This window comes from Symsagittifera roscoffensis, chromosome 10, assembly GCF_963678635.1.
Source record: "Symsagittifera roscoffensis chromosome 10, txSymRosc1.1, whole genome shotgun sequence".
NCBI classification, from domain to species: domain Eukaryota; kingdom Metazoa; phylum Xenacoelomorpha; order Acoela; family Convolutidae; genus Symsagittifera; species Symsagittifera roscoffensis.
In genome coordinates, this window is record NC_087071.1 from 27,668,806 (window position 1) to 27,957,163 (window position 288,358).

The window sequence follows — 288,358 nt, forward strand, 5'->3', positions numbered from 1 at the left end:
TACACTTTTTATTCGGCAGGGAAATCTGAAAAGGAATTCCATTTTCGAAACTTTCACATTTTTTCGATAGAGTAGTTTGCCTCCCTTTTAACAAAAGAAATCAAAAGTCAAACCACAAAGAAATAAATTTGAGCCTGAACAAACTTCAAGACCTTTCCTGGAAACACGGGGAAAACAATTCAATGCGACTTATATAAGAGACTGAATTACTTTAGTTTCATCGACTCTTTAAAAACATGCCCTCGATATTCAAGAAAAACTAAATGAAAACTCTTCGATATTCAAGAAAAACTAAATGAAAACCTCGGAAAAATAAAAACACTTCCGAAATTAGGGGTCGTTACACGTTTGCAGTTCGATAGTGCTGTTTACCATGTTTTTAACAAAGGAAATGAACTGACTACAAAAAAATAGCGAAAAAAATGAACTGACTACAAATCGCGAAAAATCAAATTCTTAAAGGAAAAATCATCACGCCTTTAAGTGCCTTAACTATGCTCATTGACATTTAAAAAGTACTGGTTCGTTCACCAATTTCTGATGTTGTCTTTTATCGCGTACTAGCAATTCAACAAAACATCTTGTTACATCAGTTGCTTCTACGTTCTCTGAAATTGATTTAAAAAATCCTATATTTTCTTCGAATACGAGCGGGACAAGAAGAAATCACTGGACTTCAAATTCTTCTTCCGGTAATAAATCAACTACGAACTTTTTCAAAAACTAAATTCGCAATTGAACAAAAAGCAAAATAGAACAATAAGCAAAACAACTCTTCACATATGTATCATAAATAGAATCTCAAAAAAAACAATTAATCATTCAAATCATATGCAATACGTCGTCCATGTAACTCCAAACTTCTTCTTTTTCAGTTATTTTATGAACCTGTGAATTTTTGCACGATATTCTGTTCACACTTGAACATAAAATAATGATTAATTGCTTTTTGCATGCATGAGTTTAAATAAAACAACTCCTTTAATCACCAGAAATACTGAAAGAGCCAGTATTAATTTTCTTCGCATCCCTATCCAAAAACGTAAAATTGTCATTATCATCTCTACTAACTTCAAGTTTCAATTTAAACTCAGTTTTATTTCCAGTAGCTTCCACAAAACTCTCCAGAGGCTCATTTTTAACCCCGGGACGTGCATTTACACTTTTCTCCGGCATATGCAAATCTGATTGATTGTTTTTAGTAGCTGGGTAATAAACCACGTGATCTGAATCTTCGCTGAAGGTCAAAACTGCTAATGGTGGTGAAAAATGAGTGAAAAATTTCGTGATTTTGGAATTTTCGTGGAGACATAAAAGACATGGCATCTTATGCACGGAGTCTTTCTTCAACCTGTTGCCTCGATTGAACCCTTGACATCAGATTGAGTTGTTTTTGAGAAGTCAAACTGTTTCAAAAAACGGACAAGAAATCAAAACAATGACTTTTCTGGGGCCCATAAAATTTTGTGTAAAAATGTTTGGGCAAAACCAATTATGCAATACAGTTTTCACGACCTGTTCTTCTTATTGAAGCCAAAACATCAGATTTGGCAGTATAGTTTTCGATGAAAAACAAAAATTTTCAAAAAACTGTCGATAGATCGGAATTTTGACTTTTCCGATGGCCGTAACTTTTTATGTCAAAAAAATTGGGCGTAATCGCCTATGCAGGGAAGCTTTCCACAACTAGTTCTACCCATTTAAATATAGATTGCAGATTCGTGAGGGTAGTTTCCCAGAAAAGTCAAAAAGTTTCAAAAAACGGAAAAAAAAATTGAAATTTTCACTTTTCTGAGGGCCATATCTTGACAAATTTTCCAAAAACCTTACAATTTTAAATCCTATATTTTCAGAAAAACAAAGCACGCAGAATTAAAGCTGCACCTCGCATGCACAAAGCAAGTTTTTTTTTTTAAAAAAAAAGAACCAGCGAGAACGTTTTTGAAAGAAAACAAAACTGGAGGGACATGGCCAACAGCCAGTTGGCAAAGTCTCAATGATTGCAGTGAAACAGAAAATAAACGAACTATTTCTGAAAACATTTCAACTTCTGAAAACATAGTCGACAGACAGTTGGAACAGAGTCAATGAACGCAAGTAAACAGAAAAAAAAACTGACTTCAAATTCGAAGAAAAAAACAGATGGCGTTAAAGCCCTTTGAACTTCTAGAACAACTTTTGATTTGAAATGTTTTGATAAAATGAACCCAATTTGAGAACGCTGGGGCGAAAGGTACACTTTTTATTCGGCAGGGAAATCTGAAAAGGAATTCCATTTTCGAAACTTTCACATTTTTTCGATAGAGTAGTTTGCCTCCCTTTTAACAAAAGAAATCAAAAGTCAAACCACAAAGAAATAAATTTGAGCCTGAACAAACTTCAAGACCTTTCCTGGAAACACGGGGAAAACAATTCAATGCGACTTATATAAGAGACTGAATTACTTTAGTTTCATCGACTCTTTAAAAACATGCCCTCGATATTCAAGAAAAACTAAATGAAAACTCTTCGATATTCAAGAAAAACTAAATGAAAACCTCGGAAAAATAAAAACACTTCCGAAATTAGGGGTCGTTACACGTTTGCAGTTCGATAGTGCTGTTTACCATGTTTTTAACAAAGGAAATGAACTGACTACAAAAAAATAGCGAAAAAAATGAACTGACTACAAATCGCGAAAAATCAAATTCTTAAAGGAAAAATCATCACGCCTTTAAGTGCCTTAACTATGCTCATTGACATTTAAAAAGTACTGGTTCGTTCACCAATTTCTGATGTTGTCTTTTATCGCGTACTAGCAATTCAACAAAACATCTTGTTACATCAGTTGCTTCTACGTTCTCTGAAATTGATTTAAAAAATCCTATATTTTCTTCGAATACGAGCGGGACAAGAAGAAATCACTGGACTTCAAATTCTTCTTCCGGTAATAAATCAACTACGAACTTTTTCAAAAACTAAATTCGCAATTGAACAAAAAGCAAAATAGAACAATAAGCAAAACAACTCTTCACATATGTATCATAAATAGAATCTCAAAAAAAACAATTAATCATTCAAATCATATGCAATACGTCGTCCATGTAACTCCAAACTTCTTCTTTTTCAGTTATTTTATGAACCTGTGAATTTTTGCACGATATTCTGTTCACACTTGAACATAAAATAATGATTAATTGCTTTTTGCATGCATGAGTTTAAATAAAACAACTCCTTTAATCACCAGAAATACTGAAAGAGCCAGTATTAATTTTCTTCGCATCCCTATCCAAAAACGTAAAATTGTCATTATCATCTCTACTAACTTCAAGTTTCAATTTAAACTCAGTTTTATTTCCAGTAGCTTCCACAAAACTCTCCAGAGGCTCATTTTTAACCCCGGGACGTGCATTTACACTTTTCTCCGGCATATGCAAATCTGATTGATTGTTTTTAGTAGCTGGGTAATAAACCACGTGATCTGAATCTTCGCTGAAGGTCAAAACTGCTAATGGTGGTTTTCGCCGTAAAACTAAATCATGTTGGTCTTTAATAACTATCGGAACTTCCGATTTAATAACTCTGTTCGACTTCAAATTAGGTTTGACTCCGGCATTTTTCTCTTCTGGTTTCAAAAGACGAGGAGAAACGTGGTCGAAACAATCAAGATCCAGCCCAAATTCGTCCAAAATTTCGGCTGCTGTTTTCTTTTTCGGAATGTAAAGACGTCCACCTGTAGTTCGGACTAAATTGAGTCTTGATCTGCAACAGAAATTGATTGTTTTTTCTAAAAATATACATTCGACAAAAGAACTTTAAAAATGAGATCGAAACTGTTTTTCAAGCTTTGTGAGCGGCTCAGATATGATCAACTAATAAAGCTCAAGTAAAACATCATTGCTGGACTGAAGTATTGCTTTACCCTTAAATTTGTAGTGAATCGATTTAATTTTGACCTGGATTCAGGCCCTGTTAATAATAATAATCATAATAAATTGTTTCCAATCTACGGCTACCATAATAATCATATGGTTCTTATTTAGTCGTTTAAAAATATATAGATTGGGAAGACGCCATTAGGCTACAAGAGCCTGTTTTCGAGCGCCTCAAGACAGAAAAAAGATACTGTTTGGCACTACCAATTTCTCTGTTTTTATGCTTCTATAGTAAAGATAAAGATCGAGATCTAGTTTAATTTTAAAGTTAATGAGCCCCCCACCTCCCCTCCCCCCCCCGTTACTTAGATCTTCAAAAAATAGTTATAATGTATGTTTTTCCCAGTAATACATTTCCACAGACTTACTTTGACGACAAAGAGGAGCTGTCCGAACAAACAGATTCGGTTTCTTCCTTATTGTCCACCTGTTGTTGATTCAAAGCCATACTCTCGCCTGTGAACGCTTCCCAAAAATCAACAGACAAGTTAAACGTTTCTTTCTCCTGGATATTGGACTGCTCGATCTGCGAAACAAATTCAGACATATCATTTCGTATACAGTACTGGTCATTTCTTTTAGTTTTTTTAGGCTTGCTCGGCGTAGATTTTCGACCACGGATGATGTTGTGTTTAACAAAACCATCATTGGCTTTGTTTTGTAGATTGCAACATGCATTCTCTAAAACTGTGCTCTTGTTTGCAGGCGACAACAAACTCCTACGATGATCCGCTGCAATTTTTTCTGCTAAATTATCAATTGACTTTTTGCTTCTTGCTTTGGTTTCAAACAGTTCATCGAAACAAAAAGAATCAAGGCCGTATTTTTGGCGAGTTTTTCTGGTCAAATCAGCCATTTTTTCTTTAGTCGAAGTTTGATCTGTTTTGCCTCCTGTTCTTGGTTGAATTCTATCAGAATCACAAGATATTTTATGTTCTATGGCGCTAATATCACTCAAGCATTTAGATTTGAAAGCCTCCACTAGTTTCTCATACTCGTTCTGCACTACAGGGGTGTCTTTCCAGAAATCGTTCCACCTGAAAAACAACATCACCATTATCACGGAAAACCCTCTTTAACATGTTAGAGTCCCCACAAAAGATTATATGAGCAAAAAAAGGTAAATGTAAATGACTAAATATTTACAAACAGGTTTCTTATTTATCGAGCAAGAGTTTAACTGAAATAAATGATTGGAAGCACTTAATTTTACATTCATCTGAACTGTTTTGCTGGACTTGCTTGAAAATGCTGGACTAGCTTGATTTAAAAACCTTACAAATTTCGCACACTGATTCAGCCTATGAAATAATATGAAAAACTTCTAACTTTTGTAGCTTAAACAGCTTGAAATTTGAATTTTTTTCAATCCGATTTACGATGTGACTGAACTTGAAATTTTTCGAATTTTCATTGCTTAGACAACTATTTTTTTTGAGATTCGATTGAAGATTATATGAGCAAAAAAAGGTAAAAATATAGTTAAAAACTCATCAAAACCCAAGTCCAAAGTTTTCTTTCAGGGAGTAAGGGCCGCATGAGACAAAAAACGCTCTTAGGAAGGATAATACAGGACACTAAATAGCGTACAGTAGGTCTCAAAGCGTAAAATATCAATTCATAAGCAGGCACTGTAAATTACAAATTGCTTTCTTAGATTAAAAACACAAAATACGATCAAATTCGAAAAAACAAACCTATGTTAAATTGTTGAAAAAAAAATGCAACAAATGAAGCTACTGCGTCGGTTTAAACGCATCAATTGAGAACGAGAATCAAAATCACAGCTGCAATTTAGAAACACGACCTGCGTTAATTGAGCGAAACTATTTAAATACGAAACTATACAGAAGAATAGTAACGACAAAGATACGTCATGACGAAAACAGCACAAAACTGAGCTAACTATTGGAAACGACAGTTTTTGCCGTGCAATTTTAGTTGCGGCTGATAACCTGCTTTCATGATGAATCTCTTTTCATACCATAAACTATCATTAAAACTTTTTAATCAATCATTTTTCCTATACCTCGACTCAAGGTGGCTCAACAAAATCCCTTATAAACCATTATCATGCGATTCTATTTTTTTCAAAGATGCACTAAATAAGTTTGCTCTAAGAATTATAAGCCTTTAACTCTAGCGATAGATAGATATTTTACGATAAAAAGCAGCAATAGTTATCGAAATTGATTGTAAATTTAGTTGCCTGAATCATTGTAAATTTATCCAGTTGAAAAAAATTCAACCACCCGGGAAGATTTCTCCTTGAGAGGTTGTGTGACGTCCCTGCACGACGCCATGCTCTTGATAATTGCCAATCTGATAAATGATTATGTATTTCACCTTAACATTAAACTGGAGCTCAAAATAAAATATTTACTTTACTTATGTAAACATTGATAACTAACTCTACAAACCATTAGAAAGAGAGAGTGAGATTTAACCGAGCAGTAAACCAACTGGTCAGATAGAAAGAGACTAAAAAATATTCCAATCAAGCTCTGACTTGCTCCGATCGATGAGGTTGAATCTAGAGGAATAGGTGTAACCCAAGCATCCCTCATTGCACATGCCTAACCGCTCGAAACATCAAAATGATAATAAACACGATAGCCGTTAGTACTTACTAATTACTATTACTAAGTACTAACAGCTCGAGAACTGTTACCGCTAAACATTTTCAGACAGAAAAGACTATATGACAATACACGAAATCAAAACATCAGGTTTTTGAAAATTTTTGCGATATTTGAAAAAAAAACATCATGTCATTATCTTGAGCCTACAAACAACAAAACTTCTTATTTATAGCAAAAAATAAGAAACTAGGAAGGAAGAAGCTTCCTAGCTTCTTTTTCGAAAATTTTTGCGATATTTGAAAAAAAAACATTATGTCATTATCTTGAGCCTACAAACAAAACTTCTTATATATAGCAAAAAATAAGAAGCTAGGAAGCAAGAAGCTAAGTCCATACAAACAGGAAAAAAATACCCACACATCATGCAGAAGAAAAAAAACAGACTTCCTTTTGCGTTCTTTCGTCACTAACAGAACTTTAATCTAGGGGTATTAGATGACAAAAGAGTTTTCTCCATTCAAAACTTTCTGGTGATTGCAATTAAGCTTTCAATCCAAGTCTATTCCTCAACACGATCGCCCTTGCAAAATTATAGGCTACAACGCGCTAAAATCAAAACAAAAAATCAGTTGACGAACGAACTAATCGAAAAGAGAAACCAGGAAAACTGTTCTTAAACTGTGATGCTATTGTTTCAATTATCTTTGCCAAAGAGGATATGATTGAGAAAATTTTTTATTTTCAATTTTTAAGGAGTCGGAGAAATTGACTTTAAGCTTTGACAATTCAATTCAAAATATTGCCAAGAAATTATTAGAAAGAACATAAGTGTGCCAGTCGGTCATATGAAAGTTCTAGTCATTTTTGGTTCAAATGGAATTTTTCAAAAACTCGAATTGGACCCATCATGCTCAAGTTGCTCGCAATAACTGAAACAGAAAGTCATAAAATCAGAACAACCAAATTTACAGTTGCGGGAAAGTTGTGAAAAAATTGTCAAGACAAAATAATATTCGCAATTTGCCAGATAATATCACACTTGAGCAGAGATGTCTTGTTCCTGATCGAGAGCATCGAGAACTGATAGAGAGCATCGAGAGTGAATTCGCGGGTGCTACGCTTGCAGCAAGAGGAACCTTGATTGGGAAGGTCGCCCACTCAAGTGACCCAATGGTCCAAAAACTCTCATTGAAACTTCTTGAGGTGAACTCATTATCTTATTCAAACTTCTAGAGTTAGAGTAGTTATATTACTATCAAAGAAATGGATCAAATGTCCACTGTCCAACAAAAAACTAATATTATTTAATTGAGGTTCCGACTCTGTTTTAATGGCTTTCGCGTGTTTTAAGAATTTAGAGACCTAGTCATGGGGGCGTACTAATTTCTATCTTGAGCGGGGGCCTATTCTATTCTAATGGTTATAGGGCCTATTCTTCTTAACCTCATATGTGACGTGAGTGAACGACTGTTACAAAGGAAAAAGAAAAAACACAATACGGGCGACATCCAATAAGCTGGAAATAAACAAAACTATGCCGGAGAAAAAAGTACATTCCGAGAACTGGCATGAACCGCCTACAAAGCAATCACGAACCCTACATAAGCGGTACAATTAAAACGGTACATAGCTAATACATAAGTGGGGATTTTGTGCACATAGCAAAAGGGGATTCCCCCGTCAGTTGTTTGTTCGATAGTGAAGTTTTGCTTCTACAGTCATTCAGTGTGCAATCGCAAGCTATTCTTCATGTGCACTTGTTCTTTGTTCATAGTCCTTCAACTTTTCTCCAAAATAACCACAATATTCGCTTCTTCAGTCCGCTTGTTTCTCTCATGTCAATTTTGATTATATTTGCTAAGTTCTTTCTGATTACATTTGCAATTACCATTTATCAGTTCCTTCAAAAGTGACTATTCCGTGAACGGCGTCATCGATCACAAGGATAATTAAGAAAAGAGCTTCTCATTCGTTTTTACTTTAGTTAACTTTGGTAAGAATATAGAATACTCTACTATCGTGGTTTAACAGGGATGAGAATTAACAATGTATGGTTGACACTGTGAACTATTTATTGATACAATAAAGGGTTCCTCGATCAGTGTATCCTTCAACAAATTAACACTACCTCTGATTATCTTCAATAATTTTGAGTTCCTCTTTCCTGCTCAGGACTTCACGAGAGATTCCGTTCAATTCAACCGTCGGATGATCGGAGAAGAATTCCATCTCCTCGCCTGTCTCGGGATATATACAGCTCCACTGCGACGCGTACTTCCGGCTAGATTTGCTTGTTTTGGCAAACTTCATGCTCTGTCTGCGTTTATTCATATTCAAAAGGAACTTGATCTGAAATATTTTTCTCATTTCTTATTTTCATACATCAGAGGGTCAAAACCTATCATGTTAACCTATCTTATTAAATATTTTTTCATTTACGAATGCCATCACAACGCAACCGCATTGGATCAACGTCTGCTTGCAAATGTGACCACTGCAAAAGTAAAGTGAAACACGATGATGCTACAGCTATTGGATGTGAGAAATGTGGAAATTGGTTTCATGGAGCGTGTGTTCCTCTATCAGCTGACGAAGCATCGTGGATGGGTAAAATCAAAAATTGCCGTTGGATTTGTGACCACTGCCTGGAAGTGGATACCTTCAAATACGAATCTAAGTTTTGTTCCATGTTTAACGAGGCAACCGATTTGATTAATAACATTGAGTCTACAGTTTTATCTACTGTTGAATGTGAAATACCGCGTATTATTGAAAAATCTCTAACTGCACAAATAAACAAAAATGTAGTGAAGGCACATGTAGAAACGAAAACGTCGTGATGTATTAACTAATGGTACTGGCAATACTAAGACTACACCTGCCGACTTACAAAAAAAATGTGAACCAATTTGTGATCAACGGTGTGCCTGAGTTGGGTAACGTCTTCAATGCTCGCGTCGAATCTCATGCCAATTGTAACAGTCGCCTACTAAAGTAAGATATGAGGCTAAGAAAAATAGGCCCTATAACCATTGGCTCAAGAGTCAGGGACACTATCTCTTGTATGAAATTTAAAATGTTAATTCAAACGTTTTCGCACATTATGTGCATCATCAGGATTAAAATTTTTTACAATATTTACAAAGCGATCAAAGATCTGGAAAATGATAAACATGTCTAAAAATGCTTTAAAACTTTTTGACCAATCAAATTTAAACAACTGTAATTACATAATAAATTACGTAATCAATAAAAAAATTTTCCTGTAAATTCGTGATATTTTTTAAACTTTTTGATCTTTCATGGTTATAAAATTTCGATTTGGGAATATTTTTAATTCTGACATGTCAGTTTTTTAAACTTTTAGCCATGTTATACATATTTTGAGATTGCGTTAAAATTGTAACTTCAAACAAACGTTTTCACACATTTTTGTGAATCTTCAGGTTTTAAAAATTCTACACTATCTGTAAAAAATGATCAAAGTTCATAAAAAGTGTCATATATCACAAATATCACTGAATCAAAAATATCACTGAAGTTATGTAACAACTATTATGTAACAGCTTTAAACATTTTGTCACAAATTTCTGAGAGTTTTCATCGTTTTTGTTTTCACATTTTCGTTTTGTTGCTAATTTTCATGCTAACATGTAAGTTGTTTTAAAAATTTTGTTTTAGCCAGAATTTTTTGATTCTGGAACTATAGCCTTGCTGTCAGCACCCTACTTCTAAACTCGTCGCGCGTGTTTATTGCCGGTCTCTCTTTCCTAATGTAAGTAACTTGATGCTGCTGGACGCCTGGTCGATTATTTTCCAATTAAACTCAGACTTACCACTCTCACTACCACACTGCCTTATATGCTGTCCAACTGGGGTATCCTCTTTTCGGTGTTCCTCAACCCTTGTGGTGAGATGTCGGACCGTCTGGCCAACATTAATGGATTTGCATCCACAACATTCAGGTCTGTACACCACTTTTGATTTCAGTTCACTGGAAAAGGAGGATTTTAGAGAGGGCATACAAGTTTTCATTTTCCTCGTCGTGAATATTATCAGCGCATTGGTGAATTCGCGCACTTTTTTTTTGCTAATGTCTGGCTGTGATTCCCCCTATATTGGACCATCAAGATGGTTGGTGAATCACTGCTATAATCACAGGGCTTCTTTTTCTCAGCCATGTTCTTTTTTGTTTTAGCCCTCGCTGATGATCTTTTCAAGGGCATGGGATGCAACCCGCGACGACCAACTTTCCGGATATTGGTTATCCAACCACTGCTCACGGTTGATTTCCTTAGCTTTATCATATTCTTCCCATGTTGACGTACTGCGGAAAATCCGGTGAACAGTTCCTTCAATCACTTTTCTCTTGTACTGAAGGGGGGCGCAGCTTCTAAAAATTAGTATGGTACCTGTATCTGTTGGTTTTTGATACCACCCACAGCTAATTTTCCTGCTTTTGTCAATGCTAATTTGTAAATCCAAAAATGCCAAGTTTCTCTATTGTGAACTGTAAATTTGGATGAAGTAAGTTTGCAGCCCGTAGCACTTTTTCAGGATCACCCTTCACTGTTCTCACTATATCTTCAACGTAACGGAGAAATAGCATAGCTTGTTGCACTGACTTGTTTTTCTCTTTTATTGCGATGCATTTCTGCAGTACCAGACGGTTTCACTTGTATTTCGACACTCATCATATGATATATCACCGCATTTTACGTGATACCAGTTCAAACAGCATTCACATTCTAAACCTTTTGATCTGTACGTGATTTTCTTATTACACTCGGGACATATTCCGTTAAGATCTTTCTCGGGCAAAAACATTTCGGGAATATCCCTCGATACTGCAGTTTTGTACTGCTTCAGCCAGAAAATTGCTAAAATAACGGCAAGAGATGCCCCTATTGCCAAACCGTCTTTCTGAACGTACCATGTTTCATTGCACTTGAAATGGACTTGACTAACTGCCATGTTCAACAGTCTCTTCATGGTTTTCCTAGCAATTGATGGTGGTTCATCTTGTTCAGACAGTTTTCTCAGAGCTAAGTCTATTGCTTCTTTCAGTGGAACATTTGTGTACAAACTCTTCACATCTAGAGATATCAAATTTTCATTGGGCTCAAGATTAGTGCTCTCTAAGATTTCTCTCGCATCTAGTGAGTTGGTTTCGATGTTTGCGCCCTCTGTTATACATAGACTATAATTTAAGTGTTAATTCCCGGCTCCTGAGTTCATCGCGTGTGTTGATCCTCGGCCTCTCCCTCCAAATATGCAAAGCCTCTAGTGTGAGTAGCTTATGGGTATTGGCTGTTTAGTTTATAAAAAAAACGCTTTAATTGCACATCGAAATTAGTTTCAATACACAAGTGTATGTCAAAAGTTTTTTTTTCTATAAAATCATTAAAATAATATAACATGATTAGATACGCATAGTTACAATAACAATAAAGAAAACAAAATCTATTACAATTATCGATGATTACTTTTCTCCTGAGAGCTTCAAGGTGGTTTATATATAAATGTTATTATATAAACTTGAAGCTTTTCCATGTAGCTTTACCATGATTTGCCACAGAGGGGTCTTCTTTAAATAATAACAAAAAATAATTCTTGAATTTTATCTTTGCTTTTCTGTATGTAAGTATGTCTTTAAAGTTGACTTTATCATCTGTTAGTTTGTTCCAGATTATGACGGACTTTCTAAAGAAGGAATTTTCTATGTATTGCCATTGTATCTGTCGCTGAACTATAATTTTTTGTTTCTTGTATTAATATCTATTTGGTGATTATGATACTCAATGTTATTTTAGGCTGGCAATAATTGATGTTGTATTTTCCAAAAGTGACATAATATTTAATGGTCCAGAAACATTGTTACTGGCAATATATTGTGTTTTTGCTTCAAGTCTGAAGATGAGTCGTGTTTTGCACGATCGCAGCAAGTTTTAACTGCCCAGCTTAACTGTTTTTCCATAGATATCATTAGGTTAGCGGATCTTCCTTTTAAAACAATTGCTGGGTAATGCAAATGACTAATTACCAGTGCATGCATTATCAAGAGTCTTGTTTTAACTGGCAATGGCTTTTTGATTGATTGAAGTGTTTTTATTCCGCATGCCATTTTCCTGAGAATATTTTTGATTTCATCTTGGAATGTGAGAAACGGATCTAAAACTACTCCTAGGTATTTAACATTGGTTTTTTCCTCAATTTTTTTTTATCATCTAGAGTTATTGTATACTTTTCATCCTTTTTTCTTGAATGTTTTTTGCTGAAAACGATGAGTTCTGTTTTTTTTGCATTCAACTGAAGTGAGTGTTCTAAAAAATAATTTGACAACAGACTGCAATTGGCTTCGAGTGCTTTAAGAGCTTTTTGTGGATCGTTATTTTCACAGAATAGTAATGTATCATCTGCATATTGAACTATTTTACATGTTTTGTGAATTTGTTTGTTGATATCGTTAATGTAGAGATTGAATATTAGAGGGCCAAGGACAGTGCCCTGTGGGACACCCTGCTCAAGTGCAACACAATCGGATTCGGTGTTGTTAACAATTGTTTTCTGGCTTCGGTTGGTGATAAAGGAATTGATCATTTCTATAGCTTCTTCGGAAAAATTTAACCCTTTTACTTTCTGTTTAAGATAAGTATGATCAATAGAACCAAATGCTTTAGAGAGATCCAGTAAGGAACATGCTACAGTTTTGTTGTTGTCTATTGCTTTTCTGAATGCTTCAGTGCAATAAAGAGTAGCGTCGATTGTTGAATATGATGTTTTGGACCCAAATTGGGTATTTTTTTAAAGTAATTTTTGGGATATCAGATATTCGTTGATTTGTTTATATAACAATTTTTCAAAAATTTTTGAGAGAGCCGTAGTTATAGAGATAGGCCTATAATTTTCTGGTAGTTCTGGATCTTCTCTTTTGTATATTGGTGTGACAATTGCTTTTTTGAGCTTGCAAGGATATGTCTTGTTTTTCAAAAACTCATTGTATAGAAATGTCAGATGTGGGTATATTTCATTGCAGCCATCCTTTAATGCCCAGGCTGGAACTTCGGATGAACCTAGTGCCTTTTGATAATTTAAACTATGCTTTTCTTTTTTACATTCAGCTGATGTGATGAATCGGAATGAAAACTTATTATTATTTCAAATGTTGCATGTAGAAGTCGGTGGACTTTGCCTGATTTTTGAATTTTTTTTCATAAAAGCATCCAAGAGTTGAGAACTTGTTATTTAGCAGGTTCGCCATCTGTAAATTTTTGGTTATGAAATCGCCGAAAGAGTTTCTGAGTAATGGAATGAGGTTAGATAATTTTTTTGAGTTTCTTGTATCGTTTATTATACTCCATTTTTTGCGTTCGCTTTTTTTCGAGTTAAACAGTTGGGATATAAATTTTTCATCTTCGTAGTTTACCTTTGGCTTGCTGTTGCGAATGAAAATAGTCTTCTGTGGGGCACAATCTTTAATGGTGTCAGCAATGTTAGATGTGAAGATGTCGAGCATTATTTCGGGATTATTATTGCTATAGAAACTTCTCCAAATTATAGCTGATAGTTTTTGTTTGAATTTGTAATTGGATTAATGGGATTTGTCATATATTTTACGTTTGATTGGTCTTACGTTGTTGTTCAGCTTAAGTTCTGTAATGAATGCTGTTGCTTGGTGGTCGGTCTTAATTGGTGGTGTGAATACTGTTGAGTTATTTGTTAGATCTTTTATGCCTAGGTCGGTGATAATATAGTCAATTAGTGCTTTCGAGTGAGTAGGTGTTAATTTGTTAGTGACATCCAGATTATATGGTATAAGGATTGTATCTACAGACTGTTTGTCGTCTTTGTTGAGATAGTTGAGATTGTAATCTCCTAGTAAAATTAAATTTGAATTAAATGACTGTGCATGGTCAATTGGTTTGGCTAGATCTTCTAAGAAGTCTGTTTTGTTGTTTCTATTAGGATTGTAGGCGAAGCTTAACAGAGTGGTCCTATCATTTTTGTTGAGTCCGGCTTTAAATTCTATCCAGATGCTATCATACTTTTTGTGCATGTTGTTCAAGTCATGTCTTACCTTTGGGTTTAACTTTTTAGGAACCAGTAACATGACCCCTCCGCCCTTCATTTTTTTACTTGATTCATAAGTTCTATCACATCGGAAAAACTTATGTTTGTCATTGTCTATGACCCATAGTTTATCGTCATTTGTATCATTGAACCATGTCTCGGAAATTCCGAAAATTGTATTATCATTAAAAGTTTTGATAAGTTGTTTGAGATCTGAACGCTTTCTAGCTAAACTTCCACAATTAGGATGTTGTACTTTTAATTTGTTGTTGTAGTTTTCCAGTTTTTTCTTCATTTGACTGAATTTCCTGGAGGGTCCTGGATTTGGGTGGATATCCCCCTGATGTTAGTAGAGTTTTATGAAAGGACCTTTCTTGTTTTTTATAAGTCTTGCTTGTGTTTTTTATATAATGATTGTAATAGTAATAGCTTATATTATTAAGTATAGTGCAATAATATTTGTTCGAGTATATTGTGGCAACCCATGGAAAAAGATACTTTCCTTTTTTTTATTCAGTACTTCATAAGCTACAAATTGATCGCTTTCGCAGAAGCTGATGACAGATATGCTAGTTAAGACAAAAAGTAACAGCATATTGTTTTGTAGAACAATTATAGTTAAAATTACAAACAACAGTCGTTTATCAAAAAGATAGTCTTAACTAGCTTTACTTAATAATGAACACCTTGCGAGTAGTTATATGACTGCTGGTTACGATTCAGATTATGGTTATAAATACAATCACAGCCCCATGAGTTGTTGTTGAAATTATTTTGACCAGTTTGTCGGCCATTACCAGTTTGTCGGCCATATGGGGGCATGCGATTGTTACTATAGGATCTATTGGTAGACCTATATACGTTTTTATTTTGATAATTGGAAAGCCATTTTTGGTTGGAATTTGCCTTTCCAGTATAATCAGGGGCTGCTTTTACCCTCGGGAGTTTACTTGTGTGTTTGAACACGTATGAGCCGAGGCAATGGCGCAAGAATGGTAACCTAATTCAGCGTTCACGTGTATAGTGTTCAAATATAAACTCTGATAGCTCTCCATGCTTTTGATGTTTGATCTTAGATTTAGCACCTCAAATTCCGTCGTCGAACCATACATTTTATTCAGAAAACGATTATAATGATCAATTTTGTCATTGGCATTATCATTCTTGAGTCGACATCATTCTTGAGTCGTCATTAGCATCATCATTATCAGTAACAATCGAATCTGATGAAAATTTTGCAGTTATTAAAGCGATAATCTCTTCATATTTGGCGCTAAATTCATCAATTGTTGAGTAAATTTTTTTAAGATGGAGTTTGTCCCATCTTGGATTATCACACACTTAAGTTTTTTTTCACTATATTGGTCAAGGACTTTTTTTTTCTCCTCAGTGGAGCTACCCCTGTATGCATGAACAACCGTATTTGGTTTCATCTTTTACCCTAGCAATTATACTTGAACCCAAAATCAAGTTTACACACTTCTCTGGTACAGGAAAAGGTAAAAAGTTTCTCACAGTTTTTGATACTTCTTTTGCTTTCGTCGATTTTGACTGTAGTTTGCCATCCTTATCTGCTTCCGATGTTTTCTCAATAAACTCCATTATTTTACGATAATCTTCCTTTTGGTCGTACAAATCGGAGTAAATCTTGTATAATCTTGATTTTTTAAGTCCATTAAATTCTTCTTGGCTAAATTTTTTTGCTTGACATGGTTAAAACGGATGCAACTGACTGGTAACTGGAAGGACAGTATTTGATAATTTCTTCAGATCCTTTACTTCTGCTAAATAATTTAATTTTAGTGCTCAGATAACTTTTTTTTTCTGCAAATTAATTTCCTTTTTCTGCTGTATAACTTTCTACTGCAAATATAAGTTTTTTTCCTTTCCCAAATTTATTTTTTTGCTCGTCTGATTCGATCAAGCAATGACTACCTGTTTTTCTGCTGATAAATAGGTTTCGCTAAAATAACTTTTTTCTGCAAAATAAATTCTTTTTCTGTCGAATAATTTGTCGGCAAAACAGTTTTCTTTTTCTGTTGAATAGCTTTAATTTTCTTTTTCTTCTTAATTGATTTTCTGTAACTGTCTTTTTCTTTTGCCAAAATCGGTTTTGTAATACAGATTTCCGAATGAAGCTAGTATGGAATTTTCCAAAATTAGGGTTTGATAGTATAATGCACGGATGTTTTGTTTTAATTGGAATAAGCTTTCTTGTTCAGACTAATCTCTATCTAAACGACTGTATTTTTGTTTTTAGAGACGTTTCATTTAGTGTTTGAAGGTCAGAAAGATCGAAGGCGAAAATAATGAAAAAAAGAGCAAAAAAGTCGACTGATTTCTAGCTGTTAAAATTTGCTGTATAATCTCAGACTTCAGCTCAGCAGTAACGCCTACCTCCCTATTACACTCTAACAAGTGTTGCCCTACTGCGGAGTCCCTTTGCGGTGTTCCTCGCTAAATTTCGGACTGTCTGGCCGTCATAGGTGGAGTTACATCCACTACATGTAAGCTTATACACCACTTTGGATCTCAGTTCACGAGCAAAGGAAGTTTTGAGAGATGGCAAGCATGTTTTCAATTTTCTTGTTGTAAAAATTATTTGTGCCCCGGATATTTGCCGAACTTTTGCAGCTAACAGTTGAGATGGATTGCCTTGTGAAAAGGGGGGTGAGTCTTTTAACCATTTATCGTTTCTCGGTTCGGATGCCTACCCCTCCAAGTTTTTCTTTCCCTCAAGGATCTTGTTAAGAAATTCAAACACTACCCTGTCCGACCAATTTTTCGGATATTGCTTTTCAATCCATTGTTTCCGATTTTTTCCAATGCCTGGTCAAAAGTTTCCCATGTAGAGTTGCTTTTGAAAACCCTATGACCCGTCCCTTCAATAAAATTTTTTCTGCACTGCAAAGGTTATCAACCTCTGAAATTTAGAATGGTGCCGGTATCAGTGGTTTTTGATGTGACCACATGTGACCTTTTTTCCTGAGTCCACGTTGACATTTAATCCAAAAAGGCCAAACTACCTTTACTATCAATTTCTCCTATAGCAAATTGCAAGTTTGCATTCAACTTTTTGGCAGCCTCGAGAACTAACCCAGGATTGCCCTTGACAGTTCGCCCTTGACTGCCAAGATCGCCCGTCCACATATCTTAGAAAAACTTTAACACCATTTTCAGCCCGATCTGCTTCCTGTTGTTTTTTGCAAGCAAGGCAATACCATACTGTTTCAGCGATGTCTGCGTATTCAGAACCCGATATGTTACCACATCAATCCAGGGCAGACCTCCTTGTTACCCTCATTCAGCTCAGTCAATTTTAATACTTTTTTCTTTAATGCAGGTTCGTATTCTTCGATACACAAAAATGCCAGTTTTACTGCAAGGAGGTGCCCATTGCTAAACCGTAGTTTTGTACATACCACAAACCATAGCATTTAAAGTGTATTTACTCACTGCCAAATTGAGCAGTTTTTTCATAGTCTTGCGAGATGTTTCCGGAGGGTTGACTTGCTCATATAATCTCCTCAGGGCTATCTCAACCGCTTCCTTGAGCGGGAAATTAGTGTACAAACTCTTTACATCAGGGGAGATCATACTCTCATCAGAGTCCAGTTCACTTTTCTCCAAGATATCCCTGGCCATTTGAGTGTTCGTTTCTATGTTTGCCCCCTCAATTTCATCAAAGCACTTTGCCAATGTTTTATGTAGGTTGTCATATGAGCTACCAGGTAAAGAAAGGACGGGACGAAGTGGTGTGCCTTGTTTGTGTACTTTTGCTAATCCATACAGCCTAGCCGGCTGTGCCCCCGTTGATCTCAACCTAGTATTCAGCGCTTCGCTAATCTCGTCCTTCTTTTTCTCGGCGAGTAATTCCTTGTTTATGTCTTTTTCAATTTTCACGATCACGCTGTCTGTCAGATTCTTCCTCTCACTACATTGTTCTGCCTGTAATAAATCTTTCAGTTTCTTCTCTTATGTCTCCTTTTTCATTACACAAAAACCCACGGCCTTATCAAACGGCACTGCCAGAAGACCGTTGTCCTTCAAATACTTTCAGGCTTTTTCAACTCCTTTGTCAGAGGGGGTCTGTTTCACATTCTTAGCATATCTCTTTGCAGCTGCTTCAATCTCACATATTTTTTTCCGGGGGGTAATCTATTTAACTTCAATTCAGACAAAAAACTGTCAATGTCCGCAAGGAAGGGAATTTCATTGAATTTGTCTCGTACCGATTGTTTTGGTCCAAAACTCAAGACTTCCCGCACCCAAAGCGGCAACACCACTTCATCTAAAACTCTAACTGACCTTTCATCCAAATTTTTAATGGTCTATCCTGTCTTTCCGAAAGTTTCTTAAGCTTTTTCTTGTATCGGCTTATCAGGTTATTGAAACTACACCTTGCTTGCAGGTTCAGATTGAATATCACCAAAGGCCACCATCTATACCCCTTCTCACTACCTCCCCTGCTTTCGCTAGGTTAGCCAATGCCTTGGCACTATCGGCATTTGCCTGGCTTATCTCAGATCTCAAGAGTCTCAATTGAAAGCTGTGCACTGCTTGATCCAAAAAAAACACCACTATCAGGCACGCAAAACCATAAAAAATCTGGTAAATTGTCGTTATCGAGACGTTTTTTCAGAAATTTAATTCTCAGGAAACTGCTATTAAATTAATTAAAATGTTTTAAATAATCTAACACAAGTTTCCAAGTGAGTTTTTCAAAAAAGTCTGACAGGTGGTCTCGATGGGACAGCACAACCCGTAGTGACTTCAGTTCCAATTCACTTGACTGGTGCAGTTGAAGATACTCTCTGAGGGCCGCAGGATTCTGTCTCTTGCTTCTAGAGATAAGGTTACCGGTTGCCGTTATGACGATTATCTCTGCCTTCCGCAGATCCTCAATAATATCGGGAATGCCTGTCCTCCTGCAGTAGACAATGGCACTTATTTGTAGATACGCCAGTAGTTCATCAAGTGGGCAGGGCGTAGATTTATTAGTGCGATGGGAGGATATGCTGTTGTTCAGCACATCGTGCCAGAGGATTGCAGAGGCTTACTGGCCAGAGGTTGCTGTTCCAATAATATTCCTAAATTCTTCCACCTGTTCAAGGTATTGGGGCTTAAAGAAAGGCCGGGGACTGCGTAGATCCTCTGCTGCGTCGCTCTTCATTCCTCTAGCTCAAGATCTTTCAGGCTGTGATGAAGGGAGCTGGCAGCTACAATCATCGCCATTTTAACTCAAACACTTCTGACATTATGAACAAACAGCGGTTGTAAAATTCTGCACAAATAAAGAAACAAAAAACGAATAAATGTTTGTTTTCCTTAAAAGAATATAACAGTTTGCTTATACCTTAACGCTAAAAAAAAGTTAGAAATTAACAGAAGCGGTTATAAGGAAATTAAAATGGTATTTCGAACGTTTTCACACACTTTGTGCATCATCACGATTAAAATTTTTTACAATTTTTACAAAACGATCAAAGATCTGAAAAATGATAAACATGTCTAAAAATGCTTTAAAACTTTTTGACCGATCAAATTAAAACAACTGTAATTACATAATAAATTACGTAATCAATAATAAAATTTTCATGTAAATTCCTGATATTTTTTGGAACTTTTTGTTCTTTCATGGTTATAAAATTTCGATTTGGGAATATTTCTGATTCTGACATGTCAGTTTTTTAACTTTTAGCCATGTTATACATAGACTATAATTTTATTATATTTTTAGACATGTTCCTCATTTTGCAGATTTTTGATCGTTTTGTAAATATTGTAAAAATTGTAATCCTGATGTTGCACAAAACGTGCAAAAATGTTTGAATTAACATTGTAAATTTCCTATAACGATTTTTGTTACTATCTCTTGTGTTTTTCTACCTCATGTGGTTGGAGACAATTCGGTTCACTTGCGACATGAGATCACAACCCGTGTTCCAGTTTAAAGGCTACTACCAAAATTCCCCCCACTCTAGAAATAAGAACGCCCCCCATGGTCAGATCTCAAAACACCTAAAACACGCGAACGCTATTAAAAACAGGGCCGGAACTCCAGCAAACCGTTAGTTTTTTTTGGACAGTGGACCTTTGATCCATTTCAGATGGATCAACTTGAAAACATTCCTTAACTCAACATAATCACATAAATCACACTCAAGAATTTTAAATTGGGTACTCACATAACGACACGACCTCTAGAATTGAATAACTAAATCGAAAAGCAACTTTAGTATTGATTTAGGGCAATTAAGTCTAACTCAAGAAATTTTGAATAAATAGGTTTCAACTCAAGAATAAGTTTTTCTATCTGGACAATTGGGCAGCTTCAGATGTCCACCTTTCCACTCGAGATTCACTCTGGTACAATCGATCGTTTTTCTTTCTCTCTTCCCGCAACTTCGTTTTCCTATCAGGAACAAGATAGCTCTACTCATGTCGTATAATTCCATTAAAATTGCGAATAGCTATTTTTTTCTAGTATTTTTAGCAACTTTCCCGCGATTCTCACTCAAATCTTCTGATGTGTTTTTCTCGTATTTTCAGTCGTCGCGAGAAACTTGAGCATGGCAGGCTCAATTCGAAACTTTGAAAAATTATTTTTCTCCCCAAAATCAAGCGACCTTACTATTTACGACTTTCCATTCTCTGTTGCATGTGTAGTTCTCTTTAATGCAAGTCTGATATTCTTCCTCGTAATCTATAATCCTGATTATAGTTCCCGTTTCTTATATTAGAACAACCAGATTTTTTAAAAAAGAAAGAACTCCTTATAATTTATTTTCCATTAGAGTGGTTTAAGTCAAAACCAACGACCTTTGGTTAACCGCAATTTTTTGTCACTGTTTCACTCTTTTCTCGAATATAGCAGTTACAGTTTTGTATAGATTACGCTTTTGTCTTTTGGTTCTAAACAATCATGTCTGAAAGCCGACCAATCACAGACGAGTATTTCAACACTCCCCCTCAAAAGGCACTTTCAAACAGAAGCTTGCATATCTGCGCCTAGCGAATACGATGAAGTACTTTTGTCAGAACATCCGCAATCATAAATGTAGCAGGAAGATATCATAACGCCATCATACCAAAGCGAATTTGTTCTCGAACAAAGTGTAATTTAATGTCAATATGTTTGGCTCTCGATATTGAAGCTGTTTCATGAGCTACACAAATTGCTCCTTGTTTGTCACTAAACAAAATAGGGAGAGTAGTTTTATAGTTAACACTCTCAAGTACATGTTTCAGGAACAAATTTCCTGAGCCAGGGCCGATAGAGGCATATATTCCGATTCACATGTAGATAATGATACCGAACGTTGTTTAGCAGTTCGCCAAAAAAACAGTGAGTCTGCCTCATTTAATTTAATAACCATGCCAGATACAGTTTTTCTGGTCTTTGTCTCGCTTGACCAATCAGCAGCACAGTACGCAAAATACCTAGGCCATTATCATGTCGAGAATAAGTAAGGAAATAGATCGTGCATATGGGATAATGTAAAACTCTTTTTGCTGCAATGAAATCTTGCATTGCGGGACTTGTGCACGCTTGAAAGAGTAAATTTACTGCAAAAGAAATATCCGGCCTAGTTGTTACTGCTGAATACAATAACGCGTCCTCTAACTGCTGAAAAAAGGAATGATGTATTAAAATTTTATCATTCCTTTGTTTGCATTTTTGCACATTCCATTTTTCGTTTAATTTTTTGACGTTTCTTTCTTGAGGAAGCATTTTACGTTTTTCACTAATGTGAATTTTTATTCCCAAGAACCATTCAGGAACGTCCTTACCTTCAATACGTATCTGCTTACCAAGATTGGCAATCAACTCTTGTACTTAAATTTCGCCAACATCAAAAATTATCATGTCATCAACATACAAAGCTATGAAACTCATTTTCTTAGGATGATAAAATAAACAGGTGTCTACAGAGTTTCTCAAGTCTCCAAGTTCCAATAAAATTTCTGTGTTAGAAACTGATTCCAAGCTCGACTCGCTTGTTTTGAACCTTAAATACACTTTTTGAGCTTGCATACATCACGTTCACCAGACTCAAAATCGCGAGGTTGCTCAACGAAAATTTCATCCTGTAAAGTAGAACTCAAACAAGCTGTTTTGACATCATTTTGTCGCATTTTTAAACCATGTTGTGCTGCATTGGCAAATAATGAGCAAATAACTGTCACACTAATTGTAGGTGGAAAAGTATCAGTATAATTTTGTCCATAAATTTGACTAAATGCTTTAGCCACATAACGTGTCTTATTTTGTTCACTTGAACCATCGCTTTTACGCTTTATATCAAAAACCCATTTGACATTTGTTAATGATTTTCTAGAATGTAAAGCCACAAGATCTCATGTTGTTTTTTCTACAAGACTATTGAATTCAATTTGCATTGCGGTTTGCAATTTTTCAGCATCAGCTGACCAAAATGCTTCCTCATAATTGAGTGGAACATTGCCATTGACGCAAGCAGCCATTGCAAAATTACAGTTTTCATCAGTACAAATATCATAAGCGTAGTGCCATGCTGGTCTTGGAATCATCCGACCAGTCCTATTAGTTGTAGGGATGTCAAGTCCCAAAGCAGTAGAATGAAAAAATCAGGTACTGTACAAAGGTTGGCTGTAGCAATCACACTGCTGACAGATTACATTTATTCTAAAGCTGTGAAGATCATTAAACCACAGCAGCATGGATTCATGAAATCTCGAAGTACTGTATCGCAGATAGTAACCTAATTGGATCTTTTTTAACCGAATTGGATAACAACCTTTTTAGTTTTTTATCTATTTCGAAAAACAAAAGGCATTTGATTCAGTGCACCATCAATTACTCTTATTAAAATTCTGTACCCTTGGCTTTGATTTTGATTTCATGAATCTGTTTACATCTTATTTCAATGACAGACGTCAAGGCGGTAATTAAGAAAACTCCCCATCCAACGTTATAGATGTTACTTCTGGTGTCCCTCAGGGTAGCGTTTTGGGTTCTCTCTTTTTTTTGTTATTTATTGATAATCTTCTTGATGAACTTATTCATAGTGATTATTTTTTATTTTGCGATGACTTAAAACTACACTTAAATTCATCGCCTGAAAATATTCAACGTAATATTGACAAACTTTCTGAATAGGCAAAGTTAAATGGACTTTCTTTTCATCCTTCAAAAACCAAGAATTGGAGTTTTGGCTATCCACAAAACATTTTACGATAGATAACGTTTCGTTAGACCTCAACCTTCCCAAAAGCAAGAAAATCTTCAATTTTCTACGGAGAAATATTCCTTTTCAAGTTAAACAGCAACGTAATTTTTACTCTATCGATCATCAACTCTATCCGTGCTACTTTTTAGCTCCATTGCATGGTCAAATTCAAAAAACAGCCAGCTTTTGCAGACTCGAAAGTATTCAAATAGGCGGTTTTAAATAGGTGTCAAATTCGAATGACTATGACAAATGCCTACAGATGCTCAACATGCTTCCTATCTGCTACGAACTTATTCGTTCAGATGTTCTTTTATTATGGAACATTTGGCACAAAAAGTCGGCATCACGGTTGAGTTGGAATTGATTAAGTCCAGAAACTCTACTCGTTCTGCTAGTACAAGATGATTCAAATCTGACAACAACTTCTTCATCAGAGCTGTCCGTACTGCATACGAACTTGTAAAACTGAATATCTTAGAAACTGAAACTACCCTACCCATTTTCTCAAGAGACCTTAAAAATTATCTGGTTCAAAAACAACTTCTCCTAACCTAAACATTTTGTGTACTTTCTTTATGAAATGTTTTAGTTTAAATTGCCAGTCATAAATTGCTTGTATTTTATTCTGTATTGTTATATTCTTTGATCTATACATTCCACCTAGTATCTATTGCACTTCCTTAACTGTGAGTACAAGTCTTTTACTACTACTACTACTTCTAATAACCAAAATTAATTCATCAGTCTTTCATGGTTTCACCTCGTCAAAAAACTATTGGAATTTCATAATTAGCGAAAAACATAGTTGAGAAAAACTAAAGTCAGATAAAAACAATTAACACATAAAATGCTAATTGAGATCAAATCATTATGCTAAGGTGAGTTTTTACAAAATGCATATTGATTGAACGAAAACAAATTGATGGGGACGTAGTTCAGATATAAATCAATAAAAATCTATATATACATTCAAATAAATTGTTTCCAAGAGACTTTTCCATAGGTGGTCACTTTTGGATCTTCCTTGAAAATGTTTTTAAAAATTCTCTTATTTTAACGTTCTCTGTTTTGAAAGTTAAATAATTGGGCATTAAACTAGGGCATTAATTTTGATTTTAATTACAGATTAAAGCTGAACGTATAATAGCGCAGTTTTTGATGTAATGATCATTAAATTATTCCTGGAAATATAAATGTTTGGTTCTTTTGTTTTCCTCAACGCAACTGGTTTCGTATTTGATTTTTCTATATGCAGGAACATATCGTGTTTTCTTTTCCAGAGATGTTATACTTGTTTCGAATCGAGAAACATTGATACTGGTAGTTTTTTGTGATTCAATTTAATAAAGGGGTCAATTAAAATAACAGGCCCTTCCGTCGTGCGACAGTCCGTGCACAGGTTGGACAGGTCCAACGCTATATACCAACGCTATATAAATACATCGGAAAAATTTTATGAATAAATCAAGTCGATTATAAAGCATCCAGAGAATTGACAACTAAAATCTACCCTCCTCGATGATAGCACAGATGGAATTGTCTGAGCTGTATGTCTTTTTAAGTTTTTTGCATCCCCTGAGGCAGACAGACTATGACTCGTTCCGTTTCTAGTTTAGTTTCTCTGCTATTTTATGAACGAATTTTGTAGAAACTGGTGCTGCGCTTCCGGTATGCGCAAAAATTAGTGAAACAAAGCTGCTGTGTTCCACATCCAGAATTCTTTGTTAGTATTTTAATGTTTTCACACTCTCATGATATTTGTAGGCGTCAGGTGTGGTTTTAGGGAAGGATGTAGCATTGGAGTTGAAAACTTTACATCAAAAAATACGTAGTAGCCCTGTTTTTAGGAGTGACTTCGTGGTCTGATGATACTGAGACTCAGCCATGAGCTGACTATTTTTGCGTGCAACAAATATAACTTGCGCGATCTCACCGATGATAGTAACGACTTTGTCGACCCGATTTTAATGGACCACACATAGAAATGGCTTTTGTAGAGACGGTTAAAAGCATATGAAGGTGTGTTTAGACGCTAGCCAGTCGTTTCATAACCTGGTGTTGTTTTCCGTCGGTATGTATTTCCGGCCGAACGTTACAAGAGTTTTTTGTCAGCTTTTTTCTGATGAAAATTTTTCCATAACTTTGGCCTTTTTTGAGAGTGCGATGTTCTGTCTCTCAGTTTTGATGTTTCTATGTATCGGACTTTCTTCCGTTTTAGTTATTTCTGGATCACTGTCTGCCGGGCAGGTTGTCAAACTCCTTCACTATGAGTTGACACTTGGAAGGCTTCAGATGGTAGCCGAAAATCTTTCCGCGCGCAACCAGGTTGTCCAGTATTGCGCGTAGACTCTTAAGATCATCTGCAGGGCTTTCGTCATCTGGACTACATTTGGTTTTTGCAGGAGCTCGAGCAGTGAGGTTAACTCAATTCCGCACATCGCCATTGCGAGGGGATCACCTTGCGTTGTGCCTTCGGTAGATGTCAAAACCGTGCTATTGTTATAAGAATTTGAGAAATGAGTTGGCCAGCGCATGGTGTAGTGCCGGACAAAAAATTTCTTCATTTTTAGAATAAGTTGTCTACTGAGCAAGTTGATGGAATTTTCTGCATCAATATGTAATATGGCGTCCGTTTTTCGTTTCTCAAACTCGTTTCTCAAGCTGTGGATAGCATATTCGATTCCACACTTCTGGCCTAAAAAGGGTTGGATTTTTTTTCCGAGATTTTTGGAGTCTGATTTTATACATTGGGTGATTGTTTTGCCATTATTCGTCACAGAACTTCACCTATACCAATGGGCCTTACCCCTGGAATTTTGTCCAGAGGTGTCAGACGACATGAGTTGTATATACGCAGATTTTCATGGGGGAGAACTTTACTCGCTTTTGTATAGGATAGCTTAGCAATTGTTTGCAAAGCTCAATTGATGTCTGGTTAAAGTGAGTTAAAATTCTTCTCCATTTGCACGCATCATGACCTGGGAAATCGTGGCTTCCGTGCGTTTTCAGGGTCGTTTTTCGAACAGTCTAGGCGTTTATTTGTTTGAACGTAGTGAGATCGTATGGCATGGTATCTTCACTTACTTTAGTTATTTAGTTAGTGTTTGCTGATTTTGCTTATGGTTGTTGTTCTTACAGGGTACAAAGGACTGTTTTTCCTTCAATGAATTCGTTAAGGGAGAGTACTCCTTTTGTTTTTTTTTGTCTGAAAGCCAGCCAATGGCAGCAGATATTTTGCCTGTACTCACTATTTTATCGAATTGTTCAACTTCCTTGCTTACTTCGCACTTTTTTTGCTTTGGATGTCTAATTTGGTGAGCTTTCGCTTCAGTAAAAAAATCTTCTAGTAGGCTTTGCTTCCATAAAGTTAAGCGGCGGCTCAGAGTTTTGGAGTTGGATCAAGTTGTTTCTGATTTATTTTGGGGAGCAGCAGATGCGGTAGAATCATTGCTGCTTCATTGCGACGTTAGAATTTGGCGTTTTTTCTACTTATGACAACAAATGCTGGTACAGCAGTTCTATGAAATGGAATCCGGGCTTGTTCCTGCTTTTCCGGTTTCTATATATGTCATTTATTTTAAATTCAAGTTCTTGATTGATAAGTTTCCATGGGGTCAGAATGGACTGTAGTGATTGCTGAGGGCGATAGATTAGATTGTGTTGCGTACAAGACGATCCAAATCTGACAACAACTTCTTCATCAGAGCTGTCCGTACTGCATACGAACTTATAAAACTGAATATCTTAAAAACTTAAACTTCCCTACCCATTTTCTCAAGAGACCTTAAAAATTATCTGGTTTAAAAACAACTTCTCCTAACCTAAACATTTCGTGTATTTTCTTTATGAAATGTTTTAGTTTAAATTGCCGATCATAATTTGCTAGTATTTTATTCTGTGTTGTTATATTCTTTGATCTATACATTCCACCTAGTATCTATTGCACTTCCTTAACTGTGAATACAAGTTTTTTTACTACTACTACTTCTAATAACCAAAATTACTTCATCAGTCTTTCATGATTTCACCTCGTCAAAAAACCATTCGAATTCCATAATAAGCGAAAAACATAATTGCGAAAAAGTAAAGTCCGATAAAAACAATTAACACCTAAATTGCTAATTGAGATCAAATCATTTTGCTAGTGTGCGTCATGTTGATGAGTTTCTACAAAATGAATTTTGATTGAACGAAAACAAAATGATGGGGACGTAGTTCAGATATAAATAAATAATAATCTATATACAAATTCAAATTGTTTCCAAGAGACTTTTCCATAGGTGGTCACTTTTGGATCTTCCTTGAAAACTTTTTTAAAAACTTTTTTAAATTTAACTTTCTCTGTTTTGGAAATTAAATAATTGGGCTTTAAATTAGGGCATTAGTTTTGATTTTAAATCCAGATTAAAGCTGAACATCTAATAGCGCAGTTTTTGATGTAATGATCATTAAATTATTCCTGGAAATATAAATATTTGGTTCTTTTGTTTTCCTCAACGCAACCGGTTTCGTATTTGATTTTTCTATATGCAGGAACATATCGTGTTTTCTTTTCCAGAGATGTTATACTTGTTTCGAATCGAGAAACATTGATTCTGGTAGTTTTTTGTGATTCAATTTAAAAAAGGGGTCAATTAAAGTAATAGGCCCTTCCGTAGTGCGACAGTCCGTGCACAGGTTGGACAGGTCCATACCAACGCTATATAAATACACCGGAAAAACTCTATGAATAAATCAAGTCGATTATAAAGCATCCAGAGAATTGTCAACTAAAATCTACCCTCCTCGATGATAGCACAGATGGAATTGTCTGAGCGGTATGTATTTTTAATTTTTTTTGCATCCCCTGATGCAGACTATGACTCGTTCCGTTTCTAGTTTAGTTTCTCTGCTATTTTGTGGACGAATTTTGTATAGACTGGTGCTGCGCCTCCGGTATACGCAAAAAATACTGAAACAAAGCTGCTGTGTTCCACATCCAGAATTCTTTGTTAGTATTGTAATGTTTTGACACTCTCATGATATTTGTAGGCGTCAGATATGGTTTTAGGGAAGGATGTAGCATTGGAGTTGAAAATTTTTCATCGAAAAAAGATAGACTGAATCGGCCTCTCCAGAGTCCTTTTGACTTAATGTCAAGTCGAGCGTCATTTTCAGTGGTGCTTGTTTTGTTTTGAAAGCCTTCGCCTTCCAGCGATTGAAGTTTTGGCTCTATTTCAACATCATGATATTTGTCAGGAGTGTCGCAAAGGTATCACGAGTTTCATTATGTCTTAGGTGAGTGTATCCAACATTGGGACAGTGTAGAGAGTGAGTCAGTGTGAACGGTTGTTCACATGTTCACGAATGTGGCTTTCTTGTCGGTTCCATCCATATCTTAGATGTAAACCATCTTTAAACTCTAATTTATTTAGGAAAAATTTGTACGTGTTAAGGGTAGCAGGCTTAGCCAATTCGATGCTCCTTTCTGTGATGCTAGATGTGACATTCGACCTAAATGGTCAATCAAAGTGAATGGAAACATCGAAGTTTTTTTAGTAGCAGCCGAGTGGAAAAACGAGTTTCGACGAGTTTACAGTTTTAATTGTTCAATTTAACGAATTGGGAGAGGTCAATTTGGAATGACGAAACAACTTGTAAAAATTCTATTTAGGTGTGTATGACAGGTAACAATTTCAATTTTTGTAAACACTAAAACCACGAAAATCAGACGAGCGGTTTTCGCTGTTATAACACAGATGTGAGGTTAACGAAAGAGACGACAGAAATTATAGTTGAAATATTATCTGCAGAGCATTCCGAATTGTAACAATTGTGCAGCTACTATCGTTACGCACCGACTTCCGAGATTTCGGAGGGGTATTGAGAAGATTTGGCTACTCTTCCCATACCGCGTAATACAGCTCTTCGACAGGATCCAAGAATCCGGAAGGGTCTAAAGAATATACTGAAACTGAGTTTTTTAACAATTTTCAGCTTACGGACATGCCCTGACTTGAATTTAATTAACATCTAATTTTGCAGAATATGAGAAGCTAGGAATTGAAGGAAAAGGTTGATCCATCTCCGATAGCTATAGTGATTTTTATCTACTGAACGAAAACAATAGTAAAATGATAAAACGTAGTAGCCCTGTTTTCAGGAATGACTTCGTGATCTGATGATACTGAGACTCAGCCATGTGCTGACTATTTTTGCGTGCAACTAAGTTGACTTGCGCGATCTCTCCGATGAAAGTAACGACTTTGTCGACCCGATGTTAAATGACCACACATAGAACTGGCTTTTGTAGAGACGGTTAAAAGCGTATGAAGGTGTGTTCAGACGCTAGCCAGTCGTTTCATAACCTAGTTTTATTTTCCGTCGGTATGTACTTCCGGGCGAAAGTTACAAGATTTTTTTGTCAGCTTTTTTTCTGATGAGAAATTTTCCATAACTTTGGCCTTTTTTGAGAGCGCGATGTTCTGTCTCTCAATTTTGATGTTTCTATATATCGGAGTTTGTCAGGAGCTCGAGCAGTGAGGTTAACTCAATTCCGCACATCGCCATTGCGGGGGGATCACCTTGCGTTGTGCCTTCGGTAGACGTCAAAACCGTGCTATTGTAATAAGAATTTGAGAGTTGTTTATATGAGTTTGCCAGCGCATGTTGTAGTGCCGAACAAAAAACTTCTACAGTTTTTAGAATAAGTTGAAGGAATTTGCTGCATCAATATATAATATGGCGTCCGTTTTTCGTTTCTTGAACTCGTTTCTCAAGCTGTGGATAGCATATTCGATTCCACAATTCTGGCCTAACTTTCTCTGTTTGGGAAATTAAATAATTGGGCTTTAAATTAGAGCATGACTTTTGAATTTAAATCCAGATTAAAGCTGAACGTCTAATAGCGCAGTTTTTGATGTAATGATCATTAAATTATTCCTGGAAATATAAATGTTTGGTTCTTTTGTTTTCCTCAACGCAACTGGTTTCGTATTTGATTTTTCTATATGCAGGAACATATCGTGTTTTCTTTTCCAGAGATGTTATACTTGTTTCGAATCGAGGAACCTTGATACTGGTAATTTTTGTGATTTAATTTAAAAAAGGGGTCAATTAAAATAATAGGCCCTTCCGTCGTGCGACAGTCCGTGCACAGGTTGGACAGGTCCATACCAACGCTATATAAATACATCGAAAAACTTTATGAAGAAATCAAGTCGATTATAAAGCATCCAGAGAATTTTCAACTAAAATCTACCCTCCTTGATGATAGCACAGATGGAATTGTCTGAGCGGTATGTATTTTTAAGTTTTTTTGCATCCCCTGATGCAGACTATGACTCGTTCCGTTTCTAGTTTCGTTTCTCTGCTATTTCGTGGACGAATTTTGTAGAGACTGGTGCTGCGCCTCCGGTAAACGCAAAAATTACTGAAACAAAGCTGCTGTGTTGCACATCCTGAATTCTTTGTTAGTATTGTAATGTTTTGACACTCTCATGATATTTGTAGGCGTCAGATATGGTTTTAGGGAAGGATGTAGCATTGTAGTTGAAAACTTTTCATCGAAAAAAGATAGGCTGAATCGGCCTCTCCAGAGTCCTTTTGCCTTAATGTCAAGTCGAGCGTCACTTTCAGTGGTGCTTGTTTTGTTTTGAAAGCCTTCGCCTTCCAGCGATTGAAGTTTTGGCTCTATTTTAACATCATGATATTTGTCAGGAGTGTCGCAAAGGTATCACGAGTTTCATTATGTCTTAGGTGAGTGTATCCAACATTGGGACAGTGTAGAGAGTGGGTCAGTGTGAACGGTTGTTCACATGTTCACGAATGTGGCTTTCTTGTCGGTTCCATCCATATCTTAGATGTAAACCATCTTTAAACTCTAATTTATTTAGGAAAATTCGTACGAGTTAAGGGTAGCAGGCTTAGCCAATTCGATGCTCCTTTCTGTGATGCTAGATGTGACATTCGACCTAAATGGTCAATCAAAGTGAATGGCAACATCGAAGTTTTTTTAGTAGCAGCCGAGTGGAAAAACGAGTTTCGACGAGTTTACAGTTTTAATTGTTCAATTTAACGAATTGGGAGAGGTCAATTTGGAATGACGAAACGACTTATAAAAATTCTATTTAGGTGTGTATGACAGGTAACAATTTCAATTTTTGTAAACACTAAAACCACGAAAATCAGACGAGCGGTTTTCGCTGTTATAACACAGATGTGAGGTTAACGAAAGAGACGACAGAAATTATAGTTAAAATATTATCTGCAGAGCATTCCGAATTGTAACAATTGTGCAGCTACAATCGTTACGCACCGACTTCCGAGATTTTGGAGGGGTATTGAGATAATTTGGCTACTCTTCCCATACCGCGTAAGACAGCTCTTTGACAGGATCCAAGAATCCGGAAGGGTCTAAAGAATATACTGAAACTGAGTTTTTAAACAATTTTCAGCTTACGGACATGCCCTGACTTGAATTTAATTAACATCTAATTTTTCAGAATATGAGAAGCTAGGAATTGAAGGAAAAGGTTGATCCATCTCCGATAGCTATAATGATTTTTATCCACTGAACGAAAACAATAGTAAATTGATAAAACGTAGTGGCCCTGTTTTTAGGAATGACTTCGTGGTCTGATGATACTGAGACTCAGCCATGAGCTGACTATTTTTGCGTGCAACTAAGTTGACTTGCGCGATCTCACCGATGAAAGTAACGACTTTGTCGACCCGATGTTAAAGGACCACACATAGAAATGGCTTTTGTAGAGACGGTTAAAAGCATATGAAGGTGTGTTCAGACGCTAGCCAGTCGTTTCATAACCTAGTTTTATTTTCCGTCGGTATGTACTTCCGGGCGAAAGTTACAAGATTTTTTTTGTCAGCTTTTTTTCTTTTGAGAAATTTTCCATAACTTTGGCCTTTTTTGAGAGCGCGATGTTCTGTCTCTCAGTTTTGATGCTTCTATATATCGGAGTTTGTCAGGAGCTCGAGCAGTGAGGTTAACTCAATTCCGCACATCGCCATTGCGATGGGATCACCTTGCGTTGTGCCTTCGGTAGATGTCAAAACCGTGCTATTGTTATAAGAATTTGAGAGTTGTTTATATGAGTTTGCCAGCGCATGTTGTAGTGCCGGACAAAAAACTTCTACATTTTTTAGAACAAGTTGAAGAAATTTGCTGCATCAATATATAACATGGCGTCCGTTTTTCGTTTTTTGAATTCGTTTCGCAAGCTGTGGATAGCATATTCGATTCCACAATTCTGTCCTAAGAAGAGTTGGATTTATTTTCCGAGAATTTTGGAGTCTAATTTTATACATTGGGTGATTGTTTTGCCATTATTGGTCACAGAATCTCACCTATACCAATGGGCCTTACCCCTGGATTTTTGTCCAGAGGTATCAGACGACATGAATTGTATATACATCATTAGATTTTCATGGGGGAGAACTTTACTCGCTTTTGTATAGGATAGCTTAGCAATTATTTGCAAAGCTCAATTGATGTCTGGTTGAAGTGAGTTAATATCCTTCTCCATTTTCACGCATCTTGACCTGGGAAATCGTGGCTTCCGTGCGTTTTCAGGGTCGTTTTTCGAACAGTCTACGCGTTCATTTGTTCGAACGTAGTGAGATGGTATGGCATGGTGTCTTCACTTACTTTAGTTATATAGTTAGGGTTCGCTGATTTCGCTTGTGGTTGTTGCTCTTACAGGGTACAAAGGACTGTTTTTTCTTCAATGACTTCATTAAGAAGAGTACTCCTTTGTTTTTTTATCTGAAAGGCAGCCAATGGTAGCAGATATTTTGCCTGTACTCACTATTTTATCGAATTGTTCAACTTCCTTGCTTACTTCGCACTTCTTCTGTTTTGGATGTCTAATTTGGAGAGCTTTCGCTTCAGTGAAAAGTTCGTCTAGTAGGCCTTGCTTCCATAAAGTTAAGCGGCGGCTCACAGTTTTGGAGTTGGATCCGGTTGTTTCTGATTTATTTTGGGGAGCAGCAGATGCGGTAGAATCATTGCTGCTTCATTGCGACGTTAGAATTTGGCGTGTTTTCTACGAATGACAACAACTGCTGGTACAGCAATTCTATGAAATGGAATCCGGGCTTGTTCTTCCTTTTCCGGTTTCTATATATGTCATTTCTTTTAAATTCAATTTTTTGATTGATAAGTTTCCATGGGGTCAGAGCGGACTGTAGTGATTGCTGAGGGCGATAGATTAGTTTGTGTTGCGTGGGGCAGTACATATGTTTCGGGTGTTGCCGGCGATGTTTTTTTTTGAGTTGTGATGGGGGCTGTACTTTTTGGTCTGTTGGTGGAGTTGGACCCTTTTACAAAGTTAGTTCTCGGGGGTGCATTGTATGCAGAAGAACCCATCGTACAAAAAGTTGCTGCTCGTAGCACGCTATATGAGACATGGATGTATGCTTTACGAATGACTCACCATATTCCTCCTTTTCGGAGGTGGCATTTTCAAATATGGCAGTCCGTTTGATCGGCCATCATTTGGCATTGAGGAGGGTAAATTAATGGTGAAAATATACAAGTTAGCTGAGCGAGCAGTAAACTGAAAACTTTATTACAAAAAAAAGTGAAAACTATCTTTACAAAAAAGTTAGCACATCTTTACAAAAAAAAAGTTAGAAATAATTTGGATTCTTGAGTGGTAAATTGTATTTTTAAGGCCAAACAAAGAAATTTTTAAAGCACGAAGTTTTATATTTATAACTGTTGATTTGCAGAAAAGATGGTTTTGGGGATAAACAGCACATTTGAGTTAAGCTTATAAATTATCAAGTTTAAAAAAAATCTCCAATCATTAGCAACGTCTGAAACTGTAGATGAGTTATCAATAAAGCCGGCTACTATGGCAACACAGTTCAGTTTCAGCGAGTGGTAGCGCGAGACAGTAGTGGCAGGGTCGACTAGCTTTGCACCTCTGTATGAGTGAACCGTTGCTCTGACGTCTTTGGGCTGCAGTACTTATTCCTTGAGGTTCCTTTTACCAGTTTCCTACTTGTCTCTAAAATCCCTTCTCGAGCCCTTTGTTTACAAGTGTACCATTAAAGTCATATCAAATGAAACTATTTTTAAATTTATCAAAACAATCAATCTAATTCAGTTTTAAATCTGATGAAAAATCGACTTTCTTTTTATTTGCCTAGCTAAGCTGCTTTCGAGTGTTTTTGTTAAAAGTGTTGTTATTCCGCTCAAGAGAATTGCTGCGTAAAGTAAATGACTAACTATCAAGGCATGCATTGAAAATGTTCAAGTCTTCATTGGCAGTGGTTTTTTAATTGATTACAGTGTTTTAATTCTACAAGCCACTTTTCTCAAGATTTTTTTAAAATTTGCCCTGAAATGTAAAATTTTTGTCGAGGATACCTCCCAGACACTTTAATTGTAATTTTTCTACAATAATATTATCATCTAGTCGAATACTGTGTCTATTTTGGTCACATACGCTTTGCTTCTTGCTGAAAATAGTCAGCTCAGTTTTTCGGTGTTTAGTTTTAGGTTATTTGTGAAGTAGTTAGAAATTTTCTGACAAGATAACTGCAGATGCTGAAGAACATTGTCTATTTTCTGATGATTGCAGGAAATTGGGGTCTCATCTGCGTTTTACATTGCTTTGCAATTTTCGGGTAATTGTTTACTTAGATCATTTATGTAGAGGTTGAAATTTGAAGGTACTAAGATTGTACCTTGAGGCACACCTTGGTGGAGTGATATCCAGTCGGAATTGGTGCTTATTACTGTATTCTCTTGTTCCCTGTTGCTGATGAAGTTATAGATCATCTCATTAGCCAATTTAGAGAAGACCCGACTATTTAATATAAGTTTAGGGATTTTATAATTGGTTGAATCAAAAGCTTCTGATAGATCTCAAAAAACTAAAACAACGTATTTGCTTCAGTCTATACAACTTTGGAACAATTCAGTACCTTAAAATTTGCATCCATAGTAGAGTATGATGATATAAATCTGGATCATTTATTGCTGAGTAAGTTATAGTTCATTAGATTTTCATCGGTTTGTTTATGCAACAAGTTTTGAATTTTTTTATCATGCGCCTGTTAAAGATACCGGTCTTCTTTTTTCTGCTAACTCTATGCCATCTTTTTTATATATTGGCGTAAGAAGGGCTTTTTTTGAGTTTCAGATGAAACATATTATTTCTTACGTATTCGTTTATTAAAAAAGACAAGTGAGGAAAATTTTCATTGCATCCTTCTCTCAGAGCCCAAGCCAGAAGCTCAGATAGACATAGTGGTTTTCTTGCATTAAGGTTGGTTAATTCCTTTTCCATTCAAATTCACTTATAAATTGAGACGAAAATTATTTATCAGTTTTTTTGGGATAGGTTGTGTTCTGTAAAATTTTTGTTTGATTCAATTTATTCCTGTAAGCTATGTTTTCATTTTTTGTGTCAAATAAAAAGCCCAATATTGAAAAAATGTAGTTTAGGGAATTTGCCATTTTCAAATTTTTTTTGAGTCTCCGAACTAATTTCTTCTTAGTGGTAATTTATTTGCAGATTTTTTAAAGAATTTCTAGTATCGTTTATGATACTTCATTTTTGTTGCTCTGTGGTTTTCGAACTGAAAAATTAAGAATTGAAATTGTCATCTTTGAGATTAATTTTTGGTTTATCATTAAGTAGATAACATGTTTTCATTGGCGAGCAATCTTTTTGTAATCAATTTCATTTTTTTGAAAACGTCCCTTTTGAAAACGTCCCTTTTGGATGCTTTTGCTGATAGAAATGCTCCCATTCAGTTTTTAATAGAGTCATCTGGAATTTTTTTTTCTGAGTAGTTTAATTTTTTATAGATTGTGCTTTAAAAAGTATAGTTTTTTCACAATTTTCCATCTCTGTAATTAAAAATGTAGCTAAGTAGATTGTGGTGATTGGTGGATTAAACTCAAGAGATTTTTTTTTACTTTTAGACTTAGGTCTGTAAGGCTATGGTCAATCAGTGATATGGAAGAAGTTGGTGTTGATTTGCTTAAAACTTCTAAGATATATGGCGTTAGAATTGTGTCCAGGGTTTATCTTTCGTCATAATCGAGATAGTTTGGATCGTAATCTCCTATTAGTAACAAATTTTTGGTTTAAGCTTGTGCATAAACAACAGATGTAGTAAACTTATCAAGAAATTCAGTTTTGTTAGATTTCTCAGGGTTACAGGTGATGTTTATCAAGGTCGATCTTTCATTTTTATTTTTAGATAAACTGAACTCTGCTCAGATGCTGTCATATTTGTCATTAAATAAAGTTAGATCTTTACGAAAGATAGTATTTAGGTTTTTTGAATTGAAAATCATTACACCAACGCCTCTGCTTTTCTGACTGAGCTCCGCGGATCTGTCACAGCGAAATGCGGTTAACTGTTTGTTATCCAGTGTCCATAAGTTATGGTCTTTTGAATTGTTGATCCATCTCTCGGAGAATCCATAAACTGTATTGTATCCGCATTCGCGCACTTGTTCTTTAAGATCTTCCTTTTTCCAGTTTAGACTTCTGCAGTTTAGATGTAAGACTTTGAGGTTGCCTTTATAGTCTTCGAGTTTTCAGATATTTTTCCGAATCTCATTTAGCACCTGGATTTGGATGAAAGTCTCCAGAGCAAAATAGTCTGTTTCTGAGCAGAGCAGTAATTAGCCTCCTTTTGATGGTTCTTAGAATGATGAGAATGATAACAACTATAAATAAATAATGATCATATTAACTAAATTCGCTTAAGGGGCAGTATGTACATGCATCAGGTGCGCTTGAGAGGCACTCAATATATCTTATTTGTTAAATCAGTGGCAACCCTTGGACAGTTTTTCCGTCCCGTTTTTTCAGAGCACGATATGTAACAAATCCCTGTCGTCGCAAAACATAAAAAGAAGTAATCTAGTTAGGAAATAGATGATTGTCATTGTAAATTCAAAATAAAAAGTTGTCAAATACCAGACTTATTTTCAAAATAATTTTAACAAGCTTTAATGATTGTATCCCTCCGCATTGAATTAAGATGGTTTATTAAGCATGTTAGGAATTTGACATTTTATATGGGTCCGTGATTAAGGGTGTTTACATTTTTGCTGAGCTACTGTTTATACCATCATTGAAGCTCTGGACAATTTTGGGGTCTGGGTAAGGTATTTGAATATAGACAGACAAATGAGTGAAGACAATTACTCTAAAAGGTTACATTATTTTCATCATTCAAATGAGTAATTTTCCAATAGAGAAAACCCCAATTACTGTCGTTCTTGATCATTGAGTTTAGTTTGAGTACCTGTTTTTCTGGTAATGGGTTATAAGTTGCATTTGGGCAATCATTGTGCATATCTAGATTACTTTTTGCCTGATTGTTTATTAATATTGGAGGTATTTTGCATACAAATATCTTCACAGGCGTAAATATTTTTGTTATTGGTGTCCAATAGCTCCTTGCGTTTTGATGTACACTTACTCACATGATCAAAATTTTTCCAGGGTTGAGTTTGTGCCATCCTGCACACTAACACACTTCAAGTCCAAGCAAGAATAATTTTTAAGACTTTGATTTTTTCCTCGGTGATGTCTCTCCTATAAAAATGGAAAATAGTATCATAAGGTAAAATTTCACTCCTAATACGCACTTTAATGCTAGATCCTTTGATTAATTTTATGGCATCATCGCCAATTAAAAAAAGTTCGAACCCACATATATTAGGATTCCTGGCGTTGGAGTGTTGCCCCATTCCATGAGTCATTACTTCTTCTGCATCCTTCTATTATTTCTGCACCCTCCTGTTTTTTTTATAAGGTCCATGAGTTTCCTATCGTCCTCCTTCTGATCGTAGAGATCGGCACAAAATTTGTACAACGCGTTTTTTTTTTATTTCTTTCGACTCTTCGAATGTTAATTGATGGCTGCTCATTATTGAAATTCGGTTTGCTTTTTGTTGAGCATCTGTGACCACTGTAAGGCTCTATCTCTGACCTCTATCTGTCTATGTATCTGCGACAGGTGCCGAATCCGGGTGATGAAGTTGATATTCTATTGCTCTTGTGCTACTGGGGTGCTCTGCGTTTTGACCATCTATGAACTCTGCGTTGTCTGCTGCCTCCTCTTCTGCTGCTGGGGTGCTGATGATAACTAACAGGATTACGGAAATTTTTAAAACTCATTCTAAATGAAGATTTTTGTGACTTTTTTCAAGTGACTCGAGTTCCAGTTTTCGATAACAGGGGGTACTGCAAATAAGACTGGACTTATTGATTAAATTCAAGCCCAAATAAAGATTATTGAGATTTTTCAAATAATAAAACCAATCAAAAAGGAATTTTGAATTTTACTTTAAATTGTCAAATTTCGATATCCGGTGATTTTCAATATTTTCTCCGTTAAGAATATTAGATTGTTCTAGTTTATGAAGTTTTTGTTTAATATCGAGATGTTTTTTTCAAAACAAGAGAATTTTTGTTCATAAGCTGGTATTTTTTGTTGTTTAGAATTTTTTCATCAGGTTTCACTCAAAAAAAAATTGAGTTTCACCCAGTCAATGAAATTCAAGATCAGGGTGCTCCCGGCCCAAGTACTGAAACTTTTCTGAGTACGCCCTTCAAGAACTTGAGCATAATTACCAAGGAAGCCAAGTCAGGTCATTTTCTTAAGCAGAGTATCTACCTCTCAATACAGGTTGCGATCGACAATAGTAAGCTTTGAAACGACCCACGAAACGGATCATTTTTCTTCACTTATATTTGTGATCACTTATATAGACTGATATGAAAAAATATGGTATGTTTGATCAATCATTTTCCGATAGCTAGTTCCAATATCATTAAAATGTCTGGTCTTGTAAAAAAATCGTGTTCACTTTGAAAACTCAGAAAAAATTAATCTAGAGAAGCAAAATTTTTTTTCATAATGAGCATAGTCAAATTAATTTTTTTTCTCGGCAAAATCAATTAACTTGAAATCATCCAAAATTTATGGCTTTAGCGTTTTAAATACCCTTATTCTAGCATCTTTCGGACACAGTATTGTTGAAACGTTGACTTCACCATATGGGAGAGCAATTAAATCTCAATATCAAAAAGTTTTTGATTCATTATGTAAAATTCTGGATAAAAACAAAAAACAAAGACTACTGTATAGTCAAATAAATTGAATCTAATTAATTGAAATTTCTTCAAAATTTCATTGTTGTTACTTGTACACTACTTTGAGGCCAAATTTCAGAAAAAGCTGTGTCACACTGCTGAAGATCCTCATTGTTGGTAGTTTCTAAAAAAAATATTTTGAGTTTTTTTGCACAGCTTGTTTCAAGCAGTTCGGTTTCACTGCTAGTTAAGGAAGGCAATGCAGTGTATTTAACGAAAAGTTGCAAATACGTGCGGGACAAAAGAAAGTTTTTTAAAGAAAAGGTAGGATCTTTTTTGGATTAAATTTAGTGAAAAGAGCCAAATGCGTCGACATTGTCAATTTCTACAAAGCATGCAAAGGTTTCACATGTAAAGAGCAACCGATAATTGTACTATGTGTTCAGAATACAAGATTTCTACATCTCATTTGTTAAAAATTAAAACTTTTGATTCTTGGATCATCAGAACAAATTTATGGTTTTTTAAGGTGAAGCAATTTTCAATTTGAAAGGTAACTTTGATATACGTATAGTGAGGATAAATATGGTAAATTCTCCATTTTTTGTGCATTGTCATCAATGTTTTAGTCTCGCTACAATTCACTTTTTTCAGATCGGGTTTTTTTCCTTTTTTCAAGAAAAATTTCCTCTAGATTTTTTCAAGCAGCAGGATTATCAGTATTTTTCCATTGAAGCTTTGGTTTACTTTGAAAGATTAGTTTAATCATGAAAATGCTACGACTTGATTGCAGAGATCAGTATCTGTAGTTTTCGAACAACTAAGCCAAAGAAGGCATATCGGACAAACTCTAAGCCAGGGAAAGATCCTTGTTCAGATCTTTGGGTTGTTTTTGCAGGGCCAACTGTTAATTAATTTCCATAGACTACTTCAAGTTGACCGACGAGGAGGGTAAACAGACCTAAAGATCCTCATTGTGGGCGGTTTCTGAAAACAGTTTTTGTATTTTCGCAGAATTTGTTTCAATCATATCGGCTTCACTTCGAGTTAGGGAAGGCAATACAGTGTTTTCAAACAAAAATACGCATATACGTGTGGGACAACAGAAAACTTTTTAATTGAAAGGGATGGTCTTTTTGGTTTAAACAGAGTGAAAAGAGCCAAATGCGTCCGTATTGTCTATTTTTACAGGGCATGAAAAACTTTCACATACAAAATGTGAAAAATTGAAGAACTTAGCCCATAAAGCTGCAAGATTTATCTTTTTTTCTGTTTAGAGAGCAACCCATAATTGTACTATGAATTCAAAAAACAAGATTTTTGAACTTTATTGATTTAAACTTTCTCAAGACGGGCAACGCCGAGTTTTGAACTAAAAGTTTTTTCATCCAAAGCTTTTTATTGTCAAGTTTTACTACAAAATCTCTTTTTGTCGCTACATTTTCATGAATAATTGACTGTTTTTTTTCTTAAAGCTATACGCATCCGGCGACCAGTTATATAAACATATTGACTCCTTTATTGGTATTGCACAAATCTCTTAAAACGTTTGCATACCACATTGAAAAAAATTAAAGCATCACTGTTCATAAGTCTTATAGCTCTCAAATTTCGCTTCAAAATATAACTTTTTATTTCAAGCAACAATTTTATGATTGCAAGAGAAAAGGTAGCAGGAATTTTGAAGGTAGAAGGGTATAATTTGACACTTTTTTGAGGTATTGTTTTCAGCCAAAACGAAATCGGAAAGAAGATGAATTTTATCAAAAAAATCATGGTGTAGGTATCAGTAGTTATCAAAACTTTCGCTTCTTGAATCATCAGTACAAACTTAGAGCTGTTTTGTAAGGTAAACCATTTTTTCAATATTTCAATATGGATCGCGAATTTTTTGAACGCGTAGTGAGGATAAATCTGGTAAATTAGAACTTTTTTGTGTAATGTAATCAATGTTCCAATCTTGCTACATTCCACAATTTTCCAGTTCAATTTTTTTTTCTCTTTGTCTAGAAAGATGAAGGAAAGAATGCGGAGATTTTTATTCAGATTGTTCAGAGCTTTGGTTTACTCATTGAAGCTTTGGTTTACTTTGAAAGGTTAGTTTAATCATAAAAATCTACGACCTGATTGCAGATATCAATTTCTGTAGTTCTCGAACAACTGAGCCAAAGAAGGCGCATCGGACAAAATCTAAGCCAGGGGAAGATCCTTGTTCAGATCTTGGGGTCCTTTTGGTAGGCCAATTAATAATTATATTCAATAGACTGCTTCAAGTTAAACGTGAAGGGCAAAACCGGCCTATTTCTATCAGAAAAAACTATGTCACCCTAGGGAAGATCCTCATTATACTATGAAATCAGAATACAGTGTTTCTACATCATATTTATTTTAAAATTCTCAAGTAAGGCAACGCCGAGATTTGAACTGAAATTTTTTTCCGAAAAAATTTTTTTGTCAAATTTTAGTAAACAATCATTTTTGTTGCAAAAATTTCAGGAGTACAGGACTCTTTAAGTTTTGGTAAAGCTGTACGCATCTGGCGGCCAGTTAAATAAACATATTGGCGTCCTTTTATAATATCGCACAAATGTTTTTTGGCGTTTGCACACCACCTTGGAAAAATTTTGTTCATAAGCCTTTCAGGTCTCAAATCTTGCATCAAAGTTCCACTTTCTGTTTCAGGCAACAATTTTATGATTGCAAGAGAAAAAACAGCAGAAAATTTGAAAGTGGAAGGGTAAAAATTGACAGTTTTTGAGGAGTTATTTTCAGCCGGAACGAAATCAGGAAGAAGATCAAACTTATCAAACAAACTACGGTGTAAGTTATCAGTACTAAAAGATTTTGCTTCTTGAGTAAAACATCAGTTTTTGCAGAAATCTTTTTTTGTAGTTTTCGAAAAAGTGAGCAAAAGATTGCATATCGGAAAAACTCTAAGCCAGGGAACGATGTTTTTTCAGATCTTGGGGTTTTGTTTGCTAGGTCAATTAAAAATTAGATTCCATAGACTGCTTCAAGCTGACCGTGGAGGCCAAAACTGACCTATTTCTAACAGAAAAAACCGTGTCACCCTGCGGATGATCCTTATTGTACTATGAGTTCAGAATACCAGATTTTTACATCATATTTATTTAAAAGTTCTCAAGTAATGGCAACGCCGAGATTTGAAAAAGAAGTTTTTTCATTGAAAGCTTTTTGTTGTCAAACTTAACTTCACAATTTCTTTTTGTCGCCAAAATTTCAGGAGTTTTTGGCTGTTTAAGTTTTCTTAAAGCTGTACACATCTGGTGGCCAGTTAAATAAACATATTGACGTCCTATTAAAATATTACACAAATTTTTTTAAGCGTTCTCATACCAAATTGAAAAAAAATTTGTTCATAAGTCTTTTAGGTCTCAAACCTTGCATCAAATTTTTACTTTTTGTTTTAGGCAATAATTTTATAATTGCACGAGAAAAAACAGCAGGAAGTTTGGAAGTAGAAGAGTAGAAATTTAATTTTTTTTGAGGCACTGTTTTCAGCCGGAACGAAATCAGATAGAAGATCAAATTTATCAAACAATTTACGGTGTAGGTTATCACTAATTAAAACTTTTGCTTCTTGAATCATCAGAGCAAAACTAGTAATTTTTCGTCAATGAAAGCATTTTTTCAATAGGGAAGTGAATTTCGATAAACTCTTAGTGAGGATAAATCTGGTGAATTAGCCGTTTCGTTTGTATTGTCATCAATGTTCCAATCATTCTCTATTTCACAATTTTTCAGATCGGGTTGTTTTTGTTCTTTTTCTGAAAAGATGTCATAGAAAACGCTGAAATTTTATCAATATTGATTAGAGCAGCAGGGTTATCAGTTTTTTCCCATGAAATTTGGTTTAATTTTGAAAGGTTAAAATAATCATGAAAATCTACGACCTGATTGCAGAGATCATTTTTTGAAGTTTTCAAACAAGTAAGCAAAAGATTGCATATCGAAAAAGATCTTTGGGTTGATTTTGCCGGGCCAATTATTAATTAGTTTCCATTGACTGCTTCAAATTCACCGTGAAGTGCAAAACAGACCTATTTCTATCAGAAAACAAACCGTGTCACCCTGCGGAAGGTCCTCATCGTACTATGAGTTCAGAACACGAAATTTCTACATCTTATTCATTTGAAAATTCTCAAGTGAGGGCCACGCCGAGATTTGAACTAAAGTTTTTTTATTAAAAGCTTTTCAATGTCAAATTTTTTTAACAATCCCTTTTGTCGCAAAAATTTCCGGAGTAATTGACTTTTTAAGTATAGGCAAAGCTGTACGCATCTGGTGACCAGTTATATAAAAATATTGACGTCCTTTCATAATATGGCACAAAATCTTAAGCGTTCGCATACCACATTGAAAATATTGTGCATAAATCTTATAGGTCTCAAACCTTGCATCAACATTTCACTTTTTGTTTTAGACAACAGTTTTACGGTTGCAAGAGAAAAAACAGTAGGAATTGTGAAAGTGGAAGCTAGAAATTAAAAATTGCTTGAGGCAGTGTTTTCAGCCGGAATGAAGTCAGATAGACGATCAAATTTATCAAACAAACTACGGTGTAAGCTAGCAGTAATTGAAATTTTTGCTTCTTGAATAATCAGATCAAACTTAGTGATATTTTGTAAGTAAAAGCATTACTCCAATATGTAAGTTAATTTTGAAAAAACCCAAAGTGAGGTTAAATCTGATAAATTAGCCATTTTTTGTTTATTGTCATCAATGTTCCAATCTTGTTACATTTCACAGTTTTTCAGATCGGGTTCTTTTCTTTTTTCTAGAAAGATGCGATTGAAAATGCTGAAATTTTTCTCTAGATTGATTAGAGCAGCAGGGTCATGAATCTTCTTCCATTGAAGCTTTGGTTTACTTTTCAAAGATCAAAACAATCATAAAAATCTACGAACTGATTGCAGAGATCAATTTTCAAAGTTTTCGAACAAGCGAGCAAAAGAATTCATATCGAAAAAATCTAAGCCAGGGAACGATCATAGTTCAGATCTTTGGGCTGATTTTGCTCGACCAGTTAACAATTTGATTCCATAGACTGCTTCAAGTTGACCGTGGAGGGCAAAAACGACCTATTTCTATCGGAAAAAACCATGTCACCCTGCGGAAGATCCTCATTGTTCTATGAGTTCAGAAGACAAATTTTCTACATCACAGTTATTTAGGAATTCTCAAGTAAGAGCAACGCCGAGATTTGATTAAGGTGTGTTTTTATTAGGAGCTTTTTTTGTCAAATTTTACAATTTAATCTCTTTTTGTCGCCAAATTTTTAGGAGTAATTGACTGTTTAAGTTTTCTTAAAGCTTTACGCATCTCGCGGATAGTTAAATAAACATATTGACGTCCTTTTTTTATCTGGCACAAATATTTTTAAACGTTCGCATACCACATTGGAAAAAATTTTTTCATAAGTCTTTTAGGTCTCAAACCTTGCATCAAATTTTCACTTTTTGTTTTAGGCAACAGTTTTATGAGTGCAAGAGAAAAAATAGCAGGAATTTTGGAAGGATAGAAAATTTTTGGGGCATTTTTTTTAGCCGGAACGAAATCAGATAGAAGATTAAATTTGTCAAACTAACTACGGTGTAGGTTATCACTCAAAAAAATTTTTGCTTGACGAATCATCAGAACAAAATTACTGATTTTTTGTAAGTGAAAGTATTTCTTCTATAGGGAAGTTCGTTTCGATAAAGCACAGTGAGGATAAACTTGGTAGATTAGCCGTTTTTTAGCTATTGACATCAAGGTTCCAATCTTTCTACACTTCAGAATTTTTCAGATCGGGTTTTTTTATGAACAAGGGTTTTTTTAAAAACTTCAGATGTCAAAGATATGCTGAAATTTTTATCAAGATTGCTTAGAGCAGCAGGGTTATCAGTTTTTTTCCATCGATGCTTTGGTTTACTTTTCAAAGATTCAAACAATCATGAAAATCTACGACCTGATTGCAGAGATCAATTTTTGAAATTTTCGAACAAGTGAGCAAAAGATTGCATATCGCAAAAACTCTAAGCCAGGGGACGATTATTGTTCAGATCTTTGGGTTGGTTGTGCCGGGCCAATTATTAGTTAGTTTCCATAGATTGCTTCAAGTTCACCGTGGAGGGCAAAACAGACCTATTACTATCAGAAAAAAAATTGTCAAGTAAGGGCCACGTCGGGATTTGAAATGAAATTTTTTTTAATTGAAAGCTTTTTATTGTCAAATTTTACTTAACAATCCCTTTTGTCGCAAAAATTTTTGGAGTAATTGTTTTTTTAAGTATTGGCAAAGCTGTACGCATCTGGCGGCCAGTTAAATAAAAATAATGATGCCTTTTTATAATCTCGCACAAACGGGTTTGGGCGTTCGCACACAATCTTAAAAACACTTGTTCATAAGTGTTTTGGGTCTCAAACCTTGCATTAACTTTTCACTTTTCGTTTTAGGCAACAGTTTTATGATTGCAAGAGAAAAAACAGCAGAAATTTTGAAAGTGGAAGGGTAGAATTTTAAAATTTTGTGAGGCCTTGTTTTCAGCCGGAACGAAATCAGATAGATAATCAAGCTTTAGTTTACTTTTCAAAGATCAAAACAATCATAAAAATCTACGAACTGATTGCAGAGATCAATTTTTATAGTTTTCTAACACGCGAGCAAAAGATTGCATATCGAAAAACTCTAAGCCAGGGAACGATCCCAGTTTAGATCTTTGGGTTGATTTTGCTCGACCAGTTAACAATTTGATTCCATAGACTGCTTCAAGTTGACCGTGGAGGGCAAAAACGACCTATTTCTATCGGAAAAAACCAAGTCGCCCTGCTGAAGATCCTCATAGATAAATTAGCCATTTTTTGTTTATTGTCATCAATGTCACAGTCTTGCTACATTTCACAGTTTTTCAGATCGGGTTCTTTTCTTTTTTCTAGAAAGATGCGATTGAAAATGCTGAAATTTATCTCTAGATTGATTAGAGCACCAGGGTCATGAATCTTTTTCCATTGAAGCTTTGGTTTACTTTTCAAAGATCAAAACAATCATAAAAATCTACGAACTGATTGCAGAGATCAAATTTTATAGTTTTCGAACAAGCGAGCAAAAGATTGCATATCGAATAAACCCTAAGCCAGGGAACAATCCTTGTTCGGATCTTGGGTTTTTTTTGCTCGACCAGTTAACAATTAGATTCCATTGACTGCTTCAATTTGACCGTGGAAGTCAAAACTGACCTATTTTATCAGAGAAAACCATGTCACCCTGCGGAATATCCTCATTGTACTATGAGTTCAGAACACAAGATTTCTACATCTTATTTATTTAAAAGTTCTCAAGTAAGGAACACGCCGAGATTTGAAATGAAATTTTTTTTATTGAAACCTTTTTATTGTCAAATTTTACTGAACACTCCCTTTTGTCGCAAAATTTTTTGGAGTAATTGACTTTTGAAGTATTGGCAAAGCTATACGCATCTGGTGGCCAGATAAATAAAAACAATGATGCCTTTTTATAATATCGCACAAACGGTTTGGGCGTTTGCACACCATCTTAGAAAAAACTTGTTCATAAGTGTTTTAGATCTCAAACCATGCATCAACTTTTCACTTTTCGTTTTAGGCAACAGTTTTATGATTGCAAGACAAAACAGCAGATATTTTGAAAGTGGAAGGGTAGAATTTTAAAATTTTTTGAGGCCTTGTTTTCAGCCGGAACGAAATCAGATAGATGATCGAATTTAGCACAAAAAATACGTTGTAGGTTAGCAGTAATCGAAATTCTTGCTTCTTGAATCCTCAGAAAAAATTCAGTGATCTTTTTTAAGTAAAAGCATTATTTCGATATGTAAGTTAATTCTGAAAAAACCCGAAGTGAGTTTAAATCTGGTAAACTAGCCGTTTTTTGTTTATTGTCATCAATGTTTTTTGTAGTTTTCGAACAAGCGAGCAAAAGATTGCATATCCAATAAACCCTAAGCCAGGGAACGATCCTTGTTGAGATCATGGGTTTTTTTTTGCTCGACCAGTTAACAATTAGATTCCATAGACTGCTTCAAGTTCACTGTGGAGGGCAAAACAGACCTATTTCTATCAGAAAAAACCGTGTCACCCTGCGGAATATCCTCATTGTACTATGAGTTCAGAACACAAGATTTCTACATCTTATTTATTTAAAAATTCTCGAGTAAGTGCAACGCCGAGATTTGAACAAAAGTTTTTTTTATTAAAAACTTTTTATTGTCAAATTTTACTACACAGTCTCTTTAGCCGCAAACATTTTAGGAATAGATGACTTTTAAAGTTTTTTAAAAACTTCATGTATCTGGCGGCCAGTTAAACAATCATATTAACGTCCGTTAGTGAATCCCACAAAATCATTTTAAGCCTTGGCATATCAGATGTTAAAAGGTTTTAGTATCAAAGTTGATAAGACTTATAGGTCTTAATCTTGCATAAAAAGTCAAATTTTCATTTTTTGCTTTGAACAACACTTCAAGGATTGCAAGAAACAAACTAGCAAAAAATTTGAAAGTGGATGTCTAGAAGTTGACAAAAATTTGAGGCATTGTTATCAACCGGATCGAAATCAGATAGAATATCAATACTATAAAAAAAATAAGGGGTAAGTTATCAATAGTTGAAACTTTTGCTTCTCGTATTATCAGAATAGAAACAGTGCTTTTTTAAGGTGTTGCACTTTCCCAATATTGAAGGTAATTTTGATATACGTGTTTTGATATACGCGAACGCGAATAAATCTGGTAAAATAGCCGTTTTTGTGAATTGTCATCAATGTTCGCTACTTTTCACAATTTTTCAGTTCGGTGGTTTACCTTTTTTTCAAGAAAAAAATGAGAAACAATGATAGATTTTCTCTAGATTTTTTCGAGCAGTAGGGTTAGTAGTTTTTTCTATTGAAGCTTTGATTTACCTTTCAAATGTTAGTTTAAAGAAAATCTACGACCTGATTGCACAGATCAATTTCTGTAGTTTTTAAACAACTGAGCCAAATATTGTACATCGGACAAACCCAAAGCAGGATAACGATCCTTATTCAGATCTGTTGATTGTTTAGATTAAGAATAAGATTCCAGAGACTGCTTTAAATTGACTGCGGATAGCAGAACCTATCTATTTCCAACAGAATAAGCCAAGTCAAGTTTTTTTTAGTTTCGCAGAAATTGTTTCAACAATATTGTTTAAAAACCGCCTTTACGCATGCTCAGTACCTTCAGACATTTTTTCTTCGGCTAGCACGAACAAGTGAATCAGCCACCAGTTTTCCTGTTTTTCTTTGAAGTCCTGTATGCCTTCGATCAAACTTTCTGTGCTACTGAGCACGTTACCGTTTTCATCCTTCCTGAAGACTTGAACTAGCTTTCCATGTCTGCTGGGATTTCCTGCATTCCGCTCTGCTAGTGCAAAAGTTCGGACATCGGTCGTTGTTTGTGCTGATATAGGTATTGCTGTCCGATGTTTCGTACTGTATAGCAATTGTTCGCCAATTTTTAAAAAGCTTTCTTGATCTATCATGAAATCCAAAACAAGAAGGTGGGATAGGCAATTATCCGCCGTTATTAATAACTCTTAGGCGAACTCTCTGGACTTTGATTCCTTTTAGAGCTAACTTTTTTTTTTAAAAAAGCCCTTATGCTTACCATTTTTCCAGGCAGTTCATACGTGTCGAAACTTATGAACGAACTGCTAATCCCTCCGTCTAACAGCCCAGTTACCAATTTCCTGTTCAGTACGGTTATTAGTCTTTTTCTATTGAAGCTTTGATTTACTTTTCAAATATTAGTTTAATAAAGAAAATCTAAAACCTGATTACAGAGATCAATTTCTGTAGTTTTCAAGCAACTGAGCCAAAGATTGTACATTGGACAAACTCAAAGTAGGGGAACGCTCCTTGTTCAGATCTGTTGTTTGTTTAGATTAAGAATTAGATTCCAGAGACTACTTTAAATTGACTATGGATAGCAAAACCGATCTATTTCCAACAGAATAATCCGGGTCAAGTTTGTAATTTCGCAGAAACTGTTTCAACAATATTTTTTAAAAACCGCCTTTACGCATGCTCAGTACCTTCAGGCATTTTTTTTCTTCGGTTAACACTAACAGGTAAATCAGCCACCAGTTTTCCGGTTTTTTTCTTTGAAGTCCTGTATGCCTTCGATCAAACTTTCTGTGCTACTGAGCACGTTACCGTTTTCATCCTTCATAAAGATTTGTACTAGCTTTCCATTTCTGCTGGGGCTTCTTGCATTCCACTCTGCTATTGCAAAGGTTCGGACACCGGTCGTTGTTTGTGCTGAAATAGGTTTTGCTGTCCGATGTTTCGTACTGTATAGCAATTGGTCGCCAATTTTTAAAATGCTTTCTTGATCTATCATGAAATCCAAAACAAGAAGGCAGGATAAGCAATTATCAGCCGTTATTAATAACTCTTAGGCGAACTCTCCAGACTTTGGTTTCTTTTGGAGCTAACTCTTTTTTTATAAAAGCCTTTATCCTTCCCGTTTTTCCAAGCTAATTAGATTCCACAAACTGCTTCAAGTTGACCGTCGAGGGCAAAAGCGACTTATTTCTATCAGAAAAAAGCGTGTCGATCCTTAATGTACTATGGTTTCAGAATACATGATTTCTTCATCATATTTAATTAAAAACTCTCAAGTAAGGGCATCGCCGAGATTTGAACAAGGAGTGTTTTTATTGAAAGCTTCTTTTGTCAAGTTTTACTACTTAATCTCTTTTTGTCGCCAAATTTTCAGAAGTAATTTTTTGTTTACGTTTTTTTAAAGCTGTACACTTCTATCGGCCCGTTGAATAAACATATTGACCTCCTTTTATTATATCCCACAAAAATGTTCGAGCGTTCGCATACCAGTTTGGAAAAAATTTTCTCCAATCTTGCATCAAATTTTCACTTTTTGTTTTAGGCAACAGTTTTATGAGTGCAAGAGAAAAAAGAGCAGGAATTTTGAAAATGGAAGAGTAGAAATTGAATTTTTGTGGGGCATTATTTTCAGCCGGATCGAAATCAGATAGAAGATCAAATTTATCAATTAAATTATTGTGTACGTTATCAATAAGTAAAATTTTTGCTTCCTTAATCACCAGAAAAAAATTACTGATTTTTTGTACGTGAAAGTATTTTTTCAATAGGGCAATCCGTTTCGATAAACGCGTGGTTAGGATAAAATCGGTGAATTAGCGGTTTTTTGGCTATTGTCATCAATGTTCCATTCTTTCTACAACTCACAATTTTTCAGATCGGGTTTTTTTTCTGGAAAGATGTCAAAGAAAATGCTGAAACTTTTTTCAGATTGTTTGAAGCAGCAGGGTTATCAGTTTTTTTCCATCGAAGCTTCGGTTTATTTTTCAAAGACTAAAACAATTATGAAAATCTACGACCTGATTGAGGAGATCAATTTTTGAAATTTTCGAACAAGTGAGCAAAAGATTGCATATCGCAAAAACTCTAAGCCAGGGGACCATTATTATTCAGATCTTTGGGTTGGTTTTGCCTGGCCAATTATTAGTTAATTTCCATAGACTGTTTCAAGTTCACTGTGGAGGGCAAAACAGACCTATTTCTATCAGAAAAAACCGTGTCACCCTGCGGAAGATCCTCATTGTACTATGAGTTCTGAATACGAGATTTCTACATCTTATTCAATTAAAAATTCTCAAGTAAGGGCCACGTCAAGATTTGAACTGAAATTTTTTTAAAGGTTTTTATTGTCAAATATCACTTAACAATCCCTTTTGTCGCAAAAATTTTGACTTTTTAAGTATTGGCAAAGCTGTACGCATCTGGCGGCCAATTAAATAAAAAGAATGACGTCTTTTTATAATATCCCACAAATGGGTTTGGGCGTTCGCACATCACCTTAGAAAAACTGATTCATAAGTCTTTTAGGTCTCAAACCTTGCATCAACTTTTCACTTTTTGTTTTAGGCAACAGTTTTATGATTGCAAAAGAAAAAACAGCAGTAATTTTGAAAATGGAAGGGTGGAAATTGAAAATTTTTTAAGGCCCTGTTTTCACCGTGTCACCCTGCGGAAGGTCCTCATCGTACTATGAGTTCAGAACACAAAATTTCTACATCTTATTCATTCGAAAATTCTCAAGTGAGGGCCACGCCGAGATTTGAACTAAAGTTTTTTTATTAAAAGCTTTTCAATGTCAAATTTTTTTAACAATCCCTTTTGTCGCAAAAATTTCCGGAGTAATTGACTTTTTAAGTATAGGCAAAGCTGTACGCATCTGGCGACCAGTTATATAAAAATATTGACGTCCTTTCATAATATGGCACAAAATCTTAAGCGTTCGCATACCACATTGAAAATATTGTGCATAAATCTTATAGGTCTCAAACCTTGCATCAACATTTCACTTTTTGTTTTAGACAACAGTTTTACGGTTGCAAGAGAAAAAACAGTAGGAATTGTGAAAGTGGAAGCTAGAAATTAAAAATTGTTTGAGGCAGTGTTTTCAGCCGGAACGAAGTCAGATAGACGATCAAATTTATCAAACAAACTACGGTGTAAGCTAGCAGTAATTGAAATTTTTGCTTCTTGAATAATCAGATCAAACTTAGTGATATTTTGTAAGTAAAAGCATTACTCCAATATGTAAGTTAATTTTGAAAAAACCCAAAGTGAGGTTAAATCTGATAAATTAGCCATTTTTTGTTTATTGTCATCAATGTTCCAATCTTGTTACATTTCACAGTTTTTCAGATCGGGTTCTTTTCTTTTTTCTAGAAAGATGCGATAAATGCTGAATTTTTTTTCTAGATTGACTAGAGCAGCAGGGTCATGAATCTTTTTCCCTTGAAGCTTTGTTTTACTTTTTAAAGACCAAAACAATCATGAAAATCTAAGGCATGATTGCAGAGATCAGTTTTTCAAATTGACCGTGGAGGGCAAAACCGACCTAATTCTATCAGAAAAAAAACCATGTCACCCTGCGGAAGTTCCTAATTGTACTATGAGTTCAGAACACAAGATTTCTACATCTTATTTATTTAAAAATTCTCAAGTACGGGCAACGCCAAGATTTGAACTAAAAGTTTTTTTTATTAAAAGCTTTTTATTGTCAAATTTTACAACGCAGTCTCTTTTGTCGCAAAAATTCTAGGAGTAGATGACTTTTTAAGTTTTTTTTCTAAACTTTATGTATCTGGCGGCCAGTTACACAATCATATTAACTTCCGTTAGTAAAATCCACAAATCATTTTAACCCTTCCCATACCAATTGTGAAAAGATTTTAGCATCAACGTTGATAATACTTAAAGGTCTCAATCTGGCATGAAAAGTCCAATTTTCAATTTTTGCGTTGAGCAACGTTTCAAGGAGTGCAAGAAAAAACTAGCAAAAAACTAGCACCCTCTTTGGGTTGGTTTTGTCGGGCCAATTATTAGTTAGTTTCCTTAGAATGCTTCAAGTTCACCGCGGAGGGCAAGTTCACCGTGTCACACTGCGGAAGATCCTCATTGTACTATGAGTTAAGAATACAAGATATCTACATCTTATTTAAATAAAAATTCTCAAGTAAGGGCCACGCCAAGATTTGAACTAAAAAATTTTTTTGAAAGCTTTTTATTGTAAAATTTTACTTAACAATCCCTTTTGTCGCAAAAGTTTTCGGAGTAATTGACTTTTTAAGTATTGGCAAAGCTGTACGCATCTGGCAGCCAGTTAAATAAAAAGAATGACGTCTTTTTGTAATATCGCACAAACGTGTTAGGGCGTTTGCACACCACCTTAGAAAATCTTGTTCATAAGTCTTTTAGGTCTCAAACCTTGCATCAACTTTTCACTTTTTGTTTTAGGCAACAGTAATATGATTGCAAGAGAAAAAACAGCAGGAATTTTGAAAATGGAACGGTGGAAATTGAAAATTTTTTAAGGCCCTGTTTTCAGCTGGAACAAAATCAGACAGATGATCAAATTTATCACACAAACTACGGTGTAGGTCAGCAGTAATTGAAATTTTTTGCTTCTTGAATCATCCGATAATATTAAGTGATCTTTTGTACGTGAAAGCATTACTTCAATATGTAAGTTCATTTTGAAAAAACCCGAAGTGAGTTTAAATCTGGTAAATTAGCCGTTTTTTGTTTATTGTCATCAATGTTTTTTGTAGTTTTCGAACAAGCGAGCAAAAGATTGCATATCCAATAAACCCTAAGCCAGGGAACGATCCTTGTTGAGATCATGGGTTTTTTTTGCTCGACCAGTTAACAATTAGATTCCATAGACTGCTTCAAGTTGACGGTGGAGGGCAAAACCGACCTAATTTTATCAGAAAAAACCATGTCACCCTGCGGAAGGTTCTACATCTTATTTAATTAAAAATTCTCAAGTATGTTCAACGCCAATATTTGAACTGAAAGTTTTTTTTAAAGGTTTTTATTGTCAAATATCACTTGACAATCCCTTCTGTCGCAAAAATTTTGACTTTTTAAGTATTGGCAAAGCTGTACGCATCTGGCGGCCAATTAAATAAAAAGAATGACGTCTTTTTATAATATCGAACAAATGTGTTTGGGCGTTCGCACACCACCTTAGAAAATCTTGTTCATAAGTCTTTTAGGTCTCAAACCTTGCATCAACTTTTCACTTTTTGTTTTAGGCAACAGTAATATGATTGCAAGAGAAAAAACAGCAGGAATTTTGAAAATGGAACGGTGGAAATTGAAAATTTTTTAAGGCCCTGTTTTCAGCTGGAACAAAATCAGACAGATGATCAAATTTATCACACAAACTACGGTGTAGGTCAGCAGTAATTGAAATTTTTTGCTTCTTGAATCATCCGATAATATTAAGTGATCTTTTGTACGTGAAAGCATTACTTCAATATGTAAGTTCATTTTGAAAAAACCCGAAGTGAGTTTAAATCTGGTAAATTAGCCGTTTTTTGTTTATTGTCATCAATGTTTTTTGTAGTTTTCGAACAAGCGAGCAAAAGATTGCATATCCAATAAACCCTAAGCCAGGGAACGATCCTTGTTGAGATCATGGTTTTTTTTTGCTCGACCAGTTAACAATTAGATTCCATAGACTGCTTCAAGTTGACGGTGGAGGGCAAAACCGACCTAATTTTATCAGAAAAAACCATGTCACCCTGCGGAAGGTTCTACATCTTATTTAATTAAAAATTCTCAAGTATGTTCAACGCCAATATTTGAACTGAAAGTTTTTTTAAAGGTTTTTATTGTCAAATATCACTTGACAATCCCTTCTGTCGCAAAAATTTTGACTTTTTAAGTATTGGCAAAGCTGTACGCATCTGGCGGCCAATTAAATAAAAAGAATGACGTCTTTTTATAATATCGAACAAATGTGTTTGGGCGTTCGCACACCACCTTAGAAAATCTTGTTCATAAGTCTTTTAGGTCTCAAACCTTGCATCAACTTTTCACTTTTAGCCTTCGCAACCAGATGTGAAAACATTTTAGCATCAATGTTGATAAAACTTATAGGTCTCAATCTTGCATGAAAAGTCCAATTTTCAATTTTTGCGTTGAGCAACATATCAAGGATTGCGAGAAAAAATCTAGCAAAAAATTTGAAAGTTCAAGTGTAGAAGTTGACAAAATTTTGAGGCATTGTTATCAACCGGATCGAAATCAAAAAGAAGATCAAAACTATCAAAAAAAAAATCAGGGGTAAGTTAACAATAGTTGAAACTTTTGCTTCTTGAATTATCAGAATAGAAACAGTGCTTTTTTTAAGGTGAAGCACTTTCCGAATATGGAAGGTAATTTTGATATACGTGTTTTGATATACGCGAACGCGAATAAATCTGGTAAAATAGACGTTTTTGTGAATTGTCATCAATGTTCGCTACTTTTCATACTTTTTCAGTTCGGTTTTTTTCCTTTTCTTCTAGAAAAAGATGAGAAACAATGCGGAGATTTTTCTCTAGATCTTTTCAAGCAGTAGGGTTATTAGTCTTTTTCTTTTGAAGGTTTGATTTACCTTTCAAATGTTAGTTTAAAAAAGAAAGTCTACAACCTGAGTGCAGAGATCAATTTCTGTAGTTTTCAAACAACTGAGCCATAGATTGTACATCGGACAAACTCAAAGCAGGGTAACGACCCTTGTTCAGATCTGTTGTTTGTTTAGATTAAGAATTAGATTCATGAGACTGCTTTAAAGTGACTGTGGATAGCAAAACCGATCTGTTTCCAACAGTAAAATCCGTGTCAAGTTTTGTAATTTCGCTGAAAATGTTTCAAGAATTTTTTTTAAAAACCGCAGTTCTGCATGCTCACTACTTTCAGGCACTTTTTCTTCAATTAGCACTAACAAGTGAATCGGCCACCAGTTTTCCGGTTTTTTCTTCGAATTCTTTTTCTATTGAAGCTTTGATTTACCTTTCAAATGTTAGTTTAATAAAGAAAATCTACAATCTGAGTGCAGAGATCAATTTCTGTAGTTTTCAAACAACTGAGCCAAAGATTGTACATCGGACAAACTCAAAGCAGGGGAACGATCCTCGTTCAGATCTGTTGGTTGTTTAGATTAAGAATTAGATTCCAGAGACTACTTTAAATTGACTGTGGATAGCAAAACCGATCTATTTCTAACATCGATCTATTTCTAACAGAGTAATCCGTGTCAAGTTTTGTAGCTTCGCAGAAATTGTTTTAACAAAATTTTTTACAAACCGCATTTGCGCATGCATGAAGATTTGTACTAGCTTTCCATGTCTGTTGGGGATTCTTGCATTCCACTCTCCAATTGCGAAGGTTCGGACACCGGTCGTTGTTTGTGTTGATATAGGTATTGCTGTCCGATGTTTCGTACTGTACAGCAATTGTTGGCCAATTTTTAGAATACATTCTTGATCTATCATGAAATCCAAAACAAGAAGGCAGGAAAAGCAAATATCCGCCGTTATTAATAACTCTCAGGCGAACTCTCCGGTCTTTGGTTTATTTTGGAGCTAACTCTTTTTTAACAAAAGCCTTTATGCTTCCCGTTTTTCCAAGCAGTTCATACGTGTCGAAACTTTTGAATGAAATGCTACTCCCTCTGTATAACAGTCCAGGTACCAATTCCTGTTCAATAACAATTCCACATTAAAACATTTCCTTTTGTTAGTTGAGCACACCCTGAATACGTTAGTTTGTTCTGTCCTTTTACTCTGGGCAATTTCGCTTAATGTGGGTAGAATTTCTACAAGTAAAACAACTACGGAAGTTCTTTGCCCAATGACCTTTTTGTCTACATAGTCGACATTTGTCATAGGTGTTTTTCTTTCTGAGATTGTATTTCTTTATCGCCTATTTGGTCGTGGCGTGGGAGTTTTAGCTCGGTATATTGAACCTTGTTCACTATATTGGTTCCCATTGCGTCGCGTTCCTCCCATTATGTCTCTTCGACCGTCACTGCTCCGGGTATTTTTTTATACCAACCGACATCTGTTGAACTAGTCTGTTCACCAAGTCTTTTAGGATTTCTGTTTCATCCCACCGTATGGCTACTATTCCTGGCGTTTGTTCCTCAACTCTTATCACGGCTTTCAAGTGAAGTCCCCGCTCTAAAGCATTCGCGATGTTAATGTCCTTATCCCCAATTGTCTTCCGGAGTTCAGGTCTAATTTGGCTGTGAAGAATCTCTTCCGGGAAACCTCAAAGCACTAAGTGATCCCCTTTATCCTGTGACTCGTCTGGGTACGCCTTCAGTGCCAATTCCTGTAAATCACCCTGAAAATCTGATAATTTTTCACATGCTCGCAGCACGCGACGCGCTAGCCGTCTGCGGAAGACCACTGGTTTTTTACTGTAAGGTCTCCGAAAAGCTTCTAATCATAGCTATTTAGAGTAGCCTCTGAGAGGGTACGGTAAAATTCGATCGCAGATTTTTATAATCTGAACGAGAAACAATGCGGCCGCTCATCACTTTCGGTTCCAGTTACAGTACATTTTCCTTTTCATAGTTCGGCTAATAGCTCAAAGTGTATTAATTAGCTTTCAAAATTGTTAGAACCGGTAAATGCATCCGGCAATAACATCTTGGATTCCGAACTTACCGTTGCTATACTTAACTCCCACCTTAATTAATTATTCATCAAGTTATTCCTGTAGTTGGAGTTTTTCTAGGTCTTAAACGCTGATTTCAACTTTAAATCACGTTTTATGTTCCTCCAACTACAGTTTATCCGCTTTTATCTCAAAAATTTTGTTTTTCAGCTCAATTTTCTTCCATCTTGCGTTGAATTCAGTCCAATTACTTCTTGCTTCAAAAATTCAACTCACAATTTTACAATCCAAATCAAAAGAAAAAATTCATATCGATTGATTTTTTGAGTTCTTATGGTTTTCTCTATTAAACGTGATTGTAAAAAATTATCGAAAGTATCATTGTTACCAAAGTTACAGTCAGGAGTTCCTTCATCACTTTTCCAGTCAAAATTCTCGGAGTTTTCTCGAGAAGGAAATGATAATGAAAAAAAGGAGATGATTAGTGTTGATAAGTTTAAAAATATTTTTGATACGGGTTACGTTTCTTCAATAAAACACGCAACTTGACACGAGAAAACATATATTATTATATATTGTGTTACAAATGAAAAGTTTCGTCGAAGTACGAAAGCGCAGTGCCGAGTTTGAAAGCGGAGTACGAAAGCGGCAGTCGCAATATGTATTGCCAGGGAGATTCTCTGCTTAAGAAAACTACCTGCCCTGGGTTAATCAGTTTACGTGCACAAGTTTTTACACTGCTCATTCAGAAAAACTTAAGTGCGAGGGCCAGCGGCACCCTGATCTTCAAAAGTTATTGGTTGAAAAATATATCCATCATTAATGAAATCTCTATATTTGTCAGATTTTTGATCTTCCGCCTCGGCCGCGGCCGTTCTGGGATACCGTTACATCCCATAGGAGCTGCCTATCAACAGCTATTGGGACGAGCCTCAAAGCATCTGGTCGCTTCTGATCTGTCATGTGGAGAGGTTTTGTGGCTCTAAAACAGAAGAAATGGGAGTGGAGGCGAGCCTTTGCTTTATAAGGGCATTCAGACTTGAATGCCTAGAGAATCTCCCTGCACTTTTGAGACAAGATAGGCCAACTTTGGTTGCCGGAAGACCTGCTTGCAATAATTGGTTATCATTCATTTTAACATTTGTTAACTCACATAAAGAGTGTCTTAAAATTCAATCGTATTTTTCCGAAAAAAACTCTTTCAAAAATCAAGGGCTTGCACGCAGAAAAATATACGAGTTTTGGCATGCTAAAGCAATTTTTTTTAGGATTTAAAAAGCATAATGTGCATCCAACTTATCAATAACTTCCAAAATCTTTTGCAACAAGATCTCTGCAATTTGCAGCTATTTTTTCATTTAGCAGTTCTTTTCGACAAGATTCGCCTATACGGTAGCCCAAGTTTACAAGTTCATCCTTGGGTTTTATGTTTATTTTTAGACAGAAATTTTGAAAAAAACCTATAATTGTATTGTACTGCGTACTTGTGGTCTGTCCTAGAAAACAGAGCTCACATTTTCTGTGTTTAGGCTTAACGCAAGTCTTTTTCTGATTTCAGTATTTTTGTAAGGTCTCGGTGCACTATCTTGTAATCGTCGGCAAGGTTTCCATCATCTAAGAACCAAACGTTTATTTTGGATTCGAGCTTTAATTCTAGTGTCTGTATTGTTTCCGCAAAAAGCGCAAAAGCTTCGAGATCACCTTGTTGCGTTCCGTCTACCGACATATTGATGGAACTTCTGTAAAAAAGATAATTCGGTTCACTAATTCGCGCAATTATTACTTTTGTACGATTCCGGGTGGTCCGAAAAAACGTGATTCAGCATAGTTTCTCTATTAAGCGAATCAAATGCACGAGCAAAACCTACATCAAATAAAACTGAGCACTTCGTGTTGTCAATACGCTGGATCAAATTTCTAAAGGAGTGTGCAGCAATTTCAGCTCCTCGTTTAGTACCACATCCTACTTGAAAACTTCCGAAAAAAATTGTCGCTCTGCGAGAGCCTTGCTTAATGCGTATTTAGACGCGTTGCGTCTGAGCGTGTTGCCGATGGTAAGTGGTCGCAAACCTCCGTCTATTTTTACGAGGGCACTAAGTTCTGCTTTTAAAAAAAAAGAAATGACTTAGCTGTTTGGTTACTTTACCTTCTCTTATAAAACTTAGGAGCTTAGTAAACGATTTTGAGAAAATGAGCCTCTCATTGCCGTTTGATTTACTAAAAGGTTCTTTAACAATTTGGGGAACCAGCTCCCTAACCATTTGGGAACAAAATTAATGCTTTGTACACCTCGAAACCAGTAACGAAAAAACTATTGAAGTTTTCCGGGTTTGGGGCATTATTATCTTTTTGGATGTTTAGATACCAACTTTTCATAGTTAGGAATCGAAAAAAGTGCGATCTTGTCATCTGAATCAGCCAGCCTTATTCCTTTTTTATATTTCCCTCGTCGAACTTGCTGCTGATTAGCTTTTTGCTCTGTTCGAGATCTGTCTGGAGCGGGCTTGACCCTTGAGGAAGATGTTTAGGCAGTGAAACAAAGTTGGCTCTAATTTTTTGTTTTTAATAGAGCTCATTACTGTTGTTTGTTTACGACCACTTCTCTTTATTTGTTCGAAAAAAATTAAGAAAGATGTCAGAAAAACCAGCCAATAAGTAAATTTTTCTAAATTGAGGAAAAACTATTCATTTTATCCGGAAGACTCTCCGCCATGGGAACATGCGAGACCTTAGGTAGTCTCTTGAGCACTCGAACATTAGAAATGGTTGTATTTACATAATTATCCAGCAATAAGTAATCACCAATTAAAGCCTTATTGACAGATTTCACATTAACACACATAGGACATCGAAACCATTGGGTTTTCTTAGAGTCGCAAAGAGCTATGCTTACACAATTGCTATCATACCAGTCAAAACAACAATCACATCTCATCTGGTTTTTAAAATTTTCCAGGCTTGCTTGACAATTTATGAAACTTTTTTTTGAAATTCAATTGTTCTTCCTGACTCTGGTTGTTTTCTCTGTCGCCACTGTAGGATCAGCCCAACACGTGCTTTCTCGGAATAGAACAAGAATTGAGTGAAAGGTGAATTGAAAATGCTTTTTTATATATGCTCAAAGTTGATCTCGCAGACTTATGAGATAATGACAGGAATTCAGAATTGAAAGGGTTTATCAAGGAAGCATTTATTAACCAACTGATTGCTCTGACTGTTCAATTATCATGGTGTTCCCGGGTTGCCCCGTTTCTATTCTTAATCTGGGTAATATTTGATTTTACCCAGATAACAGATTTTCGCACCTTTTCCGTCTTTCCGTCTTCCTTTTCGCACCTTGTCAGCCTTATCCGTTACTATATAAAAGGAAGTTTTCTCGCGCCTGCCAAGACGTTTGCATGATTGTCAAAGTTATTCAATGACTTGACAGTTCTCAGACATCATAAATAAGCAATGACCTTTGCCAAAAAAGTTCGAGTTTTGATCTTTACAATTTACTAACAAGGAATTTTTTTCCCTGCACTGGCAAACCAATGCCAGATTCGTGATTTTGACCCTGCCAATTTTGGGTGGATGTTGGTTAGCTTTTTTGTTGAGTGTCCAGTTGGGAGTACAGTTTTTCCAAAAGTAGCAGTCCATGACTTTGTGAAAAACTGTTCTGATTCTGTTTTCATACCGTCAAAGTTTGAAGGTTTCTTTTGTCTCCATTCGCTATCGAAAATTTCGGGAATTTCGTCTTCTCTTTGTGACAGATCGCCCATCAATGCTGCTTTAAAATCAGTTTCTTGGTTTTAGAATTTGAATCAACCAGATTCGTGTTGCAAGGGAATTGTGAGTCTCGAAACTGCCCGAGTCGAGATTCTTCACCTAATTTGAAGCAAGATTTGAGCAGTTTAAGTGGTTTCTTTTAGATGACTGCGCTCAAAATCTTGCTTCAAAATGAGCGGTTTGAGCGGTTTTTGAACGGTTTATCTAAAAAAAAACGCTCAAAATCCATAGTAGATTTTGAACGTTTTTGAGCGGTTTATCTTGAAAAACCGCTCAAATTTTGCGCGGTTTTTTCAGATAAACCGCCCAAAACCGTTCAAACCTTGCGCGGTTTTCGAGCGGTTTTTTTTAAATCGCTCAAAAACCGCTCAAACTGCTAATTTTGATGCAAGATTTTGAGCGGAATTGAAAAAAAACCGCTCAAACCGCTCAAATCTTGCTTCGAAAGAGGCGAACAACCTCAAATTGGGATCCCTCCTCGATAAGATAGCGGGCATGGAAGATTCTGCAACAAAACCGTCGAGCAATTTTTAACGTTCCAAATTTTTTAAAAACTTTCAGCGGACTAAAAAAAGAAATTGATAGGTGAGCAATCGCATGCAGCCCACTCTAGCACAGCGCGGCACATTTTTTTCTAGAACTATAGCAACTTGATGCCAGGCTAAAAGCAGAAATGCTTAAAAAAAGGATACATTACGATCAAAGCTACATGTTCAAAATGCCTTAAGAAACAGAGAAAACTATTTAGCCGGGAAATATTTTATTATCTTAAAATAACGCTCGTAAATGCTCTTCCAAATTTTGGTAGAAAACACCGGTTCTTCAATTGCCCAACCGGGATTATCAAACAGAACCTTGCAGCAGCAGTTTTTTTTGAGTTCGAATATCGAAGCTGCAGTTTTTCGAGTTCGAATATCGAATATTTTTTTGATTGAAAAGTTCGTCTTATATTATTTTCTTTGAAGGCTTTGATCCGATTTCGTAAAGCTTTATCTTTTTCATATTTACTTGTTGTTATTTGATTTTTTTATGTTCATTCTGTTTTTTAAAAATTTACTCAAAGTTTCTATGTCAAAGGTCAAACGGCAGTCAATTGATCTTTGAATTTGTTATTTTTGTTTGGAGTTTCATCTCAACATGTACATCAAATATATGATATTTATCAAAAACAACTCATCGAATTACATGTTGACACAAGAGATTGGTTTTAAATTGTTAACAGCTCGTCTAGATGGTCTCTGAATTGTTCCTTTACCTTTTTTGTTCGGCCGGATTCTGAGTATTTTGGCTTGCAAATTGCTTCTTATTTTAACATGTGATTTTAAGAACAAAATTGTATGTGAATTATTGTAAGTAACATTTTAAAATTGATGTTTTTTTGTCATTCAGATTAGTTTATTCTAAAAATGCTGACGATGCACATAGTTGCGAAAACGTTTGAAGTTGACTTTTTAAGAAATTTTTGCTAAAAAGTTAATTTCAAACGTTTTCGCAACTATGTGCATCGTCAGGATTTTTACAATAAACTACTCTAAATGACGATAAAACATCAATTTACAAATGTTATTTACAATAAATCACATACAATTTGGTTCTAAACCATCATGATAAAAAATTAGCCAATCACAGTTGACCTCTAAATTACTATTAAGATTAAAATACTTTTAACCTCTAAAATTAATTAAACATTTTAAAATTAATTTGTCTGGAAGTTTCTGAGTCATAATTTCGATTTAGACATGTACGTTTTGAATAAAAAACCAAAAATATTTTGGGACTAAATTTTCAGTGTTAACTCCCTGCTCCTAAACTCATCGCGCGTGTTCAAGCCCGGTTTCTCTTTCCTGATATGTATTGCCTCCAGTGTTAGCAATTTTGTTTGGTTGTTTGACCTATCTATAATTTCCCAACTAAGATCTGCGCTATTTCCCTCAAGTTGGCATTGCTGAAGGTGGAGGCCTACCGGTGAGTCTGCTTTCTTATGTTCCTCAATTCTAGTGGTCAAATGTCGAACAGTTTGTCCGACATAGGTGGAAGTGCATCCACTACATGAAATTTTATAAACCACTCTTGACTTGAGGTCATTAGAAAATGCTGACTTCAGTGATGGTAAACATGATTGTAGTTTTCTTGTGGTGAAAACCACTTGAACGTTCGTTAATTTTCGTAACCTGTTAGCAAAATATTGGCTCTGGTTACCTCTATATTGCACCATCAGCATTGGGGGCTTCTCATCCTTTGGTGATTGAACTGACAAACCCCTGTCACTATCCAGGGGCTTGACTTTACCCTCGATGATCTTGCACAAGGCGTCTGAAGCCACCTTTGCGGACCAATTTTCAGGGTACTGATTTGTCAGCCATTGCGCCCTATTAGTTTCCATAGCCTTATCAAATTGCTCCCAGCTAGATGTACTCCTAAAAACCCTGTGTACAGTACCTTGGATAACACTACGCTTATACTGAGTTGGGGCGCAGCTTCTATAGTTCAGTATAGTCCCTGTATCTGTTGGTTTTTGATACCAACTGCAAGTTACACGCCTATCCTGCGATACATTTATGTTCAAATCCAGGAACGGCAAATTCCCCTCCGAATTGGTTTTCTCTAGAGTGAACTGCAAATTTCGATGAAGAGAATTGGCGGCATCGAGAAGACAACTCGGCTCCCCTCTGACTGTTCTAACAATGTCATCCACATACCTGAGGAACAATTTCACCTGGGGAGTATCCTTCTCCTTGTTCTTAGCTCGGCAGCAGCTTTCACAGTACCAGACTATCTCGGTTATTGATGCGTATACGTCATCGGATATTTTTCCGCATTTTAGATGATACCAGTTTCGGCAACTCTCGCATTCAACCCCCTTTGATCTATATGTGACTTTCCTGCTGCAACATGGGCACAAGCCGTTTTTGTCATTAATTTGCTGTACCCCCGTTCCCACCGGTATTTGTTGTCGTAGAGCAAATTCGTTTTCTTTCAGCCATAAGTTTGCCAGGATTACAGCGAGGGACGCGCCCATTGCTAAACCATCAAGTTGTACATACCATGAATCATTACACTTGAAATATACTTTGCTGACCGCCATATTCAAAAGCCTTTTCATGGTTGCTCTTTGAATTTCAGGAGGAGACTCCTGGCTGTACAGCTTCTGTAAAGCAATTTCAATTGCCTCCTTCAGGGGAACGTTGGTGTACAAACTTTTCACATCAAGAGATATTATGGTTTCATCCGGATCTAGAGCAATGTTTTCTATTTTTTCTCTAGCCTCTTTAGTATTGGTTTCTATATTTGCTCCATCGATGTTGTCAAAAAACTTTGCAAGCATTTTGTTAAGATTCTCATACGAGCTGCCGGGAAGTGATAGTACAGGTCGTAGGGGTGTCTCATCCTTGTGTACCTTAGCTAAACCGTACAAACGGGCGGGTTGCCCCCCTGTTGATCTCATCTTAGAATATAACTGATCACTTATCTCGTCTCTTTTGTTCATGGCTAGTAATTCTTTGTTAAGTTCTTTCTCAATTTTCAGTATCACCTCATCAGTGGTTGCATCTTTTTTCACAAACTGAGAAGATTGCAACAAGGATTCCAGCTTTGATTCATATGTTTGTTTCCTCATTATGCAAAAACCAACCCCCTTATCAAAAGGCACAACCAGCAACCATTATCTTTGAGATATTTCCTCGTTTTTTCAACGGCTTTGTCTCTTGGGGTTTGCCGTACGTTTTTTGCATATGCCTTTGCCGCGGCTTCTGTTTCACATAACGTTTCACCAGATGTTTTTTGATTTTTCAATTGTGAGAGGAAAATGTCGATATCCGCCAAAAAATGTGTTTCGTTAAATGTGTCTCTAATTGGATGCTTGGGGCCCATTGATAGCACTTCATATACCCATTCAGGCAGTTCAATATTATCAAGTACCTTAACTGATCGCTCATTTCTCCCCCCAAGAGGTTTATCTTGTCTCTCGGACAGTTTTTCTAACTTTTTTCTATGGTTTTCAGATGTTGTCTTTAAGCTTGCCTCAACTTGACGCCTCACGAATCGGAAAATGGATGCCCACCACTGTTTGTCAATTTCTTTTTGCACCAGTGATCTTGCTTTCCTTAGCATCTCCTCGTACCTTTTCCTATCCTCATTTGCCCTAGAAGTTTCAGTCCTTAGTAGTTTCAATTGAAAATTATGCACAGCTTGGTCCGAAAAAACCCCGTTCTCGTGGACCCTAAACTTCAAAAATTCCGGTATTAGATCGTTTTTCAGACATTTTCTCAGAAACTTCAGTCTATGTACAGATACTTGAACTTTTTTAAAGAATTTTAAATAGTCTAACACAATTTTCCAAGTTAGTTTCCTTTTCAAAATTTGTCTGAGCCAAACAGCAGGCAAAAGTACTGTGGTCATTGTTTTGCAGGCCACGAGTAATGAAACTCACAAGGCACAAAGCAAAACAAATCACACTCTTCTCACCCCTGTCTTTGAAGCGCAGACACTTCCTCTGCCCTCAGCTTCTGCTCACGTCTTGCTTTCGCCTTCCTCCTTGTCTGTGATGGTCTCTGTTGTTCGCCCCTGATATTGCCAATCAGCTCTGACAGCCTTTCTTTGTGTGCCACTACCAATCGCAGAGATTTCAGCTCCAAATCAGCACTCTGGTGCAGCTTCAAATATTCCTTGAGCTGCTCCGGGTTGTTTTGCTTGCTCTTGGAGAGTAGTCGTTTTGTAGCTGGAATAATGAGCACCCCTGTGCCGAGAAGCTGACTAAAAAAGTCGGGCATTCCTTCCCTTCTGCAATAAACGATCGCCAATACCTGCTGCTTCTTCGTCTTCAAATAGTTTGTCAGCTCCTCGACACCGGCTGGGCGATAGTTGTTTGTTCTGTGGCTGCTAATGGTGTTGTTCACCACGTCGTGCCACACAACCACTTTTTTCTCCTTCAGTGGACTGTCTTCCAGTAGTCGTCGGAGGTTCTTTCCTTGGTTCAGCAAGTTGTTATTAAGGGATAGGCCAGGAATTGCTGTAACAAGGCTCTCGTATTGCTTTTTTTCCCCTGTGTTAAAGGTGTTGATGCTGTGGAACAGGGAGCTAGCTGCTACAATATGAAACATTTCGGTAACTCAAATAAAAATCGGCCATTTTTTACGTATCGATAAAAAAAAACACTATAAAAATTCTCTATACATTGATGAAAATCAATAAAAATTTTTATACTGGCCCTTTAATGGGAAAACAGTTGGAATTTCAAGCTCTTCGCTTTTTGGTTTATCACGAATTTACAAGTAAAATTGAAGAAATTTTTGCTAAAAAGTAAATTTCAAACGTTTTCGCAACTATGTGCATCGTCAGGGTTTTTATAATAAACTACTCTAAATGACAATAAAACATCAATTTACAAATGTTATTTACAATAAATCACATACAATTTGGTTCTAAACCATCATGATAAAAAATTAGCCAATCACAGTTGACCTCTAAATTACTATTAAGATTAAAAAACTTTTAACCTCTAAAATTAATGAAACATTTTAAAATTAATTTGTCTGGTTAGTTAGTTTACTTAATTTACTTTTTTTTACTAATTAGTTTGCTAATTAGTTTACTTTTTAGTAAGAATTTCTATAACATGTGATAGTTTTTTTTTAAATTGTAAAATAATTTTTTTTAGTTGAGAGTTTCATAATCAGTATGTTCATCAAATAACATCATATTTATCGAAAACAATTCATCGAGTTAGTTAGCTAATTGTTGACACAAGAAACACCTTCTAAATTGTTGAGAGCTTGTCTAGATAGTTTCTGAACTGTTTCTGTGCATTTTTTCGTTCAAACGGATACTTGGTGTCCTGATCGGCAAACTGTTTTTTGTTCTTTCTGTCTTGTGATTAAAATACATTTTTTAATACCGGATACAGAGTATACTGGTACGTTTGAATTATCTACCTTCTACTTCTTGACTTGCAGTTTTTGTTCAATTGACATTACTTTTACCGGATACCGGGTATCCTGGCTTCTTGCTGAAGTCTAACATATCCCTGGCAGTTTTTATCAGAAGGAGCAATTTGTATTTCCTATCTTCCATACTTCCCATGACATAAATGTTTGCAAGTTGATTTTCCATGACGTCGATGATTTGAATATGCACAAAGATGGTAAAATTGCCAAAATTTTTTTTTTTTTTTCAAATTGTAAATTAAATTTGTTTAGTTAAGAGTTTCATAATCAATATGTACAACAAATAACATCATATTTGTTCAATTGACATTACTTTTCCCGGATACCGGGTATCCTGGTTTGTTGCTGAAGTCTTACATTACTTTATAGTTTAAATCAGAAGGAGCAATTTGTATTTCTCATCTTCCATACTTCCCATGACACAAATGTTTGCAAGTTGATTTTCCATGACGTCGATGATTTTGAATATGCACCACGAATAACCGAAACAACATACTTAAGTCTTGCAATGTTGGTTGATACAAAAACGTCACGCCAATTGTTAATTTGTAATATGTTTCTTGAAGGTTGTAGCGAGGGACAACTGAAAATTAGGTGTTCGAATGTTTCGCATTCTAAATTACAATAGAAACATTCGGGGGCATTCTCGAGAAATAAAAACCACCGCTTTCCTCGATCTTTAAAAACAGCGTATGCTAATTTATAAAAAAAAAGTTTTTTTCCCATACATCAAGCATTGAATTTTTCCACATTTTGCCTGTAAATTTAATCAATTCTTCTTCTGAACAGAGGTAACGGTTTGCTGCAAAACCCAAGCGGAAAATCACAGCTCGATGAAAACTACAGTTTTGTAAGCAGAAATAATAAACATCTCGCGATTTTGTCTGTATTGTTATAATTAAACGGCTATTGGTACTGTTTGAAAATATTGCAAAATCACTTGAACTTATTTCAATAGAGATGTTCGTATTTCTCAACAAATTTTTGATTTCTTTTGGTAAAATTGAATTTGTTGGTAATAAACTATTTTGATCTGACATATCAGAAGCAAAGAAATCGATAATTTTCATACTAAAAAGTTTAAGTTGTAGGCATGGTAAGCCTATCCCACCATCCAAGATGGGGTGATATAAAACTTCTTTTCTTATGTCGAGTCTGCTTGTTTTTTTTCAATTCTGTATTTAATAATTCTTGGCATTTACTAACAGTATCCAAGTTAACTGTAGTATGACGAGCCAAATGAAAAAACTTAGGGAGAACATAAACTGACAGTGTTAATGATTTGGCCCTCAAAGATTTACTTAGTGAAATTAAACCTCGATGTTTTTGAATTTGTGAACTCAACAATAATTCAATATTTTCAATTTTTTGGGAAGTATAAAACAAGACACCAAGTATTTTTGTTTCCTTGACTGTTTTATAGGGTGATAAATCAGGTATGGAAAGCACTTCGCTTTTACTTATGTTAATCATCATTTGAGTTTGTTTGCAAAATGTATCGATTAAGCGAAACAACCTGTCAATACATCGGATTTTGATAAGGCAAGTTATGTCGTCTGCATATGAAACTAGTTTGGGGCACAATATCCCGAAACCTTCAATTGTTTCTGTAGATTCAATTGCTTGAAGAAGGGGTTCGATAAAAACTATGAAAAAAAAAGCGGAAAGAGGGCAACCTTGTCTCACACCGCGATGAATTTTGAAGCTGGCTGATAAAAAACCATTTATCTCAATTACTGCTTTTGAGTCTAAATACAAAGTTTCAATAGCTCTAACTGAAAGCTCATCAAGGTTTAACCCTTTCAAAATTTTGATGAGAAGTGATCTGTCAACTCTGTCAAATGCTTTAGAAAAGTCTAATTTTACAGCACATGAACCTCGGGTAGCCAATCGTTCTGGAGTAACCGCTTTTTTCAATTTTCGTATGGCTGTGTGCATTTGTCTTCCAGGCAAATACGCGTGCTGATGGTTTTTTACAACTTTGCAAAGGTCATTTTTAATTCGATTACAGACTACATGGGCAAAGATTTTCGCGTCAGTATTCATAAGGCTGATGGGGCGAAAATCTTGTACTGCTATGGCATTTTCAGATTTCGGGATCAGTTTGATTATTGCTAAATTAAAACTGTTTGGAAGTTTTCCACCATGAACAAAATGATTAAAAACTTTAGCTAAAACTGAACAAAGATCATCCGTGAAAGTCTTGTATAGCTTAGAAGTAAGGCCGTCTGGTCCAGGCGAGCTTTTCAAATTCAATTTATTTTTAGCCAAGTGAATTTCATCTTCTGTAAAGTTGTTATAGCACTCATTCTCATTTTTTTTAGTTTATTTTTTGATAAAAATGTCTTTAGTAGTTGATCGGAGTCTGTTGTAGAACTATTTGAAAAAATATTTGAAAAATACTTTCGAAATTGATTAAGAATATCTTCATCCGTATGATAAACGTTCTGATCTACTTGAATTCTCTTGATTGAGTTGATTGTGTTCTTTGATGTCCATTGACTACAAAATTTGGGAACACCCTCGAATGTATAGCTGAGAGTTTTCTGAATTTTTCGATAATCTGAAAAATCTTTTTCCTTGGAAACTTTTTGAAGATGTTCCAGCACCAAATGATATTTTTCAATCAAATTAGGGTTGGGACCTTTTCCGCTGTGAATGCAATCTCTGAGAACATTTTCGTGATACTTCAATAAATTAAGTTCTTTCTGATCTACACGCTTTTTGTTCTCTTGAATAAACCTCAGAAGGTCACGAAAATTGTGCTTAAAGTTTTCGTAACTACTTGGTGATTCGTTTTCGTAAAAGTTTTTTAAGTCTTCACGAATTAAGCTGGCGTTGTTGTTTAAAATTTCTTCATTTAATTTCCAGTAACTAGGGCCGCGCTGATACAAGTTAGATGGCTTAACAAAAACGTGTAAGAGCAAATGATCAGATATTGATATTTGAATGCTTTGCATAGAATCATACTCTGTTTCGAATTTTAAGAAGACATAATCTATGCATGCAAAAGTTTTATGTTGTTTGTCATTCTTGAGTGCAAAATCAACAAAACCAAAACAGTCAAGAGTTTGTTCTTTGAGTTGGGTAAATCGTTTGATACGTGCATCATTTAACTTAAGTATTGAAGAACTGTTAATATTATCATAACTCAGCGCATTAAAGTCACCCATCATGATAATTTTCGATTTGTTAGGTAAAAATCTGATGCTTAATTTCAGGGAATTCAAAGTTGCTCGGAATGAAATTGGGTTCGCATAAACGTTGATAACAAACCAATCAAGTTTGACAAATTTTAACAATTGAAAACCTGTACTTGAAGCAATTCTTTTTGCAGGACTCAAGTTTAATGATCATAACGTTAAGAAACCACCAGAATTATTTGAGCCCGGTATGAAATCGAATAAAACATTATATTTATCCAGTAAACTCAAATGTATATTTGTAAGTTTCGATATTTTTGCTTCCTGAATGCACAAAATGAAACTGGGCGATTTTTTTAAAACTTGGCATTTTTTGATAAGTGAGTGTAATTTAGCTGGATTTCCTATGCTAAAAATATTAACGGAAAAAATATCTGGTTTTTCGCACATAGAAATTTTTGATAAAACTTCCCTCCAGCCAAGTCTTTTCCGTTATTTTTTGATTTCATTTTTGGCCCTTTCTTCCGTGTTAAAACTGACCAAGAGGTTGGTGAAGTTTCACGCTCTCTTTTTGTAAGCATTCTTCGTCAGAGGAACATTTTCGTTTGTTAATTTTCGATATTTAATTTGTCTTTTTTTTCTTTTGCAGAGTAAGAATGAAAATCTACGACCTGATTGTTGAGAACCTCCTCCTTTTGTTTTTCTTCGCTTGGAGTAGCTGCACTGTTTGTTTTAGATTCATCAATCAAAACTCCAGATGGTGGTGCTTCAACATTCTTATCTTCTTCATTTTCGGTACCATTACAAAACTTATCGCTTGTTGTTTCGTCATCGTTTTTCTCGTCGCTGGCATTATTGGAGCTTGGTTTTTGTGGGTAGTGATTATTTGGATTTTTGGTTATTTGGTTCCCTATGTTACACCAATCATCGTGATGACCTTTTTCTTGGCGTCCAGACATCTTGCATTTTTGACATTCATGTAGTGAAGGTATGTGAAACGAGATTTCTACACCTTCCCACATTTTGAAGCCATCCATTCTCGATTTATAAGACCAGTCCTTCAGCTTTTTCTCTTGTTCTTCGTTTTGTATTTTAACTTCTAAAATTGCTCTTCCTGTGTAAACATACTGACCCGGTTCAGTTACGATACAGGTCTCACGTTGGAATATGGGGCTATGAATTATGTCTTCTGGCAATTGGAGAATTAATTTCGCTTCGATATCGTTGCATACATATGGCAAGTTCGACAATTTGATTTTTGCTAGTTTAGGGTAAATGTTCTTGGGTCTATGAGACCTTGGAAAGCATCCCATGGGAAATACCGTCCTGTTAAGTAGAATGATTCCTTCGCTTTTGATGCTAGTTATGAATTGCTCTGCTTCGGGGGGAGCAATAACTGTCAGTGTATGAAGTTTGCGGTCATCTTTCGTCACGGTTATTGTTTTTGAGATTGTCATCTTCTGTTGCATTGTTGTGGGGAATTGTTTAAGTATATCGGAAGCACAACTTCGATATGCCTGCGCCAGATTTTCAGTTGACATTACAATTTCTCTCGAGAATGGGGGGATGATTTTGATTATTTGGATTTGTTTTGTTTGTGTCGTCGATTTGTTTGCTGTTAGCGCATTTCTGAAATTTGTCTCCGTTTCAATCAGCACTTCGTGAGTAATTGGTAGTTGAGATTCCGTCAGTTGTTGTTGACTCATGACTTGGTTTTACTCAATGGGGGGCAAAAAAGCCTTCACCCGTAGGTATACTTGAAAAAAAAATTAGATTTTTCTCTTTCAAAATGTAGAAATCAGAAGGCAAAAACATCTTTTTTTTTTAAATTGTAAATTAAATTTGTTTAGTTAAGAGTTTCATAATCAATATGTACAACAAATAACATCATATTTGTTCAATTGACAATACTTTTACCGGATAACGGGTATCCTGGTTTGTTGCTGAAGTCTTACATTTCCTTATAGTTTATATCAGAAGGAGCAGTTTGTATTTCTCATCTTCCATACTTCCCATGACACAAATGTTTGCAAGTTGATTTTCCAGGACGTCGATGATTTTGAATATGCACCACAAATAACCGAAACAACATACTTAAGTCTTGCAATGTTGGTTGATACAAAAACGTCACGCCAATTGTTAATCTGTAATATGTTTCTTGAAGGTTGTAGCGAGGGACAACTGAAAATTAGGTGTTCGAATGTTTTGCATTCTAAATTACAATAGAAACATTCGGGGGCATTCTCGAGAAATAAGAACCACCGCTTTTCTCGATCTTTAAAAACAGCGTATGCAAATTTATAAAGAAAGTTTTTTTCCCATACATCAAGCATTGAATTTTTCCAAACTTTGCCTGTAAATTTAATCAATTCTTCTTCTGAACAGAGGTAACGGTTTGCTGCAAAACCCAAGCGGAAAATCGCAGCTCGATGAAAACTACAGTTTTGTAAGCAGAAATAATAAACATCTCGCGATTTTGTCTGTATTGTTATAATTAAACGGCTATTGGTACTGTTTGAAAATATTGCAAAATCACTTGAACTTTTTTCAATAGAGATATTCGTATTTCTCAACAAATTTTCGATTTCTTTCGGTAAAATTGAATCTGTTGGTAATAAACTATTTTGATCTGACATATCAGAAGCAAAGAAATCGATAATTTTCATACTAAAAAGTTTAAGTTGTAGGCATGGTAAGCCTATCCCACCATCTAAGATGGGGTGATATAAAACTTCTTTTCTTATGTCGAGTCTGCTTGTTTTTTTCAATTCTGTATTTAATAATTCTTGGCATTTACTAACAGTATCCAAGTTAACTGTAGTATGACGAGCCAAATGAAAAAACTTAGGGAGAACATAAACTGACAGTGTTAATGATTTGGCCCTCAAAGATTTACTAAGTGAAATTAACCCGCGATGTTTTTGAATTTGTGAACTCAACAATAGTTCAATATTTTCAATTTTTTGGGAAGTGTAAAACAAGACACCAAGTATTTTTGTTTCCTTGACTGTTTTATAGGGTGATAAATCAGGTATGGAAAGCACTTCGCTTTTACTTATGTTAATCATCATTTGAGTTTGTTTGCAAAATGTATCGATTAAGCGAAACAACCTGTCAATACATCGGATTTTGATAAGGCAAGTTATGTCGTCTGCATATGAAACTAGTTTGGGGCACAATATCCCGAAACCTTCAATTGCTTCTGTAGATTCAATTGCTTGAAGAAGGGGTTCGATAAAAACTATGAATAAAAAAGCGGAAAGAGGGCAACCTTGTCTCACACCGCGATAAATTTTGAAGCTGGCTGATAAAAAGCCATTTATCTCAATTACTGCTTTTGAGTCTAAATACAAAGTTTCAATAGCTCTAACTGAAAGCTCATCAAGGTTTAACCCTTTCAAAATTTTGATGAGAAGTGATCTGTCAACTCTGTCAAATGCTTTAGAAAAGTCTAATTTTACAGCACATGAACCTCGGGTAGCCAATCGTTCTGGAGTAATCGCTTTTTTCAATTTTCGTATTGCTGTGTGCATTTGTCTTCCAGGCAAATACGCGTGCTGATGGTTTTTTACAACTTTGCAAAGGTTATTTTTAATTCGATTACAGACTACATGGGCAAAGATTTTCGCATCAGTATTCATAAGGCTGATGGGGCGAAAATCTTGTACTGCTATGGCATTTTCAGATTTCGGGATCAGTTTGATTATTGCTAAATAAAAACTATTTGGAAGTTTTCCACCATGAACAAAATGATTAAAAACTTTAGCTAAAATCGAACAAAACTCATCCGTGAAAGTCTTGTATAGCTTAGAAGTAAGGCCGTCTGGTCCAGGCGAACTTTTCAAATTCAGTTTGTTTATAGCCAAGTGAATTTCATCTTCTGTAAAGTAATTATAGCCATCATTCTCATTTTTTTCGAGTTTATTTTTTGATAAAAATGTCTTTAGTAGTTGATCGGAGTCTGTTGTAGAACTATTTGAAAAAATATTTGAAAAATACTTTCGAAATTGATTAAGAATATCTTCATCCGTATGATAAACGTTCTGATCCACTTGAATTCTCTTGATTGAATTAATTGTGTTCTTTGATGTCCATTGACTACAAAATTTGGGAACACCCTCGAATGTATAGCTGAGTGTTTTCTGAATTTTTCGATAATCTGAAAAATCTTTTTCCTTGGAAACTTTTTGAAGATGTTCCAGCACCAAATGATATTTTTCAATCAAATTAGGGTACGGACCTTTTCCGCTGTGAATGCAATCTCTGAGAACATTTTCGTGATACTTCAATAAATTAAGTTCTTTCTGATCTACACGCTTTTTGTTCTCTTGAATAAACTTCAGAAGGTCACGAAAATTGTGCTTAAAGTTTTCGTAACTACTTGGTGATTCATTTTCGTAAAAATTTTTTAGGTCTTCACGAATTAAGCTGGCGTTGTTGTTTAAAATTTCTTCATTTAATTTCCAGTAACTAGGGCCGCGCTGATACAAGTTAGATGGCTTAACAAAAACGTGTAAGAGCAAATGATCAGATATTGATATTTGAATGCTTTGCATAGAATCAAACTCTGTTTCGAATTTTATGAAGACATAATCTATGCGTGCAAAAGTTTTATGTTGTTTGTCATAATGTGTATAATCACAAAAATCATTCTTGAGTGCAAAATCAACAAAACCAAAACAGTCAAGAATTTGTTCTTTGAGTTGGGTAAATCGTTTGATACGTGCATCATTTAACTTAAGTATTGAAGAACTGTTAATATTATCATAACTCAGCGCATTAAAGTCACCCATCATGATAATTTTCGATTTGTTAGGTAAAAATCTGATACTTAATTTCAGGGAATTCAAAGTTGCTCGGAATGAAATTGGGTTCGCATAAACGTTGATAACAAACCAATCAAGTTTGACAAACTTTAACAATTGAAAACCTGTACTTGAAGCAATTCTTTTAGCAGGACTCAAGTTTGATGACCATAACGTTAAGAAACCACCAGAATTATTTGAGCCCGGTATGAAATCGAATAAAACATTATATTTATCCAGTAAACTCAAATGTATATTTGTAAGTTTCGAAATTTTTGCTTCCTGAATGCACAAAATGAAACTGGGTGATTTTTTTAAAACTTGGCATTTTTTGATAAGTGAGTGTAATTTAGCTGGATTTCCTATGCTAAAAATTTTAACGGAAAAAATATCTGGTTTTTCGCACATAAAAATTTTGCTAAAACTTCCCTCCAACCAAGTCTTCTCCGTTATTTTTAGATTTCATTTTTGGCCCTTTCTTCCGTGTTAAAACTGACCAAGAGGTTGGTGAAGTTTCACGCTCTCTTTTTGTAAGCATTCTTCCGTCAGAGGAACATTTTCGTTTGTTATTTTCGATATTTAGTTTGTCTTTTTTTTCTTTTGCAGAGTAAGAATGAAAATCTACGACCTGATTGTTGAGAACCTCATCCTTTTGTTTTTCTTCGCTTGGAGTAGCTGCACTGTTTGTTTTAGATTCATCAATCAAAACTCCAGATGGTGGTGCTTCAACATTCTTATCTTCTTCATTTTCGGTACCATCACAAAACTTATCGATTGTTGTTTCGTCATCGTTTTTCTCGTCGCTGGCATTATTGGAGCTTGGTTTTTGTGGGTAGTGATTATTTGGATTTTTGGTTATTTGGTTCCCTATGTTACACCAATCATCGTGATGACCTTTTTCTTGGCGTCCAGACATCTTGCATTTTTGACATTCATGTAGTGAAGGTATGTGAAACGAGATTTCTACACCTTCCCACATTTTGAAGCCATCCATTCTCGATTTATAAGACCAGTCCTTCAGCTTTTTCTCTTGTTCTTCGTTTTGTATTTTAACTTCTAAAATTGCTCTTCCTGTGTAAACATACTGACCCGTTTCAGTTACGATACAGGTCTCACGTTGGAATATGGGGCTATGAATTATGTCTTCTGGCAATTGGAGAATTAATTTCGCTTCGATATCGTTGCATACATAAGGCAAGTTCGACAATTTGATTTTTGCTAGTTTAGGGTAAATGTTCTTGGGTCTATGAGACCTTGGAAAGCATCCCATGGGAAATACCGTCCTGTTAAGAAGAATGATTCCTTCGCTTTTGATGCTAGTTATGAATTGCTCTGCTTCGGGGGGAGCAATAACTGTCAGTGTATGAAGTTTGCGGTCATCTTTCGTCACGGTTATTGTTTTTGAGATTGTCATCTTCTGTTGCATTGTTGTGGGGAATTGTTTAAGTATATCGGAAGCACAACTTCGATATGCCTGAGCCAGATTTTCAGCTAACCTTACAATTTCTCTCGAGAATGGGGGGATGATTTTGATTATTTGGATTTGTTTTGTTTGTGTCGTCGATTTGTTTGCTGTTAGCGCATTTCTGAAATTTGTCTCCGTTTCAATCAGCACTTCATGTGTAATTTTTTTCTTATTTTTTTTTTCAAAGGTAATCAGAAGGTCAAAAGTATCATAGTAACCGAGGTTACAGTCATGAGTCCCTTCATCATGTATTCCAGTCAAAATCCTTGGAATTTTCTAGATATGGAAGTGATAATGATAAAAGAAGATGTCAAGTGTTTAAGTCCTTTTCATTTAAAATCGATACGGGTTACGCTTCTTCAATAAGAACACGCAACTCGACACGAGATAATATAATATACAAGTGTTACAAGTAAAAAATTTCGTCGAAAGTTATTTTGTCATTTATTGTTCCGAGTACGCAAGCGGCGTTCGCAATCTGTATTGCCAGGGAGATTCTCTGTTTTAAAAAGCTGCCTGCTCTGGGTTCCTCAGTGCAGATGCTTAGGTTCTTACAAAGCTTGCTCAAAAAAACTTCTGTGCTGGGGCCGGCCGCGCCCTGAATTTCAAAAGCTAGCGGTTGAAAAAGATATCCATCATTTACAAGATCTTTATATTTGTCAATTTTTCGCTCTTCCGCTTCAGCGGCAGCCGTACCAGGGTTACAAACAGACCCGGCATTAATCCTACAAGGAGCTAAGGAGTCTACTACCGTTACATCCCACAAGAGCTGCTTACCATCAGCCCATGGAACGAGCGTCAAACCGTCTGGTCGCTTCTGATCGGTCCTGTAGAGGTGTCGTGGTTCTAAAACAGACGGAATGTGAGTAGATGATAGACTCTGCTTTATAAGGGCATTCAGGTTTGAATGCCTAGAGAATCTCCCTGCACTTTTGAGGCAAGAAAGACCATGCCAACCATCCTCGGTAACGTCTTTTCCGCACACGCATTTATGCCGTTCGCATATTTTTGATCCTAATCGAAGTCCTATCGCAATTCTGAGTTGTTGGTTCGACAGTTTTAACCTTAAATTTTTGCAGGGGATGACGTTCAACCATTGGGATCCAAATCTATCTTGGAACGCGTTGAACCTTTTCACGTCCGTTGGTTCGAGTCGTAAAATCAAGTCTGCAATTTCGCTGTCAAAAGTTGGCTCCGTCCAATTTTTTTGGATTTCATTTTCCGGAGCCATTTCAATTTTTCCAAGGTCAAACCACCGTTTAAGCGCATCATCATAGGTTCCATCCACATGCTCCAAACCAAAGATTTCGCTCAAGGCATCTTTCGCTCCTACTGCTGAGGCTAAGAAAGCGGGTAAAGCGAGTAGACGAGCGGAAGAAACGCCCAAGCCACCTTTGGCTGCCGGGAGAACTGCTTGTAAAAACTGGTTATCATCCATTTTCACGTTAGTGACCTTGCATAACGAATTTCTTAGTAATTTATCGTAGCGTTCCAAAAAATCATTTTGCAAAAAACAAGGGCTCGTACGCAAAAAATATAGGAGTTTTGGCATGCTAAAGCAATTTTTCAGGAGGTAAAAATTATAATGGGCGTCTAGTTTGTCAAGGACATCCGAGATTTTTTCAAGCTCCCTAATTTTTTCGTCGAGTAATTCTTTTCGGCAAAGTTCGCCGATTGGAGATCCTAAAATGAGGAGTTCTTCTTTTGTTTTTATTTTTATTTTGGGGCATATTTTTCGAAATTGTGTTAAAATTGAATTATACTGTGTACTAGTAGTCGGTCCCAAAAAACAAAGTTCACACTTCTCAGTGTTTAAGCTCAGGCCGTAAATTTGTTCCGATTTCAGAATGTTTTTAAGGTCCCGGAGTACTACCTTATAGTCGTCGGCTAAATTCCCATCATCTAAATACCAGATGTTAATTTTCGACTCCAACTGTTTGACTAGTGTATGAATTGTTTCCGCAAAAAGGGGTGGGGCTTCAGGATCACCTTGCTGAGTTCCGTCTTCTGACATTATGACAGAGCTTCCGTAAAAAAGGTAACTAGGTTTAGCATACGCGCAATGGGTGTAATTATATAATTCGGGGCGATTTGAAAAAACATGATTCAGCATTGTTTCTCTGTTTAAAGAGTTAAAGGCATTCTTAAAATCTAGTTTTAAAAGAACAGTACATTTTGGATTGTCGTCGCGTTCAATTAGGTTTCGAAACGAGTGCGCAGCTATTTCTGCTCCTCGTTTGGTACCGCATCCTACCTGTACGTTTCCGAAAAAATTTTGTCGCTCGGAGAGGGCCTTGGTTCCAGCGCATTTAGACGCGATACGTCTCATCGTGTTGCCTATGGCAATCGGTCTCAACCCTCCGTCTATTTTTATGAGGGCGATAAGCTTTGCGCCAAAAAAGAAAGGTCTTAGTGGTTCCGGTATTTTGCCATCTCCAATGAGGTTTATCAGCTTAGTAAGCGATTTCAGAAAATTAAGTCCTGCACTGCCATTCGACTTACTAACAAGATCTTTAAAAATTTGAGGAAATATTTTATCAGGACCTGCTGCTGATCCGTTTGGAAAGGACATTATCGCTTTGTATAGGTCGAAATCGGTTACGAAAAAACTATCCAACTTTTCTGGATTTGGAGCTGCAAATTTGGCTCGCTGCGGGTGCTTAGATAACAATTTTTGATAGTTATCAGTTGAAAAAGGAGCTATTTTGTCATCCGAAGCAGCAAGCCTTATTCCTCCCTTTACATTTCCTTCATCGAGCTTACTACTTATTAACTTTATTCTCTGCTCGAGGTCACTCAGAGGCGGGCTTGAAACTTGGGGATGGGGTTTTGGAAGTGACACGTCATTTGCTCGAATTTTTTTATTTATCAAAGAGCTCATGCTTGTGGTCTGTTTGCGTCCACTTCTTTTCGGTTGCTCCAAAAAAAAACAAGAACGACGTTAAAAAAATTAGCCATTTTGTAACATCTTCTACATTGTAGACGATGTCATTTATTTTGTCCGACAGATTTTCCGCCAAGGGAACACGCGAGTCTTTTGGTACTCTCTTGAGTACTCGGACATTTGAGATGGCTGTATTAACATAATTGTCTAGCACTAAATCATTACCTATTGTTGCTTTATTAACAGATTTTACATCAACGCATAAAGGACACTGAAACCATTGGGTTTTCTTAGAGTCGCTAAGAGAAATATTTACACAACTGATATGATACCAACTAGAACAACAATCACATTTAATCCAATTTATCAGTCCTGAAGGTTTTAAGCAATCTTTGCTTGTACACTCTTTGTTGTTTTTCCTCATCTTGACGCAGCATAAAGGTAAAAAAAGGATTTTGACTGGACTTTAGGGGACTGAACTAACCCATGATAAGCGGTTAGTGGGAATTTTACAAATCAGCAAATAAAAAAAAAAAGACAACTAAATTAATTTAAAAGGTTAAAAGGCAGCATAAAGGTTAAAAATCAAAAACAAGGAACAATCTCACCCGAGCTCAGTAGGTTCAGCGGCGCACCACCAGACTTCTCAAGCCAGTTCCAGTTCCCCACCTCCCCACAGAAAGCCACTTGACAGACCTGTCTCTAAAATCCCTCAGAGGGCGCTCCACATACAGGCACAAACATCAAACATAACAAATCTATTTAATAAGTTTATCACAACAATTAGGCTAAATTGTTGTGATAAACTTATTTAGCCTAATTAGCCTTTGAAATCATGTGTAATTGGTAGCTGAGATTCCGTCAGCTGTTGTTGACTCATGACTTGGTTTTACTCAATGGGGGGCAAAAAAGCCTTCACCCGTAGGTATACTTGAAAAAAAATTAGATTTTTCTCTTTCAAAATGTAGAAATCAAAAGGCAAAAACATCAACTATATTGCACGTGCGCAAATTTTTTTCTATCTGAATTAGGGTAACTTACAAATTCTGAGCATTCGATTGACGTGTAAAATTTAAAATTTTTATGCATGTTTTAAAGCATAAAAAAAGCATCTTCGTAAGACTACTTTAAGAAACAATAGCACTTTGAAATCCAGTTCTAGATCTGCCAATCAGAGAGTCAAAAGTATCATAGTAACCGAGGTTACAGTCATGAGTCCCTTCATCATGTATTCCAGTCAAAATCCTTGGAATTTTCTAGATATGGAAGTGATAATGATAGATATGGCTTTCTTTTGATATATGGTTGAGCCTGCTACCGTTTGAAGACAACGACCATTTTAGCAGTTGGGAAGCAGCAGAACTTGAACGAAATTGTGCCATTCCGCCGGATGACACAGTATAACCTTCCCGCGACGAAAAAAAAAGTGACTAAAGGCCTTACGAACAGAAAAGTGTTGCGACGGAGGGTCAGAATGTTCTGGAATTTTTATTTTTAAAATTTCGATTTGAAGGAGAACATTTCTGAGAAATAGAAAAAAGACGGCCATTTTGAATAAAATAGAGAAAAATCAGAACGACGCCATATTTTGTGACGAACGGTTGTATCCGAGACGAGAAAATTACGGAGCCTCTTATCGTGGCAATAACACACGATAAGGACCTTAGTGACGGATATTTGTGGAGACGGAGGCTTCAGTGGGGGGAAGAGAAATACCACGGAACCCTCCCGGGACACGAAATATAGGAGATAAGAGTGTTGTCTCAAGAAAATCACGGGAGCGGAGGCTTGGTCCCCCAGAGACTGTTATATGTGAAGGGACTGTGTAAACTAGCCATAACAGTTGCTGTAATGTCCTAGATCTGAATTAAACACCGTTATTATTTAATATTTCAGAGCATGAGTAGATAGAGAAAGGAAAAGGTCAATCCATCTCCAATGGATTTAATATAAAACTGTCACACAAAAACATATAGAAATAGGTGGTTCGAGCCGTGTTTTTAATGACAATCACGTAGTCTGAGGATCCGAGACTCAGCTATGTGGTTGTGTTCGCATGCAAACGAAAGCTGATCAAAAGTCGTTTGACTGATGGCCTAAAAATAGTAACTTTTTACTTTGCCCTAGACAGACCAGAAAATCAACTGGCAAGGTCGAGACGGTGAAAAACGAGTGGAATTAAGGTAACTGACGCCTGCCAGTCGTCAATAGGTACTTTTTCTACGCTCCGTCGCTGTGTGATATTTGGGCGAATGTTACATAGACGTTTTTATGGCGCTCCTGGGTGGGCCTGTTAAAGGCATGAAACCATCATGATCAGCAAGCGTTTCAGCGACGTACCCTCCGCTCCGGGCGTATGCCCGAGTTAGAGGCCTTAATGACCGTTTTCGTACTAGGGGGAAGGTGCGTACCCCTCCGTCTAGTACGATTTAGCTTTTTAACTTAGTTAACACCGAAAATTCCGGGGGTCGGAGGGTTAGGTGGGAAATCTAGAGCCCGCTTGTCCTGAGGTCCCAGGACCAAAAACAATTAAAGAGAAAGCGTAAAACCAAACAAAAAATAGTGTATAACCAAGAAAAAGCCAAAAATAATTATTTAAAAACAAAAAAAGTACAAAAAACAGTAAAAAATCCAAAAAAGACCAAAAACAGTAAAAAAAACATAAAGTGACAGTTTATATGTTATTTCCGGACGAGATGTGATCTGACCTTCCTATTTGTTGTTGTTTCAGATTGATTTATATCGTTTCTGATAGAGAGATTGTGTGTTTTGGTGAAGGGTTGGGTACCCTCCCTCGAGTGTAATTTGAGTGTTTAAGCACGTTAATGGTGATTTTGCCGGTGACCGGAGGGTAGAGTGGCAGGCTGATCAACGTGTTCCACACTCAACAGGGACATCAAGGACAACATCCGCAACGACTGTTGGGTATCGTTGAAGCAATTTTAGTATCGTTCGGGTACTATTTCCTTAAAACTTAAGTGGTGGGGGGCACGATTGGCGCGGTCCGATTGTACCCTCCATCGATTACAAATTTCCGAGTTAAGGGTCTTAATTCGAATATTTTGGTGCAAAGGAGGGTATAGTACTATTTATTAACGACTATTTATAGATTATTGTCCTTACTATATATTACTTATCTCCTATTTAGACCCAAGAAACACCCATTTTTTGTCGAAAATTACCAATTTTCGACCAAACTGTAGACCCCCAAATTTTCGGATATCCGAGCTTTTCCGATAGGCAAAAAGCTTTTATATAGAGAGTAGCCACGTAGTTCGATCCCCTTTATTAAAGAAACCGCGTGAGCAAAGATTCAGTAGAAGTTAGGAAAACGAGAATTTTTCGACCAAAATTTTGATAATTTTCTGTATTTTGTCAATCTGTTTTGGGGATCGATTTTTTGAGTTTTTAGAGTTAGAGCAATAAAATTTTTTGCGTTAGGAGCGTGCTAGCATAACGTGCTCGGTTACTAGAGAAATTTTTGGGTAACCCTCCGAGTAGCTCCGTGGATAGAGCTAACGACTTAAGGTTTGGAAAAGGAAGGAATCGGAGGGTCCAAATTTGATAGTTTTTGGCCAAATTTTTATTTCTAAACCAATTTTGGTCCGGTTTTTTGCATTATTCCAGTGCCGTACAGGGCTACTACGCTCATTTCAAGTATTTTTAGGCACTTTCGACCGGAATTGCGAAAAAAGTCTTTCAGATCCTACACAGGTGGTGAAAAAGGCCATTTTGACGAACGCGTTTTTGGCGATTTCTCAAAGACTAGTTATCCGATCGGGATAATTTTGGTACCATAAGTCGACGTTTTTGACCACTTTTCCGAATCGCAACCGTTTTTGGGTTGATTATTTCGGAAAAGAAAAATTTTTTAGAATTTGTTGGTTCGGAGGGTCCAAGTAACGGGCAACCCTCCGAGCGGCAGAAAATTTTATCAAAACATCTTTTTATTCAACTGGGAAGGTTGACCGTGTCAGCCAACCTAGTCTTAAGTCAGGTAGACCGCTTTCAGAGGCTTTACTGCGGTGATTTAACCCTTTTTCTTGATTTTAGGGGGAACCCTCCGAAGTAACCCTCCGGAGTCAGCTAAACCCTTTAGCAACCCTCCTTAGTGGAAAATTTCCACGAGATCACCCTAAGAAGTTGAAACAGCTCCCCCTAGAACCCTTAGCTTATTTTGACGCTTTTTGAAGCTAGTAGGAGAACCTTCCAAGTGAGATCAGAAAATTTGAAAATTTTGGAGGTACCCTCCGAAGTGACCCTCCGGAGCGTATTAAGCATCTTATTGACCCTCCTTAGTAAATTTAAGGGGACCCTCCGAAGTAACTTGGGTGATTAAGATACCCTCCTAAGTAACTTGAGTGATTGAGGTACCCTCCGAGGTAACCCTCCGGAGTGTCTTAAACCTTCTAGCGACCCTCCTTGTAAGAGACTTGAGTAAACCTTCTGTGGCAATTTGGGAAACGGAAAATATCCATTTAATTAGGATCATATTAGGATATTAGGCGTGCTTATCAGGATCATAAGAATCCATTCTGACCCGGAAATTCGTGATCAACTTTGGATTCTATATTGGGTGTATTAGAAGTACCCGAACAAAATTTTTTTTTGATTGTGATTTTGGTTGAGTGGTTGCCTTGAGCTACTTAATAGGAAAGTTCGGGCAATCCGGGAACAAATAAAGGAAGACCTCGGTGGGTGTATTAAGCAAATACACACCCACTTGAGAAGAAGAATTGTTCCCTACTCTCGTGCACTTGGAGCAGTCCGAGTGTGGGAGAGCTTTTTCATAGATTTGACGAATTTTCGACCAAGAGGTTGCCTTGAGCTACTTAGTAGGACAGCTCGGGCAATCGCAGGACACCTAAAAGAAGACCTCGGTGGGTGTATTAGGCAAATACACACCCACTTGAGAAGACTGTGTCCTGGGCTTCGTTCTTTCGGATCGTTCCGATTGGGGGAAGTCTTTTTCTTTAAGACTAAGTTTTATTTATCTATTTCTGAATCATCACTGCTTTTTATCGAAGATTGTTTAATTTTAACAAAGCAGTGACTTGATAAATTGTGTGGCGATAAATTGATACTGACAAAAGGTCGCTGTCACCTGTAGGATATTCTTATCTGATTATCGATTGTGTTTTGTGTGTCGATTATATCTTGTGGAAACTTAGTGATACTGTTATACTATACAACCGGGTTGAGTTAGCATTATATCAATACTGGGTAGACCCTGTGTGTAACTTTAGCTGAGTCACTAATTTAGTCGTGAGAGATCTAAGAGACATTTTGATACTGACGGAATCGAGTAGGCAGCGTTAAGTGATTTAACTAGATCTTGTTTGTGGTACGTTTGCATTGCCATCAAATTACGAATACTTTCATTTTGTACAAAACTATGCAGCGCAGGGACTCGTTAGGATCGACTACTAAAATTCCCAGGCTAAGCAAGGGAAGCACGCGGAAATTTAGAACTAGGCGTAGCCAAACCTCGTTTAGCAGCGCTTCCGACGCGTTTGCTGAAGACGAATCGACTAAAGGTCAACCTGATCTTTCAGTGATCGAAATGAGACTAAGGAGCGAGAAAAACCTTGATGGCAATCAAGGGCGGAGCGCCGAGGCCGAGCCTGCGAGCGAAACGCCGGTGGATCCCTTTGACGAAGGGGAGCGAACGCTCATTCGACCCGACTTTGAGCCAGACGGGGTCCTCGAACGAGAGGAAGTCGAGAGGACAGAGGAGACCTCGGAGCGTTCCGAGGTCGAACCTCGGGAGGAGGTGTTGTACAGGGGAATGTCCAAGTCAGAGACTAAGAGCTATAAATGGAGAAGGGAACCTTCACATCTGACAAGTGCACACTCATCCTTGGCCAAACAGAGTAACAACGCGATGATGTCGAGTATGAGTCCGGGTAAAGAGCAGACGTTCTCGAAGGCCAAGAAGAGTTGGAAGTCCTTGTACGACGAACGCATGGCGTCACTACCAACCGTAGGTTTGACTTCCAGTGATGACTACCCGGAGATAACCCATCCGGATGTGAACTTCACACCGTGCCCAAGGAACGAGAAGAGCAGGAAGGCGTCATCAGTCTCGCCGACCAGACCCATGTCAGATGGGATAACGATGGGAGCATCATCAACGTTTGACAGACTAATGACGTCAATGCACAAGCAAAAGGACGGTGCGTCATCGAGTACTAGGCTACCGCCGCAGCTGACCTCGTCTTCTCTGGGGCTAACCCCGCCATTGGGGGCAGCTGGTGACATAAGTGATATGTTCGCTGGTGTGATGAATGGCCTGGATGAATTGAGGCGAGACATGACTAAGAGGATAGATCAAGTTGACGAGAGAGCTCACCATGGTCGAGAGAATTTGAAAGATGAGCTAACGCACGTGAAGTCGCAGGCGAGGTTTGATCAGGCTCGATTGATTCGTGACACCGATCAATGCCTGGCCGAGAGCCTGGCACAGGCAAACAAAGAGTCAGAGGAAAGAGAGGCTAGGATGACAAGAGAGATCGAGCGATTGTTGAATGATCATGATAATACCTACGCCCAAACGATGACTGGCCTGGAAAGGAGGTTGGACGCCAAATCTGACTTGATGATGCGGAAGCTTGACGCGATCCTGAATGGGAATAGTTGGCAGGAGCATTCCAACTCAAGGGAGCGCTCACGCCATGCGAATGTTGGAGATGGTACGGGCAACAGTGCCAGAGCCCAGCAAGGCTCGAGAACGAACTACGAACATAGAAACAAGGAGCGGCCAAGGGCAGCCCCGCAGAGGCCTGGCTGGACAAATCCAGTCCCACCGGAGGCAGATGCCACCCCGGAGACAAGATTGCCAACCGTGCCACAAGTCAGTTCAGTACCAGATCTGACTACAGTCTCACAAGACACAACGATGTATGCCTCGATGTTTGAGCCTCTGAACAGATCTCTTGAAACATTCATCACCAAGCTCTCGAAGTCAACCGAGAGAGGAGAGAGGTCAAGAAGAACACTGAAAAAGCCAAAGTCATATAAAGACGAGTCGGACGGCTGCATTGATACTTGGATAGAGGTGATGAAGTTACACTTTGAGGAAGAGAATCTCTCCAAGAAACAAGAGTGCAGCGCGCTGACGAGCAACTTGGAGGGTACTGCACTAAATTGTGTAATGGCGAAAAGAGCCAATGAGAGGGATAGCGCTCGCAAGATATTCGACATCCTGCTGAATCGTTTCGGCTCTGGAGTACAAGGGCACCAGGCCATGGTGAAGTTCGAGAAGAGGCGTCAGAGAGATGAAGAATCAATAGATAAATTCTTGGACGACCTTGAATTGCTCAGGAGGAGGAGCAACCCGGATGAGAGAATATCCGAACGAAACTTGGCGATCGCTTCGAAGTTCATGGATGGTGTAAGGAGTGAGGAGTTGAAGACGATGTTGGCCACTCACTTCACCCTGTCGCTTGACCAGGTACCCACGCCCGACGACTTGCGTATGAAGTCACGCGAGTATTTACTGATAAAACCGAGGGCGCAAAACCGTTACAGCAATTATGGCAACTATAGCGGGACAAACACTGGTGCGAATTCCAGTTGGTACAAACCTCGCGATGACATGGACAAGAGGAGGTCGTGTGCGAATTGTGGTTCGATGGACCATCACGTTTCTGCGTGTTCTGCATACAAACAGAACATGAAGGCCATAGGCTACTTTCTCGAGGACGCTGACGCGACCGACGAGGATCATGAAGAGTACGTGAGAGGGCTCATCATGAAATATGGTCCGAGGTGTTTCTTCTGTAATTTGGAGGGACACTTCAAGTCGGATTGTACTCAATTTTGGGACGCAGTAGCGGACGCGAAACATCCCCGCCACGAAGAGGCGCTTTCGGGTGTCAAGGCCAGTCGAGCACGTCTGATGAACGAGGCTGAATCTCGGAGAAAGGAAACGACACCGAGCACCTTTGCGACCAAAAAGGTTAAGACATGGCCTGACGAGGTGGTAGCCTCGAACCTCGAAGCAGAGTCGTCTAGTCCACTCAAGGTGGATTACGGCCTGGCGGCAAGGACAGCGCTGCAGAATGTCAAACAGGACCTTGCCACGAAAGAAGTGGAGCAATGGGTAAGGTCGGAGCTGGAGAGCACAGATCTTCGGGAAAGTCTTAATGTCCTGAGTAAGACGACAAGAGCAGAAGATGAAAAAGAGCCCAAGAAACAGGGACTAAAACTGAACGTTATATCTGGCAAGACTTTCGGCATGACGAAGGCAGGGACCAAAATAATGTCTATCATCTCAGTCGCAGGGCACCAGGTGGTCAAGAACCTGAGCGAGCCATCCGAGATTACACTGGTCCACCTGGACATCTATGCCGACTACCTGAAGGAGAAGGATCCCAAACTGGACTCCAGGGCAGTGCGAGCGCTGCTCACAACGGGAGGTCCGAGGCTGATGAAAGTGGACGGACATTATATCGATGTCCATGGCCCTTACCCGATTCTGATGAACGTGGATGGCATCAATATCTACACGAAAGCTCACATAACTGATGCGAACGATCAGGTTGGCCGGATATACATTGGTCAAGAGGAACTGAAGGTCAGACGAATCGGACACAACGCGATGCTCGAGCAAGATGCTGTGCATATTGGTTGCGAGGCAGATCTGGCCGCACACGTTCTGGACGTGCAAGGCAGACAGCTTTCAGTAAAGGGACTGCTAGACACGGGAGCAGTAGTCAGTGTCATGCCAGTCAAAACTTGGACCGACATGGGTTTTGAGAGGTCGGATCTCATACCGACAAACATCAGGTTGGCAGCTGCCAATCAGGGAGCGATCTATGTCACCGGGCGAACCCCGATCATCTCACTGCAGCTCGGAGGGAGACATCTTTGGATGAGCTTCCTAGTAGTAGAGAATTTGGACGAATCCGACCAGTTCATCCTAGGAAGGGATTTCGTTCGCAACTTTGACGTCACGATAGATCTCAATGACGGATTGATTAGGATCAGGGATCCTGAAAGAAAGTATGAGAAAAGACCCCTTAATAAGATCTTAATTAATCAGGCCAAGGTGCCGATTTTTCTGGATCGAAAAGTTAGATTAAAACCGAACCAAGCCGTAATAGCAACGTTTAGGATGAGGAACTTGAATGAACTCAGCAATGACAGACAGGTGTGTCTGGTACCAAATCCAAACAGTAAAAGCTCGGCTATTTTAGGAAGAAGCTTCTCGCTCACTCAGAGCGGACTGTGTGTGAGTGTGTTATTGAACACAGAGGCAACAACAGTGACAATACAGAGGGGAAAGAAACTTGGCTACGCTTTGCCTCTGAACACAGACTTTCTGAGTGTGGAGAACTTGAAGAAGTTTGATGTAACTAAGTGTCCATTACATGCGAACCAAGAATGTATAATGAAAAGAGTAATTGAATTGAAATCTTCTAGGAAATTGTTTTCAATGAAGTCGGAAACAGATGATGGGCTGTCTAGTTGTTCCAACTTTCCTGAGAGACCGACGGAAGCAGAGTTAGCAGCGAATAGGCCTGTCCTACCTGAGATAGAGCATCTGAAGGGTAAAATATCCGACAAGGAACTAGATTCGCTCAGGGCGGTGCTAAATCGGAACGCAGACGTTTTTTCGAAACATAAGGCCGACATAGGTTGTTGCAATTTTGTAGAGCACGAGATTGAGATAGAAGAGGGCTCGGTACCTCATAGGGAAGGGGCGAGAAGAATGACCCCAAACAAGTCAGAAGCGTGTAGGAAGGAAATCGAGATGTTAATGGAGTACGACATGATCGAGCCGTCGAAGTCCCCATGGGCTTGTGGCGTGGTCATGGCAAAAAAGAAAGGGGGACAACTCAGATTTTGTTGCGATTTCCGTTATCTGAACGCAGTGACTATAAAGGACGCATATCCGATTCCCCGCATCGATGAGAGCCTATCCAAGCTGGGAGACGCCAAGTTCTTCACAACGTTGGATTTGGGCTCAGCATTCTGGCAAGTGCCGCTCAGAAAGCAAGATCGAGAGAAAACAGGTTTCGCTTGTGAGCTGGGACTGTTCCAGTGGAAGAGGATGCCATTCGGATTGTGCAACGCGACAGCCACATTCCAGCGACTGATGGCTCAGGCACTCACGAGCGTTACTAAGAAGTATGGGAATCTCATCATGTGTTATGTCGATGATGTAGTGATCGCGACACCAACCTTGGAAGACCACATCGAAAGGTTGGAAGAGGTGTTTTCTTGCATGAAGCAGGCGGGTCTGAAATGCAAACCCTCTAAGTGCGAAATCCTCAAAGATTCCATAAAGTATCTGGGCCGCCTGGTTGACAAACATGGAGTGAGACCAGATCCCGAAGCGGTTGAAGCGGTGCTGACCTGGAAGGCACCTAAAACAGATACACAGTTGATGAGTTTTCTGGGATTCGCCAATTATTATCGCGAGTTCATCAAGGGGTATGCTGACAAAATATACCCCATGCAGAAGTTGATGAGAAATAAGGGCAAAAAGTTCACCTGGACTGATGAGGCACAAGTCTCATTTGAAAACATCAAACGCGAACTTTGCGAGGCACCGGTCCTCGGCATGCCAACGGAGAAGGGGATGTTCGTGCTGGACACGGATGCATCAGTGGTTGCGATATCAGGCATACTTCACCAAGAGCAGGAGTGGAACGGGAGAACGGTTCTTCGTCCGATAGCTTATGGAAGTAAAGTCCTGAGTGACACTGAGATGAAGTACGGCGCACCAAAAGCGGAGATGTTTGCTGTGATCACGTTTGTGGAAAAGTACAGGGCCTACTTGGGGAGTGCTCCCTTCAAGTTGCGTGTGGACAATCGTGCCCTTGCCTGGCTGAAAACCTATTCGATGGACCAGAGCTACATTGGTCGTTGGATCGTGCGCTTGGATGGATACCACATGACCATAGAGCACCGTACCCGTGACAAGCACCAGAACGCAGATAGCCTCAGCAAAAAGACAGAATTTTATGAGCGCCTCGAAGAGAAGCAAGTTAACCAATCAGAGATCAAAGACGGGTTTTCCTTTCTGGACAAAGAAACCTATGATGAGCTGCCACTTACTAGGTGGTTAGACAAATCAGGACATCCTATACCTGGACACCCTGACCTTCCAGTGGAGACGGCTGCGGAGATAAAGCTTTTAGCCAGAGGCGAACCCGTTCCGTTGGATCTGCTAGTCCGATCCAACTTGGTACAGCAAGAACTGACCAGGCTGGGTATAAACAGCATCGCTTTATTGAATAAGACGGTGAACGTGGCGCCGGACGTCATGGGAAAACTCCGTGACTTGTTGGATAGGGAAGTGGATAGGCATGATCGTGAATGGAGGGAAACCATGCAGAGGTTGACTGTCACCGAGAGAACGGAGAAGAGGCCAGTGTCCATTCGCAGCCGAGGCGTTGAACGGGATTGCAGGTCGATCGTCAACCAGCTGGTGACCTCGATGCCGAAAGAAGTATTGTTGAGAACTTCGTTCACTGAATATGGAACATCGAATCAAAACCAAGCTACTGAGGAAGTCAGGATCAGATCGAAATCTAGCTTCACGAGGAGAGTGCACTTCACGGATGCAAAAGAGGAATACGAGCCAAGCCCAGATTGTTCGTCCATGGACGAGACAATGTCCGGGGAGTCTGACACCTTCGAGCCAGTCAAGGACGTCTCCTCTGATGAGTCAGACATCTTTGAGCCCGTGCAGGACGACTTGTCCGGGGAGAGGTTGACTAGACCACCTAGGGGCAGAATTTTGTCTGGGGAGTCGGGTTCAAAGCGACCGATGGACAGAGTTTTGTCCGGGGAGTCAAGAAACATCTCAGACAACTTGGAATATGATGTTGAGGAATCAGTCGTTTCAAGTGGTGACTCGAGACCCCAGTCCTGGGACAACACGTCTGAAACAACTTCCAATTCCGATGTGTCAGAGATTGCGATCCACTCCTTATTGGTAGACTGGAAGCAGCGTGGGCTGGACCGGGAAATACATCAGGATCCAGACAGGGACAGATACACCTCAGATGAAGAGGGCACTGTGGTAGACAATGCCGCAGACGAGCTCGAACTGATAGCAGTTTCAAAACGCCCAACCAGATTGCTGCCACATGGTACGGTCGTCCGTACCAATCTGGAACCATCTGTGCAAGAAGCGACGCCTTTGAAAAAGATATGGTGTGTCAAGTTGATGGACGATGCTCATGCTCCGGAGATAATGAGTGGGCAAATGAACGTGGTGAAGACGTATTTGAAAGCCAGGTACAGGCTGTCGGATCTCCTGAGGGCTCAACGAAATGATAGAATGACGAGCAGTCTGAAAAGATGGATCGAGAATGGAGCACCTGACAAGGGAGACTTGGAAGAAGACAGCTACAAAATCCTGAAGCAGTTTTACCTGAAGAGAAAAGACTTGTTGTACCTGAATAAGGACGGAATCGTAGCCTGTAAGCGCAAGGAGGAGGACAAGGTCCTTTATAAATACAACTCAATAGTGTTACCACAGTTGTACCAGACTGAGTTGCTCTTTCGCTCACATGATCAGATGGGACATCAAGGCGTGGACAAAGTGTATAACAGGATACAAAAACGATTCGAATGGCCGGGGTTGAAGAAGGCTTGTGAGAAATGGATAGCCGCATGCCTGTCTTGTCAACAGGCAAAGGATCCCAGGAAACTAAGGTTCCCCCTACAGTCAATAGAATCGTCAGGTTTCAACGAAGTGGTGCAAATTGATCACCAGAAAATCTGCATGACAGCAACGGGCTATAATCAGGTGCTGGTAATGATCGACCATTTTACGAAGTATGCGGAGGCGGCACCCTGCATGACAGCATCGGCAGAAGAAACGTGCGATCATTTGATAAACGTGTGGATAGCAAGGCATGGCTGCCCCATCACGTTCCAATCTGACAATGGCAAAGCATTCGTAGGTGATCTCACGAAAGAGTTAATGAAAAGGTCGCAGGTAGCGCAGGCCCACTCGACCACTTATCACCCGCAAACGAATGGCCTAGTCGAGAGGCAGAATCGCACACTGGTATCCATGTTGAGAGTCTACTGCTCACGCTACATGGATGACTGGGACAAGCACTTACCGCAAGTGATGGGTGCTTACAACAGCACGGAGCATTCCACCACGGGAATAAGTCCGCATATGATGCTCACGGGTCATGAAAAAGCACTCCCGTTAACGTTCTTCTACCCTGAATATGAAGGGAAGAGGACAGCACCGCAAACGTACGTGCGGGACGTTATTAGAAGACAACAGGACCTCAATGACTTATGCAGGAGGAATACGCAACAGGCGCAAATTAGACAAAAAAGGAGGTTTGATAAAAGAACAGCCGATGCAAAAGCCTACTCAGTTGGCGATTACGTCTGGGTGTTCCAGGAAGTGGTTCCACCAAAAGGAACCAAGAAACTATTAAAGAAATGGCGTGGTCCATTTCAGATAACAGAGGTGCATCAAGGAGGTCGTTTTTATCGGCTGAGCACCGGAAGAGCGGCTCATTACGAGAATATCAAACCACACAACGCCTCGTCCGAGGATTGGTGCATCCCAGCGGACATGCAAGAGGGAGACTATTTAATAGTGGATCCTGCTTGTGAAGTGAATGAAAGGGGTACTCGCGACAAGAACGACGGGAATGAGATGGTGGACAATTGTGATCTACCACTGGATCTCGAGTTGACTGAGCGAGTAGAGGTGGACGATGAAACTCTACCATATGCCGAAGAAGACTGGGATTGCCCAGAACAAACCGAAATTGACAAAGGAATACAGCCTGACTTTCCGCTCACTATGGAGACACGCCAAAGTAAGAGGGGAAAAAACCAGAAGAAATACAATCCGTATGGCGAGGACTTCGTTGTAGACCGGATAGTAGTGAGTGATGTCATAGACTCGCTGGTGGGGCTGGACGAAGTAGCAATCCTAAAAGAAATCGACCTTGTGAACGATATGGATCAAGATTGGATCGACGATCGATCAGAACCGGAAGTGGAGTTCGAACCAGAAGCGGAACAGACTCATGAGCAAGAACTAACAAACTTGCGCGTGCTCGAATGGCTCCACGATCTGCCGACAGATCCAAAAGAGACGATCCTGACGATTCAGGACGTCGACAGAGATGGCGTCAGATACATCAGTCATGACAATACCGAGTCCAACTGGGTCGCCCCAGATGGTCCTCTACGTGTTCCACAATCCAACCTCGGTCTCCTAGACTTTGGGCGATCGACGGGGACGTCGATGGATATTTTTGTCCGGGGAGTGGGGGTAGGACTCACCCACACCGAAAATCTCATGATAAAAAAATTAAAATCGGCAAGGGAAACCGGAGAACTAGAGACAGAGGGCGAGAATGCTAAGGAACCACCTTTTGGACGAATCTTTGAATCGTATTTTGATCTCCCGAACCATTATTCGAACAATATCGTGATAACGGACAGCGATTTCATACTCACGGAACGCACATGCGCCATAGCGATAACTGCGGACGTAAGCTTCAAAACAGCACTAGCGGCCGACTTTAAAAGGGAGTACAAGAATATCGAGTTTTTGTGGAAACAGAGGCCGGGTGTAGGAGGAGTGATAGCGTTGCCCCCTGTTGCATCACAGATACCAGGGAAATATTTGTGTTTTTTGGTTACGAAAGCTACTGATAGGCAACACGTGAATCCGGAGAGCTTGGTGTTGGCCTTGACTCGACTTAGGGATTTCCTGGTTGAGAGAGGTGTGACCTCTCTCTCGTTGCCAGTGTACGATCCTAATAGGGGAAAGCTACATCCGAGAGAGTTGTACGCTCTTGTGCATGTGATATTTTCAGAGACTGACATAGAGGTTTACTTACATAAAAAATACTATCTGAGCATATGCTAAGAATTGCGCTCGGCGATAAGTGGTTTTTATTAAGTTGCTCGATAAGAATTAGAGTCAAGTTTTAGATTAGGTTAGGTCTTAGGTACAGTATTAGGGATTAGGTTTTTATGTGATGTTTATGTTATGTTATTGTGATGTTATGTTTTATGTTAGTGTCATAAAAGACCTGGGGCACCCCAGGTCATCAAGGTGACAGCGTACATTCATGCTACTCTGACAAAAGTAAAGGTGGACGATCCACCTTGGTGCTAAAATTTTAAATCAGAATTGAAAAAGAGAATTTCAATGGAGAGTTTTAGAGAATTGATTGATGTTGCATCTTAAAATGATGGTTCTAAGTCGCGACCTGTCTTTTAGATCTTGATTGATCGGAAATTGTTTACTGACACTGAATCAGAAGAGATTACACGAAGAATCAACACGAAAAGAAATGGGAGATACTAACGAACTCATGGAATTCCTCTCAGCGAGTCTAGGAGCGACTCTAGACGAGATCTATCAGCGGCTGATCGATTGTGACTTCACACGAGAAGACCCGGGGTTGGCTATGTTTGTGGTCGCACTCCTCAATGCACTGGGAAGAGAGGGTCGAGGGAATCGCCCTACGGAAGTAGTGTTGATGTTGGCCTTCGGTGAGTCCGGGACCGCCGAGAGAGGCCGAAACCGATTGATGAGATGGAGGCGCGGAGAAAGGTCCGGCCACGACCTGGCTCGTGAGCCGGGACTAGGCGAGCAAAGGGACCACCGGCTAGGTGAGATGCCCTTACCTGTCCAACCTGCGCAGCCATTAATCGGAGCGAAGAGACAGCGTGATGGGCCAGGCCCGTCACACTCGGTCGACTCTCCAACAGCTGCTCCTCCCCTGAAGAGAGTGAGAGTGAGCGAGATAGAGATCCAGACGTCGGAAACGATTGAAACACTGGAGAAGAAGGAGAGGGACCAGAGTGAGCTGTGTGCCAAACTTCAGGAGTACAGGACCATAGCTCGGGAGAGAGACGAATGGAAAAAGAAATTCGAAGATCTGCAGGTGGCCTACAAGGAGGATGAGATAAAGCACCTGAAGGAGTTGTATATGGCGAAGGTGAGCCAAGTGTCACCGGAAATCCTGGCGAGCATGAGGTCCTCGGAGGGATCTAACGACACACGCCCCAGGACAACCGCGCAGGAGCTGTGCGCATCGAGAGGACCTGAGGTTCTGGATTTGCATGCATCAAAGGGGCACGAGGCTCCTCAGCAGACACGACCGTCTGCTTCGAGTCAGAGGTTCACGATACCAGACCCTTCTGACACCTATCTAGCTCCTCAATTTCAGGAATCATTTAACCAAGTGGCCAGAGCCGCGATGGATGAGATCAACAGAGGCACTGAACGGACACTGGCTAGGATCGTTCCTTCCCAGCGTCGTGATCATTCATCAGATGGCTCTGAGCGGGCAACCCGCACGATAGCGTGCTCTGCGCCTGGTGGAGTCTTCAAGAAGTCTCGCGTGGTAGATATCAGGAAGAACCTGATGACACGTCATCAGTTCACGCAAGTGCCAGCCGAGCATCCTCGAGCCTGCTTGAACGACATGAGCTGGAACCCCGCCACGAGCGACCAAGTGATTCCCCCAGGGAGTCGCCATTTGATCATTGGAGACAGTCTGGTGAGAGATCTGAATGAGATCTCCGTCTATGGCCAGACTACCACTCTGTCCTTTGGAGGAGCCTCAGTGGCTCAAGTGATCAAAATGATGGAGTTCCAGGGCGAGGATCGTCTGGATACATTGATAATAATGCTGGGGACTAATGACGTCTCGAGAGCCCCCGTAACCCCAGAAAACAAGTGGGAACCTCTGTTGGTGTGTCTGTTGAATGAATTGAAGGAAAAGTATAGACCCAGGCTCGTGATCCTGTGTACGATACCGCCAAATCCTTTGGTGGGTACTACAGCTGCGGATTTTATGAATGGCAACGTAACGCGGTGGAATGAAATGACCCGCAATCTGGTGAGGAACAATCCTGGCGAGTTGCGACTCCTGGATCTTGAAAACATGCTACGTATGACTGATCACATCGAGCTCACCAGAGATGGAGTGCACTTCAATAGCCAACGAGGGAGACATTGGATCAACGATGTGTTTCAAACGCAGTTGAGAGAAGTGGAGCAAGAATTAAGGGCGACCGGTTCTTTGGCTCGGACCAATTCGACCGGAGGGAGTAGAGTAAGGGCAACCGTGCCCGAATCCCTCGCCAACCGCCTAGGGCCCTTGGCAACGGAGACGGTTGGAGCCGTAACCGTCGCTCCGAGCTCAAATGTGAGAGACAGGCTGGGGACTGCCCCTCCTCCCAGGCCGCAATCGATTGGAAGCCGACTCGGCAGATCGGTGGAACAGAGTAATAGAAACAACTCCCAGACCGCGTCTAGGAGGAATGATTCGCCTGCCACGACGAATCCTGCTTCGACGGCAGGATCGTCGACAAGCACCGTGCCAGCGGAGGGAATTGAATCCGGCAGCAGGTTGCTTTGGAATAGTTCAGATCCTAGCCATTGGGGTCAGTATAAGACGGACATGTCGGCGAAGTTGAATATGAATACCTTGACGTGTCGGGAGGATGCGATGAGAATGACTGGCGGTGAAAGTCCCACAGTGTCTCGACTTTATCGGATACCGGGTGTGGATTGGCTGCTAGCAGAGCAGGAGAAATTCAGCTCCTCGACCTCACTCCGACATGTAGACCTGGATGGATTACCTCATGACAATACCTTTGGACCTTTAAACACCCGGTCGCTCACCGACGTTCGAGATAGGACCCGGGAAAGGACACCACCTGTGCGCAAGGGCAAGTTCCAGACGGAGAACAAGCCCAATAACAAACATCACAAGATGTACAGACAATTCGCTAAACACCCGGTCGCTCACCGACGTTCGAGATAGGGCACGGGAAAGGACACCACCAGTGCGCAAAGGCAAGTTTCAGACGGAGAACAAACCCAGCAACAAGCATCACAAGATGTTTAGACAATTCTCTAAGCCACCCGGTCAGACGCCGGGCGAGTATTCTAGGGATTATCCCCGAACCACAACAGTGTTTGGAGACGACAAGAGATATGGGAATCTGAAGGCCCCAGTAGGTGATGGCCTTTTTGCAGCGTATGATCCCTTGGACATGAAGGCTGCCAAGTATCTGGTTGTGGCCGGCTCCGATTATCTCTATACACCCCGTTCTCTATTCTGGCCTGATGTGATTTTCTTAACGGCGCCTAAGCTGGACTGGGGACAGGCGATAGGCATGATGATAAGTGTACGGAGAGTGGTCAGCATGGAGCCGCAGGTGATAGTGGTTGCAGGCGCGAATGATCATCTACAAAGCAGAGGCCTATTGTCACGTCTGACGGATGGATCGATCCCGAGTAACGAAGTTATAGGGGAAGCGATCATGACACTGCTCTCGGCGATGGCCGAGGTAGAGGCAGCAGCAAGACAACGGTTCACCATGAATGTGGTGAAGGTGATCTTTGTATTGTCACCAGGCTACGCTGCGTTGCCTGAACCCCTTCAATTTGTGTACACGATGGTCACGACGATAGCGGAGGGGATATATAACGTGATAATTCCTGCCCCAAACAGAGTGGTGGACCCGGACAATTATTATCCGCACCGATCTGAGCTCCCCGCTGTTTGGTCTGACATCTCGAATGCCATACAGGGACTCAGAGATTGTAGCACAACTCGGTTGGTGCTAGACGAAGTTCTGGGGTTGGAGCTGTCCAACTTCGCAAGATTATTGAAGCTAAGACCAGGGGTAGGTGACGATCATCTGTTAGTACAACAGGTGGCTGATGATCTCTGGTTCAGGCAGATGGATCATAAAGAGAACGAGCAGGGAAGGATGATCAGGAAGAACATGACGTCAGCAGAAGAGGACCTCATGGCAATGGCTTTGCGTACGAAGCCACACAACAACATATGGTTGTATCTGTCACCGAGGCTGTGCACCTTGGGTGAAGACGCGTTTGAGCATGCGCCGGCAATAATTAAAGAGATACACGCGTATTTGAAGAGTCTACTTGATGCCCGGGAGTTGGCTGGAGGCAAGATGTTGAAGCTGATGCAAGACGTGAATACGATGTCGCTGGACAAGTTCCAAGCGGACGTGCTGGCCACGAAAGCACAGTACGAACGATCGGATGCTATCTTGGGCGGAATGGGAGTGGGATGGACGCCATCTTTCCTATCGACGTGCTACCCGAGGGCATCTAGGAACCTGATCGCAAGTTTTGTCAAAGACATCAGGAAGTTGTCGATTGGCCTGGTGTTAGCCTTATACGTGACATTTGGTCATGAAAACTTTGTGAAAGGACCGGCAAACCTCTTTACCCAAGCGTTGGCCGATTTGAGGTTGGATGGACTCTTGACCCTGATTGCCATGACCTATGGTCGGCTGGGAGACTTGCTTGTGCTATTGCGTTACCCTGAACAACTGCAGGGACCCAGTCGTGAGTTCAATGCACAGATGGAAACCGCCTCGCTCAGGAAGATGAAAGACTGGAGGACTCTCCTACTTCAATACCTCCTGCAACAGAACAGAAGCGTAACAGGAGAGGACAAAGTGGCGACGAACGCAAGCGAATGCAAACAGTATTGTGGCATGCCCTTATTAACAGACTTAGCCGTCATGATGCGGATTGATCCGTTGGCTCTGGTCCACGGACTAAGGGAATTCGTCACAGTGGTTTATGGACCGGTGATGTCCTTTGCGTTCCCGGATGTACAAGTTAAAGCGTACAGGAATTCAGTGTTGTACGTCAACCTGGTCTCAGTAGTGGATTGTTCAGTGCTGAATTGGGTAGAGCAGAGTGAACTGAGAAAGCTGGCTAGCGATGATAGGCTGTTCGGAAGAATAGCAGAGCCAGGTTGGGTGTTGATGGATTTCAACAACCACTTCAAATGCCGAATGGGTCGTGAGGATCTGTCCCACATCCAGTTCAACCCAAAACTCTGGAATCTGAGACCAGTGGTGAAAGATACAGGAGAGGCTGTGGGAGTACCTCAATTGCCGGGAGCCTATGCCCATGCAAAAGAGAATCAACAGACATGGCTTCCTGGGTCCAGGCCGCTGCCGGACCAATGCCATCGATATCCACCGATAAGGAGGATGTTGTTGGGAGTCACATCTCCCATCATTGCCCCTCGTATCGGAGCGGCTCGTGACGCGGAGAAGAGAATGCAGAAGTGGAGTGGAGGGATGGAGCCGCGCTTCATCAGCTGGAACGTCGCTGCCGCGCACACGTTCGACTTCTCATTTCCTGATGCCTGGAGCAGGAAGAAGATCAAAGCACTACCCTCCAGGAGACCAGAGGTCTCGGCTGAAACGTGGAATGAAGTGTATTCTTCCGCGGACGACTTATCAAGACTGAAGTGGTCAGGAGAAGCGAAGGTGGTGATGCTGGAGGTGGCAAGTGAGAGCAGAGGTGGCTCATATGTAACGATAGAGGACCTGGCCCCACATGGTGAGGAGTTAGTAGAGTTCCTGGTCGATGATGAGTTGTTTTATCATGCAGGAGACATGGCCGTACCGGCTCGGCCGGATTCGGGCGCAGACGCACGACAAGGACCCTCGGGACCTAGGCCGAAACCTGATGCGGACGACGATGAATTGATGGATCAGGACGATAACGATGAAGGGACCGGAAGCAAGACGGAGAAATCGGGAGAGACCGATCTAGGAGCGTTGGAAAGGGACTTGCTAGAGTACCGGTTCAGCGAAGATGACGATGGGGAAGTCGATGGGAGTCTATTGTTGATGGCACCATCGTCCTTCATGTCTCCTACAAAGGAGGCGTCAGCCGATCTATCTCCGATAGACCCAATAAGCCAGGCTAGAGAGTGCCGAAGCAGGGATCCACAGAAGCTGCTTTATGAATCGCCAAGGAGGAGGAAAATCGAAGAGTCTATGAAGATATCGTTCCTCAGCACATTACCAGAAGAAGAATGGGAAAGATATCAAATGGAGTTGGAAGGCAAGACAGGAGCAATCTGGAGTCGAGTAAACTTCATGGAGAAATCTTGGGACGTGATAAGGCGATATGGGACGCAGTCCATAATGAAGGTGGGATTGAACCAACCCATCATGCGTGAGGTCCTGGAGAAAATAGTGAGCTCCATGGAGTCGGATGTGCTGACCGAGTCAGTAACAGAAGACAGTGCCGATGATCAGCATGTTGCAAAGAAATTACCTGTCAGACGAGCCAGGAAAGGGCTGAAGCGACTAAAAGGGAAGACAGGAAGTCGAGCCATGAACCCGAAAGTGGTGAAGTCAAGAGCCAACGCAGTGGTGACCTCTTTAGCGAGCGCAGGTCGCTCAGGCGAGAGCGGGCAGGGAGATACTACAACGCTGACAGGGGGAGAAAAAGAGAATCTGATACCCCCTATGCTCTTGGCAGGTCTGACCGTGACCGCCACAAGGTCGAAGAAGACGGCGCGAACCCTGGCAGACACCAAGTTAGAAATGGAAGTAATCAGTCAATGTGGATCTGGAGGACTTGAAGATTACAGGCCCTCGCGAATCAACATGGCCAAGTTGAAACTGGAAGGACAACTCGACGTGGTCGAGTACAGTCGAATAACTGTGCCGGAATCGGTCCACATGGGAGATCCGGCAGGGGGTTATGTGGAAATGTTGAAAGCGAGGAACTCCGCGAGAGGGCACCTGATGGCTTGGAACGAGAAGCGAGCCATGCAAGAATACTTGAAGGGGCTTACGGAGAACTCCAACTTCAATCGAAAAGAATATGGGACAGTAATGTCATCAGAAGCGAACGAAATTGGATTAGAAAAGTTGCTAGAGATTTCTTGGAGGGCGGCCCTCCAGAAATACTTTGATGAGACGATGAATGCACCTGCGACTGTAGCAGCATACCTGGCTCATCCTTGCGTGAGAACTGATCTGCAAGTACGACTGGCTTGGTGCTTGATGGGCATCAAAAGGGCGGAGTATGAAGCCAGCAACGACTCGAAATCACGAGAACAGGAGCTAGAATTGATGGAAGCTTTACGAACATTGATCTCAAAAGACGATTCAGCGATAGCATGGGCTAAACGGAAGGATGCCCTTTGCTTTGTCAGGTTTGTGGTGGATCGCATCCCCACTCCTGTGTTGGGAGAATGTATAAAGATCATTCGGGAAAAGGGAGTTGATTGCGAAAGGAACTTCCTTAGGGCACTCCTAGAGCTATATCAGGACATGCCATTGACCGTGCCAAACAAGGAGTCGAATGATATGGAAAGCTATCGCAAGTTGGAAGAAGTGAGAAGATACTCCAACAAAGAATTGAAAGTGAGTCGAGACTTGATTGAAGCGGTCAGAGGACAAAAAGAGTTTGCAACCCTAGGGAGACTGAAGTCGTTCCAATACGTGTCTGGCATACCAGGGATGGCGTATAATCCCTTCGTGAACGAAGAAGCCAGGGAAGCATACTTCGACTACGAGCAAGTCACAGTGCTCAACTTCTGGGTTGAACGAATTAAGGAGATCGGAATGCTGATGGTGGAACAACCCAAGCTGGGAATTATTTTGGAGGAACGAGTAGTCGAACCCTCGATTCCCGAGCTAAAAGGGCAAGTGAGTTTTGATTGTGGTTCTTGGGACGGTCCCTTGAAAACCAGTCTAGTGGTGATGTGGGAACTCATGAAGCCTTCCTGGTGTCCCCATCCTAACGCAGGCTTAATCTGGGACATGACCGCGGATGTCATATTGGAAAGGGATGATGATGCGAGTTTACATGATCTGGCCATGATACATCACCTGCTAAGCATGAGATTGATGAAGAAGAAGAGCAACCCGTCCACGGAGCTGTCCGAGGAAGGTACGTCGAGTGATTGGTTGGAGCAAGGCACATGCTTGGCTCAACACAGTGGGATGGAAGGACATGTTTGTAACGTGGGACACTGCCTGATTACGCTGAGCGAGCAGCATCGACAACTGGCACGATTGTATGGAAGATTAAGCATGTCAGATAAGAGTGCCATGGAATTGGTCGCAGACTGCCATGGGGTGACGGACGTAAACCTGATCACAGCCTTGGGATTTTGTAGCATGACGAGTTCGATAGAATCGCTCGAGCGCTTGGAGCGTGCCCATGAGCTAGTGGCGTCCCTCAGCGTGGAGATATTCCCTGGAGCATTACAGACAGAGCAAAAGATTGGAGGCTGGCGAGAAGCCCTAGAGAATGAAATGAATCTGAGGGATAGTGAAGCCTATCACAGACCTACTGGTTCAAAATATATGGTGGGTTCAAGCTCCGCGCCATACTGCAATAGCAAGTATCCTACGCACATGGTGGTGATGGATGCGAGGACGCAACAGGTGTTGGTTGACCAGCTTTTCTCTGTGCCAAAATGCGTGAGGTTGGCCAGAATGTCAGAGAGGTCATATGACTTGTTGGCAAAGATCTTTCGGGCAGTCCCGAAGAGATCCGAAGGCGAGTTGCAAGACGTTGTGGGTGAAGAGTTCATGATACTGAATGAAGGCAACGTGAGTGAGTTCCAGAAGCAGAAAGCGAGTGGAGCGTTACCCACTGAATTCCCCACCATAGAAGAGAAAGACGATCTACATAGAATCCTGATGGAAGTGGAACCGTTGCTGGGAGCCTCAGGGTATCGAACCCGAAGGAACATAGTGAGAACCCACGGGGAATATCCTTGCCACTGCTTAGCGCAGACGTTGTGGTACCCCAAACGTGGGAACCTGATCCTAATTTGGGACGTGGAGGAGTTGTACTCCACGGGGTTGCCCGATCAGAATCAACCAGTGTCAATCGTGGTGGTTAGCGCCATGCTAGCAGTGAGATGGTTGGAGGCTTATGCGGACACAAATGAGCAGGAGACGGCCGTGCCGACTCCTGAACAGCTGAGCAACGTGAAAATGAGTAGTGAATTGGATCTTTTCAGAACCACTTGCAAGGTTCTGAGAATACCTAAAGCCATTGAAAGAATATGGTCAAGGCAAAGATTGATGCCTTGGTTCCGTGCAGTGATGACATCTTGGATGTATGAACGCGCGAAGCGTCACATGTCAAGGAACACGGAAGCCTATCAATCTTTCCAGCTAGACATAGGACCAGGAGCCTATAAGAGAGCTTTCCTGACGCATAGAAACGCGGTCACCACTGCGGTGAAGCGAGTAGCTGGAGCGCCTTGTGTTACTGAAGATGAAAAGAAAGAGGTCTTAAGAGCTGACCTAGAACGAAACGTGAGCCTGTGTCTTCACAACAGCTTTTGCAGGAACCGGGAGCAGAAGGTGAATGTGGACTTACTACCTTGTTGCAAACCGAGGCTGTTGGAGCAGGAGGGTTGGGGCACGGCCCGCAACTCTCTGGACATGTTAGAGAAAGTTCTGGAAGACAGTGACGCTGAACATCAGGATGGAGAAATGATGGAATGAAGATGACGGAGGAAGAGAAGAGAAGGAGAAAAAACTTGATTGTCTTTGTGTGTAAAAACTTGAACAAATCAACCAAGTTTTGATTATTGAACTTGTGAAACTTTTTGTTTTGATTTAGTTTGGTCAGACCAAACTTTGAAAATTGTTGCAATTGTTAAAATTGTTGAAATTGTTGATTTTAGTTACTACTATCTATGTATGTATATAAGGAGCATAGGTGAGTATATTTACCTATTTATTCCCGACTGAAGTTTTTAACCTGTGTAAGACACAAATTCACTGTGTGGCGACATGGTAAGTTTGAGTAAACTCGCTCGAGAAGGGTGGGTAACTCAATAACTTTCCTAGCCACAGAGTTTCTTAGTTTTAATATTGAAAGGACCGCATAAATGACTAATTATACTTGGTGAGTGAAGTTAAGTTAATTTTAACGGGTGCGTGGCCGTGCCACGTCCCACTTTTTAATCAGAAGCGAAAAGAAGTTTTATGGCGAGATGACGTAAGTAGTCAGAAAGGAAATTTTATCTAGGACACTCCTCATGGTGCAACTTTTGTGAAAATGTTGAAAGGCAGTGAGATGTAGTACGATGCCATTTGTGAACACGTAGTGAGTTGAGGTGGAGTAGATAAATTTCATTTTCTTATGCGATTTGTAAGATTGGTTACAGAAAACTGGATACCTACTTGACGATAACCCGGTGTTGTGCGATCAATAGGGACATTGATGGAGACTTGTCCGGGGAGTATGTGCCATTCCGCCGGATGACACAGTATAACCTTCCCGCGACGAAAAAAAAAGTGACTAAAGGCCTTACGAACAGAAAAGTGTTGCGACGGAGGGTCAGAATGTTCTGGAATTTTTATTTTTAAAATTTCGATTTGAAGGAGAACATTTCTGAGAAATAGAAAAAAGACGGCCATTTTGAATAAAATAGAGAAAAATCAGAACGACGCCATATTTTGTGACGAACGGTTGTATCCGAGACGAGAAAATTACGGAGCCTCTTATCGTGGCAATAACACACGATAAGGACCTTAGTGACGGATATTTGTGGAGACGGAGGCTTCAGTGGGGGGAAGAGAAATACCACGGAACCCTCCCGGGACACGAAATATAGGAGATAAGAGTGTTGTCTCAAGAAAATCACGGGAGCGGAGGCTTGGTCCCCCAGAGACTGTTATATGTGAAGGGACTGTGTAAACTAGCCATAACAGTTGCTGTAATGTCCTAGATCTGAATTAAACACCGTTATTATTTAATATTTCAGAGCATGAGTAGATAGAGAAAGGAAAAGGTCAATCCATCTCCAATGGATTTAATATAAAACTGTCACACAAAAACATATAGAAATAGGTGGTTCGAGCCGTGTTTTTAATGACAATCACGTAGTCTGAGGATCCGAGACTCAGCTATGTGGTTGTGTTCGCATGCAAACGAAAGCTGATCAAAAGTCGTTTGACTGATGGCCTAAAAATAGTAACTTTTTACTTTGCCCTAGACAGACCAGAAAATCAACTGGCAAGGTCGAGACGGTGAAAAACGAGTGGAATTAAGGTAACTGACGCCTGCCAGTCGTCAATAGGTACTTTTTCTACGCTCCGTCGCTGTGTGATATTTGGGCGAATGTTACAAATCCTAAACATCTAGTGTTAGCAACATATAAAGAAAATATCAAAATTGCAAATCATAACGCTCATCATTATTGACTTACCTACTCACTTATGCCTTTATCTATTTGTCATTAATTTTTGTCCATAAACAATTATCTGCCTTGAGATTAAGTCCTCTTAGACAAAAATAAAGATCTCTTCTCTCTCACAACTACTTCAAACCAGCAATATATCAACATAAAACAATAAAGACGAAACATATCTATACAAATCACGGTGGAAATCCTTCCTGGAGATACGGAACAATTAGGTTCTTATGGAGTAAATCGTTATTCAAATATTTTTAGCAATCAGCCACATGAATGAATATAAGCATACAGCTGTTTTGTCAATAAAACAAAATATATTGAGTCTACAAAACAAAATATTTGAGTCAAAGAAAAAAACAATCAATTAATCCATTTTGACTACTGACCTGATCTTAGTGAACCTCTTTTTTTGCTTTCTTTTGATAATTTGGTATCTTAACAGTTTTGTTACGCTTGCGATTGCGATATCAAATCGGAATATAGACATTTTCTGGGTTAACAACCCTTATCGGGGAATGACCCGGTATCTTGGGTCATAATGAATCCAAAATTCCCATTTGCGTTTAATATTCATTATGAAGCCTTCGATTGCCTTTATATGGAATTTATAATCGGTGTTGTTTATAATTGAAATATGACAATTGTCGTATCAGTACTTGTGTTTAATGAAGTGAAGTAAAAACGTTAGAGTTATTCAAACTCGGAACAAGTAACGGAATCGAAATGAGAAAGAATGCGCTGTCATTGACGAGTGTTACTGGGTACGTTTAGCCACTAAAATTTCCCGTGATATTTCTTTTTTTTGTAAATCAAAAAGTCAGAAACTACCATGGTAACCGAAGTTACTACACTAGTCCTTAATCATTTCTCCCAGTCAAAAAATCATTGATTTTCATGAATTAGGCAAAAGTAAAATATAAAGTGAAGGAAAGTAAAAACTCAGATGGTTGGGAATTAAGCCAACCAGACTGAGAAAATTAAAGAATAAATCGGAGTTGTAAAGAATAAATCGGAGTTGAACAAACTTAAAAATATTGTCCTGATTTGAGGCTACTGGTCTATCAGATACTTATACTAGGCTGCTCCTTTAAAAATTTAGCAGTGTCATCCGCCTCCTCAAGGTGGGACTGACTGCGGCGAAATGAATGACATCTCCCATCTCCTATAGCAGTGTCACCCGCCTCCTCACGGTGGAACCGGCTGCTGCGAAATGGTTAAAATCTCCTTCCCCCGTTTGGTCTTGCACTGAGCAGGACCGGCAGCCGATAAAAACAACTTTCTGTTGAGAACCTAATTGTTGTTGAGAACCTAATCGGTGCTTATTAATAATATCGATTTAAAGATTTGTCCTCATTGATGTTGTCAGATGATATCCTATATTATTCGCTGAAATATTTTCTCAGTTGTATACGTTATTTTTATCGGTTTTGTATATAATTTAGATACTAGTGATGAAACTTTAGTTACAATTCCTATTTTCAAATTGTCACTACGAATGGAGGAGGTCTTATCACATCGCCTCAATCAAATCGGCGCTGATGCTGAGGCGTTCCGTTTGAAAGGCAAAGCTGAGCTTTCAATCGACACATCAAGCAAACGAATTCTTCCGCCGATTGCTCCAATCAACTCGCCAATTCCAAATTTCAGATACCGCAGAGAAAAAAAAGCAGCGGTTGCTTTTGCACATTTAAGGAAAAAACTAAATGAAACGAATCAAGATGATGATAACCATTCGGATGATGAGGTTTCTCTTGAGATTGTTCTTGAAGACGAGCCGAAAGCAACAACTCGAACTTCAAGTGCCGTTTCGAGTAAACATACTGTAAAATCTTCGACGATTCTGAACGAGGACGATTTTGTGAAAAATTTGCTAGAAGAAGCAGGTTAAATGTCTTATACATCTATACAATCAGTAGAAAAATAAATTTAACATCATTAAATTTATTCAAATTAAATAGGCTTTTTGAACACTCCCAGATAATTGTACCTTTTTCGAAATCTTTTTGGCACTGTTTTGTGTCAAAAATCTAATGGGCTTTGCCGGAAATTTTTTATTTTTTATTTTTATAATCTTTGTTTTAATCTATATCTATAATTATTGTTTGGAGTGTAAATATAATTTTTAGATAAACAGTTAAAAGACCTGAGACGTACCGAAACAACCTTAAAGTCAACGAAGAAAACCAAAACAGTCAGAATCAATTCAGCCTCCCCTGTGCCAAATTTGTCGTTGAACTTGCCTGGCAACCAACCCAATCTGTTCGACAACCAAGTACCAGATGGTAATAGAGATGTTTTCTATCACTTGAAAAGACTGCGATCTCCGCTGAATTTGCCGACGGAGCTGCCCAGACATGGACCGAGTGTTCGACTTGAATTGGAACAGCTTGAAACTAAAGTAAAAAGATAAGCGATTGTACATTGCTTAGTAAGATCGATTGAAATTCAATTAAAGATGCTTATTAAGCAACTGAGAAAAAGCATGAATATCTATTGTTTCAGGTTGATTTTTCGTCCTAATTTGGCGTGAACAAAAAAATGTGTCTCATCTTGTTAAATCTTGTTCATAAACTCACAAGTAGTCGCCGCACTTTTTAGCTTTAACAAAATAAGTTTTTAGGAAGAAGAAATTTTCAAGTACAACGAGGAAGACGGCAATTTTGTGTATTGCCTACCTAAACATCGCATGGACAAGAAGGCCCGTTACGATCCCTACAACATCGAAGTTGTCTCTCCCGAAGAGGCCAGAGGCTGCAGGGAGGTCTTCACTGCTTCCATGTCCGCAATCACTCTGGTAATCAAATATGTAATCATAATAGTAATGATAATAGGAAACTATTTTGAACATCAAGTCCAAAGTTTCTGTATTGACCTTTTTATTGTTCCGATTTCAAAGAAAACAGAATATTTATGCTCGGGGTGGTTTTTTTATTCAGTCAACTTTCACCGATCGAAATAATGATTTTCAACAAAATTTTTTTATACCCCATTGAAGATATCGGCTTCTTGAGTTCAAATGTAAAAGGATATTTTACCTGCGATTACTTTTTGTAAGGTTCTAGGGGTTTGAAAATTGCCAAATTGGCCATGTTCTGGACTAAATTACGTGCGCTCTGAAGATATTATTCATATTGCTGAGAGCGTACCGCGAATTATTTATGCGTGGCGAATTATCCCGCCCAACAAAATCGTTCCAAATTGAATTGAGGCTAGCTAAGTGGTCTTATTAATTTCGTACGACTCAAAATTTCACACTTTGATATTGTCCAAAATGTATAGGATTTCAATATTTTCTTTTCCCAAAAACTATTCGATATGAATTAAGGGACAGTCGGAACATTCAGTGCTTTGCCCTGATATACAAGCAGTCTTGTTGACATTTTCTAAGGATTTTTCAATGAAAGTTTCAGTAATTCAGTTTTTTGTTTCTCTGCAGATATTTATTCATAAGTCTCGAAGATTTATAAGCGTTGAGTCATCTTCACTCGATCTGCAATGTTCAAATCTGGTACCAATAGAGGATTTCCTTTATGATTTGCCAACTCCTTTGCTTAAGTCAACTACTGATTTCAGCTTAAAATTAGCTGTGCTTCAGAGTTTTCCCGGCTTATGGTCAGTCTACTGTTGTTTTGTCAGGTCAAGTATGCAGCAGATGGAACCAAAATGGTGGTGCGCACTCCAGTGCTGCGCTGGATGTATGAAGCTAGACTGTTCCGATTGATATTCCACAAATCAGTCTTCGTCAAATTCCGAATCTGGAAGACGTTCAAGTTGTGGCGAGCTAATGTGAGAAGCAAAAAGAAAACAGAAGTTAGGTAAAGAACTCATTGCTTAATTTTTAATGACATTAAAGAGTAGTTTTTTGAAACACGAATTTTAAACATCCTCCTATTAGGCCCCAATTTTTTAAAGCTAGATGCTCCTATTAGGCCCCCAATCGAAAACGGGGTGAGTCGGAACTATGCTTCAGAATATGTTTTTTTTCCAACATATTTTGACTAACTCAAAGAAAGCTCGTACGTGTCTAGTTAAAAAAGGTGCTTAATAATTCATAAGTGTCTATTGTTGGATAGCTAATTACGTTTTCGTTTGTATATTCGGTGTCGAATTTCGCTTCTGATTTTGATATGTTTACCGGTAGAACGGTCGGTTGCATTGGATCTAGGAATTTAGTTGATTTTTTTGTTCTCTGCTTAATGAGACACCTGAAATGCGCCGTGCTAGCTTAATGGTTTTCTGCCAAACGATTCCAATTAGTATTTGTAAGTTTTATGAATAGCTCTGTAAATAGATATAGTTTGGAAACAATTTATTATTATTATATTAATATTTTATAACTAAATGTATTTTTTTTTCGCCTCAGTGCCAAGATCGGCCAGGAATTGTTAACCAACGCTGAAGTTCTTCTCCTCTGTCTTCTGCAAGTGCGCAAAATATGCCAGAGTGCTTGTCCTAGCAACTCCTACCAGAATCTGGGCACCACTGAAGTCTGTCTGGTTACCCTGGACCCGAAGAAGACAATTTGGCTGGAAGATTTTATGGACACCCAGAAGCGGCAGTGTTCGGCAGCTCTGGATAAACTGCTGGGATTGAGAGAGAGTGTGGTCACCATTGCGAAGCAGGCTTGCTTGGTGAGAAATTAATGAATCTACTTCTCTTGTGAAAGTTAAATTCGAAATTCGATCGAGAAAATGTATTTTACAGCTGAAATTTGAAACAAGAAAAAAATTGATCGGAACTAAAATTTCAACTAAAACACAACCAAAAGGTTGTCTCCTTTGGTATTATTTTATGACATCCATTTTTGGCGACCAACCCTAAAATTTTTTGACCGACCCTATTTTTTTTACCGCATTTTACCTGTTTTTTTTTCTAAATTTTTGACCATTTTTTTTTCAATAACGGCATTTCTGATGTTTTTATGTTTTTTTTCAAAAATTTGCCTGCTGCGCTGAAAATAGTGTCAAAATAGATTCTTTTTTGTGTTATGCGGGCGCTCGGAAAAATACATTTGGTCGACCAAAAAAAGTTGGTCGATCAACAAAATTTTAGATTCACCCCTGATGCTGGAAATTCATAATTTCTTGTTGGTTTCAGTTTCATGATCTCTCCTTGTCTCCCAGTGATAAATTTTGATGGAATATTTTTTTCTGTAGAAAGTAGCGCAAGATGAAGCAAGAGTACATGGAATTGATCCATCCAATTTATTACGTGGACAATTCGACTTCTCTGGAAAGAGAAAACAGAACTCATGTTAGTATCTTAAAAATAAAGTTTTAAAGTTTCAGTTTTTATTTTCAAAATTAGGCAAAGCAAACCAGCGACTTGTTATAAGTGTTTTTCAATAGGTGTTTTTTTAGAGATATCTCTTTCTAGTTCCCAAATTCAATTAAAATCCCCGAAATTTTTTTTAAAACTGACAGTGTTCTAAATTACCACAAATTTTTAAATCAATTCTGAATTCCAGCATCTCCCTATACTGAACTAGCGGTGTGGAAACACATCTTGAGAAGACTGAGTAAGTTCCTCCGACTGATTGACAACCAACTGCTGGACCTCCTTCAACGTCTAGTGGTCAATGCTACGTGTCATCTCTGGCACCACATTGATGGGGGACTAGAAAATGTGCGGAGACGTCTGGAACACGCTGCAGAGGTTAGGGGTAACATATAAACATTATATTTTTTGTTAATAAATGATCATATCATTTTAAAAAAATAAGCATCAGAAAACAAATGGTTGCTAAGCAAACTCATTTAAACAAAAATTAAATTATAGAAATGAAGTTAAAGCAACAGTAAAATTTTTCGTTTCTTTTTGTTTTGCAGGCCTCCCAAATTATTGTAAATATCAAAAATAAAATAAATAATTGAAAATATTAGTCTGGATAGTTATAGCCAGGAATTAGTTATAGCCCCAAAAAACAAGAATCGCAAGAATAAGTTTGAAGTTTTGGTTCGAGTAATTTTGTCTGTCTTCAACTGCAATTCTTTCAAATCTTTCAACTGCTATTACTCCTAACTGAATAAATTTTGACTAGTCGTGACTGGGTACTGACAAACGAAAAACGGTTTCTCTGCAGAATCTATCGATATGTTGGCCTCAATTCCTTGGTCTTGATTACTCAAATTAAAAAGTTTGCAGTTACCACCTGACAGGTTGATGCTTTTTTAGTATTCTCGCAAGCTGAACTAAACTGTAAACGTACAATAGAATGTATGGTTATAAAATTCTGGCTTGAAAAAAATCAATATTATAAAACATTTTAATGTTTTGCAGGAAGAAAAGCAACTTCAGAAGGAGAAAGAATACAAGCCCAGGCTGAAATCAGGCGGGTTCAAAAGGTCACTCGGTCCCTCTGAGTTCGAGCAAGAGTCACGTGACGGGTCGGACAAAAAGGGGAAGGAATATGTGGTTCCAAAATACGATTTCAAGAAAATGGAAATTCCAAAGCCAACCGTTGTCGATATCGACGAGGTGAAACTATTTTTCAAAACAAAGCTTACAAAGAAAATTAAAAAAGCGAATAATGCCGTTGTGATCAGGTAATAAAGATTCAAGACGCTGATTGTTTAGGTCAGGGCTAATTCTCTGAAAGCTTAAATATTTTGTTTATATATGGATAAATGACGGAAAAAAACGCTGTCAAGTCTTTCATAAACAAAACTCAAATAGTAAAAAAGGACAGCCGGTTGCTGTGCAAGTAGATCAGAAAGTTCCGAGCACCTCCTCAGAATTTCTTTTTCTGTTCGAAATTTTTTTGCCAGAAAAGCTCTAAATGAAGCTTCTCAAAGTAGTTTTCTTTTTATTAAACTCAATTTCTTTTTTATTGCTATTTTTAATATATAACGAACTTTACTCGATCGCTTTACTCGCTTGAAAATAGACTAAAATCAAAAATTTCAAACCGGTTTTTCTCGACACTGGGGAAATTTTTTGAAATTATTTTGATGTCATTTGAATCACGACTGAAAGTGTTTCAATATTAAATATCTATCAAACCAATCCGATAATTTTTCAGTGTACCTGATTTTGCGTGGAAAACAAAAAAGTTAAGAGTACAAAGTTCCTCTCCATTTTTAATGGTCGGAAGAATTAAACTGCCAGGAGATGCGTTTTTATTTCAATATTGATTAAAAATGCTAATCATGCAATTCTCATATATGGCTTATACAGATAGCACGTTTAAAAAAGTGCTTGAAAACCCTATGACTAGAATTCTTTTATATAAGGAAATTGCATGGCTAGCTGTCTGCTTTACATTGCAATTCTATGGGTAGCATTCTTCCTTAAACTAACATTTTTTTTCCGTTTTCCAAGTAAATATTTTTGTGTTTATTTCTGAAACACAGTAGCATTAGATAGCAAATTCCCTTAGGTCAGAAGGACAATGAAATTTTCAAAAAAACTGCTTCATGAGATAATGCGATGAAGAAAAATCTAACTCTGAAAAATGTATATGGCAAAATCACCCAATTTTTTTTACAATCGGCGCAAAGAAAATTCTACAGTAGTTCTTTCACCGATTGGACTCTTTTTCCTTTTCCCCCACCTGCAATTTTTTAGAGTAAATTTTCTTTTCACATCGTCGGAATGTTATCAAATTTGGCATAGGGACTAATTAGGCCATGACAAACATATTTGGTCTTCAAACTCAACCTTGTAAAACCACTCGTTACACGATGAAATCGATGCTTATGTGAGGTGGAGGGTAAAGAGCCACCGATTGGAAAATTCGTTCAGTTTTTGAATAGTTTGTGTGTTTTTAGTTATCAAATTCAAAAAAAATATATAGTTTATCCACTGATTACAAGAAAGCAAATTTTGTTAATTTAGATTTTTAAATTTTTGCGCTACTGGCTTACATTTTAGACTAAAAATTTTAATTTTGCTTGCAGATTTTTTTCTGAAGCCACAAAACGAAAAAAAGCACAAAATTTTCTGAAGCCACAAAACGAAAGAATGGCATGACTAGCCGTTTTTCTTAATCTGCATACATGTCAAAATATGCCTGAGTGATAATCGGAAGTTTAATTTGGGAACTGACTTGGGAAGAAATAATTCTCTCTCATTTCCAGATTGTGGTGTATACGACTGAATGGGGGGTGAGAAATTATTCCAAAATTGATTTTACTTGGCACAGAAAACTGATCAAATTTTTGCATTCACTTCATAACTAGGGGCTTCGTAAAGAGTTTGATAGCTCGTACGTTGGTTTTTTCCTTCGTGAATAAAAAACCTTAAACCATTTATAGATTTAAATAGTTGATGAGTCAAAAACAAAGTTGAAAGTGTAAAACTTTTTAAAAGCGTGAGGTTTCATTAAAAACCAATTTGCGTAGTCTGTGAAAATTAATGCGCGCTAATAACTGGGTTGAGTTGAGACAAGATGAAATGAACTACAATGCTAATTTAAATTAATCGGACTCAACGACAAGGAAAATTCAAACGCGTTGGGTTAACAATAGACAAAAAGTGAAAATAACAAAAATTGTTTAGAATTTAACCAGAATTATCATGTGCAAATCATGTTTCAAGATCCGTAACCAAATATTTACCCCAAAAATGGGTCATTTTGGCTTAAGTCAATTAAAATTTAAGTTGAAAATACCAACTAAGGAGAAAATTATCTACAAAAGGCCTCTTACACAGCCCAAAAGTTTCTGGAAGGGCATAGCTTCAAAGATTGGGGTGAAACAGTTTATATTTGTTTTAAAGCAAAGATTTTTATCTGTATTTTTGGCTAGTTTTAGCGTAAATCTTGATTAAATAATAAAAAAGAAATGATCCATTTTGCGGTGAAAATTTGGCTAAGAATTTTTTGGACAAATTACACCTTATTAATTCTAAGCAACATTGCTCTCCTCTATTTTTGTCTTATCTCAACTCATTTTGAGAAAAACGCATTTTCAATTTCCAATTTTGTTCGTTTTTGGATAATTTGAGTCAGCGCTGCAGAAATGCAAAATAAATCGCCCATCATGTTTATTACACTAGCTTCAGCTTAGTGTATTATTAGGAACCTTTTTTTCTAAACTAAGTCGCAAAAATTGGTGCTATTTTTTGGTCACTTTTATAGCTTTTTCATAGCATGTGCTTTGATACCTTATTAATTCTATGCAGCATTTGCTCTCCTCTATTTTTGTCTTGTCTTATCTCAACCCAATTTGAGAAAAAGGCGTTTTCATTTTCCAATTTTGTTCGTTTTTGGATAATTGAGTCAGCGCTGCAGAAATGTAAAATAAATCGCCATTCATCTTTATTACACTAGCGTCAGCTTAGTGTATTATTACGAACCTTTTTTTCTAAACTAAGGCGCAAAAGTTGGTGCTACTTTTGGGTCACTTTTATAGCTTTTTCATAGCATGTGCTTTGATATTCGAATAGTAATAAGTTAACACAGTTGATGCATTTTTAATTCAAAAGAACCGAAAAAAGTGATTTGTTTCAAACTACATGGCAATCATGAAAACTCGTTTTCAGAAATTTTCTTACTCGATATATCTTGCAATTTTTTGAAATGCATATTTTATACATAGTGTGGCTTTATGTTTTGCGATTTGTTACATGCAAAGTTAGTGTGGATGCCTTCAGCTTGTTATATTCCAAATTTTTACTTGCAAAATGTTGTCTAACTGTATTTGGTGCCCATTTTGCTGAACCACATTGGCAATTTGTTAGTATATATAGCTGCTTTATTCGTGACTTAGGCTTGTCGATGGTTAAGCGTGCGTGGCTGAGTGGATATTGTGTGAGACTCAAAACCTCTATGTTGCACTAGGTCATAATCGAATCCTAGACCTAGCTGAAAACTTATTATTTCGAGGCTTATTTATATTTTTTCTTATTGCACTTTCTTGAGCTGCTTTTGTTGGTCTCGCTAGTGTTTGCGAAGCGAGGCTTCGCCTCTGTCTCATACCTCTGCTTTCGCCATACAATTAGGTCCTTTTTCTGTTCATTCGTCAAAAGCAATAAAACACAAAAATTAAGGAATAGTTTATCGACGACTTAGTGCATAGGCTTTATTTAGCGCTAGAGGCTTAAGAAGCTCAAGAATCTCTGAAAAGCAGCTGTTTTCAGATAAATAAGAGTAAAAATACGTCCTTTGGATATCGTACGTATGCAGTTTTAACAGAGAAATGATCGATAATCGGGAAACCATTTAACAACCGTTGTTAGATTTCTTAAACAACCCTTCTTGGTTTCCCCTTTTTCTTATACTATTGAACAACTTTTATTTCAAGTCTGTGAGATTTTGCCCTTGCTTTGTTTAAACAAAAACTGAACAACGCCTAGTTACTGTCACACTTGGTCTCGTAGTAAAGCCTTTTCCTTGCTATAGTCTGGATTTCAAGGCCCAGTCGGAACTTGCATTTTTAATTATGGAAATTGAATGTTTTTCTGGGAAAACTTGACTATCGTTTTTCTGCTTATATACTGTTTTTTTTTCCAAACTGTCTAATTTTTATCCAAAATAAGCATTTTCTACAGTAATTGAAAATCTTTTAAAATTTGTAAATTTACTTATTCAATTTTGTATAGTTTCCTTATTTTTTCAATGTATACAGTGTTGATTTAAATTATCCGGACAAAACAAACAAAACTTGAGTTTTCAAGCACGTTTTTCTCCAATTGGGTTAAGATTAGACAAAAAGTGAAGAGAACAAAAGTTGTTTAGAATTTCATTAGAATTGATATGGTATAATTTTTTCTCCGAAATTCTCAACTAAAATTTTACCCCAAAAATGGGTAATTTTGGCTTTTTTCAATTAATCAAAAATTACGCTGGAGCTACTTTGTTAATTGACAAGAAAATTAAGTCACAAGAAGCCTATTACACAGCCTAACAAAATTTAAGAAGGGTTAAATCTCCAAAAATTTGGGCAAATTGTTTAAAATTTGTTTTTAAACAGATTCTGGGTTTTATATAGTAAAAATCACATTTATTGACTATCAAAAGAAAGTTTTTTTTGTTATACTGGTTTTTGGAGATTAAACTTTTCTTAAAATGTGTTGGGCTGCTTAAGGGGCTTCTTGTGATATAGTTTTCTTATCAATTAACAAAGTAGTTTCAGTGTAATTTTTGATCAATTGAAAAAAGCCAAAATGACCCATTTTAGCATTTTAGGGGTAAAATTTTGGTTGAGAATTTCGAAGAAAAAAACTGCACCCTAATAATTCTGATGAAATTCTAAGCAACTTTTGTTTCTTTATTTTTTGTCTAATTTTAACCCAATTTGAGAAAAACGCGTTTGAAAATTCAAGTTTTGTTCGTTTTGTCCGGATAATTTAAATCAGCGCTGTATATATATATATTTTTCTAACAATTCTTATCACAATTGTTCTGCTACATGTAAATTTACAAACTCTGACTCTTGGTACGTTAATTCTTTTTCTTCTTTTTTTTTCAAATTGCTTAGCCTTATTTTACATTGACTCCGTCACCTTGAATTGTGTTGTTTTAAGCGCAAAATATTTATTTTTCAATTTTTAAATGTTTCAGTAGGTTGGGTGTTATCTTCATCGTTTTAATTGATTTTTTATCCAAATGTTGTTGCCTTTTGGAAGGGACGCAGGCTTCACTACCCCTCAGGGTTTGATGCCCTGATCACCCATGGGTCCCCAGTTCGGCAGTTAGTAGCACTTGGAGTACCTTTGGCGCCAATATCTTGAGCGAGAAGCGCGCTCCGAGAAAATGCAACTTTTCGATCAAAAATTTCCAGAAAAAATATGCCCAAAACGTCATATACTTTTTCTGTGGTGTCGGAATTAAGAAAGTATAGCCCTAGAACTCGATTATGATTTTTTAGTTAACTTATATTTAATGTCAAAGTGTTGGCATTCCTTTTCGGTCAAGAAATCGTTACGAAGTTTTTTAACGTAAAACGGCTCATTTTGTTTTCCAAAAACTAATTTTTTGCTCATTTGAGCACGCAAAACACCAGGTCGAAAATTTAAATAATCTGAAAGCTTTCTTTGCCGGTGTTAATTTGTTCAAAGGTCGTCGATTTTGCAAACAATTTGGCATTAACTTCAGTGCTGATTTAAACTATCCGGTCAAAACTAATAAGACTTTAATTTTAGAACGCGTTTTCCAAACTGGTTTGTCTTTGGAAGAAAAGTTAATTACACAAAATTTAATTAAAACTTTAGCAGAATTAAAACTTTGCCCTCTTTTTAAACAGCCTTCTTTTCAAACAAATTTGAGTATAGGTATATTCTCTAAAATTTTAAGCAAAACGTATTTAAATTGTTTTATAATGAAAAAATGATTGCTAACAAACTTCAAACTCAGATCTGGAGTCAATTGTGATGCAAGGACTGTAATCCAATTTTCAAAATATCAAAAAGATCGAGTTTGGACCGTATAACAGAAAAGACCCCCATTCTGTTTCAGATTCTGGGTTCGATCATCAAGAAGGAGAAGGAAGATGAGCTGCCTGAGCCTCTGTTTAATGTCAGACTCCAACTGAACGTCACACCACTCAGAACACTCAGCTCTAAACTAGTCAAAAGTGTACGTTTGTCTTTGTTTTGAACTATAGGAGCTCCATTTTGTCTTAGTCGATATGTTTTTTTTGGGTCTTTCCCATTATAGCTCCCCCAGCCTAACAGTAAAACAATAAAAAAAAAGTTACGAGTTACTGTATGCAACCTTACTCATACAAACCATAGCTCATGCAATTTCACTGTTTTGTGCATGTTTATTTATTTATCTGATTTATTTACTGTCATCAACCCATTTAGCACAAGTAAAGCAAACCTTATAGTCTGCTTTAGGAACTCGAAAGAACTGAAAATTTGCCAAATTATTTTGGAAGCTATAGTTCTGTGTTCGTGTTTCAGAAGAGTTCTGCGGGGAGTGGCTTCAACTCCAGACCGGACTTCGAGTCCAAACTCAGAGTCCCATCACACGTCACATTCCACGAAGGTAACATCATAGTAACATGATACCAGGAGTCATTACTCATTTGTCATTAGTTTAAACGCACATGCACTGTTTTTAAAGTTATCCATTGCTAGCGAAAGCAAGCCAAAAAAAGCCTTACGTTGAAGATGAAAACAGTGGCAGTCTATAGAAAGATTACGTCGAATAAATTCAAATTTGTCTGACAAATAGCGATTTTCATTTTATTATTTTTTTGAAGATATACATGCATACACTTAATTTTGAATCTATGATTTTTAATGAAAAAAGTGTTTCTTTTTTATTTCGGTATTTTAACCAATAACTCTCCTCCTCGATTATACTTAAATGTTGTAGACTTATAGATCAGAAATTATCATCTTTATCAACAGGAGCAACAGGAAAAGAGCCCCGGAATAGTTTTAAATGTTGAAACATTGATGAATTTTTCACAAATTTTTTTTTGAAGCTCAAGTCATTGTCAGCTATACTTTTCAGTTGGTATAAAAGAACTCGCCAAAAGTTGATAGTTGAAAAGTCGAAATTTATCTGGAAAAATAAACTCCCACGAACACAAATATTACGTCATTTTATTCGAAATTGCCAGAACAATTAAGTTTGAAGATGCAATGATACGTGAAGCTAAATTCCAAACTGGTTTTATATTGGGTACGAGTGGTATAATGCGCCTGAATCAGAGTTTGTCGCTTAACCTACTGTTACGTCACTTCACGTCTTTACAGATGAGCAGCAACTTGGAGCTGACGATGATAATCAGAACATGGGCAACAACAACCTACTCAACTCCACCACCCCCTCCGGAATGGAACAGACTGAGGACGACAGGGGGACTGTAGCTTCTACTGAGGACAATGAGAGTATAATAAGTGAGAGTAGTGTGGGGGCGGGGTCGTCTGCAGGGGGAACTCTCATTGGGTACTTCGGAAGGTGAGTCATTTGTTTTAATAGGGTGACTTGAGTCATCATGACATATTTTGCGATAGTGTGGTTGCCTTTTGTTCATTACATTTAAATAATTACTTGCTATTTTCATTTTAAATTGTTGCTAAGAATTTATCCAAACTTTATTGTTGTTTTTCTCCAAAATTCGGTCATGTAAAATTCCCCTCGGTTTGTTTTGGTTCCATTTCAAAAAAGGCCACATTTACTATATGTAACAATTTGACCTTTGAGCTTCGACCTGTGTAACAATTTGATGTTAAGTTGTGAAATAAGAATTAAATTGTCTCGGGTTTGAATTGCAAGGGAGAAGGTACAAGGAGTGCGTTGTTTTCATATCAATTGAGGTTGGCGGAAATAACGTCCATTCTATTTGGGCATTTACGGCAATTAATTGCAAGGGTTATCTGCTGACTTGATTGTGTCGCATTATCAATCAGCCACTGATTTTTGAGAACACAGAAACTGCGTTTTTTGTGTCGACTACATAATATTCCGAGCTCTCTCAAAACCCTATAAAAAGTCTTAATTTGACAACCCAAAATGCCATTTTTGGGCCTTGTTCAGAACGTTTTTTCCAAAGAATATATTTTCTGGCGCGTGTTCCTCGTATATAGAAACTAGTATAAATTGGCACAGGTATATAGTGGCACCAACGGCGCCTTTTTAAAAAATGAGGTTTGGTTGACCAAAAATGGATGTCGTAACATAATACCAAATAACACTTGGTTGGTCAGTGAGTCCTATCCTGCCCTGATTGGGTCCTCAAATTTGCTGTTGGGTAAATTTGCTATTGGGTCCTAACACTTGTGTAAATGAATTAGCAGCTCGGACCAGATGTTGGAATGAACTAAGGCTTCGGGTGTGTTTTTCACTATGCTCATAAATTATTACAAAAAATCAGCAAATGGGGTTCAGAAACACACCATATTGAAACCGTTTCAGTCCTTATTCGACCGATTTTGAAAATTTTGGAATAAAAACATTTTCGAAAAAAAAGTAAGTTTTTTTTCAGAATTTCATAGCACTTCGGTTGCCAGGAATTTTTTTGGTTTTCAGAATACTTTCTAAGCTGCGGAAACAAATTCACGCAAGCTCAGATTTTTTTAAGTTTTTTTTCTCGCTGTTAAATCTGAGTGACTATGGTCGGAACTTTAAGAGCTTCTTGCCTAGAAGCCGGCTACTTCAGATTTAATTAACAAATGATAGAGCTGAGCTCTCAAAGCTGCATTTGTTACAGCAGAAAAGCAAGTACATGTCTGTTCGTCGATTCACTGTTTCTCATTGTTTTAGATTCAAGGAGTCGCAGCAGGGGGAGGTGTACTCTTCTCTCTTTCCCTCCCTGCAGGACTTCAAGGACAACATCGTTAACTGCTTCAATCTATTCGAAAACACTGTCGGTAGGTTAAAAAAAACTTTTTCGAATTCGGTTTGATGATGAACACTTCCAAATAATCCTTAGGATATTTAAGGAGTTGGAAAAAGTAACCCCGATAACAAAGTTTGGATTTTAGAATGAATTTCGATCCCGGTGAAATTAATCATAACTCATGTTAATGAGGGCCATTCGAGATCTGAGCAATTAACACAGACAGAGTTGTTTGTTTCAGGCCAAGTGTGCTCTCTGCTTCGTGAACCGCAGCTAAAGCTCTTCTATGAACAGCCCAAGGTCATAATGACCAAACCCACAACCCCACGTCCACCGTCTTCGGTCAAAAGTCAATCTTCAAACGGCAAGAAAAAGACACGGGCAGGACCACAGAAGTCGGCAGCAGGTAGTTACTCGTCGCATATGTTTGAATGTTTGTAATCGCAAAACCATTAGTAGGGTTAGGTGGTAGTACCAAAGGGCTGTTATTGCAATTTAGGGCTAGTTTGCTGCAAGAAAACAACCGAATTAAACGCCGTTTGTTGTTACTCTGTGTTGAAGAAAAAAGTTCATGCAGTTCCCAAATGTTTTATCATTCACTTCGTACATTTAAAAATCTTCATAGCAAATTTTTCCTAGGGTTTCCTCCAACTAGAAACTTGTTTTTTTTTCGTGTTTTTGTTCCGAGCAGTTGGGATTTAGCGAGGGCGGCGGGTTAGGGCCGAGCCCCCTTCTCCTTTCTCTTATGGATTGGACCGCCTGCTGACGCAAAGGGTCCCCCTTTGTACTATTTTGAGATATCCTATTTTGGCTGGCTGACGTTTTACTGCCTTTATCGATAATATCTTCTAATTTTCAGGGGGGAGCGCGCCACAAAAACACGATTATCTGGTCAAATTTTTCCAAAAATTTGGTCGAATTAGAGTCTTCATTATGATTTGTGAGAGCTCAAAAAATCAATTTGGTTGACCTAGAAAAAATGTCGACAAAGTTTTCGAATTTTTTTTGAAAATAAAATCCCCCTCGATAAAATCCTAGATATTCCCCTGGTTTCGAACATTGAAAATAAGGAATTTTGTTTTCAGATGTTTTAGTTTTGGCTCCGACTGTTCAAAATGGGCGAAAAATTTATAGTGATGTGTTGTGTTTTAGTTTTTTATTCCGTCCATATTCGGGTGTTTTTTTAAATTTTTATTTTGATTACTAATTTTAATTTTTAGATCAATTTTGAACGAGCAAAGCGATGGAGTAACGATCGTAATTACCCTTCCAAAGCGAATGTTTTTAGTACGAACCTTCTTTTTTTCCAACCTAAGTCGCAAGTTAAAGTGCTACTTTTTAAGGCACTTTGAACTGTAGGCTGCTGTAGCAGTATAATGTCATATTTGCTTTAACATTTGATTAGTGAAAAGTTAAGACAGCTGATGCATTTTTATTTCATCAAAGGAACCAAAAAAAGTTACTTGTTTCAAACAGCAGTAAAATGATGAAAAGCTCGATTTCAGAAATTTTCCAACTCAATGTATCTCTGAAATGCATTTTGAAATGCATAATTAATGCATATTTTAGCTTTATACTTTCCTATTTAATAAATGCAAAATTGTCTTTTTTGTATACTTTTGCTGCATCGAATTGGCAATTTATTAGCATATGTAGCTGCTTTAATAGTGGCTAGTTTTTGGTAATTTTAAAGCCCTTAGGCCGACTAAATTTGACGTTAATAAAAGAAAACAAGTTTTGAAAGCTTCTCTTAGCGCTTCTTTGGCAATAAAAATGTACTAAAAGAACATAAGATGCAACAAATAACTAGAAAAAAAATTAGGATAATTTTCTTCCTTTTCATATTTGTTATCACTTTCTGAAGACAATTTTTTTTTCAATTATGCCTAAATGACTAACTTTCTTCGCGTTTCTATAGTTTTCTTGTCGCACTGTGCTCAAAAAACGAATGACACCAAATTGAAAAAAAAAATGTAGTTTTTTTATGAATGCGAGTGGAACATACTGGGCTACTTGCACAGCAGCCGGCTATCCTTGTTATTGCATGGAATTTGCAACACACAATTCCTCCTTCAATTCCAAAATGCTGTTTTTGTTCAGTTTCTATTTTTTTGTACCTTTTTTGTTCTCAGTTTTGATTTTGTTTGAACAGATTTTTGGGTTAGTTTTCAATTTTTCTCTAAACAAAAAGTCTATTTTTAAAGTGACTAGTTTTTTCTTATAGACAAACTGTGATTACTAAGCATTACTTTGGTAAATATGCCCAAGGCTAGTTAGTCAGTGGAATCAAAAGCAGACAAAGTAAGGCCTTGTTGCTGATTCCAGAACAGAGCTATCTTTTTTAAACTTTTTTAGGCAGAATCCAGGGTCAAATACTTAAACATTCGCAAGCTTTTTAATTATGGAATTTTTGATGGTTAGTTAGTAGATTCCACGGATGCGAATTTCACTAACAATTGTTCATAGATTCTGCATAGGAATCGGGAAACATTGGAATAAATGGCATTGGTTTCCACATACCTACATTAAATCTACACCAGTCATTTAGAGACTTAATTAGAGAGGTTTTTTTATTTGTCAGCGGTATCCAATACTCAGTTTTTTTGAATTTTTCCTACTATAATTCAAAGTTTGGATTTACCACAGTCTCTTATTAGAAACCTATTCGGAAGAACTTGGCGCTAAACTGATAAATGTTAAACGACAGATGTCATGGTTGTGACGAGAATTTATAGTTTGTGTACATCAACACGGGGTTGTAAAGAACATTTTAATACATAAATTTAATGGGCCGATTTTCCGGTCAAAATAAAGTCAGATGGAAACAACTAATTTGCAAAAATTGTTGAAAAGCAAAAAAACTCTCAATATCACCCTAAACTGTAATAACAAGAGTTGACATAATTGCCCCATAAGAAAGAGCTTCAATTGATCATGAGTTTTTTTTTACATGAGGATAGAGCAGTCCGTATTAGGATTTTTTGCAACCTAAATTGCAAAGAATAAGGCTCATTTATTAGTCGGCACTTTTGCAGCATTATATCTGGTTTACTTTTGCTGCATCGCCTTATCATTGTTTTTTTTTGCTAGTAGTTAATTACTGTTTGATAAAAACAGGCATTATGAAAATGTATGGGATTTGGTGTTTCGAAATATTTTTTGCGCTTTGGATAATTTTTGCGTTTTTGCAAAACTTTAAATGTGTCTCAAGAACTACTTTACTGATTTTTAAAGAAATGGTTCCAAAGAAAAGACCGGCTACTACACTTTCTGGCTGCTACTTTGACCTAATGTTTTTTGGATTATTTGCATTTTTTGGAAACTACTTTGCCAAATCTGATATTAAAGAATTAATCAAAAAAATATATTATAGTGATCTCCCCTGCAAAAACTGATGCGCCCTAATTGTTGTAGACAGAGTATTATGCTTGAAAAATGTCGAATTCTTGATTTTTCTCCGAATTTACCCTAAATTCTGAGGTTAAGTATTTAATCGGAAGAACAGTTTCCATAAATCTTTGCACAAGTGGTATCATCTGATTTTTTTTATAAAAAATTCTCGACTTAAGACATGAACAGTTTTTCCCGCTTTGGGAATCTTTTCGAATTTTCTCAAAAACTACCTCGACAAATTTGAGATTGAGAGTTCATTCGAAAGAACAATTAAGAGGAATTTTCTCTGCATAAGCAGCTTTTCCCTATTTTTTTGTAGATAAAAGAGGCTTGTTAGAACTAACTATGCTGAGTCTGTGATAAAGAATTCAATTTAAAAAGCAGGTGTCAGGAGTTTTCTCTACATAAAAGCTAAGCCTAGTTTTTTGCAGAAAAGCGATGTTTGTTGTAGAAAAAGTATATAACTCGAACTATTACTGGTACCTGATTTTGCGCGGAGAAAAAGGAAACTAAAACACACGTGACTATAAAGTTCCTCTGCATTTTTCAAATGGTCAGAACAAAAACAAAATTGTCGTTAGTTTGATGCAAATATTAATTTAGAAAATGATTCAACGTGTCTTTATCATCAATTGTTTGATAAATAAGAATGAAAAGAACCACCACTATATATATAGTCACGTGTGTTTTAGTTTCCTTTTTCTCCGCGCAAAATCAGTTACCAGTAATAGTTCGAGTTTAGAACTACACACGACATTTATAGTTTAGAATGAGTCTCTAGGCCGGCAATTAAGACGACAGCTGTGAAGACCATAACCGTTTTTGATGGGACTTTAAAACGACGCTAATTGTAATTCTGAGAAATATAAACCGCTCAAATTCAAACCGCTTATTTCAAATGTAATAACTCTCATTTTTCGTCTTAATATCATGTCGTCTTAAAGTCCTGCGTTTCATTTACCTAGCACTCAGTCTCTAATGATGTTTTTTCTCACAAAGAATGGTTAGAGTAAGGTCGTGACAATGCGTTTTAATGACACTTCTTAGTGTAAGTGAGACATATGTGCATGATTGCTCAAGATAGTCGATGGTTGGTTGAAAATTGATCCAAAAGTTTGAAGGCATAGGCTCCGAGGTTCTTACGTTTTTCCATGATGCTTCCTCCAGTTCTATATCTGTCCATTTAATTTTTGTTTCGACAAGAGCATAACCTGTCCAGAAATTGTTAAGTTGTTCAACATGTGCAGTGAAATAACTAATGACACTGTTCAATTCATAAACGTCTCTGGGCGTGAATACTTCTGCATGGCTAAAACATTTTTCGAAATAGCGATTGAATTTTTTAGTGGAGGCTTTGTGATGTTTAACTACAGAATTCATAGTTCGAATTCAAAGTGACTACTTTGCTCTTAGTTGTGCTGCCTTAATAAAATAAGATATGATTTTCATCAACAGAGTTTGAATTTAAACCTTAAAAAATATTTTCTTTGAAATTGATTTTAGAAGTAAAAAAAAGCTAACCGTTTTTTGCAGTAATCCATGGCATTTAGAAAGCTCATTTTTTGACCGGTGTAATCAAAACAACGATCATCAATTCCTCCGATTTTGTTTAAAGCATACGGGCAGTATCTGTCTGTGAGCGGAGCAGGTAATGGTGCAGGTGAAAAAAAATTAAGATAAAGTATAGCTACATTATAAAATTTATAAGCGACCAAAAGTAATAAAACTAACCATGCTATAAAATAAAGGTCCATTTTTTTCCTGAAAGTTGGCTGAACATTTGTCAACAGCTATTGCCCTGTATGATTACAAAATGATCAATCAGTCTCATGTATACCTAAATCATTCAACTCGATTCAACCAAGAGTTTAAAATAGTCGGCTTAGCAGTCTTTGGCTAATTGAATATTTTCGGCACAAACGTCGATTGATTTTTTTGCACAAATGGGACTCAGTTTTCGTTTTGATACAAATGAATGCCCGCCAAGAGAAGAACCACAGCACGTGCGATGCAATAAGCAGGAAAATTAAACAGTAAATGAAGCAGTTGGGTGCATGACGTTAAGGCGACAAATGAAAGTTAGAACATGTGTATTGAATTGGCCAAATTGTATTTCTCAGAAATAGAGTGCAGCCTGTATTTAGACAGCCGCGTATTCATACGCGTATTAATTTCTTCTTTGTCTCGATTCTGATTGGTTGAAACAGTATTTGTCTAAATACTGACAAGTCTGAATACGCGGTTGTCTAAATAATGATATGTAACCCTCAGAAATACAATTAGAGAATTTCTGTGTACCGTTGTCTTAAAATCGCAAAAAATTGGTTACAAAATGGGGACCGATCGTTTAGCAGACAAATCTTTTAGCATAAAAAGTGAAAAATGAGTCTTTTAGCAGACAAACTTAACAAAGTGATGGATGAATGATTGACAGACTCAAAAAGACGCTCCGTCTGGGGCCAATCTTCCCCAATTGAGACAATTATCTCGCGATTTGTCAACAAAACTATCAACTTCAAAACCTTAAAAAACCTGTCTGCTAAAAAACCGGTCTGCTAAAATCCTTAGCACCTTACAAAAAAAAACAAGATTGTTGGTCTCAGGGCGACGCTACGCCGCAAAGAAATCTGCTGCTATATAGAACCAGTTCGGTAATAGGGCAGTGCAATTTCAGCAAGCAGGGTACTTGGTATTTTAGCAGTTCGGTTTTTTCAGCAGACTCCAAACAATTAGCCACTCAAAACACTAACTTCAGCCGCGGTATTGTTAAGTAGCGACCGATTGCGCTCACATTCGGTATGATTGTTATTGTGCGCGTAAATCTGTGTTTTGCCGATAATTTAGACTAGTCTGTTTTTGAAGTTGATTTTTTTGTTGAGAAATCAAGAAATAATTGTCCCAATAAGGGAAACTTGACCCAAGACTGAGCGTCTTGTTATGTCTCTCAATCAATTATGCGTTAGTTTTATTACGTTGGCATGCTAAAATACTATTTTTTCATTTTTTACGCTAACAGATTGGTCTGCTAAAATATCAGTCCCAGGAAGCAGTATAGTAGACTAGTAGAACCGAGAGAATCTGCTGTTTTGTAACTCTGAGAGTTAGAGCAATATATTCTAGTAGATGGTAGATTAGTGCATATATGCGTATTTTGCATTTCTGAGAAATAAAGTTTCACTACTCATTATATTATCGGGGTTGTCCTTAAGGATTTTTTAGGAAAATGGGTACTACTGCCGTATGTTGAAATTATCGAACAAATATTTTGCTCTACTAGACGAGTTCTGCCAAATCTGCTGCTATCATAGTCTTTTGGGGCCTCGGGCGAAGCTCTGAGTGTTCCGGCGGCCGTTAATTATGTTTAGGGTAGCTTTCTGGTTTTGAAAGTTTTTTTGAGAATTCTGTGCCGACCTATCTAACTATACAGTGCTTTAATTGAAGAAGAGCGAACTTTGAGAGAAAATATAAATGTAACTACTGACTTATTGCAAGTTTTTTGCTTCAGTTTTTGTGCTCGGTGTGGTCTTCTTCAAACGAGTTTACTTTTTCAACTGGCCTGGCCACCTTTGAACACAATTTTTCCTAACCTGCAAGGTATTTATGACTTGAGATCATATCGAAACGATATTTCAACGGTGATAAATTTTTATTGGGAATATTCTCAAGATGGATAAGATCGAATGATAGAAAACTTTTAACCAATCAGAATCGTTAGACGTTCCTATTGGCTAAATGACTTTTGCACAAAACCTAAATCATTATCAACAGAACTTTTGATGTATAAATCTTGCAGCTATACAATTATTTTTTCATTTTTAAAAATCGGTTCAAGTTTTTTTCAGTATGGACTTGGATTTCTCAATGATTGAAAAAAAAATCAGTTTTTTTCTAATTGGTCATTAAAGGGCCTGGTTTTTTCGCTTTCTTTGAGATTTTCCCGATTTCTTTGAGAGTATTGAATACTCAATTCTGATTGGCTGAAATTAAATGAAAATAAATTCCATCTTTTGGTACCTCCATGATGAGGGACGCCACCAATTTTTATAGTATTGGCGGTTTGTAAATAGCAAACTTGGCTAATTTGAGACAGTAAAAGCGCGACTAAGAAGTTTTTATTCAGTTTTTGTTGCTTTAATTGCATCAAAATTAGTGGTATTGGTTGCGTGGCAAGAATAGACAGGTCATGAAGTAGACTAACAGCTTATTAACTAATCAGAAAAGATATAAGAAATTGAACATACGAAATAAGTTATGATTTATTTTTCTTGCGTACGTTTGGTTATATTATCTCCTTTCGGTGGGTATTAAATTGTACCAAAATGAAACATCAGTCTCATTATTTGGAACCAAAAAAAAATCAATCGCATTTGTACCAAAAAACTTTTGAAACTCTTGGTTTTTAAAACAATTTTTAAACTCTCGGCTTAAGGTCGTCGGTGGGCGCTACGCGCTTGTCGCCGCTTTGCGTCAATAACTGGCTCTAAATTTTGTATAAAGTCCTACTCTCTATTGGCAAGCTCGCAACATGTTGGCTCGAATGCGGCGGTCGCTATTCTGCTGTTTAGTTTTATGCTGTTTGAACAATCGACATTTCGTTTAATAAATCGTTGGCTCAAAATTCTAACAATCAGAAACTGAGTTGAATAACTTTGGGACTAATGGGATTGATTTTTTTTGGTTTGGTACAAATGAACGATGGTACAATTGCGACTTCACCTCCTTTCTGATTTGATATATATTTATTTGTGTTCTTTTTGACCAGTGTAAAACGAAGGTTGTCTAATTTTTGACCGCACTCTAAAGTTAATGCATGTTGCAATTTTCCGTAATTGCCTTTCACAAAATAGCTCTATTTAAAAATCATTTCATGCAAACGCTCTCATAATGTTGGCTTAGATTTTGTTAGATATCGTTTTTTTTCTGTGTTGTATTTTTGCTGAGAAATCAACTTATGTAGGAGATCCTTGACTTTTACTTTAAGTGTTTAAGCTTCATTAAGAGGTGAACAAATACGTTTTGATCCAATTTTTCTAGTTTGTTTAATTTGGTGAAATATCATGGTTTCAAAAGATCTTGTTGTCAACGAACTTAAGAGTGATATTTGTTTATTTTTGGTCATGTTTTCCGAAGCTAGCCTGAAAATTTTTTTGCGAGCATCGAAATTGCTCTGAAAAACTCACCTGTTCATACGTATTGAGAAGTTAGCCCGGCTTTCAGCCTAAACGTTGATCAGCTAGCTCAGGCAGAACGGTGAAGTTAATTTGTCCGCTATTTTAAGTTTTGTCTCAATTCTGAATATCTTCCCGCCACACACGAAGTTAAAAATACAACATAAAAAGGTGGCATCCAGCACACTCGTAAAATGTTCAATTCGCTTGCCTCAAGTCATTTTGGAGCGATTTATGAACCAGATTCAATAGCCGCTGATGCTTAAATAGGACAAAATTTATAGCGCAATAATGGTCACAAATTAGCCAAATTGACCATATTCAAAAACCTATAAGATTTTGGATTTTTTTTTCAACTTGAGTGCAGGACGGCAATGCCTTTCAGATAATTTAAAAAAAAAACGTTTTTCAAAGTGATACATAGTTTTATCAAATTACAGATAGTTAAAAAAAACTATGATAAAAATATGTGGTGATAAAAAGATCTGAGAAAAAAATGTAACTTTAGCATATTCTACAAGCATAGTAAATTAGGCCAATTGGAGAGCAGTTTTTTTTAGAAAATTGACAAGAAAAACAAACAAAAAATTTTGAAAAAATTCAAAATTTATGTGCAGTTTTTTGAATTTTTGCCGTTTTTGTTTCCAGAAAGGAGTATAATACAAAAAACTAACTTAAGTCGAGAAAAACTAATTTTTTCTACTCAACTCTCTGATTATTATTTGTTGTAGCTGATTTTACTTGAAAAACAAGAAAAAACAAGGATATCCGGTCACTGTGCAAGTATTTTTTCTGAATCTACGATTTTTGTTTTTCAAATTACACTGGGACAACTTTTTTCAAATTAATGTTGTTTTTTTTTCTGCGTGGTAATTGTTGTTTCAAGTTAGTCTAGTTTTTTTGCGTAGTGTGTAGTTTTTTTGCTCTTTACTCGCTCGAATTTGGACCAAAAATTAAAAGTTTCAAACCGGTTTTTCTCGACACTGAGAAAACGTTTTCTGAAATTTTCAAATCACGATTGAAAGGGCTTCAATATGATATATCACTCGTCCCAATATTCTGATGTTTATTTCTGGTACCTGATTTTGCGTGGAAAAAAAGGAAAAAAAAAACAAGAATACACCCGAATACAAAGTTCCCTCGCGTTTTTCAAATCGTCGGAAAATTAATCATAATAATGGTCGTAATATCAAAAATCATAATTGTCATTGTAGTCATCATTCACATAATCATAATTATATTGATCATATTACTACCTATAAAAAGAATAATAATCGCTCCAAAACTAATCATGATAAAAATCGAATTGAAACTAATTATAATAATCTTAATATCATAATATTAACCATCATAACAATAATAAAGAATATTTTAAGAAAAATTCACTAAGAGAATTGCTTCGCAATCAATTTCAGTTTATCAGATTCTTTGTAGCTCAGCTGCGCTTTGTAATTCAGCTGGGCAGTTTTAAGCAGTTTGTCTGTTAAACGTGAGTTTTTGCTGGAGTTTCTTCTTTCTTACACCTATTAACACTCACCATGTTAACTTCTGCCTTTTTCAAATGTTCGATCAGCTCTACGTATTTCAAATTTTGGCAGGAGGAGTGCTGCATTATCCTAACATTTGGTGAGTGGTGAGCTTTTTTTTCTTAAGCAAAGTAAATCAAACTTATTGGTAACGTTTATAAAGTGTTTGAGAGATCAGCTCTTCTATCAAAGTCCACGATGTTTCGTACATTGAATAAAAGGATATTGGGATTGTTTGCTGGAGTTCGAAGGTAAGCTCATGATAGCTTTTTCTGTAATATTGTTTTTGTCCGTACCGTTTGCAATTGTTGCGAGTTCATATTCCCTCGAAAATAGTTTTCGGTGTTTCAAGTTTTTTTTTGCGATCAATGCGTAGTGGTTGGATCTTCTGTGTTTTGGGGATGATGGTTTATGGTTCGCCGAAAATTTTGTTCATAGCAAACTTGAAATTTGTAGAGTTTATTCATTTTTTTTGACGTTTTGCATTTAGATCTGCTAGTTGTTTTTTCGGCGCTGGTTTAGCAATGAGTTTGTTTGGATCAGCACAGACATTGCACAATAATATTGCATTCCATTTGGCTTCGCGTATTCCAGCGATCGCTGTTGCGCTTAGTCTCGTACATCTTGTTTCGTTATGTGCATTTTGCAGCAGTAGGCTACCCAGAATCATAGATAGTCATGCGTACGTACGACTCCTTAAAAACCAAATTATTTAAGCCAGTGGCTTTTTTAGTCTCAGTCATGAAGAACTGGAACTTGAGCTTAGTAAGAGACTGAGCTCTGGGATTGAAGTAGGTCAAATTTGACAATCTATGAGTCCAGGGAGATGAGTCGAGGGATATACGGTGGACTATGATAGTCTCGGTCGGGTCAGATGATTTGTTGACTGAACTGCAAGGGGTAGAACAGCAAAGTTGAATAAGTCATGCTGATGGTTTCTAAAAACCTTTCACAGAAAGGGCAACCATAGACCGGGGCTGTTCTTATTCATTGTCATTTCTATTTTCTCGATTTTTCCCCTAACATTTCCCGATCAACTGTGGTCAAGTCAATCCGTACTTTTTGCAAGCTGCTAAAACAATGTTTTTGGGCAATTTAAAAAAAATGTTTTTATAATTAACTTGCTTGTGCATAAAATAGTTTTACTTAAAAAAGTTGCTTTTATTGCTAGTTTTCGGAATTTCCAGTTTATTAACAAAGTTTTGGTTGCTTCTCATTTGAAATTGCATACGAGTAGAACGCGTCGATTGTTCTTGTCGCTCGCTTTAAGACGCTCTTTGAGCCTGAATGAAACTTTCTCTAGTTTTCAATTGCGGCAACATGGCGCTTACATCGTTCATGCACTCTTTTTGCCGGGTCAAAGTTGGTTGCACACGTTACAATCTTTGGAACCCCGCCAAGTGAACTTAAAAGATGGATAGTGTGTGCAGTTGTTAAGGATTTTTTAATTAGCTGTTTCAGCTAGATTTGTATTCAAACTTTATCGATAATTTGTTCATCTCAAAATCATTGTGACCAACTTTAATTATGAGCTTTCAAATGGGTATCGATATTAACTAGCATTGATAAGAGGATTAGAAAAAAATGTTTCTGGAAATATGATTTTTTATTTTTCAAATTCAAGTTTTTTTCGGCCATCAATTTGTGACTTTTCGCGTGTAAATAAAATTCAACCAAACACTTTGCACAAAAGAAACTGCTCTGTTGAAATTCTAAAATCATATTGTGTAGGTAACTCATCTTCGTCGCTTGTCGCAAGTGTCAGATCCCCCTCGCCCTCTCCTTCGCCTATGATGTTCCTTGACGACGATGACCTAGCTATGATGAATATGCGACAGTGGCCTGATTTGGATCTAGTGTTCGGACTAGACAACTGGTATCAGGGCAATATTGACAAGTTGATCACGCTGTTCAACGATCTTTTCGAGGAAATTGACGAATATGCTTTGGTTGGTATCATTTCGCATGTATAAATTATATTTATGTGTTGGGTTCTATGGAACAGAATGAATGTTAACTGAATTTAATTTCGTAATTTTTTTTTTACAAAATAAGCTTTAAATTATTGTTGTCCTCGTTCTTTTTAATTTTGTGGTGGACTCTCTGGACTGGCTTTATCTGAAATTAAACATTGGACTCCTGCTACTCAAAATGTTTTTGAAACCACTTTTTTCTCAAAGTTTTTTTAAATGTTTTTTAAAAATTTAAGGGCTTCTTTTTCATTTTTGACAATTGTGTTTCCTAATACTCCGCTATCATTGTTGTTCATTTCTAATGGTTTTTAAATTGTGTTCTCAGAGTATTTTATCTAACATTTTTTGTTGTTTCTAAAAGCAATTCGACACTTTCTGTGACATGGTGAACAAATCCAGACGAGTGGATGTGGACTACTCTATGAAGCAGAAGGAGTGGTTCCCTGAAGACTTCTTCCATGTCTTATCCACCCACACTGAGCAGAGGAAGTTGATGGAGGGGATGCCTCTGTTGAAACTAGTGGGCATGCTCAAAGTGGACACAGAACACTTCAAGTAAAACTTCTCAAACAGATATTTAAAAACCGAAACAGAACACAGAGGCGGATCTAGTTCCGCGGGCAAAACATTTTAAAAGGATATGTATCAAAAGCTCCACCCTCAGAAACCTTTATAAATTTCAGTGCGTTTTCATCTTCCCAGTTTTTTAAAATATATATTTTCTCGATTATAGTATTTATTTACGCTAAGGCGTCCTTATAAATTTTTTGTAGTTAATCAGTGACAATTGAGTGACTTGTATGGGGTCGACTTTCGAAGATGAAGACGTCTAGCAGCATCATAAAAAATAGTTTTCCAGTAGATCTTTCAGGAAATAAGTTAGCAATAGATACGTCTTAATTGAAACAAAAAATATCTTTTAGGAACGTGTGTCTGCCTTATCCAATGAAAGTGCTGAATTCAGTGTATCAGAAACTACCCAAAATGGCCAATCAAAGAGACGAAGACTTGCTGAGCATCGTCAGGGTATAGAGTTATTTTTTATCCGTTTGCCTTATGTAATTAACCAAGTGTGTAAGAAAACTCGCTTTGTAAAATAAGCCTGGGACTAAAAAAAAAGTATGAAAAATGGAGAACTCGCATTTTCTAATTTTTATAAACTGCTCAAATCTAACGTTTTTTGTTAGTTTTAATAGTTTAAATTTATGTTGAGAGTTGTTTGAGGTCTTATTTGATTTCACTGCTCTTCAGTGTCAGTTTACCTTTGACCCCATATTAGTTTTATGTGTAAATTGTTCTGGAGGGGTAATTTAAGAGACTAAATTCTAATAACGTAATTAAAACCACAATTCTCCTTAATCAAAATGTTTTTTGCTCTCCAGAACTCCAACAACAAACTGGACCACTATCCAGAAAGCGTGGAAGAATTCGTGGACCATCTAACTTTCCTGCAGAAGATCCAGTCTGACATGTCAGCTCTAGAGAAGGAGTTCGGAATAGTGACCAGATTGTTCACTCTCATTAAGGATTTCGATGTGCCTGTACATGCGGAACATCAGGCTCTGTTCCAGACTTTGGGACCCAGCTTCCAGAGTTTGAAGGTACGACGAAAAACAAGGAGAGTTTTAAGCTGTTCCTGTTTTTCTTCCGAGAGACGGAACAATTTTAGCTTAGCTGCATTTTTTCGCAGTTGATATTTCAGCTATAGTAAAAATCTACCTAGTTGAGTAGCAAAAACAATGATGATATTTTAGGTTTCAGATGTCTTTTTTGGAAACATTTTCAAAAAATTTAATCTAAAAGCCATCTCAGTAATAAGATGATCAGAAGAAAGTACTGATAAGCCGTTGGTTACCTTTCATTAAAAAAAAGTTGCTATTTTACTTTTAAATCTTTTTTGCTTTTGAAATCTCTTTGAATTTTTTGATCCAAAATGTGTTTTGTTTGGTAGGATAGTAAACTTTTTCGAATTTCAGTCGACCATTCTGTACTGTGAGGCGAAAAAAGACGAAAACATCCGCAAGTTCAGTGATGACCTTGAGAAGATCATCTCTAAACTGAGAGACCAACTGATGGGCATCAGAATCAGAGTGCAGCATCCTGACTTACTCAATATAGAGACACACCCACAGGCAGCTATAGAGCACGTCAGGTAGGAATTTAATCATAATTCAGGGACTGCTGGTATCAAATTGAAGCACTGTTTGTTCCGGCTATTTTTTTCTGCAGAACATGTTATTTTCATATTAGCTCTTGTTTAATAAATTATAACCTCTTGGTTAGTAAATCATGTCTAGTAAAGTTTACAATTATAAACAATCGACTATATAAACGAAACTGCACGTTTATAGTTTCTATAAATGCATTTATAGTTTATAGCTGCATCTATAAATACATTTATTATAATTTCTATGAAACTGCATTGTATAGTTTCAAGGCATTCGCTTTTTAAAAATCAAACAAAAATATTGTTTTTTTTTTCAAAAAAAATTGCCCAATTCTAAAATCCACGTTTCTTGAGATTAGAATTGTTTACTGTTTTTTGGTCAACCAGCCCGGCGGAGGCCTAATCAGGAGGTTAATTATTAAGTTGACAAGAGCGCGATAGTCAGCCCCCATTAAGCTATGACTTACTTGCCTGACCTCACCTTGCAAATTGCAGCGCACGTGCGATTCGAACCAGCAATCATATGATTGCTGGGCACCATCACTACCTGAAAGCCGCAACGCCACATTCCTCATTAGGAATTGTTTTTAAACCTTCGAAACTTTGGGAGTAAGATTAAGCGTTGCAAATTTAACCCTTACAAACTAGAAACTATTTGCTTCAAAAATGACCGTTGCTTATTTATTATTATATAATCAGTTGTACCACTCTTTGATTTTGAAGTTGGTTCATTGTAAATTTTCCCGCAAGCTTCGCAAATTTTTTGGACAAAAATGACTTAAAAAATCTTATCTAACAAGTTATACTCAATCATTACATAAACAAGCGGAGCGGAATTGTAACCCTGCGTTGTGCGTTGATTTAGTGTAGTGCTGCCACAAAATGGTGAATTTGGATTGAATATCGTATGAATTGGAAAGCATATAACAAAAAAATGTGTTACACTAACAGGGTTGTGATATATCCGTTAAAATTGTTTGACGAAAAACAACACCGTTAACAAATATTACTTTAATAGTCGCAACCATAATTTAAGCAAGACTCTTGGAAATCAAAAATCAACAGTGTAAAACATCAAAAATCGATGCGTTTTTTGAGTGCTTCGATATACGGTATGTGAAGGTAGTCAGGTGAGACATAGTCTTTTTCGTAACTTTTTATTAGCAATTATAAGGGGCTCAAAATTTGCCATATTCGATTCTTTTTGCATGTTCGTTTCTGTTGTCGATTATGCCTAATATACTAAGTTTGTACGCGTGTGTGTAATTTTCTCACCTCACCACGTACAAAAAATGACACATATTTGAAATTTTGTAGTTTTTTGTTTGTAGTTTTTTAATAGGGTCGGAACATTTTGCTGTAATTGGACAGCAACCGGCTATCCTTGTTGTTCCGACTTTCGATTCGAAAGTAACGGAATATTTGTGCTCGGGTGGGTTTTTTTCTTCAGACAAATTTCGACTTATTAACTAGCCATTTTTGACGGAATTTTTTATATCATTCGAAAGGTAATGTTGTCCTGAGCTCAAATTTGAAAAGATATTTCACCTGTGATCATTTTTCGTAAAGTTACGGGGGTTTAAAGTTTTCCATTTTGGCCAATTTGGAACAATTAACGCGCGATATATTTCGCACTATTAACGCGTAAGCGGAGAGTTAATCCGTCGTAGAAATCGTTCCAAATTGGTTGAAAGAAGCTTATTTGCCATAATTCATTTGTTACAAGAAGCGAAATTTATCCTTTTATACTTTAAGTGGCGTGTGGGTAGATGGTTTTTATTTAAAAAATTTCAAATTTTAGAAAAAAAATTTCATTATGTTTTATTTCATCAATTTTTTTAATGTTATTACTGCAGTAGTATTGTATCGTGTCCCGGATCCTAAGGGGGGGGTCCTTCCTAAGGGGGGGGGGGTCCTCACGTAAAGCAAAATCCTAGGAAAGGGGTCCTTAATTTTTTGGAGGACCCTCATCCTAGGATTTTGTAAACGAAAGAGATTTTCCACCCAAAAAGCAGAAGACCCCCTACTTAGGATCTTGCTAAGTTTAGCTTAACAACAAGGGACACGATACAAAAATCTTTCTAATTCCAAATTTTGGGGTCCTAATTATTGGTCCTGATTAATTATATGAATCATATTAATTGTTATGCTTGTTTAGGGTAAATGAACTTTCGACCTAGTTGAAATTTGTTAGTGAACGGGGAATTGACTTTTATGGTATATAATAAAAATTCGCCGGCCATTTTGGCAGCGTAGCTTAACTGTTGGCAGCAGTAAACTAATTCCTTAACTTGACCTAAATTTTATGGTGAAAAGGCAGTAAATTGAAATTACTCTCAAAAGGCGGCGGCCGTTTCTGGGCAAAATATACCAAATGATAAAATTGTCAAATTTTGAAATAAGAAAAATGAAATTAGAGGGAACTTGGTGTACTGAAGATATTGATAATGAACATTTACAATTAAGAGTGTTTTCAACCGCAGAAAAAAACTCATTTTTCAAATTATGTAATGAACGCTACGTCGTCTTCCTCGAAAGGGCAAAGGAAATTTCAAAGAAAGAATACGAGTTGATTTTCAAAGAACAATTTTATTTGAGTGAGCTTCAACAAATCTCTTGGTGCATTTCTACAAAACAAAAGTATGGCACTGTGAGCGATTTGAATATTGCTGATTATGAAAACGTTTTCGACTATTCGTTTGACTTTAACTCATTATGGGTTGATAAAGACTTGGAGAGAAAAATCCGTCTATGTTTCAACAAGCTATCAAAATACAAAAAACTTCCGGTGGTTTATTTAATTATTTACCACCGTTATCTTAATGAGTCTAAATGGTATTTGCAAGGTCACTTTTATTTCCACTGGCTTGAAATTCAGCAGGTTGGAGAGGTGTTGGAAAAAATAAATAATGAAATTGCAAAAAAGCAGAGTAACTCCTATTGATTTGAAAATAATTCACGAAATTTATACGTCTTTGAAACAAACTTATCCTGATAATTCTAACCGACGCAACTATTTTCTAGCTGCATGTTCTCTGTTTTTTGTTAGTTCTGATAACCTTAACTACGACATTTTAATTAAGTTGAGACCTTATGGTGGCTTGATTGGTATTGATAACTCTTCCTTGGACAAATATTTGAAAAATTCCAAAATTTTACGATTGCACGCTATTTTGCACGATGCGGCCGGATTTATACACGAATTTTATCAACAGGGTCCCACGTACTGTTACATGTTGCCCTGGAACTGTAACAACAGCTTATTGGGACATTTGAGTGGAATAGCGTTCTGCCTTTTCATTAAGTTGAAAAAACCAGAAGTTTATCATTTACTAGAATGCTAGGCGAGAGATCAGTTGTGCTTGACGTGGAAGGCTTTCGTTACAAGAAAAACGCCTTTGTGGTTAAAGAATTAGCAATAACAACTTCAGACTACAGCGATCGACTCATTTTCCTACCTCCAGTGAATTTCAATATACTACCAAAGCTTGAACAAAAAGCTTACAACTGGTTAACTAATTATTTACACGGTCTCCATTGGGAAAACGGTGATTATCTTTATATAAACTTGAATCAAATACTTCAGAGTTTTGTGCTGAGAAATCCTGGTGCCGTTTTTTACGCTAAAGGAAAAGAAAAGACAGAATTTTTGGCCAAGTACTTGGACCGAAAGATTGAAAACCTAGATGATTTGGGCTGTCCTCGGGTTGAAAACTTATATTTTAAAAATTATCCAAGTTGCAATAAACATATTCCACATTACAACTCCAGGAATCATTGTGCCTTGAAGAAAACCAAGGTTTTTTATGATTGGTTGAAAAATGAACATCAGCGAGAGATCAGCGAAAGTGGAGACATACCTATCACAAAATTCAATGCTTTGTGCGTGGATGACTCCAGAGGGTGATATTAAAATTTCATTAACGAGAATAGAGCGTATTGATTGCAGTGGCCAAATTGTTCAGAGGAAGGAGCAAATAATAATTTCCGAAGAAGAGTTGTCTACGTTGAAGAGGTTTTTTCCAGTTATTGATCAATTTGTATACTTCCAGAGATTCAAGTTTATCAGAAATGTTAGCCAGCAAGCGAGGAGTATGTCTTCCCGAACTAGTCTTAGTACCCAAACGTCAGCCAGGAGTTCAGATGGATCTAAACAGCAGTGAATTGCCAGATGAGATTAAGACGATTGTGAAAGAGGATACTGTGAAGAAAATAATGTACTACAAAAAAACCGCAAATATCCCAGCAAACTTTGTTTTAGAAATGCATGACATAAATGATAGAGATTTCACACGTTATGAAATTTTTTACTGTTCTCAAAAGTAATTTAATTTTTTACAAGCTTCATTCGCAGAGAGAAAAAGTCTAACGCAGTCTGTAGAATAAATAGTTTCTCAAATGTCAGAAGCAACAACAGCAGTAGATGAACCTGACGCAACATTAGTAACAGAGTTTGTTTATAACGAGACAAACAGTGAAAAAAAATCATGGAAGTTTTGTAACAATGTAACTTTGCCAAGGTCTGAAGTAGTTTTTGTTGCGCAAATGGTAGTAATTCTAATTTTACTAACTTTCTGCATTCTCAAACTTTCTTTCACTAAATTAAGTTGCGAAGAAACGTCAGTTTGGTTCTCGATTTTATCAGGCTTGGTTGGTTACGTACTACCAAACCCAAGAATATGAATAAAGTGATTGATACTTCGACAAGAATTTTTATGGCGATAGTGGGACCTTCAGGATCCGGGAAAACTGAGTTAATTTTGAAACTTCTGATGGGAAATACTTTTTACCCTAAATTTGGAACCGTTCTATATCTTTACAAAGAGATGCAACCTGCATTCTCAGAAAAAGTGTCTTCTCGCGAAGTGAATATGGAGTTCATGAAATTCGACGGATTCGAATCTGTGAGAAAATTAGAAAATGTTCTTCTAGTTTTCGATGATTCATGTGAAGACATCTATAATGACAAGGAATTTGTTAGGTTAGCGACAGCGGGTAGACATAGAGGGATAGATGTAATATATGTTAAGCATAACTTGTTTCAACAAAGTCGATGGTCGCGTACGATTGATTTGAACACTTCACACATCATTCTGTTCAAATCGCCTCGCGACGTTCAGCAACTAGATCTATTAGGAAGACAATTGAATGTATCAAAATTTTTGAGAAACTGTTACGAATTAGCTACCAGAGACTCTTTTGGACATCTTCTAATCGACTTGGACCCCCGTACATCAGATTGTTTGAGATATTGTTCAAATATCACACCACCTGGGCCAACAGTTTTTTATTTACCCTTATCTGAAGCAGAAACTACTCCAATCACAAATGAAAAAGAAAAACTTATCTATTCTGCGGCATATGGTACAACTGAAACCTGACCAGCTAAGAAGATTAATTAGAAAAACTTCAAATCGTGAGATCATAACACTTGTTTGTGAATGTTTGCTCAATGTAGTCAATGGAAACGTACCCGTTAAAATCGCAAACATCGAACGATTCGAGACAGCATACAAATACTTATTAACTCCAAAAACCAGTGTTGTCAAAAAACGTGCGTTTATTTTGAGTAAAGAAGGCTTCCATTTAGTTCGACAAATACTTTATTTTTGTTACAAGTACCTCACAACTTAATGATGACTGCTGAAGAATTCATTCTAATTCCGAAACATTTATATGTTAAAGAGCAGCCACATGCTGCACGTGTTCTTCATGATAATAATATTAAACATAAAAATGCTCAACTGTCCTATCTTAACCGGCTTAGACCCCAATTACCTCCACAAACTAGTAAGACTACTGCAACGAAGGAAACATTTACGGATAATGTTGAGCCCCAACAAGAACAGCTTAAACTGTTAACGGACGATGAAGAAGTACCGGTCGAACGTGTTAAAGACGAAAAACTAGAAGAGAAACACAATAGACAGACCGAAAGCATTTTAGGACAGTTACAAGTTTTAGAAGACAAAAAATTTGTTAGAGCAAAAACCGTACTTGAAATTATAGAAAATTCAGAAAGAGTAACCATAAACCATGACAATGAGGTGATATATGTAGATAAAGTACCAACAGGACTTAAAGCTACAATATTTTTATACGACATACAACAACCAACGAAAAAACTACACAATCCGGCGTTCATTAACATTTTAACTGCTCTCAACTTGAATGAAAACCTGGTAATAAATCGAAATGCCAAACACGCGGTTCAGTCAGCGTCTTTTAACGCTCAAGAGAAACGAGAACCCGGACCCTCAAGAACCCGCTCAACATCGCCCACTTGGCAGGAAAAAAGTAGTGCAAACCTTAAGAGAAGTAAAAAACACAAACGAAAAAGTCTCAGCGGTAATAGAAAAACCCAAAACCAAAAACGTGAAAAAGAGTCAGAAGAAGGCTCTGACTCATACGGAACGCCCCATAACGATTCAGATTCTCCAACGTCAGAAAAGACGAAGGCGCAAACAAAACAATGGGAAAATTACCAAGATTGAAGAAAAATTGTTGAAAACTAAATACAGTGACAAAGGTCCCGCGTTATTTGGTAGTGTGAACAACTTGATAAAAGCAAGCAATTTGTCGCGAAAGAAAGTTAAACATTTCCTTCATACTGAACCTGCTTACACAAAATATCGAACTGTGATCCGAAAAACGCCGCGACTCAAGGTCATAGTTTACGATATCGACGAAATCTGGTCATTAGATCTGGCCTTTGTTGATAAACTTGCCCAGTACAACCATGATGTTAAGTATCTGCTTGTTGCAGTTGACTGCATGTCCCGCTATCTCAGAGTGCAACCCTTGAAATCAAAGTATGCTACTACAACAGCAGAAGCGTTCAAACTAATGATAACGACAAAACAACCGGAAAAAGTATGGGTGGACAAGGGCACAGAGTTTAAAGGGTCCTTCGAAGCATTATGTAAAAAGAAAGGCATAAACACATATAGCACAGAGAGCGAGAAAAAGTCCGCATTCGCTGAGAGAAATATCCGTTCCTTGAAAAATCTTATTTATAAGTACTTGGAGGATAAATGGACTTACTCATACATTGACAAATTGCAAGATTTTGTCAATGCAATTAATTCGAGAACAAATCGTGTCACAAATCTTGCACCAAATAAAGTAACTAAAAAAGATGTTCCTCGCCTGATTTCATTAAGAGCAGAACAGTCTTTGAAGTTAGTTCGACGTCCAAAGCTTTATGTTGGTGATTATGTTAGACTTGCCAAAGTAGACATACGTTTTCGCAAGGGTTACAAACAATCGTTCACCGATGAAGTGTTTGAAGTTTTTGACATACCAACACGAAATCCCCCAACATACAATTTGATTGATTCTAACAGAGAACCGATTGAGGGAAAATTTTACGAGTCTGAACTGATTCGCGTTCTGGAGAAGGACAATCATGACTGAGGGCACTTCCGACAGTCTTTTCACCCATAATGTTCCCCCTTCCTTCACAATTACCCTAGTTTCATCTGCATCAATGAACGTTTTTAAGGATAACACTCTGGCCAACTTCAAAAATCTCCTGAGTGAAGAAATAAATTTGCAAGGTGAATGGAGAGTAGCAGTTACAGAAATTACCTTCCCTACTCAGATAAACAACGTAACTGACAACAACATTGTGTACTACAAAAAAGATCGGGTTATAGCAAGCATGAAAGTTGAGAAAGACAAGATCTCCAGACCTTACCTTGGAGAAACAGCAAAATTAACAAAAGGAGAATATACGAGCATTGATCAAATACTGGACGAGATTCGTCGAAAGACAGAATTAGAGAAATTGGATTACGTAATAGATCCAATAACCAAACATCTTTCCTTATGGCTGCATTATTGGGAAGGTATAACTTTTTCAAGCCCGCAAATTCCTAGTCTACTTGGATTCAAAGGCGTCAGAGATGGAACTGGTTATCATATAGGTTACAAACAAGGAAGCACGAAACATAGCACATTCTCTACCCAAGATCTTATTGCTGACTATCCCGTTGATGTATGCGCTGGTACTCAGCTTATGTTTATTTATCTGGACATAATTCATTATCAAATAGTCGGAGACACAAAAGCACCCCTTTTACGAGTCATTGATACAAATCGTCGAGTGAAAAACGGTTACGCATGTACAATTGAACCGAATCATCGTAAAGTGTTTAGTAATTTGGATTTTAAAAAACTTTTGGTCAATAATATTTCCAATATTTCTGTGAACTTGCGCACAGAAACTGGAGGACTTGTTCCTTTCGCTGGAGGGGGAAAAGTTGTTCTGACTTTGAAATTTCAAAAGTTTAGCAATTGATCAAAATGGATTCATATTACCACAACCAAGCAAACCTACCACATTTCTCGGGGCATTATAGACAACGAGGCAGTGGCTTCGGTGCATTAGCCTTGGGAATAGGAAGAGTCGCACTTCCACTGGCTCGAAAATTTGTGATACCCGCGGCTAAAAAAATCGGAAAAGAACTACTTCTTCAGGCAGCTCCAGAACTGATAGAAGTTGCAACAAAAAGAAAAAGTCCTAAGCAGGCACTCAAAAGCACCGTTAGAAAAACAATCAAAAAGCAAGTAGGAGGAGGAAGTAGATCTCGGAAAAGTCATCCGAAAAGAACGACGGCGTTTAAACGAAAAACGAGACGCGTCATTCCCAGAAAACGAACTGCACAGAGAAGTCGCTCCGATTTCTTTACAAGGGTTAAAAATGATTTCTAATTTAATCCCGAGTGAAGCAACTCACAGCTCCTTGGACTTATTTGAGAAACCGCCTTTGCTTGTCACTTTTGAAAATGCATTCACCCAAAAAATTGGACCTTCCTACTCCCCTGATGGTCCTATGCTAGAGTTTGAAGTACTCGGCGACAGAAATAATTTCATCGATCTTCAACGTACTCGTTTGGAAATAGTTGCACGAATTGTTCGAAGCAATGGAAACGTGCTTCGAACACATGCTACAGAGGCGGCAAACAGAGATACGCCCGCCGTATTTTGTTAACAATCCTTTATCTTCATTATTTTCTGAGTGTACACTGTCTCTGAATGGTGAAAAAATATCAACTACCAATGCTAATTTTGCCCATAAAAGCTTTATTGAGACCGAGTTTTCATACGGTAATGATGCCAAGAAAACATGGTTGGCTTGTCAAGGTTATTATTATGAAGAAAATCCATCAGCCATTGACGGTGGTGGAAGGAGAGCTGATGATGTTACGGAGCGTAAAGGTCTCGTTGCGGCCTCGAGCGAGCTGAAGCTATTTGGTAAAATTGCTTGCGATTTTTTGTCGTGTGACAAGCATCTACTTAGCGGTGTGACAATAAGATTGTCTCTTAGACGTTCTCCTAATGATTTTGTTGTCATATCTGAAGATGCAGCTAAACACTACAAGGTCCAAATAATCGAAGCTAACCTCTATGTCAGAAAGATGACTGTGACTGACTATGTTCTCTCATCAATAGAAAAAACTTTGTTGAAGAACCCGGCAATTTACAATTACATCGAAGTAGTACCAAAAACGTTTCTCGCAACTGCAGGAGTACAAAGCTGGCGACAAGAGGATGTTTTTGCAAAAGAACCTGTTCGAAGAATGATAGTAGCAATGAGCATAAACGAAGCATATTTGGGTACTAATAGAACAAACCCTTTTCATTACCAGAAATTTGGGTTGAATGAGATCATTGTTTACAGAAACGGTCTACCCATTGCCGGAACTCCCATCTCAACATCAGACAATAAAAGAATTTATTACAATACGCTTGAGGCTCTTGATTTTGTTTTAAACACTAGTCATGGAATCAGTCTCGCTAATTATGATAATCATTATATTATGGCTTTTGATCTCACGTCTACTCAGGAGGCTTCACACGATTTTATTCATCCTGAATTGACCAATTGCACTATTTCGCTCGAACTCAAGTTTGACGCAGGTCTCGCTAATAACGTCGAGTTATTGTTTATGGGAGAGCGTGCATCAACAGTTTATGTGCGTTCAGATAGAAAAATTACCAAAAACACTCTTATGACCTAAGATAGACATGGATAATCTTCAACTAGTAGAAATTATTAACCGTTGTAAACATTTGAAACATCGCTTTAGAGGTGTTTTTCCGGCAGATTTGCCATGCTCTTCAGTACTGAAAAACGATAATACGTTCATGATTATGAATGCCTCACCATCGGATCAACCTGGAACCCACTGGTTGCTTTTTGCTCAAGCTGGAGGACAGATATTCTTCGCAGATCCTCTAGGTAAACGATTATGTGATTATCCCCTCGTGTACAAGAATATGCGACGAACAATTCACGAGGGAAATCAGCTACTGTTGAAAAAACCAATACAATCAGCTGATTCAGTGTTATGCGGACTTTATTGTATTTATGTTGCTCATGTTATAATTACAAACAAATTTCCAATAGGTTTCAAACTTAATGATCATGATTTGATAAGATTTGCCAAACATATGTTATTCTAAATTAATTTATTGATGTTTTTGTAAAATTTATAAATTCGTTTTTTTTTTTTTCAATTCATTCTTATTAACAACAAAGTTTTTTTCTGCAAGTTTATGTGAACCGCGAAAAGTTTCATATCAAGTCCTTCGAATTATTAAGGCATGGCCGTTTGGTTTAAGGGGCAATAGCTAACCCGGCGTTGCTCGTCGCTACGCTCCTCGGGAACGCCTCCCGCTTGTGTAGTAACAATTTTTTTTTTCTTGTAGTATACAAGAGCGAAAGAAAACCAATATTTAAAACTTGAATTTCTTCTCCATGATAAATTTCACAAACAAAGTGTTTGAATCAATTTCCATACAACCATACCCACTTAAAATGATGTCAATTATTTTAGAAAACTCAGCAGCGTTTTCACCATTCAAAATATTAGTAAAGCGTTCAATTGTTACGTTAGTAATCAGGTCAGTTTGAGTTTGAACAGATTTAGTCTGCGAGCCGAAGCAAACTTGAGGCAATCGTCTGCGAACTGGAACACCACTAACATCTAAGTTGTTGATAGAGTTATAATTCACAGCTATTTTCAGTTTTTCCATCAGAGGGCCAGACAATTCATAGTTGGAGCAACCCAAAATTAAATATTTGAATGTAGAGAGAAGACAAGGAACAACGAAGGCTTTTGAAGTCATCTTGTTAAGTAAATCGGTAGACTCTTTCGTAAATTCGACCAGCACATGATAATGTTTTTCGTTGTCAATCGAATGGTTGCAAAAATCTAATTTATTCGAATGGGAGGATACTGCAAAATTTGCTTTTGAAGCGAAGCCTGAAAAGTTGGGTTCATGATTCAGGATGAAAAATTTGTAATTTTTACGGAATTGTTTGAAATAATCAGGGGATTGCTCATACATTGCTTCAACCATTGCTTTGAAGTTTCAATCGAATAACGAGTTGATAATGTTACACAACCCGACAGTTATCATCGTTTTCACTTTCGCATTCCTTTTCAGAGCATGAAGATTTTTTAGATTTGTTTCGCTTTTTTCTAAGTTTTTCAGTCACGTCGCAGTTTTTTGCTTTCGTCAACCTTTTAATTTTTGTGTAATTGTCCGCCAAGGACTCGAATTCACCAGTTGACAAAGTTATTCCTTGTCGATACTTAAAAGTTCCCTCTTCGTCTTTTTTGTACAATTTGATAGTTATGTAAGTACCGGTCTGTGCGAATGTTTTTGCACCGACTCTAACTAAACGTTTATCATTCGAAGATATATCCCTAAAATCATCGAAATAGTCTACATCCGTGTCAAGAGAAGCGTACATTATAAATGAATAACAACCAACTGGTGTTTAGTGTGGAACGTTGAAGAATGACTGATCACAGTATACGAGACAGATCATGCGCTCCCAAAGTAAAAATTTAGGTGATAAAGTTTACGAGCGCCCTAAGCCATATTGATAAGACTTAATCACCAAGGATATAATTTCTTTAACGATAAACCTCTTTTATATGGGTATTTAGTTACTTTTTCCCCCGGCTATACTCTAAAAATCTTCTAGTGTTATTTATTGTGACGGTTATTTTAATGACTGTTATGAATCATGGTAATGAATTTCTAACAGCATAACAATGAATGTCTGGCAAACTATCATGAAAACTTGATTTTGAGTGCTTTCGCCCGTAGCCACTATAATAAAGCTGTCACATAAATCTAAAAAATCGGGTTTTCACATTCATTCCTAACATGACCTCAGGCGTCATGCTTAAAAGAATGAATAAAATTTGATAGCCTCGCCTAAAAAATTATTAGCTTTGACCTAATTGAACTATGCCACCCCTTTCCTGATCTCATTTTCATTAATAAACTTTTCATACTTTTCATTCTCTCAATTTCATTTCGGTAGTTCAGTCATTTCATTTTAACAAAACTTTAAACCTCTTCAAGTCATGACTAGTCCTTTACAAATAATCTCAGTGTCTGATCGAGAAAGAACCATTATCTACCAAACATACACGAGAGAGTCGATTGCAGTCATCCATCAACAGAAAGAGAGAGTCTCTCCGTCTACAGCAAGTCCGTTCAATGACTTGGCTCCCCGAAAAAACGACGAGAATCAAAACGAGGAATGGACTACAAAAAGTCATATCATGCTACCAAACTACCTCCTTGATCACATCGATCTACTTAGACAGAATCGAAAACGAATGTACGAGAGTTGCACTATTCACGAGAGCTATCCGGCATTAGAAAAGACGGAGATAAACGACACAACCTCGCTCGAGCAGTCTCCAAGAAAAATTCTCTTCGCGTATGACTGCGAGTCAATGCCGTTGTATGAAAATCAGGAGGGATGTATTCGTGACTATGCAGAGCGCGAAGCGTACTGGGATATTCCGACAGCAATGTCTCCCGAGTCGTTTGTTAGGGGACCAGTTTCAACTCCAGAACAATCAACTTCCTATTCGGATGCTCGGGTTTCATCTAGTGCGGAGACAATTGATCTAGTCACCCCAGATCTCATTCAAGGCACTCCTCCAAATGCAGCTTGCTATGCGCCAAAAAAGAGAAAACTACAGTTTCGAGGTTTCTAATAACTTAAACAAAAAACTTTTCTTCTTTTGTTTCAAATATTATTCCAAGGTTTTATATTTTCATTTTTGTTTGATTTGACTTCTAAGCTGTTTTAACATTACTGTGTGTATATTTTTTGTCTCAGTTTTTATTTTGCTTAATAGATCAATTAAAGTTTGCCCCGTAAAGTTTTCAGCAAAATCTTAGAGAAAAACTAGAAAAAAATCAGAAATCGAGAATAATTTTACGCTAAAATTGTTTTTTGAGAAAGAATGAGAGAGAGAGAGAGAGAGAGAGAGAGATAAAAATACACTTGCTCACTAGTGAACCCCATTTGGAATATCCTTTTCGGGATATTGCTTTCTTTTCAAAAGAAAGATAAATATGGAAGGGTCCAACATTTTCTTGTTGGTAGTCCAACCATATTTATTTGGCTTTTTTATCAAACACTCTCTGTCCTCTCTCTCTCATCATACTTTGTGCCCGGTGGGGTTAGCCAGGTCTTACGCAAAGTAACAGAGAGTGTTTTAAGCCATAAATCTGCATTATATTACATTCATATACATGTTTTGGGTGAAAAACGGACAATTTATTGGTAAAAATGTGAAAAAAAAAAAAAAATTATGTTTTTTTTTCGAAAAATGAACATGACCCTTAACCCTGCTCAGAAATTCATGGCAAATTGATTGAGGGTAGTTTCAATGGATTTGGAGAGAAAAAAAAATTTTTCCCAATTTTTTTTTTTCAATATTTTCACAAAAATCAGATTTTCTCAAAAAATCACAACTTTTCAGGCGTCTACTCTCATTGATTGGGCTATAATTGTTTTTTTTTTTTTTGAATTTCTACGCTTGTCCTAATTACGTATCAGATAGCTCCTAAAAATTTCAAACCACATTCACTTGAATTTAAAACGAACGAATAATTCAAGCTAAAAATGAAGGAAAAAAGAAGTTAAAAAATTATGTTTTTTAAATTTCGAACTTGACCAGTAGAACTGTGCTCGAGGTCCCACAAAACTTACTGGTTTTTTTGTTGATAGATTTAAAAGACACTTTTTTAAACATTACTTTTCCTTTTTTCACAACATAAAAAGTTTGAGGTTTTCCTTTATTTTGAAAAAAAAAAAATTTCACTTGAAATTACAGAACGGGAGGCGTTCCCGAGGAGCGTAGCGACGAGCAACGCCGGGTTAGCTATTGCCCCTTAAACCAAACGGCCATGCCTTAATATTTCGAAGGACATGATATGAAATGTTTCACGGGACACCGAATGACATGAAGGAAACTTTGATTCCGATATCTTTTACACATTCAAATGACAATCTATGCTTATCATGCATCGGTAACTATCAAGGTGTCAAATTTGCAAAATTTTCATTTTTTAAGTTTACTATTTTTTCAACTTAATTAGTTAGTTGAGGGCTTTACTTTCTGAATACTTTTATCTCATAAATCTACTTTTTATTATACCTATTTACGCAAACCAAGAAGTGGGCTTGAAATCATTAGGAAATTACTGTTTCACGGTTAAAATTAGTCAGAAAAAGTTTTAGGCTCTATCTGAATCATTCTAAGCATTAAATTTTGTAATTTAGTGCTGAAATGTTAATTGAAAGTCTAAACCAGTCGCCTAAAAAAAGCCAAAATTTTATCGCTAACCCTTAAAATTAACAGCAAAAGTTTGAGGCTGTAAATGAATCAGTTTCTAGTATACAAAACCCCTCCACTTGAGCAGAGTGATGAGACATATAGAGCTTAAAGCTAGAATAAACCCTGTTTTTGGAAAGGAAAAGACTTATTGCCAAGACGGCGAAGTATAACTCTCGTTAATGGCTTCTACTTGCCCTTACCCGCAAAGTTTTTTGGTGCTAGTCACTTCTCGCTTTTGCTTTTCCATAACCAGTTCTACTTGAAATTCTCCTAAATTTTCTTGAAATTTTCCTGAATTACTTCAGTAACTTCAACAAACAATGCCGAACTCTACTTCTATCGCGACACCTGTTCCTTGCCAGCAGTGCGGAAAAATACTGAGCTCTAAAAGGAACTTGAGAAGACATGAGCAAAAAGTTCACAAGATCCTTCCTCCCCCTCCTCCTCAAACTGTTTGCGATGAGTGTCTAGAGTCATTAGAGAGTTTGTCGGAAGCCCGAGAGCACGTCGAGCTGGTACATGACATGACTTCGAATAGTCATTGTATCTATTGCCATACAATATTTCTCACCGCGGAAAGCTATGGACAACACTTGCTGAAGAAGCACGCATTGCCTGTTTGGGACGGCATTGAGACGACGTCTTCCGCTGCCCCAACGGAAAGCGCGTTCAGAGGCAAATTGCGTCGATACGATCTCAAAGTTGGTGAAAAAGAAATGGATTTGCTTCAAGTCATGATGCAAAACAAGGAGGAAATAGATGCTCTTATACTGGAAAGGGTCAAAGAGGGTCCGAACAAGGTGCAATTCCATGTGGAAGTGGGAATGATCAAAATTCCCACTGTGCAAGACGGGGACAGTGGAAACTTCGAAAGGACCATGCTGTTTCTGAACACTAAGACATTGACAGTGTACTTCGAGGGAATAGCTGGGGTTCAATTCTTGGAACTGATTGAACATATGGTCAACCAAGTCAATTCGTTCTCTTCTCATGGTAGCGGATGGATTATTGACAGAATTGAAAAATTGCAAATCAGTTTCGCGGCCTTCTCACCAATAAGAGCAGGATCCTACCTCGAGCTACCTGATGCACTCAGCGCAGCATCTACTCTGCTCACAAATATCAACACTAAAGATGATGACCGTTGCTTTCTCTACTCCTTTGTTGCCGCATATCACAATGTGAATGAGCCGGCCCTCTACCCCACATCTAGACGGTGGCTGGAGAAAAACAAAGTCTCAACCTACAATCTCGACAAAGAAGGAATTGTGAAAATCAATGGGGAATACGAAATGCCAATGGGTCTGATGGATATGGACAGATTTGAAAAGTTGAACAATTGTCAAATCAACGTCTTCCGGTAAGCAAATTCTAATTTCCTTCTAAAAATTTTAAAATTCCTTCAATAATGTTCTTCACCTATTCAAACACCCTTTTTATTTCATTTCAAACCTAGGTATAAAAATTATTTTTCTGTTCAGGTACAACGATGGCGAATTGTTGCCCATAAGAGTATCGAGCAGATTCACTACTAGCCTGATTGTGGACTTGTTGCTGCTGACAGATGGATCAAAATATCACTATGTGTTGATAAGTGATCTCCAGAAACTGGTCGAGTACGTGCGGCACAAAGTGCACCGATTTCAATCTGAGATTTGTCGCAAATGTTTCCACACATGCGCTTCATTCGAAACTTTGAGAAGACATCAAGAACTGTGCTACCAAGACGAAGATGTCGTCATAACAATGCCCAAGCCGGGAAAAGATGACCACAAGTTCAAAAACTTAACAGCTCGTTGGTACGTACCCAGAGTAATCTACTTTGATTTGGAGTCACTGCTCTTACCAGTATACGGACCGCAACCTGATCCGCGAAAATCTAGCACGCAAACAATTGAAATCCATCAACCGTGCGGCTACGCGTTAGCAGTAATCGAATTTGGGAAAAAAGACCTGTTAAAGTTTGAGCTTAAAAGAGGACCGAATGTGATGGAAGAGCTAATTAGCTCCCTTGAATCGTTAGCGAGACAAATTTACGTAGAAAAAAGGAAATATTACACTTTCACTGGTATAACAGACCAGGAACGGGAAGATGCTACAATTTGTTGGATATGCGAGAATGATTTTTCCGACAATGATCAAGTGGTACTTGATCATTGCCATTACACCAACAAGTTTCTGGGTTGGGCACACAATGAGTGTAACGTTAATAGAAAAACAACAAATTACATTCCAGTGGTAGCTCATAATTTGTCAAATTATGATTTACACTTTATAATCAAAGCGCTGGCAAAAAGCGATTCGGAAAACACTTTTTCCGTAATACCCGCATCTGAAGAAAAATATATATCCTTGACAATCTCAGTCTACATAAAAACGTACACGGACAAAAACGGAAAAATCAAAAAACTCTACGAAAATCTGAGATTCATCGATTCGTATAGGTTCATGCTGGCATCGTTGGCAAAACTTGTCGATAATTTGCCCAACGAAAAGTTTTTTCTGCTGGAGAACTATTTTGAAAAACTCGGCCACTCACGTGAAAAAGTCAGTCTGTTGAAACAGAAAGGGCATTACCCCTACTCATACTTCAACTCATTCGAAAAATTCCGAGAAACTCGCCTTCCCCCACGAGCAATGTGGAAAAATAGTCTAACAGGAGGGGATGTGAGTGTTTCAAGAAGCGAGTACAATCATGCCCTTAAAGTTTTCACCGAACTGAAGTGTGGCTCACTTGGTGATTACCACGACTTGTACTTGACTACAGATGTGCTATTGCTTGCTTCCGTTTTCGAAGCTTTTCGTGAAGTTTGCTATCAAACATACGGGCTGGATTGCGCCTGTTACTTCACGGCAAGTAACCTTTCCGGGGACGCCTTTCTAAAAGTTTGTAAGCCCGAACTGAAACTCTTAACGGACCGTGAACATCTAGACCTTGTGCAGCGAATGATACGAGGAGGCATGTCGTCGATTTACGCGCGCCGATTTTACAAAGCAAACAATAAATACCTCGACGATTTTTCGCCCTCAGAACCATCAAGCTACATCCTCAATATTGATGCAAACAATTTGTACGGGGGGATAATGAAACACTGCCCTTTGCCCTTAAACGATTTTTCAATAGTTGAAAAAAGTCTGGCAGACATACTGCTCACCAGCGAAACATCAGAATGGGGTTATATAGTTGAAGTCAATTTAACCATACCCGAAGAGCTTCACGACTTCTTTGCTGATTACCCCCTTGCCCCCTCTCGTGAAGTAGTGGACATCGGTGCAATGAGCAACGAGCAAGTCGACATGTTGGGAAAATTGGGAATCACCACACTGCCAAAAGTGCCAAAGCTTCTACAGACCTTGCATCCTAAAGAAGGTTATGTTTTGCACTACCTTACCCTAAAATTGTACCATGAGCTAGGAATGAAAATAACTCACCTCGGAAAAGTTCTTCAGTTCCGCCAAAGTCACTGGATGGCACCCTTTGTCGACCTCAACACCCGCCTACGAAAAGCCGCGGTAAATAAATTCCAGGAGAACTTCTACAAGCTAATTGTTAATTCAGCTTTCGGTAAGACAATGGAGTCTAAGTTAGGAAGAAAGAAGCTGGAGATTGTAAGGAATGAGAGAGAACTTTTACAAAAAACAGCTCTGAGCACAATGAAAAGCTTTCAAATCATTGACGATCAATTAGCCACAATTAGCTTTTCAGTAACAAAAATATTGTGGGATAAACCTATGATAGTTGGTGCGACCATCCTAGACCTCGCCAAGCGTTTCATGTTTCAGTTTCACTATCAAAAAATGAAACCAAATCTAAACTTGGAACTCCTTTACTCCGACACGGATAGTTTTATTTACGCCATAAAAACTGATGACGTTTACCGAGACTTGGAGAAAATAAAAGCTGATTTCGACTTTTCAAATTACGATAAGGACCATTTCTTGTTCGAGGATACCAACAAGAAAGTTGTGCTGAAGTTCAAAGACGAGACTGGTGGGAAGCCGATCAGAGAATTCATCGCCCTAAAACCGAAACTATATTCGGTCGTCCTTAATGGTAAATAAAATTTAAGCCACCCTTCCACCCCCCATTCCTACCTTTTACAGAACAAAAATACCACCACCAACCTACCTACACCCCTTAATTTGTTGCATTAAACTATGGGCATTTAGCTGATTTAGGCAACATTATACAATGTTGCCTAAACGTTGATTTATCTGACAACATATTCCCTCTTGTTTCCTCTTTTTTAATCATAATTTAGAGTCTTCTGCTCTTTTTTGGTAAAATGAATCAAATTTTGTTCGGTATAAATTGAGTTGCTGAAGTGAAATGAAGCTATCCCCAACGTTGTAGAAAAGAATAATAATTTTGCTATTGTTTAGAAGGCACTCAAAAATTGAGTGCCAAAGGAATTAAACGGAGTGCACAGAGAGAACTGGTCCACCAAACCTTCAGGGACACATTATTCACTGGAAAAACAATGAGAGTATACAACTATAATATAGTTTCGAAAGGTCACACCAATATGACAGTGAAACAAAACAAACTTGCATTATCACCATTCGACTCAAAACGTTTTCTACTTTTCGACGGAATTTCGACAGTGCCCTTTGGCCATAAAGCCGCTGAAGAAAATGCTTTTCTAGAAGACATTTACATGGACACCGAGTGGGCCAACTCATACAATGAAACTGATAACAGTTCTCCCGATTTTACACTCCCGGATTGGGGATTTTTACAGCGGCCCTACTCAGAAGCAGAGCTGCAAGAAGAAGAAGAAGCTTCTAGTAGCCGAGTCCGTGAACGTCCCCCTATAAAAAACCCATTTATTTTATCTGAAGCTTCAGAAGAACGACCATCTAAAAAACACCGCAAAGAAAACCAAAACAATAAACATTAAAGTCTGAAACATATATTTTCAGATGATTTTTACTCTTCGTCCTTTTTATACTTCGACTTGTATATGTTTTGGTTTTTACCAATTTACAACTAATAAAATACTCGTATTGAGCTCAATCACTGTTTTAACATAAATAGCTTCAGGCAAATAAACTAGTAGACACAAACCAAGTGTTAATTCAAACAAATGTGTGAAATCCTTAGGCTTGTTTTGAATAATAAACTTTAATAGCATGACAAATCTTTGACGAAAAGAAAGAAAGCCAGGAAATGATATCCACATGAAACTAGGACGAAAAAAGAAAAGTTCAGGAATTAGGACGATTAATTTTAATTATCGCGGGAAAAGGGACCGCTTTCAAAGGAATTAGAAGGAATTATTGTATCGCGTCCCGGTTGTTGAGCTCAGCTTAACAAGATCCTAAGGAGGGGGTCTTTTACTTTAGGGGTGGGAACTTGCGATCATTTACAAAATCCTAGGATAGGGGTCCTCCAAAAAATTAAGGACCCCTTTCCTAGGATTTTGCTTTACGTGAGGACCCCCCCCTTAGGAAGGACCCCCCCTTAGGATCCGGGACACGATACAATACTACTTACTGCTTCATAAACCTTAAAAGGCAGTCGGAATATTCAGGGCTTCGCCCTGATACGAGCAGTTTTTTTTTGAAAATGGTTGTTTTTTGTTCTGACCACGAGTGGGGAAGAACGTTGTTTTTGGGCGTGTTGTTTCCCACACAAAATAAGGCATCACAGTTACTATATTTCAGACGACTAATAATTTTCAGATAATATATTTCAGATGATTTGATGACTATGAACTGACTATTTATTGAAGAAATTTGTGCAAGGATAACTCTGTGTAGATTTTTCTGACCGATTGACTCAACAACTGAATTTTTTATGTTCTTGATTCGAAGTTAGAAGGACTTGGAGCTTCAGTCTGATTCCAGCAGTCTTGTTTTATTCTCATATCGAGCCAAAACTGGCCAATAGCTATTAGAATTCAATTTTTGTGCTTTACTTTTTGATATGTTCTGTTTGTAGACTTCTGACAGAGGAGATTGAGAAGTTGACGGGTGCTGCGAGGAGCTACTCCAGCTACCAGGAGAGATTCGGATCCACCCTCTCCTCCAAGAAGAAAAACGCGGAGTGAGACTCTCTTTTAGCTCAATTAGTAAATAGAATAAAGCCTTTAAAAATGCATTGACTAAAATTTGTACCATTTTAAATAGTTACTAGGAATTTTTAGGAGGCTTAATGTCAGGACGTGAACTCCATTTTTTTTTAAATAAAGATTTTCTGCTTGTTTTTTTGCTGAGAACTGCATCTTTTCAAATATAAAGGTCAAACTATAACTTTGTTGTAACGAAACCGAATTATGAAATAATGCGGTAATTTCTAATAATTACGTACGATTTCTAACTTTTTGAATTTTTTTTTTCATTTTTTTAATCAAATTCACCCTCCAATTTCATCTTGTGGCTTCAGATTACATTTGCAGAATGGTGAACCTTTATATAATATAGAAAGTGAGAAAACTGAGAACTCACTTCATTTGTGAAATTTTTAGCTATCTATTGGCGTTGTTAACAAGGTGAGAGGTTTGTTCTAAGACTGCAACTGCAACCGTGTTATTCGAATGTTCAAACTTTTTTGAGCTGATATGTGTTCAACCTCTATTTAAAATTCTTGTTCAGAACGCCCCTGTATTTTTTTTCCTGAGTCGATATCCCCAATTGAATTTTGTAGGGATCAAGTGTGATATCGTGTTAAAGCCCTTGCAGTCATGTGAGTGATTCTTCGGATTTTAACTTTTTTTAAATTGTCTGTGTCGAGAAAAATTTGTACTTCACGCAAAAGAATGTGAAAAAGAAGGAACTTCCAATTTAATTCTACTTCATTTTCAATGATATGTCAGGTATAATCCTAGGGTTTTTCCCCATATTTTATCGAATTAAATCCGCTCCCTCAAAAAAAATAAATAAAAACATTTCGAATTTTTTTTAAATAAAATCCAAACTGTTGATTTTGATCGATTTTCAAAATCGCTCTTTTTTCTATTCGTTCTAGTGAAATTTTTGTGGTCGGAACATTATATGTTAATCATTCAGCAACCGATTATCCTTTTTTATTAAAAATTTACGCCTGTTCAATGTCTCTTTTGTCTATTAAATCAAATAATAACTTTGTTTCAAATTTGGCAACTTTTAATCATTCAAACCAAACAAAATATTTCATTTGTCTATTAAAGTTTTTAAAAAGCAAAAACAAAATGTTCCTGCGATAAATGGTCTTAGTAAATTTTGTTTGAAATTTATGAAAAGTTTCCTTTGAAATTTATGGTGTCTGATTGTTAGTGCTCTTTCTTCTGGTCTTTTTTTATGTTGATATTTGTGATATGATTTGTATTATCATTCAATGGTTGTCCATTTATTGAACAAACGTCTGATCACTCTACGAGTTTCATTTGATTGAATGAAATCTACAGTTGTTGAACAAATTACTTATTGATGTTTGTTTCAGCGATGGTCATGTGAGTGCCTACTCTTCTGAAGTGAGTGCACAGACAGTCCAGTCGGAACTGAACGAGATAGAGAGAGATCTTACCCTCAGGTAAAAAAAACAGCAATTTTGTGCGAAATATCAGAAAGAGATTTTAAAAAGTTTGTTTGAGAAGTAGGACATACTTGGCTTATGAGCAGAGTTTTGTCCCGTTTAAAGGCTCAGTGGTAAGAAAAGCGGACGACCAAGGAGTGTAAGTGAAATCAGCAAAAGTGATCGCAAATTTTCCAACGCATTAACAAAGGGGAAATGCGGTTTGAATTTTCCAACTTCCCGCATTTTACTAAAAATGATAGCACGTAAGTTCGAAAATCGGAAACCTGTCTGTTCTGAGTTTTTTTTCCTATAATGGAAAAACCCTGATAGCAAAACATGCTTAAAAAGGTTTTAGTGAATAAGCGGTGCATTTATTTAAGCAAAAAGCGATTTTTAAAAAGCGATGACAATGCTTGAGAGTGGATCTAACCAACCACAATTTTGTGCGAAATATCAGTAAAACCACAATTTTGTGCGAAATATCAGTAAGCGTTTTTAAAAAAATGTTAGGGAAAAAAAGACCTTTTTGGCATATAAGTAGATCGAAACAACCGAAATTTTGTGCGAAATATCAGCAAGAATTAAAAAAAAGTTTTTGATTGAACATACTTAGCCTATGAGTGAATCCCTAATTTGTGCATTATGATAGCTAATATTGTTTCTAGCGTAAATATGCAATTATTATAGTTAATGCCAAATTGTTTCTAATATACTCTGGTAAACCTACATACACGTAAAAAAATGCTTATCATACGATTCTATACAAGAAAAATGTCTGCCATTTAATTCCGTACAATGAGAGAGGGTATGGAAAAATCGTTTATCATTCAATTTCCATATACGAAGTTAGTAAAAATAAGTAAATGTCCAATTTTCAGAGAATTGTTTTTGTCTCCATAACACTTTTATGCTCAAATGAACATTTTTTGAAAAAAAATTGCATGCAAAAATGTCATATTTTTGTTTATAACGTAGTCCAGGCTAAATTTAACATTTAAATTTACTTTGATTTTTTATTCAAATCCAACCATGATATTTTATGCTTTGATATAGTAAGAATTTGTCAAAACAATCCGGGCACGATTTTTGTCTAGTATTTTCGACTAAAAGCATTTTCTGAGTGAACTATGATGAAACCTTATCTCATACTGTGAGAATTCTTCGCCTCAACCAGTGAGTTTTCTGATGCAAGAGAACCCTTGGTTATTGTTTTTAGTCAAAAACCCATACATTTTTAGCGCAACTCGGAAAAATAATAACTTTCATGTATGGAGAAATGTTTATCAGAGAGATTTCATATAATAACCATGGGATTTTATGACAAAAAAATTTTCATAAATGGAACTTGCATGATTAGAATTTTTGGTCAACTCGGTCCTTTCCGGTCAACGAATCTGAACGAAATCAATTAACCTAAAATTGCTCATTCTGACGTCGAGTTTCAGTTTATCACTAATTCCCACTCATAAAAACTGTGTTAAAAACTAATTAATCTAAAATACTTTACTTTTTGACCGATTGAATTGCTCAAGGCCACCAATATTGCCAACATTTCGGCATAAACTACACATGAACGTATAGTTATCAAGGGGTCATCGGCCGTTTTTTTGTTAGAATATGAAAGCTCTGGTTTTGTTTAGTTTTTTATTACATCATTTTAAGAGTAATGAACGTAGTGAAGACTTTTTCATAAGTCTTGGTGATTTTTTTGGTTTTTTTCCAGGAAAAAGTCCTAAAATACTCTAATAACTACAGATGTACTCTCCAAATACGTGGAAATGGCTCGAAAAAACTAGTTTCGAAAGTGGAATTTAATTTTTAGATTTCCAGCGGAATAAAAATTTTACCTGTTGATCTAGTTTTCTTAATTTGGGCTAATGTTATCAAAAAAGCGCCAACCATAAATCGCTCTAAAAATTCAAAGAGCTTAAAGGGTATCTATTTTTTTCTTTGAATTTTGAAAGTTGAGATTTTTTTCAAAAAAGTCAGTGTTTTTTTTAAAATTTTTACTCGCGTTCATTACTCTTTTCCAATCTACGATTCATAAGGAATCAAATTTGACCAAAATAGCAGGCTAGTGGAAACTTTGTGGAAATTTTTATAGTGACTGAATAGCCGAAAGTTGAGTTATTTAATCAATAGTCACAAGCTTGAAAGTCAGTCAATTAATGACAGTTAAAAAAGTTGATTCAGAGAACATTTCCAATCCTCGGCTATGAGAATAGCCTCACAATTCTTTTCTGCCATTTTACTTTTTTCTATTAAAATTTGTTAAATGGCAATTGTTAGAAGTTCGAAAATCGGAAACCTGTCTGTTCTGAGTTTTTTTTCCTATAATGGAAAAACCCTGATAGCAAAACATGCTTAAAAAGGTTTTAGTGAATAAGCGGTGCATTTATTTAAGCAAAAAGCGATTTTTAAAAAGCGATGACAATGCTTGAGAGTGGATCTAACCAACCACAATTTTGTGCGAAATATCAGTAAGTGTTTTTAAAAAAATGTAAGGGAAAAAAGACCTTTTTGGCATATAAGTAGATCGAAACAACCGAAATTTTGTGCGAAATATCAGCAAGAATTAAAAAAAAGTTTTTGATTGAACATACTTAGCCTATGAGTGAATCCCTAATTTGTGCATTATGATAGCTCATATTGTTTCTAGCGTAAATATGCAATTATTATAGTTAATGCCAAATTGTTTCTAATATACTCTGGTAAACCTACATACACGTAAAAAAATGCTTATCATACAATTCTATACAAGAAAAATGTCTGCCATTTAATTCCGTACAATGAGAGAGGGTATGGAAAAATCGTTTATCATTCAATTTCCATATACGAAGTTAGTAAAAATAAGTAAATGTCCAATTTTCAGAGAATTTTTTTTGTCTCCATAACACTTTTATGCTCAAATGAACATTTTTTGAAAAAAAATTGCATGCAAAAATGTCATATTTTTGTTTATAACGTTAATGTCATATTTTTGTTTATAACGTAGTCCAGGCTAAATTTAACATTTAAATTTACTTTGATTTTTTATTCAAATCCAACCTTGATATTTTATGCTTTGATATAGTAAGAATTTGTCAAAACAATCCGGGCACGATTTTTGTCTAGTATTTTCGACTAAAAGTATTTTCTGAGTGAACTATGATGAAACCTTATCTCATACTGTGAGAATTCTTCGCCTCAACCAGTGAGTTTTCTGATGCAAGATAACCCTTGGTTATTAATTTTAGTCAAAAACCCATACATTTTTAGCGCAACTCGGAAAAATAATAACTTTCATGTATGGAGAAATGTTTATCAGAGAGATTTCATATAATAACCATGGGATTTTATGACAAAAAAATTTTCATAAATGGAACTTGCATGATTAGAATTTTTGGTCAACTCGGTCCTTTTCGGTCAACGAATCTGAACGAAATCAATTAACCTAAAATTGCTCATTCTGACGTCGAGTTTCAGTTTATCACTAATTCCCACTCATAAAAACTGTGTTAAAAACTAATTAATCTAAAATACTTTACTTTTTGACCGATTGAATTGCTCAAGGCCACCAATATTGCCAACATTTCGGCATAAACTACACATGAACGTATAGTTATCAAGGGGTCATCGGCCGTTTTTTGTTAGAATATGAAAGCTCTGGTTTTGTTTAGTTTTTTATTACATCATTTTAAGAGTAATGAACGTAGTGAAGACTCTTTCATAAGTCTTGGTGATTTTTTTGGTTTTTTTTCCAGGAAAAATTCCTAAAATACTCTAATAACTACAGATGTACTCTCCAAATACGTGGAAATGGCTCGAAAAAACTAGTTTCGAAAGTGGAATTTAATTTTTAGATTTCCAGCGGAATAAAAATTTTACCTGTTGATCTAGTTTTCTTAATTTGGGCTAATGTTATCAAAAAAGCGCCAACCATAAATCGCTCTAAAAATTCAAAGAGCTTAAAGGGTATCTATTTTTTTCTTTGAAATTTGAAAGTTGAGATTTTTTTCAAAAAAGTCAGTGTTTTTTTTAAAATTTTTACTCGCGTTCATTACTCTTTTCCAATCTACGATTCATAAGGAATCAAATTTGACCAAAATAGCAGGCTAGTGGAAACTTTGTGGAAATCTTTATAGTGACTGAATAGCCGAAAGTTGAATTATTTAATCAATAGTCACAAGCTTGAAAGTCAGTCAATTAATGACAGTTTAAAAAGTTGATTCAGAGAACATTTCCAATCCTCGGCTATGAGAATAGCCTCACAATTCTTTTCTGCCATTTTACTTTTTTCTCATAAAATTTGTTAAATGGCAAAAAAAAACCTCATTGCAAATATGTTTTCCCTGTTCACAAATAGGAATATTGCATGTAAGTTTCAATCAAGTAATCAACAGTGGCTCTTCGTAAAGGATCTAAACAGCTTATAAGTGGTTCCTTAATTACGTTGATGTATGGTTTCAACGAGCCTTTAAAGACCACTAAATCACCTGATCTTCCTTTGCTTATTAGGAGGATGTTGTGGGAGTCGCAAGAGGAGTGGGGGGAGTTGATCTTCGACTGGACCCACACACCCTTCGTGGAGATAGTGGTGGATGCTGTCCAGAAACACGTGAACAAGTTCAACCAGACTATATTCATGCTGGAAAAAGGCAAGAGCCATATCAACAGTCTGCTACACCTGTTTTGATAATGACCGGAATCCATTGTTTTTGGTCATGACGAAGTACCTTATTGAATTTGAAGCTCAGTATTTAAACTTAGTGTTTAATTTGCTGTTAAATTTTTACTTTGTTGAGTTTTTTAGCGATCAAAAGGATTATTTTTTAGAATAAATTGCTGGCATGAAACTTTTCATTGAAAAATCAGTTTTTTATAAAGTTTAAAAACGTTTTTTTTTTGTAAGGGAACCCCGTGGTTCAACACGGTGATTGTTTGTACGCGCATGACTGACATATGCTTACGTTGTAATGAATAAAAATATTTAAAATAAGAATGATGTTTTGGGTGATATGATATTTTGTTGTAGGTCTTCCAGCCAATGAGATCCTCCCCCAACTGCGTGAACGAGTGTCTGGGTTCAAGACCCTCATGCCCCTCATAGCCGCCCTGAGGAACCCCAACTTGAGAGAGAGACATTGGGGGTTGATCTATGACTTGGTGGGCAGTTCGAGCATCACAGAATACGCGTTCACTTTGGGGAATCTGCTGGAGACCAAGGTTGACACATTTGTGATCCTTATTGTCACAGGAATTCAATATGGTGCAATTAGACAAAAAACATAAAGATCTTCGAGTTTTTTTGCAAGATTTTTGTAAATACTGCCAAAAATTAAACGAAGCGTTTTTGGAATGTGTTCGAATTGTATTACTTTTCTTGTTATTTTGAATTCGGTTCGATTTTGTCAAGTAATTAGAAATGATATTTTCGGAAAATCAGAAAACTGACGAACTTGAGAAAATTTCTGGATAATATGTTTTTTTTTCTGCAGGCCATGATGCACAAACAAGCCATCAGTGACATCTCCACCAGAGCTACAAACGAAGCCACGCTTGAACAGATGCTGAACAAAGTAGTTGAACTCTGGGGTGCCACTGAGTTCAGACTAGTGCCACACCCTCAGCAGGGCATCATGATGCTAGCAGGGGCAGATGACATACTGACTCAATTAGAAGAGTGTCAGGTCACTATAGGTCAGTCTTGGAACCATTATTATTATAGAAGCAGTCGAATTAAACTTATGAATGGGATTCCTGGAAAGATTCGCAATTTATCAGTATAATTTTTAGTTTGTTTTGCAATTATACACAAGGACAGTTTAATTCTAGAGAACAACCGTTTGTATCTCTGTTTCTCCTGTCGAGGAAATCCGTAATTATTTGGCTCATTTTTCTGGACGATTAGTGAAAAAGGTGGTTTCGACATTCTGAATTATAGAGACCTAAATATTAACGAGTTGATTCTGAAAACAACTGATTGGCAGAATTGAAATAAGTCTAATTTCAAAAACTCTAAAGTAACAAAAAAATTGGTTTGATTTTAGAGTTTTTGAAATTAGACTTAATTCAATTCTGCCAATTAGTTGTTTTCAATTTCATCTCGCTGAACGTTGAGTAACAAAAACTCTGAAAGAAAAAAGAATTCTGTTAGACTTCTGAGTTTTTGTTACTCCGCGTTGAAATCTCTTACTTCTGTATAGGAAGTCACAATTAGCAAATTTTCATACTTATCCGGTTCTGATTTGTTTTTGATTTTCAAATACTTTCCAGGCACCATTCGTGGATCTCGATTCGTGGAGCCGATCAAGAACTCAGTCGAGGAGTGGGAAAGGAAGTTGATCCAGTTCGCGCGTGCACTGGATGAGTGGATGACATGTCAGAGGAACTGGGTGTATCTGGAACAGATATTCAACACTCCAGACATCCAGAGGCAGCTGCCCAATGAGTGGAGGTAGTTTTCATATGCAATCTGCGTCCTTTTTCGTGTGCATAATTTGGCTGTTTGGGATTAAAACATGTCCCAATACTTGATAATTACAGACTTGAAAAATACCGAAGAACTTAATGTTAATCGGCTGGGAGATAAAATTTGCAGATTACTTTAGTTTGAGTTTCAAATAAGGAACATTTTTGCGTTTCAAAAATTTAGCTTGAACATTTGCCCAGAGATGGTTAACTCTTTGTTTGAAACACAGGAATATATGATATTACTGGTATTATACTAAAATTGATTCTTGATTGGAAAATGTTACACAGTGATATCTATGGTAGAGTAGGAGCAAATCTTGGATTTTTGGATGGCTGGCTTGATTCTAGTTCCAATTCAAAGACCCTTGAGGTTGACATATATATGCTTCATATTGTCCTGATTTCCTTCTTCTTCTAGAACATTCGCTCTATTTCTAGACTGTTCTCGATGGTAGACAAGAACTTCAAGGACATCATGAGGCGCACAGAGGACAGACCGAATGCACTGCAGGCAGCCACCATTCCAGGCACAATTGAGATCCTGCAGACCAGCAACGGGAACCTGGAAAAGATACTGCAGTGTTTGGAGGTCTGAAAATTTTGCCCTTCTAAAGTTAACCATCCAGAGGCATAGCCGCGAGGTTAATTATTTAAAGTTAAAAGTTATGGTTGTCTTGCACGAGCTCACATTGTAAATTACAGCGTGTGTGCGATTTGAACCGGCAATCATTTTATTGCTGGGCACCATCACAACCGATGCGCCACAACGCTAAGTTTTATTGTTTTCAAGTTTAATTTTCCTTTTTTGACTCTAAATTGGATAATTTTCATTTGCTTATATATTCAAAAGTTACAAAATTTTCGATCCCATGATATTTTTTACAATTAATTTTCGACTGAAAAACATATTCGAACTTTAACAAGATTGCCGGTTACTGTGCACGTAAAGTCTGAAAAAATACGAAAGTTTTTTTTTCAAATTAGTGTCGCTTATTTCTGTGTGGTGTGATGAAAGGATCTGAACGAAAAAGTAGAACTTAGGCATATTTGACAGTCATCGTAAAACAAATTGAAAAAACAGTTTTTGTAGAAAAATTATTAAAAAAAACTAAAAACAATGGTTAAAAAAATTTTCAAAAAAGCATAAATAAGCTGTAGCTCTGCTCACTCGCTCGAAACTGGATAAAAAAAACAAAATTTTCTAACCGGTTTTTCTCGACACTAGGAAAATTTTTTTTGTGAATTTCTTAATGTTGTTCGAATCACGACTGGAAGGGCTTTAAAATGATATGTCATTCAACCCAGTCCGATGCTTGTTTGTGGTACCTGATTTTGCGTGAAAAAAAAAGAAAAAAGTAAAACACTCGAATACAAAATTCCTCTCTATTTTCAATGGTCAGAACAACCATTCGCAATGGCTAGATAGTGATTTCTCTGTCGGCTTATGTGCAAATCACAGTTGATTCATTATTTGTTTTTTTTTGCAATTTTCTAGCTCTGATGATAGAGCAACAACTGTATATAATTAGCCACAAAAATGTTTCTAGTAAGAGCCTCTCCTTAAGTTCCTCAAATTTAACTGCACTTCTGTTCTGATTAAATAATTTAATTCTGAATTTTAATTTCTTTATCAAAATTTACGTTTTTTGTCAGGACTACTTGGAGACTAAGCGACTGGTTTTTCCTCGCTTCTACTTCCTCAGCAATGACGAACTGCTGGATATTCTGGCGCAGTCCAAGGACCCATTCGCAGTACAGGTAATATTGAAGTGAAAAGATTTTTATTAGGGTTGTAAAATTGTTTGATTAGTAAATTGTGGTGATAGTTTTGATAATTTCAAAACGACAAGAGTTGGTTTTTGCAAAAATTTTTAATTATTTTTGATGATATCCAGAAAATAGATTTGGCAGGCTAGAAACACTTTCCTTTTTAGCCCCACTTGGTCAAGTGCTTCAGCAATGTGAAGGCCCTGGACATGACTTCATCCGCGAACAAGCAGACGTTCACAGTGTCCCAGATGATATCTGCTGAAGGTTTGAATTATTACGTTGGTGTCTGAGGCTGTTATAACGAAATTTATCAACAACTTTTCGATGGATTTTTTTTTGTTCAATCGGGCTAAACCTTTATGAGTTAATGATAATACATGAGATTACAACCATTACGAGGCCAAACTGTGCACTGGATAGGAGCACAATTTTGTGTCTGTATTTTCCTGGATTCCAGAGATAAGTTTTAAAATATGATCCAAAATCTAAGTGGATTCCACAAACAAAATTTCAGTGGATTCCGCATACATATACCTGTAACGTAAATTTTGTCGGCACATTTGTTTTGTTGCGCATTCCGCAACAAGCAAATATAGCTAGTTGTTCTGGTTTCCGCAACTGCAAGTGGATTCCGCGAAATGTAAGTGGAATCCGCAAAAGGTAAGTGAAATCCGCAAATGTAAGTGGAATCCGCAAAATTTGTTTGCGGAATCTGCAAATGTAAGCGGATTCCGCAAATTGTAAGTGGATTCCGCATTTTTGTTTGTTACTGAACTTGTATATGAACAATTAAAAGCTAGAGGTGGAATATTTGATTTATTATCTATAATTATTTTTATACGTCTACAGTTCTTTGGAACTATGAACCATCTTGAGGCACCATTTATCTGGCTGACTGCTTTCCGTATAATTGCATGCTTAGACATTTTAAATAACAGAAACTGTATAAGGAACAAAATCCGCAGACAAAAAGAGGACCAGCAATCTTGAAGTTGAGAAGTTTAATTTTGCTTGCAGCCTTTAAGAGATCGTGTTCACTGACATCTACAATAAAGTGCATTTTCACTGCAGACAGAGAACGTGTCGTTGTTGCCGAATTTGCAAACTTGTTCTCAAAAAGTTACAGTCAAAACGTTTCTGAGCTCAACTTTTTTAAAAAGTGTTCGTGAAACTACTCGATACTGAAAAAGTTTCAGTTCAACAAATCACTCGTCTAAAAAACTTGTATTTTAAGGAATCGTTTTTGGGTCGGTTAAGATCAGCAGAATTCAAAGGACTTCTACTAAAGTAATTAGAGTTTGAGGATACGAAACGTCGATATGCAATCTTTCCTACAATTTAGCATTGAAGTAGAGCTTATTGCTGAGATCTCGAAAACTAAAATCAACGAAGAAACTGCGCAAAAATCTGAATCAATCATAAGACAATCAGGTTATTTTACATGAGATCTCTACCCTGGTTAGAAAGACTACCATTACTGTTGGTAAAAACAGCTTTGAGTTGGGGCTTATCTTCAATTGGCCAACTAGCATAACTTTAGGACATCCATGTTTGTATAACTTTACGACATCCATGTTTGGCCGACCAACCTCAATTTTTTTTGGGGGGAGGGGGAGAACGCGCGCCGAAAAAAACGTAATTTTTTGGTCAAAATTTTCCAAAAAGTGCCCAAAAAGACCATTTTTTGCCTGATTTTTGAAAAATTTGCCTGGAGGAAATAGGATCACCATAGTATTTTTCGAGAGCTTATACAATCAAATTAATCGACCTAAAAAAAGGTCCGCAAAATTTTTAAAAATTTTCGAAAAACTGCCCCCTAAAAAAATTTCTGCGCACTTCACTGCCAACATGTTAACCAGTTTAATATGATTGGAGTTATGACAAAAGGCGTTTGAGTAATTACTCTCTCTTCTGCTATTCTCACAGCGACCATACAGAACTATATAAAAAATAGATGAACTGAAGTTTCTTTAATCATTAAACCGAACATCAGGTAACGAAACAAAGATCAGCGTCGACCCACAACATCTAGCATTCAATGTCGAACATACCATACAAACTATGCATAATTGCAATCAGTAATTTAGTATATCACTACCCCTAGTCGACAAAATCCGGATAATATAATAGAAATAGACTGACCGAGTTTTTTTCCAGCCGAAGTATAAACCAACCGAACCAGTGTAAAAAAAGTATAAACCCACCGAAAAAGCGGAGAGTGCTCAATCCAGCCGAAAAGTTACGCTATATGATCGAATTGTGCATGATTTTTTAAACTGTTATATAATTTTTACATAACTCTTATATAAAAATTACGTATTTTTGGCTGGTTTCTATACCACCCTTTTTCCTTAGGCGAAGTGTTGAACCTGACCAAGTCCATCCGAGTGCGTGGGGCAGTGGAGACGTGGCTGGGAAGTGTGGAGAGTGGCATGTTGGAGGCTGTGAGGAAACACACCAGACAGGGACTCAAAGGCTATGGGGAGATGGAACTCACTCAGTGGGTGGTCAAGAACCCCGGACAGGTCGTACTTGCTGTGGTAAGTTTTTTACTTATTTTTTAGTTGCAAGCTGTCCATCATTTTTGCTGGAAATTTTTCGATTTGTACTTTATCGATAATCTTCATCTAAAAATTACTCGTGGTACCGTAAAAATTGCAGCAATTTTTTTTAAAAGTGTGAAGGAGGCCTTGAAAAATCAAATTACTTGCCGGTGAAAAAACGTAGAAACCAGTATTTTAAATTGATTTCCGTTCTGTAGTAATTGTAGAGCATATCATGTTTAGTTCCAACTGTTGTTCTGCAACGCGGTCGAAGAGTCTCTCAACTCCCCCGCCCCCCAGACGGCCCTGAATGTCTACTGCAGCACCCTAGTGGACCAGCTGACTCAATTGACCCAACTAGTGTCCCAGCCTCTGTCCATACATCACAGATTTGCAATTGAGGCTCTGTTGACTGTGTCTGTACACTCGAGGGATATTCTGCATGGCTTGATCAAGGGAGGAGTGAGCAACGTGAATGAATTTGACTGGACTAGGTGAGAATGTTTGTTTTTGAACGTTTTGTTGTTCCTCCAAGTTCAGCGAAATATGAAAACAATATGCTTTTTTCGGCGAAACCAACAGATGTTTAGTGCCCTTGCGACAACCATGGGTATTGCAACCGAGTAATAGAGTTTTTGCCCCTAAATAACTTTGTTCCCGTTATGTTCAATTTAGGAATTTACAATTTCTAAGTTTCTTGTAATGTACCACCTACATCTTACATGTAGTATTTAATCAGCGATTGTAATTGATTTTTAAGTATTACTGCAAGTCTTGTGATTGTTTTTTTTTTGAAAAAATTTCGGATTTTTTCAATTTATTGGATGTCGGCCTTACTTATGTCAGTTTATTTATCGAACGTTTTTTTCTACAAGTTTTAGTAAAGTTCGGTATTTTATAAAGACTCAATTTTGACAATTCATGTTCATAAGCGTAAAATCAACTTCTCAGACACTTTTCTACATTGGCAAGCTTGCGAGCGTTGGTGTATTAGTACGAACCTTCTTTTTTTCCCTCACCTAACTTGTTCATTAAATGTTTTCACTTATTTGATGGTAATTTTGCTATAATTACGATCTGTAGCATTGGAAATTTCATAGCATCTGTTGTTCGCTTTATTTGTGGAATGTGTTTGTAATTTAATAAGCGTTGGTGGCTGAGTGGCTAATGCGTGAGACTCATAATCTCTACGTCGGAGATCGAATCCGAGACGTAGCCGAATTTTCACTATTGCAAGACATTTTTCTTTTTTTTGTTATTGCGCTTTATAGAGCTGCGTTTATTCAGGTTCCCGCTAGTGTTTGCAAAGCACAGCTTTGCCTCTGAAAAACAAATTGAAAACAATAAGTTTAAACGATAAAATATATAATTTTTTTTCTTTTCACAGAAATAACTGTGAAGCGTAGCCGAATTTTCACTATTGCAAGACATATTTCTTCTTTTTGTTATTGCGCTTTATAGAGCTGCGTTTTTTCGTGTTCCCGCTAGTGTTTGCAAAACACAGCTTCGCCTCTGTAAAACAAATTGAAAACAATAAGTTAAAACGATAAAATATATAATTTTTTTTCTTTTCACAGAAATAGATTTGTGCTTACTTTTACTCGCTATTGCTTGAGTGGCATGCTATGTTATCGATGTTTTTATAGTGAAGATAATCTTCGGGTTAACAACTACTTTAACATAATCATTTGAATCGTTATACCTTTGGTTCATATAAAATCAAAAATCAGATGATAATTCGCGCATGTGGTGAAGAGCTTACGCATATTCCTATAAAGACAAAGGTCATTGGTTCGAATATGGCCAGTAAATGTTTTTTTTTCGAAACGGAAAATTGTATGCGCGTCAAAAAATATTTGTCAGACTTTAGTTTGTCTGCTTGCATGTTAGTCATTTTTGTTTAAATTAATAACCATTTCATTGTATTCCGGTTTTGAGCAAGTAATTGAGTTCCGAGAAGTTTTGCCGAAAAACTTTGGAAGTTGTTTTCTGTATAAAATTAAGGAGTGTTCCAAGTATTTGGTGCAGTGGTTTTACCCATACTTGAGACGACAAATCCTGGAAGTTCGATTCCACTCGGGATTTAATTTTTTTTTTGTGGAAATTTAAAATTTTTGATTATTTTAGATTATTTTGTTAAGTTTTTAATGGTGCACGTATATTTGTTCCAGGAATCATTCGTTTCTTTTTGCAGTTTTAATATCTTTTTTGACAATAATTTTTTTTAAAAAACCTCCTCATTTTTTGATTTGTTTTTTTTGTTTGCTTGTAATTATAGTCGTTAATTTCCTTATCGCAAATGGTGCGAAGCTCAGGTTTGCCTGTGTCATAGCTCAAACTAAGTTTTTAAAAAAAAAATTGTTGCCTTGAAAATACCAGAAGTTTATCAAAGCTCAGTCTAGATTTAGATGTCGATATCAATCTATAGCTCATCAAGTCATCTGACGATGTTTGTGAAAAATTTTCTCTCCAATAGTTGAGCTAAAATTAACATCAAGTCGCAAATTTAATGAATTAAAAAAATTTTCTCTCCTTCAAGACAAATAAAGGTTGCCTGGGACGACAACATGCATGTGATTCTGATCAGACATGGGGTGGCCTGTTTTAACTATGGTGACGAATACCTCGGATGCTCCCCCAGATTAGTCATCACTCCACTCACAGACAGGTAAATCATCAACATAGCAAAATAAGGTTGTTATAACTGACCGATTTGAACTAGTTTCTCAGTATCATTTAACCTTGAATCATGAAGTAAAAAAAGCGTGTTTTTCTATGGTTTTTTTTTTCAGTTGCTTTAATGTTCTCAATTTTTTTCTGCGATTTTCTTCAATTCTTCACTGCTTAGCTTATCTTAGGTGTTACATGACATTGACCAGTGCCCTTCACATGCACCTCGGTGGATCTCCTGCAGGTCCAGCTGGAACCGGAAAGACGGAGACTGTGAAGGACCTCGCTAAGACCATTGGCAAATTCTGTGTCGTCTTCAACTGCTCCGAAAGTCTTGACTACAAAATGATGGGCAAATTCTTCAGTGGAATCGCCCAATCAGGTACGGAGATATACCAGAATAAGCAGTACACTTTATGGTTGTATGGACTTCAACACGTATAATGCACTTATTTTTGAAAATCAGTTAACAACAATAGAAAAAAGTTGTCTTTTAAAATTTGTGTGAATCTAAGTATTAGGTTATAACTCCTATCATAACAGTAGTTTAATGAGACTTTGTACAAATGGACGATCCGGTTTTTAGGTTGCATGTCATATTTTATTCTAAAAATGTACCCCCTTCACTTATATATAACCTTAGGTTCCTGGGTGTGCTTTGACGAATTCAACCGAATTGACATCGAAGTGCTAAGTGTGATTGCACAACAGATTCAAAGTATCAAATCGGCTAAGTCTGTTTCGGCTTCGAGGCTGGTGTTTGAGGGGAAGGATATTAAACTGAACTTGACTTGTGGATATTTCATCACTATGAATCCGACGTATGCTGGAAGGGTGGAGTTGCCGGACAATTTAAAGAGCTTGTTCAGACAGGTTGGAAATCCTAACAATATTGCATTTGGGTAAATTGCTGGTAACTAAAAATTAAAAAACGATATAATTTCTGTAGCCATCGTAACACCGAAATAGACAAAAGAAATTTATCAAAATACTTTAATAGTAAAGGTTTTTCCAAACCAAAGGACCTTTATTGTTTCATTATTTGTTTCTTGTACATTCGAAAACTCGACGCAACACGGGAATTACTAGTATCTTTCTTCGCTTGACAAGTATTCATCTAATTACTTTCATTGAAGAAATTTTTTTATGTATATGTAAAAACACTTACTTTTAGTGTTTTTGTATAAGTTCTAACATCGCAGGTTGCAATGATGGTTCCGGACTACGCCCTGATAGCCGAAATCATCCTGTTCTCTGCCGGATTCTCCACTGCCAAACCCCTCTCTACCAAGATAGTCAACCTGTACCAACTGGCAAGCAGACAACTGTCCCAACAAGACCACTATGACTTTGGAATGAGAGCCATTAAGAGCGTGTTGGTCATGGCCGGGCAGAGAAAGAGCAACATGATTATATCGTGAGTCAAAAGTTTTCGTTTTTTTCTCTTTTTGGAATAAATTCAGTTGTTTCAGAAAATGTGTTCAACCAACGAAGAAGTTTTGTTTGAGATTTTTTTAATCAATGATTTTGAAAATAGTCGTGCTATTTGGAAATTTTATAGCAATCGCAATTTTTTGCTCTCGCGCCTTTTTTTTCACATTTACAAAATATAGAAAGCGGCTGCTTAGATGATTTTTGGCTTATGAAGTTACTTCTGCAAAACAATTTGTTTTTTTTTCAGGAAAAACGTTGCCAAATTCACGAAAGAAGAGGAATCTCTAATTCTTATTTCATCGCTGCAAGACGCAAACTTGCCCAAATTCATAGCCGAAGACGTCTCACTATTCGAAGGCATCCTTGCTGATCTTTTCCCAGGGGTCATGACCCCTCAATCCAACGAGGTCGTTCTTCAGAAGGCCATCAATTTGGCCATAATGGACTTAAATGTAACAAGTTGGAACTCGCAAAGAGAAAAGGTGGTCCAATTGTACTCTCAACTGTTAGTCAGACATGGAGTTATGCTGGTGGGTCCAACTTCCGGGGGAAAAACTGTTGTCAGGAATATTCTGCAAAAGGCACTGTATTATTTGCCCGCTTTGGATAAAGATTGCGATGAGTATGAGTTGCATAATAAGGTAAGAGGTCATTTTTTCTTTATAAGTGTTTATTTTATGGAATTGACTAATGAGCAAGTGGCATAATCGAGTGTTTTATGATGTTTTTTTTCAAAACAACCCTAAAAAAACGCTATTTAAATTTGTATCAAAATTTTTTGTTTTGCTCTAAGCAGCGATTTTAATTATGCGCAATTAATATTCGATGCTTCTCTAACGTCAAAAAGTTATGTTTCATAATTTGATACCGATAAATCTCACAATTTTTCCTCAATTTTTTTTGTATTTTTTCAGCATCTGCGTCGCAAGGGTCGTTGTGACACTGTGTCAATCAACCCCAAGTGTATTACGATGGGAGAACTGTACGGGGAAATCAATGTGAACACACTTGAATGGCACGACGGAGTGCTCGCCACACATGTGCGCAAATTCGTATCCGGAGGTAAAGAAGTTGTTAACTAATTCGAACAGTATTTTTCCTACCTTTGAAGAAAGGATGGAACTATTGCGCTCGGTGTGTTTTTTTCTTTTTTTCTTCCATTAAGTCTCGACTTTTTGACTAGCCTTTTTTAACAGATTTTTGATACCATCTAAAAGGTATAATTGTTGCAGAAACATTTTTTCTAAAATTGCATAAGCAACAAACTCGAACTTTCTGTTTAAACCTTCCTGCTATGCATCGAAGTATTCCGAAAACACGCGACATTGGTAAACTGCCTTGATGAAAGAACCAAAAACCACTAACTCTCATTTACGTTTTGAATAAGTAAATGCAGGAAATATAAATACCGAACAATATTTTTCTTTTTTTCAGAAGCCTAGACTGAAATATATTCAGATTGAAATAGAAACAAATGTGATCTGAAAAAAAAACAACACTAGCGTAAATGAAAAACTTCAAAAAAACGTTCGAAAATCAATTCCACGACAATTCAAAAACTTGAAAAAATTTTTTTAGTTCAAAAATTAGATCGCTAAAAAAACGAATGCAACTAAAAAACAAGAAAAAGAAGTAGACACTGTTTTCGAAAAATCAAATGGTTTGAACAGAGATTAAGCCAAAAAACGCCGATTTTCATTTCCAAAAAAAAGATCGATCAGGCAAGAACAAGTTGACCGAAAAAAAAACTATTTACCAAAAATCAAACAAAAAAAATTACCAAATATTAAAGGAAAAAATGTGCCATTGAACTATTCGTAGAAAAGATGTCGCCCAAAAACAGATCAGAATTACAATTTACAAAAGTTAATACAATTTCTATTAAGCAAACAGAAAAAGGAAAAATAATAAATTTGTCTAGCAATTCTGAAAAAATTTATCAAAAAATTTGAAATTAAAAATTTCTGATTTGATAGCACTTGAAGCTTGCTTGGTTTCTATTTTTATTTTTTCTAACACAATAAAAGTGGAGGAACAAAATTTTAGCCGACAGCCACCCTATTTGATTTTTTAAAACGATGAACTCGACTAGCAATTTTAATTTAAATTATCAAAAGTTTTGAATTTAAATAAATCCGATTTGCTAGCAATTCAGGCTTGCTTAGTTCTGGTGGTTCAATTGAAACAGCTAGTTTTCAAAACAATATGAGCTAAAATTCAATGAGAGCAATTTTTTAATTGTTGTAGAAAAACTTAACTGAAAAATGAACCAGAAAAAAATTATGATAAAAACAGCTGATTGAACAAACAAAAGCATAAAGAATAAAACCAAAGTTTTTGTGCAAACTGAAATCAAAAACGAAAAAATAATAATTTTTTCTAAAATTTTTTTAAAAAAAAATCGAAAATTTTTTTAAAAAGTTTTCAGTTTTATTAGGAAGGGTCTGGGAAAGTGTTTAAAATTTGTTTAAAACATTTTGTAAGGCGTTAACCAATCTTATAAAAACCAATAAAAGTAATTTTAAAAAATGATTCGGAAAATGAGCTGAAAAAATTAAAGCTAACACCCAAGTGCCGAAAAACTACCGGCAAAATTTTTAAAGGAACTCATAACAGGCATACAAGGCCCATGCCTAACATGCACATGCCACATCGCATCTGTCTGTACATCTGTGCAGTAAGACATGTGGTATTGCACGTGCGAATTCTGTGGACAACGTTGTTTATAGGAAACAAATTTAGTGCCCGGTTGCAATACCTTTGTCTGTGCAAGGGTAAACATGGCTAAATCGGGAGAATTCACGGGCAATATTTTTCGTTTTAATAAAAATAAGAGTGGCTTATTCCTGCTTAAAAATTGTGTCAATTTGATTTGAACCAAGCTAATTGGAACTATCTATACGTTGCTAGCTGTGAGCAGCATAGTTTTGTACTTTAAATAGTCAGTGAGGGGCAGTCGGAACTTTCAGATTTTTGCATTTGATCTCGCTAGAACTCCATGATCTGCTGGCTTCTTCAAGGTTATCATTTTCAGAGAAATACTAAAAGCATCCTTGCATTTGTATGCCAAATGCAATTTTTTGGCCCGACGAACATTTTCCAGATTTTGTCGGCTTTGTTCTCGAAAGTTTTCTCTTTATTTTTAGTTTTTTTTTCGTTTTAATTCTGTAACTCTCCTATTGTTTCACAGCTGCTGGCTACGTTTTTAGTTTGCGCTTGTTTATTTTGGCTTAATTGTACTATCTTAAAAAAGATAATGGGACAATCTATTTAAAAACGTTTCCATTCTAACCATGAGAAATCGTTGATTCCAAAATTGTAATACCGCAACAACCCAAACAAAACTCAACCCGTAAGAGTAGACACCCCTCAAATTTGAAGTAAAGTGGCAACTAGCCTGGTTTGAAAATTTACTTTAAATTTAATAATTTGGCATTGCGGCGATAACCGGTTCTAAGTTTCATATAAATTTTTACCCTCCAATGGCAAGCCTGAAACACGTTGGTTTGTTTGTATCTGTGAATTGATTGCAAATTGTTTTTGTTGCGAGTTGTGATATTACGAAAATTTGTACAAAGTATAGTTTTTTGAATTATAAAAAAAACTTAGTTTTGATTTTTCTATGAATTGAGTTTGTAGTCTAGTTTTTGGTTACTGAAAATAAAGATGCATCTCGGTAAATTCAAATCCAAACAATTAACCAAAAAGTTGGCTTTTGTCGTATGAAAAAGTAATTCAATAAAGTTGATAAATGCTTATTCAAAAGAAATTAGGAAGGGTAGTACAAAAATGATCTTTTTTCGTGTTGACAAAGTTTCTGTAATTTTGGCTTTGATTTTTTGCATGAATAGTTTTTTTGATTAGCAGGCGTTATCAAATTAGAGCTAAAACTTTTTCACCAACAAACTTTTTATGTGTATGTCTGCATTTTGATTTTCCACCGTTCTATTCGAAATTTTTTTTATTGGTTGTAAACCAACTCTGATTTTTTATACTTCCCTTTTTGTTTCGTTTTTCTCCTATTATCAGTAAAGCTTAACAAATTTCAAAATTGGCTGATCTTAAATTGGTTTTGCTGCTTTTTTCTTTGTTTGTGTTCTGGTGTTATGTGGAACTTGAAAACTTTATTTTAAAATTTTCGAAGATCTAATTTTATTACACGAGTTTTTAATTTTGTTTAGCTCAAAATTTATTATGAAAAAATTTTTTGGCTCGTCTACCAAAATTTTGTCGCTACGAAACTTAAACTTTATTTTAACACTGGCCATTGTTGAGTAATTTTCTCTCGAGTCGAGAAAAATATTTTAATATTTTCGAAGATCTAATTTCATTACACGGTTTTTTCCGTTTAATCGTTTTGCTAAATTTTTTTTTGTCGGCTAACTTGTCCTGCTTTTTTTCAAAAGTTGTGCAAAACTCCGTTTTGCCTCCACTTTGTTTAAAAATCCATCCTTTTTTTTGTGGTTTTTTTGCTAACGAAGTTTTTCTTGCATGTTGCAGAAAAACAATCTTTTATTTTGGATCCGGATATGTTTTAATGAACTTCCCAATTGCCTTTGAACTTCCCAATTTTTCCTTTATACGCTATTGTGTCGATTTTCGAAAAAGACGGCGAATGATTATTTGTCCTCGTTTTTTTTTCCTCGTGCCAAGTAATGAGGATTTGATTAGCGGCAATTTGGACATTTGGGAAAATTGTTGCGCGCTGTTTAATACTGCTCGGAAATCTTTCCAAATTGAATTGAGGTCAGCTATTTGGTGTTATTAACAAGTTATCTGATGCTAATTATATATTTTGTACTTAACATAGGCGTTGGGTGGAAGTTTCACTGTTTTCTTACACCAAAAAGAAAGTATTTCGTTAAAGACGTTGAATTCACTAGGAGAGGATGGCAAGTCATCGGAAGTTGGTCTCGGGAGTAGAAGCAGATCTGCTGCTGGTGGAGATGACTCATCAAACACAGACTGGAAATGGCTAATTCTTGACGGACCCGTAGATACACTGTGGGTGGAGAATCTAAACACGGTATGGCTTTTCGATCATTTTTTCAAAGGCCTGCAAAAAATATTTGTTTCTAAGTCATTTTTTCAAAGGCTTCCTCTCAAAGGCCTAAAGTTTTTCAAAGGAAAACTTCGCCATTCCTTGCAGCCTGCAAGTCATCGTTTTTATTTCTCTTTCGAATTTTTATCCCTGAGTCATGTTACCTTTATGTGTAAAATTGTGGTTTCTTGTGAATTTTTCCTTAGAAAACGAAATGGTTAGATTCAATTTTAAAGGAGCATGATATCGAAACAGGAATGGTTAGAAATTCTGAAGATTTGTAGAACTAACTACTAATAACTTCGCTGAAAAAATATTATTTTGATTTAATCAAAATTATTTTCAGGGAATTGAGAACTAAGTTGTTCTGTGCATGTGATATGAAATCTACTTTGAATTTCATGATAGTTTTGTTCTGTCGGTTAAAGACATCTTTGGAATTATCAGTAGCCTGACCTTAAGTAGCTCCATATTAAGCTAATACATTTAATAGACATATGTTTAATTTCTGAACAGTTGCCAGTCAGTTTCAACTGTTTAAATGAACTATTGAAGGGCATTCACCTTCGATTAAGGTTGAGCGATCTAATTGGAGTTCACAGGGGGTTTGAGCAAAGAAATAAGAACTAGCCAATCAGATCTAAGAAAGGTTCATTGTGACCCCTATCATTCTGACAAGACCCCCTACAAATGATGAATAAACTCTTAAAACTGCATCAGCAAAGTTTTAATGTCAATGTATGTTATATACATGTTAACGAGAAAATACTTCAAGGGTGCTTGTTTTCAGATTTCGTTAAGACTTCGAGAAAAAAAAACGTGCTACTTTTTATATCAGTTCGTGCCCAACACAATCTTAGCTGGGTGAAGCCCAATCTTAGTTGTCTGCAGGTGAAGCAACAAACCTCAGCCCAGAAAAAAAAACAATAAAGTGCCTTTAATTATTAAGCAGGGGCACAGCATTGGTTATTTGTGAAGAGCTGAATTGATCGATTGATTGTCTTTTCCCTCGCGAATAAATTGTCTTAACTTTTTATAGAGTTTATAGAACACCATATTTTACATGGAACCTTTTTGTCTTGTGTTGAAACCTATAATTTGGTTCGGCATAGCCTGAAATTGTATTCTTCCGACGAGTTAAGCCAAGTGCCAATGGAGAAATTATTTAGATCGTGTCGTTTCGTTTTTTTTTTTGCTGTAAAAGTTTTTGTCTTAAAATTTGATCCAGCTTAAATTTGATTTTTTTTTGTGGTTTGAATTTCGATTTTTTTCAAGTGAATTTCAAATACATTTGCTAAAATGCTCTTCAAATACAAAAGTCCAAATGAGAATAACTTAAAATTTCCAACGTAGATTTTAATTTTAGATATCCCAGTATAAATAAAAAAAACCTATTGGACCAATTTGCTCTAATTGGATTAATTTTATGAAAAATTTGTCGATCATTAAAGATTCTTGAAATAAAATGCATCTAAGATTCTTTGTTATGTATTTGTCTTCAAAATTCAACGTTCAAAACAGTCTTCAAGTTTTTTTTCGGTTCTTTGAGTTCATTGACGCTTCATCGACTTTCTGTTCGCTGTGTTTATTTGGTTCGGAAACGTTTCAAAATGAAGTAAAAAAAATTAGTTAAGTTCCAATCAAAATATAAACCAAAGGAGATTTGCTCGGTTATTTAAACTGATGTAAGAGCTAAACCTAGAACCAAAAATCAAATGAGATTCGTTTGACTGAATAAATATGAGAGTAAGTTACGCATTCTAATGACAAGTTTGTAGATTCCAATACAGAACGCACAAGCTTTTGTTAGTGAATCCCGCATACGCTGAATCCATTTACAAAACTGCTAGCAGATTCCTCTTAAAAGAAATTTAGGATCCCGCGCCAGTTCCACCAATGTTTAAGTATTAGACTGTTGTTTCCCTTCCAAAAAAAATCAAAGGAAAGAAGGTTTTGTTTTGGAATCAGCAACAAAACCTTCGCTTCTCTGTTTTGGGATCCACGCTTCCACTGACAAAATAGCTATTGGACACGTACAACAATATTTGCCTTGTTGTACTATTACCTTAATAATGTGGATTCGGGACCATATGTTTCATTTTCATTCAGGTTCTGGATGATTCCAAAGTGCTTTGTCTGGCCAACGGAGAGAGAATCAGTCTGACTCCAGATTTGAGACTCATGTTCGAAGTAGACAATCTGTCTCAGGCTAGTCCAGCTACCATCTCCAGATGTGCCATGGTATACATGGATCCAGTTGATTTGGGATGGAGACCGTATGTGTCGACTTGGCTGAAAAAGTTGCCCAAACAGGTATCATTTTGTCAAATATCTTCCTTATTTTTGCGCCCAATCGCTCCTAAAAGGGGGCGATTACACACATTTTGAAGAACGTTACTTGACGATCAAAGATACAATGATAAGAAGAAAAAAAGAAAAATGGTGAAAAAGGCGTTTAATGCCTGATCTGCAAGGTCTAAATGGATTTGAAGTCTTTTTTTTGCGCACTGCAGAAATAAACTAATAGCATAACACATAAATCACCCGCTTTCAGGTTTGATTTGCGTGGTTTGTGTTATCAGACATCAGCAAATATGTTTTTGCACACAGCTTGAAGAGCAAAATGTTAACATGAATTAGAGGCCACTTTGGCACTGGCTTGTACAACTGATTGATCATGAGGCACTTTTTAGTTTCCCCCCAAAGGCCAAGAATTCCTGGACGGGATGTTCGACCACTTTTTGGAAGCAGGACTGAAGTTTGTCAAGTCCCACTCGAGTGAACAGCATGTGAAGGCGCCTGAGCTGAGTATGGTGAAGACACTTTGCACTCTGCTAGAGGCATACATTGAGTTCCTCAAGTACAACGGAGGCTTCGGATTCGCACCAAATGGTAAGCCTTGTCTGGAAAGTCTGTCCTCTCTGACTATTAACTATAATAAATTGTTTTCGGCCAGTTCCATTTTGGTTAGTTAGTTAAATACGTTGCACCATTGGACCTACAGGTCCATTCACAGGTGTTTCATTTCTAATGACTACTAACGATGAATCGCTTGTGTATATACTTGTGATTGACCAGAGAAGCTTATTTTCTCTTTCTTTCTATCGTGCAAAGCAACAGTTCTTATCATTGTTAGAAAGATCAACTGAGTTTGCCTCAACGTTATTTATCTGCTTCATAGTTGTTAGAAACACTTCGCACTAATATAGAATCCGTCCTTCTGCATGAAGAACCGTTTGATGGCTAAAATTTCTTGAGTGACTTTCATAACTGCCGTCAAATCAAAAGTGAACATTTGTCTTCGAAGTTGGGTTTTTTTATTCTCATTTATCCGGATAAAGGGTCCAGTCGTGGAATTTCCTGGAATTGTGTTAGTTCAAATATCAGTACAATAATCTATCTACATGTGCTTTCAGACGAGGAGGAAGAAGCGAATGAAGAACAGTCACGTGTCTCCCTCACTGGAAAAGCCAAGAAGACTTCCAAAAAGTGAGGATAAAGTTTTCATTCGAAACATCAAGAAAAAGTTTATACTGGAGACTATTTTTTTCTTGATGATAGAAGTTTTATTGAAAGAGGGTTTCTGTTAGAGTTTTTCGAAAAGCTGAATAGCTAAATAATTATTCTCATAACTCAGAATATAAACATTATTTATCTATTGTCTTCATATTTTTTCTTCATGTTTTTTATCATGTTTTTTTATTTGTCTTCATGTTTTTTGATTTTTTTTGAAGATCAAAGTAACTTCAGAGCTCTCAATGTTTTAAAATAATTTAAAAATTCTAAATTATTTTTTTTCAGCTTTTTGAATTTTAGAAGTACTATAAGTACTATTTTTTTTTCAGAAGCAACTCTGGCAAATGGTACCTCGAAAAATACCCGGACAACCTGGAACCACTCTTGTCCAAACTGTTCGTGTTCTGCTTCACCTGGGCTCTGGGGGGCAACTTCAGGAGGGTGGACGATGCAGAGGAAGTGGGTGGGGGAGATGGAAGTGTGAATGATGTGGGATATGAGTTTGATAACTTCGTGAGGGAGTTATTCGAGTGTGAACCACCTTATGGTAGGTTGTTGTTTTTACGCCAAAAAAGATTTTAAAAAATAAGAAGAGCGCATGGTGTATGTTCATACTATTGTAATATTTTAAAAAATAACTTTTTTGGGAGCACATGAAGCATAGCATGTTCATACTACTGTAATATTCAAAAAATTAACTTTTGGAGACAAAATTAACATTCTCCGACATGCTGTTTTGCAATGCGTGTGATAACTTATTTCCATCTGTTTCGATTACTTTTTCCGCCGGGATACAAAACTTAACAGAGGTTCGCAACGCTTGCGATACAGCAAAAAAATAGCATTGCCAGATGGAACGGAAACCACTATGCCGACAAAATTATTGAAAAAAAAATTCTACATCTACAAAAATTTCCCCATTGCTTGCCCCGAAAAAAGTTCAATTGGACGAAAAACTGTAGAAAAATACAATCATCCATTTTAGTTAGCATTCAGAATCATTTACCGAGCGGCAACTAAGCCGAGAATACTTCAATAGACGCCCATTGAGCCCAAAACAAAGTTTTTACGCCTCACTCCTGAAACACAAAAGTATAAAACTCTATTTTTGCCTTTCAAATTATCATTAGCTTTATCAGCAGAAACCATTCATGTGATAAAATGAAATTGTACGAAATCAGAATTGGCAAACTTACAAATTCCAGAACGACTTCTCTAAGTTACTGTAAACAAGTCTGAAATTGGATTAAAAGTACATGCTTTGGAAAATCAGCGGACGAAATAAACAGATAAGTGATAGTCGGACAATTCAATTTTCCCCAAAAAAATGAAATTCCTCAAATTGAACAAATCTATATACTTTTCGGACAGGATTCAAACCCCAAACTTTTGGAAAGGCCCGCGCTTTGCCCATAGGCCGTGTGAAAGTGGCTGTAAGTTATTGAGGTTTCATAGTAAAGCAGTTCGATATCTTAAAGTATTCTAAGAAAAAGTGTTAAATGAAAAAAATCTAAATCCCTTTTACATGTACACTAGCTATCGCAACTTAAATTATTTACGTGGAATATAAATGCATGGTCTCTTTGGTGGGTAGATGCTATTTTTTTATCAAAAAAATTACTTATAATTGCTTCTAAACTATTTCAGCTTGAACATGTATTTGTGCTCAATACACCCCGCAATTTAAGCTGGATTCAATATGTATTTCAGGGATGTAATCCCAAATTTGGCATGCTTATTTCATATTTTTTTTTGATTTAAAGGTGGTGATTAGCTAAAACTGGTTAGCATACGTTTTCTACAGTTCTGACATGTTTTGAACCCACGCTACTTTGTCTTCGCGTGTGTTTTAGTTAGTTTTATTTGTTTTTGCCTTGTTCATCAGCAATCATCAAAATAGATCGAATGACTTAACATATTAAAGCCTTTACAGCCTTGATGCGAACGAAGCTTGAATTTTTCTCAAAAGTTGTGTCAATATCGAAAAAACCGCTTTCAAACTTCTGCTTTTAGTCTAATTTCGAATTTAGAGGACATAGTAAGCTTTAAAATACATTTTAAGTTTAAATATAACTTTTGAATTTTCGTTTTTCAATTTTGTTACGAAATGCAGTAAAAAATTTTGTTCACTGAAGCCAGCTTTTTTTTATGCTAAGTTTTATATCTTCCTAAGCGCATTGAAAAAAAAATTCATAACTGTTGTCAGAACCTTTTGTGCTACTTGCATAGAAACCGGCTATCCTTATTTATTTAAACTCTAGGATTCTCTATGAATAAGTCTCATCGCTGGTTTCTTTCAGGTGTGCGTCTTCCCTCTGGCAACCAGACAGTGTACGCCTACTTCATCGACATCATCAACGGGGGCTTTGTGCTGTGGAACAAACTAGTCCCATCCACTAAGTATCTGGTCGAGAAAGGAATCGGACCTGTTGGTAAGCTAATTGTTACGATTTACATCTTTTGAGACGCATACTTTTTTGTTGGTGTTCTCTATTGGAGACGATATTCGGAAATTTTCAAAAAACACACAAAAGAAGACTTAGTTTAGTTTAACACTGAATTTTATTTAAAAAAGTTTTTATGAATATTAAATAGTTTTGTCTTATGCAGAAGACCGACCTGTTAAGAAAAGGTCCAAAAGCGGGAAAGGTTGGTGAAATTTTGTATTTATCTTAGCAAGTAGCTCTTTCATCAATTGTCAGTTCAACTGTGTAATGCTCTCTCATTGACTGAAATTCCTCATTTAATTATCACCATTGAAGCATAAACTTATTTTCAAACAAAAAAAAACATTTTAGCGAGTATTTTTTCATGGTAGACATCATTATATTGATGATGAAAAATCTTAGTGCTAGAAGTTTGAGCCATGCTTCATCTATCATATCTGTTGAATACGTCATCTTAAATGTTGATTTTATTTTTAATTTCTCGTAAAATACAGGTCAATCTGGCGGAAATAATAACCAGCAGACGGAGGCGATCGAGTTGGTCCCCACTGTAGATTCAGTGAGATACTCATTCTTGACAGTTCTTCTTACACTCTACAAAAACCCAATACTTCTCACAGGTTGGCTTAGTGTAATAAACATGCTGCGTTTTTTGATGTGACCTATTGTGGCTAACCTTAACTGGCTGAATAAAACTCTCAGTAAGCTGAAATCTATTTTAAAAAATGAACTTATCTTCTGTGATTGCTTATTGTTTTTGAAATCAAGTATCACAGACTATGTCAAAACATTTGCATCAATGATTATTTATAAAAAAAAATCTAGTTTTCATTGCTTGCAAAGTAATTGAAGCTATTTGCAATAGGAATTGCTTGCGAAGTAGGCGGAGCTATTTGCAATATGAATAGGAGTCTTTTTTATACAGGTGTTCTGGTCTGAAAGATGTTGAAATATTGTTTTTGTGAATAATTAAATTAACCCTGAAAAAAGTTTTGAAAATTTAATGATGAAAATGACAATAAATTTATCTTGCAGGAGAGTCAGGAATAGGAAAAACGGCTATTGTGCAGGATTTGTTGTCCAAAGTTGGCCAGACATCTGGACTGTCTACTCATGGGGGCACAGTGTTGGGAAGGGTGTTGAACTATTCGGACAGAGACACTGACATTCTGGATAATGTCAGTCATCTACTGGCTATGAGTGACTCCAGAGACAAAGGTATGTTCAAAAGCCTTTTCGTGTTTCCTTTTTTAGTCCCCGCCAAGTGACTACAAAAATAAAGCCCACTACCCCCTTAATTTTTTTGTCACGGAATAGCTAAATTGAAAAATACATTCAATTTATTCATACTTTAGATTTGTCAAATAAAGCAAGCTCCTCATCACAAAAAATCAAAGTCATAGTTAATACATTATTTTGGATTTACTGCAATATAAGTTTCGAGAGTTAAAATGCAAAATGTAGCAAATATTTTGATAAGCTAAATTAAGGTTTGGCGTGATTTAAAACAAGGTTTGGCGTCATTTAAAACAAGGCTTGGCGTTGTTTTAGGAGGAACTATCGAAAGTACAACAGATGAAACTGCAATGCTATCCACTGCCGCAAAAGAAGCTCTTCGAGGAACTGTAATCCCAACCATCATCCAGTTCTCAGCCCAGACCAACTCCCACAAAGTCCAATCCCAACTCATTTTTAAACTCATTAAACGAGGAAAAGAGGGACTGACAGCTCCGAAAGGAAAACGAGTAGTTGCTTTTATAGATGACATCAACATGCCAATGCCTGAGACGTTCGGGTCCCAGCCACCTTTGGAACTGATCCGGCAGCTCCTGGAATCAAGCGGGTTCTATGTGTTCCCGAAGCTACAGTGGAAAAACATACATGATTTGTCGGTAGTGGCAGCTTGCGCTCCACCCGGAGGAGGGCGTCAAAACATGAGTCCTCGTCTTTTGAGTCAGTTTCGAATGTTGGCTCTGCCGCATCCGTCAGAAAGCTCGTTGCGCCATGTGTTCACAGTTAGATTAGGGCACTTTTTGGAATCGAGGGATTTTCTGCAGGACGTTAAAGAGCAGAGAGAGGCTTTAGTTAATGCGGCTATCGGGATCTATAACCAGATGAGCCGGACTATGTTGCCAACACCGACAAAAATTCACTACACGTTCAATCTGAGAGATTTATCACAGGTAAAAATTGTTTAATTATCCCAATAAAAGGAATTTTATTTTTAAAAATGCATTACAGTTTGTATAGTTTTTTGATTGGCACTAAAAATTTTCCAAAAGGAATTTACAACTTAGAACCAAATCGTCCGGAAAGTTGATAGGTGTTTTGACTTCTTCGACCCATGTTTGCAAATACTGAAATATGAAAAGAGAAATGAAAATGCTCGCAGGTGGTTTGAGGTTGGAAATCAGGTGGAACCCAATGAATTACTTAAGTGTATTTATAACGTTGATTTATTTATAAATCGCTGTTTTTCTTGGCTGAATGAGTGAAAATAAACAATATTTCCGTTTGCGTCTTCAGGTGATCACAGGTCTGTTCCAAGCAGACGACACAGTAGTGATCTCTCGTGAGTCAGCTGCCAGTCTCCTTGCTCACGAGGCCACAAGAGTGTTCCACGACAGACTCACAGACACTGCAGACAGGAAACACTTCTTCAAAATACTCACGGATGAACTACATCTCCACTTCAAGGTTTGATCCTAAATGAATTCCTCAAAATAACATTCTTATTGTTCCGACTTTCGATACGAAAGTAACGGAATATTTGTGCTCGGGGTGGGTTTTTTTTTTCTTCAGACAAATTTCGACTTTTTAACTAGCCATCTTTGACGGAATTTTTTTATATCATTCAAAAGGTATTGTTATCCTGAGCTTAAATTTGAAAAGATATTTCACCTGTGATCATTTTTTGTAAAGTTATGAGGGTTTAAAGTTTGCCATTTTGGCCATTTTGACCAATTTGGGACAATTAACGCGCGATATAATTCGCGCTATTAACGCGCAAGCGGAGATTTAATCCGTCTTATAAATCGTTCCAAATTGGTTAAACGAAGCTTATTTGCCATAATTGTTTGTTGCAAGGAACAAAATATATCCTTTTGTACTTTATATGGCGTGTGGGGGGATGATTTTCATAAAAAAACTTCAAATTTTTGAAAAAAAAATTAATTTTATTTTATTTCATTAAATTTTTTTATGCTATTACTGCTGATCCATAAACCTTAAAAGCCAGTCGTAACATTCAGGGCTTTGCCCTGATACGAGCAGTCTTGTCTCTTTTTATGGAGGCCAGACACATTTTAACTCTTATCTTAAATTAAATATCTCCCTTATTGTTTCTGTTGTCCTACGATGTTGGGGAAAAGTTAAAAGGACCATGTTTAAAGCTTAAGTTTTGTCAGTATTAGTTTTCGACTCCAGTTATGTTTTGTTTTCGAGTCCTGAAGTAAAGTCAAAGAGAAACTCATGTGTGCTTTGTTACTGAACTTTCCAATTGATAACTTCGGTGTTCTCTAGATCAAGATGAGCATGGAGTATTTCGACCAATCTCCCCTGCTCTACGGGGACTTCCTGGACCTCAACTCCCCCTCGAACAACAGAGTGTACAGACCCATGCAGAGCACAGCTCAGATAGGTGTGTTCATTTTATGTGAATGATTGTTCTTAAACTAAACGAGACGTTGGTTAAGTAGGGGTCTCTATGGGTACCTCTTTGACAAAAGCCCCCCTAAAGCAATCAACTATAGTGAAGAGTCACAATAAATGTGTGTTAGTAAAAAATGTAACCTTAATGCCCAGTTCAAACACTGCATAGCTTCATCGTTGTAGGCAACCTTCTCACTTGTGTCATAGACTATCATAGCACATTAGCAAATGCCATAATCTTCTAAGCTAAAACATTAGGTGCTTTCGATGATCATTAAAATGAAGTATATTCCAGCTGCCATTCTGGAGGAGTTCCATCTTCGCACCAGTTTCGGAGGGGGTCAAGGCGGGGGCGGAGGAGCGGCTGGCAAAGACATGAGCTTCTTTCAGGAGTGTGTCGTCCATATTTGCAGGTAATAACTTTTTAAACTTCAGTTTTGAAAAGCAAAAATTCAAAAGAGAGAACATCAGACTGAAAATTTTTTCGCCCGCTTTAAGAACTGTAAAAAAGCAAAACTGGAAAGTAAAAAATAACCATAAAAAAGCGAGCAGGGAAGTTGAAAGAAAAATCTTACTTTAATCAGTTGCTAACAGTGCTAAGGATTTACAGTGCTTTTTTACATTTTAAAGAGTCGTTGACTATTGTAATAATGATGATTTTTAGTCCTTTATGGAATGTGTATCTGTTGAAGTTACTGTGCCGTAACCAGCTTGTTTTTAATTCAGAGTATCCCGCGTGCTGCGTCAAGAGGGTGGCCATCTTCTCCTGGTTGGTCTGGACGGAACAGGGAAGTCCACGACAGTCCAGATAGCATCCAAGATAGCCCAGTGTGAGCTGTACAGGCTGACCATTACCAGGCACTACGGAGTGTCTGAGTTCCGGGAGGAGTTGAAGGGCATCTTCAAGATGTGTGGGGGATCGGATGGGAAAAGAGTGGCGTTTCTCTTAACGGATTCGGATCTAATCAAGGTCAGATATTAAACGTTACAACTTTGCCTTATGATTTGGATTTCTCTTTTGCTTGTAAGTACGAAAAAATAAAATTAGAAATTGTCGTTTAATGTTAATTATATATTCCAGGAGGAGTTCTTGGAAGACATCAACTCTATTCTGAACAGTGGAGAAGTGCCTGAGCTCTTCGACAAGGAGGAGATAGATGGAATATGCATAGATATCAAGAACATAGCCATGGACAGAGAACTGCCAGACACTGCCACTGCACTCTACAATTTCTTCCTTGAGGTTTTTGTCGTTTTAAATAAAAATTTCAAATGTTTCTCAAGGTTTAGAAAGTTCTTTCATGGCATTTTAAAAAAGGCTGGATAGCCTTCAGTATCCGCTAAAGCTGGTGCTCTACAACTGTTACGCTATAATTTTTGATACATTTTTATAGTGCTCATAGCTTGAAAACAAATAAATTATGATTATTTATTAAAAATTACCGTTAAATTACTTTGAAAAAGTCCTCGAAACTTCTGAAATGTCTGTGAAAACTTACATTTAAATAATGTACCGTATGATAACTTAAGAAACCTTTTAAAAAACAACTTATGAGCAACTTAAAGTTCAAATTAAATCATCAACTTTAATCTAATCATCAACATTAGATTAATAATTGAATTGGAAGTGAAAGCTGTCTCTCAACATCATAAATTGGTTAGCTTTTTGGATCGATACCAAAATTTAATCAAATTTTAGTTTTTGAAGACTTTTTTGAAATCAAAATGCAATATACCTATGGAAGACCTGGAAATTTATTGTCAAGTTTTCAATATTCTTTAAAATAAGTTGGAAGCATAAAAATTACTTTCTGTTTTTTTTAGTTTATTTTAAATTAATTGGTATTTTTCAGCGAGTCAAAGCAAACCTGCACATCATCTTAGCCCTGAGTCCAGCTGGGTCCAGTTTCCGCCACAGATGCCGGATGCACCCTAGTATAGTCAACTGCTGTACCATTGACTGGATCGATGAGTGGAGCGATCACGCCATGCTCACTGTGGCCCAAATGTCTTTGACTAAACTTGACTTCAATCAAACGTCGGCAGGGTTCCACAAGCCCTCACGACCGGTATCCCAAAGGTCGAGTAAATCCTCAAGTGCCAGAAAATATTCAGTCACTTTGGGTTCCATAGAAGTTGGTGGCGCCTCAGAAGTAGCTCGACCTCTGACAGGCGAGAGTCGCCAAAAAGCTCTGAAGGAAGCGCTTGCTGATAGCTGCGTGAAAATCTACAAATCCGTTCGAACAATGTCTCAGAGATTCTATGCTGAGTTGCGACGTCATTATTACGTAACTCCAAGTTCGTATCTGAAGCTAATGAAATTGTACTCCAATCTGTACGTGGAAAAATTGAACGAGATACTGCAAAACAGGTTATTCCGATATAATCGTCACTTAAAAATTGTAATGTATTTTTAATTTTTCCAACAGTTCTTGCGTTATTCATTGTTTAACACAAGCAAATGCTTGTTTGATAATACGCAATTTTTTCCAACCCAGTTGGCCTTAATCAGTGCTCAACGTTTGTGCGCAATTTAGCATGGACTTTGTTCGCAACTTGAACCTAATTTTTATCCGCCTTTTAAAACGGCTTGTATTTGCTATGATTCAAAGCTCAGAGATTAAAATCCCGTATTTGATTATAGTTTATTTTTCGAAGCTTATTAGAACTTTAAAATTTGATTAAAAAGGTTTACGAATTTTATCATTTTAAGTTATACATCTCATTTTTGCCATATTTTTTTGTTTCTTACTGCAAAATGCAGCTTCGCCTCGGTATTAATATCTTAAAGTATTCTATGAGTTCCACGCTCACGTACATTTTGAAGCCTTAACAGAATATCTACAGGATTTCGAAAATGAAATAGATTTTAAAATCTTCCCAAATTATCTTCAAATAAATTTATATAGGGACCGCCTAAAAAGTGGAATTGACAAATTGTCTGAAGCCAATGCATCTGTGGCTGTTCTACAGAAACAACTGGTCAGTTTGGGTCCAGAGATCGAAGAGAAAACAATCGAAACAGAGAAGACACTCGCTCTTCTCAAGGTACAAAATACTCTCACTCGATTCACATAACTGTATCAATCAGAGAACTTGGTTTTTAATACAATTCAATACTATACTACATCATTCTTCGTCGACACACTGAGTTTTGTATATCTGACAACACTGTCTGACTCGAAAAATCAAGCAACGCTATCTAGTTTTTTTGTCACTTCTAGGGTTAAGTCTAGAATTTCTTAATGAAACTCGACTCAGCACTGAAGAGGCTTCGTTATGAAATGTCACTCGACTACATCTTCATTTGTGGTAGTTTTGCGTTGAAAAAGTGCAATTGAATTCAAAGTTTTTCTCCAAATCAAGTCGCAACAAGAATTTTTTGTGCCAGATGTTACCTCTAATTTTCTCAAAAACGCAAAAAAAATGAATCTATCCGCGACTCTACTAATCTACTCTTTTGCTTCCTGAAAATGCTCTGGCTCGTTTTCAAATTGGTTTTTTTCGAAAAGCGATAAAAACAGTATTTTTTGAAATAAATGCATGATTAATGAAAATTTTTATAGAGCTGAAAAAGCAGATTTTTCTATAAAGCAACAGAATTTGCTCTATATAGCAGCAGAAATCTTTGGGGGCATGCTTAGGAGGTGGCTTTACTTCCTGATTTTTAATCGTACGACGTAAGAAATACATCAAGTTCGTACTGAAAGGTTTATAGAACTGATCTATGACAAGCAATCATAATAATTATCAATCGAAGACACATGAAAACAAGGATAGGCGGTTACTGTGCAAGTAGCACAGAATGTTCAGACCATAGTCTTAAAAAATACGTAAAATTCTTTTTTTTTCAAGTTAGTGTCGTTTTTTCTACGTGGTGTGATAAAAGGATTTGAACAAAAAACTAAAACTAATGCATATTTGACAGACATAGTAAAACAGGCAATTTGAAAATAAAACAGTTTTTCCAAAAACATAACTAGAAAAACGAAAAAAAAATGGTTAAAAAATTTTTCAAAATTTTTTTTAATTTTTCAAATTTTGTTTCTGAAAAGTTTGATCTTTTTCATACCCAATGGGGCGCTAAAAACTTTCAAGGCTTAAGTTAAGCACCTTGACTAGGTTTAAGTTAAGGCTTAAGTTAAGCATAAATAAGCTAATGTAAGCTTGTTCACTTGTTCGAAGCTAGACGAAAAATCAAAAAAATTTCAAACCTGTTTTTCTCAACACTAGAAGTAAATTTTGGGAATTTTTTAATGTGATTCGAATCACGACTGAAAGGTCTTCAATTTGATATACCAGTCAACCCAGTCCATTGCTTATTTGTGGTACCTAATTTTGCGTTGAAAAAAAGAGAAAAAATCTAAAACACACCCGAATACAAAGTTCCTCCTCATTTTCATTGGTCGGAACAAAAAATTAAAACACACCTGAATACAAAGTTCTTCCCCATTTTTCAAATGGTCGGAACAAAAAAAAACATATTTTCATTTGTAGTATAATCTTGCAAACAATTTTAGTTTTTAAATTTGGGTCATGGGGTCATGTTTTTTATTTCTATTTTCGAAGAAAGTGAGAAAATAAGCTTGGGGTGGTTTTTTCAGATAATTTTTTGAAAGAAAAATTTCGAGTGGGAATCGCATCTGGAATCTACGCGTTACGAAGCAGGTGTGCTTCGCACTATCCTAAATACGCTTTGACATCTCGTTTAAAAATTTGAAGACTTTATATATGATGCTGAATGCGTAATCCGAAGTATCATCCCGCTCACAAAACTGATCCGATTATTTGACATTGACCTTCCTAAATTTATAGTTTTATCTAAAAAATTTTTTGGTAAACACTTGTAGAGCAATTAATGGGCAGTTGAAACGTTTCGGGGTTTGCCCTGATATACGAGTAGTCTTGTTTAAATTGATGATGTAAGAATGAAGCATTTTTGTGTTACTGATCTAGTGCGCCCCATTTGGTTTCACTGATTCATCAATTCATTGACATCACATCAGAAAATACCAAGTTTTTGGGCGCTATTTAAAGACGTGTGTGCCGTTTAGGATGCAGCAATTACTTCAGTTCTGTGCATGTAAATGAAACATGATGGAACCGAAAAGTTCAACAAAACTGGTCTTATCGGGTCAAAGCCCTGTATGTTTCGACTTTTATAAAGTGTCTCAAAAATTTTTGGTGGCTCTTAACTTTTTGATACTGAAAAAAAAACTGATTTGAGGAGAAGACATTAACTCTAGTACTCAAGGTGCAAAAAGGTTTTAGGCATCCAAGTGTCATAGTTCTTTTATGGTAAGTTTCGTAGGAGTTTCTGCACTAGGGAAAAATTTTATCAAATAGATACTCCGAGGAGAATGGTTTGTTTTCGTATACTTAAGAAATATTTTTTAAAACTGAGAGGCAGTTCATTGATTACACAAGCGGATCTTGGTGTTATATCACGGTAGTCGCAAAATATAACCTAAGTCGCAAAAAAAGTGCTCATTTGGAGAAATTTTTGCTTTCTTTATATCTGGTAACTATAAATGTATATGAATGACACTTCATTGGTGGTTGTTTAGGAAGACCAGGCGGCGGTGGAAGAGGTGATCCAGCTGGTGGCAGCTGAAGAGAAGGTCATGTTGAGAGAGACGCAGATTGTACAGGAGTACGCACAGGTGAGTCATCTAATTTTAGTCTTCTTACTAATTCGGCCTAAACTACATTCGGACTAAACATCGCCGCATTAATAATTAGACTCGGTATTCTATTGATACTTGAGCGCTGTATTTGATTCCAATCAATCAGGTTCGATAAACTTTTTTTTTGCCATCACGAGATCACGAGAGGGCGAAATAAATGAAACGATCAAATTGTTTTTCTTTGTCAAGACCATTTAAGCTAGACAGTAGTTCTTCAAAAAGTGCAATTTACGCGTCAAAGTGGCCTATAAATTGTATTGATTTTATGTTTGCAATTCTATTATTCGAGATCTGCTTCTCAATATAGTTACTTTTCGAAAGACTAAATATGTTCGCAAACAAACACGAACAAGTCGGTTGTTTTTCCAACAAGTGTACACAAAAACTGAATCCCTTTTTTTCCTGAGCCCAAAGTAACTCGATGAAATTTTTGTTAAAAAATCTGGTTCGTGAAAGTCACTTTTTTAGTTCAAAAGTAGATTTTACGTAGAACATGCGAAGATATTTTCTGTCACTATTATCTGTCAAATTGTATCTGTCTCCAATTGCTTCTATGATAAGCAAACCAGGGTTTGACCTTAACTCTCATTATTTGCATTTAATAACCTTGAATGCTCTTTGCATGATGTTTGACTCCAGAATTCATTTCAAATATGTATTTTGAAGGTCTCCTTTTCAAGGCTAAATTTGTTCAAATGATGGTCATCTCGTAGGTGTGAAAACTTCAAATTCATTCTGTCAAACTTGTCAAACTCGAATTTTCAGCTGTAAAATAGTGGGTGTGATAACAAATTAATTCAAATACCTTTTAGTAAATAGGTAAACATAGATATGATTATTAGGAGGTAAATTCACTACATAACAAAAATTAAGTTCCTTTCTCTTTGTTTGGTTTGTTTAAATGTCTCAATGCCAAATATCCATAAACATAAAACACGCAAGTTGCAACCAGCATCACAGCTATGCAAGAAGTTGTACTTAAATCCACTCCGGCATCACTGAGAATCGAAACGGGGTCTATCGCTTCTGAGCATGATTTTGAGATTGGCGTTGTGATATTGCTGGTACTCAAATTGTTTACCTCTTGGACGCATGGTCTGAAACAAACAGAAAAAATTGATCTCGAATTAAATAAATTATTTGATCAGACTCGGTCGTAATTTTTTTCAAGCTCAAACTATTTTTTAAATCTTTTGTGTTTCTCTTTGAATTCGCGTCTCTCGTCCAACATTTTCTTATAAATTAAATTAAATTTTCCCAATTGATATCCACTTATCAATTGAGTTTTTCTTTTCCGCCTTTTTAAATGGTGTTTTTTATATTCACGTTTCAATACAGCGATAGTTTTTTTTTGCATTTTTTTAATTTGTCCATTTGCATCATATATTTTGATATATTGTAGTTAGCGCGTCAAATATCCTGTAAAAAAAACTTAAATTATATTTTCAGAAATTGTCTTACTGGTAGTAAGTGTGTGATGCGAAGTGTGTGTTGAGAAGGGCGTACCACGTGAAGTTAAACAGGGAAAGGTACTTCGTCCATCTGAATAAAAAAAATAGTTAGTTTTGACATGGTAAAAAAGAATATGAAGCATTATATTAGTTTAACCGTGCTAATGATTTTGAATTAGATAGACTTCCTAGATTTTGGCTTCGGAATATCAAAAAATTCAATCCCACTTTCCATTTATTATCATTAACAAATATAATCATATGGATCATTGAAACTTCAAGATTAAATTCCGTTCACTGTGAGTAAAGCTGAAGATGATGCTACCTATTTTTTGACAAAAAAGCAAAGGGATTGTCTTTTAAAACTCATATATGCAAATATATATTGTCACATTATCTGAAATTATCTAGTGAATTTTCTATGAGATTTCAAGCTATTTTTTTTTTGTTTTTAACTTTGATCAATGTGTCCGGTTTACCGCAATTTGATGAAAAAGCCATTAAAAATCAGCATTTTAGCTGAGTTAGTTGCAAGTAATGATTGTTTCTTAAATTTTCTGATTAGTTAAAAAAGTGAATCCCTGAGTTAATCGCATCTTCTGATTGGTTGATGGATGATAGACTGGACGTGGTACCTGAATACGTATGGGAGTTGTCGACTGTAGAATCCCCCGAACATGAGCATCATGAGGAGCACCACAGCACAGATGGTGAGGGTGTGCTGGTAGTTCATAGTGGTACACCCTATAGCCACACCTGAACAAAAAAAGCATATTGTCATTTTTCATTGCATCGGTCAAATTTGGGAAAAAGTTAAAATTGAATTGTATAGTTTAAAACAGTTCCACGTTGTCAAAATCTCTCATGCTTTTTTAATTTCTGGCTTGTTTTGGATTTTTTACATCCATTAAAGAGAAAAATTAGAAGTTTCTGAAGACAAATGGCATTTGAATATCATTGTACCTAATGCGTTAAACTCGACAACAGTAGTGGCAATAATAGTCAAAGTCATCACAAAGCTACTGGCATTGACCATTCCAGACACCCAGTACACAACACACACCATCAATACAGGGTAGATACTGATCATAGGCACTTCCACTACACACTTGCCCACGTAGTAAGCGGACAGAGAGTACCACCCCGAGGAGCGTTCCCGTCGCACTACAGTGCGTTCGGAAGGGAATGAGAACATGACTTTGTATGGGGCGTAGAAGGCCCAGTATTGGGTGAGGAAGTAAAGTTGGGCTTTGCGACGTTCGACGTCTTCTTCGGAATCTCCAACCTGCGAAAATTGGGTTTTAATTAAATTAAACATTCCAGCAGACAACAACAAATACATTTAAGACAAATTACAGCCAGCATATGATAAAAAATCAAACAATCAAGTTTAAATAAATCACACATCGCCAACAGGAGTACATGTCTTTGCGTAACTGCTCCTATAAAGGCGCCCATAAGTAGAAAAAATCGCTTAAAATATAGCTGATTAGTTTCCTTTGAAAATTTTTTGTCCAAGTCATGTTCCTCTTTCTTTTGTGTTGTTTTTCCAATTCTTACCACTCTTTTTTGACTAGAGGGAAATTAATGATAACTTTGAACTTGATGTGTCATTTGGCAGATAACTTATTCTCCTCAGCTGCGATCTCATTAGTTGAACTGATTATGATTAGCATCAGAAAATGATGTAATTTGATGTAACTTATCTTCTATTTCCTTTCACTGATGAAGATAATACAAAACCGGATAGAGTTTCTCATTCCCGATATATAAATAGGTGACTTAACTTTTTAATTAAATTCATCAACGCAGAAGAACCGAAAGACAGAACTTTAATATTTGCCATCAGAATATCTTATTCAATGAAACTATTCACAAAAATTTTCTGAAAGTCGAAATATTTTTCTGAATGATTTCAAAAAAGTTCAGAATTGAAAATAAACTTTCCAAGTTGAAAATTTTCTACTATTTGGAACTTGTGTCCCAGTTATATGGTAGCTGAAGCAGTCTTTGTGACTCAAAATATAATCATATTTCCATTTTCATCGGGCGGCGTTTATTTGATGTTTTTCTTTTATTTCCTGCTTCACTCCCGGAGTTTCAGTTCAATCATTTGATATGTTAAAAGAAGGTTTCTAATAAGCCGGTCATTAGATTCAGTCTTTTTTGAATTCAATTTCTCCATTCACTGACTAGCAAATGGCTTCAAAAATCTATTTAAAGCGTCTCAATGAAACAATAACTTGTGTGAACTGGTTTTGTTTATCATCTTCAAGCTACCGTTACTCAAGTAGGAATGAATACGTCGAATCTTTTTTGTTGCCCTTGAACCAATTGAAGGTGTCTGCGCAAATATAATAACGTGAATGAAAAATTAGTACACTGACCTTGAACCAAATTATGCACATGAAAAGAGTGACTGCCGCGAATTCCATGGCCGAATATCGGTTGATCACTTGTTTCCATCTGTGTGAAAAACTCCTCCGTCCAAGAGTAGTTATCTGTTGCATGTAGGATGCCCTTGGCGACTGTTCAAACAGGGATTTTTCCGATGACTTTTCACCAGATGAGTTCGAGTTATGGTTTTCTTCAGCAGTTGAAAAGGGGCTCAGTTGGAGAGGAGGGTCTTTTTCAATGGTACGGTTGCTCCAAGTTTTGTGTGTCAGGCTAAAATACGAATTATTAAAAATGTTCTAAAAATTGGATCTTATCAGAAATTGTATTTTCTTGCTCTGGTATTTATACAGCTCAACTACACAAATCTAGTCGATTAGATCCTTGACAAAAAAGGGTTGAAGTTTCAGATACAAATTGTTTAATTTTTTCACCTTGCGGAACGGCATGACTCAGTTTCCGATGACGTAACATCCACGCAAATTTCCAAGCTCTCTGATTTTGGCATTTGTAAAGTGTTACTTTTACTGTTATCCGGTACAATATTGAATTTATCATCGCTCAAAATATCCAAAAAGTACTCTGCTGGGTTGTATTGAGGAGGGCACACGTAGCCTTGAGCTGCCAGGGATTTAATACTGTCTTCTGGACTTCCGAAAAACATCTGGGATCCCTCATGAAGGATCAGAATTTTATGGAAACTTTGGAAAATGAAACTCGAAGGTTGATGGATTGAACAAATTACAATTTTGCTTTCGTTCACGGCAAAATCGTGCAAGAATGTGATCAGCTTTTTGGCAGCTGAAGCGTCTAGACCGGAAGTGGGTTCGTCTAGAAGGATTATTTCAGGATTGCAGAGTATTTCACAGGCAATATTGAGACGCTTCCTCTCTCCGCCTGATAATCCGTACTGATATCCGTCTCCACACTGGATGTGACTGCATCCCTAAAACAAGAAATATAAAAACCACTTTAGATGCATTTTACTTCAGAAGTAGTTTTATATTCGATTTTTGCAGACAAGTTTCCAAACATGAAACTCAAATGTCTATAAAAAAATAAACTATACGGAAATTTTTGTAATTTGTGGCGATAAATAGCGTGATTTTTCCTGTAAATGTATTTGTATCATTATTGAGCTCATGTTTTGTTTTGAAAATGGTGTTCTGCGCAGAAATCAAAGGTGAATTTGGTGTTCCGCGCACAAATTTATGTACTAATTAATAGTGTACCTCAAGGTTCAGTAACTGCAGCACTTTTTGAACCAGCGCTTCTTTCTGACGTTGGCTGATGCTCTTTCCCAGTCTCAAATTAGCTGCGAAGTTCAGAGTCTGTAACAGTGTCAGGTTCTCGAAGAACGCGTCTGTTTGTTGTACAAAGCAGATTCTCTTCACACTCTGTCTTGTGATTGGTTTGCCATCTATCGTCACTGTTCCTTTCACCAGAGCTTTAAAAAGGCCAATTTATACTATTGTTTTACAGCCTAATTACATGAAACTTTGATCCAACTTTTGACTTAATTTAAATTGTGTTTTTTTGCATTAATGGCCTTTTTTCGTTTTGAGGCTTTCTAAATAGTTTCCCAAGCGGAACTTTCTGAAGGAAAAAGTCGGATCTTTTTCGTAAGGTTGTTATTTTCTGAAACATATTTGAAACCCATCTACGCAAAATTTCATCTCGCATTTCTGATCTTTTTTTTTTACTGTGAACCCTTTTGGGTTTTTGTACAAACATACATTGCTTTCAAAGCTGATTCTCGGAAACATAGTGGTCAGCGGCTATTCTTAGCTTTAATTTTGTTTCAACGGGAATATTTGAAGTTCCTTGGGAGATAAATGTTACATTTGTTGAAGCTAAATTTAACTCAGAATAAGGAAGCTAGATCTTACAGTCTGCGGAAAGTTGAACAAAGCTTATTAGTCGTCGGGCTTTTGGATTTTTGGATTTATAAACTTAAATTTCGTAAGACAAACTAATACAATTTAGTAAACTACGTCATAGACGAAGAATTAACTAACCAGTCCTGCGTCCGGACAAAATATCCAGCGTGTATGTCTTTCCAGATCCGCTGGGTCCCATGACTGCCACGAATTCCCCTCTCCGAACATTTCCAGACAAATTCTGGACAATTCTGTTCCTATAAGTGATGTTTGTCCACTCCATAGTGGAAAAAGAGTAAAAAATAAAATGTTATCAGACAATCTTGAAAATTTAAATGAAGAATCTTCTGTTTATTTCAGAAGGTTGATTTTCGAGTTTACAAAGAAACTAAATGAAAACGAGTGGTTCTGAAATTTGGTTTTGACTTTTATATCGCGCGATGATTCTAACGAAAGCAAATATAACAGCTGAAATGTTACAACACCAAGCAAGGCTATTTTGGTGGTGAAATGAAATGGTATATGCGTCGTTGCTGTAGGTTTATGTTTGGCGGGCGGTGGTTTTCGGGCCGTTTTCACGAGATAAGCAGAAGTTGTCTTTGAGTTGCGTAATAATTGGACTTTCGACTGTCGATATTCAAGAATGAGATGAATATGGGAATTTGAATAAACTTTGACTTTTTAGGCAATCGATTTTACTTTTTGGCAAATAAACTTACTGTAATCTTTGAAAACTCAACTAAATTTGGATATTTTAGATAGCTGTAGCTTCAGTGAAGATAAAGATAAAAGATTTAAGAAACTGCTATAAAAAACTGATAATTTTGGCCTAATTTAGAACTAAATTCGTATAATACTTTGGGTAAATTTCTAAAAGCATTGAAGTTTTTCGACCTTTTGGATTTGTCCGTCTAGTAAGACTTTTGTCAAATATAAACGCCTTTTTCTGTAAAAATAACTTATAAACTATATATGAAACCCCAAGTTCTGTTCCATGTACAGTCGTGGCTGGGTAAACTAAAAGTTGGAATTCGTATAAATATGTTCAAATTTGTTGAGATTTCCGCTTGGAGAATACTCAATCCAAGTTATTTGACAAGTCAATTTTGGTAATATTGATATTTGAGATAGCTGAACGCACACCTTCGTTGTATTCTGTTCTTATTGGCTGTTATAATGTTGACGTAAAATAATGAATTAGCTACCAAAATCAACCACAATGTAACAAGCTCAAGCTGGTATTTTTAGTAGAATGAAAAATTACCATTTTAAACTGCGTCTTACTGTTTTTTTTTGAAGCCGCAATTGTATATTTTATCTCTATACAAATACGGTAAGCCTGTCTTGCTGTGTTACACTTCTTATTGTGGCTGAGCTAGCGTATGCACTGAAGTAAAAAAAAATCTGGTCGCAAAAATAGTCAGTTTTTTTATACCAATATAAAGCATGTATTTCCGCTATGGAGTTTTTTTTCTATTGAGAATTCTCTTCTTATGGCTAAAAGCAGCGAAAAACAAAGTATCGTTTGAAGCAGACTAAAAAAGTAAGCCGATTCCTAAATTTAGTGACGTGAACAAGAATTTTTATGAGAGCATTAGTGACGAGAACAGGACTTTTTTGACGGAAGCTTTTCGAAAAAATGTTTGAGATTTTAGGCCATTTGCGTTGCTTATCTGAAGTCGCCCATGAAAAATCAAATTCGATCAAAATTGCGCGATACAAAACATTTAAAGTATTTTTTTTTAAACAAAAGTTATTACACAAATTCAAATAAATTTATAGAACATTCAATTGTAATGTTTTTTTGGCGTTTTGGATTTTCACAGAGTAATTTTGACCAATGTTTTTTAAGGAAGTTTTTTGTACCATTGTGTCTGTCTAATGTTTTAGGATTCGGTTGAAAAAACTGTCGACGTATTTATTGACAAGTAGTCTGGAGGTATAATATCGACTGTCTGCGTCGTTTGTTAGCGTAGGAATCAGACTTTTCTGTCCCCTGCTGGAAGTTGGTATGAATATATTACTTGAATGCTGGGAATAGAATGGAAATAGGGTTTAGTTTGTCTTCACGTGAACTGACATTTCTATCACGAGACTCAATTATTGGAGTAAGGAGACGAAATCTTGTTTTTTTTTCAATTTAAGGCTCTTAGAAGGTGCTTCAAATGTCATAAGTTCAGTTGTTCTAACCCATTTTTGATTAAAAAATCCAATTATTTTTGCAAAAAAATTTACTATTTGGTTTTTTCCTGAAAATTGCAAGTTACACTACTATCGATAGTTCTTATTGTATTTTGGGTGCGTTCTAATTAAACATAATAAGTGACCGGTACTTCTATTTTTAGTGCAAAATTTTAAACATTTTATAGTGAACGCATCCAATTGTATAATTTTAACTCATGGTCGACACTTTAGAAAACAGCGTAGGTTGCCTTGCATGAATGTCAACTATAATTAACGAGCACAAATATGATCGGCTAGCCAAAATGAGAAATGTACCAATCATGTTGCAATGTAAAGGGGATTTTGCAACTATTTTGCCTCCAATTTTTCCTAAAATCGCTTCAGAGAAAGTTTCGTCTTTCCAAACAAAAAAGTTTAGAATAAACAATTTACCTGGTTGTTGTGCAGCACGCGCAGAATTTGTTGACCATGAAGAGCATCGCAAAACTTTGAAAACTAAACTTTATTCAAACTTTTGCAATGCTCTCCATGGTCAACACATTCTGCGCGTCCTGCACAACAACCAGGTAAATTGTTCGCTCTTAACTTTTGAACAATTACACTTTCGTGAAAAAAAATTTATACTTTCGTCGAAGCTTTTTGAAGTAATGTTTCTAATAAGAAGCTTCAAGATTAAGACAAATTGTCGAAAGAGTGTAGTTTACTAAGAGAAAGTTGGTGTCGATTGATAGATCCCTTTGTTTTAATTAGTAACTAACATTGTAGGTCTCGGTTAAATTATATCATAGATCATAGTCGATCTGATCCTAGAGTTTAATTGATAGTTATATAAACAGATAAACTAAAAAAAGGATGATTAAATAGAAAAGGTTAAATATTATGCACAACTGTTCATCTCTTGTTAACTTTTAACAATAGAAGGGGATGTTTATTTTATTAACTTATCGCTTTTATTTCTTACAATATTTGTTGGAAAGTAGCGGAGAGAAGGTGGGAAGAAGTTGTTGTCCAATTCTTGCCGGAAAAGGGTACACTGTCTAAAGCTCACTGTCGGTTGAGGTATTGTCCGATGCTAGGGTGGCTGCACTTCGTTTTGGTTTCAGTCCGTTGAATTTAACTTAAGAAATTTCTTTACTTGAACTTGTTTAAGTTTTGAGTGACTCTATTGAAAGTGAATATTACTATAAGAGAATTTAAGTTTTATTTAAAAAAAGAAGTAGAAGAAAATTGAAAATATTTTAGCCGTCTGGTTGAGCGTAAGAAATTAGAGTAGCTGAAAAATGCAGGCAGGCTCATCCGAAACAATTTTAATTTGGTTTTCCCTGCACCTGCTATTAGACTTCAGTCCTCTTTTGATCTCTTTTCCTCCGTTTGATCAGGAGACTGACCTTTGCATTTTGTTGATTTTTTTTCATATTAAAAAATCAATATTTAGTTTAACTGGGGGAACTCACAATATTTCCACCTGCTTTAGTTTTTTTAAAATTCAGATCAGCGGGGGATTCATCTATTTTCAAAGGCAAAACAATAGACATACTCCGCCTGACTGGCGTCATGGATAAATACTCAGTTCCCTCCATCATCCGTTAAAATTTATCAAAAATCTTTGCCTTTTTCCAAGGTTAATAAAAGTGAAAGAATAAAAAAAACCGTTCAGTATTCGAAAAGTTAGGTATTTGGTTTTGACTTTAAAAGTTTTATGTTAAGTTGTTCAGTTGGAATCTGAATCAAAATCTAAGTTAAAAGGCATTCTTATCTTGAGGTGTGAACGAATTTAGAATACAAAAAAGTCCACTCGGATCTTATGGAAACAATTAAAACAAGAGCTTTTTATATTAGTGTAGCATTTCCAATACTACAGTAGTAGTTCATTGGCTTCCTCAAAAATCGATGTCTCACACATTCCCCGTTTGAAATATTCTATACGTAATCTAACTCAGCAATATTATGAAAATTTAAGTTGCAGTTAAATAAAACATTTTTCAGTCTGTTTAAAATCGAAAATAATAAGTTGTTTGGCAAAACCAAGAGTGACATATGTTTTTTCTAAAACTCTGACCAAAACACGGCTGGAAGAGCTTCAATTTGAAGTCAAAAACTTGTGTCATAGTTCGTTTTTTTCCAAAGTTAGTTGCATATCTGTAACTTCAGATTTTTGCAGTATAAGTATATCAGTGGGCGTTAAATTACAATCTTTGCTGAGCATATTAATTAAAGCAGGATTTTTCCTCTAGCAAATTTCGATTTTTTAATCAACCGTTTTTTACATAATTTTTTAGATAATTTGAAAATTGTCGACCCTATGAGTTGAATATTAAAAAAGATATTTCATATGCGATCTCTTTTTATTATAGGGATGGATCTTAGCTTTCAAATGGATCCCAGCGAAATAAAAAAAATTACTTATTGATCAAGTTTTCTCAAAATAATTTGGTTGTATCAAAAACGTGCCAATCATAAATTGTTCCAGAAATTCAGAGCGCTTTAAGGGTGTCTATTTTTTTCTCTGAAATTCGAAAGTTGCGATTTTTTCAAAAAAAAACAGTGTTTTTTTTCTGTTCACTTGCGTTCATTGACTCGTTTCGAACTGTCTGTTGGCTTGTTTTTTTTTGTCAAGAGAGAATGATGTGCGGGATGTTTCAGCACCTATGTGAGCTTTGCCTCAATTGCATCTTGACTGTAGTTCATCGCGTTTTTATCTAGACGATAAGCTTAAGATATTTTTGAGACAACGATTTCTTTGCAAAGTTTCAGAAATTTCGTTTAAAAGTTTTGCAAAAAATGAATGTTTGAGTGAGACAGAAGTGCAGGCAATACCTTCAAGTGCACTTTGCGTTATGTACTTCTAAAAGAGTTATTCATTTTTTAGTCACATTTTTTTACTTATTTTCTTTTTGAGCATAGTTCCAAAGCATGAAAATTCGTTCTCCATTTTTAGCTGCAAATATGCATGTAATCTTTTGATTTTCCAAATGAATCAAAACTAACGATGACCCATTTGTCTCAAATATGTGCATGTTTAAATTGTAAATCTAAAATGCCTAGAAAGTGTATACTGATGCTATGATTTAATTTGCTAAACCGGCAATTTTAATTTTTTTTAAAGTTTGTCTCAAAATATCTATGCCCTCTAGACGACGTCCTAAGTACCAATCCATAAAAGATATCCCACTTGGGATCTTTTTTCACAAAGATGTACGGTTGTGAAAATGACAGCTTTGAATAATTAGGTAGCCCTATTTCGACAGTTTTCTTTTGAGAGCAAGTGGCGAATTATTCTGGCTCCGCTTTCACCCCCAAATTGAATTAAGGCACTGATAGCTACTTCACATATTTGGTTGGTAGATGCAATGCCATTTTGTACTTTACATTTGCGTAAGCTTTTTTTTTTGAAAACATCACCGATTTTTTGGTTGAGCGAAATTTTCCAGATACCTTTAAGGGCCGTCGGGGCGTTCCGGGTTTTGACCTGGTACAATTATTTTTTAGTTCAAAGTTAATTCAAAAGCTCCCTTTGAGGTTTTTTTTTATGAGTTCAGTTTTTTATAACAGTTTTTTGGCTATTTTTCTTGTAATTTATCATAAATCAACAAACAATTTGATTATTTTAGATAATATCCTGTGATAGTTTTCTTGACAGCTTTCAAATAATTGTTAGTGACCTCTAGGCTCGAGTGAACTGAATTGAAAAAGAATTTAATTGAAGGTTCCTGACTGTTACTGTACTTTTTTAAAACAAGAGTGGATAACTGCTGTAATCTGCCGACTTAAAACCACTGCAATTTAAAACCGCGGTGATTTAAAACACTGTGACTTAAAGCCACTGCATTTTTTTTTCAACTTAGGGCGGATTGGAAACGTTTCTAAGTATGATAGCCTGAAGTCCAAATTGCTTAAAAATAAAACCCAAATTGCAATCTGAATCATCAATGCTTTATTTTCGTTGCAGCAAGCTAAGACTGAACTTGATGCGGTGGAGCCAGTGTTGCAGAATGCTATCCGATCTCTGGACCAGCTGAACAAGACAGATATATCGGAAGTCAGAGTGTACAACGCACCACCCGTACTAGTCCTTAAGGTCAGTGTATTATTACGGAGTGGCCGTGGCCGAGTGGGTAAAACGCGCGGCCTTCTATACGAAGGCCGTGAGTTCGAAACCCTCCCCTCGTTGAAGCAAGTCCCAAGAAAGCAAAAAAAAGGTTGGGGAAGGGGGCAAATCAAGAACATCATTACTTGTTGGTAGCTCAAATAAGATGGCGGGTTTGCCATGGTTTCGATGGAAACTGAAAATGGATTCTTTCGCGATTATATTCAAAAATGACAATGGCTGATTGCACAGTGTGTCATTGGCTTAGATCCTCATGATCTTTTTTGAAATTTTCCATCTGGGTTTGAATTACGCGGCTAAAATGGAAAAATTCATGCTTTTGCTATTTAATGCTGAGTTTCGCCTAAATTTTTTTTTGGCTTTTTTGCTCCATTGTTTTAGTGCAGTGAAACACGATTCAAACCATGCTTTTTCAAAGTGACCACGTGTATTACGTTCTTAAACAATTGTTGAAATTGCAAAAAAAATTTCAATGTTCTCTTTTTTTTTCAGGTCATGAGTGCGGTGTGCTGTCTGTTGCAAAAATCACCCAACTGGCCTACTGCCAAACTGCTCCTGGGCGACCCTGGATTTGTTGACCAGCTAGTGAAACTCGACAGCAATAAACTACCAGACAAAGTACCCACGTTTTGAGATCTTCTTAATCGAAATGTTTTTGCAAACAAGTAATTTCAATCAATTAAGCCTTAGGTTACCTAGCATGTTGCCGAAAAAATCAATGAAACACAGAGGCGAAGCAGAGTTTTGCACCATTTCCGGTACAATATTAACAGAGAATGGCAGAGCTAACCGAAAGCGACCCGTCGATTTTTTTTTTTTTGATGCAATATACCGCCCAAATATAATCATAGGTCTGTACACATGCGAAGCGAGTGTTTTAGTACGAACCTTCTTTTTTTCCAACCTAATTCCCACATATTGGTGCCACTTTTTTGGGCACCTTTACAGCGTTTTTATAGCATGGGCTGTGACATTCGAATAGTAATAAGTTAACACAGTCGATGCAGTTTTAATTCATCAAATGAACTGAAAGAAGTGATTTGTTTCAAACAATATAACAACCATGAAAGCTCGATTTCAGAAATTTTCAAACTCAGTATATCTTGCAAGTTTTTGAACTGCATAATTGTTTCATAATGTGGCCTTATGCTTTGCGATTTGTTACATGCAAAGTTTGTGTGGATGCCTTTGTTATAATCCAAATTATTACTTGCAAAATTGAGTCTATTTGTATTTAGGGCCACTTTTGCTGAATGGCATTGGCAATTTATTTGCATATGTAGCTGCTATATTCGTGATTAGTCTTTGTCGATTGTTAAGCTTGCGTGGCTGATTGGATAGTGCGTGAGACTCAAAATCTCTTGATTGCAGTAGGTCGCAGATGGAATCCTACACCTAGCCGAGTTTTTGATAATTCGAGTCTTTTTTCTACTTCTTCTTATTTCACCTAATAGAGCTGCTTTTTGGTCGTGTTCTCGCAATTGATTGCGATGCGCAGCTTCGGCGCTGTGTAAAAAAAAACAATTCGACAAAAACCTGTCGCGAAACACAATTTCTAGCATTAAGACAAATCTAATTGAATGGTAATTTTGCAGACAAAAATTTGGTAGACGCCTGTCAAGCCGGGAATCATTTGTCAAAAAAACTTTAATGATATAATAATTTGTAAAATCCCAACTTTTATGTCTTTCCCGAGGCACGTAAACGCATGTAAACCTTGTTTTTTTTAATGACGTAATATAGGGCAACTAAAACCAATAAAACATGCCTGCCGAAATCATTTCAGCTGAAAAAACCTATAATGCAAAAAAAATAAAAGCTGAAAAAGAACAAAAGCAGAAAAAAACAAAAGCTTGCTACACAGTTACCAGCAGTATTATAAATATAGATATAGTGTTCTTTATTTTTAAAAATATCTGAAACAATGCGAAAAACGCTTGTTGAAAAGTATGCTGACAAATTAAACCAATACAGAGTAGTCAGAAAATAGATTAAATTAAAAAATATAGAATTTACAACGAAACTTGTAATTTCTGAGCGAGTATTTTTTTTAGCAATTTTTCAGAAAATGTGCCATTACCTTGAACTTAATAACAAACATGTTTCTTATTTATAAGGAGAATTAAGACGCAAAAAAAACAATAAATCCGAACAAACTGCGATGAAAAAAATAACTAGATGCTTTGCAGCGGAAAAAAAACAACAGACACAAATTACCTTAAAACGACTATTTTTGCTTTTAATATAGGCTACAAACCTCTTTGACCATAATAAAAAAAACAGTTGATGGTTAACTGATCAAATTGTTATATCAAGTAATTTGCTCTTAAATCATGATTTTAATTTTCTTCACAAAAAAGTTAAGATTAATGCAACATGCCATTCAAAACGTTGCGAATGAAGTTTCGAACAAATCAATCTCTGATAGAAAGAAAAAACCGAAAGAAATTGCGAGCCATAAATAAGCGGAACTTCTTTACAGGAAAAAGGAAAAATCTAGTACCCGGTTGCAATAACTTTGCTTATCGTAAGAGTAAATATAGTTTAAATCAACCATTTCATCGTAATAGTCTTCAGAAATCTATACATAATAAATGAAAACCTATACACAAGTTTTACAAGATCATTACGACTTTTTTGTGTGTAAATTGTTTTTAGAAATCGGCTCGCTGACAAGTTTGGCATAATCAATTGAAGTCTTCTTTTTTGTAAAAACTTTCAGTTTTGCCTGATATATATTCTTTATAGTTTCAATTTACCGCGATTATTGGGAATGCAATTCCATTTTTGAATCCTTTGTCTTACCACCAATATCAAACTCCATTTACCTTAATATTTTTTTGCTCGTTTTTGTTTGGTTTTTAAGTCCGCAATCTCTTCCTGCAACAACCATGTGTTTCAGGGAGAGTCATTTGTTTGAAAATTTAATGAATAACATGAATTTTGAAATGAATCAATCCGGTTAAGGTCGATATTTAAAACGTTGTTTCGCTGTTTGAACTTAACATTACCCGTTTCAGGTGTTCAAAAACCTGGAGAAGTACACTCGTAGTGTGGATTTCAACCCTGAGAACGTTAAGAAAGTATCTTTGGCGTGTATGTCCATTTGCAACTGGGTGTTGGCCATGGAGAGACACTACAAAGTCATTAAGGTGAGTAGTACATACAATTAATTAGAACCATGAAACAAATTTTGAATTAAACCATTTGTGACGTGTTCAAAAGGTTTTTTTTGGGACTAAAAATTAACTTTGAACAAAACAAACGGAAACAGAACTAAATATTCCTAATTTTTTTTTGAAGAATTACTCTTTTGTCTAAAGAATTTTACTTGGGAATTTAGCTTGAATCAGTAAGACTGAGTACAATCTAATTTTGTTTCACAGATGGCGGAAAATTTCAAACATTTCATCTTTTGTAGGGAGAAGTGCAATTTGTGTGAAATGCAATTGTGTTTGAACTTCTCTGGTATCAAAAAACGGTAGTCCTATTACTCATCCAAAGTGACTGGATTTTCTCGAGGGGGGCGGATTTTCAACAATTTTTCTGAAAAAATTTGTCGACCATTTTTTTCCTCATTGCGTTTCCTCAATTCGGAGTAGAATAATTTAAGGATAATTTTTTTCCTCATTGCGTGACTGAATAATATGACGACTAATTTCTGTGACGTGTTCAGATGGTGGAGCCTAAACAGGCGAGAGTGCAAGAGGCCAAGGAGGCTCTGGCTCTGGCTGAGAAGAACCTCCAGAGGAAACAGAAGTCACTCAAACTGGTACGGACATACATTTGGAATTAAAGAAGTAGTTTACTAAAAGTGTGTTTCCGAATCGATGTTGAAAAACTGTAATTTGATATTCAGCGTTAAAAAAAGAAGAACAATAGCTTTAAAATTCTGGTAGAATTAAAATCGGGCGATATAAAACGACCAGAATCCAGTTCCTTCCGATCTACGATAATAGACGAAACAATAACAAAGCACTCTTGGCGATACCAGATTAATAAAAGATATATTCTGGAAGCTATTAAAGGTCGGGTGGGAAACAAAATTGAAGTAAAGATGGAAGAAAATTAAAAACATTAGTTTAAAAGTGGCCTTTTTCTACCTTGTCGCTTCATTTGAATTCAGTTTCAACTAATTGAACATTGCCAAAATGCCTTGATACATTTTTTGGTGAACAAACAATCTTTAGTACAAAGCTTGTGTGATAGTATGAACTCTCTTCTTTTCCCAATCTAAGTCCTAAATATTACGGTTCATTTTGAAAGTGTTCTTTTTTTGCAGTAAGTGCATAAAATCAACAAGACTGCTTGTATCAGGGCGAAGCCCTGAATGTTCCAACTGCCTTTTAAGGTCTAAGGAGCAGTAATAATAGGAAAAAATTAATTGTATTAAAGTAAAACGATTTTTTTTAATTTGAGGTTTTTTGTGGAAATCATCACCCCACACGCTACATAAAGTACGAAGTGATAGATTTCGCTCCTTGTAACAAATCAATTATGGCGTATAAGCTTCCTTCAACCAATTTGGAACGATTTCTATGACAGATTAAATCACCGCTGACGCGTTAATAGCGCGAAATATATCGCGCATTAATTGTTCCAAATTGGCCTATTGGCAATCTTTAAACCCCCATAACCTTACGAAAAATGATCACAGGTAAAATATCTTCAAATTTAAGCTCAAGACAAGAATACCTTTTGAATGATAAAAAAAGATTTGTCAAAATGGCTAGTTAAAAAGTCGAAGTTTGTCTGAAGAAAAAAAAACCACACCGAGCACAAATATTCCCTTACTTTAGTTTCAAAAGTCGGAATAATAACCAGCTATTAAGTAAAGCCAATGCTAAGGATAATAAATTAGACTATTAAATTACAAGTAGCTCTTTAGTTTCAAGGTGTCATGGATCTTTAGCGTAGAGGTAGGGAAGGAGACCCACAACAAAATAAGAGGGTTCGAACCTGGGCAGGGGCGGATAATTTTAATCATTTTTTTTCGTATGCTAGTTAAAATGCGTCCGCTCTATAATTTGAAGCATGTTGGTTGTTAATCTTCTTTTTTCAAATTGACTGGTACTGCTAGTGCTTCATAATTGGCCTGAGTCACTTAACAATGATGTAGGCTCAAAATTGGAGTGCGTCACCTTAGAAAATATGTAGACTCAAAGTTATGCATTCAGTTTTTCCCAGTAGTGTTATTGGTCATATTTTTTCTTGTGTATGCGAAGTGCAACTCCGCCTTCGTGTTTTATGATTAGATTTGTCTTTCATACTTTAGATCGCAACCTTACGCATTTAGCCGTTATGACAACTAAAACAGCTATAAAATTGGGAGCGTTTAAATGCAGGGGATCGAAAGGAGCCATTAAAAAATTTAAATTTTTGTAAGTTTTTTTATGATTATTTTTTTATTATTTAAATTAATATTCCAATTTAAAAGGTAGCTTTTGTGTACATTAGCTGATCTCGTTATCTACCCCCTATAAGACTGCTTTACTATAAAAGCTAAACTATGATAGCAACCTTACATAGCCAATTTACATTTGGAAACAGCATAAGCGATCACGCTGTGTAAGGTGTTGTGTTGTAGATCCAGGACCACATGAAGCTGTTGGAGGATGCGTACAAGGGCATGGTGGAGAAGGTGGAGAACTTGAAGCTGGAGAAAGTGCTGTCACATAAGAGAATAGCCAGAGCATCACTTCTCACAGACGCACTGGCTGGCGAGAAGGTCAGTGAATGAATGAATGAGTGAATGAATGAATGAATGAATGAATGAATGAATGAAGGAATGAATGAATGAATGAGTGAGTGAAGGAATGAATAAATTAGTTAAAGAATGATTGAACGAACGAATGAATGAATGTATGAATGAACACAGAGATCAGAAGGAATGGATGAATGTCAATGTTTTCAAAACTGGTTTACAAATTCTTTCGTCTGCATATTTGAGTTTCATCCTCTCAATCAACCCATTAATTCAAAATTAGTGACGTAGTTACTGCGATAAGAATCATTGCAATCTTTCAGGATCGTTGGATTACTTCGATCGCAGAGTTCGAACACCTCCTTGACTTCGTAGCCGGAGACGCTCTTGTCTGTGCCGCAGGAGTGGCCTTCAACGGAGCATTCACAGCTGGCATCCGGGATGAATTGATAACGTCGTACAAATCAGCATGTGTTGCGAATGGGATCAAACTGACCGAGGGAGTGACCTTGACACTTGGACTGTCGCAACCTCACGAGGTAAACACAAAAATTTTGACGTTGTAAAAACAAGACCTTAAAAATTATTAAATTTTATTTTGACCGCAGTTAACATCTTTGTTGCAACAGACATAGTAAGAAATCTACATACCCGTTATTTAATTGAGATTATTTGTTTTTTATTTTTTTTACTCTACCGTTCTATTTAAAGTCAGGTGTTCGAATGCAGCCTTATTAGATCGCTGGGTTCTTTTTTCTCAAGTTCCTTCAAGGTTTTACAATCGAATTTTTCCATGCAGAGGGGGCGGGGGTAGAAAATGGGCGAATCGGTGCTTTTTCCAGGTGTTGAAGCTCTACAGTGAAGGACTGCCCAAAGACGCGCACTCAACAGACAACGCCCTCATAATCAAGAAAAACTACCACTACCCCCTCATAATTGATCCCCAAGGTCAAGCTGTCAAATGGATCTCCCAAATGGCAGGTCACAAGCTGAAGAAGACTAAATTAAACGACCCAAATATGCTGAGAACTCTGGAAAACGCGCTGAGAGTTGGGGACCCGCTTTTGATTGAGGGTTTCTTAGAGGATGTTGACCCCGGGCTGACCCCTGTTCTTTTGAAACAAACTGCGACTGTTGGAGGTCAAGAGGTCGTGACCCTAGGTGAGTAGCTACCATTTATTTAAATAGATAATCTTAGTTTTATTTCGAAGGATTTAAGAGGATATGTTTTATTTTAATTGAAAAAATCGATAGTTGAATTGGTAAAAAGCTAATGTTTCGCAATTTTTGGGCAATTCAAATTTTTACTGAAACATCATTACTGAACAATTTTAACTCTTTGCTTAAAAGACTAAAAGCAAATCATTGAAATTTGGTTAAACCTGGTTTTTATTATTTTTAGCCCCAGTTCTGCCACCTTGTTGCTACCTTGGACCTCAATTCGTTGGGGGAGATATATGCCTTTAATCAAACAAATTCATGTGTATTTACCAATGAAGACTAATTTTGTTTGGTATTGCGTATGCAGTCATCATCAGCTTTTAACAGTTAGGATTTATTGACCCTTTTCTTCGAAACTAATTGCATCGTTTTGCTTGTTTAAGGCGACCGTGAGGTTGAATTCAATGACAACTTCATGCTGTACATGGTGACTGCTATCTCCAACCCACACTATTTGCCAACTGTCTGTATCAAGGTCAACTTAGTCAACTTCATGGTCACATTTGATGGGCTGCAGGACCAGTTGTTGGCAACTGTAGTTCAACAGGTAAAACTTTCAAATATCAATAAAAAATTCAAGAATACAAAAAACTCATTCCTTGCTGAAAATCTACTCCTCTTTCGCAGCTTTCCACAAAATGAGGATTTTGTAAAAAAGGATTTTGAAAATAATGCCAAAACTGGTTACATTCAGCTGGAAAAATACTCATTTTTTACTAGCTTGGTTTAGTTATGAGCACAAAACAAACAATCCAAATTTGAAGCGAAGCGTAGTTTTCTATTAGATAAATAAAAGCGATCTTTCTTGCCCTTTGTCATGCTATGTTCATTTTGTTTACAGGAAAAGCCTCTCCTTGAAGAGCAGAAGCGTGACAATTTGGAATCCTTGGCACGTGACACAGAGACCATCCGGGAACTGCAGCGCAAATCTTTGCGTCTCCTCCAGAGCAGCGAAGGACATCTTCTAGATCAACAGGCTAGTATTGCTGAGCTAGCACTATTATTCATTCACGAGGTATAAAAAACTTGCTAGCGACTTACCGTAACAAGCTGTATTTTTGCTAACTTTTGAAAAGGTTATTGAAGATAAAACTATTGGAGGTCATTAATATAGGAGGTCATTAACCTTGGAGGTCATCTAAAGCCTAATTGTTGTAAACTTCTTAAATAGTCTGTTAAATAGTCTTGAAAACCAGTACGTTTTTAATCAAGGAATGCTTGAAAACAAACATTTGTCCACATCAGCTTAATTTGGCGAACAGTTTCCCTTTACTGTGAAGAAGGGATGCATTGAAGATCCACTTAATTACTGACCACTTTTAATTACTCCGGTCATGTCAAAAGTTCAAAAGTTATTGAAAAATAAATCGAATTTCAAATTGCGGAATTTCTTATTTCTAATAATTTTCGTACTCCAACTCATTTCGATTTCAGGAAAAAGTGTTCAACCATGAATGGTTTTGTATAATTGACTGAAACAGCACGAGCTAATGTTGATTAAGATGACTTTGTAACAGCCGCAATACTAGTTTTATCGAAAGCCTTTGATTCAATAGATCATCAATTTTTCATTAACAAACTACAAAAAATAGGTTTCGAGATGTATTCACTTGCTCTTATAAATAGCTACTTATTTAATAGGTATCAAAACGTGGTGATAACAGGAACTGAATCCGACTGGATTGTATTAATTAGAGGAGTGCGGCAATGAACCATTTTAGGTCCTCTTCTTTTTAACTTATACGTTACCGATATGGAAACCACCTCAGATTGTCAGATTATACAACACGATTATACTTTGATACAATTTTATTCTTGAGTGGAACAAATTTAGAACTATGCATTAAAAAACTTGAAAAGTCAGCTAGCAACTTACCAAATGTTTGTTGTTTTAACAATCTAAAAATTAACAAAATAATATTTGGTAACAAAAACAAAGATTCAAAAAAAAACAATAGCTCCAGGTTGATGGAAAACAAATAGAAGAAAAAAAAAGAAAATAAATTGTTTAGGTGGATTTATTAATAACAATCTTACATATCATGAATACATCAAGCAGTTACTATTGAAAATGGCACAGGGTAATAAAGCCCTATATACCGTCAGATACCAAACAAAATGAAAACCATGCTTATCAATGCCCTGGTCTTAAATCATCTGCAATGTTCGGCGGTGATCCTTGTTACAATAGATCAAAAATTATCATAACACTTGAAAAACAACTAAGTTGGGCCGTCAAAGCCTGCGTTTAGAAACCCAATTTTGATTCTTCTTACTCAAAGCGAAAGCTGGCATTTTACCAATTAGGTTCCTTCTTGAGTGTAGAATTTTAATTTTTTGTAAACAAATTATGTCTCAGGGAAAACCCGCTTTCAATCTGGAAAAGAGTCTATTCTTACCAAGTTCAGAATTTTATGATCATCCTCAATCTGAGAAGCTCTTCTGCATCAAAAGCTCTCACAGTAAGAAACTTGCCGAATGTGTTATTCGGAAAAGCAATCTGCTACACAACATCCCATTCAAATACATAATTGATATTGATTCTACAAGTAGTACAACAACTAAGATAAAACCCAAAGAATTTTTGCTTGAAAAATCAAGAAGATCTTAGGCCAAATGACTTGTGGAAAAGTATGTTGGAAAGAATTTAGGTTCATCTAGGGTGCGTACATTTTTGATAATATATATTATAAACTACACTAATTTTGTGCACTGCCTGTTTTTGCGTCATTTGTGTATTTGTAACACACCAACGAGAAATTCATATCACATTTTTTCTACAATATTTATGTAAGAAAGAGTTGGACATATTTTCAAAAGTTGTTATTATCTTTCATTTGCAGGGCTACTGGCTAATCTGCTTCAGATAACTACTTAGAGGTTGCAGTTTCATTTTCAATGAATTATGCTTTTGATCATATGTTACTCATAGGACCTGGTGGAGACCCTTCAGAGGAGTAAGGTGATATCGGCAGAGATCAAAGAGAGAATAGAGATATCAAAAGTGACTGCCGAGAATATCCAAACTGTGCGAGACCAGTACCTACCTGTGAGTTATGGCTAATTCGCGATCTAAATAAAAACTGTTTGCGTGTGAGGGTATGAGTTAACAATCGGGGCTATGCTCATGGGCGAAGAACCAAATGCCTGAAAATTCTCAACAAATCAATACCCTTCAAACTGACCAAAACTAACTGAATATATCACTTATTTCTTTCGAATTTTTGAAATTTGAGCTCTGATTGGTTGGCAAAATTTTGCGCATTCGGTCCTTCGAGTAAGCAAACGACCTGATCTGATGTGATGCTCTCTTTGGTTTGAACAAAACATTCAATTTATTTCCTTGAAACACTGCAAGTTTGTTCGCAAAACTAATGATTTTAAAAAATTAAAAGGTGATTTATTACGGTCGCTATGCTAGATGTTAAATTCAAAAAGAGGTCGAAAAGGTAACAGATTGCTGCTGCTACAAATTATTGAATAAGGATCAAAGATCAAAGTATTAAGCTTGGTCTGGGGGTGTTCCAACCTTTGAAGAGTTCCAATGACCCGTTTACAAATACACAAGTGGCAGTCCAAATTCCAAATGAGGTCATCTAGAGGTGAAAGGACGTCAGCTGATTTTGGCTTTATTTTGAAGTCAACGCTGTGTGTTATTCAGATTTGGTTCATGTAATTAATTAGACATCAAGTTAAAGATTTTTCAAAAATCAAATGCGCATTGAGCATGAAACGAATAGAGTTTTTTCATAATTTATTTGGGCGATTTCTTAAAACTGAAAGTTTTAACTGGCTCATGTTCATATATATTGTCGGTTTGGCCTATGATAACTCTGGAACTTGCTGTTTCAGATCAATTTTACATTTTGATCCTCAAATGACGCTCTTTGTTTGGTGACCGGTAATAAATGGTCATGTTTTTGCCTCGCAGTCGAAAAGTCGGATATTTGATGCCCACTGTTCCGTGCTCGTTGCTTCAGGGTGAGGCAATATTGTCCAGCCCAGAAAAATAACCAAAAAACCACATATTCATAAGCAAAGGCGCCACAGCTATTCTCCAAGAAGAGCTGAACAGATCATTAATGGTCTTTTCCCTTGTGGATAAATCGTCATTAAAAAGTAGAAATGGACCGCAAAAAGTGTTTTTATTTTATTTTAAGAGTTAATCAGAACCCCTAGCTGATGTTTTTCAAATAAATAAATAGACTTTTTTATATGGTTTTCTCCAATTGACTCTGTCGTTTCTTGAGTGTTGAGCGCTTACGTTTCATGAAATAAAACTCGAAAGTTCAAAAAAATCAGTAGTTTTTGTTCCGATTTTCGTAACGAAAGTAACGGAATATTTGTGCTCGGGGTGGGTTTTTTTTCTTCAGACACATTTCTGCTTTCTAACTAGCCATTTTTGACGGATTTTTTTAAATATCATTCAAAAGGTATTATTGTTTGTTGTCCTGAGCTTAAATTTGAAAACGCATTTAAATTGTAATCTTTTTTCGTAAAGTTATGGGGGTTTAAAGATTATGGCGTTTGGGGGATGTTTTTACAAAAGTTCGGAATCTAAAAAAAATAATAATTTTGTTTTAATCCGTTCAAATTTCTTATGTTATTACTGCTTCATAGACATTAAAAGGCAGTCGGAACTTGCAGGGCTTCGCCCTGATACGAGCAGTCTTGTTTAATTTTTTGAGTTCATTAAAACTTTCAAAAAAGAAAAGTTACATTGACCATGTTCAGTTGCTTGCGCCGCACTTTTTCTAAAGTAAAAGGGGGTTTTCGAAAAATATTATTAAATTTGATTTTTTGCGGTTCCCTGAAACCATATAAAGAACATTTTGTCAAACATTTGTGCGTCGCAGACAAATTTTTGAATGTTTTGACCAAAAAAAGCGCGCGCTCCCCCCTCAAATTTAGTTATATTGGCGCCCACGGCACCTTTAGAAAAATTTTGAGGTTAGTGAACCACAATTGGGTGTCGTAAAATAATACCAATAGAGGAGCCCTTTGGAAAAATTTGGCAATCAGAATTGAGGGGGCGGTCGTACCCTCGGCTTGCCACTGCTGCAGGAGCTTTTTCTGAAGGCTGAGCGTTTTCTGAATGTTCCAAGATATACCAAGAGATCACCTGCGATTATTTTATGAAAACTTTTGATGATTTGGAATTTCTGAAAGTAATAAATAAGCGCTCTCTTTGCCAGTTTCATATAAACGCATAGCCGGAGCGGCAAATTAATCCGGCTCAGGAGACGTTCCAAAATGAATTAAGGCTTGAAAATTGTCCCAGATAACACTTTGAAAACTTTTAATTGTTAAATAGATATCATTTTAACCCAAAATAACTTAAGATACCTTTAGGACAGTTGAACCATTCATAGTTTGGTCCTGATTTGGTCAGTCTTGTTAAAAATTTGAGTTTTGCTGATCAATTTAGGTGGCTAAGAGAGCAGCCATTCTGTACTTTGTTCTGGCTGACTTGAGCCAGATAGACGTCATGTACCAGTTCAGTCTACCCTGGTTCACAGACATATTCCAGAGGAGCATCACTAGTGACAAACTCACTCCTGCTAACCGTCCTCCAACTAATAAAACAACCACAGCTGCTAATGAAACAGTAGCTTCTAAGAAAGTAGCAGTAACTCCTGGCCCGACCACACCCCTTTCTCAAGGAAGAACTACGCCTACAGGGGAAAGGGGCGGAGAAATAGAGGAGAGTCCGCAGGAGATGGAAGGAAATGTGGAGGAGGGTGCAGATGATGGAAAGTTGAAAGAGCTACTGGACTCAATGAACAATCGGTAGAAATCATTTCGAACAGTTTTTTTTTCATGAACTGATTTCAAGGCATGTCTCGAGACAAATTTAGAAGAAAAAAATCTTTTTAATAATATGTGAATTGTTCAACCAGTTTTTGAAACTATTCTTCAGTGTTAAATTGAACAAAAATGGAAGATTTGAAAAAAGCTTGGAGTTTCTTATAGGATTTGGAGTCGTTGTCACATGATATTTTGTATTCATTCATTATTGTGTGCAAATGCTTGAAAAGTTTATTTTTTGGGTCAGTCAACAGCTGGTGTCAAATGCAATTCTTAATTAACTTTTGTGCTAGTTCAGTGAAAATTATCTTCAGCAAATTTTATCTTCATGTTAATATTTGTTTGTTTGTTTTTTCTTTGGAGTTTTTTTTCTTTGTTTTTAGGCTAACAGAGAACATCTTCAAAGTGGTCTCTCAGGCCATCTTCTCAGAAGACCTCCTGCTGTTTGCATTCCACATCTACACCAGCATAGAGAGGGCGGCTGGCCGAATCAGCCCCGAAGAGTGGAATGTGTTTCTACATACAGATGCACTGTCCGATTTGGCTGAAGCTCATACGACCAGTGAACCAGAAACAAGTAAGGACTTAAATGAATTTGGAAGGAGAGACAATTTCTGAAAACATTTAGCTCGAATGATTTCTAAAATAACTAGAAATGTCCAGAAAATGTCAGAAAAAAATGTATTGAGGTTAAAAAGAACAATGTGAGTGGCCTTAATTCTAGCTTTAATTTTTTCACCAGAGGTTAAAATGAAAACGAATATTGATTTATAATCTGTGTTTTAGAACCCATTCCTTACTCGCGACTTCTCAACATAGTTGATTCACACACACAAGAACCCCTGTTCCAGTGGCTATCACCATTAGCCTGGAAACAGTGCCAGCTCCTGTCTGGGTCACTAGAAGTGTTTCAACATCTGAACAGATATATAATTGCCAGCCCCCACCAGTGGGTGGAGTTTGGCGAGAGTGGGGATCCGTTTGGAGTACTGGAACGAAAACCGAAGACTGAGGATGACTCCAACGCTTCAATAGGTGAGCATACTTTTTGTGAGGTGACAATTCTTTCAAAGCGAAAATAAGTCTGAAACCAAGTTTGGCAGAAGTGGAAATTGTACACAGAAAAATGGAAAAAGTTTCTTCGAACAGCACAAAGTTTGGTCACTAAGTCGACAAAACATAAATTGAAACCGTTTAGGCTGAATTAAGCTTTGACGCGAAAAAAAATATAATATGCAAAGTAAAGGTTATTCAGTTTACAAATTACACGAGTAAAAAAAAACACTTGTAACTACAAAGAAAAGTCTTTTCAGTACAAAAAATTTCCGTGATGTGGTAAACTTCCATGAAAAACGATAGGCCATTTTTTTTAAAAACTGTATTTCTTCAGTTAGAAAAAAAAACAATTCGTGGCTGGACTCAATTATAGGACTTTTGCCGTCCCAGGCGTAGTCGTTACCTCTACGCCACGTGCATCGGAAAAGCCAAGGAAACTGAATATATTAGTAATCAAGCTATCAAATGATTACAGTGATTTAAACAATTTGTTAACCTGAAAGCAATTCTAGATGTCATTTTGATAACGCTTGCTAATCGCAAGGGTAAAAAAAAAAAAGATAGTTATAGAGTTATTGGATTGTGATTAATAACCATCTGATAGACATGGCATGGTGAAATGGCGGCTGCTTGTTCCGGCCATTGAAAATGGGGAAGGATTTTGTATTCGGGTGTGTTTTACTTTTTTTCAGGTAACACAAATAATAATTGGATTGGGTCGAATGATATATCATATCAAAGCCCTTTCAGCAGTGATTCATACAACATAATTTTAGTAATTTCCCAAAAAAATTTCTCAGTGTCGAGAAAAACCGTTTGAAATTTTTGGTCTAATTTTGAGCAAATAAAGCGAGCGAACAGGCTTACAATAGCTACTTATGCCTAAATATAACGCAGCCAAAAATGAACCGAATATATCATCTTGCTAAAAGTTACGCCGCAGAGTATATACACCAGACAAAAGATACGTCTTTCGATTGGAAATTCGTAACTGTTACATAATTTTTGTTTTTATGGTAGCCGGTTGATACTCCGACTGATAGTTTTCCATAAAATGCAGGAGTAAGAACTGTGTAGAAAAAAAACAATTAAATCAGCCAGCTAAATTGTTTTTGAGTTGCTAGTTGAACTGTAAATTACTTTCATTCAAACCAGTTCTAAGTTCTAAAGATTTTAAATTTGAAATCTATTTGCAGTTGATAATGGCGAAAAAAGCTTCGGCTTTGTTTTTGGTAAGTGTTCTTTCTTCATCTTCATGCTGGAAAATGTTTAGTGTTAGAATATTTGCGAATGTTATCCTGTATTTACTGTATCATCTGGTATCAGGGCAGAATATGCCACATGTCATAAGATCCCATATACCAAATCCTACCAACTCGGCAAGTTAGCACAATTTGCTAAACAAGCGAAGGTGAGTTTCAATAAGGACTAAATTGGTCTTTACGTTTAAAATGGAAATCTTTGGACTGGAATTTTATGGAATGATAAATAATCTGTCTACTGGCATCGATCGTATCAATTGTTTGATAAATGAGATCAAATTTCATACAACGGTTTCATCTATCATCCAAAGTAGTTCAAGTTTCTCGTCCATTAGTTTAGTTTACCCTGTATGTTGCCATGCAATGTACTAAACTATGTTGCCATTCAATGTCATAGATTTCTGTATTTTCATCAGTTCTTTATTTTCATGACTGGTTTATTCTGATCTTTTCAAAACAAAATTAATTTTTCATAAATTTTTCCAGATGCTGCAGCTTATGAATGGACCACCCTCTCCGATTTCCAGAAACTAATACTGGTCAAAGTGCTTCGTCCGGACACCTTTGTACCCTCAGTTAGACAATGTATCCACTCACAAATGGGGTCCCAGTACGTCTCGGGGGTGCAGTTGGATATGGGGGAGTTGTTCAGACAGGCCACTCATTACACCCCTCTCATTTTCCTTCTATCGCCTGGGTCAGATCCAGTTGCTCAGCTGATGAAATTCGCTACTGAAGGTAATAATAGCAACACTCTTTGTACCATTACAAAAAATTAAACGTTCGTTTGTTTTAAAAATGTTTGGGTAAGAAAAGTTTTGATAAATTGTAATTTTTAGCAGAGTGACAATTCGTAACAAGCGACAATTAGTTACACGTCGTTGGCAAGTAGTGAAACTTTGCTCCGCTTCGCTCCGCTACGCTTAATTTTGGCATGAGAGGACTATTGCTCGTAATTTTGTGTTTGACGCTTAATCTACTGTTTCGCTTGTTACTTGTTACGAATTACCGCCTCGCAAATTTTTTGCAAGTTGAAGAACTGACGCAAAATTGCTTGCATCATTTAGTTTCTTAAAATTGGTAATTCGCACGCAACAATTACCAGAAGCAATAATTGAAACAATTGATCGTACCTTCGATGAAATACTGAATAATTTTGTCAAAATTGTAATTTTATACCCATGCTGTTCCGATTTTTGTAACGAAAGTAACGGAATATTTGTGCTCGGGTGGTTTTTTTTCTTCAGACAAATTTCGACTTTTTGACTAGCCATTTTTGACGGAATTTTTTCCCGTCAAAAAGTATTGTTGTCCCAAGCTTAAATTTGGAAAGATATTTCACCTGTGATCTTTTTTCGTAAAGTTATGGGTGTTTAAAAAAATTGCCATTTTGGCCAATTTGGGACAATTAACGCGTGATAAATTTCGCGCTATCAACGCGTAAGCGGAGATTTAATTCGTCTTAGAAATCGTTCCAAATCGGTTGTAGGAAGCTTATTTGCCATAATTGATTATTTACTAGGAGCGAAATCTATCACTTTGTACTTTAAATGGCGTGTGGAGGGATGATTTTCACAAAAAACCTCAATTTTTTTAAAATAAAATGTTCTATTACATTTATTTTTTTCATGTTATTATTTCTCCATAGACCTTAAAAGGCAGTCGGAACATTCAGGGCTTAGCCCTGATTCGAGCAGTTTTGTTAATTTTCGAAAAGAGTTTTTTAACTGAGTTTAACTCTACGTTAGCTTGACTATATCGATGTACTGAGTTCAAAATTAACGATATATTCTGCCGGTTTTTCAGTTTCAGTTTGATTTCTAATGCTATTATGAAAATTTTACGGATGTTTGAAACGTGCAAATATAGTCTAATTGATTGTTCATTAAGTCATACAAGACTGCTCGTATATCGGGGCAAAGCCCTGAATTTTCCGACTGTCCCTTAATTTATATCGAATAAATTTTGGGAATGAAAAAATTGAAAAGCTAGAAATTTTGGACAAAACCAATGTGTAAAATTTTGACTCGTACGAAATTAATACAACCAATTAGCTAGCCTCAATTCAGTTTGGAACGATTTTGTTGTGCGGGATAATTCGCGTTACGTTCTCAGCATTATCAACAAACTCTTAAAATCGCGCATATTTCACTCCAGAACATGGTAAATTTGGCAATTTTCACACCCCTAGAACTTACAAAAAAATATACATTTGAACTCAAGGAAGTCAATATCTTCAATGGGGTATAAAAAATTTTGTTGAAAATTATTATTTCGATCGGTGAAAATTGACTGAATAAAAAACTACACCGAGCATAAATATTTCATTTTCTTCGAGAGTCGGAACAATAATTTGTTAAGATAACCAATATAAGCGTTTAAAAAATACCTACTCAAAAATGTTTTATATTCAACTGAATTAGGCTCATTGGTTCATTGAATATGTTTTGTTTGACGCAAATTTTATCATTCAGTGATTGACGTTGCTTTAAGGTGATCGATTTTTGATTTTAAAAGAACAATAAAACGCTACTACCCTCTAGTTGTTTTTTGAACTAGAGGAAGTTTGATGAAAATTCAAACTATATTTGAACTTCAATTTTTGTGGCTTAAATAATATTATGTTGTTTGCTATTGCTTCAATGTTTAATCATGGAAAGCAAAATATATACGGTGGGCGGAACAGCGCTTGCGTCAAAATTACATCATCATTCAATCTAAAGTTATAATCGGATTGATAAAAAGCAAATGTTAATAAAATTGAGTGGTAGTAGAAAATGAATCGTAAACAAATTAATTCAGTCAAACAATTTTTAGCTCAAAGTTTTTCGCCGCTGACGCATTGGGCATAATAAAAATACGTAAATGGCTGAATTCGCAGTTTTTTTTCCAAATCTATTATACTGCCGGTTTTTCATTTTCAGTTTGGTTTCTCATGCTATTATGGGTTTAGGTGTGACATTACGCATAAAAACAACGCTGCGCATAATTTTCAATTTGTTTATCATGCAAAGTTGCATTACATAATGCAGACATTAAAATAGTTTTTCAATAATGAAATTCAATTAAGGTGGATGTGAAAAGCCATTGATTTTCAAAGACCCGTAATTGTGCGAAAAAGTGTTGCAAGTACACGAAGAACGATCGCAGAAAAACTTGACCTAGCCAAGGTTTTTTCTCCAGACAAATTTTCAATTTCGAGATGAAAATTTTTGACGGCATGAAACATTCTTTGGATATCGAAATCATGAACTCATAGTAAAAAGCTCAAAGTAAAAAGTTCGAAGAACAAAAAAGAAATAATGAAATAAAAAGTTATGAACTGGAGTAATATTTTGAAATGTGGAAGAATGGAATGATTTTCAATTATGTAGGTGTTGATGATTTTTAGTTTTTTTTTTCAGGAAAACGTCTTGAATTTGTTCACGCTCAAATTTGTTTTTCGCGATTTGACTCATCTTTTTTTCAAATTCATTTCATTTAATAAATGAAGGCAAACTTCTCTATCAAACAGCAACAGTGAAAAAGTCAAGAAAATGAGAATGGTTTCTAGTTTGTTTTTAGTTTTCAGCGGAATGAACCAATTACTTATTGACCCTGTTTTCTCTGAATGAGATAATTTTAATTGAAAATTGCCGGTAATAAGTAATTCTTGAAAATTGTAGATATTTAATATGATATAATTTTTTTTCAAAAATTGAAAAAAAAAATTTTCGGTTTTCTTTTTCTTTCACGTTTTTTAACGGTTTGTTGGCTATGTGTTCTACTATAATCAATAGTAAAACCTGGATTCACCCGAAAATATTTTACTGAGGTTAGTTTGAAACCTGTGATACTTTTTTTCTAATATTTGTCAATAACTGCTTATATAAAGTAATGAACGTAGTGAAGACTCCTTAAAATTTTGTTCACGTTCAAATTTGATTTTTTTGCGGTTTTGCTTTGGAGTTTTTTCAGGTCGATTCATTTCTAGAGTTAAAAGGAAGGCAAATGCCACTAGCAAACAGCAAAAGTGTAAAGATCACAAAATGCGCGATCGACTTTTAATTTTGAAAGTGGATTTCAATTTTCAGATTTCCCAGAGGACTAAAAAGTTTACCTATTCATCCAGTTTTCGCAAATTGGGTTGAATTGATCAAAAAACTGCTAGTCATAAATTGTTCTTGAAATTCAATGAGTTTCAAGGGCATATCTTTCTTCTTTAAAACTTGAAAATTGAAGGTTTTTATAGGAACCGGTCAATCTTTAACATTTTCTTGCTTTCATTCCTTTTTCCAACTGTCAGTTGGCTATGTTTGTTCGGATATTTTCATGAAGTGAATGGCAGGAACTTTAGGCTCGGTTCGCTTTTTTTCCCAACCAATTTTGCCTACCTAATGGAAAACTCATAGGGTTTCAAGTGTGTAATCTTAAAAAAGCCTTATGGCCGTGATTCGGATTCTTAAAAAAAAGATAAATTTTGAGTTGGGACGTATGTCTAACTCATAGAGTAATTTCAGATAAGGTACACCGTCTGCTCGTCACGCTATCTTATTTTCGGCCGGATAGATTTGTGCAACTTCTTAGTCTAATACCGATCTTAATCTTACTCTTATATCTCTTAGTCTCAATAGATCTAGAGTATACTGGTTTGTTACGAGCTGGTCTCTTGGAAAAGGCAACTAAGCTGTAAGTTAAATTCAGAATGCTCTGGTGCTGAAACTACAAGTAGTTTCAGCACTTACAAATAAATGGGTTGTTAGTTAGATGGAGTATGATTGGTTAGTCTTCAATATTTTAAAGGGATAAAATATCTAATTTATAACCAATAATAATATACAGTTTGGATCAGGTTCCAGTTTGCTCTTTGTCGAGAAAACCTGGTCTGATTCTTTTTCGTTTTTCAGACTAAACTAGATAAAAATAAGGCAAATTCTGATGAAGAGCAATCATCTTATCTTTTATTTCATTTTTTTATTGTTATTTGGCTAAAATTACCACTTCTGAAATTATTGTGGTCAGAACATTTGAAGCGGTATTTGCACAGCAACCGGCTATTCTTGTTGCTTTTATAAATGTCTTTTCAATCAGTCTTTTTTTGGTTTTTAACCTTTTTGACTGTTGGTCCTTCTTTATTAAATCAGAGGACTTAGTAAACTTCTATTGCAACTTGCGAATCATAATCTTGTATAATAAAATCAACAATAGTTCTTCATTTTGTAGAAAGAGGCTCAGCACTCCACATAGACATGATTTCACTTGGAAGAGGCCAGGGACCTAGGGCGGAAGAGTTGATAAGCAAGGCGCAAATCCTGAAAAACCGATGGGTGTTTCTGCAGAACTGCCACTTGGCATCGAGTTTCATGCCCAGACTACAGGAACTGGTTGAGAGGTGAGAATCCTTTTAAAAATCGTATCTCAATCGGAAGCGCAACCCAGCGACTTTTAAGAGGTATTTGATTTGGAGTGAAGTCGAAGCTGTAAAATGGGGCGAAATTGGAGTGGGGTAAAAGGAATCTTGCTATGGGGTAAAAGATGGGTGTAAAAAAGGAGGGGGTGAAATGACGTGGTGAAAATATAGGACACACTAAAATCAAGTTCAGTTTTTACATTTAGTCTTAATCTGTTGGTCTTCTTAATTTTTATCATTCAATTCGATTTTATTGTTATTCTTCCCGAGATTGATGAAATTCATAAAATGTAATTTCAATTTTGTAGCGATACAATTCGGCCATAAACACTAGTTTCTTAACAAAAAATAGCTCCGAATTGGGAGACTCATTTTCTCCTGTTTGCTTACTGTTACATTTACTGTTTCGTAAATGTAGTCATAAATTAACTAATCAACACGCATATTTCGCTGCAGTTTCTCGAAGCCTGGCGCGGATGTGGATCCCAACTTCAGACTGTGGCTCAGTTCCAAACCCAACGCCGCCTTCCCCATCCCCATCCTACAGCAGGGACTCAAGGTTAACTACACGCCACAACACTGTTTTTGCTAAAACTTGAAAAACCAAACTAAACATAGATTTCAGTTGGATTGAATATGCAGATGTTACTATACTGAGTACAGAGAAGTCACTTATTGTTCCGACCATTGAAAATGGGGAGGAACTTTGTACTAGGGTATGTTTTAGTTTTTATTTTGCTTTTTGTTTTCCACGCAAAATCAGGCACCACAAATTATGACCAGACTGGCTTGGGTGATATATCGTATTAAAGCCCTTTCAGTCGTGATTCGAACGACTTTTGAAAATTTTGAAAACTTTTTCACCGTGTTGAGAAAAACCAGTTTGAAATTTTTGGTCTAATTTCGAGGTAGCGTAATTTAAGCCGTGAAAACTTACTTTTACTCAAAAAAGGTAGTTTTTGGAGATTTTAGCCCAATTTTGGGAATCAAAAACTTCAAAACGTTTCTGCAAAATATTTGAAAAGTTTTTGAAATTTTTCTATTTTTTTGCTTCAGATCTTTTTATCGCAATATGCAGAAAAAAAACGACATCACTTGAAAAAAAAACTTTTTGTATTTTTTAAGACTGTGTTCAGAACATTCTGTGCTACCTGCACAGTAACCGGTTGTCCTTGTTTGGGTTATATCATCTTTCTTCCTTTGTTTTCCGGAATATCCTGAAACCATTTATTTTTTGTCAGACGCCGCCTAGAAACATCTGGTGTTTTCGTTCAGTATGATTCAGCAACGATGTTTTGCACATTCGCTGTCTGATTCCCTATTTTCAGTTTTTAATGGTTTTTGTTAAAAAAATAAAAAGAACTCCGGGTTGAAGCCTAATTTATTACGATCGTTCATCTCATTTTCATATTAGATGACGATTGAGAACCCACAAGGTATTAAGGGAGCTCTGGGTAGAATATTCAGCAGTGGGTCCAATGCCACTGTGACAGAGAGTATCTGGAACCAGAGGAGCGAGGTGCCTGGATCACCATGGAAGCAAATTTTATACAGGTTAATGCACTGACCAGATTTGTCAGTTTTGACAATTTTACAATCAACTTTTTTTTTCCATATTTTTTTTTACCATACTGAGCATAATGCTGATATAAATGTATTGAATGACGAAGTCTATAATCTATATTTTGTGGTTTTGTATTTGACAGTTTTTTGTACTTTCAGTCTTTGTCTCTTCAACTGCGTCGTCGTTGAGAGACGCAAATTCGGAGCGCTCGGCTGGAACATCCCCTACGAATTTACTCAGAATGACCTGGACGTTGCCATTCTCCAGTTAGACACTTTCTTAGGTAGGCAACTATTATAGAAACGTGGCGACATATATTGTGTTTTTCGCCCTATTTCAATCAAACCGTTCAAATCTTGCTGGAAAACTGCTCAAACCCTTCAAATCTTGAGCGGTTTTTGAGCGCGATCTCGACCAGGTAACTGTATTTATTTATATATGTTTCAAAATACTTGAGAATTTTGCTGATAATGATAATTTGCTGTTAGAGGACATCAACTGCATATTTTAGGCTCGTGCAACTCAAGTGACTCAGTACCCTGGGACGCCCTGCTGTACATGACGGGGGAGTTGGTGTATGGGGGAAGAGTGACTGATGATTTCGACAGGAAGTGTTTGGCGACAGTGATGAGGAGGTTCTACAGTGCAAAGATATTCGGAGAGGGCTTTTCGTTCACTTCCGATCAAGTGAGTTCATTGTAGTTGTTCAGACTTCGGCATTAATGGTTCAAACAGGAGCAAAATCTTAAAATATTTGAACCTTCTCCAGCTTGGATTGCTCGTTTTTTTCTTCAATAATTTCAACGTGTCTGTACAGTATCAAAAACGGCTTCGAATGGGTGCAGTAGTTTGTTGAGATGGGTGTTTCTGCGTATGCCTTTGAAAGGGTCAAGTACAATTGTTTGGTCGAAAAAAAAATTTCAATGATTTGTTTGATAATTTGAGATATTTTTCATACATAGTTGAGATTGAATAGTCTTTCTTTTTAAGGTCTACAAAATGCCTTCCACGTCTGACGATTCCTTCTCTGCTGTTTCCAAGTTAATTGAGGAATTACCTGCAGATGACCTGCCAGAGATATTTGGGATGCACTCCAATGCGCAGAGGTCTTTCCAGATGATGGGGTGTCATACTTTGGTGGAACAGATGAAGAGTCTGCAGCCGAGGATGTCCAGTGGAACCATCAGGTAGGTGATTGCAATCATTACTAGGCCATTTTGCCTGTGCATTTTGTGAATGGTAAGCGGATTCCGCAACAAGGACGTTCGTTTTATTCTTCTTCTGTTCCTTCATTTCCTTTGATCGTTTTGACAAAATTTTAACATGCTTAAAGATTTGTCTCTGGAATCCAGGAACTACAGACACAAAAATGTCCTCCTATCCAGTGCACAGTTTGGCCTCGTAATGATAAACCATTTGATTGCTTCTGTAACAAACTAACCGACCTGTTCTAACTGCCGACAAAGTTCGTCAAACGGTGGCATGGTAAGCCTCGAGTCTCGTCTCTGAACGCTAGTAAGAACCTTTTAGTTCCTTCTCTTGTCTCGAAAACATCCAAAAAATACCGGAAAAACTGCACACGCCTTAATTGGCGTTTAGTTATTCATAAAATATCACAAAGGTGACGGGTTTTAGTAATTCGCTTACATTTCAGTTTGGAAGTTCAGTTTACGGTCCTTTGATAATATTAAAACCACTAAACGGTTGCATCTTTCGTGCAGTGACCGATTATAAGAGAAAACAATAACAGAAGATTTAAAACGACGGTTGATTTAAAATTTCCTTTCAATACCGGTTTCAGTGCCGGACAAAGTGACGAATCCATAGTGTTAAGCATGGTCAATGACATGCTATTCCGAGTGCCCCAAATAGTCGAGCAAGCTACCAACCCCACAACAACCGACAACAAACCCCACAATGCTCCCAAAGGGGGTCACCACTCTTCTCAGACTACTAAAGATGTACACCCTATGCCGACTACAGTCAATGGGCTGAGTAAGTTTGTGAGTGACGTGAGGGCATCGATGAGTCAGAACCAGTTCCTGGCAAAGAAGCAGACAATCGGAAGTGAGTACTTTCACTGAATGATTTCGTTTGTCAAATATCTCAATTTGAAATTGAGTCAATACTTTCGATATACAATTTTTACAGCAGCGTACTAAGAAAATTGTTAAATTAAAGTAAAATCAAAGGTTAATGTGAAATGTTAATGTTTGAAAAAAAAATCGTATATTCAGGAGGTGGGTTTTGTTTTTGTTGTGATCACTGTTCCAAAAGGAGTGGGACAAAAACAATGGCCTAAGACGGTATGTTTCTCGCCCAGTTTTAGAAACCTCAAAGAAAGCTCGTTGAGGTCAAGTGTCCTATCATATCACAGCCCTATTGAAAATGATTCGGTTTCCAAAAACTTCTGAAATTGTATCAGTCTCGAGAAAAATCATTCTGAAATTGTTTTTGCTATCCTTGTTTTTTCACGGAAAAGTTCAATAATAACCGTGCAAATGGCGAAAAAAACGGGCTCGAATTCAAGTTTCTAAATGTGTTAACTCATTCCCGTAGATTAAAAAATATCTTTTGATCCTGTTTTTTTACATTGGTTTAGTTTGATCAAAAGTGTCAACCATAACAGATTCGATCAGCTTTATGATCGTATTTTTTTTTGCTGAAAACACTTCCTAACCAATGTGGTGTTTGAGTTTTTTGAAACCATTAATTTTTTCAACTGTCTGTTCGAAAACAAAATCGAACTTGACTCCTAATTGCAACGAACTAAAAAGAACAAGACTGCTCGTATACCAAGGCTAAGCCCTGATTGTTCCGACTGCCATTTAATCGTATGGAGCAATTTTTGGTAATTTTTTTCAGAAAAATCATATATTTTAGACAATATTAAGTATAAAATTTGATTCGCACGAAATTACTACGACCAATGTAGCTTGCCGCAATTCAATTTGGAACATTTTTTTTCAGTTCGAGATAGTTTGCCTCGTATAAATAATTCTTGTTACCCTTTCATCATCATAAATAAATTTTTTAAAGCGAGCATAAATTAATCTAGAGCATAGCCAAGTCTGCAATTTTTGAACCCATAAAACTTTTGGAGGCAATTTTTGGAGGCATTTTTTTTTAATTTGACCTCAACCAGTCGATATCTACGATGGGGTCTTAAATTTTGTTTGTTAGAAACGGTTAGAATGGTCGCCATAATAATTTGATTGAATAAAAAAAACCCCAAGCATATTTTTGCAACTTGATACCAGATGTTTTTTCAAAAGAGCCTCAGTATGCTTTTTCTGTTTCTGTGAGTTCAATTTGCTTTTTTCGCCCATTTGAATGTCTTTTGACTGTTTTTTTCATAATTTTTAATAGTAATGAACGTAGTGAGTACTCTTATATAGATCTTGCGCTGATTTTTTTTCAGGAAAAAGTATTAAAATTTGTTCGCGCTCAATTTTGATTTTTTGCGGTTTGGTAAATTTTTAAAGTTCAGTTAATTTTTATTGTTAAAAGGAAGGCAAACTCCAATATCGAACAGCAAAATGGTTAAGGTCACGAAAAACTTGATCGGCTTCTAATTTCGAAAATGGAATTTAATTATTAGATCTCCCAGCGAAATAAAATTTTTACTCAAATTGGGTTAATTTTAACAGAAAAGTGTCCATCATAAATTGTTCTAATAATTCAAAGAGCGTTAAGGCTGTCTATTTTTTTTCAAAATTGAAAAAATGAAGGTTTTGAAAAAAAAACAAGTTATTTTTTGTTTCAGTTTCCTTGGGTTCATTACTCTTTTTCAACAGTCAGTTTGCTATGTTATTGTTCCGACTTTCGATACGAAAGTAACGGAATATTTGTGCTCAGGGTGGGTTTTTTTTTCTTCAGACAAATTTCGACTTTTTAACTAGCCATTTTTGACAGAATTTTTTTATATCATTCGAAAGGTATTGTTGTCCTAAGCTCAAATTTGAAAAGATATTTCACCTGTGATCATTTTTCGTAAAGTTACGGGGGTTTAAAGATTGCCATTTTGGCCAATTTGGGACAATTAAGGCTCGATATATTTCGCGCTATTAACGCGTAAGCGGAGAGTTAATCCGTCTTAGAAATCGTTCCAAATAGGTTAAAAGAAGCTTATTTGCCATAATTGGTTTGTTACAAGGAGTAAAGTCTATCACTTTGTATTTTATATGGCGTGTGGGAGGATGATTTTCATAAAAAAATTTCAAATTTTAGATTTGAAATTTTTAAATGTTATTACTGCTCCATAAACCTTAAAAGGCAGTCGGAACATTCAGGGCTTCGCCCTGATCCGAGCAGTCTTGTTCTCTTTAGAAGTTGCAGGGTAACTGCTTATGAAAGAAGCTTTCTGCTAGTTTTCGATTTTAGAGCCATATAAGAAGAGCGAGAGATATAAAAAATGTGAGTTTATGGATACCAATCACGATGTTATGAAGTGCTGTTTTTTGTGCATCTATGCATCTTAAATCTTTGATGTGTGTCAGTTGTGTTTTTGTGTGTATAAATCGTTCATTTGCTATTCTACTGCTACTTAAATCCATGTTTTGATCTGTTCACCTTTTTTGATAAGATGCCCTGCGATCGAAGCGAACTTTTTTTCGTGTCATTATTGCATAATATTTTCATTATATTTTGCAGATTCTTCAATTATTGATGCATCTTGAAAATATTGAAATGTTGACAGGAGAGTTAGCTTTTATGGTCAATACAGGGAAGGGGGGGGGGACAAAACGAGAAGTGGGGGGAGGCAGATGGTTCTGGTTATTTTTTCAGATAAACCAGAACTGTCCTCCATTTGTCAGTATCGATTTCAAGAACGCTCGAGTACAATCAAAATCTTATGATAACTAATGTAACTTCTATTAAAACCTACTAGATGCAACCTCTCAGCTAAAAAGTAAATTGTAAAAAACTGTTGTCTATTTATCTATGTATATCCCCCAGGTCCAGTCATCTTGAAAATCTTTCCAAGATCTTGAAGATTCTTGAAGATTTATCAAATATGGCCTGGCCATATATAGTATGATTTTTGGATTTCTTTGCAATAGGGGAGGCTCGTTACCATGTACGAAAACCGTTGAATTATTTCATTACAGGGTGGCAACTCGTTACTAAGTACCAAAAGGGGGGAAATAGATAAAGATATCCTGACTTTTTACAATTTAGTTTTCAGCTTAGTGGTGTGCATTTTGGTCAGTAGGGGTTATTCAGTATTGGTAATCTCTGCTATTTCAGGAATCAGACCGAATTATGTCCAATTATTTGTCCAATTATTTGTGCTTCATTGAAAGCAAAAGAAACTCGACTTCAGTGCAGATCCAATCTAAGTTTTATTTGCTTGATGGACAATGAATTAGTTATTAACTATTGCAACTGCAATTTAAAACTAATCTCTACTATTTCAGATATACCAGAAGTTTCTCCCATATCAGAGTCTGCTCCCGAGTACACTCAAAGTATTATTAACTTATTAGTCAATAGATAGTTAATATAATTTATGTATCATTAATAGATCTATGATTTTTTAACCCCTGCGGGTACTAGACTTTTATTCGTAAATGACTTTTCTCACAGGATGACTGAACTTTAATTATCTCCAATTCTGTACTTTCGTCAACTAACTGACAAATTTAGAGCATGTCTGCATTTTACTGTTCAGTTCTATTCGAAATTTAATTTGTTTTTTTTTGTATGTTGGTTTAAAATTTACCAACTCCGATTTCAGCAAGGCCGGGTGTTGGTTTTTCTCGAGGGGGTGGGTTTTCAAAAAATATTCGGAAACTTTGTCAACCTTTTTTTAGGTCAGCAAAATTTATTTTTCGAGCGCTCCCAGAACTCTAAAGACCCTATTTTGACCAAAACATTTTGCACCACAGGCAATTTAAAAAAAAAACACGTCAAAAATGCCGTTTTTGGGCACTTTTTGGAAAATTTTGTCCAAAAAAATGCGATTTTTTGGCGTTCTACCCTTCAAAATTAGAATATATTGGCACCAAAGGTGCCTTTACAAAAATTTTAGGGTTGGTCGGCCGAAAATGGATGTCATAAAATAATACCAAAGGAAGGTTCTTTGGTTGTTGAGGGGGTCGAATTCCTCCCTTCTAAATCCGCTTAAAATGCTTCAGTTATTTTATCGGCTTTCCTGCCTCAATTTCAAAGGTTTGATGAGCATCATTTGTTTTAATATAAATGTTTCGAGGGGGACTTGAAAAGCTGCGTATGCTTTTTACGTTTTTCGTCTCAACGTGTCTCTTCAAAATTTTTCGGTTTTGTTACTGCGTTGTAATTTATGTTTCGTTGCTAATTTAAAATTAAATTGATTTAATAAGTTTTTGGAAATGATTTATGTTTGAGACAAAATTAAGACAAAGAGATACATGTGTTGGTCAATCAATTTTTTCGCCACTTTCAAAAAAATTTCAGCAGCTTTTGTTTCATTTTCTGTTGGTTAGTTTGTAATTCTATTTTTGTGTTGTATCGCACTCTGTGTTACAGTTTAGTTTTCAGACCAGAGAGTTTAACTTTTGACAGCAAGGGTTATTAATTTATAATAATTTATCTACTATTTTAGACATCTCAGAAGTGTCCTTGATAGCCCAGTCTGCCCTCGTGACCTGTCTGAGACAGGAGATTGACAGATTCAACAGACTCCTCCGCCTCATCAGACGCACTCTCCACTCCCTCCATTTGGCCATACAGGGCATACAAGTCATGTCCGAGGAGTTAGAGGAGGCATTCAATGCTTTAGTCCAGCAGAAGGTGCCCAAAATGTGGCAGGTAAACGACATAATTAAATTATGCATTCATGTATGGTCGTAGCATGTCCCAAATTTTTTGGTGGGATCCCTACTTTTTAACGCTTCCTTGATGGTAAATTTCGTGGGCCATCTGTTATACTTGCTTTTACAAGGAGCAGAACTGTCATTATACTGAAACAATATCTTGCTATGAGAGCAGTAGCATGCCGAAAAGTGGCAACCACCTCCTCCTCTCCTTCCTCAATTATTTTATGGCGGACCAATCCTTAAATTTTTTTGATGGCATCTTCAGTGCCATTATACACTAACTTTGAGGGGGCGTGCGCATTGGAAAAACGTGGCTTTTTTTCCAATACTACGATATACTTATATTCAGTTCATTCGATTCCGTAGAGCAAATAACAAGGAGAATAATCAAGGAGCATAAAGGCTATTCAGCCTAACAAGAAGCTACCCACTGGTATAACTGTTATACGGAATTCGGTCAAAAAATACACATGTCATAAAGAAACACACGTCGTAAGTTAATCAGACTCGAGATTTAAAAAAGAAACGTACGAACTAAATAATTATTCAATATTCTTTCAATTATGATTGACTAACGACCCTTCTTCTTTATGACCTGTCAACTTTTTGCTACGTACCCCTATTATGCTTATACGAAAACAAAGGGTGACTTAATACTAATCAGAACAACTATGCTCTTATACGACATTACAAAGTATATCTCATTTACAACAACAGGCTGTGGCGTACGAGAGTGTGGCTAATGTGTCCTCGTGGGTGAGTGACCTCATCCTCCGAGTGGAATTCATGGCCTCATGGTCCGAACTAGTGCTCAATGCAGTCCAGACCGTCTACAACGGGACAGGGGGAGACGGTTCGAATCTGACTCTAAACCCGAGGGCATTCTGGCTACCTGCATTCTTCTTCCCACAAGGTAAAAATATCTGTTGGTAAAAAAGCTACTTTTGGTTTGAATTTAATAGTAAGAGGGAATTTATTAATTTATTGAATTTAATCATCGAGAAATCGTTCAAATAAGGTTTTTTATATATTTTTTTATAAAATGAAAATTCTGTTCGAATCTCTTTCGGTTTTGAACTTCTCGGATTCAATGTTTTCCATTTATATATACATACATGATTTTTTGTCTGTTTTGAATTCAAAAGTTCCTCAAATTGATTAATCCAACGGTTGTTTAGGCTTCATCACCTCAGTGCTGCAGAGTCACGCGAGGGAGAGTGGAGTGTCCATAGACTCCCTCTCCCTCTCCTTCGCCCTCACAAATACCCCTGGGGGAGTCAGCACTCACGACATCAGGGACCAAGTTATGGGGGTGGGTAAAGTTGAATCATGAGTATAGCAATGCGGGTTTCAGTTTTTTGTTCCTTTTATAGATGCTCGAAATAAAAGACAATTTGATTTTGTTTTCAGAAAACTAACAACTGGCATGCAAATTTAATATGACGATAATGCCTAGTTTTTATATTCTCTTGACGCTTCAATGAATTTCTAAATGGAAAGGTCATGATTGTACGACTGTGAGCTTGAGAGAACATCTAAATGTGTCTTCATTGCTTTGTTTACCAAAATTTGATTGCTATTCAATGACATGAAGAGTTTCATTGAACTGTCTTGCTCTACAAATCGATAGATTAAAGAAACTTGAGAGACACAGACGTTCAATTCAATGTTTTTGTCAAATGAACTTTTTGTTGGCGCTTTTATGAAAAACGTTCACTTGTCTTTTATTGCGAGTTGTGGTGGATCTGTTTTACGGATGCATGAAAAGAACAACCAATTGAACCGAGCCTATAATCTGGGGCCCAAATTTCAGCCATATTTGCTATTGTTTAGACCTCCGACCGAGTGCCCGAGGGAGTGTTGATCTTCGGACTGTTCATAGATGGGGCTGGCTGGGATGGGCAGAACAACACACTAATGGATCTGCCTCCAGGGGTCAGATTCAGTTCACTGCCTGAACTGCATCTCATTCCGGTCAAGGTCAGTAGTTGAAAAAAAGGGGTTCAGACCAGTGCCACTGAAGAATTATTGAGGTGAGAAAAGTGATTTTTAGACTGGAAAATTAATGTTTTAAGCAGGGGCGGATCTAGGATCGGTCAAGGTCAGTAGTTGAAAAAAAGGGGTTCAATCCGCTGACCTGATCGAGGGGGGCGGATTTTCAAAAAAAATCGAAAATTTTGACGACCTTTTTTTTTTAAGTCGACCAAATTGATTTTTCGAGCTCTCCCAAAGCACTGTTTTGCCCCTATTTTGAATAAATTTTCTGCGCCGCAGGCAATTTTTTGAAAAAACAGTCAACAAAAGCCGTTTTTGGGCACTTATTGAAAAATTTTGACAAAAAAATCGAGTTTTTTTTGGCGCGGGCTCCCCCTCAAAGTTAGTATATATTGGCGGAAAAAGTTTAGGGTCGGTCGGCCAAAAATGGATTTCTGAAAAAGTATTAAAGGGGGGACCCTTTGGGTGGGCAGGGGGTCGAATCCCTGAGGGGGGGGGGGGGCGCCCGCCCCTCGCCCCCTAAATCCGCCCCTGGTTTTAAGTAAGATGACCAATTAGGTACTTCAAAAAAGTGCTTAAACATATCAAGAAAATGTGAATCAAGAGTATGATCTCCCCAATACTGGGTTCTTTTTCAGTTTCCGATCCCCCTTGTAAAGTTACAAAAAAAACTGTTCCGAAATTGTTCACACGGCATTTTGCAAAGAAATTTTGAAATAATTTATTCAGACTGAGACGTTTTAAGGCAGTTTATAACATGAAAAGTCATTTTAAACAGACTTGCATATGATTAATTTCAGAAAAAATCAAAGGGGGAGAGACTGGAAAAGAGCCCAATACTGTTTAGGGCTTTTGGCTAAAATATTTGCGAACCTTTTTTTGTTATTTTTATAGAATTAGATAAGATAAAAATAGCTACAATTTGTCTCAGTGCTAAATGAAGTATCTGAGATTGGCGTCATAAGTGACCAGAACTTGTAATCGCAAGGACGCATCTTCCAGAAAATACTCCCATCAACTAGACCATTTATCCACGAGGGAAAGGCCCAACATACGAGCTGTACAGCTCATCACGGCGAACCGCTGTTGTGCCCCTGTTTAACAACTACATTCAATTTTTTTGGTTTTTTCTGGGCTGGGTAATGTTGCCAAACCCTCAAGCAACGAGCACGGAACTGACCTGTTCTTTTGTTGCTCAGAATGATACCCGGAAAACCTCCGCCGCTGTCCAAGTAGAATCCGCTGACCCCTCAACTACTAGTTCCAACTCACCACTCCCCCCACCGTCTACCCCAATCTACTCTTGTCCGCTCTATCGCACCCCCCTGAGAACAGGCACCATGTCATCTACTGGACACTCAACTAACTATGTCATGTGTGTGGACATTCCAATTGAGGGCTACGATTCAGACTATTGGATCAGCAGGGGGACTGCTTTGCTATGCCAGACTGGATAACTAGTTATGAATGTATAAGTAGTTATGAAAACTGGTTAACTAGTTCTAACTTAAGAGTTCTGATCTTGGGACTTGCTCAAAACTTCAACAAATAAAAAGATTTAAATGAAAAACCGAAGATTATTGAGTCGATTGCCACAAACTGTTTTACTAGTAATAATGTTAGATGCAACAAAACGAATATTAAATTCGACATAACTACAATAGCTTTTCAAATTTTCAATCGAAAACTTTTCTGCCAATTGTAAAGTATCAAAATGTTCCAGAAAAAAGTAGTTATTCATCTTGCCATAAAAACTCAATCATCTTTTAGGCGAGTAGCTATAAAAAAATTATCTGATCAAACTTGCGACGGCGCTTTGCAAAGTGTCATTCCTTGCAAATGCATATTCCTGTAAAGAAGGTTTTTCCAATCGTAGATACATGAAAATTGTACATGTCAAAAACTGGCTCATCCTTTCTCCATGTGTAAATAGTGTTGCTATGTAAATTCAAAACTGTAAGAAACTGAGTTCATGGCGAATATTTTTGTAATTAACTGTTCAGAAATTCTTTTCTTATCCAAAATCAAGACGCCGGTAAAAATTCACAAATTCTTTTGAAACATTTAATGATTGGCCTTCAATAACATGAGTTACTAAATATTCGATGAATAACTATGTTTCAGACTGTGAAAGCCCTAACTCACAATATTTGTTTGTATACTAAACTATGACTTCTCAAGTCAAAATTCTTAAAGAAAGATTTCCCGTCTCACATGAGCAAGCAAAGCATTTCATTGTGTAGCGAGTGGTTTGCAAGGTTATACAGGATGATCATTTTTTGCAATAGCCGAATTTGTCCGCATGCCAATTTTTGAATTGGCAACAATTGAACACTGAATAAAAACTCAAATTACAGGTTGAAAAAAGGCTAAAATTTGCAGGTGGAGGAAAAAGAAAGAGAAACAGTTTTATTTAAATAGTTTTTTTTTCGGTGATTCACATCAATTCTCATTGATGTAAGTTGCGTTTTTAAGGATCAATTTATTGAAAATATTTTAGAGTAATAATTTTCCAGAGTCAACAAAAAGCGAGCATTAACTTTCAAATCACATCATTTTTGTAACAACTAGAGAAAATGCTATCTTTGATTTATGAAGAACTATCAAAAAGATTTTTTTAACCTTGCGATAAGCAAGGGTATTGCAATCGGGCACTAGACATTTTTTCCCCGCAAGCAACTGTTCTCAGGACTCATCTCATAAACTTCTTTTTTTTAAATTTCAATCAATCATCCAGAGCATCTGGCGTAGAGGCACCACATCTGCTCGAGATGAAAAAGGCTTGTGGTTCGAATACAACCGCGATTTGTTTTTTTTGCATACAAAAAAATTTGTGCTTTTTCGGACTTGTCCGTCTGTTTAGTTTTGTCGGCATAGTTCTCGTAGCTAGACTTTTTTGAAGGTTCAGCTTTCTTCTGAATAGCTGTAACACCCATACCTGGGGACAAAATCCGGGAGTTCGATTCCAGTCGGGACTTCTCAAACAGAAAAATTTCGTCTAATTTTGGTTTTGTCTTTCTGCTCATGTTTGCCGGCTTATCTCCCTCAGGAAGGTTTTTTTTTGAAAGTTCGGTTTCTTTTTAGCATTCCAAAAGCTCCGAAATTTCTATTGATGCAGTTAATTTTGTTCCCAACTTTTTGGGCTTATTTTTTGACTTGTTTTTCATTTTATTTGATTTTAAAACAGTCATTCAATTTTGTATCGCAAGTGGTGCAAAGCACAGCTTCGTCTCTTTGTTCCTTTGTTTCGAGTAGTTAACTTTAAAAAAATGACTTTTTTGAGAAGACTCGTTGCAAGCCAGCAGACATATTAGCGTATTTGATTTTTGAAAACATATACGCAATACTTGTGTTCAAATGCAAGAAATTAATATAATTTTTCAAGGTAAAAAGTTGATTACATTTACTGACTTTCAAAAAAGCCGAGAAAATATGCTCCAACTTTTTCATCAGAACTTGGAAAGCAAAAATTTGAAACAATTTCATCATTCATGATGGTCGATAAAAGTATTAACTGACAAAATAGAGTGATTTCCCGGCTTATGATTTTTCATAAACCCGAAGTTTCAATTGCCGCACGTATGTCGAATGACGCATATGAGAAGCTTTATCTTTTACTTACTGATAAAACAGAATATTTCCAGATGTTATAGCTCAAATTGTCCGTTGTCGGCTTTTTGAAGTTTTTGCATAAATCATAATTTTTTTTTGCCCAAAACAGTTTTGAAAGTAGGCAATTTAGATAATCATCATTCATGCTTCACTTCGGAAACATAGTCGAATGACACTTTTGAGAAACTTTATCTTTTTCTTACTGATAAAACAACTGTTTCCAGATTTGATAGCTCAAATCATCCGTTGTCGGCTTTTCTTTTGAAATTTTTGCGTAAATCATGAATTTTTGTAGCCCAAATAGTTTTCAAATTAGGCAGTTTAGACAGTCATAATATATACTTGTGAACAGTTTTGTTTTGCAGTGTAACAAACAGAAGATAAATGCAAGCAAATACATGCGCTTGATGCTCATTGAAATCGTGTCTTTACTGAATGGTTCATACTTTTTGATATAATTTATTTCATCGGAAGTTTTTGCTTTAAAAATCTAGGCTTCACGTTACATAACATTTTCAAAACATTACAAATTTCAATTGTGCACTTTTAAAATGCAGACCTCATGTTTGAAAGGCAACAGTTTTCCTATAAGTGAACTTTACAAGCTTTATCTCTCACTGTATATTCTTCACTTGCATTTGTTACAGAATTTCATTTGTTACAGAATTACTCGAACAAAACAGTAACGCAGCTAAAAAACTTGAAAAATTGAAAAAAAAATCCATAAAATTTTCATATAAACTTAGATGAACGCTGTAGCTTCCATCATAGTTTTGTCTTCAGATCATATTCAACCAGTTTCTAGTCTTTTTTTCCACACTCAGAATTGAAACCCCTTTCCTAACTTTCACTCAAATTTTTTGAAGCCGCTCAAGAGAAATTTGCAATTTGATAAAATAACTAAAATACTGATCTTTTTTTGTAAATAAGTAAAGCAAAATCTGAGTTTGCCCATATGATATGAATTTTTAAATTTTACGAAATTTCAACCAAAAAATTTTATCTTGATTTTTTTTTTTCACATCTAAAATGAGCCAATTTTATGCTCAGAGGTTTTCAAATCAAAATAAAATGTCTTCGAAAATTTTTGGTTGCAATATTTACTTTCTTCAGTATACAGGTTCTTTTTTTCAGTTTCCCTCCCCCTTCATGAAATTTAAAAAAAATGTTCAAAAATTGTTCACACGGCATTAAGCATGACAGCAATTTCAGAAAATTTTGTTCACCTGTTTTCTCTGACTTGTTTCAATGCAATTTATAGAATGAAAATCATTTTAAATAGAATGTCAAACATTGAACTGCAGAAAAAAAACCAAGGCCAAGGAATATGGAAAAAGGCCCAAAATCAGGCTCAAACTAACAGTTTCACAATCAGAAACGCTTATTGTCAAACAAAATTTTTTATGAAAATCTTTTATTGAGGAAGAAAAGGAGCTTTTCTACGCTTCTCCCCCAAATGCCCATTTTCACAGTAGTTTCGCGTTTTAAAATGGCTCATTGTGTGATGCTGCACGGTAAAGTATAAAAAAGAAATCAGTTTAAAATAGTTATTTTGTTTACTATGCAAATTCGAATTGCTTTATGTCAGCATTAAATTAGTCATTTAAAATCATTACTCATATTGGAATTTTATCCTCCCCCACCTAACAGCAGCATCAAGTTTTTGGTGAAACGAGCTGTTCTTCAAAAATCAATAAAAGGAAAAAATATGTTTGTTTTTGTTTAATTAGACGGCACACTAATTTTCGCAACAGCCGAAAAAAAATTTATCAAAACTTTTTCCGATCAAAGCTCTCAGTTGCGGGAAGCCCGTGTTAGTGTCTATGCGTATTGTTATTTGGGTTATACTCTCTTGATTAGATACCCGTTTTGAGTTACCATTTGAATTTAGCGACAGAAATTTGAAATAAAAACGTTCGCCTTCAAAGGTTTAGCTCTATTTACTCAAATAGCAAATTTTTAAGATACAAATTAGCAATTTTAAATTGCTAGTTTAGTGCTTATTTTTGGCGGATAATCGACAACTGCCATGTCTCCAAACAGTCATAACCTAAAACCAAAATTGCATTAGAATAAACGAAAATTACGTAACAATTGCCTAACAACAATCGCAATCTGTTGTTATGTTGCATAATAATAATTTTTGGCTTGTTGGAATGGTAACCCTCTTTTCGGTTTGTTGGCCCTTCGGCTTGTTGGCCTACCACCTAATTTTTCATTGTTTTCCAGTGCTAATTCATTAATAAAACATCGCTAATTTGTCTATGCTCATTGATAAAAGATAGCGCTTTCATCAATCAATGAAATAACACGGATTTCACCATGAAAATGTTACTAGAATTGGATTATCAATTTTCTATTGATGTTACTACTGGGAACTCAATCCGCGAACAGTTTTCAAATCACAACCCGTAAAATGGCCATTAAAGAGAGGCAGAGTAAAAAGAGACTGCGTTGAATTGCGTTTACTGAAGTCAATAGGTCAAAAATCTTATATGAAAGGAATACGAATAACTATTGAAAAATGTAATTTATCGCTCTCTCTACCTAATTCTCAGAAGAACCAAACCCGTACAGCAAACAGAAATTATCCAGCTTCAGCTGTACAAATTATAACTTTGGAGGATGTGTAAAACTAGTGAAGATTTCACACTTCGAGCACGTGCTTTAGAACACAAAAATAGATAATGAAAAACTGTTCATATTACACGAAATTAATCAAGTGTCTTTACGAATGAAAAACTTGCACGTATTCAGTTCTTATTAAAATAGCCAAATGAAGCTCAACTAGGGTCGCATTCCAAAAAGGTCGCTACTCTTTTCCAGTTTCCTTGTGTGAGATTCTTAGCTAAAATTATGTAGACCTTTCATGTCCAAACTCACAATAAAACTGCCAATGTGAAAAAAACAAAGAACTTTTTTGCTCTTTTCGGATAACCAATAATTGTAAAATCACAGTGCGGGGAAACTTGAAAAGAATGGGACACTATATATCAAGAAATGCCTTTGTCCGAAGGCATCAGACGATGTCTCTTCCTCATCAACATTCCGAACCAGCTGGGCATTTTGGGCTTCGTGGTGTTTTCCAACTTCAATTATGGGTGGGAAGCGGTGCAATCCGGAGAGAAGCTGAAGATGGCCCTACTCATAGGTTGCGAGTTTTTAAAGGTTTCTAGTCGACAAAATTTAACTGAAATAAGTTTTTGACTCTCTTCCGTTACATCATCTCCCGGCTTTTTTTCCTTTTCACCCCACCTCAAATAAGCATCAATATTATGGTTAATTTGGGGTTTTACGAGGTTAGTTAAGGAGGCCAAATTTGTTTGTCATAGCCTTATTAGCCCGCAAGCCAATTTTGGTAACAATCAGACAATGTTAATAACAAAAATTTGTAAAAATTTGAAGGTGGAGAAAGGAAACAGAGCCCATCTCCCCAGTAATACATAATTCTTAACATTAAAAAATCAACGATTGCAATGGTACGTTAAAGGACAAAGAAAGCGCAATTTTGACTTTTTACGCTTTAAAGTTTCCAATTGTAAGGGTCAATTTGGACATTATTCAATTGGACTTCCAATAGAATTTATACATCAACCTCGAGCGAATAGTCTCAACTACCCTCCAAGAAAGTCTCAGTTTTTGAACTCAAATTATTGCCAGTTGTATGTAATAAATTTTAATGGAAGTGATCACTATTTGAGTAATCGGAGTAGATAAAGTTGATTAAGCGATGTGAAACATTTTGAACGAGAAAATTGAATTATTCAGTCTGACAACTTTCCTAAACTCAACTGTGTCCTATTTTTTCTCGCATTAAAAAACGTACTACAGATGGTGAAAAAAGGCATTTTTAGACCCGCAGTACACTAATGAGTAATTTAGAAAAACGAGACTTTCAATGGCAGTAGTTCAGATCATTTGCAATCGATCGATGTAAAAACTTCGTTATGATTTTACGTAAATATAATTCAAAAGTATCCTTAAAATTAGGCATTTTAAAGAGTAAAAAAAGCAAGATTTTTCGAAACTAAAACTTGGAAAAAACAACGAATAAAAAATCAATTGGCCAACAAAATTTTGAAACAACGAACGTGTAAATTACAAACAAAGGTTTTTTGCTAAAGCGGGAAACTAACGTGTTCAAAGAAAAGGCTCTGTTCCAGTTCCTTCGTTAAATTGTTATGAAATTCAATTTACGAAAACTTTTTATTTTGATTTTCGATTTCCTTGACTGCAAACACCAGCTAATTTAGGGGGGGGGGGGGGGGCGTACAGACCCTAAAAACCTTCTAAAGGTGCCTTTGGCTCCAATGTAAACTAATTTTACTAATGTGGCTCTGATTTCATTTCAGTCGAAAAGATCCTATCTAAGAGATCCGCATAAAGCGTAAACTGACACAAAGGCTAAGTTCCCCCCTTTCAAAATAACGAGTTTTATGATAGTTATACGTGTTATTACGGCTAAATGCGTGATATTACGCTGTAAAGTATGAAGAACAAATCTGTTCACAGTTGTCGATTTATTCACCACGCCAAATTTCATTGCATTATGACAACGTTAAAGAAGCTTTTCAAATTTGAATTTGAAAAGGGGGGACTGGAAAAGAGCCGACACAAAATATATCAATTGAAGTAGCTTGCCCAGGGTCTGGTTTCCAAATTTTCAGCTGACCAACCTCAAAAGTTTTCCAAAAAGTGCCTAAAAACTACTTTTTGGCCTTTTTTGCCTGCAGCGCAACTTTTATTTAAAATAGGATCCTTGTAGTAATTTCCGAGAGCTCAAAAATCACATTAAAAAGGTCGACAAAATTTTCAAACTTTTTCCGAAAAACCGCTCCCCCTCCCTAGAAAAATTTCTGCGCAGGCCACTGATCAATTGGTATTTTTATATTAATTTTTAAATTGATTTTTTTTAGTCAATGATCACTAAAACTGAATAAGATACGAAGGTCAAAATTATTATGCTATATACCTGATGCAATGAGAATTGTTAAAATTGTTTCTGAATTTGCAAAAATTTTATGCTAGCAAAAAAATTTTCACTGCTTTTGCTAAAAATCCATTAATCGGATTATATGAAATAATTTCTATCAAATTTTCAGTTTTTATGTCGCTACTCTTTTCCAGTTTCCTTGTGTGAGATTCTTAGCTAAAATTATGTAGACCTTTCAATGTGAAAAAAAAACAAAGAATTTTTTGCTCTTTTTGGATAAAGCCCGCTCAATTATTTGCTTGTTTAGCCAAAAATGGTAAAATCACAGTGTGGGGAAACTTGAAAAGAGTGGGACACTATATATCAAGAAATGCCTTTGTCCGAAGGCATCAGACGATGTCTCTTCCTCATCAACATTCCGAACCAGCTGGGCATTTTGGGCTTCGTGGTGTTTTCCAACTTCAATTATGGGTGGGAAGCGGTGCAATCCGGAGAGAAGCTGAAGATGGCCCTACTCATAGGTTGCGAGTTTTTAAAGGTTTCTAATCGACAAAATTTAACTGAAATAAGTTTTTGACTCTCTTCCGTTACATCATCTCCCGGCTTTTTTTCCTTTTCACCCACCTCAAATAAGCATCACTATTATGGTTAATTTGGGGTTTTACGAGGTTAGTTAAGGAGGCCAAATTTGTTTGTCATAGCCTTATTAGCCCGCAAGCCAATTTTGGTAACAATCAGACAATGTTAATAACAAAAATTTGTAAAAATTTGAAGGTGGAGAAAGGAAACAGAGCCCATCTCCCCAGTAATACATAATTCTTAACATTAAAAAATCAACGATTGCAATGGTACGTTAAAGGACAAAGAAAGCGCAATTTTGACTTTTTACGCTTTAAAGTTTCCAATTATAAGGGTCAATTTGGACATTATTCAATTGGACTTCCAATAGAATTTATACATCAACCTCGAGCGAATAGTCTCAACTACCCTCCAAGAAAGTCTCAGTTTTTGAACTCAAATTATTGCCAGTTGTATGTAATAAATTTTAATGGAAGTGATCACTATTTGAGTAATCGGAGTAGATAAAGTTGATTAAGCGATGTGAAACATTTTGAACGAGAAAATTGAATTATTCAGTCTGACAACTTTCCTAAACTCAACTGTGTCCTATTTTTTCTCGCATTAAAAAACGTACTACAGATGGTGAAAAAAGGCATTTTTAGACCCGCAGTACACTAATGAGTAATTTAGAAAAACGAGACTTTCAATGGCAGTAGTTCAGATCATTTGCAATCGATCGATGTAAAAACTTCGTTATGATTTTACGTAAATATAATTCAAAAGTATCCTTAAAATTAGGCATTTTAAAGAGTAAAAAAAGCAAGATTTTTCGAAACTAAAACTTGGAAAAAACAACGAATAAAAAATCAATTGGCCAACAAAATTTTGAAACAACGAACGTCTAAATTACAAACAAAGGCTTTTTGCTAAAGCGGGAAACTAACGTGTTCAAAGAAAAGGCTCTGTTCCAGTTCCTTCGTTAAATTGTTATGAAATTCAATTTACGAAAACTTTTTATATTGATTTTCGATTTCCTTGACTGCAAACACCAGCTAATTTAGGGGGGGGCGTACAGACCTAAAAACCTTCTAAAGGTGCCTTTGGCTCTAATGTATACTAATTTTACTAATGTGGCTCTGATTTTACTTCAATCGAAAAGATCCTATCTAAGAGATCCGCATAAAGCGTAAACTGACACAAAGGCTCAGTTCCCCCTTTTCAAAATAACGAGTTGTATGTTAGTTATACGTGTTATTACGGCTAAATGCGTGATATTACGCTGTAAAGTATGAAGAACAAATCTGTTCACAGTTGTCGATTTGTTCACCACGCCAAATTTCATTGCATTATGACAACGTTAAAGAAGCTTTTCAAATTTGAATTTGAAAAGGGGAGACTGGAAAAGAGCCGACACAAAATATACCAATTGAAGTAGCTTGCCCAGGGTCTGGTTTCCAAACTTTCAGCTGACCAACCTCAAAAGTTTTCCAAAAAGTGCCTAAAAACTACTTTTTGGCCTTTTTTTGCCTGCAGCGCAACTTTTATTTAAAATAGGATCCTTGTAGTAATTTCCGAGAGCTCAAAAATCACATTAAAAAGGTCGACAAAATTTTCAAACTTTTTCCGAAAAACCGCTCCCCCTCCCTAGAAAAATTTCTGCGCAGGCCACTGATCAATTGGTATTTTTATATTAATTTTTAAATTTTTTTTTTGTCAATGATCACTAAAACTGAATAAGATACGAAGGTCAAAATTATCATGCTATATACCTGATGCGATGAGAATTGTTAAAATTGTTTCTGAATTCGCAAAACTTTATGCTAGCAAAAAAAATTTCACTGCTTTAGCTAAAAATCCATTACTCGGATTATATGAAATAATTTCTATCAAATTTACAGTTTTTATCAAATTAGCCATTTGGTTTTTAAAAAAATTTAAATCAAAACTTGTTGCAAGTTGTTCTTGATTCCGCAAATACAAGGGAAATCTGCAAAATTGTAAAGAAAAATGTAATGTTGTAAAAGTCAGTGAATTCTTCAAAACTGTAAAGTATAGTGTAATGAATACATATATGTTTATGGTTTCCGCAATTTTTTCGAAATTCCGCAGTTTTTGTTCTGGATTACGCAAACTTTGACGATATTCATAAAATACGTTGTACTTTGACGATATTCATAAAACTTTGACGATATTCATAAAATACGTTGTTTGGCTCTATCATACATATGTGCTTGATTTAGACCCAGCTTTGGAAGGCTATGCAGTCAACGACACAGACATAAAAGTACCGAAGCCAAATACGAAAGTCGGTTTCTACATGCGCGGCGGAATATGGTCCGCGTGTTTGCGCCCGGACAGGGGACAATGCGGTGCAGCTAACCAACAGGCTCGCTTCCAGTCACCCCTTTCCCTTGTTCAAAAAATTGAAATTGGTTAAAAATTGATTTTTTAAGCTTTTTTAGTTTGTAATTTGGTTTAAAATTAGGCATATTAGCGCATATAAGTTAGTTTCAAGAATCAATTTTTTAGATTCAATGCATGAAAGTAAATAAATATAAACATGTTTTCATAAAATTAAAAAAAAAACATTTTGATTTTAAATTTGGACAGTTTTGTTTTCTTGTTAGTTTGCAAGGCAGGAGTGAAGAGGGCGGGGGTTAACTGGAAAAGAACTTCGTACAAAAGTGGGTGGAAGATCCTCACGGTATGGACGAATCATGGTCGACTATGTTGGCAGCGAGATGTCTAGTGGTCATGGGAACTCTCATAGCCCCAGTTGTGCTCTTCTTGATCTTCTTTAACTTCATGGAAATCAGAAAATGCTCCTCGGAACTTTGTTTCATCTTGTCAATTTTGCAACTGGTATTCGTTTAGAAGTGTGGTTTATCTTTCTTTCTCGTACCAACCAGAATCTAATAGAAGTGTAATTTTCCAGATTAGGGCTCTTACTACTAGCAAAAATTGATTTATGAACCTCAAAAGTGGGGAGGAAAACTTAACTTTATAACTGCCTTTGCTTTTTAGCGTAAATATCATGTATAATATTGCATAAGCGATAAGTGAGTTGAGTGCAACACTTCAAGACTGAAAAGTAGAAATTTGAAAAAAAAATTGAGTGGCATTAATATTCACATTATTTTTTGTGCATTTCTAAACGAGTATGAATTGCTATAACTGGCCGTGACCTTGACATCTGCGAGTTTAATGACCATCATGTTCACTTCTGGTGAGGTAAATTTCACAGGCATTTCTCAGCGAAACTTAGAATCATGAACGAGTTCTCAAGTGGTAGCTAAGTACAGGTTTTTTCAACAGTCAGTAACTCGCCAACAAATGTTTAATGCTTTCAAAAATGTTTCCCTTTATTTTAAGTCCTTTTTGACAAAAAAAAAATCATTTTCATGATAAAAAAAATAATAAATTGTTTTGAGATCTATAATAGAAAAATACTTCAAGTTCTTGCATAATTTACAACTTGATTTTAAACCTGAGAGAACTCAAACATTATTAGACGATATGGTCTGTTTTCAGATTCTTTTTTTAGGAGTCGACTATTCCGAGGAGCATCGGATCTGCCACTTGGTTCCTCTGGGCAGCAGTGTCACTTGCACTCATAGTCTGCATTGCAGTCAGTTTTGCCGTCCGTAATGGACCCAAGTCGGGCAAATATTTTTGATTAAGTTGCTATTTTCGGGCTCCTTCTCATTAGATTATGCTCCGATCATACCTTCTTTAGTCTTTTGTTGCAGTGGGTTATAGAGGGAAATAGAGCTTATTTTGTGCATTTGTTGATCTATTGTTGCAGTTGTTTTTGTACTAATTATCTTAAAGAAACATGAACCCAGTCGCAAAATTGCATCCTCGACCGACTCATACAGCTTAACATCATTGTTTTGATCTTTGTTCAATATACCTAAAGCTTAGTTTTTTGAGATCTCATACATGAAAACCTATACTCAGAGTTTTTTTCCAACACCCGCTGATTTTCTTCTGCAACTCGATTTACCAAAGTCTATTTAAAATAAATTTTACCAAAACTAGACTTAAACTAATCGTGTCAGCGTAATCAAGTGAAGAGGTTTTATGAAGTTAACGAGTGGAGAGAGAAATTGTAAAAGATTCAAATATAGTTGTAAGATAGCGTGAAAAAGTCAGAAGGGGGACTATGGGTGGCAACTATTTTCCCCTCTCAACTCTCACGGTCATTTATTCCATGGGAACTGAGTTCTATTGAAGTCTGAGTTCTAGGAATACATAATATTTTGATTTAAATCAGGTCTGGAACTGTTTGAGTAGATAGCACGACTCCAAAGGTAGTCTTCAAAATTAGAAATAGCTGAGCATTCAAGATATTCAATATTAATAATAAATCCAAAATAATCAACCCCCCCCCCCCACACACACACACACACTCGTGAGTCTGAGCATGCTACAGTGTTTTTTATCGCCAGAGACGCATCTAAAATGCTCTTAGACTCAACAAGACAAAAAACGATTAAATAAAAAAAATTGCACAAGAAATTTTACCCCAGTCGAACTTGAATAGTTGTCTTGTAACTTATTGTCAGTATCCTGGTAAAAACTTGTACATTTATATATTAAACAATATTTGCGGGAATCAACTCAATTCGACTAAGGTGAGTATGACTAATCAGATGAGGTTCCGTAGGGTTGACAAAGGCATCAATTGAGAGTAGTGGTAATAAAATCAACTGACTTTGATGTTTATTTTATATAATTGATTCTGTGGTCAAAAATTACCCAATGCTCCAACTTAAATTTAAATCTGAGAATTAAGAACACCAAATTTAATGATAAATACTTGTAATTATTTTCTCGCCCTTATCCATAACCTTCAGAAGGGAGCGGTACTATTTACTTGTTTCTGAAAGAAAGAGTTTCTCCTCATTTCTGTTAAAAAACTATGGTACCGTTCCCAGTCAATTAAATTGTCGTACTGTAACGCTTGTATACATTCAAACTATATATAAATGACAGTATAAGCCCCATATAAAAATTTGAATTAATTTATTTTTCGTCTCAATTTTGCTCCATCAGTCAGAAATGTTTATTTTATGTAGCAAAACCTGCCAAGTTTTGAAACAGATAAACATAAACAAAGTTTTGAAACATAGATAAAAAAGATAAGCCATGATTTTTCTAAGAGGCAAGCAAAATAGCATAATTATGAGTAGTTAGAAAATGATCAAAGTTTTGTACTTCTAATCGAAATTTTGAACAAAACTAATCAATTCTACCAGGTGCGTTACAAACGTTTCAACAACAGAAATTAAATTTTGAAAAAAAGTGTTTCATTTTCACCGCCTGCAAACCTTGCTGGACCAATGGATATGCTTTAATGTCGATGCTTTTTTTCTGCAAACTGGAAAATGTAAGACTACGCAAAGTAACAAAAGTAATTTATGGTTAAAGGAGCCTTTGGAATTATTACCAGAGACTGTTATAAGAACGCCCGCATAGAAGACTGCCAAAACATAGGAATAGGTTTTAGTTTTAAACCCTTTGAAAAGACTGATTGAAATTTCGATTATTTCCATAATCTTTTACTTTTTTGGAAAAAATTTTGAAATCAGAAGTCACCAAAATTTACTTCGAAAATAGTTAGGAAAAAACAATGAACCGGCAGCACACCAATAAGCAATTTGACAAAATAAGAAAGAAAAACTTTGCCAATATTTTGACGAAGATTTTGAAAAGAGGGACCTGTTAAAAATTTGTGTTAAAAATTTTGACTGGCATAGATATTAAAACACCAATTTACAATCTAGCAGTGCAAATCAGTAGTTTTTCAGTATTGTTTTAGACTTGTAAGAGACTCTGCAAAAGGCCCTTTTAATTCCACTCAGAGAAAAGTATTGCAGTACTGTAACAGTTGATCTTTTGCAAAATCAAAGACACACTTTTTCTAAAGTTCGATGAACGTAGTTAGGATTCTTATACAGTCTTGATAGTTTTTTTAAGAAAAGTCTAACAATTTTCAGGAAATTTTTTTAATACAGGCAGGCCGTGATAGTTTTTTTTCAGAAAGAGTCTCTAAATATATTGCTTCATGGTTTGACGTTTTTAAAAGTTTAATTCATTTCCTTTGCTAAAATCCACTATCGAATAGAGAAAGTGTACAGATCACGAAAAATGTTATCGATTTCTTCTTTCGAAAATGCAAATTTCCTTTCAGATTTTCCAGCGAAAACAAAATTTACTTATTGATCCAGTTTTCTCAAATTGGACTACTATTATCAAAAAAATGGCAACAATAAATTGTTATAGATTTTAAAAGAGTTTTATGGCAGTTTAATTATTTCTTTGAAACTCGAATTCAAAAAATAAGTCAGTTATTGTTCCGACTCTTCAAGAAAACGCAACATTTATGCTCAGTTTTTTTTATTCAGTCAATTTTCACCGATCGAATCAACAATTTTCACTAAAATTTTCTAACACCCCATTGAAGAGATCGACTTTCTGAGTTCAAATGTAAAAAGATATTTAACCTCCGATTATTTTTTGTAAAGTTCTGGGGGTTTGAAAATTGCAAAATTTACCATATTCTGGACTGAATTATGCGCGCTTTTAAGGGTTTTGTTCATAATGCTGAGAGAGTAACGCAAGTTATTTAGGCGTAGCAAATCATCCCGCACAAAGAATTGTTCCAAAATGGGCTTGCTAATTGATCGTATTAGTTTCGTACGACTCAAAATTTTACACTTTGATATTGTCAAAATGTAAAGTTTTTCAATATTTAATTTTCTCAAAAACTATTTGATATGAATTAAGGGACAGTCGGAACATTCAGAATTTTGCCATAATATACGAGCAGTCTTGTTTTTGGTTTACTTTCGTTTTCAATCTAACCATACGTTAACTATATTCGTTATTTCGTGATGCGAATATTTCAAAAAAGCGTAAGCCGTTGTTGATTTCTAAAGACGGAAAAGGCAAATCATACAGTTCCAAACAATAATTTCCAAACAATAAGTTATCAGAGTTTATGGAAAGTTTTGGTTAAAAATTTATAATTTATTTTTGCAAAATTGGTGTAATTGTAAGTAAAATGAATTTTTGTGCATAAATATTTGTTTGTCAAAAAAAAACTGTTTTTGAATGCTATTCAATTAAGTCTCTTTTATGGAAATCGTTTAACCAGCAATTTTGGATGTATGAAAGTAAAATTAAGTAGAAAATCAAATTGAAAAGCAACAATTAATTTTGCCTTCAAACATACTTTTTATGAGTTTTCTAAGATTCAAAAATTGTTTTTTAGTGTATCAAATCCTGACTGTGCAAAAATCTTGCTTTTGCCCATACAATTAACACTTTTTAAAAAACTTTATAGTTTATATCTTAAGCATCATTGAAATGTTTTGTCAACAATTGCAAAGTTTTTTTTATGAAACTGTTTGGCAATGCAAGCTAAATTCAAGGCGGCTAAGGGTACGAGGACAAAACAAATTGATTAACCAGGGTCTTTGACACTTGTTTTCCATTAAGAAAGTAACAAATTATTTCTAAAACAGGAAAGTGTAAGAATACATTTGGGTTTATTTCATGAACTTTTCATTTATAAAAATGTAATCGCAGGCTTTTCTGTCATGTTCTAGCTCATGAAAAAAGATGAAAGTTTTATGAATAGCAATTTTTTTTAATATATGGTAACTGTTTGAGCAAAATTTTTGGCCATCCATTTAATTATTCCCGCATTATAGGAAATGTCTTCTCTTTGATGTACTCTCTCTGATGTTAATGAGCTGAAGCCTTGATTATATAACTTTTACCGATCAATGATCAGTAAATGATCCATGATCAGTGATCAGCAATACTGCTAAACTAATTCACGTGTAACTGTAAGAAAATAGAAGACTAAGAGCGTTTTAGGATTGAATTACGTTCCATTTCTGTTTTGGAAATTTTTGCTGAGATAATAATACAGCAAATAAACGATCTAAAATTTCCGTTCACAACCAGAGGCCAAGAGAACCAATTTGATGATGTCGTTATGGTTTTTTGGGGACTCGAAAAGGGATGGTTTTCCGGTGACGGCTAGCGCGTCGCGTAAAGTAGTCAGTTGAACTTATAACCGATATTTGTACGAGAGGTTCGCAGCAGCGACTACCCATCGGAGTTCCAAGAATATTATATTGCAACTTCAAAAACGCAAGGAAACAGGTGAATGGATAGTACTCAAGGAACATATACAAAAGGAAGGATCATTTTTTAAAGTTGAGGTGAGATTAAAAAAAAACATGGAAACAGTGGAAAAAAACTTTTTGGGATGACAATCAAAGGAATGATCAAAAATAGGTTAACAAACGTTTTTGCAACTACATGGATTGTCAGGAGAATTGAAATAATCTATTTTTTTTGCGGAAAAATTTCATAATTTTTTTATTGTGAGCCATTTTTCTATTGAATCTTCGAGACAACTTTTGAGATGAAATATTTAGAGATAGATAATTCGAATTCAACATTGAAAAAACAACCACAGTTCAACCGTGAATTCAAATGCAAGTTTGAATATCCACCAATCGCACTTTGTCAAAAAAAGTTTTGCTCCATAATCAACACAATAATAATAGCGAATTTTATTTTGCAGCCTAAACGCTTTTCCCAATACAAATCAGTAGCAGCGGAAAAAGTTAAGAAGCTGCAATCTCGATGAGGGAACTTAAAAGCCGCCGCTCTTATGTTTCCCTTGTAGAAGAATGAATCGTGCCGCTTCTGATATAACAATCAAGCAGTTAATGACTCCTTTTTTTGAGTCTAAAGAGTCCAAAAAGAGCTAAAAAATGGCTTGATACCCAAAATTTGTCCAAAAAATTTTGTAGTTGACTTTGACTTTTAAAAAAACAAATATGTCTTTTCCGAATTAAAATTTTTCAGATATTAATCGATCATTGTGCTAAATTCCTGCGAAATTCTATTAAATCTTGGAGACAACTGAGTTGAAATGTTTAGAGATAATTCGAATTCAATTCAAGTTACCTTTAATTTTTTTTATCTTAAGTAAACACGTGTTGAGCTGGTTCTATAGTGGTGACAAAGAAAACAGCATCAGTCAGGAAAAGGACAAGTGATTTTCAAGTTACAAAATAGAAACTGGCAAAAAAAATTGTCGAGCATATCATTCAATCAGCTAAAAAAAACTCGAATAAAACGTTAAAACACGTTAAAATCACGTCACAAGATGTTATAACACATTGAGGAGATGGTTTTTTAGATCAACATAAATAAATCATTACAACCAGAAACAGAAAAAAATTCAACCGATCACTTTAAGAGAAACAAGCTGAGGCAGCTCGAAAAATCACAGCAAGTCAATGTTGGTGAAAAAGAAACGAAAGGATATCATTGTTACGGAATATTGTTATTCATGAAGCTGAAAATCTTGAACTCGAATCTACATCTGAAGCCAAATCTGGCAAAGAATCAACTATGGGTCAAGTGCACGACAACTCTAGTAGTGTATATGAAACAGCAACATAGGATATTAAGAGGGTGTGCCACAATCAAAAAGTACAGTGTGAACGACCCCCCCACTAGATTCAGATTCGACTGTTCACTGCAAAGAAAATTGTAGTCTTGAACCAGTCGCTTAAGTCAACTATACTTTGAACGAATTAAAAGAACTTTTAATAAGTTTTATGTTTGTTGATAATCGTTAAATTCAGTAATACTTCGTGATGTTTTTTATGATTAATAAATAAGTTTTTTTTAGTTCAAAACTAATTTTTTTTGCAATGATGTTTACATTTAGAGCTAGAACCTTGGTTTCTGAAGACAAAGTCTGACAAAACAAACAACAGAATCAATCTTTACCAAACCAAATGAAGCAAAAACCATTTGATTTTTCAGTAATACATAAACTTTTAAAAAAAAGTATTTGAAACAAAAGATTTGGTTGCTGGTAATCATTAAAACTTGTGTTTTAGCAGGAAAATTATCTCTATCAAAAGCATTCTCAATGTTTAAAATAGGAATTTGTCTGATTTTAAACTTACTTCTTTTCAAAAAAAGAATAAGAATGGTAGAATGAGGACCTGAAGATTTTTTGTCATACAGGAACAACAGTAATTTGTTAAAAAGTTGGGGAGGATTCTTCAAACCAAAAAACATTGCCAGACTTGCAAACAATGTTTTCCATTACAAGAGGGGAACCGGATTGAGTGATCGATAGTTCAACAACAAACCGATGGAAAAAAAATGAAGACAGGGAGATTTGTAAAATTTTGAGTGAATCAATATAATTTATTTTAATTTTTTTTACAGATAACATTTCTTCAACCTGAAAAGCTTCGATCAAAACTGTTTCTATGAAATCTTGTTTTTTTTAGTTATTATCAATAAGGATAAATTCTTTCTAAAATGGAAGCTCAATTCTGATTAGCATATAACAAACTGGATAAAAATTGCATTATAAACATTCTTGATTTTAAAATGTTCATGTTAACGCTTATAAATATTCCATTAAAGGTAAAGCTTGGAACTGAATGGTTGATGTTAAACCTGTTGAAATTTCCACGATAAGTAAAGCTTGATTCTGATTGGTTGATATCAACACTTTTGACAAACTCATTATAAGTAAAACTCGATTCTGATTGGTTGGTATCAAAAAAACTTTTAAAAATTCAAGCATAAATAAAGCTCAGTTCTGATTGGTTGACATCAAAACTTCTGAAAACTGCGTGAGAAGTGAAGCTCCATTCTGATTGGTTGTTTTTGAAGTTGTTGAAACTTCATAGTAAGTAAAAGATTGATTCTGATAGTATCATTTCGCTTTTTTGTAAAAAAAAAAGTGAAACACTTTTAGCATCTTGCTAAAAAGTTGGAATATTTTTTTACCTCTTTTCGAAAAAACAAAAAACTCCTTTTGCATTTTGTTGATAACATGAAACACGTGTTTTTCTATCTTGTCATAAAAATTGAAACACTTTCTGCATTTTGTCGATGAAAGTGAAGCATTTTGCGCATCTTGTCAAAAATTTGAAATAATTTTTGCTTTTTGTCAAAAAAAGTGAAACACTTTTCCTAACTTGTTTAAAAAAATGAGTTGCTTCTCGCTTTTTCTAGAAAAACAAGAAACAATTTTAGCATCTTTTCAAAATAATCATTACAGTTTTTCTTGAACCGTTAATGTTTAAATTCTATGAGTTTCTTGTTACAGCGGTCAAAGTCATCAAAATAAAGCTTTTCTATGCAACTAGTCAACAAGAAAAAAGAAGCTGGGTTTTTGCATAGTTTTTTTTTGAAAAACGAAAAAAAAACTTGCAACTCACAAAAGAAATATACACAAGTATTTCTGCCGACTTATGAAAAATTGAAAAAGATTTTCATATTCTACTAGAAAAACTTTAAAAATTGTTAAAAATTTTAAAACAATAATTAAAGTTGCTAGTTGTCAAAAAATCACTTCAAATTAGGCAAGTTGCAAAAATTTCTTTGAGAAATTTTGCACACGTGTTGAAAACTTCATAATTTTCTGTGTTAAAAAGTGATTAAGCTGGAGTAAAATTAAATTTGACATGATTTGATAAACAAATGTTCGATTAATCAAAAACAATTTAGCTAGAAACAGCTGATCCAGTAATCTGGCCTAATGCAAGCTTCGCGACAGAGAAAAGGAGCTGTCTTTTCAATTTTCAACTATTAGAAAGTAATCCAACAGAGAAAATAACGTCATTACACATTACCTTTCACAGAACAGCGAAATTTGAAGAATGATTCCACCAAAGAAACTGACGTCAATACTCATTAATTTCTAGAGTTTTCTGAAGGTTAGAAACTCTACATTAACTACTAAAAATATATAAAAATATTACACTTTCACTTCTAGAATCTTCAAACCTTTTAAATATTAGAATTATCCATTAAAGTTATAACAAATCAGAATTCCAGAACAAAATTCATTTTTTCCCATCAAGTTGATGGGATTGACAAACAAACAAGTCGATTTTACATGTTTCGCTATTTTTTGTTTGTAAATCTAAATAAAGAGAGTCAATCAAAGTTGTGAAAGTTGAAATTCAAAAAAATTCTTCTTTTTTTCAGAGTTTTTTAAAATTAGTTTCAAGTCAACAAAAAATATTATTCTACAAAACCTCCTATAAACAATCAAAGTCAACCAATTTGATGAGACAAATTCTAGTCTTTTCTAACCAAAATTACTGATCTCTTGAACAATTTTAGAATCAGTTTAAATTTTTTGCACAATGTTAGAGAAGGTAAGCAAAACTTACTTTTAGGTGGTAGTATGGTACAGCTGAAAAGAAATAATTTCTTTTTTTTTGAAAAAATCCTACAGTACAGTTCATTCCTTTTCCACCATCAAGAAGAAAATGTTTTTTTTTAGAAGAAACAGAAATCTATCCCAAAAGTTGAAACCAATTAGAACGAGCGAGTTACTGCATTTAGTTTGAAACTGGTACCAAATCTATCAAGATTCTCAAATTTGTTAAAATCTTCCATTCTATTCAGCAAGTTTTCAGAACGAAGAGAACTCGAGAGCAAAAAAAATCTAGAAGAATTTAGAAAATAAGTAGCTACGTCTAAGTCACCTTCGAGAAAAAATTACGGATTGCTTATCAATCAAATGAAAAACTTTTTTTTACCGAAATTGCAGATCTGGGATATGGAAATCGTTTTCTTTTGCCAACACGTGAATTTTAGTTACAAATTACTGTTTTTGGAGAAATGGTTGAACTAGACATCTTCTACAGAGATCCGAAGAAGTGTTTCAATCCCTTGAAAAAGTTACCTACAAAATTGGCGAAAATTTGAAAAATTCGTGATAGAAAATACAGGAAAGAAAAACTGAAGCTTAAACAGGATAATTTATCTCTGTTGAGAAGAAAATATGGTGTGGCGCATGAAGAAGAAACTGACGAACTCAAAAATTGAATCAGTTTTGTTTCAAGTTTATTTTTCTGTCTTTTTACACATTTGATAAAAATTTCTAATGTTTTGTTGATCGGATTTTTTGAATTAAATGTTCCTGAACCAGAGCTTAGTTTTTAAAGACTTATTAGTGCAAACTGATGTGAGAACGTTTAAAAGCAGTTGATTATTTTCTCACAAGACTTACATAATCAGTGTGTACGGAACCATGACAACCAATAGAACAATCTATAGCCTTCATCAAATCACATTCATATTTTGAGTTTTTAACTTCTCGAACTCTGTCCCGCAACGATTAACCAACTGTTTGTGTGAAAGCAAGTTACTGATAAGAACTAAGATAATGTCTGTTGAGTTTTTTCCGAGTCAATCGTTTCTCTCCAATGCTGGGCATCTTTATGGCTCCTCACCGTCGTAAGTATGTTGAACTGCTCGACTAATCTGATTGAATACTTCTCCGCTTGATGTAACAATACTTGATTAGAGTTTGTGTTTGAACAAAATGTAGAGACCCTTTGTCAGTTTCTTGTTATACGTAAATATATTTATTTATTCTCTGCAGAATTTAGCTAAAAGATTTTTCTAATAAACCCAAACGGAACTTACAATTCTCCAAAGAACATAAAGTGTTGTGAGTAGTTACAAAAAAATCATGGGTTATATGTTATTCTCGTAAATTTCGTTGAAAGTTGATTTTTCAATTTAATTTGAATGAAAGGAGAAATGAACACATAGCAGCGGCCATCTGGAAGAATGGCTTTTGCAGAGAATTACGGATTAACATAGTAGAAGTAACGCTTATGCAATTTCCATATACATAAATTTCATACAAAAGTTTTATATTTGATACTACTTCCATATATGGAACTCATGATGACTCATACTGTTTATTTATTTTTCCTTTAATCTGAAAATCAGTTTTATATTTTCTCCACATCTGATCAGTCTGTTCTCCTATTGAAAAGTGTTTCCAAGAAAACGCACTAGTCACCATTTTATTGAATCTTCAAAAAATCAAACAAAAAATGGGAGGTTTGCTTGGTCCCAAAAATCGTACAAGGGGAAAATTTACTTCAAACCCTGCTTCCAGATATTCCAGAGAAACAAACTGGGACAGCTTGAAAAATCGCAGCAAGTCTATGTTGGTGAAAAAGAAAGAGAAAGGATATCATTGTTATGGAATACTGTTATTCATGGAGCTGAAAACCTTGAACTCGAACCTACATCTGAAGCCAAATCTGGCAAAGAATCAAATATGGATTAGGTGCACGACATCTGGAGTGGAGTATATGAAATAGCAAAAAAGGAGATAAAGAGGGTGTGTCACAATCAAGAGTACAGTGTGAACAAACCCCCCTAGATTCAGATTCGACTTTTCACTGCAAAGAAAGTTGTAGACTTGAACCAATTGCCTAAGTCAACTAATTTTTGATTGAATTCAAAGAACTATCCCAACCTTTGGGAGGCTTTATGTTTGTTGATAATCGTATAATTCAGTAATGCTTCGTGTTGTTTTGCATGATTGATAAAGAAATGTTTTAGTTCAAAACTAATTTTTTTGCAATGAATCGTACATTTAGAGCTAGAACCTTAGCTTCTGATAAAAATCTGACAAAATAAACAATCTAATCAAAATTTACCAAACACATACAACAAAAATTACCTGAGTTGTCAGTAATTATTTCAGCAAAACTTGTATTTTTCTGCTGTTTCTATTCAAAACATGTTTCATTTGTACTTTAATCTAAGCAAAAATTTATTTTAGTTAAAAAACGTTATCAATTTTTTTCAAAATTTCTGTATTTTTTTGGTTGTTTTGAAGAATTAGTTAATATTTTGAGATTTTGACTGATTACGCCGAAACAAATCAGATGCTAACTAGGAAAAAATTTCTACAAGTTAACGTATTTTTGAATAAAACATATTTGAAAAAAGATATAAACTTTAAAAAAAAAAGTATTTGAAACAAAAGATTTGGTTGCTGGTAATCATTAAAACTTGTGTTTTAGCAGGAAAATTATCTCTATCAAAAGCATTCTCAATGTTTAAAATAGGAATTTGTCTGATTTTAAACCTACTTCTTTTTAAAAAAAAGAATAAAAATGGTAGAATGAGGACCTGAAAATTTTTTGTTAACAGGAACAACAGTAATTTGTTAAAAAGTTGGGGAGGATTCTTCAAACCAAAAAACATTGCCAGACTTACAAACAATGTTTTCAATTACAAGAAGGGAACCTGATTGAGTGATTGATAATTCAATAACAAACCGATGGAAACAAAATGAAGACAAGGAGATTTGTAAAATTTGAGTGAATCAATATATTTGATTTTGAGTTTTTTTACACATAACCTTTCTTATAATCTGAAAAGCTTTGATCATAACTAAAACTATAAAAAAAACTTATTTTTTTTTCAGTTATTATCATAAAGATAAATTCTTTTTTAAAGAAAGAAAGCTCAATTCTGATTGGTTTGTATCAAATTGGATAAATTTTCCATTATAATTAAGGCTTGATTTAAATTGGTTCAAGTTAAAATTTTTAAATATTTCATTAAAGGTGAGGCTCGGATTTGATTGATTGATGTTGAAACTGTTGAAATTTCCACGATAAGTAAAGCTTGATTCTGATTGGTTGATATCAACACTTTTGAAAATTCAAGCATAAGTAAAGCTCAGTTCTGATTGGTTGATATCAAAACTTCTGAAAACTGCATGAGAAGTAAGGCTCCAATCCGATTGGTTGTTATCGAAAATGTTGAAAATCCATAGTAAATGAAAGCTCAATTCCGATAGTATCATTTCGTTTAGCTACAACAAATGGGATTTATTTCATTCTGACTCTTCTTTTTATTGGAAATAAGCGATTAATACCAAACATTTTTCTTTTTTTTCCGTCAAGTTTCAAGTAATTTAGAAAACCGACACGACAAATCAGCGCAAGAATTAACTAAAATCAAACAGGAAATGCCCAGAAAAGAAGAAACCAACATAGAGAAGAAGCAAAAGGTCTGTCATACGCCGATTGACCTAGACTCAGCGGACAATAATTCAGACCAACGCGCAACCCCACCACTTATTCAGTTAGACAGCCACGATGAAGTTGACAAAAACCAACCATAACCAACCACTACAATCCAAATTCCAGAGTTAAGCAATTCAGCAACTTACCAGACCACAGAGTCGTTTACAGGGACCATTATTGGAACCAGCCAAAGAACCTTACCCCAACCCAGAGCTCATTCAAACCCAAACTAAAGGGTATGGCTGAGCGGAAAGCCTCTTCGCCTATGAAAACGCCGTCTCCTAAAAAATTGTCAGATACTCATATTCTCCACAACACCAGACCAATTTGGACCAGACAATCACCGTCGTTACTCGGCGAGAGATTTTTCACTAGCGTCGTAAAAATATCGGACGATAGACCAGGAGAACACAAGTGAACATCCGTCACAACCCCACCATTTACTGCATCCGTAGAAGCAATCACAATAGAATTAGGAAGCCACCAATTAGATATCGTCGATTTAACTTCTCCCTCAATTTCTTCCCCACAACAACCGACCATAGTTAACTTCACGGAAGGTGGAACCGATCAAATAGACTATGTAAGGCCGTTTAAATCGCTTTCTCCAATCTGTTCTCCTAAGAAAGTCCAATTCAAACTGGAAGTGCGCAAGACTGAATTTAACCCATCGGGCCTACCCTCCGAAACTGCAGATGCTATAGAGACGCCTATTGCATTCAATCCTTACTGGCTTAATACAACTTCCATCATTGCAGCAATTGAACTATTAGGCCGACCTATGACTCTCGATAAACTTAGGAGATAGACAGAACAGAGTCTCAAACCGTGATGCCGCTTAATCTCCGCTATTGTTTTGCCTTTTCCGGGCAATGATCCAGTGGGGGCTGTCACAGATTCAGTGGGGGTCAATAATGCTCAAACAAGTGCAACTGATGCAAATGAAGTTTTGTCTACTCTTGAACAGCCGTTATCACCGACTTCTACAACAATTCATACCTCTCAAAAAGTATCTTCGGCATCTAGTCCTCTTAATGTGCAAATGGAGATTCAATATACTCCAATCTACTTAGATACACGTGAAAATTACACATCTCACCATGAATTTGATATATCTGATGCCATTGAGTCTTCTCTCACACTTCAACTGCAAAATACTACTTCCCCCACTCCTGACAGTTGGATATATTTTTTTACCAAAACATTGACTGATGAAAACTGTAATTTTGCAATGGCTGCTAGCGTCAATGGCTATGTCCGCCCAAGTATGAGGAGGCAATTTTGTCAGCTGATGCTGAAAAATGGCAAGCTGCAATGCAAATTGAACTCAAAAGTCTTGTAAAAATATAACATGGGATCTTGCGGCTTTACCCTCTGGAAAACCATTAACAAAAAGTAAATGAGTTTTTGATACAAAGCGTAAAAGCGATGGTTCAATTAAACGATATAAGGCACGTTATGTGACTAAGGGATTTAGTCAAATTTATGGACAAAATTATACTCATACTTTTCACCTACTATTAGTATGACACTTATTACCTCATTATTTGCCATTGCAGCTCAACATGGTTCAAAAGTGCGACAAATTGATGTCGAAAAAGCTTTTTTGAATTCTACTTTAGAGGATGTAAATTTCATTGAGCAACCTCGTGTTTTTGAGTCTGTTGAACGTGATGTATGCAAGCTCGATAAATGTACTTACGGTTTAAAACAAGCGAGTCGAGCTTGGAATCAGTTTCTAACAAAAATTTTAATGGAACTTGGTTACTTAAGAAGCTCTGTAGACACCTGTTTGTTTTATCATCCTAAGAAAATGAGTTTCATTGCTGTGTATTTGATGACATGATAATTTTTGATGTTGACGAAATTTAATTACAAGAGCTGATTGCCAATCTTGGTAATCGAATTCGTGTTGAAGATAAGGGCGTTCCCGAATAGTTCTTCGGAATAGAAATTCACCTTGGTGAAAATGTATAATACTTTCTCAAGAAAGATACGTCAAAAATTAACCAAAAAATGGATTATGCAAAATTGCAAACCGGTTTATGAACCTGTGGTTACATCTGAAAATGCAACTGATGATAAAAGTCTAACAGATTGTTCCCTTTTCCAGCAGTTAGTGGGGGCGTTATTGTATTTAGCTGCAACAACTAGGCCGGATATTGCATTTTTAGTAAACTTACCCTCTCAAGCCTGCGAAAGTCCAACAGTGCAAGTTTTTATTGCAGCAAAAAAAGTACTACGCTATTTAAAGGGCACGATTGATTTCCTTCCTTATTCACGGCATGATAATGGTCTAGGTATTTTTGCGTACAGTGATGCCAATTGGGCCAGCGACATAAGGACCAGAAAATCTGTATCTGGCGTGGTTATTAAATCAAATGAGTCAGACTCACCGGTGTTTTGGCGAACTGCTAAACCATGTTTGGTATCATTATCTACAAGTGAATCGGAATATATGGCTCTATCGGCCTTGGCTCAGGAAGTTTTGTTCCTAAAACATGTCTTTGAGAGTGTTAACTATAAAACTACTCTCCCTATTTTGTTTAGTGACAAGCAAGGAGCAATCTGTGTAGCTCATCAAACCGCTTCAAGATCGAGAGCCAAACATCGACATATAAGTACATTTTATTCGAGAACAAATTATTCCCTCTGGTAAGATGACGTTAAAATATCTTCTCACTTCAATTATGGTTGCGGATGTTCTGACAAAAGGACCTCCACGTATTCGTTTGGCGCAGATATGCCAGCTACTTTTTGGAAGTGCCTTTGGAGGGGGAGCGTTGAAATACTCGTCTGTGATTGGTCGACTTTCAGACATGGTTGTTTAGAACCAAAAGACTGTAAACAAAACTGTAACTGCTATATTCGAGAAAGGAGTGAAACAATATTGACTTACGACTTTTAACTTTTCAAATGACATCAAAAATAATGCGGTTAAGCAAAGGTCGTTGATTTTTACTTCAACCACTTTAATGGAAAATGGTGCTAGGCTTGCTAATTAATCAATTTAGTTCTTTTAATATGCTGATTTTCAAAATTCGTCACAAGAGAAAATACGTTTTTTGAGCGTTTTTCGTTTTTGGTGCAAGGAAGAAAGATAAGTAACTATTTTTACCCAATTCCGAGGATTTATTCAATATTTTTTTGATCAGCGTCATGAAGGTGACGAAACCAAATAAGTGAAGGATTTTGACTTAATCACAGTTTAAAGTACAGTAGAAAAAAAATGAAGCGCGCACTAGCGCATAACACAGAGTGTGCCTCTGCGTGCTCTAGTCACTAGTTGCGAGATCAAATTTGAAATTTTTTGTTATATTTTTTATTTACGTCCTTTCTTTTCTTCCACGAATTTTACAACAAAGTATGCTTTAGTTAGCCAGAGTATGATATTGCTGTAAAACCAGTGCATACCTCGCTTACATAGCTCCAACAAAAATAGTTGAATTATTGATAACTCTGAGAGAGTACCTAAGGTTTGAACAAAAAGCTTCAGTATAGCTTTCATACCATTCGATTTCGATTCGGACCGATCAGATTCAAGCAAAATTTCCAATTTTCTAGATGTTAAAGATCAATTTTAGTCCGTATAACTGGAAATTCTCAAAATGGCCAAAATTTTGCAACAAGTACCTGAAATATTAGAGGAATGAAAAAAAATTACACAACGCTTTTTATTTTCAAAAAAATATGTTGAAAGTCCAATTGCAGTTTTCTTGAGTGATTGTTGCGATTGAACCTCTGAGTTTTTTGTATGAGAAAAACCTGGTTTATTTAGGTTATCCTTGGCAACCAAAAACACAATAAATTTCATAGCGGAACTATTTTGTTTTTTGATGGATTTGCAAACTGTGTCGAAGCTTTCTGATCATCACAAAAATAGTATTACTTTTAGATGAAAAATTGTTTTTCAAATGTGATTCATGTCAGAAAACTGTATGGCAAGCTTTTTTATAAGAAAAAAAGTCAAAGAAACTTTCTTCTCTCTGTTTGATCTCAACGAAACATTTTACACACAAATTTTTGCATTCATATATTTGAAGTATTTTTTACATCCCGTAGTCCAATTTCCTTCGGTAAAAAGCATACTCGTTATTTTTTTGCTTCCTAACTTAAAATTTTGGGAGAAAAACAGGCCATTAATTTCAATCAAAAGTTTTGAAGGTGAAAATTCTCATTTTTTTCGAAAATAAACATTTTCTGTCTGAAAGTGTCAATTAAAAATTATATTAAACAACAATTGCAGTTTTCTTGAGTGATTGTTGCAATTAAACCTCTGCGTTTCTTGAATGAGAAAATCCTTGTTTCTTTAGGTTATCCTTTGCAACAAAACAAAACAAAAATTCATAGCGGAACTATGTTTTGATGGATTTCCAAGGATTAAATTGCAATTTTATAAAGGATTTTAAAGAATCTAGTATGGTTGCTAATCTTATTGTGCCATCAGGCTAAGCACGCATACCTTTGCAGAAACTTAAAATGTAATAAGCGAGTAACCAGCAAGACAAAAAACGTGTACATGGTAAAATAAGCGATTCCAGTGATTTCAAAGTGTTTGTTTTTCTTATTCTTGAAGTCATTTTTTTCAGCTTGTTTCCTCAAACGGCTTCAGTCTTGAAAAGTTCACAACGCAAAGAGTTGAAAAATGAAAAGCACTTTTGTGGGCTTTCAAAATTTTACATGCTTTGAAGTTGCATAGTGTTTGCATGCTGCTTATAGTCTTACCGAGTCGTCATGCAGACAAAGACGCCAAATCCAAATATGCCATCAATGCTTCATAGTTAACTATATTATAATTTTTTTCTACCTTTGTAACATTTTTAGCTTTGACGTCGTTGTTACGTTCTACATTGTTACGTTCTATTTAAAGTTTTCGTTTCATGGCTGCAAGTTTCTGGACAAAACGTACAAAAAATGATACAAAGGTAATTTTTAGCAATGATACACGTTTAAACAGAACCTACAAACTATCTCGTGTTACTGTTTTTTCAACTCAGAACAAAATCATATTTTTAGCAATGATGAAAAAAAATTAGAAAGAAATTACGATCTTATGATGAAATTTTTGAAAACTCACAATATTTTTCAACAATGAACAGTTTTTTCAGACAAAACGTACAAATTATGATGTGAGGCTTGTACATATTATGAGTTCGTTTTATCAATTTATTAGTTTGCTAGTCGTTTATCGTACTGTACAGATAGGTTTGCTACCACTGGGGTTCGAACCCAGGTGGACTATTGTCCATTGGATCTTAAGTCCAACGCCTTAACCACTCGGCCATAGTAGCTAGAGGTTTTATAGCCCACTGCAAATATATTCATAGATTTTTATTGTCTCCAAAACGCAAATTCAACTGGCTTAAAAACATTCAAAATAAAGCAGCTAACAAATAGTTCTGATGAATATTCTGAGTAACTAACCACAAAAAAATATTTATGCGACCAAAATCTAAAATAAATTTTTTCATAAAATGTCTCAACGATATTTTTTTCATAAAAAAATATCTAAAATATATTTTTTCATAGAAAAATGTCTCAGGTTGTCTCAATGATTGAAACTTGATAATGGCGTTTCTCTCAAACTGGGTTATTTTTAGGTGAAAAAAATAACAAAAAATCTTAAGAATTTCAGCAGAATTAATATGATGCAATTTCTTTTGCGAAATTCGGTCCCAAAAAATTACCTTAAAAAAATGAATCATTTTTGTATTGATGTCCAATGAAAAAATTCGCAGAAATTACTTAATCAATCATTGACATAATTACTTTATCGTGAGCAATTTTTGAAGCCAACAAAATTTAAGAAGAGTTTAATCTCCAACAAAATTGCGCAAAGTTTTTAAACATTTATTTCTGAACAAAAAGGAATTTGACAACCAAATCACACTCCAACTACGGAATGGCAAACCCTACCTGGCATGCTGCCTACAGTCACTACACTCAATGGATTTAGAGTACGATTTGGCAGCGCAGAAAAAGAAATCCATTGCAACAGAACAATGGCCATCTCGATTTTCAAATATGCGTACAGATGCAAGTCACCAGGCATTGCATCCGAGCTCAAATTTCACGCCATTTCCAAACGAGACCGAAACACAGTTCTCCACCAAGCAAGAACAAAAGATCATTACAAACCATTTTGGAATCAGATTGACTTCCAGAAACAACAGCAACAGTAGGCGGTCACAGTCGTTATCTTCCTGGAGCAGACGGATAAGACATCCTTCTACAAGAACGAAACAGAAATGATGCTCGAGAAATACAAGCAAACATCATCCATCCTTCATTATAAATGATAATCAAAGAACAAGAACTAAAACTTTTTAAATCCCGGATGGGTGGAACCAAATCTAAACTAGTATATATTATTGGTTATTATTATGATATTTTATCTTTATAAAATATTAATTACTAACCAATCATACTCCATAAACCTAACAACCTATTCATTTGTAAAGTGTTGAAACTACTTGTAGTTTCAACACCAGAACAATTTGAATTAAACTTAGAATACAGTTGTTCTCAATCTGGAACTAACTCGCGTAAACCGGTGTACACTAGATCTATTGAGACTAGGAGAAATAAGAGTAAGGTTAAGATCGGCATTAGACTAAGAAGTTGCACGAATCTATCCGGCCGAAAATGAAATAGCGTGACGAGCAGATGGTGTACCTTATCTGAAATTACTTTATGAGTACATTAACCAATACATAACTCATTTCACAGACATTTCTGAGCGAAACTTACAATCATGAACGAGTTCTCAAGTGGTTGCTAAGCACGGGTTTTTTCAACAGCCAATAGCTCGCCAAGAAATGCTTAATGCTTTCAAAAATGTTTCCCTTAATTTTAAGTCTTTTTTGACAAAAAAAAACATTCATGATAAAAAACAATAAACTGTTTTGAGATCTATACTACACAAATACATAAGGTTCTTGCATAATTTACAACTTGGTTTTAAACCTGAGAGAACGCAAACATTATTAGACGATATGGTCTGTTTTCAGATTTTTTTAGGAGTCCGCAATTCCGAGGAGCATCGGATCTGCCACTTGGTTCCTCTGGGCAGCAGTGTCACTTGCACTCATAATCTGCATTGCAGTCAGTTTTGCCGTCCATAATGGACTCAAGTCGGGCAAATATTTTTGATTAAGTTACTGTTTTTGGGCTCCTTCTCATTAGATTATGCTCCTAGCATATCTTCATCAGTCTTTTGCTGCAGTGGGCTATAGAGGGAAATAGGGCTTATTTTGTGCATTTGTTGATCTATTGTTGCAGTTGTTTTTGTACTAATTATCATAAGGAAACATGAATCCAGTCGCAAAGTTGCCTCCTCTACTGCTTCATACAGCTTAAATTGATTGTTTTGGTCTTTGTTCAATATACATAGAGCTTAGTTTTTTGAGATCACATACATGAAAACCTATAATCAGAGTTTTTTTCCAACACCCGCTGATTTTCTTCTGCAACTCGATTTACCAAATTCTATTTAAAATAAATTTTAACAAAACTGGAGTAAAACTAATCGTGTCAGCGTAATCAAGTGAAGAGTTTTTATGAAGTTTAACGAGTGGAGAGAGAAATTGTAAAAGATTCAAATATAGTTGTACAATAGCGTGAAAATGTCAGGAGGGGGATTATGGGTCGCAACTATTTTTCCCTCTCATCTCCGACGGTCATATAAACTGAATTCTATTGAAATCTCAGTTCTATTAATTCGAAAAAATTTGATTTAAATCAGGTCTTGAACTGTTTAAGTAGATAGGTCGACTCCAAAGGTAGTCTTCAAAACTAGAAATGGCTGACCATTAAAAATTTTTTAATATTAATAATCAAAAATCCAAAATAATCAACCCCCCCACACACACACACACACACACACACTCACCGATCGCCACAGCGTCACGTGCATATGAGCATGCTACTGTGTTTTTTGTATCGCCAGAGACGCATCTAAAATGCTCCTAGACTCAACAAGACAAAAAAAAAACGATTAAATAGAAAAAAAATGCACAAGAATATTTACCCCACTCGAACTTGAATAGTTATCTTGTAAATTTTCCACTCGATTGAAAAAATCCACTCAATTCGACTAAGGTGAGTATGACTAATCAGATGAGGTTCCGTAGGGTTGACAAAGGCATCCATTGAGAGTAGTGGTAATAAAGTCAACTGACTTTGATGTTTATTTTATACAATTGATTCTGTGGTCAAAAATTAGCCAATGCTCCAACTTAAATTTAAATCTGAGAATTAAGAACACCAAATTTATTGATGAATACTCGTGATTATTTTCTCGCCACTATCCATAACCTTCAGAAGGGAGCGGTACTATTTACTTGTTTCTGAAAGAAAGAGTTTTCCCTCATTTCATTTTAAAAATTATTGTACCGTTCCCGGTCAATTGAATTGTCGTACTGTAACGCTTGTAAACGTTCAAAGTAAATATAAATGACAGCATAAACCCTATAAAATTTTGAATTAACTTATTGTTTTTCCCATCAGTTAATGTTTGACACATAACTAAGCTGATTTCACGGTTAAAAAATTGTTTTTTTTTAAAGCGAAATCTGCTAAGGTTTGAAATAAACAAAAATGCAATCAGAGATTAACTATGTTTTTTAAGAGGCAAGCAAATTAATTAAGATAGGTAAAAAAGATCGGATTTCTAGTTTTCTCGAAATGATGAACAAAACTGAAGCAACTCTACCAGGTGCGTTAGAAAACGTGTGGAACGGCGAAAGTTATTATTTTTTTAAGAAACGCTTTGTTTCAACGCCTGAAGGCCTTGCTGATCACAGTGGCAATGCTGTAAATCAATGCTATTTCTACTTCAAACTAGAAAGTGTAGAACAACACAGCAAAAACCAAATTCATTCTGGTTAAAGGAACCTTTGAAGTTAAAAATAGAAACCAAAAGGGGCAAAGATGGCCGCCGAAACTTAAGAGCAGATTTTAATTTTGAGCCATTTGAATTGAATCAATCGTGTCATATGAAATTTCAATCGTGTCCATGATGTTTTTGAATTTTGGCTCTCAAAAACATTGAAAAGTTTTCAATGGACAAACTTTATATTAAAAGTGAGAACAATCCACAATGCAAGATGACAAAATATAAAAGTTTTGTCAGACTTCAAAATGAGGGAGATATGTTAGATATGTTTGGTTAATTTATTAGCAAGCAAAAAAGTTAGTTTTGACCATTCATTAGAAAGACATCAAACTAAAAAGAAACTCAAAAACTGCGATGATTAATTAATAGTCGATGAACGTTGTTCAACATCTTACATAGATCAGGCTTGTGATGATTTTTTTTCAGGAAAAGTTTTAAAAATTGTTGATGCTCAAAACTATTTTTGTCACTGTTGGATTCTTGTTTTAAGTTTCTTTTAAGTTCTTTTCCATTGTTAAAAGGGAGGAAAACTTCACTTACAAACAGCAAAAGTGTGAAAGTCTTGAAAACTCGATCTACTTCTAGTTTCGAACTTGGCATTCAAAATTCAGATTTCCCAGCGAAATAAAAAAAGGTACTTTTTTGATCCAAATTTTTTAAATGGGTTAGTTCAATCAAAAAAGTATCAATGTATCAATTATAGATGTTTCCATAAATTCAATGAGTTTTAAGGTCATTGATTTTTTTTGAAACTCAAATTTAAAAAATGAGAAAGTTTTTTTTGTATACTTGCGTTCACTCTTTTCATACTGTCTGTGGGCTATGTTTTCTTACTTACAATCTAACCTGACGTTACCCATTATCGCTACCTAGTATGGTAAAGCAAACTGTGTTGACTAAAGCGCATATCTCAAGAGGTTGTACGCTCATGTTGATCTCTAAAGACCGAAAATGCATAAAGTTCCTTAATCTAAGTCTACAATTATCGATGTATCTTCATAAAAAAAATTTTGTTAAGAAATGCTGTTCAAAGGAAATTTTTATAAAGAATTTATTTGGCTAGTAATTTTGAATAAGAGAACAAAACAATTATTTTTAAGTAAAAATTCCAAATAAACCAAAAATTTTTTTACTGAAAAACAAAAAGAATTTCGTCTTCAAACATACTGATTCCGAATTTATTGAGATCAATTTTTTATTATGTTTAGCCCAGTCCTGACTTTGCAAAGAGTGTTGCTTTCTTTTTCTGTTATTCTATTGGGTTTCTTAGTCAAAACGCTTATAAAACTCATTTTTGATATGCCCAGAAACTTTTTTTTCAATACTTTACATTGAATACAAAAGCATCGTTAAGATTTTCAGTCAAGATTTAAAATTTGATTTTTAAAGACACTTTGAGGCAATGCAAACTATAATCAATGCTGTTAAAGCTTCGGTGACTCAACGTATTGATAAACCAGAGTCTTTGTCACTTGTTTTTCATTAAGAACCCAATAAATCAATTCTTAAAAAGGAAAATAAGAAAACTTTCTTTTTGGTTTCTGTCATAAATTTTCCATTTTTAAACAAGTACTAGTCACAGATTTTCAGGCATTTTTTAACTTATGAAAAGATAGAAAAATGTTATGAAAAGAACTTGTTTCATATATGGTAATTGTATGAGTAAAATTTTTAGTCACCCGCGTGATTGTATCACTTGATATAATCGGAAATGAAAAAAAAAAAAGAAAACAAAAATTCAAACGATGGTGAGCTGAAACCTTGATGATAACAATTTTACTAAATAAGTTATTAAGTACTGCTGCTTTAATTCATATATAATTCGAAAACATTTCAAACCACGATTTTTTAGGATTGACTTACGTTCCTTCTCTGTTTTGGAAAGTTTTGCTGAGATAATACTGGAGTAAATAGTACTAATCTAATACTGTGGTTCACTAACAGAGGCTAAGAGAAAAAGCTTTGATGATACATATTGTTAAGTATTTTTGGAAACACAATAAAAAAAGATCCCTGGTCGAGGTTTGCGATTTATGTTTTGACCAAATTGATCAAATGTTGGTATGCTTCGACTGTCTCGATTCAGGCTCAATATGTTTCGACCGACTCGATCAAAGCTTTCTATATTCCGACTTTGTTCATTCGAGGAAGAATTTTTTGAACAACTTCTACCGAAAAAAAAACCTTTCGTCCAAGCTCAAAAGATGAAAAAATTTGACCGATTTCGATCAAGGAGTTTTTTCGAAGAGATGAGTTTCAACCGAGAAAAACATTTCAACCGGGTTCGACCGAAAGAAAACGTTTCGATTGAGTTCAACCCAGGGTTTTTTGACCAAGAAATCTTTTTTTTTGACTGTGTTTGACTGTAAAATATGTTTTTTACGCTAGAGAATTTTACGGTGTGTCTGAGATTTGTATCTTTGATTGGATATGAGTATGTTTATAAGAAATTTATGCATTTTAATTTCTTTGTGAATGTAATTTATGGTTGACCTTGTGTTTCGACCATGTCTTCGAATTTATGTTTCAATTTTGTGTTGGACTTTAAGTTCGGACCAACTCGACTTTAGGTTTTGACTTAGTGTTCAACTTTTTATATCTCAATCATGTGTTCAACTTTTTGTTTCGACTTCTTATTTGGCTTTATGTTTCGACTTTGAGTTTGACTGAAAGACGTTCGTGACTATCAATATTTGGTCGAACTCTGAAAATATGTTCGACCCGCCTCGGTCGAAACATAAATCACAAACCTCGACTCGGGGTGTTTTTCCGGTGATGGCTATTGTGTAATGATCAGGTTAACTAATAACGGACATATAGAAAAAAGTAATTTGAAGCGGCAATTAGCGGAAATAGCGTACGCAAAAGAGTCCAAGGGACACTATATTGTACCTCCAAGACGCACTGAAAGAGATAAGCGGATAGAATTTGGGGAGTAAACACGACAAAAACTTCTTATTATAGTAAAGACCAGATACCCTAATAAAAAGGTAGTAATGAAACAATTTTCGGTATCATCAACAAGACAGTGAACTCTCGCATCAAGTTTTAAAGATCAGTCAGTTTTTTGAGTATGTTGAAGTTTTAAGAATTGGAGTTCAAAAATTAATAAACATCTTTCTGCGAGTTACGAATATAAATTAAGCTCAAATCACCAAAAAGTTTGTATCTGAGTTTGAAGTATACAACGCATCTTTGTTCTTTTGTAAATTGTTAGGGAGCCGGTTCGGACAAATTTATTTTTTGGAAAAAATTACTAGTACAGCAAACGGCAAGGCTGGGCTTAATTTATTGTAATCACTATTTGAGCTCCTTAACATTACAGGAGAAAGTAAAATAACCAGATCTCTAAACCTTCTAGTTTTCGGGCAAAATTTGTTGCTCTTGCAAAAAAAAGGATTGAGGCATGCGACCAAAAGCCATGCGCAAGACGCGCAGACAAATCACTTCGAAATGCGCGGGATGCAAGGCAAAATTTTTTCTCAAGCAGGATGTGGTATCTAAGGAGGAATTGAAAATACTGCAGACTCTCTATAAACTTCTATTGACAAACTTTTTTGAAGCCTAATTTTAGAATTGTGTTTACTTTGTTTAATAGCAAAACTATCTTTTATCAGGTTTTTTTTTTGAATCGCCCGGAGATGTAAAATTACATCCATTGCATTTACAATGAATCCAGCTACCTTGTTTACTGACATTTCATCGTTATGTCTCTGGATGAAACACAACAAGGACCATGAATCTCAACTCCTGTTTGCTCAATCAAAACAGACACTAGTATAAAAAAATCAAAAACACGTGGAAATGTTCTTCGAAAACTTGAAAAAATTTGATGCGTGTGATTTTGTTTTTGATGGAGCTCTAGTGTGGGTAGAAATATTCACTGCATTTCAATTTAAAACAGAGGCTTTTTTTACAAGAATTTACAGCAGCTTTTAAAAAAAGTTGAAACGCTTAATTTAAAGCCTAGTTTTAGAAATATGCTTACTTTTTTTAATAGGAAAAACTATCTTTAATCAGGTTTTTTTGAATCGCCGCGAGCTGTAAAATTACATTCATTGCACTTAGAATAAATTCAGCTAACTTGTTTACTGATATCTCAAAGTTATGTCTGTGAATGGAACACAACGAGGACCATGAAGCTCAACTCCTGTTTGCTCAATCAAAACAGATGATAGTAGAAAAAAATCCAAAAAAAAGTAGAATTTTTCTCTGAAAGCTTGCAAAAAATTCAATGTGTGTGATTTTTTATTGATGGAGCTCTGGTGTGGGTAGAAATAATCACTGCAGTTTTAATTTATAGCAGAGGCTCTTTTTCCCAAGAATTTATAGCAGCTATTAAAAAAAAAATGGTTTGAAAAGTATTGATAAATGCTCAAAGGAGCTATGTAATAATAAAATTTCCATGCAACACTGTTGACGTAAATCTTGGGTTATAAACTAAGTACAGGGAGCAAAAAAAATTTCGGATAATGATTGGAAGTGCTGTTAAATAGCCAAAGCTTCGTTGAAACAACAGCATAACAAGCCCGGTTGACACCGAAACGAAAACTGAGAAGTAACTTCGCGTACTGGAATCTGATCTAAACTACATTTTATTATTGGATAAATTAGATATTTTACCACTGTAAAGTATTTAATATTAACCAATCATAATCCATCTAACTAACAACCCACTTATTTGTAAGTGCTGAAATTACTTGTAGTCTTAGCACCAGAGAGATTTGAATTTAACTTAGAAATTAGTTGCCTCTCCAAGAGAACTTCAGCTGCGCAATAGGCCAGTATACCCTAGATCTATTGAGCCTAGCAGAGACTAGTTAAACAACCTGAGACTAGATAGTATAAGAGTAAGATTAGGATCGGTATTAGACTAAGAAGTTGCACGAATCTATCCGGCCGAAAATAAGATAGCGTGACGAGCAGACGGTGTACCCTATCCGAAATTACTCTATGAGTTAACCACCTTCGGTTATAACTCATCTGGTGCGACCATAAGTCTCGAATAAGACCTTAATAGCTGAGAATTAACCAAAAATAGATTAGAAATTAGACAAAACATTTTCAAAATGTTACACGATAATAACCCAATTGAAATGTCTCTACGACTCAATAGATCAGAGCCGATATTCCGCACAATACTAGAGCTACCTGGTATTGGAAGAAGACTTCGGACAAGAGACGATATACGACTACATAGAAACTTACCATTTAGTTTCATGGTTGTAAGGCAAAAGCCAACACAAACTTTTATATTTAGAAACTTATTAGCAATGGAATTTAGATTTTCATTTGCAAACATAAAATTTTGAAGTCAATCTTCATGATCATTTCAGGCGCTAAACAAAATTATTAATGTACAATAACGTTTGATAAAAAGATCTCAGATCGTTTTCTTATTTTCTGCAGTCTTAAATAAAACATATTTGAAAAATATTTATTGAAAATGAAAATAAAAATTAGTAGCATGACAATAAATTGTTAATAATCATAAATCACCTGTTGTCCCAGCTTCATCACCTAAACATAACAGCAATCATAAGCTCACTAATATCATTTAAATACTAAATCTTTTTCTTGAATAAATTTAAACCATTTTAAACTTAAATTCACTTAATTATAAAATCAGATCATCAAGGCTTATCCTTGGATCTTAATTAATTTTCTATTTCACTAAATTTAAAACCTGATCATCAAGGCTTATCCTTGGATCAAAAAGAACAATTTTGTTCTCCCCCACCCACTTAGCAAGTGTCTAACGACCTCAAACGTCGATTCACTATCCAACCCTTCCAAAAGACCCAAGATTAATAGAAATTTTTTAATAAAACTAACCATTCAAATTAAGATAAACAGTGAAGAACTTCGGTTATTCAGCCTTCACTTGAACCCTCCTCTTACCAGTCCCAGGATAGATCTTAGACTTAGTAAGTTTAAAATAGTATCTAACGAACTACTTGCATTCTAATTATACCTGAACCTTGTGGATCGATTTACTATTCTCCAACCCTTGAACACAATCACTACCCCTAAGTAAGATTAAATAAGTTAACACCTTAGCTTAGACTAGCCACGAGAAAGTAAAAAATCATTCTTCGGAATCGATATAATTTTCTCTCCAACCCTAAATAAAAAGACTCAGGCTAAGCTAACCAAAAAATCGTAAAGACTAACAGTCTAAGAAAATAGAAATACCTAACAACTTTTTGCATCCCTCATCCTAAACCTTATGTCATTCAAAAATCTAGGAAATAAGCAAACAATCGTTTTACACAACTGTGAAATAGATAACAAAAAATACGATCTTGTAATCACACCTCATACACAAACAGTTGGATACATTAGAACAAAACGACAAACAATAAAAAGAAAAATTATAAACAAACAAAGACAAATCACACGAAAAAGATTTTCAAAAAATAGAAACGCATTTTCTGAATCAGAAGCCAGCAGTTTAGATGAACTCTACAAATTAAAAGAATCAATTGATAAAAATTGTCCCATTCACGATCAATTATATTTTTCCGATTCAGAAACAACTTCAAATTCATCAAAAAGAGGAAAAAGAAGAATAAAAAAGCAATACAAACACAAACCAGTACACCTGTATAACTGGAATCAACCAATTAGACACATTGATAGTTATTAATTAACAGTTATCAAACGAAAAAATGAGCCACACTCAAAGTGACGAAAGTCCAGATGAAGAAGCAGTTTTTCCCTTTCTTATAGATTCACTCGATGATAGAGGACAAACACGATTTTGTAAAAACTTACTCGTAAATTTGTTTGAACCAGGAATCAGTCCATGCAAAGCAGAATTCCCAGATGTAAAAATCAAAAGACAGATTATTGAAAATTATTTGAAAGACATATGTAATCTAACACAGCAATACGGAATCTACACCATAGAATTTAGCACACCAAATACAGCCCATCGTAAATATGTAATTCAAACAGACGATATTGAATAAAACTTTCAAAAGTATTTATAGAATATATCAAAAGTATACAATATCATAATTCACAAAGAGCAAACTCCATATTCACTGACGAAGTTTTTGCAATAATATATAGTTATATATCTATATTGGAAAAAACAGAAGTTCAAAGCACATCACCGATAGAAATATGCAAACACACAAAAGTACGAAATGAAATCACAGTATTTTCAACATTTCTACACATCATTCACGAAAATTTTACTACAGAAGATGTTTCACAAAACACTAAACATGATTTACAAAAGATTTTAGCATGGTTTATAATAGATTATTTCACACACAATTTAGATTTAATTTCACAAGCAAGAAAAAATTTCAGACCCCAAAATACCAATGATGACACTGTCCTTTCAGAACAATCAGATTACGCTTGGGACCCTGACTGGTCTCATCCAGCATTTCTGAATATTCCACAAGATATCTCGAGTCAAGCAATAAGTACAATATCTTTCCACAGAGATTATGTAAAAGTAATACCATTAACCATTGACGCAATACCATTAAATTATAATAAATTTTTACCTGATACACGAAATAACAGCTTAAATTCAACAGTCACACATAATTAAAATCTCAATGGAACAAGAAATCTTACACAACAAGATATTCAAACACCATCACACTTCATAAATCGTCCAAACAACAGCAACAACTACACAACAAAGTATTTCACCAATACACCCCAATCTGACAACACCAAGAAAAACAAACACATCACTAACACAAGTAACCGTAAAATCAACCGTTAAACCTTCGGTTGCTCCAAAATATTCACATATGGACTATCAAACGTATAGACCAATGACAATACCGTCAAAAACACGAAAACCGTTCATAAGAAACACTTTTGCAGAACACAATTATAATTATGCTAACCAACAAAAAACAAATCAACCCCCCCCCCCCCGAAAAAATACACAAAATTTAAATCACGCATGTTCACATTATTGGAATCTCCCAAAAACATTAACCAATTCAGTAAACTTTCCAGATAATCCACAACCTACACAGGATCATAGTGAAAATTACCCGTTTTTTCAACAGAATAACAATAAACAACATACACCTTATAATACAAACTACTTATCATCTGATGATGATGATCACTACCAACCAGATATTTTTGCACCATATACCAAAGAATATCGCACACAGAGATCGCGACAGTCTCAACCATCCCAAAATATGAAAATTTACCCACAAAATCCAACAGATATACAAAATCCACAACAAATGCATATACAAAACCCATTTAACACAAAATCTTTTCAACCATTACAACCAAAAAACCCAAGGTTAATGCATTCTTATCAACCAACTCAAATGCAAAATGAAATACCGCTTCCATATTACCTTCAGCAACACGAATTAACAAAAAATCAACTTTCAAATTTTTCACAAATGCCAAATGCCGCAGAATCACTACAGATGACAATGAATCCATAGCTCATGGGTGGATCATCAATAACATCCAATAAACCACTGATGGTATTCACAGGAACAGACCCTGAATATTCTGTAGAAGATTACCTAAATGCAGTAACAGCAAATTTAATTTTAAATATAGGACCTGAACCAATTAATACGCCACTACATCAAAATTGGATACATAGACACACAGCGTTAATACAAACAACCCTAGATGGCGCAGCTCAAAAATGGTTTTCAGTATTACCCATAGAAATAAAAATCAGACTGGAAAAAATTCACACAAGAATTTTCAAAAATGTTTGATTCTGAAAGAAACAAACATCACCAAAGAGTTTTATGCAACGAAATACGCAGATTACCAAATGAAACAATTAAACAATTAGCAGTACGAATCGAAACACTAGTTGGAAAAGCATATTCACTTAATACACATGACTACAAAAACACAAAAATGACAGAAATTTTAATGATTACCTTAACACCTCAATTAAGGAAAATAGCTATAAAAAAGAGAGCATCTCATCCTTCCTCAATTCGAGAACCAGATTTAGATTTTCGAAAATTAGTAGATAAACTAGAACAAGAAATCTTACACAACAAGATATTCAAACACCATCACACTTCATAAATTAAGAAATCGTCCAAACAACAGCAACAACTACACAACAAAGTATTTCACCAATACACCCCAATCTGACAACACCAAGAAAAACAAACACATCACTAACACAAGTAACCTTACAATCAACCGTTAAACCTTCGGTTGCTCCAAAATATTCACATATGGACTATCAAATATATAGATCAATGACAATACCGTCAAAAACACGAAAACCGTTCATAAGAAACACTTTTGCAGAACACAATTATAATTATGCTAACCAACAAAAAACAAATTAACCCCCCCCGAAAAAATACACAAAATTTAAATCACGTATGTTCACATTATTGGAATCTCCCAAAAACATTAACCAATTCAGTAAACTTTCCAGATAATCCACAACCTACACAGGATCATAGTGAAAATTACCCATTTTTTCAACAGAATAACAATAAACAACATACACCTTATAATACAAACTACTTATCATCTGATGATGATGATCACTACCAACCAGATATTTTTGCACCATATACCAAAGAATATCGCACACAGAGATCGCGACAGTCTCAACCATCCCAAAATATGAAAATTTACCCACAAATTCCAACAGATATACAAAATCCACAACAAATGCATATACAAAACCCATTTAACACACAATCTTTTCAACCAATACAACCAAAAAACCCAATTTTAATGCATTCTTATCAACCAACTCAAATGCAAAATGAAATACCGCTTCCATATCACCTTCAGCAACACGAAATAACAAAAAATCAACTTTCAAATTTTTCACAAATGCCAAATGCCGCAGAATCACTACAGATGACAATGAATCCATACCTCATGGGTGGATCATCAATAACATCCAATAAACCACTGATGGTATTCACAGGAACAGACCCTGAATATTCTGTAGAAGATTACCTAAATGCAGTAACAGCAAATTTAATTTTAAATATAGGACCTGAACCAATTAATACGCCACTACATCAAAATTGGATACATAGAAGCACAGCGTTAATACAAACAACCCTAGATGGCGCAGCTCAAAAATGGTTTTCAGTATTACCCATAGAAATAAAATCAGACTGGAAAAGATTCACACAAGAATTTTCGAAAATGTTTGATTCTGAAAGAAACAAACAACACCAAAGAGTTTTATGCAACGAAATACGCAGATTACCAAATGAAACAATTAAACAATTAGCAGTACGAATCGAAACACTAGTTGGAAAAGCATATTCACTTAATACACATGACTACAAAAACACAAAAATGACAGAAATTTTAATGATGACCTTAACACCTCAATTAAGGAAAATAGCTATAAAAAAGAGAGCATCTCATCCTTCCTCAATTCGAGAACCAGATTTAGATTTTCGAAAATTAGTAGATAAACTAGAACAAGCAGAAATCACAACGAAACTCCAAGCAACAGAAAATCTAAAACTACAATATGTTAATCGAATTGAAACAAATACTACACATATAAATAAAGTACAGGAATCAGACACAGACCTGATTGAAAAAACCACTGAAATATTAAATATCTACGAAAAACATCCAAATTTTAAAGGCAAACCATAATTCAAAAAATGGTGTAATTATTGCCGAAGATACGGACACAGTATTTCCGAACGTAGACAAAAACAGCAAGACAATCAGAATAAACCTCAAAAGCACAAAGAACCAAATAAATCATTCTATCAATACATGAAAAAAGATCAAAATCTACAAAACAAAAATATATATAGTAATAACAGTTCAGGAAAACCAATTCCAAGCAACTCAAATGACACAAGGAATCAATCACCATATAACTCAAATTACAGAGGTAGATCACCCGAACGAGGAAATACACAAAATTTCTCACAAAATAGATATAACCGATCGAATAGCCAAAAAACCAAAATAACTATTCACGATCAAATTCCAATACAACAGAATTTGTTTCTGGATCCAGCTCCCAATCAAACCCAAGGAATAGACACTACTCCAATAATCAATCACGAAACTCATCAAAAAACAACAGAAATAGAAACTATTCACGTAATAGAAATAGAAGTTATTCAAACAATCGAAATCAAAATTACCCAAGCAATATATCAAGGAATAATTCATATAACAAATCAAATTATCACAGATCAAATGATAATTATCAAAACAGATCACAAAATAATTCACAAAATTGAAACTCAAGTTACAATAATCGATACAGAAATTATTCCCAGTCACCACATAGGATAATAACCGTTATCCCGATTCTAAACATCGATACAGAAGTAGCACACCAAAACATCGAAGACACATAAATCAAGTGCAAACAAATGAAGAAACAACTTCAGACCCTCCAGGTATTGATGACACAGGAAGTAACGAATTACAACTAAATCATATAAATTGTGAATCGTCAGATACAGAAAGTGATACAGATAATACCATCTCTGTAAATATGATAACAGTCAAAAACGACTATGAGCCTATCATATATGAACAACTTTTTACTTCACATATATATGAAAATCAATTGGAACTCCTTCACAATTACTATATTGGACCCACCGATACTACACAAACTACACAAGAAGTAAACGGAATTAACACGGTAATTAAACCCGATAAAAAAGACGAAACACAATGCTAAAAAACAAAACATATTTATCAAAATATACAAAAAGAACAAGCAAGAGAAAAAATTTGGACAATTCCATTTCTCTTAGAAAGCCCAAGAAATAAAGAATTTCAACCACCAGATCTTGAAATTGATTTTTTAATTGACTCAGGAGCAGAATCAAATGTAATTAAAATTCCCACATGGAACGAAATCAAAAAACTGCATCCAAAATTGACACCTCTTGAAACCTCTAGTAAATTAGCAACAGCACAAGGATCAACATTACTAAATTATGGAAAAATCCAATTATTTCTTCTTCCCACGAGAACAATGGAACAAAACAAAATTTTAAACAAACCATTTAAACAAATATTTCATATTACTGATATTAAACACAATATCATTGGCATACCATTTATATCTAAATATATACCAACAATCAATATCGTAAATAGTAAGATACATATCAAAGATAAATACACAAAAACAAAAAATACAGCCCTAACATTCTTCCAAAGATTAAACAAACAACCACCATTCTTCTCAAAAGTTTACCCCATTTACAATCAACAACGGAAACACCTGAAACCACTATCAGGAAAAATATATAATTTTTCAATAAAACAAGTTCACCAGTATAACAAAAGTCAAAATAAACAACAACTTTTCATGTCAGACTTCGAATTTAAACCTATCCACAAATTTTTCAAAATTACGATCTCATCTATAAAATACTCGAAAAATACAAATTCCGACATCATTTCATTACACGTATACAATAATACACCATATCAAGTAATATTACCCTCAGGATTTTTAGGATATTATGAAACAAATGCTACAATTTCACCTATAAATGAAGTAGCCTACCGCGTTAATAATATTACCCAATTATTAGATATTTGCCAATCAACAATTCTTGACGAAGAATTATCCATAAATAATATCATAAGTAATGAAAAAAGAAACACAGATTACTTCACAAAAACACCATATTTTAAACCAACATTCAATATAACACATTACACGGAAAAACAACAAAAATTTTTAACAATGTTTAATTTTGAACATTCACAAATTACACAAAATGAATTTGATAAATTAGCAAAACAACCGTTAAAATATTCAACAGTTTACGCAACATCAAAATTTGACGTTGGAAAAATTAGTTCATCACTACACCTCCCGTTAAAATCCGACGCAGTTTTCAAAAAATAAAGAGCCAGTAAAGTACCAATTCACTTACATGACAAGTTAAACAGATTAATTGACATTTTAGAACAATACGAAATTAACTCACCAGTAAATGAGGAAGAACAACCAAAAGGTAACACTTTTATCAACCCTGTTATCATTCTAGCAAAAGGTGAATCACTACAAATAGTTTTAGACGCTAGATACCTCAATTCACTAATTGACGAATCAAAATGCAATTGGCCTATTGAACCAATACAAGTTATCTTGACAAAAATAAATTGTAAATACTTCACAACCGCAGATATGAATAGTGCGTATAACCAAATGCCACTAGATGAACAATCACGACGTTTAACACAATTTGTTATTGGAAATCAACAATATGACTTTAATCGCTTATTCTATGGACCAGCAGCTTTTTCAGCTTTCATGAGTAAAATTTTTAGACCACTAGTACTCAAGAAAAATGCAATCACCTATTTAGACGATGTTTGTATGCAATCACAAATCAAAGACCAAATGTTTACAATTTTAGAACATTATCATAAAATACTTCAGAACGAAAATCTGAAAGCAGCCCCCGATAAATCACACTTCTTTCTAACACGCGTTAAATTTTAGGACATAATATTGAACGAAACACTATCACTCCATTAAAATCACGCATTGATGCCATTCAAAAACTTCAGCCACCTACAAATAAAAAGAAAATCCAAGAATTCCTTGGATTGTTAAATTTCTTAAGTAAATATGTTTACAAAATGCAATTATACTTAAGACCTTTTTATAACATCCTCAGACAACAAAATAATTTTGAATGGAGCACTGAACATCGAACACGATTTGAAGAAATTAAAAAACTCTTAACTGAACAAATTTCAAATACAATTCCAGATTCAAATCAACCATTCTATGCAATGTGCGATGCTCCAAATTGTGGCATCGGCGCAGCATTGCTACAATCACATAGTAGAACAAATAAAATGAACCTTATATCAGCAAATTTACGATTATTCACTCAAGCAGAGCTACGACTCTCAACACTAATGAGAGAATGTACAGCTATAATTTATACACTTACAGAATATGAATTTCCGATACTTGGATCAAAACACCCAACAGTTTTATTCACAGATCATAAACCAATTATATTTCTCTTTACACAAAAAACAAATCCAAATCATAGAGTTTATAGATTTCAACTAATTCTAATGAAATTCCCAAACTTACATATAGTTTGGACAGCAGGAAAAAACCTTGCATTACCAGATACATTAAGTAGAAATACGCCACCTGAATTACTCACACGAAAAACTACAGTTGAAATACCACAAAATATTAATTTTTATCTCGCAAAAGATGAAACATCACCCAACTAGAATGCAAATATGCAGTAATTACTGACATTGATCAATCACAGATAAATAATCTACAACATTTCCCACTTTACTTAGATTGCCAAAATAATCACTACGAAGTTAATTTACTAGGAACATCAACTTTCAAACCAATTCCATACTCACAATGGATAAAAACTAATACTCAACAAAAGAGAATAAAACAACACTCGCATAAAAAAGACCTTCTTCCATTAATTGAAAAAGAAAATTTAACCGATAAAATAAATTTATCAGGACCTCAATCAAACGATTCAAAATACACAATAAATCAAATTTTTGACCTCCATGACCCACTTGACACAATTCGCTTATCAAAACTAGAAATTGACAATACTTTTCTCCACCCCAACAGATAAAATTACACTTGAACTGTTAAAGCAATATCAAAATCTCGATCTAGTAATTAGACAACTAAAATCATGGCACAAATACAAAACTAAGCCCGTAAAAGCAGATACCACAATTTTAGGAAATAAAACACTCCTCCGATATTTCCGAAAATTTAATAGCACAACAGTTAATGAAAATACAGTTCTTTTAGAATGTCAATTAAAGGATTCTAAAGTTCCCTGTCTTCCTTTAAGTATGATATTAATAGCTTTTAATATCTCACATACACAAAATACTAAAGGACACTCCGGATCAGAAAAAACATACTCGAACTTTACACAACATTTTTATTTCCCAAATGCACCAATTTGGATAAAAGTATTATGCAATGATTGTATAATATGTCAATTGAACAAACCTTATCCAAATCAAAAACAAATAGCACAAAAACAAGATTTTGAAGGACAAAGCTTATATTTTAACCATCGCATATCATTCGATACAAAAGGACCAATTTCACCATCTTCTGAAGGAAACCTTTACATTATGGTCATTGTTGACGCATTCACACACAACACAGTACCACATTGTAACGCTTATTATGCTTACACGACGCTTTATGAACATTGGATAGCTAAATTTGGATTACCCGAAATCTTAGTTACAGACAACGGTACAGAATTTATTAATAACGAAATTATCACTTTATGCCACTTATATAACATCAAACATAAACCACGTACATCTCATGCACCTTGGACAAACGGTTTAGTCAAAGTATGAACCGTTCACTACAAGAATATCTCCGATGTATCATAAATGGAAATGATACAAAATACACAGAATGGTCAGCCGATGTAAAATTATTTCCCTTAGCATACAATTCACAAATTACGACAATTTTAGGAATGTCACCATACGAAATGGTTTTTAATCAAAAGCCACGAAAACCAATTATGTTTATAGCAAATACACATGAAAATGCACAAGGTTATTGCCAACCAAATATAAAATTTGTTATAACCTACCTTTACATACACATGATGAAGATCATTTTCATAATCCTCAAATTCTAAAATTAGCCTCCGGCACACATACCGAATAGATATTAAATAGAGATAAAAAACACAATGATATCTACCAAAAAGTAACAAAGAAATTGTTACTAAGGCAAAACATTAACGATCAAATTAATTCACGTTTTACACAGCCACAGATTTAAAAATTGGAACATTTGTTTTAATACCTAATTTTAATACGCAAAAAGGAATCTCTAAAAAAATACAACCCCTTTGAAAAGGACTATACCAAATCATTGCCAAACCCACTGACGTAACGTATAAACTTACAGATCCAACTAAAAAAGAAATTGTTCAACATCGTAACAATTTATTACCCTACTACCCAAAAGAATACGCACTACGCGAATTAACTCAATTATAATCTTTCACAGGTTTAAAAGTAATTCAAAATCATTCACAAACAGAAAAAGAAATAGATGAACAACACAACGTTCATCATGAAAAACAAAATCAAAAACAAACCACAACTCAAAACAATACAAAAACGCCAGACCCAAAAATACGTCAAAAAGAAACAAAAAATAGGAAAATGATAGAAAAAATTCTACCACAAGAACAAGTAGAAAAATCAGAACATAGAGAATTATCACGACTTAGAAATCAACCACGTAAAAACTACAAAACATTCATCCCACAATCTAAAATATTAAAGAAAGTTGAATTTCAAAAACAACTGTGATTTTAAAATAAATAATTTATACACCTCTGGATCGTTTTGAACTTTCAATTTTCAAAATAACATGCTGACAAAAACGCAACAATTTTAGTTCAGATTCAGCCAATAGGATTCACCTAAATCCGTCACCTTCTATATCTCTAACACCAACCTATTAGCCGAAAGATATTAAACTCCAGGCATTTCTATAACTATAACTTTACAACCTCCAGGTCAAAAATAAGCAACTCGCTAAAACTTGACAACTAAAATAAATACCACCATAACATTACAAGCCTCCCCTATCTAATAACGCAAAGATCAACAATATTTTCCCAACTCAGACCTCAAAAACCCTCCAACCAATAAAAACAAATTAGCCTAAAGTAAAAAAGGACATAATCAATGGGCCTAAAGTACAAATATTTCAAAAATACCCCAGATCACCCGACAAATAAAAATAAAGCAAAGAAGACCTCCCAAACACCATAAAATCAGCCCCCAACAATTTTTCACAAAACTCAACCCACTTGTCAAAAAATCCATAAACAACTCGACCACACTTGAATCTCGCCTCAATCAACAAAAAAATATTCGCCGAAGAAATCATTCTTAAATGCTTTTCTCTCAAACATTCAATATCTTAAAAACTACAATTTTAAATCTTTTAATAAAATTTTTCATACTATTCAAACTTTTGTTCATATTTCTTTTTGATACCTTTGAAGCTTTTATAATCTTTTTAATAATTTTTTGCCACATCTTTTTAATTTTTTACTCCCTATTTGAAATGTATCTCCAATTTTCCCAAATCATTGATCATATTCACAGGTACAATAATTCACAACCTTTTTAAATGATACGAACAATTTTTAGTAGAACAGATATTTTTTTACTATTTTTAATATTCATCATATTTTTATCATCCCTAATACTGACAATGTGCAAATGTGTAGAAAAAGGCAATAGTCACATTCGCCTTAACAACAATCCTTTTAATTCTTTTCATTGAAGAATACTACAATAAAAATAAATCTCCCCACTAGAAAAAATCAATCGGACACTTTTAAAAACTGCTAACCAACAATCACAAAATTAGTCTTCACGGATCATCCCAAGAAAATCCAGCAATACCCACAACTACCCAAACCCCCCAAACATCCACACGAATTTCTTTTCAAGATAATCCATACACTTTCGAAGAACGACACGCTCGCTTATCCGAACCATTAGAACCAGTTCAGCGACAGGCACCTCTAAGTGAACCAACATATATTCTGTACCCCACATTACCACAAGAATTAAGCAGAATAAGAAACATTAGTCAAAACCAAAATACAGTCGAAATAAATAGACAAATTATACATCCACGACGAAACAGAAGTTCTCAAACCCCTAGAGTTCATTTTGATATACCCCAATCACCTACACCAACTACTTCAGAAAACCCAAATAGTACATTACCAGAAACTCCCCCACTCCTTTCAAAACGTAGCCCCTCAAGTATACCCTCAGATTACTTAGGTTCAACACCAACATCTGAACAAATACGTGAAAATCCCTTTAACCCCCCCCCCCCCCCCAACCCCACCGCACGACTACCATATTGGACAACACACTCATATACACAAGGTGAACCAAACTGAACCAAAGGTGAACACAAGGTGAACACAAGGTGAACCAAAGGTGAATGATCCAATAGATTTCTACGGATACAACACTATCATCATTACCAGAAACATTATCACTACCGTCAACACCATCATTAAGTCAAATTTCAACGACGTTTTCCCTTTGAATTTTCCAAATAACCTCGACGCTAGATATCGAGAACAATCATCAACAAATATCCCTTTACGACTAGATTGGAATTCATTCGTAGCACCCCCATCATTATTTGGACAACATCAAGAAAGTAACCGACTCCACAGTTGGGAACTCAATAGATTACAATATAGACAAGATATTCACGAAGATATTCGAGAATACAATATTCAAATACGTCAACAAAATAGTCTCCAATTAAAATTTGAAATCACAATCAAACTTAATAATATTGTTCAACACCCCTACCCATTAAATCCACCAAATATAACAGCTCAATCACTACCGCCACCATTCATAACCACTGAAGTAATATACAAATACGATAGATATACGAAAAACACAATTGGTTACATAACATTTTATAACCCAGAATCAGGATTATCATACACATGTATATTCTATAGATAATAACATTTCAACACATTTTTTTTCTAATATTTTCCGACCAAAATACAAATCCTTCTCCTCGCACGGGACCCCAGGATTTATTAGTAACACACTATGGTTGTGAAGAAAACGAACAAAAAACACTACACAAATATGCAATAAATCAAGTGTCACAATGCGAAACAGAACCACAAGCTATAGAAACTACAAATGTAATAGCAACACTGTATTCAAAAGCCCGAGCAACAACAGTCACAGGATATAAAATTACAACAACTTTTTCCGAAAAGAAAGTACATTGTTCACAAGTTTCAAACGGAAATAAAAACCGACTTGATCACGAATCGTTTTACCAAAGTAA

General features: G+C 36.0%; 4 protein-coding genes and 1 non-coding gene across 8 annotated transcripts; 2 read left to right on the forward strand and 3 right to left on the reverse strand.

Moving 5' to 3' along the window:
• Positions 1-3,082: 3,082 nt before the first annotated feature.
• Positions 3,083-80,651, reverse strand: LOC134855448 (uncharacterized). Its single transcript, XM_063871978.1, has 4 exons — positions 80,628-80,651; positions 8,625-8,843; positions 4,283-4,951; positions 3,083-3,741 (listed from the first exon to the last, which is right to left on the reverse strand). Exons 2-4 carry the CDS (start codon positions 8,825-8,827, stop codon positions 3,216-3,218), a joined length of 1,398 nt encoding a protein of 465 aa, XP_063728048.1. The 5' UTR covers positions 8,828-8,843; positions 80,628-80,651; the 3' UTR covers positions 3,083-3,215.
• A 26,661-nt stretch (positions 80,652-107,312) lies between these two features.
• Positions 107,313-111,547, forward strand: LOC134855021 (dynein axonemal heavy chain 6-like). The gene is made up of 7 exons (XM_063871401.1): positions 107,313-107,757; positions 108,001-108,272; positions 108,495-108,668; positions 109,511-109,689; positions 110,238-110,505; positions 111,031-111,127; positions 111,342-111,547. Exons 1-7 carry the CDS (start codon positions 107,370-107,372, stop codon positions 111,545-111,547), a joined length of 1,584 nt encoding a protein of 527 aa, XP_063727471.1. The 5' UTR covers positions 107,313-107,369.
• Positions 111,548-112,157: 610 nt separating this feature from the next.
• On the forward strand, positions 112,158-237,541 carry LOC134855667 (dynein axonemal heavy chain 6-like). Of its 4 annotated transcripts, XM_063872235.1 has the most exons (74): positions 112,158-112,351; positions 118,272-118,391; positions 118,721-118,805; positions 119,525-119,729; positions 121,035-121,141; positions 121,352-121,516; positions 132,929-133,146; positions 133,532-133,725; positions 134,094-134,196; positions 134,553-134,771; positions 135,147-135,322; positions 155,951-156,055; positions 156,477-156,500; positions 157,430-157,519; positions 162,002-162,141; positions 162,519-162,709; positions 162,982-163,183; positions 163,760-163,940; positions 164,396-164,546; positions 165,611-165,715; positions 165,892-165,991; positions 168,083-168,267; positions 168,514-168,764; positions 170,810-170,938; positions 171,129-171,322; positions 171,584-171,813; positions 172,143-172,357; positions 172,622-173,015; positions 173,289-173,436; positions 177,258-177,400; positions 179,525-179,728; positions 180,109-180,307; positions 180,832-180,904; positions 181,261-181,478; positions 183,232-183,363; positions 183,542-183,580; positions 183,873-183,998; positions 184,414-184,596; positions 184,930-185,561; positions 185,905-186,075; positions 186,901-187,018; positions 187,325-187,442; positions 187,756-187,999; positions 188,111-188,272; positions 188,883-189,400; positions 189,939-190,077; positions 192,597-192,692; positions 204,575-204,703; positions 205,226-205,351; positions 207,754-207,885; positions 208,410-208,505; positions 210,321-210,461; positions 210,761-210,976; positions 211,280-211,598; positions 212,042-212,205; positions 212,500-212,634; positions 214,591-214,707; positions 217,087-217,448; positions 217,850-218,043; positions 218,253-218,501; positions 220,271-220,522; positions 224,987-225,155; positions 225,630-225,732; positions 226,588-226,727; positions 226,896-227,020; positions 227,249-227,424; positions 227,728-227,924; positions 228,539-228,804; positions 232,158-232,208; positions 233,324-233,529; positions 234,255-234,450; positions 234,716-234,849; positions 235,371-235,517; positions 236,732-237,541. In XM_063872235.1, the coding sequence occupies exons 1-74, from the start codon at positions 112,313-112,315 to the stop codon at positions 236,987-236,989; spliced, it is 12,981 nt and encodes a 4,326-aa protein (XP_063728305.1). In that variant the 5' UTR covers positions 112,158-112,312; the 3' UTR covers positions 236,990-237,541. The 4 variants fall into 4 exon arrangements, with proteins under 4 accessions (XP_063728305.1, XP_063728308.1, XP_063728307.1 ...); XM_063872238.1 differs by lacking the exon at positions 232,158-232,208; XM_063872237.1 differs by lacking the exon at positions 183,542-183,580.
• Positions 193,497-199,816, reverse strand: LOC134855668 (uncharacterized). Its single transcript, XM_063872239.1, has 8 exons — positions 198,580-199,816; positions 197,794-198,008; positions 196,996-197,507; positions 196,555-196,834; positions 195,131-195,452; positions 194,803-194,923; positions 194,178-194,258; positions 193,497-193,813 (listed from the first exon to the last, which is right to left on the reverse strand). Exons 1-8 carry the CDS (start codon positions 198,722-198,724, stop codon positions 193,585-193,587), a joined length of 1,905 nt encoding a protein of 634 aa, XP_063728309.1. The 5' UTR covers positions 198,725-199,816; the 3' UTR covers positions 193,497-193,584.
• A 28,234-nt stretch (positions 237,542-265,775) lies between the features above and the next one.
• On the reverse strand, positions 265,776-265,858 carry Trnal-uaa (transfer RNA leucine (anticodon UAA)). Its single transcript has one exon. It is a non-coding gene; the product is annotated as a tRNA-Leu (tRNA).
• Positions 265,859-288,358: the final 22,500 nt, after the last annotated feature.

What these genes read in the sequence shown, in the direction of transcription:
- LOC134855021 (XM_063871401.1), top strand. Translation starts at nt 107,370, where the DNA reads ATGGAGGAGGTCTTATCACATCGCCTCAATCAAATCGGCGCTGATGCT. An exon ending in CCATGTCCGCAATCACTCTG is followed by an intron (nt 108,669 to 109,510) that starts GTAATCAAATAT and finishes TTGTTTTGTCAG; the next exon opens with GTCAAGTATGCAGCAGATGG. An exon ending in AAAGAGAAAACAGAACTCAT is followed by an intron (nt 111,128 to 111,341) that starts GTTAGTATCTTA and finishes TCTGAATTCCAG; the next exon opens with CATCTCCCTATACTGAACTA.
- LOC134855667 (XM_063872235.1), top strand. Translation starts at nt 112,313, where the DNA reads ATGGAAATTCCAAAGCCAACCGTTGTCGATATCGACGAG. An exon ending in AACGAGATACTGCAAAACAG is followed by an intron (nt 189,401 to 189,938) that starts GTTATTCCGATA and finishes AAATTTATATAG; the next exon opens with GGACCGCCTAAAAAGTGGAA. An exon ending in AGACACTCGCTCTTCTCAAG is followed by an intron (nt 190,078 to 192,596) that starts GTACAAAATACT and finishes GTGGTTGTTTAG; the next exon opens with GAAGACCAGGCGGCGGTGGA.
- LOC134855668 (XM_063872239.1), bottom strand. Translation starts at nt 198,724, where the DNA reads ATGGAGTGGACAAACATCACTTATAGGAACAGAATTGTCCAGAATTTG. An exon ending in TGCAGTTACTGAACCTTGAG is followed by an intron (nt 197,508 to 197,793) that starts GTACACTATTAA and finishes TTCTTGTTTTAG; the next exon opens with GGATGCAGTCACATCCAGTG. An exon ending in GAGTCATGCCGTTCCGCAAG is followed by an intron (nt 196,835 to 196,995) that starts GTGAAAAAATTA and finishes TTCGTATTTTAG; the next exon opens with CCTGACACACAAAACTTGGA.
- LOC134855448 (XM_063871978.1), bottom strand. Translation starts at nt 8,827, where the DNA reads ATGAATAAACGCAGACAGAGCATGAAGTTTGCCAAAACAAGCAAATCT. An exon ending in ATTATTGAAGATAATCAGAG is followed by an intron (nt 4,952 to 8,624) that starts GTAGTGTTAATT and finishes GTTGTTTTTCAG; the next exon opens with GTGGAACGATTTCTGGAAAG. An exon ending in AGCTCCTCTTTGTCGTCAAA is followed by an intron (nt 3,742 to 4,282) that starts GTAAGTCTGTGG and finishes TTTCTGTTGCAG; the next exon opens with ATCAAGACTCAATTTAGTCC.